The sequence below is a fragment of the Chiroxiphia lanceolata genome, chromosome 8, assembly GCF_009829145.1.
Source record: "Chiroxiphia lanceolata isolate bChiLan1 chromosome 8, bChiLan1.pri, whole genome shotgun sequence".
In the NCBI taxonomy this organism is placed as follows: Eukaryota; Metazoa; Chordata; class Aves; order Passeriformes; family Pipridae; genus Chiroxiphia; species Chiroxiphia lanceolata.
This window is the reverse complement of record NC_045644.1, coordinates 25,969,068-26,257,425: the sequence shown is the minus strand read 5'-3', so window position 1 is coordinate 26,257,425 and position 288,358 is coordinate 25,969,068. Positions and strand designations below refer to the sequence as shown.

The 288,358-nt window shown below is 38.2% G+C and overlaps 2 protein-coding genes and 2 long non-coding RNA genes across 7 annotated transcripts; 2 read left to right on the top strand and 2 right to left on the bottom strand.

Moving 5' to 3' along the window:
- Positions 1-57,008: 57,008 nt before the first annotated feature.
- LOC116790538 lies at positions 57,009-58,289 on the bottom strand. Its single transcript, XR_004358393.1, has 3 exons — positions 58,027-58,289; positions 57,744-57,835; positions 57,009-57,076 (listed from the first exon to the last, which is right to left on the bottom strand). It is a non-coding gene; the product is annotated as an uncharacterized LOC116790538 (long non-coding RNA).
- Positions 58,290-59,262: 973 nt separating this feature from the next.
- On the top strand, positions 59,263-63,159 carry LOC116789980. The gene is made up of 3 exons (XR_004358214.1): positions 59,263-59,391; positions 60,901-60,999; positions 63,059-63,159. It is a non-coding gene; the product is annotated as an uncharacterized LOC116789980 (long non-coding RNA).
- A 7,039-nt stretch (positions 63,160-70,198) lies between these two features.
- On the top strand, positions 70,199-229,115 carry RASGEF1A (RasGEF domain family member 1A). 3 transcript variants are annotated; one of them, XM_032695035.1, is made up of 14 exons: positions 70,199-70,701; positions 176,062-176,176; positions 204,921-205,100; positions 211,374-211,502; positions 216,851-216,988; positions 220,385-220,606; positions 220,909-220,983; positions 221,241-221,333; positions 222,647-222,749; positions 223,043-223,122; positions 223,765-223,956; positions 224,961-225,084; positions 225,329-225,401; positions 226,406-229,115. In XM_032695035.1, exons 2-14 carry the CDS (start codon positions 176,135-176,137, stop codon positions 226,428-226,430), a joined length of 1,476 nt encoding a protein of 491 aa, XP_032550926.1. In that variant the 5' UTR covers positions 70,199-70,701; positions 176,062-176,134; the 3' UTR covers positions 226,431-229,115. The 3 variants fall into 3 exon arrangements, with proteins under 3 accessions (XP_032550926.1, XP_032550929.1, XP_032550927.1); XM_032695038.1 differs by lacking the exon at positions 176,062-176,176 and having other exon boundaries at positions 70,560-70,701; positions 226,406-228,800; XM_032695036.1 differs by lacking the exons at positions 70,199-70,701; positions 176,062-176,176 and adding an exon at positions 202,388-202,484 and having other exon boundaries at positions 226,406-228,800.
- Positions 229,116-239,059: 9,944 nt separating this feature from the next.
- CSGALNACT2 (chondroitin sulfate N-acetylgalactosaminyltransferase 2) lies at positions 239,060-272,875 on the bottom strand. 2 transcript variants are annotated; one of them, XM_032695292.1, is made up of 8 exons: positions 272,804-272,875; positions 255,274-256,521; positions 247,741-247,957; positions 247,099-247,200; positions 245,340-245,518; positions 243,667-243,761; positions 242,177-242,258; positions 239,060-241,036 (listed from the first exon to the last, which is right to left on the bottom strand). In XM_032695292.1, exons 2-8 carry the CDS (start codon positions 255,929-255,931, stop codon positions 240,744-240,746), a joined length of 1,626 nt encoding a protein of 541 aa, XP_032551183.1. In that variant the 5' UTR covers positions 255,932-256,521; positions 272,804-272,875; the 3' UTR covers positions 239,060-240,743. The 2 variants fall into 2 exon arrangements, with proteins under 2 accessions (XP_032551183.1, XP_032551184.1); XM_032695293.1 differs by lacking the exon at positions 272,804-272,875 and adding an exon at positions 260,849-260,987.
- Positions 272,876-288,358: the final 15,483 nt, after the last annotated feature.

The window sequence follows — 288,358 nt, the reverse complement described above, 5'->3', positions numbered from 1 at the left end:
GCACAAGTGACACTGTTATCTACTCATGGTTTGTCCTCCTTTTAGTACAACTTACCACCACCATCATTGGTCAAATATGCTCTTTTACTGTCCTCTCCTTCTCATTTAGGGAGACCCATCCAGTAGGACACAGTCTGATATCAGAACAGGTCACTGAAAGGCTACTCTTTGATTCTATCTTAGCAGCTACCTGTTTACTATTTCCAACACAAGTGACAATATAGTTATAAGTACTCTACTAATTCTAAAAGCTTACCTGTATCCTTGCATAAAAAAAAATTGCACTTCTTACTTGTTCTGAAAACACTGATATTTCAGATGGTTACAAAGAAATAATCTGGTGTGTTTCCTACCAAAAAACCCTCAACCTCACCACCCTCAAAACACAAAATCAAATATTCATAATCAAATTCTCACAAAATTTTGGCAAAAAATTAATAAACATGCTATTAATGTAGAGCATCTAAAGCTAAAAATTTGAGACAGATCCTGATTTATTGCACATTAATGCATTATGAATAAATCCTTTAAAGTCAAGATAAAGGAATAAGACACTATTATACTTTAATAAAAGTAAGTAGCTACAAGTAAATTTTTAAAAAATTATTCCAGATTCTGTAAACTATTTTATATTGCCATATTTTTTTTTGTACTTGTATAGCATGTTTTTAACTTTGCAGCTGAGAGACTTCACTGATATAAGTTTTCATTGTCTTATCCCTTTCAAGGGAGCATAATGAAACTGGAGTTGACAGAGGCATAGTCTGAATTTGATCTATTTTGAATGACCCATGGTACTGATGCGGTTCAATTCCTCTTATCTCTTAGACTGTATAATTCGGAAATCCGAAATATTAAATTGATAATGCACAGCTCTTAATTTCCTTCAGACATTATCATACTGCATCAATGTGCACAGCTCTGAGAATCAGTCTGTGTGAATTAATGATGCATCTCCACGTGTGCATGATAAAGATGGACGGCTGTGACAACATTTACATCTGATACTATTAGAGTCTCTTCAATGATTATCATTAACAAGCCCATTAATGAGAACATATTTCCCTGAGGCCCTATGGCCATTCAACATTGTAATCTAAATCTATACTCTCCAGAAACTCTATTAGAATGCAATGAAGTAAGTCCCTGAACTGTATAAAGGTTATCAGCCACGTTATCTCATGAGCAAAAAAGATGAGGGAGACTTAACCAATAGCTGTATTACAAACATTGGCTGAAAGCTGCATTCCAATGGCTTCAAATAACTGAGTAACTCAAACTCTTAACTTTCAGAAGATTGCATTTAATTGGAATAAAAAAGTTCAGAAATTCATCATTCTGATTAATATCATCATCAAATAATAATTACTGACTTGTTAAAATAAAAATCCTGCTGGCTTGAAGTCTGTATCATCACTTACACAGATTTGATTGAAATAAGAACTACTGCAATATGCAACTCCTTATTCACCAATAGATAAAATTATAGTTCAAGAAATAGGAGAATTACTTTAATTTCAAAATGATTCTGTTATAAAAATATACTCATCTTTCTGGTTTCTGTGAAACTGGTTTCACCTCAGGCCTAACAGCAATAATCATTCACCCTACAACAGGCATCTAAACTGGTAGCTTCAGAGTAGCAAATATTCTGGACAAAAATAGATAGCTGTTCCCAAGTCCTAATTTTTATGACAAGACTGAAACTGAGAGGGTATTACTGCTTCAATCTCCCTGAGCTAATCTGGGAGTAAGCAGAATTTTAGGCTCCTGAACCATGTTCTTGATATCCTTCATCTGTGTTAAATCAAAAGTTTGCTGGAGTCAACAAAATATGAAGTCCTCCCACAAATGTGTTTTTGAGGAGGAATTTTTTGTTTAGTGAAATGTCACAAACCCACACCCAACTATTCATTATTACAATTTAAAGGTCCCTTGTGAAGGCAAAATTTCCCAGACTATCAGTATTATGTAAAGCAAAATAACTTATGCCTAAAATAAAAAGAAGTGTAGGTTGGCATATTGAAGCCATGAGTAGCCATTGCTATACATCCCTATAGCCTCCAAGTTGACTACTGAACTAGTCCTACTTTACCACAGATCTGCCCTGGCCGTGATGATTTTGCTTTTGCAGATAAATATCTATTTATCTTAAAGCATTACAGAGGTTGAAAGACAACTGTCAATAAATTACTTGCTTATGTTGCAATGCAAATATAAACACTTCCCTAAGGAGTTATCAATGATTATTCAGTGTTTTTAGGACTGTATATTTTTTTGCCCCAGCAATAAAAATCTATTGATATTTAGAAGCTATTTATGCTGCCCACTCCATAAGAAGATCTGACTGGAGACCGACTGTTAGCACAGTATTTAATGCTAATACCTCTTCATATTTGTGTCATACTCATGATAAGCTCTGTGCTTTCTTAGCAAACTGAGATGAGAAATAAAATAATGTAAGAATCTTTGATTTTTTTTTTCTATGTAGCCTCTGTTAGAAACAGAGGAATGAACTAGCTGAATCTTCAGTTTAATCCCATATAGGAATTTCTGTCTGTATGAACATCATCTAGTTTAGCTTTAAACCACTTCTGTTTCCTCTTAAGTCTTTTACAGACATCTTAGGAGATTACATACAATACCTGTGTTTTACTCAGTTTCCTGAGCCATGTTACAGTTTCAAGGCTAACTTCCTAAAAGGGGAAAACATGCTTTAAAAAGTCACTTGTTATATACTGCTCTTAGCTGGAAAAGAAAACACTGTAAACAATCACATTAAGAGCATCTTAATGTCTGAGCTATTATTACTTTCTTAGAATTTAACATTTAAGAACAGAACTTGAAATTTCACATAATATGTTATAATTTACTTAATGATCATCAAGGTCACTTCTAAGCAACTGCTTAGGAAATGTTATATACAGAAATGTAAAGAGAGTTCTGTGTTATAAAATACAATGAAGCATTTTAAAATCCAAATCCCTTCCCTCCTTCCAAGGGAACAAATTTTTTTTTTCTTGGAAGCCAGCATGCTGCAAGATTCAGACTCTGTTTGCCAAATCTGAGCCTGAGTGAATGTTTCACAGTGAAGACATAATACCTTGGAAAGAGAAAACACACATAACGAACCTGACAAGAACAGCAGAGCACACAGGGCTTAGCCATGGGAACAAGTACTGTGCCAAAATTAATCACATCCAGAAAAGTACAACTCCTTCATGTTCATCTTTAGTGCTTGCCAATGGTGCTGACAATTTTTAACAAGAAGCAGTATATTAAGAGCTTTTTTGAAAACCTGCAAAAAGATTAAAGAATGGTGATAAATCTCTTCAGACTCAGCTCAAGCAATAAATGGCAATGAAATTTCTGAAACATGCTGAAAACCCCGTATCAGCACACAAAGGTACCTGATCCCTATTTGTGACAATTCACAGGAAAATCTGAATTCGAAGTTCTCAGTGAAATGTATATTTCCAAGTATATTCAACCACCTGCAGAGTTCTAACAGTGTTGGTGCTCATCCTTTATTGCACTGGCTAAGTAAAATATCAGGTAGAGTTCTGAACAGACGCTTCTACAAACTCAGTTGAATTCAAATTCTTAAAAAAAGTATTAAAAAAAAAAAAAGCCCAACAAAAAACAATCAAGAAAAAAACCCAACTTACAACATTTTCACTGTGCATAGCATATAATTTTTTTGTGATATACTGAGTGGTGTTTGCTTCTCTTGGCAAATCAAGTGGTTTTTGGGGTTTTTTTACTGGCTCACAGAAGCTTCTGCAAACTGCCTCAAGCGAGTTTTTCCTATGTATATACAAACATCAGTTTTGGGATCTTCAAATCTAAAAGGACTTATTGAATCATCATTGCAAGATCATTTCTCTAATATTTTGCATGCTGTGAAGGATCACTGCCTTCCAGTTCTATTTCAAGAAGGCTGTTTACTGTTGTCTGGTTTTGTGATCCACTACATTCTTCTTGGAGTCTACTAATGCATGACCTGTACTACTCTGCTGTCTCCTTGAGACTTGGTACCTTCTTAACAAGATCATCCTCAGCAGAAACGTGGCTTTCATGGCCATAAAATAGTACAGAGATTTCTAATTACCTTTGCACAGTTAACCTTCATTGATTGTTCCACGACTCTACCAAGTCACTGTTTCTGAAAATCACTCATCACAGGCAATGTCTCCAAACAGTCTGACTCTGCAAGACAAGAAAGAAGCCTATTTTAGTGATTTAGCAATAATAAGACATACACAAGGTGATGAAATGAAAAAGAACAAAGAAAACAACATATAACTCTATAGAGATCCAAAAGAGGGAAAATAGGAGAACAGAAAAAGGTAAAGTGGGAAGGCAAAACCAGGTAGAAGGCAGCAGAAGGGGAAGAAACTTAGGGACAAATGTAGGAATGATTATTCTTCTGGCTTTTCCATAAGCAGAGTAGTAGTATGTCAAGTAACTAAATCTAGATGTAGACACAAGGAAGTGCCAATTGGCTGTACAGTATCTTGTTTTTTAGTCTTCAAGGTCACTTCAAAAGTCAGGCTCAGGCTTTTCCAGCTGTAAACTGGAGGGGAAACTAGACAATAGACAATTGTGAGTGTGTAGATTTTACTAGAAAAAAACCCCAAACAACACAACAACAAAATACTTAAATCTGATTCTCTAGATTGACCTTTCTGGAGCTCCACACACACTTTGTGCAAATCACTTGGCAGTCCAGTTTGGCTAAAGGCGTTAGCTGGTTTTGGCAGCTCACAGCCTCAAAAACACCTTTTAGTGACTTTTGTTAACTTCTCTGTATGTGGTTATAAATGAACCTTTTCTGCTCTTCTAAAGTACCAGCATATGGGGAACACACAGAGCTTCAGACAGGATTATATTTATCAAGGCTGTTACTACTTTTACAGTCTCAAATGTCATCTTAAAATCTAAACACCTGCAAGTCTCTGATATGGTTACATCAATTGCGGTTGGTTCAGACAATGATAAACTGTCAAATCTGTTGAGTTTGTGCTGCTTTCCCCTTACCTTTCATTTTTTTGGAGTCTGTGACAGCTTTATGGGAATGCATTATTCCTTGGGAAATGTAAGATCTGCACAGTCTTTTCAGTGAAAGACAGTATTCATCAGTTCTATAAACAGTAAAGAAAGGCTGTAAATGGACTCAAAAGCATGAAACTGAGCAATTTTCTTCCTGATTTCAACGTAAATAACAGGTAATAGGAGGTATGCAGAAGTCTCTGCAGATCCCCACGTTGTTATGCTGTTGGCATACACTTGGTGCTTTGTACTTGGGAAATGAAAGTTGCATAATCTTGAGTGTCTGACAAAATCACGAGGCAAGAGTCATTTTATCTTTTGTGCTGGGTTTATTGTGATATCTTCCAACTCAATGGTGGTCTGAAGCCACAGTTTCTGATAACCTCTTGACCATCACAGAGTAGCTACAAACTTTTAAATCTCAGAGTTGCTGCTCTGTTTAGATTAAGCAAGTATTCCAGTTAAAATATTTTCACGATTTATTTTCACAAAAATTTTCCAGGGAATTTCAGATACTAGTGACTGTGCGCATTTTGAAGTTTGACAGAGAAGAGAGATGCCACACAGTAAAAAACCATCTTCCAGATGGTGAGATATGAAAACTCGTAACAGCTATCAATCCTGAACCAAGACCTAAGCTGAGGCTTAATTCTGTCAGAAATTCTACCTTCATGAAACTGCAGAATTAAATGAAGTACAAAGCCTATGTGAGAGTCCTTGACATTGTCTCAAAGTTCTGAAATGTATAATGCAAGAGTGCTTGAGAGAAGGATTAGGGTACTAATCTGGATCTCAGAAAGGCATTCCAAATACCGAGTAAAAAATTTTCCTGCAGGCAGTTGGCCAATTTTTTTCATTCTCTTGCCATTTTTGATTGTGCAACTGATGCAAGAACTGACTCTCAAAAAGGCCAAAAATGTAGTCCTAACAGAATAAGATATTTTCTAAAACCCTTTCTACCCTTTTCAATGGAAATGGACTTCAGAGGTCTTCTGAGATGGGAAGTACTTTTTTCAATGAATTTGTTTAAGCTTTTTATTCAATATATGTCTAGAATTCCTTGAAAATTAATCTTCACCCTAGCAACCAATTGCATCTCAAAATAACTTTTCTAGGTAGGTAGCTTCGAATCTTTCAGAAGAACAATTACAATGTGGTATAATTGCAAGGGATAGTTTGATAGTATACAGAATATAATTACATGGTATTTCATATCTGAGTCATCCTAGGGACAGAAATGAAAGGAAGTAATAAAAATTACTCACTCATAAGCTTAAAATATTCTGGCCAATAAATTTAAACAGCAACACACTTTACATATATGTGGTACAAGCAGCTCCTGGTAAATTATGCAGCACCTGGCATATACTGTTAATTCCCTTGCACCTAAGTTAATTGCAGATTCCAGCAAGCAATCAGATATGATTAAATTACATTTTTGGAAACTATCACATGATTCAGGCTGAAGGAAGACAGCTTAAAATAGACCTTTAAAAGGTGGCACTAATTAGGCAAAGTCTTAATTCTACTCTTCTCAGCTTCCAAATTACAGGGATGAATTCTGTTCAGAGCACCAAGTGAAAAGCAGCTGTAATCACCAGGACTGTACAGGTATACTGAAAGCAGAATTTCAACCCATGGAAAATTTCTTTTGACCTCATTTATGCTCCAGAAAGAAGTATTCCATAAACAAGAAATCAAGATTTTATTTTTTTTTACTGGGTCTTCACAGTGCCTTAGTCCATTGGTCCTAATTAATTAAAAAAGGTACAAATGAAGTTAGGGAATGCTGGAATATTGTGAAAGGAAGAGGTCTAAGAAAACAGCTAAGCAGGCAGTATTACTTGAGAAGAGATAATGAGTAGGGAGAGGAAGGAGATGGCAGGGCAGGAACTCTCCAGAATCATTTGGGAGACTGTTTTCAGTAACACAATATGCAGAATACTCTATATCACCCCAGATTATAGGTTAACTCTCTCTGATATCTCTCATCCAGGCCTGTTATTCATTTTGATTGAAGTAACCTATTCCTCACTGACTTTCTTAACACCTGTCTTTCTTACTTAGTCTTGGAATTGTCCAATGTTTTCACTGTACCAAAATATGCCTCCCCTGGTCACCTCAGAGATCTCCTTTTTACCTGCATTTCCGTTTCTAATCACATTAGAGACTTCAGCAAACTAATGAGCTCAAAAAAGCCCATGGTTTTCACCACGTGAACTTAACACATAGCAAAGCCTATCCTGAACTTGGAGGACCTCCTTCTTCTTCTGCCATTAAAACACAATCTTCTGTACATACAGCACCAGGATACTGAGAGAAAAAAGAATATAGGGCAGCAAATGTGTTTTTAATATCACTGATGACAGCAAAAGACAACTTAGTACACCCAAGCTAGGCAGTATAACCACACTGTAATAACCACTATCAACAACAGCAACCACATTTTTTCCTGCTTGATACTCTAGGTCCCTGCATCCAACCTAAAGGCAAGTGCCATACACCTTAGGCATAGAGAAACCTTAGTTCATCTATCTAGTGCCATGGGATCTTTCAATCTTTCATAATTGCCAGGAAAATAAAAAGTATATTTTAAACCTTCAAAAAATGTACAAATATATTTTTTGATTAGCTGTGCTATGCACATGGTGAAAACTCAACAGTTACAGAAAAAGACGGCTGTGTTTTTATTTTTAATAATATACTGGTAACACCTTTCCCATTTTTCTCCTTCAGTGGAATAAAAGGGTTTTACCACACCAATGCTTTATCTTGAATAAAGTTTAACATAATGAGCTGGGAAACGTTGAAACAAAACCGAAAATCTCTGGTTTTATGAGTTGCTATAGCTAAAGCTCAGGCATTTGGAAAGCAGCAGCAACCAACTCATTTACTCAGTGGTATATTTTTCCACTTGTAGCATATTATTTGTTCATCAGTTTTGTATTACTGAGCCCCAGAGTGGAGTATTTCAGATGGAGACAGAAAGGACAAAGTGTGGGTGGATAGACACAAAACGCTTGTACATGCCAGACTGCCTGATCAGTAAAAAGGAATTACTCATAAATGGGACTTCTGAGACAAGTACTAGGCACAACTGTGCTTCCAAGTCCTGTAAAAAGAGAGAGACAGCCTCCACTCCACTCTAGGTAGAAATAACCTAAGGAGCAAATTAATTTCTTTCTGATTTCCATGACTTCTCTAGCACTAGTAGAGGGCCTGATCTTGCAAGATATATCCTTAACAGCTGTGAACTGCATCCTGACAAATCACATGAAAAAAGCACTGATACCCCTATATTAAGCAAGATCAGTTACTTAATGTAATTGATATGCTGGAGGGGCATCTAGAAGAGCTCCCACAGGTGCCTTGTGAAAATTTATCCATCAGAATGGATGGTGTCCTTGATTTAGGGTGAAACAATTTTCTTTGGACACTCCTGAATCTTTTCAGTACAAAACACTTTTAAGTCCCATGAGTAAAAAAGTATATCTGAAGACCTTATTGTTTGGGGTTTTTTAATGGACTGATATCATCAAATGTCAGTACTTAAAAGCAAATTTCCAGGAGAGAAAGATCCTGAATCCCACAGGAAAATCTTTGACCTGCTCAAATTACTGGAGTTATAAACTCTAATTAGCCCATATATTGATAATTATGAGAAGCTTCCCTCCTCTAGCATAAACTTATACATTTCTACAAAATTGGGATCTGTTGATATACATTGATATATACTAGCTGCCCTTCTCTAAAATATATATCAATACACACACACTTAAAATTGTTACACACATGCAAAGATACAAATAAATACAAGTAAACATAGGTTCTCTTACAGTGATATCTTTAACTCTTCTGGATCATCTCTCCTTCACTGTCTGAAGCATTTTCATTTAACTCATTGACTAAACACTGAATAACTGTTTTGAGCTTTGAAAGGTGTCCTAATCAGGGCAGCTACAGCAGTAGATGTGCAGTGGCATGAACGCCACCACCCAAGAGAAATGAATCAAAGTAAGAGTCTGAGGAATAAAGGTGATGAAGATACTTATTCCTTACCTTGATTTTTTTAGAATGACCTCTCCTCCTTTTCATTCAAATACCATCTCTCCACCTTCATAAGAAATATACTACATATATATCTATGCATGCGCACAAGGGTGGAAGAGTAAAGCATTCCCATTTGTTTCTTGTTTGGAAGCCAAAATTCCCACATTAATTTTAAAGAGCACTATACATCAACCAAAACACTGTGGAAATTCAGAGAAACAGATAGAGAACTTTGCAGCTGCCCCATAAAGAGGCACCTGCGATGTGTGTGCCCTTAATAAACAACTCAGCCACAGGAACATTACCATAGAGCAAGGTAGAAATTATGGAAAATTAAGGTAATCTCCAAGAAAGTCTCCTACTCTTTGAAATTAAACTGATGATACAAGATGTCTCCTGCTCTATCTACCGCAGTGGCTTTTGAGTCATTCATTGATAACTAAACTTAAAATTATAGGTCCAAGTCAGTGAATTTCCCTTGACGAACAAACCAGATCAAATCAGCAGTTACAACACTGCCTCCAACAGAGAGAGGTCTTAAGACACATAATTGCAATAGCTGCTTTACAGATTCCAGAGATAAACCAGAGAAAGACTTTAAAAGACATATATATAATTCAGTGATCTTATCATTCTGCACCATGGGCTTAATGTTTGCTCTGCTGAAACTTCCTACATTTTCCATAATAATCTTATGTCTCTCTGTGTAAAACTTCTCGAAGGACTGTGATTTTGAATGGGAAGTAATTGCTGGTTTTAAACAAGGTTTTCTTCCAGGAACTAGACAAATAGGGAAGTTTTACAGCTGTAAAAATCTAGATGATTTTGACTAATGGAATTTGGTTACCAGGACTTTAACAGTTGTTGGTTGGGTCAGTTATATACATGCACACATACCTGCATACTGAACATACTTGTACCTGAAACCAATGTGTTTGCAGTTGCTAGAAAGGCCAATAATTGGATAGGAATGAGAAACAGCTATTCTCATACTTGAGCCTTTCCTTCAGCTTTATTTACGAAGAACAGAGGCACAATAAGGAGGATAAACTTGAAAGGTTGGCTCCTATTTTAAATTAGGCTGTGCAACAAAGCCTATAGAATTGCTATTCCAGTGGCTTTTCCAAACATTGAATCCTTGCTTTGAAAGCTAAGATAAGTATCTGTAGCTTGTAGCTTTTTTTGCAATTTGTATTCAACAGAGTAACCAGAAACCAGTCCCTTGAACAATACCTGGTTTTAAAGGGGATAATTCATTTGACACTGGGCTATTCCTCCAATTTTTCAGTCAATCACAGGGCTAGTCCACCTTTCCACCTTTCCTGTGATATGATAAAGCCAAGACACAGTTTAAGATATTTCAAAAAATATTAAGTGGTGGATTTTCATAATTCTATGGATGAAAATTGATACTTACACTTTTATTTCAGAAGGCATTCTTTATTCTAACCAATAAAACCATTCAAACCAGCTGCTGTTTGATCAGATGTGTATGTTTCTGTGCTGAAATTTCCTGAAGCACATTCCCACTCCTCCTACTTATTGTGTAAACATATATTTAATTTAGAATTTAATTTAGAAACACCAAGACTAAAGGTACTCAGACACTATTTTCTAAGTGAAGACACTATTTTTCAAATGGTTCCCTAAATGTTTCACACTATACATGAATGATAATTTAGGTCATACGAATTAAAGCAAAAATAAATTAGTATAAACTCTATTTAAAACCAATGTCTAACAAAAAATGTAACAAAAAAGTTGAGGTTTATAATAAGTGACTTGTCTAGTCAAATACAAATCCCTCTTGGTAATTACTTTATTTACACTGGCTTAATACCATTTATTCTGGACACAGTATCACAACACTGAAAGCAACTCGTTTAATTAAAATTGTGTCAAAAGAGAATTCTAAATCCTCCTTGCTTGGTTTCTTTTAGAAGCACTTTATTCCTATAATAGAGGGGAATATTACCAGTATAGCTCTTTGCCTAGGTAAATAGCATTTAGGTCTAATGACTGAAGGACATTCAGGAATGCCCCTGAATATAGATACATAGGTATACAGAAAGGTTTTTAAGTAAACAAGAATGTAGGAAAGAACTGGCTAGTGCCCCATAGCAAAAAGGTGTTTTAACCCATGGAACTGAACAAGGGGGCACATTTCAGCTCCTTGATAATTTGTCACACTGAAAAATGGCTTAGCCTCAGCAAAGCCAGGTTTCTTATCCCTTAAAGGAAAAAAAAAAGTAAAAAATTACTTCATCTCTTATCCACCAATATATAAAATTAGACTTCTTGAGAGAGTTCTAATTTTTTTTAAATTCACTTTAAAAAAAATCAATCCAAAGCAACTCCCCTAGAAAAATGCCAACAGCACCTACAGAGCTTCGTCAGAGCATGAAAAGAAACGAATAAAAATGTTAATCAGTAGCAGACACTGATTTATTTATGTAGCATCATACCAAAAAGGAATTAATCCCCTTAAATACACAGGTGCTGCTTCCTGAATTCCTCCTTATGTCTACTGCCAAACAATGGACAAAGCCAACTATTTGAATCTATGCCACAGCAGGGAACTTGGTTTAAATCTATGGTTTTTTTCCTAGAATATGTGCTTTGTTGTCCCAGATTCCTCGTATATGCTATCCAATTAATCAACACTAGTCAACAACAGAATCCAGGCATCAGAAACGGACAAGAAGAAAAATAATTTCATATTTAGAATAAGCCCTTATGTTAAAACATTTGTTAGCTAGATAGTGCAGTGACATGACAACCCACACCAAAACTGTGTGCATTTTCAAGCTCAAAAAACTGATTTAATTTCAAAGCAATGAAAACTTTTCTGGTGAATGACATTACAAAAGGCAGGAAATCCCAAAATGTTTGGTTTAAAAGCCAAAATATTTATCTTGCTCAAAATCAAAGAGAAACAATACCCCACCATACCCCACCATTCAGAATTTGCTTCCTCCCCACAAGAGCACTACATTAAGAACAAGAAGTTCAACCCAAATGTAGTCAGCAAATCAGCTGGCACGTCCACTGAAAGCCTATAAAGCACACATACTGCTAGGCTTGACGTCAAGAAGGTATAAATCAATTCAACACCCAAACCAGCTGAAGGACTCTGACATCAGGCAGAGGGGTCTGGCTGCAGGCAGCTGCACACATGTGGGTGATGCCAGCCTCGTGAATGACAGGATGCTGACACCCTATGGTGGCCTGGGCTTTTAACCTGCCTGTCTGGTAGGTTTTCCAGATGAAAGCAGTCTTCTGTCTCTGGGTAGCTCAGCTGCTATCTATGAATATTTTAACTATCATAAAAAATACATTTGCTCTACCCTGCACTTGTGACTTCGTGGGGCTGCCAGAGGCATGTGTACAAGCTACCTAATTTCTCTAAAGAATTGCAAGAAACACTCGTTTAGGACTGACCTGTTGTGGTTATTTTGTAGACAACTTGTGAGTGTACTTGGTCATTCAGAGAACAAGTTTGATAAGTTGTGTCTTCCTGTATATTTTCTGTGATGGTATTGCTTCCTGGTGCCTTGCCATCTTTTTCTTCTGAAGAAAAGACATCAAGACTATGATTCTTCTGGGATTCCTATTCCAGATCCAAATATTTTAGCCTTCTTTATTTCTTTGGAAAAAGGAAACCAATTTAATCTCTGTCCTAGGACAAAAGTTCTTTAAAGCATTTCTCAGTCTCCACATCATCATCATTATCACTTTCACTCACTCCAGCTCATCTCCTACATTATCACTGGTTCCCAAGATTGGGACTTGTCAAACCTTTAGTTGCTTTCCTCAGCCACCTTATATAGTCAGTCCTTGACATAGTGACCCTATTCCTGCACCTTAGTTCAAAGAGCTCTTGGGCTCTTTGCCTAGACAATTTCCGTGTATGTAACTGTAGGGTAATTTTTTTCAATTCATAAATCCTGAGATTTCAGACAGGAAAAATGTGAGGTATATTAGAGTATAAAAACAGCAACTGTACTGTGTATTAATTCACTTGTAATGGGGTTCTTCAGAGATGAAAGCTAAATGCACAACTTAAGAAAAAATTTAGTAGAGAACAGTATCAAAAAGAAGAAATATGTTATTCTATATTAAAAAGATGATACACATCCTCTAAGTTTAATATATTAGTTTTAAAATACTGGTGATTGTATAAGACTTATTACACAGTTCAAGAGTTGAAACATGCTATTATCATGAGAAAATTCCATTGAGAAAGTAAATCAGAATCTTCAATAATAGATTTGTATGATACCACTCTTTTCCATTCCTTCACTTTTACATTAGCATCTACCCAATTGCTTCACCTCACAAGACAAACAGTGGGTCAGAGATTGTAGAAGTGAAAGCAATCTGATTTCAAAAGTGTGCGCTACTCCTTTATGATTTTTAATTTGTCTTTTAGTCTTCTGGGCAGATAATTAAAACAGCTTCATGCAATAAAATTGGCATTCAGCATGCATAAACAAAGTTAAATCACTTTTGTTACATCCTAACACTTTATACAGCCACAACTAGTATGGAAATATACCAAAGCAATGGCATGGAAACAACTGACTAAGATCTACACAGTCCTTCAGCTGACTTTTTTTATCCAAGAATATACTTTAAAATATAAAGCTATTTTAGTCCTTTCTTTAGAGCTTCAACGCTTGTTCTTAAGCAGTATCACACTGAACAAGTTCCATAAAATATCACTGGCCTTGACCTTTCATTAACTTTGGTTCACAACCCCTACTTTCTAGGACTGATAAATTCAACTTGTACTGCTGTGGTTGTTTTAGTCCTACCTGTGTAATTAGCTTTTTTTCCCCCACAGCTAGTTTGACTTTTTCATTACAGTTCTGAAAGAGCCCTTTTTTTTGCTAAAAATAATTTTTAAAATATCACCAACCAAGAAATAATTTTAATTTGACAATTTCTCAGTTGGAAGCCAAAAAATGAAGAGAAGTAGGTGTTATAACTGGTTGTGTCTAAATTGTTTAAAACCCACAAAAATGGGGACGCTGTGATAAAAACTGCAACTTACCAAGTAGAACTGGCGTGTGCCAAACAGTTGCCTTGAAACCCTTGCATAAGTTGACTCACCACTAATAGAAAAAGATGTTTGTCCTTCCCTTCCCCACCCCCAGTAAAAGGCATTCCTATCCAGGCAAACCTTCCCAGGTTTGTTCTCTCCTTAAATAAGTTCTGCCTTCACTCTGGCCACTATGGACTGCTAGAGGACAGTAAAGAGATTGGGAGTTGCTTTATTTCTTGACTGAGATCAGCAGGCTACGGAGGAAAATGAAGTGAGAAGGGGAGCCACCTCTTCAAAGTGGTGAGGAATCATTTCTTCCAGATAGCAAGTCAAGGAAATGACAGAGGTGGATTTAGGAATTGGAGTCTCCATCTGAACTTCCAGCCTATACTATTGCAGCAAAGTCCTCGCCCTACCAGCTCCTTCAGCAGGTCACATCAAACTGTAGAGGTAGGAGCACTGAGAGAGCTGTGATCATGCCAAATTATGGAAGTGGAGAAGAAAGGGATGAGAATTCCACAGGTAATACAGAAAATGGTTTCCCAGGAAGAGGAGGAAACATTCATAATACATTGACCTCTCCTCCCTCAGCCCATGGAAGATGTTTACCTAGTTAAATGCCAGCAGTCCAGGACTAGCTTGCTTCGTGATTCAGGGAAACACTGATGTCAATAGCTGGATTCCAAGCATGAGAGAAATGTAGTTCTCCGTGCTCCTTAATAAGCCTGACTTTTTACAGCTGACCTATTGCAAGGTCCCAGAGTGCCGTGCCCATTAGTCTGCAGACAACGTGCTCAAATCACCTTTGCTGTCAGCAAAGAGCTAACAACTTTCTATCTAGTAATTTCAAAAGCAAAACATTTATTTTTTGCAGCCAGCTGACAACATCTAATGCTCTGACCTCCAGAAAGCATGCAGCAAAGATTACTCCAAAAACATGGTGCAGCTAGAGAGATGTAGCTAGAAAACTGATGTCACAACTGCAGGGACAGCACGACCCTTGTCCCTCACTGAACTCTCTGTGCTGTCCCTCTGCTCTGGGATGGTGTACTGACAGCTACATGGTTGCTTGTTCACCATTGCAGCAGTTCCTGTGTCAACAATTGGTTCATACCGTATCACAGAAAACCCATAAATAAATGTAATAGATAGGATAAGGCAAACAGGTTAAAGAGGTTACAGTGCATTCGGAGTTATAGAGGTTTCAACAAAAGAGTTTCATCCTATAGCATAAATAAATATACTAGAGTGTAAATAACACAATGAAAAATGAGAGATTTATGGCAGGGTGGCTACAAGGAAAAGGCTATTAGATACTTAGGCATGACTAATATACCTGATGGTTTATACACGCTCTGCCCCCAGTTTCAAATGGGCAGGTATCCACATCCCCAAATTTTTAACAACTACTACTCGTATTCCTCCTCCCGGGCAGAATTAGGAATACAGCCAAGAACTACATGAGCAAGAGGAAAAAAGGTACATTTCTATTGCTGGAGGAGGTCCACAAATGCACAAGGGTGCTTCGGGCACTTGGGCGAGCTGCAGTGGAGGAACAGAGCAGGTGTTGGCTCTGCGCTCCAGCTGACAGTCACTCCCTCCAGGGCTCTCAGCCTGGCACCTCCAACAAACACCATGCTCAGAAATAAGAATCACTGGACCATGAGGCCTCTCTATCATGCTGAAACACTTGTGCACAGTTCCCATTTCTCAGTAGTGGTAGCTAGGACTGCCTTAGGCTCACAGCCTTTGTGAGTTGGCAGGCCTGGATCCTAGGCCTGCTTCCTTCACAAGAGGGTTTTTGAGAAATACTGACAAGTAATGCAACAGAAGTTTGATTGACATCTACCATGTTAGCCTTTTGCTGTGTACACTGAGGGCTGGAAAAAGGAGGAAGGAGGAAATGCAGACAAAGTTTCAAAGGCTTTTCTGTCCTATGTAAATGTCATTTTTCTATAACTTTTAATGAGTTTTAAACCAACCTGTTATCAACAGGCATGTTATATGTGAATTAATGTGGAGCACTAGAATGAAATGTAAAATGTGTTCAAAAAGATAAAACAGGACAGCACTATTGGTTGTCACTTGTTTTACTGCATTCCTTCTACAGTACCATCAAAGCTAATCTTCTCATTACCTTTTATTTGCTTTACTGCCCTACAATACATTTACATAAAGAATAAAATGTCATAATTCTACACACTATGAGTGGGACCTGAATAAAGAGGCAGAGAGAATGCCTTTGCACTTCGTAAAGGAGAGCTCAAAAAAGATGTCTCTGAAGAGGGAAGTTTATCATTGAATACATTAATCAAACCCAGTGAAAACAGTATTATTTCTGATAGGAAGCAAGGTGTTCTGGAACATTTGTTGGGCTATGGGCCAGATTTTGTCTTGTTCACACTGATAAAATCCATAGCAAATCCATTTAACTAATTTTGTGTCACCTTAGCCACAATCAAAATTTTGTTCAGAGGAGCAAGTTTCCCATAAAAATATATTGATTTCTTTCCCCTGTGATGTGACACCAAAGATGACACTAGATACAGCTGTCAAGTCCATTACAATTCTTAGGTACATCACCAAACTGGCATCCAATATAAATTCCTTCTTACATGAAGATGATACTCTTCCTTTTCCTACCAATTTACTGGTACACCAGCATGGGGTGCAATGCATTAGGTATGTGGGATTTAAAAAATTAATTATTAGCAGTTTTCAGTAATGCTGTAGAGCATCAATTATATCTTCATTTGTAATTTTACAAGACAGTGAAAATAACAGTGCCTACCGATTCAAGACTACTTTCACAAGGTGTGCTGTAAAATCCTCAGATATCAGTCCGTATCTTGGTTTGACAATACACATGAAAGACAATGGTACAAGTCTTCACAGCCTGGTTTATAGATCATTAATTGATTATTCATTGAACAAAAGAGTATATCCACCTGAATTACTCAACTTCCTTCCTGTAGGACAAGGATGTCCGTTCTGGAAAAATGGGAAAACAAATGTTACTTCACAGTCGTAGCCACAAGTAAATTAACTCCAATAGGAGTTTTATTTTACAGCAGCATAAATCCTTAAAGTTTCCACTGTCTCCAGGTGTAGAAAGGTAATTCGATAACAGAATCTTTTTAGCTTATTACAGAGCATCAACGACAGCAGTCTTAAAAGATTAAAAGAGTTGAATTCTGTTAGTACTTTGCTTGCACCATCTCTGTGGGTAACATTGCCCTCTGCATAGATCTTGAGAAAAGGCCTCCCACTTTGAAGAGTTGCATGTAGCAGATAAATTAACATTGTGACAGATGAGATACATGAAGTTTGGTTTTTTCCCCCACTTGTTCCTAAAAGCCACTATTAGCCACCTGTCAAACAGACCAGCACTAGACCGTACACCTCAATCTATGTGCAGATATCAGTTCTCATCTATGTTTCCAGATTTGTTATTTCAGGTATAGATGTTTGGATTCCTTCTTTTTCCCAGTGGAGATATCAACATAGTAAACCATGCTCAATTTTGATTAGTAGCTATTGGCTTACAAAATTATATCCATACTCTCTACATATGCTAGAAGATCATTTGCATTCATGGTTACTTTTGAAGATAACACAGAAAAATTATCATAAGAACCTCCACAAGGTCATTTCTTCCTCCAACCTGTGGCTTTAGTATTTTAAATATCATTAATTTAAAATGATACTTGATTTAGGGTCAGAAAATGCTGAATAAAAGATCTTAGGAGTCAAATGTCTTCCTGTTGACTCCAGATGAGTTTCGCTCTGCAGAAATCAAGGTTGCACAAGGTAACAGAAGTAAATTGAAAAACTGAATGCAACAACCACGTAAGATGAAGGGCTGGTTGGGACATACATTCCTGATGAAATTCATAGGTACTAAGAAATGTAGTAACAGCAGTTTTGCCAATGTCCTTTCATTAGTGAGGGGGTTTTGTTGCTTAAAAAAAACCCCAAAGCTTATCTCACTAGAGCAAAATTGTACCAAATGTAAAGTTTTCCTAAAACTACTTCAGGAACGTTCTTTCTACATGTGAAAGCTCTAATGTAGTTAATATGCTCAGAGGACCAAATATCTTGTTTTCTATCTGTGACTGTACATATTTCCTGAGCTGATCTGCATACAGGATAAATTTCTCAGAGCCTGTAACTTTTCTTGTTTTGCTTCTTCTTCCTTTAGATGGCCTAGCTGTCAGTGTTGACTGCCTTGTCAGACAATGAGCAGTGGTTGTAGCTATCAAGAGAGCAATTATTTAAAACCAAGTTCACAGAAGTCAGCAGTTCCAGCTGACAACACAGACAAATGGAGTGAATACACTGACAAAGGCAGTGGTCCTCAAAACCTTCCCCATTCACAATACACAGTGTAGGCTGGCATATACACATACACCTACCTCATGGAAATATATTAATTTTTTGCATTGTAATTAGGAAAATATTTGTGGTTACAGCTCTGTAAACTCATCTGGTAGAAGAAATTTAAGCCAAATGCCTGCTTAGACAAAATTCTGTTATGCAAACTTTAAGTACAATTTTTCTGTTGCAGCACAGAGGTAATAAATGTCGGAAAACTAAAAGGTGCGACGGAACAGAACTGTCTTCAGGCCAACATATGTATCTATGCCATCAAATTCAAGAGGAGGAGATGAGAGTAAAGTAGTTGTAAGCTTTATTATCCAAGCTACAGGAAAATGATTAGTGTATTAGGTGCTTCATTAAAAATATCTTCCTGAGCAAACACATTTACAATTTTCAAGGCCACATTCTCAGAAGCTTTGCTTATTTTCTTTTACTCTTTCTCCTTTAACTTCCAACTAGAATAGACATTTAGCACCTACCACAATGTGAAAGTTCAGTTCACTAATGAGAATTCAGCTTTAATACATTACCCTTTGCGCTCCATCACTGGGATTTAAATCCCAGCTGGATGTTCATATTCATGATGAGGCTGCAATTATTTCTGCATCTCTGCTGCACTAACATGAGAACTTCACTTTCAGCAATAAGCAAAGATGTTGTAAATTCTCTCTATGAACATCTGAGATAGTAAAGATTCAAAAGAATTTTAATTATTCATCATCCATAGGATCCAGAACTATGCATTCGATTCTAAAAGATGTAATAATCCACACAGGATTTCTCAGGGTTTTTAAAAGTAGTAGAAACATTCAGATGAAGAACTCTTCTGCGTATAACTAATTGTATGTAGTATTTTGTATGAGTATTGTTTTCCAATGAAATTTCTGCAACATCAACTTGCCTGGGTGGCAATGAGACAAAGATGCTCTAAAAGTAGCATGCTGATAAATCCTATAGATTTATGATTACATTAACCATAAGGATAGCTAATATTCTACAGTTACTCTGGCTGATTGCTTTTAAGTTACTAATGTATCAAAACTGAATTTTGTTTTAATTTTCAGACCTCTCAAATTTAATTGTAACTATAAATTTGAGTTGGTAAATATTGAAATTTGGATAATTTATTAGACTGAGATTCTCAAGTTGCGAAATTGAGCTTAGAACTCTGTGTCTAAATTATGTTAGTGCCATGCCTTTTCTTCTTGGAAGAGCTAAAGAAGCTGAACTTCTCAAATACCAAGTATTTGTAATCATTCTGCATAAACTGAAGTCTGTAAAGAATCTGCCTTAATTATGCATTGAGCAGTCACTGGTAGGTAAGTAGCTTTTAATCAGAGATCCAATTGCCATTTTTTTTGTACCTGATCCCTAATGAATTACCCTGTCACATGTCATTCCTCTACCCAGTTAATACATCAAATGTCCCTTTTCCATTTTGAGGCTAGAAAAGCAAATCTGGGAGCAGAAGTAGCCCAGCTGTGGAAAGAACACAGAGTAAATTCAAAGAGGGCAGCAGTAATTACTATGCATAACACAAGAGCCAGTGTCTTGTCAGGGCCATGGATGTAGGTGATAAATTACAACATCAAAGAGTTGAAAAATTGCCTTTTTAAAATACAGTGGTAGCTAAAACGGGAACTGATCCTAACCAGATTAGATCCAAACACAATGCTCTTCTTCAAATTAATGATTATGGTTCAACACAACATTATGCCTACCACGTGGACCTAGAAACTAAAATTTTCCTTGTTTTTGTCATTTAAAATCAACAGCTACAAAATATACTCCATTTTCTCTGACTAATATTTGGTTAGGTGACAGCCTCTTCAATGTATCAGGGAGCTGAAAGGTTGCATCTAAGCTTGTTTCATCTTTCTCTTCCAAAAAATTCAGCTGCAGAGCACCCCATTTTGCTCCTCCTTGTCCCATACACAAAGCTGCACTCAAGGTGCCACTGTAGCCTGTTAGGTTTGATAGGTTGGTTTTCCTTCTTGCTAGAGAACCACCTGCCCTTCTGTCCTGACTTTTATTTTCCTTTGCAGAACTGTGATTTGTATTTGGGCTGGTTACCAGGGTGACTCAGCAGAACATTTCTGCAGAATGTCCCTAGGCTTATAATATGAACTGATGTAATTTCCCATACATCCTTCTCAGCAGAATCACCTGACAGTTCCAAGATGGGAAAATAGTGCTCAGTCATCATTATATAGTCCCTTAAAGAGATAGACAGGTCCAAACCAGAATCCCAAAGTACCTGGTGGAAAACACTCTGAGCTCAACTCCAGTACTAGAACTGCAAAGTGTGACCATTCATGGCTCAAATATACCTTCAGCCAGTGTATAATTTTCAGATCGAGGAAATCTGTAATTGATTTCCAGCAGGCTGTTTGTAATCTTTCATGAGTAGTAGTTCAGTACCACTATCACTCTATTAATAAGAAGTAAAAGATAATATGATTTTTTAAAAAATTATTTTTACCACTGAATGATTATGCAAAACACTGCATTTTCTTGGTAGATATAGAGTTAGTATTATGGGAAAATGTTACTGGTAAATTATCAAAGAGAAAAAAATGTCTCCCAAATTCTGCTAACCCATCAAATTCTATCCAGTGGACATCTAAACAAAAAAAGGATTAACAACTAGCACAGTCACATATGTTCACATGGCTACAGAGCTTCCTTTTCTTCTCTGCCATCCACAGACATGGTAAATCTGCCTGATGATATGAAATTTCATTATCACAAACCATTAACCATAATCAAATGGAAATAACAAACAAACTACTTTGTGATGTGTGTGTGTGGGCAGGGAGGATTTTTTGACACTGAGCTACACAGCAGGATAGACTACTAAAATACTGTACTTCTTTCTGGTTGTTTGGAGTTTTGTTTCAGTGTTCTGCATACTAATTCAATCTTCCACCTTTGGAGCTTCATCAAACCAATTGAATAAGACAGCACATTAAGGGACATTTCCTATCGTAAAATGTTTACGTAGTGCAAAATGTCCTGAAAATAGGAATAGTCATAGATTCTTTTTTCTGAAACAATTTTCATTAGGAAAGTCAACCATTCCTAAAGAAAAGCCCCCAAAGTACTTTAACACACCAGCTGCTTTCTGAAATTGAAGGTTTAGGGCTTTGTGACTCTAATACAGTGAACAAAGTTCACAGAGACAGTTGTGAAAAATTATATGGGTTATAGCAGACATAGGAAGCAATGAATCATTCAGTATCTTGTATATTAGTTTCATTGTAGTCCTCTTTGGTATATACTTGTGAGATCGCAGTCCAGTGGATAATGTGAGCAGTCCTAATATTTCAACAAAACCTTCTTCTCAGTAGCCATTACTTCCCCTTCCAGCTGCTTGCTCAATTATGCTCAATTATGCTGAAAAACTGTATCAAATCAGAGAGCATCAACAATCTAGAAAATATGCGCAGCTTAACCATAGCATGGTTAGATCAGCAAAGCCCAAACTATTTTAGAGCCACACATCAACACGCAAACTAGTTTTAAGGAAAACAAAATTACTTACTAAACAAAACAAACAAAGCTTAAATGGTACAGAGAGTAAACAAATCAGACTCCTACATAAGCTGAAACAAAAAAGCATAGTGCAGAAGATAAACAGGGTCACTCAACTCACTCTGACATCCCCTCTATACCATGTAGGGTGAAGGAGACCTAAAAGAAGAGCTGTATTGGTTCTTCTAACTCTGGTCATCCTCATAAATATTAGGGAGAGATAAAGTTTGTTAGAGTGGGAATATTTGGGACTTATGGAGTAGGTACCCATTAGCACAGAGCAAGAGGAGTGAATCTGGGAAACAAAACATCTCCTGGGTCTCATGGTCCCATGAACTTATGGCCCACTTGTGGCTGGGGGACATCTTCTAGTTCAGTTTCATCCCAAAGAAATACAGTTCATGAGTTTATGACTTCTCTTTGATATGAATTAAAGTATGGGGAGTGGAGACTGACTTCAAAAGTCCAATATTCATCTGAACCACTAATGCAGACACATCCACAGTGGTATAAAGAGGAAAATATTCCTTTATGGTTATGGTGGAATCAAACAATAGGAAGTTCTCCTACTTTACAACTTCCTTCTTCCACTACACTTTCACTATAAATCTGCGCAGATAAATTCTACCCAAAGATGCAGCTTTCTTGAGCAGACAAGCTGTCACTCACCTGATTTCCTTTTACTGTGGGCAGCTATTTAGATTTGGCTAATTAGGAGGTGCAAAGAAATAAAACACAACTATGTGAAAGAAAAGCAGTCACCCCGATGAAAATTTGAACAATAACAAGAAGGCTACACACTAGCATTACAGATATTTTGGCTGTGAACAGATATATGCAACGAGAGGAAAAAGACAAGTTCTCTGATGCAGAAAACCTCAAATAACTTAATATCCTTGAGTTTGTGACAGGGGTAAACTTTGAATGCCTCCAATTTTGTCATGAATATTTCACACATCTCTAAATCTCTAAGACTAACAACACTTACACACATCAGAGGGGTGCTATGAGACTTAATTAATGTTTGCAAATCACTGTGAGACACGGGAATGAAAGGTGCTACAAGACTGCAATATCTCCTTGGTAAAACTTTCAAGAACAAATCCTCAGCTGGTGTTAATTGTCAGTTCCCCTCTAAAGTCACTGAAGCTATCCAATTTATAAGTGCCTGCTCCTCAAATCAAATGGGTTTTCTAAGAGGATAAATACCATTCTTATTAGAAAGATATCTGCAGAATAAAAGACCAGTTTATCAGTATGTAGCCTGTACTGGCTCTGAATATTAAGATATGCTTTACTTTTGACTGGTGACTTTCTTAGACTACAACAAGGGTCTTTACAGGTTTTTTTAACAAGCGTCTGACAATCCTAAAAATGAAATGCTGCAGTAACTGACAAATTCTTCCTAGTTTGCCTACATATCAAGTACAGACACAATGACCACCACCTACAACAGCGTAAGGCAGATGAAGGAGGCAGACCCTTAGTCAGTGCACTTGCACCCCACAGCGGGACAGAGACAACCAAAGAAGGTTGCCCACCAAGCAAATGGAATGTCAAAATAGAGCTCCCTTCTAGTCTACGTGGCTTTGTCTATGAAGAGTTTCTGATGCTCAGAAAACTACAAAAAAAATCCACCCTGCAGTTCCTCAGCTCTTATGACTCATGCTTGCAGGTGCAAACGGTTACCAGGGTGACACACATTCACAGGCTCCGGGCTCAGAATCCTGTGTGATTTTCTTACCACATCTTGCGACAAGCTGCTGCACCACAAGCCAGGATTCCTTCTGTGAGAGCTCAAGCAATTAACCCACGAGACATGCACTGAGAGAGCTTGTAATGGGAGTAAACTATCAAAACCATGTTGGTTCCCTGCCTGTCTTTAGTACCATCTGTCAGTATTGGCTATTATGGTTGCTTTCTGAGGCCAGAGTGCTTTTAAAAAGTTGCAATTTTCTGAACAACAGGGAGCACTTCTTGCTAAGCTAATATGAGGATTTTTGTAATGGTCAGCTTTGTAGCATCTCACAAGTACATCTTGAAAACAGTTTTTAGCATTCAGTTTCTGTCTCTCACCTGCTGTCTCCCCCAACACAACACAAACACAAGCCTTCATTCAATTAACTACTTTTAAAGCTAAAAAAGAAAATGTAATCCAAAGAGCGTTTAAGACTAAAATACCAATCCTTGTATTTTAAAAGATCAAAGAATAAATGTAAGAACCCTGGTGAACAAAGCAAACCAGCTTGCCATATTCATTCCTAAAAGTCTTTGAAGACCCTGTGACTCTCTCCTCAGGGACAATATTTGAGATTCACACTTCTGTGATAACTATCACTACACCTGCAACTCTAAATTTTGCCCAATTCCCTAGAACTGCAGATTCACAATGTCAATAATATTTCTATTTAGGAAAACGTTATCTGTAATTTTATTACATCTGTATGCAATCTAAGGTGACAGCATCTATCAACACACATGCACTTCGAAAGATTAAAATGCTGAAATAACAAATAATCTCATTTATACACATCCTTCTTAGAGGATCCACAAGCACTCTGTGAAAATATGATTTAATCCTCACCGTGCCTCTCTGTGGCCACGTTATTCTTATTCTATCAAAGAGGAAAATGTATAAAAAGAATAAGCACACTCCCTAAGGTCACTCAACTAGTCAGCTGCAGCACAGGGAGCCTAATTTATGAGATCTGAATTCTAGTCAACAGTTCTGCTCCCTGAAATAACTCAGCTCTTCAAGTTACACAGCACTATATGTTCCTACACTGCCTCGTACTTTTGCTTTTTTTGTGCCATTTGGGAAAATACCATATATACATTTGGACTCATTACAGCACTGTTCTCAACTTCAAAGTACTTTGAGCATAATTAAGAGGTTTTCATATAATGAAGGTGATTGTAATAAAATGTAATGCAGCTAGGAGCCATGGGACAAAAGTCTGATACCATTCTGCAGAGATTCCATGGATTAAGAGACACACACCAAATCATGATCATAAATGCAACTAATTAGAAAGAGAAGCACACTTACATTTGTCTCAAAAGACAATTATGCTAGAGGGACTCTCCTTCTGTGGAAGCCGTCTTATCACCAGCTTCTTTTTCTCCTGAGACAAAAAATTATATAAAACTTTCATTCATAGATGAAAAGATGTCCAAGATGTAAAATATGTAATCAATGTTCTCAATTATCACCAAAATAAATGCTTCACCCCCTGTTGCCCTCTAGTTTACTGTCAGGAAACATGCTCTAAAACCCTAGGACAAAAAAAAAAAAAAAAAAAAAAAAAACAGGATAAGATAGCTGCATTTTAATTTAGACTTTGACAAGTCTTAGCACAGATTGCTTGAGTGAATCCTTCTGCTGAACAGGGACATATGCTGGCCAAGAGTCAGAGTGCCAAAATACAGACCTAAGAGGAACAGACTTAAAATCCTTGCTGTGCCTCATTTAAACCTCCAGTTCATTTTTTTTCCTTGCAGTCTTAAATTCCTCTTTGCAATCCTGATTTCTTACAAGAATTAAAAAGAATAGTACTGTTGTTTTGCAGCACACACTGGGGTGAGAGAAATGGAAAGGCTACAGATAACTCATTCTGCTGTGCCATATGAACAGCTAGCAAGGTTTAAAGACACCCAGTACCAAAAATAATATCCCATTTGGTTACAGAGCAGGCAAACCAACAAACCTCACCTTAATGAACTTCAGGTCAGTGAGGCTGACTGAATTCAACTGTTATCACAAACAGATGGAAGTCAAGATAGTGACATGGACATGGGAGCATCTTTCAGGAAATCTGGATAGATTTCCTAAAAAGCTCTTTTTGAATCTTGCAACAAACCCTAGCCAAATTTTAAGCATCCTGGGGGCAGTCTGCAGCCTGGGATTGGAAATACACAGTACTTGTAAAGTGAGGTAAACTTCTACTAGGAAGTTTCTCTGAGTAAGTAAAACCATTAAACTTCTTAACATGTTCCAGTTATGCTGGACTCCTGCATGATAACCTTTCAGTCGACAGACAGTAAGCTTTATTTTTTCCTTTAGGTTTTGTTGGCCTCTTAGAAACTGTGGGTCTGGATGGAAACTGCACATTAAGCTCAAAAATGCCACAAGAAAATTTAACAAACTCTTGTCTCCTGGGAAGGTAACAAAGCAGCTCAAAGCAAAAACACAAAGAGAAGGCATAAACTATCAGGAATTTGATCTTAGAATTGAAAAGGGAGCTCAATTGGGGTACTTTACAGTGTGAGTTAACAGGGCAGAGATTTCACATTGTACATGTAAAATTATGCAAAACACTAACCAGTAAAGAACTTTATAAGTGAGTGCCAATCTCCTAAACAGGATGGCATTGATGATTCCTGTGCACAGTATCATTAACATATAGCATATAATTTTGTCTCAGGGGTTTTTTTTCCACAGTCATGTTAGAATGCTTTTGGATGTTCATGTTTTTTATTCAATACACTATGGGAAAATATCTGGGAGGAAAGAGTAATATAACAGCGACCTTAAAAATGTAGATTTGTGGCATAGGGCATTTTTGAACATGAGGTCTCTGTTCTTAAGGATTACACACCCAGTTGTTTGGAGCTGAGGTAATCTCCTACCTTACTTGGTAAAAATCACAATCTTTAAGTCCCAGAGGAACAATAGTCATTCCTGGAGCTGCAGATAACAGCATTATAATTTCTACTGAGACTTCGGAGATGCTTCAGGGCTGGTTGTGTGCAGGTTGGATTCAGACAGTGGACTGCATTCCTGCTCCTGCTAGTGTCATTCCACAGGGTGTGGACAGGTTGTTTACACACACTGTGCCTTGATTTCTCTGCTTAGAAAAACAGGGGTGATGAGGATATGTGTTGACTCAGTAGGAAAGCAAAATCAAACCCTCTGAAGTATGCAAGGACTGCCTATAACTCCTCCTGTCATAAACAAAGGGTGATCACAATCATAATGTTTTCTACTCTGTAGCTTGTAATCCTTTCTTTACTAGGCATTTCACAGTTTTAAATTAAAAAACTTAGAACAAAAACCCTAAAATTATGGCAAAACCCACCACCCTACAGCACTGAAATTAAATGGCTCTAACAATAAATCAGTTCAGATAACATCTCTAACATGGCCTTGATTTCACAAATCACTTGGTGCACATACTTATCTTGAAATCCTGAAATTATCATATTAAAACCAATGAAATCCTTAGTTGCTGAAGCACTTCGGTAGATTAGGGGCTATACTGTGTTTTACATAGGCCTTTTTATTTTTGTTTTTCAAAAATGCATTTAGTATCAACATTAGGAAGAAATCCCACAAAATCCAAACTCACAAAACAGAAGCAATCTAGTGAGATCTACCAGATCGTTTGGAGACAAATATCCTACAAAGTCTAGCATTCTGTATTTCTCAGTCAAAATACAGAGTCAAGGTTTTCCCCAATAAAAAATATCCCATCTGTAAGCAAACGGTTTAAGATGCCTTGAAAAGAAACTCAATCTTTGCAAATTCTGGTTTGTTAAAGAATGGATAATGCTGTTGATATTATGCAAGATTTGCCTCCAACATCTGCTGTTACTGATTGCTTTGGAAAGGCTTGGTTACTGTCCTTGTTGCCAGTGTAGCAACTTTTTTTTGTTCTGTATTCAGATTGCTTTTTTACTGTAACTAAAAGCTGAAAGTTGGAACTGAATATTCTAAAAGCTTCAAGAAAAGCACTGGGTTCCTCCACCATTTCTGAAGCTTCATTCCTTTGTGAATGAAAAAAAATAAACACTGTCTTTTTTTTACACAGCATGAACTCACACTACTGGTTGACTTCAGGTGTCTTGTTTTCTAACTTTATATGATGGCAGTAGTGTGCCAGGCATTCTTTACAGAAGTAAGAGGAAAAGGGCTTTTTTTACTTGGATTAGATTTGATCAGGTTTGATTTTCCTTGTTGCTGAAGCAGTCGCCTTATTTTTAAAAATGCAGAGACCAAAGCAGAGGTTTTCCAGTGCACTTTAACCACTGTGGAACAGCCCTCCTACACGAAGTTCTTCTGTTTATATACTAGAACACTGCTGTTCTTGGCAATATTGACTTCTACAGTCAAGTTCAATTTGATACTCATCCTAAATTTTATCTTCCTTTCCACTAATTCTTCACTTCCATCTCCTAATCAGCACTCTCTGAGTTTATATTTATACATTTGATTACCTGCTCCCAAAAGGACCACTAAGGTATTTAGTCTTTTTCTGTCTCACTCTTCTGATTTGTCTACTGTTCTCTACTTTTTCTAGTCATCTTTGTCTCAGAATTAAATATGCCTCCCATTATTTGTGTCATATTTCAGCAGATTTCCCTGAAAAACTGCATGACACTGAAATAAGAACCATCAAGCTGCAGTGAGAATAAAGTTTGTTCCTCACAAACTCTGTCAGATTTGAAGGTTTTGATTCAAGGTTTCCATTTTTGCACTCAACCAGTCAAAAAGAATTTCTCTGTCAGAGAAAGTCAGACATCCAAATTTAGCCAACTTCTCTTATGTACAAACAGATTTGCACAGTCTCTTCCTTCTTCTCAGAGAAGAGGAAGCCTCTTTTTCCATTTTGAAACCACAACCCATGAGAGATGATTCCTCATGAATAATACAGGACTATTAAAAACACTGAGTGGCCACTTCGGAGGGGAATATTTTTCCCAGAAGGATCACTTTTCGTAGAGGAAAATTGTTGACTCCCTTGCTACTGAAAGTATTTGTTTCTGTAAAAGTTGTTCCAAGTTTTCAACAACTCAGGATACACTGCAAATGTAAATGGGCTTGTACAGGTGGGTCTTTGATTTATCAATCACGGTTAGACATTGCTTTTTGTCTTTCAACAGCAAAGCTACCAGAAGTTTCAATTAAAATTGATCCATCTCTCTTCTGCATATCTGCTGCTACCTGGTTGTGTGTGGGGTTTTTTCTCCTGCTTGCAGACAGGAAATGAATACAGTCACAATTAATTGTAAAATCTTGCTCCATTAGACAGATTACAGAGCACACCAATTTAGTCAGTTTTATTACTCCCCCCGGGTTATCCACTTCTATCATGCACAGTTATTTACACCTGAGTTTTTCACGGTAGAAGTTTGAAATTCAGTAGCAAGCTGTATAGAAACAGATCTGTTTCTGACAGCATGCACTCTTCTTAGCGTCAAGATTAAAGATGTTTTGATGCTTAAAATGTGCCTTGGAATGTTCTCAGCATAAAGATACCAGCAAAGAGAACATGCAAACAGTGTAAAACTCTACTGCCTGGCTTTGCCTGAGAGGGAAAGTGGCATTTATAGGTCTGTTTGATGTATAATCTCTCAAATGAGGAGTAATGGCAATCATGCAGGTGAAGCGTATCATACCACCTTCTACCCAGTGCTCCCCCTTTCTACCTAAAGAGGACATGAACTTCCTCATCAAACCTTAATGGTGCAGAAATTTCTCCAACTGCGGCAGTCCATGGCACACTTTAATTTATGGCATTTAGGGCTATAAACCCATGTTTTACTACTGAAATTAATTGTGTCTGACACTTCCATCACATTAACACACATTAGGCACCATGACCTTTGGATGATCAAGGAAGACCTAATTTAATAATTTAGAGAGAGTGTGATGTCTGAGTAGGTCCCAAAGGGGAAAGAAAAGTGGTATGAAAAATGATCCTATTTCATTAGAGGGGATATTTGCTTACTAAATCCCCCAGAAGAACTTTGGCTGCTACTTTACCATAATATCTATGGGTCACATACAGCACTCTTAAGTTCTCACAGTGCTATATATTCTTTGTAATGCTGGTCATGTAATGCTCCATCAAACACCCTCTAAATTTTTAGAGGAACAATGCACTTTTGCCTGCAGGACTGCAAACTCACAACAGAAGTGTTTCTTAAATAGCAGCTGGAACAGCAAATGGACTAACAACTGTATTTAAACAAAGGCAGCCATAATTCACTTGAAGCTTACAGTAAAACTTTGGCATATTTAAAGAGATCATTTTGTCAGCAACAGTAAAATCAAACTTAGCCATCAGTTACAGATGATTGATTCTAATCAGCTTAACTCAATCTTCACGTGAAAGCAGATATAATTCAGTATGAATGGGCAAGCTGACAGAAAGCGTGACGGACTGAGATTAGCAGACAGACAGACAACATGGCCAATCCCATTCAATTTCAAAATACTGAGGCCTCAGAAAAGTGCTCTCCTAGAGCAAATACATTCCATGGGGTGCAGAGGAGATAAAGGGTAATGATGTAAACTCATAGAGGTTTATACCCTGTGTTTGAAGCAAAAAGCTCTCCAGTATTAGGGTTTTAGTGACCTGCAAAACCAGACTGCCAGTGAAGACTGCCAGACTGCAAGGGAAAATGGAAATCTACCTTTCTTCCACATTTCTCTTTAAATAATTTCAGTAATTATTCATTTGTTAAACTGTTTTTTTAAAATCCTAAATTGAAATTTTACTTTAAACTTGGTATGACAATTATTGTATGGTAAATTTGTAACAGGCTTTTTACTGAAGATTTAACAACTATGTACTAGTTAAGGTGCAGACTTTAATCTGTATGACTAGGAGAAGAAAAAAACAGCCACAAAATAATTTGCTTCATTAAAACTTAACGCATGTGTCAGGCTAAGTGGAAAATGAGGTCATATTTATGGACAGATCTGAGGTAACACAACTATCCACAGATTTCATTTGGAAGCAAATTCTTCCTGGTTTGTTAATTCTGTTTGACTTTTCTTTTCATACCTGGACAATCCTTTTTAAAAATCTCATCACAGCACAAATGTTAAGTGTCACTTGTACTCAACTAATCTTCTCTTGGGGTATGAGGACCTGCAGCTCTTACCTGTGGCCCAGGAGGAAGCAGCTCCTCTTGCCAAAAAGGCAGCTGGGTCACACTGTTCCTGGCCCTGCCTGATGAGACCAGAATTTTTAAATAGTGTAATCTACTGCACCAGCTCCTGCCCACCACAAGCTGATTTTCACAGCTGTTAATTGCCAAGCAGATACCAAAAAGGAATCATAGACCTAGAAGTGTGAGAGTAAGTAGTTTTCATTTGTCAGAAATTAGTTCCTTACTCTTTTTCCCATGAGGGTTTTAAATGTGAAATTAGTAAAATTCAGAGCAAAATAATTTTCTTAGTATGCAACAACTAGCTCTTTTCACTGTCAGCTTCAGCCTTGTCCTAGTACACATTAGTAAGTAGTAATAAAATAAGCAAAAAAGTAAATATTAATTTAAAAAGCACTAACACAATGTAAGCATTAGTTAATTAATTTCTAACTGGTTAGGGAAGAATAGGTAAGACTGTGGGATAATAGAAGATACAGAAATAAAAGAGAAAATATTATAGATAGGGAAATGAAAAAGAAATAGATCAAGAAAGATGGAATATGATAGGGAAGTTGCAGTGGATGACCCTAAGTGATACCACCAATGATGGAAGAAACCAATGAAATAATTAAGACAATCAAAACTGTTAGTGCTAAGTGACAACTATATGTTTATGCAATGTAACTAACTTGCATAAATGTACCATGACATTGTTGCAATGTATTTATATTAACACCCACTAACATCAGTAGAAGTTACACCCTCCTGATAACACTAAAAAGTTTTAGATGTAAACTAGAAGGGAGGATGAACACTAAAAACATAGTCTGTTTTCTCTTCCTGCAGTGAATTTAACACTTTTGGGCTCCAATAAAAACCATATGCTTCAAAAATCTATCTAAAAATGTAAGACTGCACTTCCTCAGCTAGCATAGCCTGCTATTAATCCACTTCATCTGGGATGGGATGAAAAGATGAAAATGCACAAGCAGGTAAAACACGAGACTATTTTAGCTTCTGAGTGTACCTTCATGGAATTAATGAACCACAAACATCTTGATAAATATACAGCCTGAGAACAGTAACTTGTTGATACAAGATATAATTTACCATATAAAATGAACAGCAAGCACAGACAGATTAATTTTCTTTCTTGTTGAAAGAATTAGGTTTAGTTCTCAGGTATTAACAGGCATGTATTTACTTTCTGCCACAGCTGCAACATCAAGGCTCCTCTAAAGCAATTAGCAAAGTGAAAAGAAAGCAGTTAAATTCACTTTACAAGCAGTGGATGATATTTGTACTTATGTAATTTTCACACCTTGAGCAGAGTGTTCTAGTTTTCCAATTTCTTGCCTCTCCACACTATTTACAACTGTGTCATGCTTCTCTCTCCATAATGCAAGCAATTTTGTTTTTGACAGGAATTTACAGTCCTTGGCATTTAGTATACTTTCATGAACAATTTCTGTGCTGGTTAGACTCAAATTTCATGCAATTTCCTTGTAAAGCAAGTCATCTTTGCTTGTGGTGTTTACTAAAACAGAGTTGCTAAGAAATCTTCATTCCTAAGTAGTGCTGTGCAATGCTATGAGGTGATTGAGGACACATTGCCTGTCATTCTGCTTCTCAGCCCACCACAGACCTGGAGAATGAAAGATGTATTCACAGGCATAGGGATTATTTGTTACACACCGTCGTAGACATGTCATGTGCACACTCTGCCTGTTTTCCTTTCCTCTTTCTTCCTTTTCCCAACTGGGTGGGTAGTATTTAATAATTTTTGCACACATTCATAATTCAGAGAGAGAAAACAACTGTAAATTAAGATTTTTACCTCATGAGATTCTGTCTATTCTCTATCATGCTATGTCTGTTATCTCCCTGTTGCGAGAACCTCTGATAAATTAAGGCTGCTAAGGAAGCAGCATGGACATACAGCATTTCCCATTACTGTTCGTATTAACTACTCATTTTGACACACTGAAGGACAAGAGAAAGAGCTGCTGAAGTAGGATAGTGAATTGTTTCTACAACTGCAGGCAGTGCAGCAGTCGATGCTTATGCATCCACATCCTTGGTTTGCATGGTGAAACACAATGCTGTGGGATGTTAAAAGTACAGATAAAATAGCCATTTACTTCTGTTACAAAAATTTAGTAAAGGATTTGGTTTAAAACTCCATTCTTTTGACCCTCTTCACTGCTGTTCTGCTGGGAATTTAATCATTGATTAAAAGGAAGAACAGGTTTTCTGTGAAGCATAAGGTTTCTCTGTGATACAAACTTCTGTTGTAGGCATTTTTTCAGTGCCTTTGCTCTGTTTTATCTAAAGGATACCTAATGTGAGGAGAAAAGTGACAAAAGCCATATTCTTGTCTTCTTTACTCATCCCACTCAGAGGTGCTTCTATTAATTGTTGCATCTAAGAACTCATCTTTACTGATCAAAAATTCACAATTCAATCAGCCATATTGAATTACGAGCTGTATCTCAGTCTGCTTTGTGATGAGCTTGAGAAAGCACGTTAGGATGCTGAAGCCTAAGTCAAAGGGAATGCTCCCTTTTCAGATGTTTAACCTAGCTGCTTTGCTTTCAGTGTAGTAACACAACATTAACATCCTTTCAAAAAGATTTAGTCAAATTCCAAAACCACTTTATGTGGCTTAACATATACTACTTGTTATTATATTATCACTGGTGTTTCTGAGGGAAAGCACAGCAGCTGCGTATCAGTGTCCACTTAACTGGTACTGTTTGTTTCTCTTTTGATTTTAGATCTTTTTCCTATTGTGGGACTTCTGCTTTATCACAGGGTAAATGATAAGCAGAGTGTACAGTTTGAATCTGTGCAAAGTGCCCTTTGCTGCACAAGCACTCCCTGTCCTTGAATATGAGGGGATTAAAAAACATGATGACTTTTTATTCTGCTAAAATTACAGGGCTTGCCAAGACCAAAACACTTGCTTCACATATTTCAGCAAAGAGTCTGTTTATGTCAGGCAGAAAATGATCAATACATAATCATTACTGTTGGAGGGAAAAGACGAAATAAATTATAGCCTAAAATTTTGAGACATACCTCTGTCTCTTGAAGGGAAAATTTAATCTATAATTTAGACAAACCACTGAACAGAATAGTATCCTTCCTTGAAATTATTTTCACATGCTCTAGTGCCTCATCTACTTTTGATGTGATAACTAAGCTGAAAAGTGCTGACTACCCACCCAGAAAACAATGAAAGAAACTTTGATTCTGCATATGCTACACAGAACAATTTGGAGAGAAGAGCAAAAAGAATGTAACACTGGGGACCATTTTCTATATTTGCAATAGCAGACAATAAAAATATCTAAAGGAAATTCTTCATATAAAGTTATGCAATATGTACTCTGGCTACGTTCACCAAATACTAATTAACTGGGCTCTAAAAATGCTGATATCAAGCATTGGGAGAGTGGAGGGGAGAGGGAGAGGAGAGAACAGGGGAAGCAGAAAGGAAAAGCAAGACATTTTGGAAGCAAAACCATTTCCATAAATTCATTATTTTGGATTATTGCTTGAGATTTAATACAGCTAAAAATAGACCAGAAAGCACTACTGCCCTGCACTGCTGCCCAGCTCTTATAACACAAAGGCATCCTCTCTTGAAAAGATGCCAGACAGCATAAACCCCTGATAAGCTGCATAAAACCAAATGTGAACAGCACTATATTTTTCATCCATACCTCTCATAAACACTTTTGTCTCTGGGAGTACTGGCAAGACTGTTCCTGCAAGACATTGCACCTTGAATACATCAAGTATTTTCAGAAATTCCTTACTCTTGGTATACATAGATTCAAATTTATTTCCTCATCCTTTGCCATCTGTCACACAAACTCCTAAGGTACCTTTGCTATAGAGATTACAGGGCCAGATGAGATAAACTGCAGTTTCTTTTCCTAACTGCCATGAGCACTATTGAAAGCTAAAATTTTGTTCTTTGTCTCTTATAAACTTTTGTACCAACAACACAGAGGCAGGAAAGTCTTAGGTTACTTGTAGTGTTTCTTTCTCATAAATAGTTTATGCAAGAATTCCCAGCTCAGAGTCACTCCATGACAATAAAAATAAAAAATTGGTATTATTAAATTACATTTTTCTACAGTATTTAAAGCATCAGAGCTATTCTGCCTCACAAACTAATCCACTTTACTGCCTTTATTAAATACAACTGAGCAATTTTAACAATAATACATTAGCCCAGCATTTGTATATTCTTTTTAAGACAAAAACAGATGACAAGGAAAAACAAGAATTTTCATAATTACCCTCCAAGTAGTATTTGAAAAAAAAAAAAGCCAAAATAAATTTTCTTTTAATGCCTTCTTTACCTTTACCGATGACAACAAAAAATTAAATGCTCAAATTAGTTTTTGGAATCACAAACAGTATTTCATTTTAGTTGTTATGAAATCTTGAGGCTGGGTTAGTGGTTTGGTTTTTTTACATAACAAGAATAATTTGTTCATGTAAAAATTTTCATGCTATGGACAAGATCTTGAAAACATGAAACCTTCATGTTTCATTACCTAAAATGCAAAAAGGATATTAGGGCTCAGATTATTTATCTAACAGCCAGCTTTGTGTGCTTACCTCATGAGATTTTAGTTTCAGTTGTTGCAACTACTTCTGTTAACTTATCAAGGTTCTATAGAAAGCATAAGCAAAAGAAGTAAGAGTGAAAGATATTTTTCAAAGACCAGGATACGTATGTACTCTACTACTAAACTTCATTTCTTCAGTCTTCAAATGCATCTTTTCATATCATCTCAAGTTCCAATACAAATGCATTTCTATTTCTTTTGAATTTTAGGCACCAATACAGGTTGTGATCTTGTGATATGGCTAGTAATGAGAGTTCTTCAGAGAGCATAAAGCTTTGACATTGCAGGGTTAGATACACAGAAATGCTGTTCCATTTTCCAATCTCACTTCTTCAGACTTGACTTTTCACAGGGAAAAAATTTATATACAGCTGTCTTGGAACAAAGAAATAGTGCAATTTTTTGTTGTATTTATTGCAAAAATGTAGAAAAAGAAAAAAGAAAAAAGTTACATAAGCGCAAATATTACTATTTTCCTCTCCACTCTGAAAGGCATCTCCAGAAAAGAAAATCATTGCGCTTGCCCTTCCTGGGAAACAGGAATAAAGAAGCATGAGTCATGCAACAAATATAAGCCCTTATGGTTTCCTTAATTTCAGCATGCAGCAGCAGAGCTGAGTCAGGTGTCTGTAGCCCTAAGGAATTCCTCCCATCCTGGGACAAATTTCTTTATCAAACGAAAACCTGAGGCTAAAGAAACAACCTTACCCATAAAAGAAATCCCATGGGATTTCCTGCTCTGGATTCTACTGTCTGTTTTTACACACATCAGTCCTAATCAAATATGTGGTCACTAAATTGTGAGGGTTTTATTGAATGAATTGGAAAATCAGAAAGTTCAGCAGCTTGGGGCAGAGCCAAGTCTCACCACGTTTGAAAAACGTTGCCTAAGAAACCATGACCAGTTTTATGGAGAGAGTTCTGTGGAGCTGTTTTTCTGTTGATGCTCTACCACCCTGGGGATGTTTCATTGTGACAGGTTTCTGAGCCTCCCAGACCACTTGGTATCAGATACAGTCACACCGAAAACATCTGAATTTCACTGAAGTGATAATGCTTTCTGTAAATGTATGACCACATAGAGGAAAAGCAAAATCCTTTCCATTGTGACTAAGTAACACAGGTGCATGAAATAGGTTGTCAAGGAAATGCTGCGTGCTACAAATCACCAGAGCTGCAGTGCAGATGTATGTATTGGAAGTCAGAAAAAGTACATGACAAAATTTAGATTCCAGGTGTGACATTCTGGAATCCAAGTCAGATGTACCTCAACTTCTCTCCCTTTCTTACCACCCTTTACCAAGTCAGATGTACCTCAACTTCTCTCCCTTTCTTACCACCCTTTACAGAACCTCCCCTTGCCCCCACTTTCCTTTTTTCTGCCTTTATTTTTTTATATATTTGGTTTTTTATATGTTTGATTCAATTTACAGAAAATTCCACAGACTAATTTAAATCGATTTGACTTCATCCTTCCACACTCCTGGCTTTTTTGGTAGCTTTCCAAGATGAAGTTTCCAAGTGTTTTAGTCATTATCAGTAAGAAATGAACAGAAAAAAAAGATAGAGGAGGAAAAATGTTTTCTTTTAGCAGATGTTTGAAGAGACAGACAAATGCAGGTGAAGACAAAGCAAGGCTGACCAGGGAGCAGCTGAGAAGTCTGCTCACTGGAAAAGGAGGTGGTGAAGAAGCAAAGGCCACACCAATGCCAGCAGAGCGTGAACAAGGAAGAGGTTTTCTCAGTCCAAGTATTTCAAAGTAATCCTTTGCTGCAGCACTGCTCTTAAACCCTGTGATACTGTTTATTTTGTGTACTCACAGGAGCCTGAAGCTCACAATAATTTTCTGAAAGTTTGTTCAGTTTCTGAAGTGGCTTTTATCACCAACCACATGCTTGAACTATTGTCTTTTCCCAGCAACTGGTTTAGAGCTGGATTCACTGCACTTCAGTCACTGCACCCTGGACAAGCCCTTAGAAACCCCACTGTGCAGAGCATGTGGAATAAATCAGGGCTCTCTGTCAACTCACATAGCTTTGCTCTCACGAGCTGATTCCTTGGCCTAAGCCATGTCCTAGAACTGTAACCATTTCCATTGAAACAGATCCTTTGCAAGTCCTACAAATTAAAAGGAAAGTTTGGAATTCATATCAAATCAAGTAACTTTGTTGCCTTCCAAATCCTTCAGCAACTGAAAAATAGGTAGGGAGCCAACAAGTAACATCTGCATATCCCAGAAACATGAAAAAGATACACCAACACAAGAACTAACTGGAAGTTAGTTCTTTACTTTTTCTTTTTTTAATCAGAAAATGTCAGTTTGTTGAAATCTTAAACTTTTAGTAAGAAATCTTGGATTTGGAGAAAAAAAAAATTGTTCCTGGGAGAAACTTCTCAGGACTCAGAGCCCAGGAGCTTGCACTGTGGTTTGCTGAACTGCTTTCATGTTCCAACTATTTCTCTAGCTGGAACTCCTAGACTTCACTAAGAACCTTGCAGATTTTATTCTGGGAAAATTTGTTTGATACTCTGAAGGCATCTGGAAATAAAAAAATCTTCTTTTGACTCTGAACTGTTGTTCCACTTACGATACCTCAGAATATTTTCAGAAAACATTTTCTTCATGTGAGCTCTCATACCACTTGAACAGTTTTATTTTTATCACAGAATCTATTAGTTCAGTAAGACTTATCACAGTCTAAAATCAGAAATACCAAAGTCCTCAGCAGTCTTAAAACCCCCAATGTGAAATTATATTGAACTGAACAAGGCACATAAGCTCTTCAAGATTTGGCATGCTCGACTGTGTTACGGAGGAGTTGCAAAACAAATCTGTAGGAACAATTCTAAAAGTTTATTCCATGTTCCATAACACCAAGAAATCAAGAACACCACCAGAATAACTGTAAAAAGCCTGGTTGAAAAAGTTATAAAATATCCCATCTAGAAATAAGTATCTAGTAAAGAACTCACATAATGATTGTGCTCAAAAAATTGTGATTAACCTTGCTCAGTACTAAAGGGATTTGCAAAACCAGACCCCGAAGATATCTCTGATCTGGGGAAAGACAGCACTTTTTATTGAAAGTTCTGTATTTTGGTATTGGCATAAAAAGTATTATTGGACTTGAAGTTGTTTCGAGGGAATCTCAGCTCGTGGCACAGAGTCCAGGCTTAAATGACTACAAATTCTCATGGGAAAGGCTTTTATGAGATAAACAGCCATTTGATTTATCTTTTTTTTTTTTTTCAGCTGGAATACACACCCTCTGGTTTGTTTTGCTTTCCATTTCACATATGTGGCTTTGTTTGTTTTGGTGCTACATATAACGCAAATTTCCCAGTCTGCTTCCTAATGTCCTCAAGAACATTAGCAGCCTAAGTGACAGAGAAGACAGTTCACACATTCTTTACCCCACTCTAAAAACCATGCAAGAAAAAACCCACCAGCTTCTGTGGTACATAACTTTGTTTTTAAGATATCCTGATATCCTGAACTGCTCCCACATCTGACACTTTATTGGAAAATCCTGGCAACCTGCTTTGACTAGAATCTGTTATTAACATTTTACCTGGCGCACGCACCTCTGAATTACCACAGTAGCTGACAAAACTATGAAACCTAGAGATGAAAGCAGTGTCCTCAAGAGAAGACACTTCCCTCATCAGACTCACAACAGTGAGCATGTACCTGTGTGTACCTGTACAAGAGATCATATATCTTAGCCCTGCCTACGAGTAGCAAATATATGCTTTACTAGGAGGATCAAGTTCACTTCTGGGCGTGTCCAGCTCTTAGAGGCAAGTCCTGAGACTGCTTTCCTGCGTTTTACAGAATCATATCTTTTTATGCTCCACATTAGGAAAATCGATCTAGAAAGTAGTTCTAACCACAGGCATCTAAAAATCTTTAGAAGTTGTAGTTCATTGCACGAGTTCACTACCTCCTGTTCTGTCCAAAGGCAGCAAGTGCCTGCCAGTGCTACAGCAGCTTGTCACAACCACAGTGAGAAAAAGGAGGGTTATCCACGTGGGGCTGCAGAAGCCGAGTGTGCACAGACCATGCTACACACATAAATTTATTCAGGTGAGGAAAACATGAGCAAAAGCACACATAGCTGTGGTTTTTGATTCCAAAAATTATCCATTTATCGGCTATAAGGAAACGTGAAGAAATAAAGAACAGTAAGTTCAGTTCTGAAACAGGAAAAGGGAATGTCATGACATAAATTAAAATCCGTATTACTGTCAATTACCCACCACGAGAAAAATCCCTCAGGGTTCCCTTTGGTATTAATGTTACTATTAAAATATGTATTGTTCTTTTCACATACAGCATGTTTTCTTTTGTACTTTTCTTCAAGAGAGTCACTGAGATAATTACTTAATTACATAAGCAAGAACTTCAAATTCATAAGGGCTGTGTTCCTGCAATGCTAATGCAAGAGATAATCTCCACTCTTTTTTCATAACATGTAGCTATTTACTTACAAGCAGCTATTTTGCAATCAATTAATTGATTGCATTTTAATCTGTCTCATCATTGGCTTGCACTGGTTAATAAAATTCCCCATCACATCAACTAGTCACAGAGATCAAATGAGGAATCAGAGCAACAAAACTTAATCCATCTGTATATTCAGCAAAGCTAGAAATGTTATTAATGTTATCATAGGCAGAAAGTAAAATGTACAGAAATGACTGCATTATAGTCACTCACTTGAAGAAATTCCATTTATTCAATCAGACTCAAAAAAAGGATTGTAATCTTCAATGGGAAAAATTTACATTTTCACCAGTTAAGCAGTTTGCAAAAAATTAAATTTTAACATTCCTAAAATTTTGAACATTTACCAGATAAAGGACTTTTCCTAATACTTATTCATGTAAGACCAATCCAATTAAATTTTTAAATAAAATCCAATTTGCTGCAATGCGATTGATTGGAATTATGAAGTGCTTAAAAAGATGCACAGCAGGATGGCAGAAAACGGGCACAATCTTTACTGCAACATTTAGCACAATTAAAACAAGCTTGCTTTCCCCTCCATATCTGTCCCAAGTATTGGCTGCCTTAATACAAACAACACACTACAAACACCTCTGTCTCCAAGGGAGGTTCATCAGTATGCACAAGCTTCTTACCCTATAAATCCAGTAAGTATAGAATGCATCACCAAATTGCAGTACACTGCAAGCCTAGTAATTGAATGTCTACTTAAGAGGAGATTTGCTTTGTCCTAATACATCCTAGTAATGGGACAGAAAAGAGTCAAATAAAGGTAGGTTAGAGTAGAATCATCTTTGAATTCAGTAATAAGGTCCAGGTCTTTTACATGCACACTCTATAAGCTGCCTTTAATTCCACTGACAGATAATGCTGCTGTATAGCAAAGATGGTACAATTACTCCTTGCAAATCACCTAACCAGAAAACAGGGTTCTTCTCAGTTTATGAATAATCACTAACAGACTTTTGCAACACTGTAGAATGATGGTGACTGCCAATATAATCAGATCACGCTGGATGGGCTTTTCCATCATACACACCCTCTAACACTTTGTATTAAGCATAACTATTGCTTCTTTATTCCAGTTTGATCACTAGTACCAAACCAGTACAACTAATACCAAGTTGCTCTTCCTGCTCTTGAAATACTAACTGATGAGATGCAGACATTTCACTAACTAACTAACTTCAGTAATAATGTTAGCTATTATTTTAACATTTTCTGATATGTCTTGCTTTACCTAAAGTCATATAGCCAAGATAAAAATAACTGCAAATCAATCCCAGCTTCATTTAGAAGCTGGAGTGGAGGGAAGGAAAAGTGTGTTCCAAGGAAAAACTAGAGAGTACCCAGAGCAAAGCCAAAAGGTGCTAAGAAGAAAACCCTGAAATTTTATATTTTTAAATGATTTTCAAAATGTCTTATGATACTCATGTGGGACTTTTTCCATCACACTCTCTGATCAAAAATATTTTTTTAAGGCTGATCATCCCTGTTGGTCATAGGTAAAGGAAACACTGGGAGAGAGGATAGGGGGAAGGAAAAAAGGCAACACTGAGGTGTTGCAACATATGCAAATATTCTGCTAACAAAAATAATACACATTTAATTTGTTGTCAATAAAAAGAGCACTAGCTTCCCAAACCTCACTGTTTTTCTAGGGTAAGCTATATATTAGGCAACAAGAAAGAAGTACAAACCAGACAGGCAAAAAAGGACATATGAGCATATAAATAAATGGACTAGGTTGACAAAAGGAGATTTAGTGGTGAACTCACTGCCAGCAAAAGCCTGCAAATACAAATAGAAACAAACCAATCATGGAAAAATATAAAAGGACCCCATTTGCCAAATCAGTTACCCTAGCCATGGGAGCACAGGCAGTTACTGGTATGGGGTTCTCTTCAAAATGTGTTATGCAAGACAGCTCTTTCCATCTCTTCAACCTTTATTTGCCAGAGATGGCAATGCACACTGAACATACAGCATTTCCCAGACCATACTGATCTGGCAGTAACATCATGCAAGTAAATGCAAAGTCACCAAATTACTTCCTTGTACAGTGAAGAAAGGAAGAAAGATAAAATGTAGACTCGGACAGGCTAAAAAAAATGGCAAGTGAAGATGAATGGATCAGACAAGAACAGAAAATGTTCTCTGCTCCATTAAAGCACACCAATCAACAGAAGATTATTTCAAGTTAAAATATTCAAATATCAGTTGGAAGCCATGGTAATATCTTGATTTTAGTATCAGCTACTGATTAAATTTCAGGAATACTGCACTATTTAGAAAGACTGCAAGATTTAACAATCAAAAGAGACAATGCATCCATTTTTTCACCCTAGAAGTCCCAAGGGCTATTATATCATAGAAGGGAGAATGTGACTATATGCCCTGAGTGAATGGTCCAGCATAGAAGAGAGTATTTATTTCAGAATCACATGAGCTAAAGAGGAACATAAGACAGCATATTTTAGCTTAAACAGATAACTATAATTTAGCAAATTGAATTCAATATAGTTTAAAGTGCTGTTAGAGCTCCAAAAATAATGCCACCCTAGACTGATGTAGCTTTGCATGTATTCTGTACTTTTGATTTCCCCAGTAAAAAAGACAAACACATGCATACATATATTTAGGTTTTTCTTTCTGCAAATATCAACTCAATATTGGAGCAGAAGGTAAATTGGATGATAATTTCCTTCAGTATCAACAGCAGCTTCTGAAAACCAAACTGTTTTTCTAACACTCCAACAGAGCTGCCCTTAATGTGTACCTTGCTGTTCCAATGGTATATTCTGCTGGCAGTGAACTGCCACAGCATTATTAAGCATATAATTTGAAGCCATTACAAATCTGTCAAGCAGACTTTGTGCTGAAACATTATTAACACCTGAACTGGTAAATCATTATCACCAAGGCCTCTCTAAGTTCACCTTACTCAAGGTCTGTTTATGCTGGCAGTCATACATTTATTTTTAATGACCATTAGGGTGGATAATAATAGACTGAGAGGACAAGCAGACCAGCTGACTTCTCAGGTATTCAGGAGGATTCTCCTCTTTCCAAGATTCATCTTTTATATTACAATGCTTGCACCTAATGATGAGAAAAACACTCCATCTTTCATCAGGCCATAGAGAAAAGCCTTCTCTGAGCAGTATTTATGGAGAACCTTAAATATCCTATTCTCCTTTTAAGAGTAAGGCTTCTGCAATTTTAAAATACTGCATTCTTGAAAATATGTTTGCTTCTTATTACAATATTCCATATTTAGTGAACCACCAGGCCTCATCCTCTTGCACTAAAACTGGTTTTAACTGCTCAGAAGTAGACATAAAGCAATGAAAATCTGGTACATAACGTACTTACTATTTGTAAAGTGATATTATTTAATTACTAGAAATACAAGAGAATTATGATTAAATTAGAATATTCTTCAGGGTGGGAATATCATATCATAGAGGAGATCATGCTTTACATCATAATAAACCAGGATCTATTCTACCATGTTGAATTAAAATTGATAGGCTTTTTATTAACTCCTATATATGTCACAGCTCCAAGAATTATTGCTGATGTATCAATCTAGAAGTTTTATTAGAGGTGAAAGTGTGTGAATATTATAAATCTGATTTTTATTTCTGAAAGAGAATGTTCCCCTGCTAATGAATTTATCAGAGAATGCATGTGGAGAAAAGAGATTATACAGATGAAAAAACAGAATCTTCTTTTATATCCTACCAACATACCCAGTAGTTCTGTTTAAAAACACTTCAGTCAGCAGCAAACTCCTCTCTAAATTTTTTTTATAAAGTTCCTTTAAACATATTCTTAAAGGGGTGGTGGGAACACTCCGCAGATGAGGCACAACTTCTTCCATGCAAAAACACAGAAGGAAAGGTAAACCATTATTATTCCATGTCTGACTTCATTGGTACAATTCTTTCCTGTCTCCTAAGTAATCCCAGTCCTGATCTACTGATAAGGAAGGGGGTTGCTGCATAATTATTTGCTTTGGCCTACATCCTCGGGCTCAGTGTCTCCATATCACATTAGTGTGTGTTCAGATTTCATTGCAGAAGAGGTAATGCAAAGAACATAGATCAATCTGGATGGTTAATGACTTCTCCTTAATATGCAGGCTATGTAGCTCTAGTGACAAACACTGATACTTCACTTAGTAAAAGTGTGCCAAGATACAGGATGATTTAAGTCCAATATACCAACACAAACCCTTCTTGCTGTTAATCACCCAACATTTGAATGTCTTACCCGTTTTCACACTGGTATCCCAGTAGCTCAGTGAGATTGGCTGCAGGCAACCAGCATTTGCAATCATCCCAGATATCTTTCCTGCTGCTACAAATCTGTCTAAACACCCTCAACAAGGGATGTGCCTCCTCTTATTAAAATATTCCAGTATTTCATTTATCTAATGTTTTAGACCAGGAGTAGCAAAACCATGACACACTGGTATATCAGTTAAACTAACTCCACAACAGCTTTATGCCTTTTCTGTCAGGTATGTTTCAAGAAAAACGCTCACAGCAAAACTAGATTTCAACACCATTGACCATCTTTCATTTTGAAATATTAACTGCACAGGTGTTTTTTTTTAAATGAACACAGTTTATCACTAATATCAAAAGACTCTTCACAGTATGATTTCAATTGCTGTTGGTGTAAAACATCAGCTGCTAAAGACACTACCTCAACACACCACTCCAAATTGAGCCGATTCCCTCCTTTTCACAGGAAGCTCATTTAGTATGAAAAAGTATTGAACACATCTATTTTGAGAAACCAGTTTGAGTCTCTGCAAGGAGCAAAGAAAATGCAGCATTATCTAAAACCTCAGTTTCTTTAAAACATTCTTTTATTGGACACATAATATGAAATTCTTGCCCTTGAATCTATAAAGACTCACGACCATGAAAATTCTTCTTCAATCACAATCCAAACTAAAATTCTGGTAGTACAAGGAACCGTTTAGGGCCTGGTGAACCTTCAGCACTGGGATGATGAAGCCAGTGTCTTTGTCAATTTGCTCCACTGAAGTTTTCCCTAGTCATCTTAATCAGATCTCAGTCCTACTAATAGAGTTCTCTGCAAAAGGACTTTTAAAACAAAGAGTGCATATCTACACTTGTTCATCCTCCAGCCTGGGAACAGCTAGGTTAACAACTCTGCATATAGAGAGGAATGTCCTCTGACAACTCTTTAGCAGCTGATTTGGTCCTTTTTCTAGTGAAAGCAATTGTCTGTTGGCAGGACTATATACAGCAATATGCATGGGACTTCCCAAAGATGTATCATGCTGAAAACTGCAAAGCTCAGTCTTGCTAGATTGCAATCTTCAATCTCAAAGCTCAGCAACATAGAGCCTTTTCCTGTTGAATATTGTTCTTGAATAATTTCAAACACCACAACACACCTTACAGCTTTTATGAGGTAGAACATTAAAAAAAAAAAAAAGAGCAAAAAAAGAGGCATCTCTCCTGTCTAAGCAAAGTGGAATTACTGAAAGGCTGGTACAGTATGACAGGATTACTTTCTCCTGAAATTTTTTTTTTTTAATTCATCTGGCCCACAGCATAGTGTCTTCAAAGCTCTCCACTTCTTTTTGTAACTACTCATCCTAAAGCATATTTGTCCTGTAACCTGATATGTGCCCTCAAGCTAAGGACTCAGAAACTATTTCATCTAAAACATTCTTCTCAGTCATTTTTCCAGCCAAATTGCATGATGTCTGGCTTTAGCATGACTCATATACTCAGTGCTCTGCAGTCTGTGTTTTATGTTGCTGCTAAGACAATTACATAGCTGCAATGCTTTGGATGAGGCTGTGCTTAGGTCAGGAAAGTGAACTCTTCTCTAGTGCTACACATTAGAACACACCAGTCAATGGCCCAAAGATACCAAAAAAAAAAAAAAGTCTTTTTTGGATTTCATGTACAGTAGATGAGAAATGAAGATGTTCCCGTGTCTGTTTTCAGAGTGAAGTCACATGCATCACCCTTACCTCTCTCTCATGCAGATTATTTGTTCCTGAGCATTTCCTGCTCCAAGTATCACCTTTTAATACTGCAAAACAAATTGCTTTCTTCAAACTCCATTACAGTGTAGGAAACCAAACTAATCTGAGAGATTAGGACATTAAAAATCTGAATGGAAAGATAACTGTAGTGATAAATACTGATTTAAATGGCATAATTTACATAGCCTAATCAAAGAGAAGCTAAAAGAGACCAAACATCAGTTGAATAGCAAAAACTTGGGAATCAGCTATTGTTATTAAATTAATTGTGGATCACAAAAGACTTCGATACCTACTTTTTTTGACTTTTGCCCCTGTTCCCCAGTGAGAAAAAAACTCATCCTGGTAACATTACTTTAAAATCCTCTGTTTCAATTTAGGCTTCACTATATCTGTCCAAACACTGGTTCTGCAGCATCTTTTAATGGTTTTCAAGTTCCCCACTGGTTTAACAGAATTCATCATCAGAAACCACGTAAACTCTTCTGATAACAGCTGTGCCAAGAGAAATGGGACAAGTTTTGAAGTTAGAGAGAAATTGTGAAAGAGGAACTGAAGGTGACCATTAGTTTAGTCTTGTAACTTGTGGCTGATAGGTTTATGCAGCAATTAGCAGTAACTGTCTGCATGAGTGTTGATCTTTGAGTTTTGTGGGGAGTTCATGGTTTCTTTTCATAAAGTTCCTGCACGTCACCCTAAAAGAAAATTTAATTTTATATTGAAGGACAAACAATATAATCTGTTTAGTTTAAAACCTTTGCATTTCCCTTAACTACCAATCTATATATTTGCAAGTAATTGGAGATGAATTGAAAGAATTGAGAATGGAGGAGACATAATCTCTGCACATTGGAATAAGGGGGAATGTTTGGACATGTGTCATCTGAGGACTGTAAATCTGACTGGCTTTTGTGATACAAAACTTCTCTGAAAATTCCCAAGCTCAGGTACTGCTACCCTCACATTGCACATGTAAAATCAGGGAGTCACACCTGGCTTATATAAAGACGATATAGACAATTATTTTTAATAAATAAATGACAATGTACGACGTAGCAATACACTTGCCAAATGTGAAAGCTTAGACTTGTGTGTTTTGTTTGAAAACCAGGGATATCTAACAGCTAAATTGCAAATTCATCATATGCAAGAAAGGGAACAGATTCTTCTTTTACATCCAATGCCTAAGCCAAGAAGAAACCCCCCGCACTCTAGGGCATATCCTCAGCTGTAGTAAAACAACACAGCCAGCGGGGCACCGACACAGAGCTAACATCATTTTAATGTTTCCCCTTTGAGAATTTTGAATCCTCAAAACCCAGCCCTCCGTACTTATTACTAAGAGGCTTCCCATCAGTGCTCTCTGGAGCATTCACAGCACAAAATATGCATCTACCATTTAATTTCTGAAGCTCTTTCAGCCCATAGGTGACTTCTGCAAAGGAAGCGGGAGTGTGAAGGGCTTTCTTGAGTCTAGAGGTGTTTGAAAGAGCTGTCAGTCAACTGAGGGAACAAAACCGGTCTAAGTGAATGCCAAGAGGACCCTGACTGGACTGATACAGCAAAAAGGACCTCTCCCTGGGTGGGAAGGAAGCACATCTTCTGCACAAAGAGTGTCTAAATCCATACAAACTTGTCTTAACTTTTTGAGAGTCCAAAGAACTGAGATCTGCAGACAGCACAGTGAAGGTCCTGGGGGCTACAGAGAAAGAAGTAGTTCATGCACATGCAAGTCTCCTCTGCCTCTGGACCAGAAAAACAGGCCAGGGACCCTCTCATTCCACTCAGGACTTGGTGCTTCCGAGTGAGCCACAACTCTTCCTCTTTCTAATTGCAGAACATTTGTTAGCATGGTTACAAGGGTTGTATTTGACCACATGGTTTTAAATTGCAACAATTTTCCTTTTGAAAAATAGCACTGTAATGTTTCCCAAGAGCTGCAAAAAATAGAGCTCAAATTTTAAATGAATGTCAACTTCATGGACTTTTTTTTTAGTATTTTCCTCACATAACAATTAAAGCAAACCAGAAAACTGCTTGCGTCTTTAAGCAAACTGCTGCGGGGGAGGAAGGGAAGAGGAAGTCATGTAAACACTCTTTAAATGTTAATTCCAGAGTTTAATTGTAGCTCACTGCAAGCCTATTAAACCCTGACTAAGTGCACCTGACAGACTGACAACAGCATAATGCTAATGCCTGCCAGGGAAGAGCAGTAATTAGCTACTTTAAAAGGGTGAGATTTGGGGGAAACTGCTCACAGAACAATGGAAAATAGGGGGAGGGAGAAGGAAAGAAACGATAACTTTCTTTCCTCGTTATACCTCTCTACATCTTATGCAACGCTCTCTGCAGAAGTGAGACAACTGTCAGGACTGTGCTGTGAAAACTTAAGAAACAGTAAAAAGATCCCAAGACTACTGGGAAGGAGACAAGGGCCATTTAGTTTTTACTGATTTTCTGTGTGGACTGTGTGAACAAACCAGGGTAACACTGAAAGTGATATTAGAAAAGGACAGAAAGAAGGTGACTTGCTGGTCTAACATTCTTGCCAACTCCAGAGAACTAGAAACTTACTTAAGGAATAATCTTATACAGTCTGTCTTTCTTGCTCTCCTACATAAATCAACAGAGAGAACTCCTTCAACCAGAATGGGAGGGAAGCAGAATTGGTGCATGTCGGTCAATTAATATCTCATAGTAGGTCATCTCCTTTCTCTGAATAGTTACAATACATTTAATTGGACATCCAAGTTAAAAGTCAATAATTGTGCTTTACAGTACAAGATGATTTGCTTAATTCTAAAGAAAATTCTTCTCCAACAAAATGCTCCACAGGCTTAGTGTACCAAAAACTTTGGGGGTTTAAGTTTAGCTTTTTAAAACTATACTGAAATATCTCTTGTTTTTCTGTACATTACATCCACCTGACTGTAACACCAAAACCATGAAAAATTCTAGGAGTCTGAGCTAATCTTGTTAGCTTAAATTGTACATTTTAGTAAAACTTTTCACTCTTTTTATTTTAAAGTATGGACAGAGAACTTCATGTTATACGTAAGTTATTTTGCTCAGGCTGACCATTGTAGCCTCATTCTTAGTGGATACACTCTCAGGATGTTTGACAATAACTAACAAATAACAATCCTACAAAAATCTACAACACTTCCAAGATTCCAAATACAGTAAGACCTCTTGGTGCTGAGACTGTTTAAGGCTACAACCATTCTTTCCCAAATCAGTATATGAATGCTCTAACAAAGGTATCATCCTATTTTGACAAATGCCATGACAGAAATCTGTGGCAGTGAAGAAACCCCAAAAAGTCAAGCTGAGACCACACTTAGAAAATTGAGACCAATGAGAGCATCACTTACTTTCCATTTACAGCAAACATTTAATTAAGACCCAGGAGCACGTTTATGAAAAGCGGTTCCACTACCTAAAACACAGTGGACTGATTTCCCATTGTAGGAATATCTTCATGCATCTGATTCCTTATTTAGCTACCTTAGTGGCAATAAGTTGAAACAATATTTAAACTAAAACTGAAGAAATTTGACTTTTATTAAGCTCGTTCCCAATTCCTGCACATATCAAAGCAAACTGCCAACGGAACTTTGGGTTTTCAAGTTACTGCTCTTACAGACCATTGTCTTTTCCCAGGCCCTGAGGTTCAGAAGCAAAATGAAAGCAATTAGCTTGCATTTCTTTGGAAGAGCATTTTGTGCACCCGGTGGGAGACCTGTCTCTTAAATAGCTGCCCCAGGAAAGGGGGCAAGTCCAAGAATTAAAGTGCCTCAGTAGCAATAACTGCACAAGCTGTTCCATTGGCTCCGTGTTTGCTCTTTGTTAGACACGACCTTGCAAAAGTACAGATGGCAGCAGGAAAACCTTAAGAAATAAAAAATAGTAAGGAAACTAAGAGCTAGATTGTGTTCTAGGAGAGGGGATCCTAAAGGTTCACAAAAAAGGCTCTCTGTTTTTTTCAGTTTCCAACTCTACCTATTCTTATTTCAATTTACTGTAGGATACAAATTCTCCGTTGGAACACCAGTTTCTTAATTTGTGAATTCGTATATCAGTGGATAATATATTTGTAGTTTTCTATGACATGTACTGCACATTGAAAGACACTATGATTTTTATGGATCCATGAGCCTCTCTCTTGGGGTGGCAGTAAAGCACATCTATAAGCAGGAATCTGGAGGATTTAGGCAGCCTTTTGTTGTCATAAAGAAATTTCTTCTAAAACTGATCCTTTTACTGTTGGACTCACTTTGTGTCTTTAATGACGCACTGAAAATTGGAATCATTTGGTCACAGCTGCCTCTGTCCCTGAATCTGGATCCCTTCCACCATCTCAGATACCTTGCAGGGGGCTGTGATAATTCTTTTGATTACGCCAACTTCCTCACTGTGTTACCATGTGTCCATGTTAGAGCAGCCACTTTGCAGGTCTGTGGTTTCTCCCTTGGCTTTCTCAGTTATCATTTAAGCCATGTGGCAAACTGGCCTATAGGTGGGATATTCAGCATTGGGAGAATGTTTCAATGCCAGGTGCTCTTTGCTGTACCTCACTTTCCTAACAAAAGTGTGGACAACTGCCCTCGGGGAACTGAAAGGCTGACTAAGAACAGGTAGAGAAATCTGAAGCGGGGTGGCAAAGCTGCCCACTGCTCCTTTTGTTCCTTGCTATTATTCCTAGACATTATCACCATAATCCTCTCCAGACAGCAGCATTCAGTGCCCCATCCAAAGAGGCAGTGACCAGCTTCTATTTGTCACACCTAGAGGGTCTGGTCAGCAGGGGCACCTAATACGTCCAAACAGTATCTTTGCAGTAAATTACAGATCACCACAGCAGACACAGCCACCCTGCCAGATTTGTGAACACAACTCCTGATCAAGTCAGCCGACTTTCACCCACCATGTGCTGTACTCTCACTCAAGCACCAAGCTGAGAAGTCTCACAATCTCTCATTTTCTGTTTTATTTTCCCATGACACCTCGGAGGACAGCCAGGGAAATCTAGCCAAATTACTAGAACTGTACAGGAATAGAACTGAGGAGTACTGCAGCTCTCCAAAAAATATGTCTAAGGACAACATGTTATAGTTTTCTGAGCATGAAGAACTTAGGAAGCTTCATCTTCTCTCTTCCTCTTGAAGAATTTTCCCATTTCCTTTTATTTAAATAAGATGACTTCTAGCCTTAACCTGGCAAGAGCTTTGTCATTACAAAATTTTCTTATATACATTACATATGTATTCAACTTTGTACTTTAAAGATCGAGGAAGAATACTATTAAAAAGGAGAAAAAAAAAAGATACCAATCTGAAAGTGAAGATTATTATTCTTTTTAAGCATGAGCTTTGATTTCTGATATTGCAAAGCATGATATCCTCTGGGGACAACAGACAAGGTGGTTGATGAGAACATATTCAGTTTTGGGAAAATTGTCTTCTAGAATTTTTTAATGAGCTCTGCCTTTTTTTAAATATCTTTATAATGTTTCGGTGCAATTTGCAGGCAATACTAAATCAGAAAGAGTTGTGAATATCAGTCAGAGCTGAGAAATGTTAGTGACAAAGCCAGAGGCATTAGTGGGCAGAAAATGACAGCATGAGTTTCAATTTATAAAAATGCACATAAAAAACACCTAGGGAGATAGAAATCAACGTGTAGCTGGCTATTCACTGAGTGAAAGAAATCTAGAAAATACAACAAAAGAGAAGTGTGGGTGATAGAAACTCCCACGCTGCAGCACTACCAAAAAACAACCCAGGCTTAGAGCAGTTGCAGACTAAAATCCATGAAGACAACACATCACAGAGTGCAGAAATGATAATTGCCTGACCTTTGGACAGTTTTTAGTGTGAGCACACTACAGAATTAATTCAGTGCAGGACATAATGTTAGCTGTAAGACTGACAAATTGCAGTGCGTTAAGAAAAGACCAGCAGAACAGATTGGAGCATGGAAGAAATGATTTATGATGGAAAATTTATATAATTAAATATTTATTAACCTGAGTAGCTGAAAATGGAGACAGGGTGGGAAGTCTGCAAATATCTGAAAGGGTATTAACAATGAAAAGAGAAGATGAATTACACACACCTATGGTCTGCAGTATGCTGGCATGCAGGATTGAGTGCTAGTCTAAGTTTTAAATACTGAGCCCTAGGCTGTTACTCAGTGATCCAAAGGAATCCCTCATTCCTTGAACTCTTAACATTTTGGCTCCCATCTCATCCCTCAAACATCATCTTACATAGTCAGTCCTGCCCTGAGTTATTTTACTCTCCTTCAACTCCTTTGTTTCAAAATTCCCAGAGCCTGACCACCTCTATGGTCTGGGATGGGGTGGAGGGTTAGACATTTCCTGCTCGAATTTCATTCTGTTGAAACTGCAGAGCAAAATTCTATAAGGGCACTTTAGTCATATCCAGATGGGATAAGTTTCTCCATAACCATGGGCAAGTAGGATGTCAAAATTTTCCTGTCTCCAAAAGAGAACCACCAGATCAGAGTGTCTCATTGGCCCACCTGTAGATGGGGAGATTATTTATAACATTACTTAGTGTTGTGCATATAAGCTACTGGCCCCAGCAAACAGTGCAAATATAGTACAATTACATACCTCTAATTCCTCCGTTAAATCTTTAATCAACTGGTGGAAAAACTAGGAAAGTTAACCATTCCATGAAACCTTCATCAGACATGTATTTAAATGTACCAAGGCTGCCCAACTTGAGGATTTCTGTTATTACACTTCAATATTTCAACTTCTCAATGTTTGCATTTAGTACTTTTCCATGATAAACCAGATGTACATTCTCAAAGCATAAGATACATGACACTGACTTTCCAAGCTCAGAAGAGAATCCCCTGCATTTACACATCTTGGAGAAGATATTCTTAAAGAATCAGGTTTATTGAATATTATCCAGAGGTGATAATATTTGCCCAAGACTTACTAAAATTTCTGGGAGACTTAAATGCAATATCAGAGAAAATCAGTGGGTGATGATGTTATCTTCAGAAAGAGGAGAGATTTCTTTTTCTTATAAGAGTTATTAAAAACCTCACACTGCTCCAAGAATTCTCATAACGTTAAGGATTGCAAGTAAAAAGTCCTCTAATGATGTATAGAGTACTTCTGATTACCTTCTCACCATATATGGGATAAATAATGTCCCAGATTGTCATTTCCATTTTTAAAGGCTCCCCACTGATATATTCCTTGGCCATCTGTTCTCTGGACCTGATGTAAATGGATGTCTGCACCATGCCCAACCTGCTGGGGTGAGGCAGACAGTTATCCCTTGGCTTCATGGCACTGTGCTTGCCTCCCAAGAAGAGCATTTTTCAAGGAATTAATGAGTGGGAACTACCACTGAAAGCCATAAAATTATGAACAGTATACAGAAAGTGAGTTGGAAATTAATATTTACTACTTCTCACCATACAAGATACATAGGCAAATCAGTGTAATATGAGGCAGCTGCCTAAAACACACAAAAGAATGTACAAACCAAGAATATTTTGAAGCTCCTTATTCTGATAGCACCAAGACCCAAAATACAAGTTGATCCAACATGCAAGGAGAGGAACTAATGAAAAACACATCCATTAGTACCCATAAAAGCAATTATTCACATGCAGCCTCTGATTTGAGATGTCTTAAAATTACTTTCCAGAAGCAAGAAAGATACACCAAAGACAGATTTTTCTATATGAGTAATGTTTTTTACCTTCAAAGGTTGCTGTCATAAGCAGGATGCTGAACCAGGAGAACTTTTTGTCAAAGCGAGACTCCTAGTTATTATCTTTTGTTTGCTTTCAAAATTCTATACTTCCAAATAAAATACATTGATCTAGAAATACTTCACTATCACTCCATTACCTCTGAAAAAACCTCACCTTTATCCTAGGAGTTAAAGTGTTTCACTGTACAATTACAAAATTACCAATTACCAAACAAAACCGCTGTATTTAACCTATTTTGGAACAGTTTTACTGATTGTATTTCATGGGTTTCCTCCCTTTGCAAGTATAACACAATGAGCTGTAACTTCCTGGGTCACACAGGGCCAAATTAATTGCACCATCCACCCTGAATTCACATCTGAATCCAATTCAGAACTACATTACTATCTCCAGAGCTTCTCTACCTGTAGTTGTTTCTTCTTAGATTTTGGCTGCATCCACCTAGTTCTCCTTTGATGCAGCACCTTTCTCCTTTCGTTATCATTCTCTGAACCCTTTCCACATTTAATAATTTGTCTTTTGTTTATGTTGAATATCTTGAAATTATTCATTTCTAAGTTCAGTCATCTCCTCCTTATTCTTTCAGCCTACTATTCCTCTGCTTTAAAGAAATTTGGCCACTAGAAAACTCATCCTGCTGAGGCTAAGAAGTGAAAAGAATATTAATTCAGCAGAAAATATTATCCTATAAATCTTGTTGTGACTTGATAAAAAATACCTGGGAAAAAAAAAAGCTGAAAACACCTTACTTTTTTTAACAATACAAAAATTAATCCAAAGGATAACACCTACTGTGATTTATGAATTTGATTTATTTCAATCTACAGTCAGGAATAATTTCTGAATAATATAATTTTTGTATCACCTTCTAAAAAATTACTGTACATGTGCATTACTAATTGATATTAAAATGACAACACAATCTCTTTAAAACTAAGGTCAGATTTAGTTTCTTGCCTACCACTAAAATTGCATTTTGCTTCACATATGGAACTGTAAGAAAAAATTCTAAATTACATGTTTCCATTAGCTGCAGATGCTGATAGGTTAGCACTATCAAAACAAGAAATAAAGATGTCAGTGTTGCTAGACAACCACTTCTCTTTTTAACCCTACCAATGACGCAAGCTGTAAGAGCAGAGAGAAAAATTTGCTGTCATGCTTTAGGAACCTCCTCAGTTATACTTACAGTGAGACTATTTTTTCTAGTTTTTTAAATAAAAAAAACCAGGCTCATAGTCATCTTAAGTGATGTCTCAGATTTGGTATTTACTAATAAAAAAGTTACATGTAAGGTTTCTGTGCTATAACAATTTTATTATGGTATTAAATTGATGCAATGCCAATTAAAAAGTATTGGGCTTAAAAGTCAGTTTAAATGTATTTTTATTAAAACATACATATAAGACTTTAAAACACATGTATTCTGAATCTACTAATATTATTTCTGATTAACTAATTGATAGTGAACTACTGATTTTTGCCAGTAGCTTCTCTTAGTAGATAAGGAATCATGATGAATTCATAGATAAACAGAAATCCTGATACCCTCCTAGGTTATCATATCTATTTCTAGCTCCCCTAATAAAAATCCCATTAATTGAGAAACCAAATATTCAAGAGCTGAGAAATCTGAAAATTCCATTGTAATAATTATTTTACCTCATCCCTGCTCGGGCAAAATTGCTACTGGTATTATATATTGTATAATCATTAAACAGTGGTAAATGGATCAATTAAACATAGGGTCACCTCTGGAAGAAAATGTTATACATGCTATATCATCAGAAAAGATGTAAATGCAGGTATTTTGTTCTGCAGTACAGATTTTTGTATATCACTAAAAATTGTCTAGAATTATCCTTTTTGCTCCACTCTCTGACATCACAGACATATCTGAAAAAGGTGTCCTAGATTGTTAAACTTGTTTCCCTTCCCCTCTTCAATAACTATAGGTATTGAAAAAAAATGCTTTAATGCTCCGCGTCTCCCACCTGGACACATAGTGAAAATAATTATTTAGCCATCTCAAATGCTAATGTAGTCCAAGCAAATTTTTAAAAAAGAGATTAAGCAATGGCTTCAAAATCAAGTAATGCAGCCTAAGTCAATGAAGCCCACAATGAAGTGAAAAGGCAGAATGCATTTAAAAAGTTTCCAACAAAGTAAGTTTCCCACTGGAGAGGATTTCTGTCTCTTATTAAAAATGTGACTTGGAACTAAACAAGTATAGGATCAAACAAAATCAAGTTGATAAATAAGCAAATCAAAACTGTCATTATTTGTTGACATTATTAAAAATCAATTGAGCAGGTAGGTATTTGACAAGCAGCAGACATGAGAGCAATAATGTGATGGGGATTCTTGAAACCTCTCATTCAAACAGGGAAAAAATACTGAAGTAGAAAAAAAGGACAAAAACCTCCCAGCCAAATTTGCTAATCAGTTAATTGAGAAATATTCACACAGGAAACAAATTATTCCTTCTAATCAAACATCATTTGCAGAAGAAATGAAATCACATTTATCTGAGAAGTGGCACAAAACCAGGTGAACAAAGAGATAAATATGAGATAATTGAAAAGATAACTGCAAAGTCTGGGAGCAGAACACACATTTGTGGTCTAATCAGTTTCTTGGATGTTTTCAAAACATGGAAGAGTTGGCTCAAGAGATTAACACGCCAAAATGGGGTAAATGAAGACTAAGATTGGTAAACATTTTATCAATGTATTTTGAAGTTTCATGTATTTTAAATTCTACACGTCCTAATTGCAAAACTAGAAAGCAATATTTATTGCTCTGGAAAATATGCCCATATTTCCTTCTTTTCTTTAAAAAGTATCTTCAAAGTCTCAAATACTGATATTGTAATAACGTTACATTTACAAAAAAAAAATTCTTTTAAATAAACAGAATAAAACTTTTGTTGCATGCTGGGAAATGAAAAAAAAAAAAAAAAACAACAAAAAAACAAACAAATAAAAAGAAAATAAAAAGAAAAAAACCCAACACCTCAATCCTAGTTTATTTGGGCTTTTTGAGAAAGCCTTGAGTCAAAGAACCTCTTCTGACTTATACTTTCTAACTTCAGAGCCTCTCCTGATACACACTTTCTGACCAGAAACTGTGAAATAATTTTTAATGCAGATGGAGTGATTCTGAAATTCAATGAAATAAAGTATCAGTTGAAGAAAAGCAATGAAAAGGAAAAGCAATAAATTCTCCAAAAGCCTACACTGAAAGAGATTACCCATGCAAGATGCTTAATTAACTTCTTTTATTAAGTAAATTTACTTAATAAAATAAACTGGTCACAGCTACTGCATGTCGTATTCCCACAGGCATGTTGAGTACTGTGGCATGGAACGAGCCCAGCCTGATGTAGGTTGCTGCATCAGGTGCTACTGCCTGTCCCTGGAGAGCAACACAGCCAAAATCCATTAAGATTGCTACAAGCCAGTCTTACAGTGATCAGTCTGCAGTGATCAGTAGCTCTAAGTACAAATATTTTTGGTGGTAATATTAGAAGTGTGCTAATTAAGGCTTCTTAGTGGTCACATCCATTGTCTATGGCTAACAAAAACAGTTTGGTTCAAATGGTTTCCTGGGCGTAGCTTTTTCTGTACATCAATTCTCCTGAGTATCAGCTCTCCAACCTCTTTAAGTAAAAGGCCTGCTGAGAACTGATTTTATCAGCTTGAAAAGCAATATATTTTCAGCCACAGATTGGTCAAATTAGTAACTATTATTTCTGAGTTATGTGTAAAACTAAAAATATTACAAATCTCGCATTATTTACCAGCATTAATAAAGCTATACTCATACCTTGTATTTTGGACACAGCTGTAGTTATGGGACAAACTCGGTTTGTGGAACAGATGTAGGAAAGAGGTGGCATATTCTGCAAGAATTACCTCCTTGCAAGGCAAGAATAGAATTCAATCCAGATTAAAGTCATGAACTACAGACCAGCGAGCCTCACACCTCTGTGCCTGGGTAGGTCATGGAACAGGTCCTTACAGAAGAGATGTTAAGGTACATGCAAGACAAGGAGGTGATCCAAGCAGCCAGCACTGGCTTCACTAAGGACAAATCCCACCTGACCAACCTGTTGGCTTTCCATCATGGAGTGGCTGCAACAGTCCATGAGGGAAGACTGACCAAAGTTATCTACCCATCCTTCTGTAAGGCCTTGCACACAGTTCCATGCAACACCCTTATCTCCCAACTGGGGAGCTGCCGATTTGAAGAGTGAACTATTTAGTGGATGAAGAAGTGGCTGGATGGACACAGCCAGAGAGGTGCAGTCCAGGTGGATGCTGGTGACAAGTGGTGCCCCTCAGGGCTCTATCTTGGGACTAAGGCTCTTTAACATCCTTATCAATGACATAGACAGTGAGATCGAGTGCACCCTCAGCAAGTTGCAGATGTCACAAAGCTGGGCAGTGCAGGTGACACAACGGAAGGATGGGATGCCATCCAGTGGACCTGGACAAGCTTGAGAAGTGGACCCACGAGAACCTCATAAAGTTCAACAAGTCCAAGTTCAAGTTGCTGCACCTGAATCAGGGCAATCCCAGACATGAGTATAGGCTGGAAAAAGAACTCACTGAGTGTAGCCCTGCAGAGAAGGATTTGGGGGTCTGGTGGGTGAGAGGCTGGTCATGAGCTGCCAATGGGTGCTCATAGCCCAGTGAGCCAACTGCATTCCAGGCTGCATCCAAAGCAATGTGGGCAGCAGGGAGAGGGAGGTGATTCTGCCCCTCTACTCCACTCTCATGAGAACCCACATGGAGGACTCAATCCAGATCTAGGGCCCTCAACACAAGAAAGACATGGATCCGTTGGAATGGGTCCAGAGGACGGCCACGAAGATGATCAGAGGCAGGAGAACCTCTCCTATGAAGACAGGCTGAGGGAGCTGGGGTTGTTCAGCCGGGAGAACAGAAGGCTCCAGTGAGACCTTACTGCAGCCTTCCAGTACTTAAAAATGGCTTATAAAAAAGAGGGCGAGTGACTTTTTACATGGGCAGATAGTGATAGGACAAGGGGGAATGGTTTTAAACTAAAAGGAGGGATTTAGATTAGAAGTTCGGAAAAAATTCTTTATTCATATGGTAGTGAGACACTGAAACAAGTTTTTCGGTGAAGTAGTGGATACCCCAACCCTGGAAGTGCTCAAGGCCAGGTCGGATGGGGCTCTGAGTAACCTGATCTAGTGGAAGGTTCCCTGCCCATGGCCAAGGGGGTGGAAATAAATGATAATTTTAAGGTCCCTTCCAACCCAAACCATTCTATGATTCTATCATTCTATGATCTCAAAGAGTTTTAGGCTGGCCAGACAGAAGGACTCCTCAAGTAGTCCCCAGTGTTGGATGAAAGTCCAAGAATACTCAGCTTTAGTTATTGCTTCTTCCTGACCAGAATAGTAACAGGAAATGGGAAACACACATCTCCACTGCAAGCCTTGGATGTAAGAACAGCTCCTCATAACATTGATATTATGATTATTTTTCCACTACTTGAACAATTCTGGATAGAAAATACAATGTTGTTGTAGAAATAGCAGATGACTCAGATGTTTGGGTTAAACTTCTAAATCACCTAGGCTTATATAAATTATCAGCATTTACTTTTGGCCCAGTTTATTTTTCTGATCTTTATTTGCATGATCACCTGAATGTATGAAGGACAAGGAGAGGACAGAATTAGAACTGCTGGCTGCCACACCTGAGAAAAGTTAATTGATTCTTCATTCTGCCTTAACTGCACCAACTATATCAATACTAATAAAAAGATGCATTTTTAAAATATCCTAAGCATAGGTGTGCAGATTTCAAGTTCTGCTGATATCAAAATCACCACATGATCAGAGAAAACTCTTCATGTTTTTCCTTTTAGTGAAATTACCCAGATTATTTATTTTTAAACTTTAAAATCTTACCATACTTATTAAAATATGTATTACAGTTTCTGGATTGAAAAAATAGATGCAAACTTACTCAGCCATCAGTGGAAACTATTTCCATCTAGCACCCAAATATGCAGGACAGGAATACAGTTGCAATTAAATCTCACTCACTATTCAATTAGGTAACTGAAAGAAACAGCCACAGTTTGTCTAACAGATGTACAGGTCTGGTCTTCATGAAGTTGGAAAGACTAACACTACCATTTCTACTAGCTCAAATTTGTGAAAATTAAAAATGACACCCAAATTTCATAATTGGACAAGGCTGAGAAACAGCATACTCAGAACTGTCATAATGAATCCAACTGTCACTCTCTTAACACCTCTCTCCATTTCTGTCATTATATAGCATTATAATCCTGATACTACAAACCATTTCTGACTAATATGTGTAACAGTCTAGCGTGAAACCTTTCAACAAGATTTCACAATTCACAGTAAAAATAGATGCATTGCATTTGTTTAGAGTTAGTTGCATAAAATATTATTAATTTTTGCTATTATTCATATTTTTAATAGAGTCACTGACTACTATACCATATTTTGGATAACAAAATGTTAGAAAGACAGAAAAAAGCTTTCCTCCAAATTCTCCATTTTAAGGCTGTTTTTCCACTTTGCCAAATTCTAACCAGGTCAATTGTAATTTTCCATGCTAAGTACCTTTCTGATACAGAATTAGATTTATGTGTGTTCATGTACGTTCACATGCAAGAAAGAAAAAGGGGAAAATACAGTTTTCCCTTATAAAAGGTAATATTATAATTTTGACAAAAATATACTGTAGCAGACCCATCATTTACATTAATAATATTTTTGGTTTGGTATGGAATTTGGCTAATAACTCCACGAACATTAGCCTCCTACAAACTTAACAATTTTTCAGTTAACACAGCTCAGTTCAGGTTTGCAAGTGAAGATTGTCAGCACTAGGGTGGCAAAGCAGAGAACTATGTTTCCAATGTTTTTTACCTTTGATATTCACCAGCTCATTTTCTGTGTTTTCTATAGATTTCTGGATGGTACTAATATAGCCTAACTATGAGAGCAGTAAATTAGCTGAGAAATTAAAGGAAAGACAACGATGACTTCTGCAGTCGAACTGGAATGGTAAATTATTACATAGAATTGAGGGTGTGGAAGGACATGGTGAGACCTTAGGCCAGTGACATATACAAAAATATGGTACTCAATGCAAAACCTGACTTTATTAGGAATTGATAAATAAAAGCATTTCATTCGACACCACTAATTTCAAAGCTACTGAGGACTTAAAACTGAAGTTATACTACAAACATACACCCTACTATAAAAATGTTCTTCATGTAACAAAGCTCTCAGGGTGTATAATGAAGTTTCTTTCCTATGTATTAGTTTCAGATAGGATTTACTACCATATAAATAAAAACTAGAAGAAAGTGAACTATTCTAATTAGATAATTTATTAATCCCTTTAGATTGTTGTTAAAAGATATTTTAGGAGTGCCTGCAAGGAAGTTCACTCGTAACATGCAAGTTTATTCAAGCTTAAAAAAAACTGGTAAATTTGCAATAAATAAAATATGAAATTATTTTGACATAAATATTAATACAGAAAAACAAATCATATAAGATAATAAAAATCTAACTTAATTCATACAAACAGTAGGGAAAAAAGTAGCTTTTTATTCTACTCAAATGTATCAGCCAAGGAAGAAATCAGGGAAGCACAGCCTCAGGGCTTATAAAGAACATTTTTTGTATGCAAGAAGAATACGTACACAAAACATCCACTTAGGTACTGTGAAACTTTTCTCAACTAAGTGATAACTTGTTTTAATAATAGAAACTTCTTGGAAGTTTGCTGGAAGTCAAATCTGCTTAAAAAAACAAAACAAAACCCCACAAAAAACAAAATCAAAAAAACAAACCAAACCCAAAAGACTGTCATTTTCCACCAGTTTCTCGAACTATCTAGATTTAAAAATCAGTAAATGAACCTTTTTCTACACCCATATCCTTCCTGTGCCAAGGAAGAGTGGCTGTCCTTGACAAGTAGCTTGTCTGAACTGCTGTTGATGTACATAACATTTATTAAATGGATTTTTTATTTGTTAAATCAGACATCTACTTTTATTTGAGAATTACCTTTACTTAACCTTTTTCCAGTTTTATCCAACATTATTTCACATCATCCAGACAAAACCAAAAGGTGTATCAGCAGTTATCAACTGCTGAATTACTACTGAATTACCTACGTATACAGGGGCAAGGAGATCTCATAGATGTAATGTGACATCAGAGAGATCAAGGGTGAATATTCAACTGTAGGCCCTTTAGGTACACTGAGACTTATGTCTAGTAATGTTGTCCATGGTCATAAAAACTGAATCAGTGAGGACACAGTGTTCCCTGCTGAAAGGGTCTAAGGCACACTGAAATATCCAGTGCGAGAGCACGGAACGAGGTGACAAAAACAGAGGACTGAGAATATTTCTGAAGGGCCAAACAGATACAGAGTTAACAAATGTGTGCTGCATGCAAGAAAAGATCAAGTGAGCATAGCAGGTTTGTACATTAAGAATGAGGTCGCAACTCTGCTCGTAAAACCACAGCATGGATAAAACAGAGACAATTTATATAATGCCCCTAAAGGGATGATTATAAAGAGGTGGTTCTGGAGGGAAATTGAGACAGTTTTACATCTCATCACGACTGAAAATAAGCACATAGAAATCTGTGTATTGTAAGTAGAAACACAAAATTAATCAAAATTCATGTTCTGGAAGACTAATTTTCCAAGACGGGAAAAAAAGAAGAAGCAAAAAAGAGAGGAAGAGAGGAGAAAAAGAATTAAGAGTGATAATCCATATATTTATCAATTTTGAAACCAACAAATTCCTTTGCTTCTTTGTTAGACTGTCTTTGGTGAAAAGCAGTCTTAGGCTGGAAAATAGTATTGGGTGGAGCCATAGCAAGTTGGTTCAGAAAAAAAGGAAGAATAGTTTGGATGTCAAAAAAATAGAAACAAATAAAATATATTTTAAAAATTGCTATAGGAAAGATAAGAATTGTTGGAAGAGAAGCTAGTAAAAGTTTGGAAATTATATTGAAACAAATATCAGTAATCACTCATTTGGAAAATTACCAGGAAGAGTTCAATAAATCCTTTACCTTTTTTCTGTACAAGACTGATCAAACAAAAATTGAAGCATCTGTGTACTGGAATGGATATGTCCACACTGATGTGGAAGTAAAATTTAGAAAAGAAGCATCAGTGTAATGGGACTGGATGAGCTCCAGCTCAGATTGCAAAGGAACTAATATGTGACATTATAAACACATAAACCAGGTTTGCTCATGATGTAAACTAATCTGGTCTAGAGGTCTCTAGCATGACTAGAGGAGAGAAAAGATAGTAAACTGTATTTAACAAAGGACATGTTAAGAAACTGAGAACCACATAGTCTCACTTCAATAATATGTCATCTTCAGGGGAAAACAGATAGATTAGGAGTAAATTTATAATTTAAAAGGGTGAAATATTCCAAACCAATACTTCACCCTAAAACCAAAAAAACCTTGTGTCACTGTGACTTCAATAAATCTATTCAGTAATGTTGTAAAAAAATCACATCTTTAATAAATACATGGAACCAATTCTAAGATATCCCATACTCAAAGCAGATCTTTTTTGGTTATATGCTTCTTGTTCCAAAATCAGCAGATTTTAAGCAGATAAAACCAGAATTATTTGGCACTAAAATTTTTCTCTTAAATTGTACTTATGTTAAAAAAATTGACCCTTGAGCCTGATGTCCTGGTGGCTAGGCTGTACTGTCACTATGTTGCATAATGGATTGGGTACCCAACAGTAAGGCAGGAAATCTTTAAAAGGCTGAACCACTGGTAGAAAGGGAACGTGAATCAACGGAAAAGAAATGAAAGACAGACAAAAAAAAACAATTTGAAGTTTACCAAGATTTTAAAACAAAGTCACAGATAATTTCTCTATCATTAAAAAGGAAGGGTATATTTAGAAATAACAGCTAGCTCTAAACCACTCCTACTGTTGTAAAAATAGAATAACTCTTTCCACTGGTTGCCCTATTTCTGGATTTTTCTTTTTTTTAAACCAAACTCAATTGTTCTGTATTGCTGTGACCTCAAAGGCCAGACTTCAGTCAGATCAGGCATCCCTGTGTGATTACTCGAGCCCTCCTCAAGTCTCATGCAATTAAAAGCATCAATACTGACACACATTAATGACAAAAAGTTAATGCAAGGGCTAATTGAGACCATCTCCCTCACAGGCCATTTCACAACATTAATAGCACGGAAAGCGGCCGTTAATATGTAATTAAATTTCCAGGATGCATGGGCTATCAAAACCAGGTAGCTGGAACCCTTCTTCACACTTTTTAACCTCTCATTACCTCTCAAGCCCAAAATAGCCACTGTGCCTGACAATACTGCATTAATACCTTCCCCTACAAAAGCAAACTGGCATGGCACCAAGCACCAGTTCTGCAGCAACAAAAGCCAGCTCAGTGGAGCAAGCTGCATTTTCTGAGCTTTACCATCAGGGAGATACCAAACAACAGATTATTAACCAGTTTTTCTGGGGTACAGGTATGTAAATGTGTTGCTAACAGCAGATATAAGTCGCTCAGAATTTCAAGGCTCTGAATAATTCATTCAAAAATATACCTGTATTCCTCTCATTGAAATTAACTGATTTCATTAAGAAAAAAATTACAATTTTAATTCCTTCTGAATATTTTCCCATGCTGCATCAATTGAAAAAGATTAAAGTGGGAATTGCTAGTCTGGGGTCGAAGGAAGTGCTTCCACAATGTCTTAGGGAGAACACTAAGATTTTGAGAGACAGGTCTTTGTATCACTGTTACATAAAAAGCAAATCAGAGGTACATTTTCCCACTTTGGGCACACAGCTTGAGCTACCCCAAGTTTCTGGAACAGTTACCACCACCCAAATATTGGTCTGAGTATACCTCAGTATGAGTACACTTGCCACAGGGCACTTTTAATGGCTTTGAATAAACAGCAGACAATCACTCATGCCAGCCTCTGATTAAAGCCAAAGTGTACTGTTGAGAAAAAGCATCCAATTTATCTCTGAAGCCACATAAAAACCCCTCATCGAACTACCGATTCCCCCAACAGCTGCAAACTACTTGGGCTTTTGGGGTTATTTCAAATTCAAAATTTATTTGGCGCCTATGGCAATCTAAAAAGGAAGACTTTTTAATATTCTGGAATAACAATTGGTACAGCAGACTTCCCAACCCCTCTGACTGAGAGATGGCCCCTTTGTCATTCAATTTAAGGTATAAATTTGAAGTTGGTTTCCAGGAAGAGTCTTAACCACAAAGACTTGCTGGATCTGAATCTATCATCCGAGGTGAATTTTCATTCAGCTGGATGAACTACTTCAACTATTTCCAAAATGGACACATTTCTGGTGCCAAAAGAGGAGGAAAGAAGTGCTAGCCTAGCATTGGAATGGACTGCTAATTTTCCAGTGTAAATAATATTTTGTTAAAAATTTTTCAGCCTTATAGTTTTGCATCTTTCTCAATTCCAGGTAAATGTTGAGAGTTTTGGTTTTATAATCATATTAATTAGACTGCCAAATTCTTCTAAAAGCAACAAGGCCCTAAACATTTTTTGTCCCGGTTTAAGGGAAACAGAAAAAATAAAATTAAGGCCCAAGTCCTTAAACAACAGCTGAACCAAGGGGATTTTTTCTCGGCAATTCTTCAGACACCAAAATACTGCTTCACAATGGAAACTGCAACTGAATTAAGCTACAGTATTAAAAACCTGTTATAAAATCTGCTTTTCAAGGGCTCAGCATCCATGTAAAATCAGGTAGTGCACGTTATATGTCAAGGCTATTGCCTTAGAAACCTGACATCATCTTGATGCTCAAGGATATTGATTCACTACTAACAGCACTACAGAACTAAGCTCACTTGAATACTCTGTAGGAAGGACCATACATCTGTTTTCTAAAGTATCCTCTCATGTGAGAACACAGTGAGAGGCAAATGCTTTCAAAGATGGGTTGCCCACCTCATCAAATGATCTGTGGGCAGACACAACTGCTTAAAAAGCCGCTGCAGAAAAAGAAAGGAATTAATCAGCTCCCCTTCTCAATAATTTGGACAGAGACAGTCAATGTATTTTGTCCGGACTATTTTGGTGAAGCATTGCATTAGGCATCAGGGAAAAAACCAACCCCAAACTTCCTAACAACAAAAATACTGAACTACTGCAATAGGAAAACAGAGGCAACTGAGAAATCTATACCACTGGAGCATTCAGAGAGTGCAGGCAAAACCAAAACAGACATAGGTCGAGCTGCACTGTGGTATAGGAATGAAATGGATCCAAATGCAGTGCCTTTTTTCTAAACTGTGATTTTTAAAAATTTACACCTTTTCACAAAATGGAGTTGGGATGAAAAATAACTTTTCCATCAGCTTCAGCAACCATGAAATATTTTCCCTAGTTAATATAACAGCTTATTTATCCACAGACAAAAAGTATTTTCTTTTTTTTTTTCACATGGTCTTGTGTTCTCCATGCCATTCCTCATAATAAAAAGTAAACAGACACACAGATATCTACACACAGCTAATGGCAGCTGTGTGCAGCCAAAGTACTCTTTTCAGCCAAAGTACTCATTCATACAATTTATTTAACTGATTTTAAAAGCAGAGGTTTTCATACTTATAGACATATGGACATAATAACAGCCATTCAAAAAACCCCACAGTAAGTTCAAATTCTTGAATGTAAATACTTTTCTGACATAAAATGTAATATTTTGGGGTGAAAACTGAGTATTGACAAAAAGTACAACTTTTGTAATGGTTTTGCTCTCTGGAACTGTACTTTGTAAGTCAATGATTTCTGAATGTAGCATATCATCACTGGAGTCACTTTGCCCTTAACAATCAAGGTTAAAGTTTCTCTCAAGTCTATATTATTTTCCACAACTCAAACTCCATTACTTTAATATCAAAATAGTGCTTGTTAGAGAAGATATAGCAAGTCTAATGCTTGGAATTTGTTACTGGAGTTTAAAATAACAAAATTTTCAGCACCTAGACTGAAATGCAAAATGTTAAGTGTAACCAGCTTGAGTCTTACCACCAACTAAACACCAAAGCGTATGCCTTTGCAGAAAAAGGAAGAAGAATAATAAAAAACTGCTTTGATCTCTCTTTATTTGCAAACAAAGACAGAAAGGTGTGAAGGGATGAAATTGAGAAGCAATAAGGACTTGGATATGGAAGAGTAAGAAATAAGCACATGGGTTATATTGCTTCAGAACTCAGGAAAACCACTGCTTTTCAGAGACTTTGGTAATTTCTTGGAAGGTGCCCAGACACTCAAGAGATAAAACTTAACAGTCCAAGATGATTCTGCAATGAAGTGATTTTGTTGCATTCAACAATAAGTCAAGGAAAAGGACCAGTTCTGACCTCATTCTATTTGCATATTCAGTGACAATTTTGCACATAGAAAAGAAAGAAAATCACAGCAACCATATTCTGAGTAAAAATACATTCTTTTTTCTGGATGCCCTCCTGTGTTCTTGTGTTTCCCTGAATTGGTTTTGAATACTACAATGATACAGATGTCACAGCTTCCTCAGGCAGCCTGGGCTTTATGGCAGCTACAGACCAATGCACTGGCATTACAAGTTTTTGTGTGCAACATTTCCAGCTTCTGACTTACGATTTAATTTGATTCTTGACCTGCTCATTATCTTTGCAGCAAAGACTTCCAATTATTTTGGCAACTGGTAACCTAAGCACTATTCTGGCATACCTAAATCCTCACTATCAGCTCCCAATATCGGGTTGTCAAACAACCTCTCCATAAAATAACATTCCTGTCATCGGCTAGTGCTTTTGCAAAAAAACCTTACAGGTAACTAAATAAATAGACATCTGAGAGAGTTCTCCTCATGCAGCTTTTGTAATAGGAAGCTGCACAAGTGTACTTGGAATTGGAATTTACTCCGTATTTCTACTCTGACAAAGACATTTATTGACAATACAATGACAATGCAAAAACAATAGCAGCAATGCTCCCAGCCAAAATGGGGACAAACTGGGTCTACCTTAACCTCTCTCATTGGGTCAAATTTCAATGGAGAATGGAATTTGCAAAGAACTAATGAAGTATCCCTCTAGGACAAGGCTATAGAAGGAAAATAAGATTTCAAGTGAGTCCTTCCTATTTTTAAAACATTTTCATGTTCACTTTCATGTTAATACTAATGTCTTGATAACAGGAACATGAGTTGGCGATATAGTGACATTTCTATCAGTGTGCAAGGTAAAATGAACTGTACTAAAGAACAAGCTACCAAGTCCATGGTTCTCTGAACATTCATGAATGCCAGTTACAGTCACTTTAATTGCTCTGTGCACTCCCAGCCCACTGTGGAGGATGCCCAGCCTCAGCTGCTGTTGCCTGTCACTTCAGAAAAATCTGTTTAATAATTTTGTTATATCCTCTGTCATTGATACCTGTCCCTACATTGCCTTTCTCCATTGAGTCTTCCCAATGGCACAGGATCTTAAGGGACTCCACTACCACACAGAGTACCTGAAGAATATTCCTTGTTACAACAGATGTCCTCCATGGCACAAAGTCTTTTTTTTTCTCCCACCCAACCATTTTCCAGCTGAGGTCTGTTACACAGCTAACCCTGAATTCACCTACAATTCTGGTTGACTTCTAAGAGATATGAATGAACCCTGGATAGACAGTTTACACACAGTTGATTATCCATGATGCACTTCTCCACGGTCACTACCCAGTGGTACCAAAGATCTACTTTCACTGATGAATTCAGGTCCACAGGGAGCTCAGATTAAACACTCTTGTGGATAGTCTTCATGCTGCTCACTTACAGGTTGAAGGAGAGAGCTCTTTGTACTCTACAGCAGTGCATGACTCGCTGGTATATGCTATTCATGCCATCATGCAGTGTTAGATGTGGAAATTAATGGGGGGTGTTGGGAGGAAGGTTGCCATGTTGGTTCATATTTTCAGGTAAAAAACCCCAAACACCTAAGTATGATTTTACCTGCAATCAGCCTAAGGAATCATTTCCTAAGCTCTTGGATATGGGCTGCTCTTCTGCTTCATTATGAATTACAAGGCTGGTAAATCCCTTGTACCTTAGGCAAAGTCAGAATTATATATATAATTAAATCAAACATTAAAAAATACTGAAGAGCTCATATCTCATTCTCACAGGACCATCCTTATTCAATAAGACTGGAATAAAAGAAATCATGGTTTTGTACTCTGCAGAGGGAAACACAGACAGAACACCTAATGGATAATTAACTAGTGCAATCATTTAGAGGGGACATGAAACTATCCTACATTCAGTTTTCTATCAAGAATGCATTTTAGCTCTTCCACCTTTCTCCTGTTATTTCTTAATTCTTTTTCTTGTTTTCTTTGGGAATTAAGTGTCAGTTAATCAGGATTAAGACCATCCACTCACATTCACACTGCAGAAATACAAAATATGAAACACTACTCCCCTTTTTAGATACAGATAAATTTGACAAATATTCAGAGCATCTGAACACAGTTTGCCACAGAGGTAATATTACAAATAATTTTTAATAAAAGGCATTCAAAAAGCCCACAAAAGCCTTCCAGATTCAATAAACTAGTTAGCAAACAGTGGGAACCTAAATACTTCTCCCACTTCTGCTACACTAAAGTATTTACAGCCATCACCAATTTCTGTGAAGGTGTCCTGTATTAGTTTCCAAAAAAATATTTGTACAAACAAACATATGCATACAAGGGGTGTGAGTGTAATGAAATTAAAAACATGCTTTGGAGACTTAAGGTGATTAGAAACGAGCAGTGCTTGTCCAGAGAAATCCCTGCCATTTAGTGCAATGTTACCCACTCCAATAGCTTGCTATTGCCTCTTGAGAATTATTTTGGCAATACCCAGGAAGAGTTCTGTCTAGCACTGATTTCTGATCTGCAACATGTCTAAGATGATAAACCAAAGACTCAGAAATTATCCCGACCTTATTCTGTTAGAAGTAACCACGAAATGTGTCCCTCCCCAATTTATCTTGTGTACAGTTTTGTGGCTCCCAACGTATTTTTTTTATTTTTTTGCCATCTGATGCCAAAATTACTGCCCTTGCCCTTGGTTTCCCACTCTCAGATAAACAGCCTATAAAATTGCTGCAAGAAACCGAGTGCTGCTTCTCACACAGCCACAGACAGACTTCCTTTACTGAACACATTCCGCATACAGCATTCGTGCCAGGCTCCAAAAGAGGGAGATGATAATGTAATTGCCGAAATGCCCAGAAGTTCCTCCGAGCACAGACTGAAAAGAGGACAGGAGCAGGGAGGCTCTAAAATCGGAGAGTGCATCACATATTAAAAAGTAACTTTTCGGCAGCGCACTGCGAGGCTGAGCACCAGGCAGAGAAGGGGAGCACGCAGCCACATGGTATATTCCTGCCTCTGCCTCTCTCCTCTCTCTCTTTTGGTCCTTCTCTCCGGCTTTCTCTCCCCGGTGCTGCCTTCCCCTCTCCCCCTGCCGCAGGCTGCAGAATGGGACACGCTTGTTCCCCAGCCAGCCGGCAGCTGTCACACAGCGGAGGCAGCCAGCAGCCGGTGCGAAGAGTGAGCCTACTCTGTCATTTAGGATGACTCACTGGAATCTGGCATTAATTTCTCTTTTTCTGATAGTGGACGGAGAACAACCAAAAAGCTACACTGGACTAGACCAAGGTAAGAGATTTAAAAGTCTTTTTTACCCTAATGCCACCCGACGCTCTGAGGGTGCCAAGCTGTGTACAAAAGCTGGCACTGTAACTAATTCGGTGGGTGTCTGAACACCTGGCATTACATGCCATCAGTGTGTCCTTCCGGTGTTAACCCTGTGTGTACCACCCAGCTGCACCCGGGGGGAGAGACAGCAGGTCAAAATACAACCCAGTGACTGCATTTTGTCCCCTTAATGCAACTTTTACTGCTGTACTACCACCTGCTCCTGTGGATACAAGAAGCTTCTCAATATTGCTAAATGATCAGCCTTTTGTGTTCTGCTGCTGGGAATGTAGCGTACCAGGCGTCTGTCATGGACTCCATGTGGATTCATTCCCACAGCAGTTGTTTCATCACTTTAATGAGTTGGAATTCCACAGTGCACAGAAACGCTTCCCTGTCATTTCCCCTCTCTCCGAGGGGTTCTCACAGGATCATATAGATACGATCCATTTTCAGGCTTTTCAAAAGTAGTGCTCACTGAAACCACCAGAACAAGTCTGCTGAAGCACAGGCAGTGCTGCACTACATATTCTGTCTGCATTCCTCTCTATTTTTTCTGCTGTGAATCAAAAATTCAGCGTTGCAGGAGGGTTTTTGCAAGGACAGTTAATGTCTCTGGCATAGCAATTTAAAGTAAAGGGAGAAGCTGCTTCTCCCCATTCTGAAATCCTGGCAAAATGCTCTTCTTCCATTTTCTGAGGAGGTACAGTATTTCTAGCAGAGTTATCTAAGCAGGTTTCTGCTGGGGCGGGTTGATGGTTTTTAGTTGTGATTTTAATGAAAAGCTTTCACTGAATGTCTACAGCTTCATTTCTGTCAATCCAATGCTTTTTACCAAATGGCTTACTTCAGAGGGTGACACCTTTAAAATTAACCCAGCAGCATGCTTTTCTAAATCTATAAACAGAATAACAGACTAGCTAGGGTACATTGCAGAATCTCACAGTCTTACCTTCGGATCTTTAATGGTGTAACTGCAGTGGAAGACATTTGGTTTGGTTTACATGTTCTCTGTACCGTGGAAAGTGTCACAATTGTAACTGAATTTACCTGTGTTTCTTATACATAATATGGTATTTTTCTGCAATACCTTACACATTCTATTTGTTCAGATCTGCTGTGTACTGGCAATAGGCTTATTAAGAGTTGACTTTTAAACCCACAAAAAACTGCCCTGACATTATTGCCATGAAAAGGAATCTCTGCTCAAAGAAGATGACAGGTCCCACGTTGATCACATCTACAGACATGAACAAACAGGTATCAGCAGTTGACACCAAACACCATTGAGCTTCCAGGTAGTCATCAAGACCACAGTCTCTTGACCCAGTATGAATATTTTTGGAATGAACTCCAACATGGCACCAGTAAACACTCCCCTTAGTTACTGCTCATCTATACAATCTTTAAAATAGATTAGGGGAAAAAAAATTCTTATTTCAGAAAACTTACAGGACTTAGGTACAGAGCTTCAGGAAGAGGTAGGACAACAGCTTGATGTGTCAGCATGGACTCTACATCATTTTCCATCAGAACATGGTACGTTTTTCCACTTGTAAAGGTGGAAAGCATTTACAACCATTATGCTTTATTTTTAACCATTTGGACAACTGCAGAGACTTTAGTACATTTTTTTTATAATCTACGTTTTTTCCTTAGCATTTAGATATGATACCTGACTGTGAAGTTATCAGATTATTTCCAGGGAAAGTAATTCTAAAGTACAATTTAGACAACAGGTCATTGTCATTCTGTCTTTAAGCAGTTGATAATAGTCATGTTACTTACTTTTAAATTAGTAGCTATTTACTGTTTGCAAGCCCTTAGTCACTTGCTACTGTAGCACACGTCATAGTCTCTGGGGGTCTGGGGTCTAAACAGCTATTTTTGAGCCTGTCTGGCTAATGTCTAGAATAGAAAATTAACCTGTTCACAAGTTGGGTTTTTCTGTGCTATTTTCCTTTCTTTTGAGACATAAGTATATTATCAGTTTTCATGTGTATGTGTCTCCTTTCAGGTGGAATCTCAGTCCATTTAAATGCAGACAATTTACTGTGATAACAGTTTATTGTAGCTTAGCAACAAGAGCTAAAAAAATCAAGTTACATCCATCACACATGCAAACCTTGTATTGTGCTGCCCTGTATTCAGCAAATTAAACCCTTGAGATAAATGACATTCTAGACCAGCCAGTTTAATATCATTAGCTGGGCTGACCGGTTGTTCTAATTACAGAAGTCAAAGACTGCAGGAAGCAGCTGCAAAGTCAGCACATGTGCAAGGGGCTGTTTGTAAAGCACAAACACATGCTTTAATTTGAGGCTTCTTTCTTGTAACATGAATGATTAAGGAAATGTATGGCATTTAATATCACCGATAGAAAAATGGCCAGGCTATGGTCCAGGTGGTAAGACTTATATGAGTTGCATGGGGTTATCACTGGTCTTTCTGTGAAGTTTAATTTCTGGTGTAATGTTTTCACCAAAATAAACAAACAAGCACTTCCAATGCTATTTCACTGTGATCGGGGGCTCTTGGGGCATTAATTTACCAGTAAGCTCGGAGAACAGCAAGAGGAAAATTAGTGGACTGCAAAGAGCAGCTAGCACCTACTGCTACCTACTGTCCTACCTCCAAATTTTACTCCAAGTGGAGAATCCACTATCCACGTGAAATGTTCAAGGGGCAATAAGACGCATAGCTGCTATACTGGAATTGGTATGAAACACCCCTAAGACACAGGTGCTCAACTCTGGAGCTCTGATTGTGCCTAAAAAGATTAAACCAGCCACAAACCAGCTAAGTGGAGCCAGGTAGCTGCTTTGATGGGTGGCCAGGAATCCCCTCAGCTCTGAGTTTCACATCCCTCTTCGTGTTTCACCTCCACAAACTGAAGGCAGGAGAGGCAGAAGTTTTGCTGTGGTTAGTTAAGTGGATTTAGTCTTATAACTGATTTTATTCAGAAAAGACAAATGTTCAGCCAAGCCCTTCAGCTCAAAAAATCAGCTTAAATAGAAGCTGCTTCACTTCAGTTCTCCACTATTTCTCTATATTTCATTGGAATGTAAAATCTCATCCAAAGATGAAGAGCTCTAAACAAATCAACAAGGTTTACACATCAGGAACATACCAGTTTTTGATAACAACTTCTACAAAGGTATAAAATTCATCCCAACTACTCAATAAACCATATTCTGCATATGGGCTTGCAAAACCAGATAAAGTTTCATTCTCCATTGCAACAAGCACAGTTAGCCACTTTCGTAGTTCACTATTAATGTCACTGTAACTCAAGCAGGTGTAGATCTATTCATTGCACCCTGAACAGAGTCAAGATGCCCTCCTTCCCACTGCACAGTACTTTGTTATAAGGTAAGCAAGCTGTACCTACAAGTAACAGTTTGAAGAGTTCTATTAATCATCATTAATATGGTACTTCAAATTGAACTTTACATAGGCCATAGGCCCTATTTTTAGAACTGAGGACATTTTCACAGTTGCTATATTGCTTTCCAGAAACTTCTTGTGACATAGTCTGATCAGTTAAGATCAAATCTAATCTTAGTCTAAGACTGAGGATGTTCATAAGGACGAAAGTAAGGCATGTACATGATGCAAAACAGGCGTCCAACCCTCATGATTAGGCATTACCTTTTGAGGAGAGCATTTTTCTTTCATCAGAATAAAGAAATCTTAGAATCATGGAATCAGAATATGCTGAGTTGGAAGAGACCCATAAAGATCATCGAGTCCAACTCCTGGTCCTGCACAGGACAGCCCAGAAATCACACCATGTGCCTGAGAGCGTTGTCTAAATGCTTCTTGAACTCTGCCAGGCTTGGTGCTGTGCCACTGCCCTGGGGAGCCTGTTCCAGTGTCCAACCACCATCTGGGTGAAAAAATTTCCCTGATATCTTTCAAACACCCTGTAATTTAGGGATGGATGTATTTGTTGGAGAAGTGTTACTGCTTTCTTTGTCTTCAATTTTTGCCTTGCTCAACTTTACCACACTCCTGTAGTATTTTCAGTCCAATAGAATTTGAACCTTCAACCACCTACTCCAGTGAAGAGTACATCCAGCTGAACCATAAAGGATTAATATAATAAGTGTGTAGTGTACCTCAGGATATATGTGTGAAAATAGTATAACCTAATTAAATAAATACAAGCTATTATGCCCAATTCCAATCACAACTGAGTTTTAACAGACTTTTCTTTACAATAAACCCAGGAATTTTAAGTTTCTATTTAATTATTTTTGTTAGGACTAATATATTTTCCATGAAAATCTGTATTATTTCTGTATTTGTTTAATCCAAACATTGCTCTGTATTTTCTCTGAAGTAAAACACAGACGATGCAGTTTCCAAAGCACCATTTTAGTTCTTTCTTGCTCAAACAAAATAAAAACAATACTGTCTTCACCACAAAGCAGCTTTTCCCATACTTTTGAGCTTTGTCATATAATTTGGATTTGGGAAAACTGATGTCTTTCAACAACTAAAACAACAGGAAAACACATTTTTCTTATTCATTTCATTAACATGCGAAAAGTCTTTTCACTCAACATCAGCTTGCTTGTTTATTTTCCTTTGACTGTAATTTAAACTTCCAAAATTATGAAGCAACTAAGTATGCTAGACATGTATTCTCTCTAGGTTTTGAGGCAATTTCATGACTGAGTTGTTGGCTAGTTTAGGAATGCTGTGTTAAAGACAATCTGTGTGCATAAACGAACAATTGTTCAAAGGGAAACACCTCTGAGAGCAAAGAGTACATTCTCTAGAGCACTTCCACTGTGACACATCTGAAATGGATGTTAGATATAATCTGTATTTTTGATTATATTCAGCAAGGTCTATGCAGCTTTTCCTTCCTATTTCTCTTCGTGTCTTTCCCAACCTTTTGTGTTAGTGGTGTGTGTTTGAGAAAAATGTTCTTATTCCTAAGGGCACCAGCAACGCTGGGCAACATTTAGCAAAGTGTGTATCATCCAAGTGATTTGTAGGTTACCCAGAGGACAATACCATGATCCATACGGTGAAACAACTAGAGTAAAAGCCACCCATGAGCAAGTTTTACTAACAAAATTATTGAGATTTGTGATTTATAAAGGAAGCCCAGAGCTACCCAGTACTTGAAACCATATAGCAAATTATGAATTTGCATGCTGCAGAGATACTGGAGTTTTATGGGACAAGATTAATGCATCAAGATGTACAAGAGCACCAAGTGTGTGGTAACAGAAAATGAGATCTGTAACTCTCTGTTAAAGACTTCTTTCCATCTTTCACAACAAAAAGACTCCAGTTTTTCTCTACGTCCTAAACATTACAAGTTCTGTCGTGTAATTTAAAAAGATAAAACACTCAAAAATCATATAAAACTGTGTGTTGTGTTTACATACATGTACATGTATGACACCATAAAAGTCCCAGATGCTAAAGAAGCAAAAACACACCCTCGAAACAGAAACACAACCATAGCTTCACAAATCACATCTGATCATCTTTGAGGTAAGGTTCTAGAAGAAATAATAAATTTAAATAGGCATCTTCACATGAATAGAAAAGAACATGGAAGCTTTGAGCAGACTTGCCTTTTCTCAGTTTCTAAACATCTACAAGTTCTGCTTTGCTTACAACTACATGCTCACAATTTTACAACCACTACTATACCGTGTCTAATATACTGAATATAGAGTAAACAAGACATTATCCCATAAACCCCAGGACACAGCTGAGGTCATGAAACACACAGGACCCTGCCATGCCAGGACACAGTTCAGGCTTCCTTCTGGGGGATACCACTGCAGTGGTGTGCAGCAGAGCAATGCCATATCCTGCCAGGAGGCACCAGGAACTGTGCATATCCAATCTACTCCTCTTGGAGGCCAGAATGGAACAGAACTGGGCCAGGACACAACTAAAAAAAGACAACCTCGATGTTACCAAGAACTGCAGAAAGCATCTATTATGTTACATTTGTTTACTTCATTACAGCTGGTAACTGATGTGAGAGGAGAGGAAGTAATGCAGAAAGCTTCGCACTTCTAAGAAAGCCTAATACCGCTATGGCTAGTTCCTGCACCAGGGAAATGAAAGAAAGAGTTAATTAAACTAATTATCTGTGGTCTGAAATACTACCCTGGCACTGGTGTTTATCTTTTGTGAAACAGCTTTAATGATGCTATTTACATTTTTCTCATTGTTTTGCTCATTGCCCTCTGTTGCCACTAGTATTATTACACTTTCAGTATTAGTAATAAAACAATTACTGAGCTTCTCTGCTGTTTAATGGGTTTGAAACCTCAGGAGTTGAAAATAATTAAGTTGGACGTTTCTGCTTTCGATGAAGTTTGATATTTGATGAAAAAAAAGAAAAAACTAACAGAAAGATCCATAAATATTAAAGTCAAATGGGACCACTGAATAACTGAGTCTGACTTCCAGCATACCACAGCAACCCTGTCATTTCATCCAATTTTACCTGTGTCAAACCTAGTATCTTGTACAGATAAGTCCATTATTATAAAAATAGTTTCAGATCTCAAAAATGATAATACAGGCTGCAAGTGCAGGACCTTACAATTGCTGATCACAACACAGTGGGATCATTCCTGCCTGCTCAAACCAGCTAACCTAAAGCCCCCTACCTGGCAACACATTCATCCTGACTAAGCCCAGCAATTTAATCTCAAAATGTATTTCTCACAGAAAGCTATGAGAAACTTAAAAAAGAAAGGGAAAGTGATTAGAGGACGTGAGCTAGAATTCAACACAGATGACAGGCACTTCTACAACTTGCTATTAAAAAACCTCCAAACTTATAATTTCAGAAGTCTCAGGAAAATTACAACAACATCATACTATCAATTTTTGGGTTTTCCTGTCTGAATAATGTACTTTTTCCTCAGCATATTTTCCTTCTTCTAGGTTTAGCACTAATCAAAAGTTTATCAGTGCTGCACCTCAAAAGGTAAATGTAAATTTAAATATTCACTCTGTGCAATTTCTTGCAAAGGAAATGTATAAAGTTCTGTAGAGCCAAATGCATACACACCATAAAAGGTTAAAAAAAAATGAAAGGACATCTTTTGCACAGTAGGAAAGAACAGGATGAGGAGAGACAACCCTGTGCAGCATTATAGTAGGATTTACAGACAGAGAAAATTCCTCAGCTCCCTCAGCCATTCTCTGCACTCCCTATAGCTGCCTGAAAAATGTTTGTAGCATTGCTTCTGCTAATGAATAAAACGAACAGAGCTGAGGCAGAAAGGAAGCAATAGACACTGCAAAATGAAGGGAAGAAACTAGGGAAGGAAAAGAGAAAAGAAAAGTATTTTCTCCTCTCCTTTACTCTCAACATTTCCAACACTTACAGTGGATTTAGGGAAGAATCAGAGAAGAAATAAGGATTAAGACACAAATTAATACAAAAAAAAAAAAAAGGAAAACAAATACTAATCATAGAATCAAGTTAGAAGGTTAGAAAAGACCTCCAAGATCATTGAGTCCAGCCTTTGGCCAAGGTCCATTACTGAGGGCAGGAACTAGAACATATGTCTTTAGATCCAAAGCTTCTGACAAGGCACCTTCAGCTAATAGTCCTTATGGAATGGATGCAGGGATAATGCCTGCTGGTGGGACCAAGGGGGTAGGGCACGGAGGCTGATGCTGTTAGAGAACTGGTACCATAGCAAAAGATGGTTGTCACTCTCACATTAGTTTATTGCATATTACAAAAATCAATTCGACATCTTTCATCGTCCTGTCAATCACATTCTGAAGTACTGCAGGACAAATGGATTTTCTCTGTGACAGTGGGATAGGAATCACGAATTCTGATCCTTCTGTTGGACAGTTCAGTATCCATAAATTGTCAAGACAGCAGAAACCACACAGTATTTTAGTCTCCCACTGCCAATACACAAGGGTGTCTGTCCAGAAGGAGCAGAGTTTGTAGATCGTGGAGGTATGGGATAGTGATTTCTGTGATGCACAAAAGAAAGAAAAGGACCAAGGAACAACCACTGAAACACGAGAAACATGGTGCAAACATCTCCTTAAAAGTACTGAAATAGTGGTTATACTATTCAGTTATAGTAGTTATACAGAACTGCAGTCTGCTGAAGAAAGAAATACTGAAGGGAAGAAATATGGGTGCTAGTATATCATTAGTATAAAAATTGAAAGCTGTAGTACTAAGTGGGGATTTGATTTTCACCTGTTGCGACTCAGAGTCATGCTAAATCATTACAACCTCTTTTCATTGAACATCTTAGATTGCCAGAGCCAAGCCTTCTAGGCCAGTTAACCTGCTGGGGATGAAAAATTCTGTGATACTAGCTGAGCATTTAAAGTAAGGAAAACCAGAAGAAAAATCAACAGAAAAGCAATCCAATATGTACTGTTTAATCTATCATCAAGTTATAGTCACTAAATAACATCCATTCTCAGATCTCTGTTGTTAACTCACAGTGACTAATATCCCATTCATATACTGCTTCTTGATATTTTTTGACAGCCAGAAAATTGGTCCTCTGCCTGAACTTAGGAAACAATTTATTATCTGAGCTGAAAATGTAAATACAACAAGGCACAGAAGAGATAGCCCAGTCATCCTCGGGTAAATATGACAATTAGTGGTACACACATTTGTCCCTCAATAAGAAACCTACATTGCACACGTGCCTGGGAGTACTAAACTGCTTAGACAATAGTGCCTAATGTTACTAAAATGTTACTACTGTTGTGACAGCACAAGGGGGAAAGGCACAGAAGAGAAGAATAAACTAACTTTTTCAAATTGCAGATAGTGTGAGAATTGTTCCAGAGAGGGGGTTGAAGAAGAGAGGAAATTAGGTTTAAGGTCCCCACCCTGGAATAAAGACTGATGTCCTGTAAGTGGTGTCTCAGCCTTCTGCAGTCAATCTTGTGTAATTATATTTCATGTAAATACAGTGTTTTAATCACTACCTCTCACTTCTGATCACTGCTTAGGGTCTGAATCAAACCTGCCAGCTCTCTGAATATAAATAACCAAATGTCTCCAATAAGCCAGGCAGCAGCTGACTCCAGGGTTTTAAAGGTCAATAATTTCTTTTTAAAAATCAATATATTTGTAACTAGTGTAAAAGCTTCCAGTCTAAAAATGTGCTTAAATGGACAATCCAACAGGGCTTTTTTCCAAGCCAGTTGTCAGTTTTCAAATGGTCAGAAGGCCTTTTATAAGGGATGGGGAATTCTGAAGATTAATTCTGCTCCTTTCCAGGAAGCCACCATTCCATCATCCCCTATTCACAGCTTATCACAGACAATGGATACTATTCAAGAGCAACAACTCAGGTACATTAAAATAGGAAAAGCATGTAAGCAATAACCAAACAATGGCATGTTGCTGTGTCAAAGGGAAGCAGGCATGGTGAGCTTAGCTTCCCTGAAAGGAGCACTTTCTTTCTGTAAGCTCACTCTGTTCTTTAGCTATTTCTGTAAGAGTCATCACTGTATTAAAAAAAGAAGGGATTTTCTGTGATCCAAAAGAAATGGTTGAAGATAATGCTCCCCCCATCTCCAATTTGTATAAATGTTTGTGCAATACATAAGGATCTAAGTGAGTGAAATCACTTGCTCTTCCTAGAAACTATTTGTTTGGTTAGCTATGATACATTCAATTTATTATTTATGGACCTAAACTTTCACATCATAATGAGACATACTCAAGCAGACTTGAATGCTAGCAGTTGAAACAAGAGTGATTGAGAAATGTATTTAGTTGAAAGGAATTCAGTTAATTCGATTTCCTTTTGTGCTCCATCTTTTACTGCGTCCATAAGCAGCAATAAATCAGAATAACCACTACCTAAAGAAAACCTTACAACAAAGGTTACAGCAGGGTACAGCTCGTGCAAGTAACAAGAGCCTACATGAAAACAGCTGTAAGTTTTGCCTTTGGTTAAGTTTTTTAGACTTCAAGGCAAGCCCCATATTTCCTTGTAAGAGGGGCTCACAGAAAATAGGCTAGGGAGTAATACAGGACCCACAGGAACTCAGTTTCCTAAAATTAGGTCAGCACTGGTATAAAATTAGATTCAATGTTCTGCTGACCGAAACTGAAAAGAGGAGGAGTAATTTTTAATCACAAATTCTTGAGCGTAATGATATATCTTGCTGGAAGTCACCAAGTAGTGCCACAAGCTTGCACAGTGATTACCTCCTTCCTCTTGCCAACACTCATCTGAAGTCCAAACACAACTGAAACTTATAAATTAACTATGAGGGACAAATTGTTTCAAGTCAAAACATGCAGCACTATTTAGACAAATGATTATACTCTATACTTACATGGCATTCAGTATAAGACTTAGTTATCTACTGTAATTGATTTCTCAATTAGATTGTCTGATGAAACTACTTGGGGGGGGGCTGTAAAACTAAGAACAGAAAAAAGAACAACACACAAAATTATAACGTAGTTCAAATCACCCAATCATACAAAATAAATTGGTGGAGATAGTAATTATAAAAAAGTGTGATGTAGCAACCTTGGAACATACTAAACAATGATCTTGAACAATAACTTTCAAAAATCAATTCTAACCATTTATTGCCTTACAATGCAGCATCTCTGAGGCTTAGAAATTAAACTCTGGAGAGAAAGAAACATTGTTTTCTAGTAATGAATGAACTGACCTTGTATTACAGAATCACCTGAGCAAAACAACCAGACTGGAGCAATGAGACAGAAGGCTACACAAAAAACAATGCCCATTACTACCTTATCAGCATTGCAGGACTATTTAAAAATATTTTATTATAAACTTTTTGACCTACAGTAAGTATAATTCTGAATGGTAGTAAACTATATACCTACCTACCCCACCATTCAGTCTCCCTAAGGTCACATCCCCTGTGGATCCCTCTCCAGAGGGCTGGGTGCACAGACTGACTGAGGAAGATCCTGTTGACTGCAGGATCTATGCAGAAATCCAGAACAATGTCCAGAGAAGCACCTAGTGCACAAAAGGTCCTGCAAAGCCCTTTTGTGGAATGAAGTGACATGTAAGGATATTGGAAGCTGCCAAGAGGGTTATAAGCCAGACTTTGACAACCCTGGGACAGAATTTCCCTGTGTACCTGGGGAATAGGACAGCTAGTGAAATGTAGGATTTCCTTGGTTTGCAGGCACAGTTACTCCAGAAACTCAGCATGAAATAATCCAGCCTGAAATTATCAAAGACTCTGATAAAAAATTTGGCCAATTCCTTCAGCATCACAGTATGGCAAAAGAAAGCCCTATCCAGTATAAAAGCTTATAAATTACCTTCCCCCAGCCATCTAACATTGATACTAGTTCATAGTTTATAAAGAACAGGTTGTGAAACAAGCTCCTGGGCTACTGGCCTGGAGCAACATAGGATGGAGATTTTTAATACTATTTTGAAGAATGTTTAGCTGGAACTGTAAATTGAAAGGAGCATGACTGCTTCATTCTGCAGAGCTTGTGCAGCACATCAGAAGAAGGTTAATGAATGCCAGTGTGGGAAGCACTAATGAGATAGCAAACAGTGCTTTGAAGAGATCTGGCTTTTTGCAACTAGAGAAACATGTACCTTCTTTTCCTATGATCACTGACTAGGAACTTAATTTCCAGCCAGGTTTCTACTAGGATGTAGGAACTCCCCTATCCTGCCACAGCTTTTGAGGTTTTACCATACAACTTCAGATCCAAATGAATAATCTCATTATTTCCCTTAAGGTTCTCCAGGGGTGATACAATGAGGACTTGCAATACTGATGCCTTTAAGCTTTCAGAGCAAACATCCTGTGCAGGCTTATACCCTGCTGTGCTTCAAATAGCATATGTGAAACCAGAAACAAGGAATTACTTATAGAGGGGACACTGAGTGACAATGGATGCCATAACCAATCCATGCAATGAAGGAGCATGCCAGGAATGGCACTGTATGTATGGGCATTTATGGCACATGTGGCAGTCTTAATGAGTAATGAATTGATAAAATGCATGCTGTTTTGTCACAAACTGCTGTGAAGCAGATTGTTCTCATACGTGCTGGGGATCTGAAGTGCCAGTTGTGCTTATTTTCAGAAACTTCTTGGATGAAGAGCTTGCCAATCTGCATGTGGTATTTTGTGGCTGATTAATTTTATAGATTGTGCTAGGTAAGAACTCTCTGACTTACTAAATCCAATATCAATTTGAATCAAACTCTAGTTGCTTGCTAATTTGGAGACACAGGGTGCCATTTTATTGGCTCCTGTAGACTGCTTGCTCTCCCTATATATAAAATAGTTCAGAGAAACTGAACTGAAACAACACAAAATCCAAGGATGACAAAAATAAGAATATTATCTGTTGTATAGGCCACTGGCTGGGTTGTGGAGAGTTACAAGCAATCCTATCCCACAAGCAGCCAGCAAATGTTGCAAGATATGTGTGAACCTGTGCCTAACCCTACAAGGAACTGTGGAACTGAATAAGGGCTTGTAAGAAGTTCTGTTTCAGTATCATGTTCAACAAATAATACTCTGTGGGTGCCTGGGTCTGCTGCCTTTCTATAAGCTACATTCTATAATCTCATTGTGTAAATCAACAAAAGCAGCTTCTGTGCCCCTGTTCATACTGCAAACAGTAACTACATGAATCCAGTGAATCTCTGAAAGTCATTCTCCGCGGGAGAATTTCTTTTTGTCATCTCATGCAGCATCTTTGTGCCGAGACTCGTTTGAAGGTGCCTGTCCTTCAAATCTTACAATAACTTTACAGTGAATAAGTTCCTTTAATTCCAGTTTTAGATTCAGAATAATTTTCCCTATATGGTCCGCACAAGACCATAAATTCTTTCAAGATCAGTGCTTTAACCTCTTGTGTTTGCAAGTTTGTAAAAAAAACAAAACTGACCAGAGCTTTGGGTGTGGGTTTTTTGTTTCTGTTTAAATGTTTGCTACTTTTTCCTAGATGGCATCTTATATGTCGAAGACAAAGAATTAGCTTCTCTGACAGTTTTTGTTTGGTTGATTGGTTTTCATTGGTTTTAAGTTAGGTTGCCCACTGAGAACACACATTCTGGAGCTCCTGAAGTAGAAAAAAGCAGTTTCAAACCAGGACAATGGAGATTTTTGAAAATGTGATGACTACACAACACATAAACGAAGGGTTATTTTTATGGAAAAGGCAGGCTTTGCTAACCAGTTTAACTAAGATTAGGTATGAAAAATTTTCCAGAATCACCTTCTGCCAAATCATAGTGAATGGAAGGTCTACAAGGAACACTGATAAGTTAAAAAGTCACTAGTGTCACACATGCACAGTGAATGGCTTCATCAGGCATCTAGAGAACTGTGAGAAAATGAACAAAAGAAAAAATAAACAAAATAATTTTTTAAAAAAGCATTTTAAATGCAGACCAGTTTAGTTATTTTTCTTATCACTGGACACTCAATAAAACTTAGAAACTCAGAAAATCCTACCAACAGCAAATTAATTACTTGGTTGATAAGACCTATAGAAATGAACAGGGAAAAGTCCTTGTGCTCATTACAACTGACAGATATAACTCATTAACAAGACTATACTCCCTTCCACATAATTACAATTTTCCCTGCCTTTCCCCAAACTACAGTATATGATTCTATGAATATTGTATAACCATGGCAATGCTTTGGAAACATTAGCTCATCTCCCCATACAACTCCTATAGCAGGGACAGCACGGTGTTTCCCATGCAAACCCACAGGTTGTGCCAGCCTACAAGACTGACCAGAGGTGTTTTTAGTAATTTGTACTACGACTCCAGCAAAGGATTGCAAGCTCCAATCCAGCTCTTTCAAATGGAATCATACTGTCTTACCTATATCTTTCATTAAAAGCACAGCTACAAAATCAAGTCATCAAGCTAATGTGTATTTACTGGCTTTATCTAAGCACTTGTTCCACGTGCATTGGCTATAATAAGCCAGTTAGACTCTTTAGAGGCCTGATAACCATCTGTTGAAATCACTGGCAGACCAGCAGGTAGTAGTATCTCAGTCCCTCAGTGGGTTTCACATTTTGCCACTTAGTACTCCCAATCACCCTTTCCAGTGCCAGAATGAAACAGAAAATTAAGAGAAAAGCTTTAGTAATTTTCTATCGCGAAATGAGGAATAAGGGACAAAGCATGCATTTGTGTATGTGTAAAGTAGGTTCCTGCATTTCCACACTAACTGCACTTCTGATTTTACCTTGAAGAAATAAAGGTTTTTAGTTGCCATGGCAACCATGTTAACAAATAGCAGCACAGATTTTACAGAAACGATGCGATTGTCAGGAGTTGGGGATAGTCTAACAGGTTTTTATTAGATATCCCCCCCAAATACACACTTATTAGCTAAAATAAATCCATCACTGTTCTTCCTTATTATATGCTTTTCATTTCATAATAGCAAAGGGTTTTTTTTAAGAGGATATACCTGTATTAAGAGCCTCTAAATTTCATATACCTTATCTTTTATGCTTGAGAAAAGCATCACATGATTGCAGCATTCTTTAAAAGGCATAAACTGATTTGCATTAATGCTTCTCTCAGTGAGCTAACTGGGGGGCTATAAATACAGTTCCTGTCTTCAGGATTACTTAGCAATTTTGCTGTTCTGAAGGGGAAAAATAAAAGCGAGGAAAAAGATAATCTTCACAGACAGATGGAAAGGGGGAGAGAATGTTCTGTACATCATCCAAAAATTAATGATGAATCTGTTGGTTCCTTTAAAGAGCAAAGATTTATGAAGGCTAAATTTTGCAGAGTTCAACACCTGAACATTTCTATTGCATGGGTTTTGTGGTTCAAATGCATTTCTGGAATAAATTACTGATAGTCCACTGCATTAAATATTAACTTTGGCAGATTTTCTTTCTAGAGAAAGCAAATTTTAATTTTAGCTGAAGTGTAATAGCAATAGCAGTCTGCACTTCTCTAGTCCCTCCCATCTTCATACTTCCTTCAAAGCACTTCAAATATCAGTCAAAAATATTAATTTGAAATATGGCCACAATTTAAGGATAAATACCCTAAGGTCCCACCTCAAAGAGATGGGAAAAGTCAGGGCCACAACAAACCATAGATCATGGTAAACATGAAGAGGTGATTAACTATTCTCAACATCTAAGCATTTGCTCAGCCTTTTATAAGCCGAACAAGACAGATGAAGTTTCTCAAACAATGTCATGTTTAAAAATTTATGGATCTATTTAAATACAACCACAGTGTATGTGTACAGACACTTGCTTAAAAAAAAGCCACAAACTTTAGCTGGCTGAATATCATTTTGAATTCATGTCTCATCTCCTTAGCCAAAGCAATGACTTAGCTCCTGCATTAAATTTGCTTTCCACTTCACGCAGTTTTTATACTAGCTCAAAAAATTACTTTCTTGCAAACTCTTAACCATGTCAAAAACTGTTCAGTAGAAGTGCACTCTCATGACACCTGGCAGCCAACACTTTAGATCGCTACAATTACACATTTCCACTTCACTGTCCATTCCTACCTAAGCAAGACACCAGAGTCCTGAGATAAAATTACACGGAATATTCTTACAACAGGTAAATTAAATTAAATTAAGAGGGGAAGGCACTACTCTCCCTACCTACAATTTTTTTTTACCTCTGCAATAAATCCCGTTTCCACTGGACATCTTTCATCCACATCTGGTTGGTTTGATAAAGCTAACAAGCCATAGGTAAACTTGTGTTCAGCTGTTTAAACCCATTCTCCTTCTTTTTACACAAATGCTACAAAACTAAGATAAAAAAGGGGCTACCAGGAAGACTGATTTCTAAGACTTTTCTCCTTCCCTCCCCTATTAGCCTCCCAAGTCTCTGCAAAGGGTTAGAAATATTAGCTTTAACATTTTGAAAGTTTTAGCAGCAAATATTCATTGCCAGCAAATAGCAAAGGAGCCACTGTGGCAACTTTCCTCATTTTTTATTTCTTTGCAAGCTGTTTCACCTTGCTGGGATATGCAGCTCTTATTCCACCTACCTTTAAAGCTGACTGAGCTCTTTATATGTTTTATATGTCTCTGGCTGGCAGCACCTTGGAGAGCCTGCACCAGCCAACCATGCTCTGCGCTTATTTCCATAGGGATTTCTCTCCCAATATATTCTAATTATGCCTGAAACATTTATAGAATAGTTTCCATTTTAAAAATAGCTCACAAGCCTAACACACATAGAGCAGATTCATTTCACCTACACCAGGCAGACCCCATAGCAGTTTGACAGCTCTCAACACTACCACAATATACATTTTCAGGATTGCCATGAAGGAAAAAAATATGTTCACCTAGAGAGACAATGCTTCAGAGAGAATTTAAATAGATACATATTGAGCAGAGTATGGGGTGATATTCAGAATATGGGATTAAAAACTACCAAGGGTGTAAAAACCATGAAATGGATCTTAAATGTCCGGGAGCTTAAGCAATATTGATTTTACATCTTATTAACAGTAGCTTTCGCAGACTAGCATTCTTTACCAGGATTACTATAAGGTGTGGAGTTTTTATTTGTTTAAAGAAATTGTCACTTTGCATAAGGCATTTATTTGGAAAAGATTGAACTTTTTCCAGTCAAGAATTAATACTTTGATTTATAATAAAACATGCTCCACAATAATTAGTAGGGCAGGGTACCTACGAGGGACAGGCAAGTCCCCATTTCAGAACTCTAAGAAATATTTTTTGAAACCACATTGTCTGTTTTCAGGAGAGTTCTCTTCATAATAGGACAAGTGAGAGACCTTTGTTACCAGTGCTTATCTGCTGCATGGTTGAGGTTTAACTGTGGTGTGTACTATATGCAACACTTTCTCTGGGTTTCCTAGGAGTTCTAGATGGTACACAGGCCAATTTGGAGGAGAGCCAAGACAATTTTATTTACTCTACATGTATTGGAATTGTAAGGTAAATGTCTGAAATAAAATCTTACAAGGGGAAGGGAAGCCAGACATATTCAATATATGCAATAAGAAGGGTTTTCTGTGGCTGCTCTTTCCTCCATACTTGGCTGGTCATGTGCAAACAACTTCACACCAGAGTTGCAAGTAAGACCTAAATATTCTGATTTTCAAAGTTACAGCAGAGTATCACCCATTGAGTAACTCAGTAGAACATCAAAGTTAAACTACAAGAGGACCAACAGTCTGGTCTGACAGAAAGTTCTTCTTTAGATGTATCATGCTCTGTCAGTGTCACATAATGTAATGCTATGCAGAGATACCCAAACTAACCTAAGCATGCCAGCAAGTAAATCAACAGATGTGCCTTAAGGTACTCCTCCATCCAGGTTCATTAATCCTTTTGAGAAGCATCTTGCTAAGATGGCAAAGCAAATATAGGCATCTCTGCATGACACTACACTATGCCTCAAAGATTTGGAGCAGTAGGCAGCTTTGGCAGATTTCAGGATTAAAAAAAATAAAGAAAAAAAAGTCCTTTGAATTTTGTAACTAATTACTAGTTACAAACTGCATCAAATCCCACCCTGTGTGAAAAGTCAGTTAGTATAATAATATTTTATTTATATGAGAAACACTGTTTTGGTAATTAAGTAAAAGTGCACATGTGGCATGTTCAAGGAATTTTTATTGTGCTTGAGAAAGAGGCCAGGCTAATACAACCATGGAAATTGAACCACTCCATTAAAGCAGAGACAAATATAGTAGCAGTGCAGGCTGCCTCCACAGCTCTGACAGCCAAATTACATCAATCACAGCCATGAGGGGATGGATTTAAGCATAAGGGTAGCACTGCACATCTACATCCATACAAAACTTGGCCTTACTGACTGATTGTCAGGGAGTGCCAGCTGCAAGGTGTGGACAGCTGCCCACTAGTCATCAGGCAGATCCACGAGTTTATTGAACAAAAAGAGCCAAACAGCTGACAGATAGTAACAAATTTTTGTCAGAATAACCAGAGGAAAAGAAATTCTTCATGCCATTACTAATCTTGCGAGGCCTTTCATTTCATTATTTTAGCAGACGTGCCTAAAAGATATCCTGGCCTCCAGTTTCATAGTTTGTTGATGATATGTATGTGGAAAGCAGCGTGTTACTGAATCATGCACAGCCCTAACCTTTGCCACTGAGAATCATTAAAGGACATTACACCATTTAAATATTGCTACTGCCCAATTTATACTATTCTTATTTCTATGCTAAGAAAAAGAAAATCATCATCAATGTTACATGGCTTCCTGCTATCTTGACATGCACGGAATACAAGACCTTTTGAAGAGGAGAGCAATAATATACTTATGGAGAGAAAATAGAAACACTAGATTCTTTGCCATACTACCTCATTTTTCATACAACAGGTATTCCTTTCTGAGGTTTTTAAACAGCGATATTAAGGTCCATACTGGAAGCCATGAAATAGCACAGTAATTTGGGAAGATTCAGAAGTGGAAGCTGAAAGGAGAGGCAGCTACACCACACCACCAGTCTCAGTCTCTCTCACACAGGCAAAACTCTGATGACAGTTACACCCTGGAAAACATTCTGATGCTCACCAGCAGGAAGCAGCCTGAGTATGAGGGTAGGGTGGGTTGGTGGGGAAGGGTACAGGGACAACATGGAATGGCTGCAGCATTTGCATCACTATCTGAAGACCTGGGTTCAAGTCCCACCAGCATCACATTGGGCAAGACATTTGGGGTTGGGCTGTGACTATTTCCCTCATTCACATGGAAACATAGCACAAATGTCCCTTCTATCAGTTAATGCTCTTTTTGTCCAGAGTTTGCCCTATTACACAAAGTTCATCACAAGTTTAGGCAAGGTTCATCTGTTAACACAAAAGTAAATAACAGCAACTGCCCAAATGAAAATAGTACCAAGATGGGCCTGACACACACTCAAATACTGCTTTTTAAGCTTTAAGCTGAAATCAGGCACCACTGCATAAGCATGAACATGACCAACATGAACCATTGGTCAGAAAGGAAGATAATGCAGATAGAAGACTAGGCCAGAGATTATTGCAACACCTTTGTTCAGTCTGCAGTTTTGGGGGGGTTGTAATGCCTGCAAAGTGCCAAGAAGTTCAAAAAAGTTTAAAAGAAGCAGGCACAAGGCAGTAAAGCTTGTTGACTTAATTTAAGACTCCTGCTCACTGAAAGTAACAAACAGTGGAAAAGTCATTGCTCCACACAGGAGGCAGGTGTAACAGCCATAACCCAGAGGCAGGTCAGAAAAGTCCTGATTGATGCTTTTTGAATCTGAAGGTGAAAAAACAATATTAAGATAAAGAATATTCCTTGAGAAGGCTGTCAGGGAGATGGAGCCAGGCTCTCTACTGTGGTACTTCATGGGAGACAGTGGATATAATTTGAAAAAAAACCCAAAACTGAAAGAGTTTCAGATCAAGTACAAAGAAAGTTTTTTGTCACGAAGGTGCCCAAGCAGTGGAATAGGTTGCCCAGAGAAGTTTTGCCATTGCCCTCCTTCAAGGTTTTCAAGACCAGATCAGACAAAGCTCTGAGCAACCTGGTTTGTTCTCACAGCTGACTCTATGTTGAGCAGGAGGTTGAACTAAAGACCTTCTGAGATCCCTTCCAATGTGATTTTTCCTATGATCCTAGGACCTGCCAAAAATAACCCAGAGATATTTATAGAAAAACAATCCGTGCATAGGAAAGATCAATGAATAATTCAGTCAAAGAGGAGAGGGTGCATATATAAAGGGAGAGGAAGGATTTACATGTAACTCTTTCAGATGCATATGGAGACATATTCATTTACTTTTGCAATGTATAAAGGTTTCTACCTGGAGAGGAAATACTACATATTTGTGAAGAAAAAAATAAAATTACAATGCTGTCTTACCAAAATTGCCTTGGTACAATAACCTCCTTACAAAACAGAGTGTTTACGATAAATATATTACCCAGACCATCCTCTTTCTCAAGAGAGCAACATTTTTTCATTTTTTTTTTCATTTATTCATTTTATTTCAGGGAAAATTGACGAGTTTCAAGACTAAACCAAATGAACGCTAGAAGTCTTCACCCTATGTCAGCAAGGAGTAAAAACTAGGAAAATTCTGTCCTTTTCACTCCTCAAAAGTTTAGAGGCTATTTTCTGTCCTTGTAGTATTTATCAGCTTTTCTTTTCACTTTCTTTATCTCCTTTCATCTCTTTTACTCAGTGGGTAAAAGGCAAGTTACACATTGTTGTCCTGTGATTCATCCTGAATGCAAAACTACCCTTTCAGTATGACATGTGGTGTTAATCACCATCTTCCTCTCACTTGATGTCAGAGTTGGCAATTTTCTAGCATCTTCACTGTGAAGCCATGTGTACATAATTTCCCATTTCTTCATTGCACCCAAGTGTGGGTAGCAATTGCAACTAGACTAACCTATTTCAAGAGATTTTTTTTTTCTTTTTTAAATATTCAGAGCCTGCCCCATTTTTAGACAGTGTTAGATAGATTAAACTACTCTCAATCCCAATGGATATAAATCAATGCATTCACTTAATATATGGGGGAGTTGTTTGTTTTTCTTCATCCATGTCACTGTATTCCTCTCAGCTATTTATTTATATGAGAGGAAAGCCAAGTACATTTTTCCACCCCCTGCCAATAAGCTGATTGTTCTTTGGCTCAAGCTGTTCAATAGATTCCAGACTAGAGCAAGGAACTTATTTGTCCTCAACAGTTTGGCAGTGTCCTGATATGTTAAACAGATGCTGTGTTTTACACCCAATTTGTAACTACTTTTCACTGGTGGACTTAAAGATCATGTACATTAGCTCTTCTTGGCTCTCAGAGGTCAAGATGTACATTAAAATATCACATTTGTTACTCCTTTGTGTTTGTGCTGTGTGCTAATTCTATTAGAAAACTCAATATCACAAAAGTGTTTTGTTCTCCGACAACTGTCTATGCAATGAACAGTTAAAAATTTCCCTAATTCTACAGCTAATATATATCAGCCTCCATGTAGCACCAAGTATAAATGAAAATTCTCTTGTGACTTCATAAATATTTTCCTAAAATAAACCCCAACTTCTAGAATTGTGTGCTGTTAGATATTACCTATGTGCCATCCATTCACTCATTCTTCAGTTTCTCAACCACCTCACTGCATCCTCCATACCCACACCTACACATGCATTTTAATGAATTTACACACCACTCACTCAAAATAAATAATAAATAAAATAGATACCCCATAGTAGAACATTTCAGCCAAGGAAGTGATAAATTTATACAACACAGGACAACACAAATATGTGAAATATTTGCATAAACACTAATGCACACCTACTGCAGTAAAACATCTAGCATTGCACACAAGGAGAAAGGATAGTGTTTCATTAATGGAGTTAGTTAAAATCCCAGTTGTTACAAAGTTACCTACTACAGAGACATTTACATGGGAAATTTAGTGTGGATACTGGTGATAAGGAATGTGAGTTTTACATTTCAGTGTAGGCAGTATGTTCCAATAAGATGTACTTGACAAGGAATTATATTCTTTAGGTTTTTCAGGAGTTTAAGTCATATAACACTTCCTTTAAAATACATCTGCATACTGTTAATTGTACATTGAAAAAATGTGTAGAGAACATACATTTACAACGTAATTAATATTAATGTAAAATTAATGCCAGTGGCTTCACACTTGCAGTTCTGGGCCCCTCATTTTAGAAAGGACATTGAGGTGCTGGAGTGTGTCCAAAGAAGAGCAACGAGGCTGGTGAAGGGACTCGAGCACAAGTCCTGTGAGGAGAGGCTGAGGGAGCTGGGGCTGTTCAGCCTGGAGAAGAGGAGGCTCAGGGGAGACCTCATCACTCTCTACAACTCCCTGAAAGGAGGCTGTAGCCAGGAGGGGGTTGGTCTCTTCTCTCAGGCAACCAGTAGTAGGAAAAGAGGGTGCAGTCTGAAGCTGCACCAGGGAAGGTTTAGGTTGGACATTAGGAAGAAGTTCTTTACAGAGAGGGTGATTGGGCATTGGAATGGGCTGCCCAGGGATGGAGATACTGACGGAGTTACCATTCCTGGAAGTATTTTAAGAAAAGACTGGATGTGGCACTTAGTGCCATGATCTAGTAGACAAGGTGGTGTTGGGTCAAAGGTTGGACTCAATGATCTCAGAGGTCTTTTCCAACCTAGTTGATTCTGTGATTTGCTGTCTCAAAATTTTTACTTATGATGTCAGAAAAGGCTGCATGAATCCAGGACTCTAAAATTTGCAGTAGTGCTTGAATTTAGCCACAATTAAATTCAGCAAAGTTAATCATGCACCATGTTTCCAGCAGTTCATGTTATCCCAAAAAGCTAACCTAGATAGGATTTATACTTTTATTGAGTTCCCTAATTTACCTGTCCCTGCCTGCAACTAAACTATACTGCACTTTCAATGTAGCTAGGGTAAAATTGCCTCAGCATTAAGAAGCAGAAAACCAATTCCCATATTCAAGGAAAGTGAAATTTAGAAAGATAATGAACCAGGTGTATCCTGGTTATCAAAATCCCTGAACAGTTTCACAGCTGTAGGTCAAGAGTCCTAGATCAGACAGTGTCCTAGTTAGACAGCAGTTTGGTTACCTCTGTCTTTCCTCTTACCCACTTTTTTCTAAATTAGATACTTCCCCAAGTAAAGCCACACTTGTTTTTTTTTAAGCTGTCCTTGGTCCCTCTTTGCTTCCAATTGCTTCCTAACCTATGTCAAGCCTTGTAGTTTCTCACCAGTACTTACATCACCTGGCACTCCACCACAAACAGCAATACTGGGAATGCTGACCTATGAAGAACACCATATGGCTGCAGATGTTCTTAAGTGCCATGTTGTCTAACCTATCTTACAGTAAGCCAGATGCCATGGTAATTAAAAGCTGGATACCATCCAGAGGTTAGTGTATAGCACACTCCCAAAATTTTTCAATATTTAGAAATACTGTAATTTTATTAATAATTAATTTTAGGAAAATAGATTTAATAAGAGTTATATCAACAGACACAAATATAAACTAGGATGTCCATTCACAGAGAGAAGTAACTATGGGTCTTCTTCACATAAACCTTGTTGGTCTCATTCATATTTAGGTATTCTCTAATTCTGGTCCAATGAACATTCATGAAAGTGCATTTATTTTCACTCGTCTTTTACCCATTGAATTGCAACATTTTGTCAGTAAGAAAGCTTACAATAATGATAACCACAAGTATGAACACTTATGCTTCATTGCACAAACATTTGTGCTAAACAAACTTCAAAGGGGTATGTCCTTTACCACAGCAATCTCATTAAAAAATTTAAATGCATATTCAGAGGAAAGCCTTCCCTAATATTTCTCCCTTTGCTCTGGGAACACAGAAGATACATTATCCACAACTTTCAGTCAAGCATTTTTATGACCATCAAATTAAATGAAAAATATTTTGAAGTAGAAGATTCCACACAGCAGCTCACAAACTTGACAAAAGTGCAATATTAGACAACCTTCTTTTTTTTTCTTCTTACAAAAGTCAAGGCATATCTTCTTTGCACGCTCTAGAGAAAACATCCTTATTGATTATCAATATATCTCCTTGAAGATTAAAATTACTAAATGTTTCTTCATTACAGAACATTTTTATTTTCAACACCCTTAATAGATATCATCAAAAAGTATGTTCTTACAAAGACAGACAACATTTTCTTTCTCTCTAAAGACATACAGGGAATCTATAGAGGGTAATTGCATTCAACATAATTACCTAACTATGTCCATCCTCCACTGTGCATCAACATTAAAGCTAGGCTTTTAAAGCCACTCTAGGTTAGGTGTTTGGACATAGCCACAACAAAAGACAGATGACTATGAGGATTGATTTGGTTTTGATTTTGCTGCTTATTTCACCTCTGTTCATTGCATAAACATTATAGCAAGAGGAACCTTCAGGCAAAAGGATAAGGAAAACACCTTGAAGACTGTTGAACACTTTAGAAGGCTTTAATGAGGGAGCAACTAGTAAGTCTCTGGAGAGAAAAATTTTCCACTAGAAAAAATAAGTTCATCTTACGTAGTAGATCGGTGAGTATCATTATATTCTATTATGAAAAAGGACTGACTTAGTAAAGTATGAGTTGGTTTGACCAGTTAAAGCTCAATCAAGAACCCTGAGCCCATGAAATTGGCTTGGAGTCCTAGGAGTGGCTTCACATGAAATATTCAGTACTTTCAGCTGCCAAGTAGAAATTGTCTCTCTTGGGGTACTCTAAACATTTCCACACATGAAAATAATAATGCAACCATCCTATGCCTATACATGATCCCACTTATAAATGGAGTGCCTAGGACATAACCATCCAATTATCACCCATGTTATCTTAATAAGTAATTGAACTTTGATCTCTTTTACTAATTTCTATAGAAATATGAAGTGACTCTTCAAAACTAAAAGCTATTTGTTCAAGGAAACATAAGGCAAGAGGGAAAGGGTAAAAAAGAAGTGCATAGGACCTATATGCAAGCTTTTCTTGCAAGTTTGGGAGGCCCACTTGTTCTAAGTACCTACCATAATTGGGAACAGATGAAATGGCTGTCCAGAAGCCTTTGTCTTAAACCTGATTTAATCAGTGTGCATTCCTCTGAGCTCACAGGCACTGTTTCATTCTTTTCAGTTTCTTTGTCTGTTCTGGGAATTTGGAGACTGTCCAATCTGATTAGTTCATCAATAAAGGTATAGAGGACAAAAGTACACTTCTACAAAAGAGTTTGCTGTTCATTCATCAGCTTCAGTTATGTTACTATCATTGCCACCTTCATGCAGGTCTCCTTCAGGACTGATTTACTGGTTTTACTTCTGCAGCTGAGAGTATGGGAAAAAAAACAAAATCAGGCATGCACTAATAATATTAATTTAGAAATATACACAACACGCCCCACTGTGGCCACAAACTACTTACAGAAAAGGATATGGGCAAGGATGGCCGAGTATTGTAGTGTTGGTTTTCTAAAGAAGGAAACATCTCATTAGAGGCAGCCACTGGCACTCTGGCCCTGTGGAGTCAACATCCTGCTGCTACCATAGGCTTTACTCTTTTCTGCAACTCAGGGCAAAGGCAAACAATATAAGCATGGATGAGACAAGTGCAGTTATAATATGAGCTGCTCTGATACTGTGCTAACAGAAACCACATAATTGTCACAGAGACATTTGCCTGGACAGAAAGTAATATCCTCCCTAATAGACAGGAGAATCTATTAAGGGGAGTATTAACTAAATATAAAAATAATTAATCTCCCTTTGAACTAAAAGAAGGATTTAATAATTTACTAAAGGGCATAAATCTGCCTACAGAGAACAAAGTGACAGAGCATCAACTTCCCAATGTTAACACTGAAATTTGGCTGTGCAAAGTTCACAGTACAACCTGCAGTAATAAGAATAAAAAACATTCTTTCAGAGCTTTTCAGATCACAATTCACATGTGCAGATGAGATCATGCTAGCCCTATGGTTCGTGGCAAGAGCATGACAGTAACCAAGACAACAGCACAAATGCTTCCTGCAAATTCCTCTTGTTAGAGTATATAGAACATGGTGACCAGCCTATTCTTTCCTTCAGATAAAGCCCAGTCATCTATATTAACACAAGATCTCATTAAGGCTAAAGCTTGTCTCAGCTAATTAACATTAATTCTTGCTTTTATCATGCCCAGTTTTAGTCAGCTGGTGCCCGGTTAGGGGCTCAAATTGGGGAGCAAAGAATCCATAAGTTGCACCTCAACACTCAACAGAAGCAAATCCTAACAAATTCCCCATGGGAAACTGCACAGGGCAGAAATATTTGTACAAGAATGGGCCCCTACAAGTATAGTGACCTACTACTGATACTCTTCTGCTGCACTACATGGTATTCAACAGAGTGTTTAAGCATATACATGCTTATTCCCCTTTGTTTGCAGATGACACTAAGCTGGAGGGGAGTGTCCATCAGATGGAAGGCAGGAGGGCTCTGCAGAGGGACCTGGATAGGTTGGAAAGTTGGGCTGATTCCAATGGGATGAGGTTCAACAGGACCAAGTGCTGGGTCCTCCAGTTTGGCCACAACAACCCCCTGCAGTGCTACAGGCTGGGGACAGAGTGGCTGGAGAGCAGCCAGGCAGAAAAGGACCTGGGAGCTTGGATTGACAGGAAGCTGAACATGAGCCAGCAGTGTGTCCAGGTGGCCAAGAAGGCCAATGACATCCTGGCCTGTATCAGGAACTGTGTGGCCAACAGATCCAAGGAAGTGATTCTTCCCCTGGATTCAGCACTGGTGAGGCCACACCTGGAGTGCTGTGTCCAGTTCTGGGCCCCTCAGTTCAGGAAGGATATTGAGGTGCTGGAGCAGGTCCAGAGAAGAGCAACAAGGCTGGTGAAGGGACTGAAGCACAAGTCCTGTGAGGAGAGGCTGAGGGAGCTGGGGCTGTTCAGCCTGGAGAAGAGGAGGCTCAGGGGAGACCTCATCACTCTCTACAACTCCCTGAAAGGAGGTTGTAGCCAGGTGGGGGTTGGTCTCTTCTCCCAGGTAACTATCAGCAAGACAAGAGGGCATGGTCTTAAGCTGTGCCAGGGGAGGTTTAGGCTGGACATTAGAAAGAATTTCTTTACAGAGACGGTAATCAGACATTGGAATGGGCTGCCCAGGGAAGTAGAGGATTCTCCATCCCTGAAGGTTTTTAAGAAGAGACTGGATGTGGTTACCATGGTCTGGTAACCATGGCAGTAGTGGATCAAGGGTTGGACTTGATGATCTCAGAGGTCCCTTCCAACCCAGCTGATTCTATGATTTCTGTGAGATTTAAATGCATAGTTAAGTCCTCCAAGTTTGTGGATCAGCACTGCATTTGAAATTGGATGCCTTCTCTATAGGAAAAGATGAAACAACTCTTTCATATTAACCAGTCTCAAGCTCTAGCAACTTCAGCACAACCTGACTGCATTTCTGAACTTTGAAATAGTTTTCATTAAATTTCAGTGCACCTCTGCTCTTATTGCTTTCTAGTCAGTTGAATGCTTATCTGTACAAAACCTAAATTATGTTCATCATTACTTTCAGGTTCACAGCTGCTCTATCTTCCCTGACAGCATCAGAATGACCTCATTCTTCACATTCATTTGTCCTTCCCATAAATAAATTTCTCAGGTCACATAAGTTCATTTCACAGAGGTGTCTTCTTTTGCTAAGTGTCATAACAAGTCAGTCATCCAGACCCATGATGGTCTTCAGCTAATTCTTCTTGGACTGTCTCAGCACACACCTTCCCTTTGCACTTACCCACAGGCTCAATCCAAAGATGACCGAACTCAAAGGGCTTAAGGGAGCCTTTTTCCTTTTCAGCACCCTTCAGATGAGCTATACTTTCTAAGCAGCAGTTCTTGACACAAAAAATTACATTCAAGTAAATATGTTTCTGTCTACTCTGGTGATCAGATACAAACTAATTCTTCCCTTTTGAAAATACAGGCACCATGTGGAGCAACCATAAAAATAATTCTAATAATTTTTTTTAAAATACAGTTGCCATTATCTTTTGTTTAATAAACTTCAGAGTCATAACGGACTAATTTTAAGCAGAAGGGCTACAAAATCCACCCATCTGAAATTTACCACAGGTATGTGAAAAAGGCACTATAAATTTGGGACTTAATTCTTACTCTGAGTTCTATATTTTATTGTGCCACTGTGATAGCACAGACACAGAGAACAAAATGCCAAACTTTAATGTCTTCTATAAAATAATTTCCCTTTATAGTGATTAAATTTCTCTATCAATAGCTAATGATTACCATAATACAAAATCTCACAAGTGAACTTAAAAAATTTTTGTCAGAATCGCTGTTTTACTGTGTGCTAAGCTACATCTAAGCTACTTAAGTATATTTTGGCATATGCTTTTGAGAACTTCTCAAAAACATCAGGAAAATGTCTATATTCTCACAGTAGGTTTTACTGTAGAAATTGTCAGACTGAATTCCCTTCTGCTCATTGCTTAAACTGGCTCTTTCTACTTGTTACTGCTGAAAGGCTCTATATACAATCCTTAATACTATCTGTCTTATTTTAGATTTTATAACGGAAAGTTCTGATATGTAGAGATGCACCAAATACCAGACTTTTTTCTATGTGCAGGTTCAAAATACAATTTACTAACAGTCATATGAAAAGGTTGTGTATATGGACAACTATAAATAAAAACATTTTATACTTATATATATATTACATGTATCTAGTCTTTATTTGGCAACTGGTGTACTAAGAAATATGTGTTTAATATTTTAGCTCTATAACACTCAATTTACTGCCACGTGTACTAGATAATTGCAGGCTTTCTCTAGATCAAGCACAGGCTATAACTGCCAGTATTCATAACTACAGTTATCATGAATGGGTTTGTTGTCACTAAAACTACTATTAAGTATCTCTTTATCTTCTACCTGAAGCACTGAACAGATTACAGAGAGAGCACGACAAGGAATTTCTAAAGGCAGCCAACAGCCAGCACAGCCTGTCAGCCCCAACAGTAAATCATCATTCCTTATCACATGTACATACTCAACTACACTTCCATCTATAAAGTACAGCTGGGACCTTTGAAGAGTCCCACGTTAACTGTGTAATGTTTTCTGAAGGGACCATTTGAGACAATCTGGGCTAGATTTGTCAGAGTAACATCACAGAATCTAAACACACCTGACCCAAGCTTAGCACCTCTCCATTCCTTCTGGCAGTGGATTCTGCAGAGCTATGTTGGTACCTTTTATCCCTTCCTTTGTAAACCCCACGCTGTAGAGATGTCTATGTGTGAAAAGAATCTGCTCCTCCCTTTTACTTTTCATGGCTCACGACACTTTAAAGACACCCCCCTACTTATCACTATCCCCTACTTTTCCAAAAAATAGAGAAAAACACAGTTATCACCTAATGAATTCCCTGCCAAAGCAGTGGTAAAGGGGGATTAAAGAAAGGCACTTCATTTCTAAATTACATCATTAGTGCACAAAGAACGATTCAGAATATTCTCTGCTTCTGAGACAACACATGCAACAATACACCTACCAGAATGGTTTCAAAACCTTTCAAAACCTCTTTGCTTTAGTCTTATTTTCTCTCAGACAGCACAGGCACATCAGGTGTTTTGAAGCCTAGGATAACCACAGTTCACCTCAATGATCATCTACCAGTACTCTTATACGGGCTAATTGCTGTGACAGACCAGAGATTCTGGTAACAGCAACCAGAACTTTTGACAAGAATTCTGTAGTAAAATAACCTCATTTTACAACTGTTGTGGTTTAATCCCAGCAGCAGCCAAACCCCACGCAGCCGCTCACTCGCTCCCCCACCAGCAGGATCGGGAAAAGAATCAGAAGGGTAAAAGCTGGAAAACTCGTGGGCTGAGATAAAGACAGTTTAATATGGAAAGCAAAAGCCGTGCATGCAAGCAATGCAAAACAAAGAATTCATTACTGCTTCCAGTGGGCAAGCAGGTTTCAGCCATCTCCAGGAGAGCAGGGTCCCATCACATGAAATGGTGACTTGGGAAGACAAATGCCATCATTCCAAGCCTCTCTGCCTCCCCCCTCCTCCTTTCCCCCACTTTTATATACTGAACATGATGCCATACGGTCTGGAATATCCCGTGGGTCAGTTGAGGTCACCTGTCCTGGCTGTGCCTCCTCCCAGATTCCCAAGCCACCCCCAAGTTCCTTGCCAGCATGGTAGTATAAAAGGAAGAAAAGGCCATGGCTCTGTGTGAGCACTGCTCAGCAATAACAAAAGCAACTCTATATTGTCACCACTGTGATTAGCACAAATCCAAAACACAGCTCCATACCAGATACTGTGAAGAAAATTAATTCTACCCCAGCCAAAACCAGCACAACAACACAGCTTGAAGTCCTCAAAAGCCCATGAACCCACGATAATTTTTTTATTCAATAATTTACCAACCATTTTGTAGGTCTATATATTGTCCTTCCCACATAACAACCTTTTGAATCAATATGCTATTAGAGTGTCAAAAATAGTTCAAGGATCAATGAGCTGTAACTCTCACATTGCTGCAAAATCTTTATTTTTCAGTCAACTGTAAGCTGATAGTTTCCTTTACTTGTTTTATTTCTTTTTCTTCCACCCTAGACCTTTCTCTGATATGCCACTCACTCATGGTCCAAAACAGACAGAAGTGTCTATGTCAGCCATAACAGATGAACTTTATTATCATTTGCTCTTCTCTACTTGCCAGGTATTTACACCCCATCCTGATTCTTCCCCCACCTTTCTTAAAAATGCCATTAGCTAGTATTTGAAAAGTCACCTTGCTTCCAAGCTCAGGCCTTAATCAGCAGCCTGTACCTCAAAAAGAGAAAAAAGGTCTTTGACATCAACTGCTTCTGTTATTGCAGACATTATTAACAGGGCTGACAAAGCTACCTGTTCACCGACACAGGCTCTGCCTTTCTGAGGAACGCAGTGCACTGCTGTAAGACATGAATAAGATTTGTGGAGGAGGATATTGCCATGGAAATACTTACAAATGTCTTCATTTCTGAGTCACACTACCACAGGGAGTTTCCAGCTTGCTGGGAATGACTCAAGTGTTTATTGCCCATTGCAAATTATATCCCAATTATGTCTGGATTCTGAAAGTATCCCCTTTTTTCATAATTTTCTCTCAAGTTGGGCTCCACAGCTTCTCCTCATGAAACTATTGTGTTTACTGTTTTTGTTTTTCTGTTCTCTTCTCTAAACAGATCTCATGGAAGTCGCAACTCCAAATATAGACTGTTAGACTAAAACCAACCCTTTTCCCCAAGTACCTTTTGATGTTAACAGGTATCTAAACAAAGATGAAAATTTTTCAGAAATGTTCCTTGCTCTTCAGTTTCTACATGGACATTTACAATCACACCTTCTTGAGAAACTATCATTCCCTTTCAACACGTACATTAACTGTAAGGCAATGGTGTGCAGCTCCATTTAGTTCCAACATCCCTCCAATGCAAACTTATCCTTTTGTTAGGATATAAGTTACTAGGTGGTATTTGAGAGTTATTTGTGTTTCTGTGCAGTAAGTTTCTGCAAGACTAATGCATACTTTTTACATTTTCTTATCTAATATGGAAGTCAAGTCTTAGCATTTACAAATCTTTAGTCTTTATCAGCATAATTTCATTATTTGGGGTTTTTTTTCGAATAAGGTGTAGATTCTTCTCACATTCTAAAAGTGACAAGTGGCAAATGACCTTTAATATAATGAAGCAAGAATGACAATATAAAGGCTAATCTTTTCCAGACAGAAATGATTTGCAGTACAAACTTGCAACTTAACTGTGGCTTTCAAGAGATAATCAGGACTTTGCTATGAGTTGCTAAGCAGAGCCTACTCAGTCTGTCCTTTGGACAAGCTCTAATAAGTCACATAAATTATTAACAAGTTCTCTAAGCAACAAAAAAAGACAATTCTAAGTATAGTGTTCTGTCACCTTTACAAGATTATTGTATAAACCCTAAGTCTGAATTTATCTCTGCACACTTCAACTTAGATTCCCTGGATGTTATCAAAGCAATTATAATTGGAAGCACAATAGTTGTCATTAGGAAAGGCAGAATGCATGTTATTGATCCACTCATGCCTTTGTCCTATCCCTTCACTGCCAACCTGTCCCCTTCTCTTAGAGTGCTGTTGGTGATAAAATACTTGTTCACTTAATTACTTTCATTAATGATGAACCTCAAACTTCAAAGCATGCAACAAAGACAAGAGACTAATTAGGTATTGAGTTGTCTTTATCAGATTAAGTTCAGTTAACCCATGATTGTTCCCATTTAATTATTTCAGAGAGTACATCTTTTCTTCTTAGATGGAGTTATCATCCAATGAAAAAAGTAATCTTTTAGCCCCAGTATAGTCAGTCATTTTACGATGTTATCTTTGGAAGATGCGTAGAAGATATAAAGCTGAACTGTTTTCAAGCCAAGTTAGAGGGGCAAGGAGATTGTAGTGTTCTCAAGAAATTTCAATCTCCTCCTGATCAAAGGGGAAAAGCACAGGTATAAGGGAAAATATAATTTCCTTAAAAATGTAGTAATGTATTATCTGTCTTATAAAATTATTAGCATTTACTGATATATTTTCTGACCTCTATAGCACCACATCAAAGCCTGTTGGTCTTAACCATGATGTGCAGATTTCACTATGATGCTGGTATCTCCATTCTCTTCTAGTGCAGTGTTGCATTTTTAATACAATCAAAATGCTGAAGCTTTCAGAAGCAAAGGTAGTCAGGTTCCTGCAAAATAGTTCGTTCCAAATGAATGCATAGCCTTGTAACAATGGATAAAAGTTCTTCTATGAGGAGTAACAACACTCCCACTTAGTCACTAAGCTCAGAAATTATTTCCTCTAATACTTGTCTGCTCACAGAATTCCCACTACTTCACAGAGAATGTTTTCCCTTGAAGAACAATCCACTGTAGAACTGCTTCCAGAAGAAAGCATGGGCCAGAACAGGCCAGCTTATCCATTTTTCAAACCTATAAAGTCCTCCAGATGCATCCTTTAAGCATTGCACTGTTTACATAACTTTGTGTCCTGAGGCATAAAACGAATACCCTTAATTTCAGGTGACAAAATCAGCACTCTGGCAGGCCTACAGCCCTGCCATTTTGAACATGTGGAATGTAAATAATTAAATTTAAATAAAATTGTGATGATAATGAAGTCAGAAGTACCATAGAACACCCACTACTAAGCTAGATTGAGGGCTTTAGATCAATCTAAGGGAATGGGATCTAAGCAGTGTGTGGAAGAACCTCCTGTACCCTCAGGCTGGGAGACCATTCCTTGAGGAAGTGCCATTTGGTAAAGATGTGGTTTTGGTCCTGCATCTGCTTAGTGCTCTTCTCACTCGAGGTCTTTTGTCTACCAGTAGCAGGGGAATTATGATCTGACTATGAAGAATTAAGGGATTAGATTAATGGTTCTTGGAATTAGCTGCTGTAAACACCTATTAAAATAAAAGGGAAAGGGAAATATTAAGAACAAAAAGAAAAAAATGCAAAGAGTAACAAGGGAAAAACAAAAATCAAACAGGGCTGGTGTACTCTCTGCTAATCTGCCATATGTTCATATGCAGTTGTTTCACATCAAATCCATATCAGCCCTATTTACAGCACCAGCTTTTTAAGAGTCCACATCACTGCGATATACAATTAATAATCCTGTGTTTATATTACTAAGAAATTTTCTTCATTCTGACATAAAAATAAATATATTCTTTATTATTCTTGTTCTGTCATTTTAGAGGAATAGTTCACACTACTAAGTTAATAATATTATGTGTAATCAACATCTTAAATGGAAAATATTATTCCCTTTTAAAACAAACAGATTTTTCTCATACAACAGTCTCTGGAAGAGTAGGAAATAATAAGTCCCTTCATATAAGAACAGGGACCTAAATTACAATGGAAAGACCTAATAAGAAAAAAACCTCTGACATGTCTGTCTGTCACTACAGAAAATTTTCACAATTAAAGAAGAAAACACAAGAAAGGTATCAATGAGGAAGACTCAAAGGCATTTGGAATGACATCAGTATTCAAAAATCACCATTATCTTTTTTCTCTGGTAACACAGCAGCCCAAATAACTGGGAGCTCTGACAGGAACCCCAAGTGACGTGTGAACAGCACTAATCCGTGTGAGTGCTCTTAGCTCAAGGAAAGCCAACATGTGACATTAGCCATTAGTAAAACAAAGTTAGTTTAACTCACATTCCTTCATTTTCCATGGATTAAGTATACACACGTGACAAACTATCAGGCATCAACTCACTTCAGTCCTTTATTTGCATGTCTGCAGTTTATCCCACTGAATTACATAGATGGAAAACCTCCCAATTAATAAATGTGATAGGATCATAAAGGTTTCCCATGAAAAAAAAAAGGTTAATGAGTTGAAAATGGAGGTTGGTTCCTACCATAGACTCATTTAAATGTGGGTTGTGCAGTGCAGTGAAATCAGGCAGATAGAACTTACATACAACTCCTTACATTGTATTTTCCTTCTGATAAATGCTTTAACTGTGCCTGTCATGGAAATAGCTCTTTTCAGGGGCTGCCCTTACTTTAGGCATAACATGCATATATGGCTCTCTTGAAAACCAACACCACTTCCTTTACCTAAATTTGTTGCTATAAACAAACACATAAAACACTGGCTGAAATTTTTTCTGAGTTAGAATCTTTTGGGGTTTTGTACAATATCCTTTCACCTATCTTGTTTTATAGTCATACTAGGAAAATTAATGCACTTTTTTGGTCTGACAACAATGGTGATTCATTAGAGTTCATAAAATACAGCAAAAATCACCTTCCATCAGCAAACATTTTAGAAACCTTAACGATTATTTCTATGAAAACAAAAAGATAAGGTTTGACTGTAACTAACAGACATGTTGGAGGGTATGCCTTAAAAAGACTGCCTACAACAATTAGAGTAAAGCTCATGAGAGTTAAAAAAAAGAAACAAAATCAACCCCATACCAAAAAACGTCCCTCTAAGAATATTGCTCATAATAAATGTAGCTAGCAAACCAAAAACTGAAAAAAAGGATACAAATTAATTTTGTGTCTCACGACCAAAGCTGCAGGGAACAGTTTACCAGAAATTCAAAGTCTGGTGAATAAGCCCCTAAAGGCTCACTTGGAAGAGCTTGAAAACTGACTGGCATTTTCCCATCAGACATGGGATGAAAAGCAAACCTGAGAGCTGCCAATATTTATCTCTCTGCATTTGGAGACTGTGGTTTTTATCTGTGGAGGAAACCAACTGGGAAGGGAAGAGGCAGAAAGGCTTTATGAAACCAGAACAAACACTTTACAATTCCATTTTTTTCCTCACAGAGATTTCCATGAGGACATTAATTAAAATTTCTCTAAGGTTATGCATTTGGAGAGTTTGGGTTTTTTTTCCATTCTTAAATAGCTTATTCACCATGTGGCAGATTCTGTTCTGCTTGGTGCATTAAGTGCTGCAGGACAAGGAGAAAAAACCTACAGGAAGATGTGCTTGCTGGGGGTCTAAGCATATAGGTAAAAGCACAACTTGAAAGTCAGAAATATTTGAAAATATTCAAATATGCATTTTTTGAAAAAATTCAAAAATGGCTCAGAAACACTGCACAGCCAGACAGTTCTTGCTCAACTCCTCACAGTTCAGGGATGACACCTGAAGTGACTGTATAGCATACCCAGGCACCAGCTCTATCATCAGATCATGCTTCCTCAAAGGAAAGGCTCAGGCTGTAGCACATCCTACTGGTTAAAACACCACTACCCCAGACATCCTTCATGTTTCTCTGCCCTCTCATGCAGTAGCATTACAAGAATGGTGCTTGCATAAATAACCAAATATCCCTCATTCACACCAAGCCAGATACTCTTCACAGATCAATCCTACAGGCTGTTCTATGTAACCCACTCCCCACTGGCCTACCCATCCTCACACAACAACCAAAACCAGTGCGTTAGAAAATTAATTATGTTACAGTCTAAGCTGGAAAACATCTTAAACATCTTATCCTGTGGAGATCAATCTTGGGTTGAAAAATGAGTTTCGCTATGTACTTTTCTAAATTACTTCACCCTTCACAATTTAGTTATGTTAACCTCTTCTATGGGGAAAAAAGAAGTCAAACAGATAAAAGGAAATTAATATCTTTTTTGTCAGCAGAATAGAGAACTTATTGAGATAATAAGCAAAAATCCAGCAAGCTTCTCATGCAGATGAGTTCACTATTATAATCATAACACAAATGGGATAAAAGCTGGAAATACTGGGAATATGACTATTTTATGCTACTGTGAAGATACTGTAAGAAAGTCTGGGTTTACTTGTTTCAGAGAAACTGCTTCAGCAACGTGATGCAGGAGGAGTCTATCCTAGAGAGAAGTCAGCTAGTGTACACATAAAAAAATAGAAGAAAAAAATAAAAACAAATTAATTTTAAAAAGGAACCCAAAGCAAATTGTAATCTTCCAGTGTGTAGAGATGAATACTGAGAAGATTAAATAAATCTATATTTTAAAAACAATTAAAAATCAGTGAAACATTTCAATAATGTTCCCAAATCATTTGTCTTTGACCAGCTGTTCTCTATGTTTCACAATACCATGGTTTATAATTCACATTGAAAGATCATTTAATTATGAGAAGTGATCTGGGGGTTTGCTACACAGTCGTCAGTGAAAAGAGATGTTGAGTAAATTAGGCAATCTCCTGGTTGCAATCAATCATGAACATGGATTACACAAAACATCAGTCACAGAAAGCAGTTATTGAGACCCCCACATGATTGAAGTTGATGAGACACAAATGTTTTCAGTACATTCAATAGCATTTTTGAACATTCAGCAACTCAAGGGGTCAACCTTCAGCTTTGTGTAGACTGGTTTTTCCATGTACATCACATCAATAGAAAAACTGCACTGCAATTAGTGCAATCACTACAGACAAAAGGAAAAGGATATAACTAAGATTAATCAACACATTATTTTTGTATACAAAATTTTCTCAGTCATCTGCACCTGTTTATTTTATTCTTATTTCTTAAGAACTGCTGTAACTGCGAGTGGAGGAAAATATCTGTTTTGTGAAGGCCACAGTCAAATCTGATTCCATGTGCAAGACCCTGAGATAAGCTTATCCTCAGTAAAGTCTGCAGGAAGTGATAAGAAGGACCTTGCTCCTCTCTGTTCACATTCCTAGTATATCACTACTTGTTTTGAGGAAATTAGCTCCTGATTAGACAGTTCAAGAAACAATTCCTAGCTAAGGCTACCACACTAGCTATTAGATGCTATTTGTGTTCACATTATCAGGACTTAACTTTTTCTCCAGGTCTTTATAGGTAAAAAAATCAGCAGTATGACAGTTTAATAAAATTCAACAAATTAACCCAATCAACTATTTATAAATAGTGAGTTAATATTTCCTTTTTTCTGCAAAGCCTTTTCCTATTCCTCCCCGCAGTGAGTAGAATTTAGATTAGAGTACAGATTACACTGGCATTTCTGGTTTATCTTTTTTTGCTGTTGTTTTGTTTTCAAACAAGATCATCAATCTTAGGATTTAGGTAGGCCTAATTTTTTGAAATTTTAATTACAATGTAACACTCCATAGAACTGACCTGTAATGATAGCAGCATGTTCTTGAAGCATGAAGTTATGTCCTCAATCTCTAAAACATTTAGCACAGCACCATATGCTTGCTGGACTTCTTCCTCTAACCATAGAATTGGTTTCTCAGGGAAGATAAATCTGGTCCTGTGTAAATTAAATTAAGAGGTGCATAAACACCTCTTGTTTAAGTATTGATTTTGTCAAAGGGCTTTTTTTTATCATCTTTATTTTTTAAACAACTGCTAACAGCGGCAATAGAGGAAAACCTCAGCCTAACTGGTTCAAGGATTAGAGCTTTCAAACCTACTGGTTTCTTAAAATGGAAAAACTCATTGGAACAGAAAGAACATTCTGACATCAGTAAAATAGGAAACATTAATCCAACAATTCTCTGCTTTGAAATACTAAACCAAAAGAAGGAAAAAGAAAAACCTCAAACCCAACCCTCGCACAAAGTCACCAAATCTATAATGGTAATCACAACCCAGCACTGCCTTCATTGGTTGCCAGTTTTACAGCATGTAAAACTCCAGTAGTAAAAAGCTAAATCTTGTTAATGCAGAGAAAAGAAGTCTATAATTGATCAAACTGAGATGTGTTTCCTCCTGATCTATGAGACTGCTACACTCACTATTTTTATTTCTATCTTGTTGATAGAGCCAGGATTTCTTTCCAGAACTCAGGTCATGATGCCTTTTGGTTTCATTGTTTGTTTTGGTTTTTGTGGTTTGTTTTTTTTTAAGACAATATTTGTCCTTGTATAATCTCTCTAGTGCTTTTCTTCAAAAACCACTTTAAGCTGTTTTTGCAACTGGTTAATGTGAGAAGCCCTGGCATTCATCATTCTCTCTGATCCCAAGATTGTCCCAGTTGCCCCTGCAAAATGTCCTCCATGGTAGCATCACAAAGTTCATAATTCTAGAAAATGAAGTGATTAACATAGTAAAAATGTATCTTTCAAATTTCCTTTTCAGATAAATTTCTGCTATTCAAATCACAAAAGCCCAAACACTCTGGCTCTTCAGAACACAGGGCTCAATTCTTAGTTCTTCCACTGCATTGATGTGTCACCCCGAACAAGCCATCCCTCTCTGTGCTGCATACATCTGAGATTTAATATAAAGGAAAATGTGTAACTCCAAGGGTTTCAAGAGCTCTATAAATAAGTTAAATACTATTTTTCAGTTATTAAAATTATGAGAGTTTCCTGTATTTGTATGGTCAACATTCCTGCATAAAAATGTATGTTTCAAAAGGTATGGTTCTGATTTCAGATACACAAGATACGTCCTCAGGAGTATACGTAATCAGAAACTGATAAATCAGAAAACACAAGAAAATAGTTAAGATAAGAAAGTAAACTTTGACAGCTATTCTGTTCCCTTCTCTTGCCTTTATCCTAGACACCTTTGTGCACAGTATATACAAAAAAGATTAAGTGAGGTAGTGTTAGTTATTCATCAATATTTCATGTCCACGGGTAATTAATTTCATGACTCTCTATAGTGGCAGCAAATTGCACTTCTGCTCTGTATTAACTGTCATTTTTACTCTGGAAATGGTTTTATTTACAGGTTACTGTAAAATGAGTTTGTCTGCTACTTATATTCCTACATCAGGTTAGAAAGTTAATTCTAAGAAGGAAGTAAAGCTAGTGAAACAATTATTCAGTGCTGTTGAATAAGGACAGGCCATTTGAGAAAAGGCATTTTCCAGTGACTACGATCCATTAACATAATAGGAACTGCAAAGCCGAGGCAGCATTTGTCACCACTGATAAATCATATATTTATATTGAGGGATAACTCAAGAATGATGAGGACAAACCACAGTGAGTTTCTCAATTAGGTTTAGAAAAGGTGTGAGATCTGTGAAATAACACACATTCACCTAATATTAGCTTTTAACATAAATCACACTAATACCAGACAACCATTTCCTCCAATACCTCACCCACAAGACTAGTTTCTTATGTCCAGATTGTAATGATGCAAAATAGGCTGCTTCAGGATGAAAGTATAAAATATGAAATGTACTAAATGAAATATTCTAGAGAGTTGACAATCTCAAGACCATAAGTATTTATTTGGGACTCAAAAGACATGGACTAAATTCCAAGCTTTTCTCTGCCTCTTTTCAAATGCTACCTTTAGAAAGAATGTAGATCCATTGCCTGCCTAGATTATTGAACTTTTCTAATGAAGGATTGTCTCTTCCTTCTGTATTAAATGCCCCAAGTAGAGAAGATAAATACTGACGTTAAGATAACTCCAGATAGCAACATAATACACATGCTCAATGTCTACCATTCTTCAGATATTCGCAGAGTATCTCATTACTTAGACAAAAGCTGGAAAAAACTTTTCTAGCCAAGAGAGCAGACTGATACACCTCTAGTTGTTTAAGTGGCCTGCACCATGAGGGTTTTTTCAGTTCTTTTTGCTCCTGCTTTACCAGATAACGATATGCTGATAGGATGGTAATTCAAATGTTTTCCCACTTGGAATATACATTGCTGCCTGAAGACAGCAATGAGGTGGGTGGCAGTAGCACAAAGATTCCCCACAAGTCTTTGTAGACCCTGAACTGGAAACAGTATGCCAAGGATTAAGGAGGCAATTCAGTCTCACATCCTACTTATTTAATTAAAATTAAAAAAGTATTTGCACTCATAAATATGCTTGCAAGAGTACTTACTTATGAGGGCATAGTTTAGAAGTTTGCTCACCAAAATCAGATTAACATAGTACATTGTTATACCAGAGAGACAGACAGAAAAAATGTGTCCACGTTACACTGCATTCAGAAAAAACACTTAGTGCTACTTCTGAAGCAAAATCAGGTACACAAAGGAATTTGACACCTGGTGTGTTTTGGGAAATGAAACTTTCAAAGGAAATTTATTGGTCTACTGTAAAACTTTTATCTTGATTCAGGCTTCAAAACCAGAAAAAGTGTGAAGTTCCTTTTTGGGTGTCTCCTACCTCAAGACTGATGACAGGAAGTGGGCCCAAAAAAGCTACTGCCAGCACTTCTCTGGCATCATGCGAGCATAGAACGTTCACAGTGTCTTCTTTGCAAGATTAATGTGTCAGGAAAGAGCAAAGGCACCTAATTTGCTAACCTCTTCATGACTGCAGTTTGAGAGACTCAGCAATCCAGGACAATCACCATATATGCTTTGCTTTCAACAAATGCTTGCTGGTTTTACATTGTTAAGGGATTAATACACTATAACTGTGATTATGACGTGACATGAGCCACTTTAAGCTTTATACTTATCAGCTGCATACAATGGTATATTCTTCACAGCTAGATGATTTCTCCCTTCTGACACTATATAGGGGTTTATTTCATATTGTATCATTTGTTGTTTTGCATCTATCATGGGAAATGAGGTTTATTAAAAATAAATCACTTCTGCTTTTGTTTTAATACTGTTGGAGAAGAAAAGAGAGGAAAAACAAACTCCAACAACTGACAGCTAAGACCTTTTAGCAAGACTAATTTACAATAAGAAGTTACTGCCTACACCAAAATCCACCTTTTAAACCAGTGTATATTACAATGGTGGACATTGGTTATCTGTTTTGAAAGAGGAACATCTCAAACATCTTCTAGCCTTTATTCACTGTTCATTCTGACATGCAAGCACATGGTTTAGTAATAGGATTATATTATATTTATATCAATCCTATTACACGATCGGATTACAGTTCCTGATCCCAGGGATGCTTTTCAGCCCTAACAGGAATTTTACATCATGAAGCTTTAAAGACCAGCAGTTTTGTTTCTTAGCTTTGAAACATTTGCAGATACAAGTAGATACTGAATAAGGTAGCAGAGATGTATAGCTTGTATATATGCTTATTGCACTAATTTAATGAGTTCTCCTAATATAATTTACTTCTTTTATATTGTTGCTCTGTTCTTATTAGTCAATTCAGGAAATTAAAACTGACCTTTGGTGGGCTATGTTTCAAGAATAACAGAAAGGGCACTTCAGAGAGAAAGCCTGCAGCATCTTTTCCAAAACTCTTCCATTGTGAGAAAGAAAAATTTACCACTTCCTTTATTTCAGTCCACATCTTGCATTTTTAGAGTTTATATTGTTTCCACCTTAGAGGAGTTATCTTTTATCATGTCAAAATATGGTCTGAGTCCTTTTATGTCATTTAAAAAGACGTATTTATTAGAGTCATAAAAGTATAAATTCACGAAGTGTGGGGTGGTAAGAAAGGCCTTCATTATTTTAGACTGTATACTTGAACAGACAGTAACATTCATGTTCATTAAATTTTAAAACCTTAGTGCTACCAGGATTGTGTTGTCAAGATAGAACAAGTATAACATGTCTTACTGCTGTTTGGTCTGGCCCATCTGGAAGGCACTATTTTGCTATAAGCATCCTATTAATCTTGCTGGAGGATTAATTTTTACAATGCTGCAGTGCTGTATCAGGCATGTGTTTACTTTCCATCAACAAAGGTTAAGGGAACAATGCAGCATGATTACCAGGATAGCTTTGCTTTTGCAAACTAGTATTTTATTGCATCTATGGTTAAGAGAATATACCCTGATTGTAACAACAGGAAAGGACGTAAGCTGATGATAAATCCTAGTGTTAGCCCATTCTGAGTCAGTATCAAAAATAGCTCTGAATTGAGGACAAGGAAAACTCCCATTATCTACAGTGAAAAGACTCACAATTAATTACTAGCTCTCATAGTGACATCATGCCAATTCATCCCTCCGTGGCTCAGAGAGAAAGGTAAAACAAATTCTTTGCTCTTTAACTCCAAGTTAAGTTTTCCCTATTGCAGTGATGTTTGGAGAAAAGGGAAGAAAACATAGGAATCAGAAGGGCAGAAGGTAAAACGTCATCATGAATGTTGATACAGTTAATAATTAATAAGTACTACCCAAATAGTGACATATTTCAAACCTTATCACAGCACATTATGCAAACACATATTCTGCTATTGTGGTACCCAAGACCCCTTGGTTCACGTAAGGCTAAAATTTAGCTACTGAAAATGACCTAACATAGTCTGGCAGGCTCTCAATCCTAACATAGAGAGGCATCAAGTACAATCTTCTCCTATTTCAAAACAACAAAACTCCCTTAGTAATCTAACATATTAGATTGCACTTTGCAAGCCTTTCAATCTATAGTAAGAAAAAACTCTCCAGCGTTTTAAAGGTACATCCATCAGGCAAGCTGAAAGACCTACAGTCAAGTTTCTGTCCTTAAACCCCAGAAATACAGAAATTTTGATGTTAGTCATTTCACATTCCTAGTTTTGCATTAGTGTAGATGTGGAAAAGACTCAAAAAGAAAAAAAAAAGCAGTTTATATTTTTCTTCATTTAGGGGGTTTTTGGGGGGTTGGGAATTTCTTTTTTTTTTTAAGCAATGGAAATGTTCTGCAAGAATCTGTTTTCTTATTTGATATACAGAGATAAAGAGGTTCATGAGTCAAAAGTTTGGGAGATCCACACAAGAAGAGCTTGACTGAAAGTCTAGCGAAATAAAAAGATGAATCCACAAAAGGATCATTTGCTTGTGAAAGTACCTAACCTCTCCCCATTTTCCATGAGAACACTACAGTTCATTGAATTATTTTAGCTCAACTTTTTCCTTAAATATCTAATCACATAAAATTCAGAATCCAGACTCTTCTCTTGAATTCAGCAGCATTTGTTTAAAAATTATCACACTGCTGGTTAGATGTGGAAAAAATTTGCAGTCACTGACAAATACGCACATCTGACATAACATTATGCTTATCCAAAAAAAAAAAAAAAGTTGGTGAGCTGAGATCTAATTGTCTGCATAGCAGTCTCATCTTATGTCTGCATCCCAGAGACTCAAACTGTGAGTTGGATGTATGATGTACACTGCAAGATAGTAGCTATAACTTGAGAATTTAACAGCATAGAATTGGGTCAACACATTTTGGGGGTAAAACCTGCTTACAGTGCAGAGCAGTGAGCAGCCATGATGACTTGCCAGATGTGATCCTCCTTGCTGTAACACATCTCCCATATCAGCACTTATTATTAATCAAATGTTATAAGAAGCTGCCTGCAACAGCATTCTGCAACCATGATTAATTAACCAGTAGGTTTTAAAGGGAAACAAGTCACTTTTTCAAAGCCTAGAGTCTCTAGATTAAAAACTTGTAAGTACAAATGTAGGACTGCAGCATGTCAGCTGTTCAGCTGATTGTGTCCATCTTGAATGGCAGAGGTGCATGTCAGGCAAATTAAATGTTCTTTTACTTCCCATCCAGAAGCACGGTAGAGAAGCAGCACTACATGGTGCTGAATTGCCTCAAAACCAATGATAACTCTTGGTTTTCTGTAAAGCACAGGCTCTCTAGCGAGAGGATAGAACCAAAACTTGGTAACTAGCAGCACGTATCTGTGATTTAGACAAAACTTTTAGCTAAACTGCTTATCAGAAAAAAAATTAAAATCATATGCTGACATAAACGACAATTCTTTCTCACTGAAGTCTGGTAAGAAAACTGAACTTAATATATTGCTGAATAGCCATACTCTACTGGAAAAAAACCATTAACAGAGCTATATCCTTTATAATATAAGTGACAGACATACATGTTCTAAAAACACTTCTTACTGATGAAGAGACAAAAAAGGTCATGCTACATCCTGTTAACAACTAGTCATTCCAGTTCCACAAGTTAATCACACATCTGGCCTCACATGAAACAATGGTGTTGCTACAAAATGTCAGTTTTTTCTGTGAAAAAACTTCTTCTTGAAATTATATTATTCATTGTTATACACAGTTATCATAGCAAACAGTAGCTGTTTACCAATATATCCAGGAATGATCAGATTTTTATTAAGTGAATGAATTAGAATTTGGAATAACATTTAGTTTAAAAAAAAGTTATTGCAATTCAAGCTAGAAAATATTCCCTAAGTAATCAGAAAGGGGAAAATGTAGGATCTATATTACCAATCATAGGTATCAAATGAGCCACCAAAAGAGACAAAGACACAGAAAGCTGAAATGAGTAAGAAGTACAGACAAGGAAACAAAGTGGAAAAAAGAAGGGACTCTAAAAGGAAAGGAAAGAGAAAAGAGCTTGAAGTAAGATAGAAGTGTTCTTGGGAGGCTTTGATTTCCAAATTGGCAGGTGTCACCAATGCAGGAAGAGACACAAGTCCTGGGGCTCCTTCATTCCAGTGAAGAGCAGGAATATTAAGGGCATTGTGACTTGTTCCTAAAGCAGGATTACCATTGGCAGCCATTGCCTAATCCCTGACACAGAATTATCACATCTTTATGTAGCATCTGACAAGCACAAGAGCCACACTCAAAAGTCATGGCTCATAAGCCACAGGTCCACCCCAAATTAGGGCACTGGACACATCCAGGCTTGGTTAACTATCCATTATTATTATTATTACTATAGTTTACAGAACTGTGAGCACTTTTCAAGCAAGCATGGAAGGGATGGAGTAGCATACACAAATGCAGCAGTTGTAGGAATGAATTATCTTTTGAATCCTCACATTCCTTTAACAAGCCCCTGAATGAAGGACATGGTCCTAATTGTTCTGAAGGCAAACAATTAGTGGTTTTGAACACATTTTAAAAAAAATGAGTAACTGAAGTTTGCTTTGTAGCAAAGGCATCAACCTATACATGTTCAGCTGTCAGACACCTAATAAGAAGCACCAGACAATCTCCATGAGCACTATTTAAACAACCAATGGTTGTGCTATCTCAGTAAGTTCTTGATAAGAGCTGTTTCCAAAATGCCAGACATCAATTACAACTCACACTGATGTTACACAAAGTAATACACTATCAGTGATTACATTGTATAAAATTACATTGTCTAAATAGTTCCTATTTGCCACTGTGGAAATAACCAACAGCAACCAGAAGACCAGAAACCAAATACAAATTATACAAAGTTTCCAAACTTAAAATTTTCAGTTATTACTAATATGTGGACATGGAAGAACCAAACACATGCTCCAGATTAAAAAAAAAAACAACAACCCACACAACAAAAAAAAAGCCCAAAATAAAAACAAACTAACAAACAAAAACCCAAAACAAAACAAAACAAAAATCCAAAAAATTCCAACAAAAAGCAGTGATGAGTGTTTTAAATGTAGGATATAGCTTAAATACATGTTAACTCACTGTCACAGAATTTACTATCAGCATCTTTATGAACCCCTAAAACTAGAAACTCAAGTTGGTACCTGACTGCTGTGGCACAGCCATGCAAGTACTGCTTGCAAAAGAGTTTGAGCAAAGTTGGCTTGCACACTGCAATCCCCACTCTCATATTCCCTTGTCCTACCAGTGGGAAGCAATAAACCTGCCAGGCAGGTTAGGGTTAGGGCTTTATTCAGTGACACCAGTGAGCTTGGCGTCGGCATCAATATGTTTGGCAGCAAAACTATTGGTAGAATCCCTGCTTGTCAAAGAGATGAGGTGTCAACATCCAACAGGCACTGCCCCACAATGAGTGACGCTCTGCAAAGTGCTGGCTGTTGGTCAGGCAGAACACACACTGTCCCACCTGTCTGACAGTGTCACTTGACAGCAAATGTGGAAGGTCAGCACCCGCCAGATTAAAGGCCAGCAGTATAAACAACTGGACTTCAGCTCATAGATAGCAATCTAATCTTCATATCTCTTTCAGTAATAGATCACAGGATTCTTGAAGATCCATGTCTGTAAATATCACATTGAATTTAGGAAATAGGGAACTATTCTGACACATTTTGATGAACTTTCCTAATTACTGCTTTGCAATCCTGGGTCTTTTACCATCTCCTTGTTTCTTATATTTACGTGGACATATTTTTATATTTCTTAAAGTCCAAAAATGTTTTCACAAATTAGAAGTGCACAGGAACCTTGTGAGAGAGAAGGAAAATGGCAAGAAAGATGTCTTTGCCTGATCTAATACTAGTATATTTCTCCAGGAGAAGAAAAAAAAAGTCAACAGCAAGCCTTCTTAATAATCTTATTCAGATACCCATTTATGCATGTAAAAAAAAAGATTAATTTTGACAGCTGGCCTCTACTCCAGAAAATGGAATCACACTCACAATGCATAACTTGAATGTTAGCAGCCTATTTACCCCTGGGCAATACATAGCACCGTAAGCAACCTCACTGACCTTGGTGGCAGTTGGTGTTACACTGATTGCTCCAGGCATCTGAAAAATCAAACCAATTAAGATTTGGAGCCAATAAGAATCAGAATTTCTTTTTTTTTTTTTTTTTCATGGAAATTCTGACAGTTCAGAACCACTTTTTAGGTCACATGAAAGCACATCAGGGTTCTCAGACACCTTTCCCTATGACACAGTCAAAATCGATTTCTCCTCTGTTTTGTTTAAAAAAAAAAGGTTTAAATGATATGACATGTCAGAAAAGACATCAGTTACCATGGTATGATGCTGAATATATTTCATCTTTCTTTCATCTTCTAATACAAATTAATGACATGGCTAGGTACAGATTATATTTTCATGATTCAAGGGCTTTATTTTGCACCTGAATGAAAAAATATGACATTGAAAAACTGAAACCTACAGTGACAAAAATATTGGTGCTAACTCCTGGTTAGAGAGCTAGTGCTATTAATGTTTCATTTTCACAGACAGGAAAGAAACCAAAACCTCATCATAAGAGAAACATAGCAGGTTGAAAGTTTTCCTTTTTGTCTGTTCATCTTCCATGGGTGTGGTATTTTTATACCCACTCCAGAGATCTCTTAGCTTTGGGTTATCACTAGTATATGCTTGGGGGGCAAGGCAGGAATTGTTTGGGACAGGACAAAGCTGACCAGTGGTAGAGCTTTTAGGGGATGACTTTCACAGAGACTGCTTAGCCTGAGCTCTACCAAGTCTGCTTTGTTCCTGTCCAAGCAGCCAAGGCAGTTAATATAGTTTCTTATAAATAATAAAAATAGGGATGCAATAATACATGCAACCCAAATATTAATGAATCTGAACATAGTACCACCATAGTGATCAGAATTAGCTCATCATTTACCAACTTAGTATCACTGCCTGAAAAAAAAAACAAATCCATATACTAAAGTCCCACTTTACATCCAATATGCCCCCAGCTAGTTGCTAGGCAACCAAAAAAATATCATTGTGCATGTGAATTAGGCACGGGTAAAGAAAACACAAACACACCAAAGAAATATTAGCAAATAATATAAACTGCCCTCTCCTGAATGGTTCCTAGGACTGACATGGCCTGAGCTAGGCTTGCTGCAAGGTGGTCCCAGGCAGGTGACAGTACTGAAGTGCAGCAGCACACAGGTGAGAGTTCCCACAAGTTCTCCTGCAAATGCTTTAGAAGTAGCTCATTAAAAGACAACATGGATCAGGCAGCTCAGCTCAGTAAGGTGACCAAGCAACTGAACACGATTAAGGGGGTGTAGAGGTGCTTTCTGGAGGAAAAGAGCAACCACAGGAAGTCAAATACAATTTGGCTTATTTCTCCCAGGCAACCAGCACTTGCTTGCAACTTGTCTGCTCTGTGATAGGATAAATCTAGCGAAAATGAGCGCTTGGAATACTATGCCAAGACCTATATTATGCCTAGTACCTAATGTCACCTGGATACTACACAGGCACACACAAGCACATCTCAAATTTTTACCAAAGGGAATACTCCACTGTGAAAAAATCCTGCCTACCAATTTATTAAGTGATGACAGTTCAGAGCTGAATTTCAGCATGCAGTTAGAAAGGATACCAAAATGGCAGCAAGCTGAAAATGTGGCTGACAGAGCCACATAGAGGAGAAAATGGCACTGATAGCAGGATACCTGTTTTCCATCGCTGTCATGATAGTGGGGGGACAAACTTCTTGACTCTTCTGCAACGGGACAAGCCCTGCAGTTAAGTGAAGTTATTCCAAGACATCTATCATGTAAATGTTAAACTTAGAATAATAAGGTTTACCTCAGAAGAGTAGAAACATTAATTGGAAGAGACCACTGGTGGTCATCAAATCTAATGTCCTGGTCAATGCAGGGCTGTAGATCACATCAGCCACGGCTCTGCCTGGCTGAAGCTTGAATACTTCCAGGGATGAGAGTCCAGAGCCCCAGCTGGCAGACTCTTCCAGTGCTGAATCATCCATCCAAGGAGGAAGCACAGCTCTCTGTTAAAGCCTTCCAGGAAGGGGAAGGCACGGCCCCATGCTGGAGTTGAACCAGAGGTTTAAAGATGAAAGCCCTGGTGTCCTATTGCTTGTCTCCAGAGACACTGACTTTCCTTAATTTAGTATAATGCTGTTATTACATCATTTAAAGTTGGTGAATTAAAAAGGGTGACTTACAAAAATCTCTCACTTGACTTGGACATTACTTCTAGAAACTGGCACTACCTTGTTATGATTGAGATATTAATAAGAATATCACAGAAACTGGCTTAATTTCAAGTAAGACTGAACACTTTTATTTTCATTTCTCTTACACCTTTCTCTACAAATATATTGAGTATGAAGGGGAATTCTGATTATATAGATGTCAAATACGCATTTCAGTAAGTAAGGTGAAAATGGATTTGCTTCTTCAAAGGGGTCGAGCAAAATCAGTTCTGTGTAGATCATGCTTTTAGGCACAGGAAAGAGAAAACTTGTGGGTTTAATCTGTGAAATTATGCACACTTGAATATGCACCTCATATAGTAAAATAACCCTGCAAAGCAGCAATTTTGATTTGAAAACATTCATCCACTGTTCTTAACACTTAGCTGAAAATGGGAGAGGAATGATAGAGTTGCCACTCAATGCTCAGTGCTTTAAGAATAACAGGTTTTTTTACTCCTGAGCACGAGAGAAGCAGAATAAAGAAATAAAGTACTACATGGAATTGTCTGCATTGATCTTCACTTGCTTTCACTTTGTGTGTGACTCCATTTGGTTAGGTGTCAGCACACCATTTTCATGTATTCATTCTCTAAGAGCTACAGAAGTATTACAGTCCCATTCTAAATCATCCATAAACAGCACAGAACTCACGCAGTCTGTGAGGAATTATGTTCCTATCTTTCAAACCCTAGACTAGCAGAACTCTAGAGATACCTCCAAGCAAAACTCAACTCTACAAAGATCTGACCACTCATCCATCTTATATCCTTGTGTATCCTAAACAGAGAAAAGAACTATTGCTATCTTTTTTATAAAGACAACATTTAGACCTCCTACATATTAAATACATGTAGATCCCAACATAACCATGGTTTGAGGGCTTTTCTGTTTGGTTTTTGTTTTTGCTTTTTTGGTTTGTCTGGGTTTTTTTCCTAAAAGAAACCATAGTGCTATAAAAGAATAAATTGCATTTTTTCTCAGGAGGCTAGAATCATGCCATGACTACAGAAGATTATGTGCAAAGATAATTAGTTCCCATAAACAAAACCACTTGCATGATTTCTTTAAAACCTCGTGTGGCAAGCACTTAACACCTATTAGATGCACACCAGTTCTACACAAAAAGTGCAGAGGTTGGTCTCTTCTCCCGAGTAACAAGTAGTAGGACAAGAGTTGCTTCAGAGAAGATTTGGACTGTATATTAGGAAAAAATTCTTCATAGAAAGGGTTATCAAGCATTGGAACAGGCTGCCCAGGGAAGTGGTTGAGTCACCATGCCTAAAGGTATTTAAAAGATGTGTAGATGTGATCTCGGGACATGGCTTAGTGGCAGACTTGGCAATGCTGGGTTAACAGCTGGACTCAGTGATTTTAAAGGTCTTTTCCAAGCTAAATGAGACTATGACATCAACACTATGTCCATCCTTGAATCTGAGGACACATTCAAATCTGAGGACATTGCTACCTCAAGCTGGCCTAGTTCAGTCTAGTCAGCTTCCCACACAGGAAACATCTTCTGGTTCCAGACCTTAATAAACTGCTAAAATAAGAGTGCCTGAGAATGTTGTACACACAGGAGTTGCAAAGAATATTTCTTTCTTTCCTAATTTTTTCCCAAATCATTTTCACTAAGAAATTCTAATATTTCCCAGCACGCACCACAAATAGCCTAAACTGGTTTTTGAGCCTTCCCTCTGGAGCAAGCCTGAAGTCAGTTCTCACCTTCTTTGGCTACTGCTGAAACAAGAAACCCCTCCTCAACTCTGTTATCAGTCTACTCTAATGCCAACTGCACCTTTAGTGTTTTCAAGGTAATCTACACAAAAGAAAAGCAATTTGTCATGCACACTGACTGACTTTTAGCTCTCACCACACAGCCAAGAAAATCGTCAAGGCAAAAAACATGTCTGATGTAGAGCAGATAAAATAAAGCACATCAAGTGAAGAATAAATTGTATGCCAGAATGTTAAGAGAGACAGAGGTTTTTTCTTTCTAAGACATCTGCAAGAGAAACCTAGATCAACTGAATTATAAACTTCCTAGGTTAGAAAATAATAAGGAAATGAATTTATATACAGCATGGTGCCTTCAACATACCAGAACTGTCCATGTACCAAACAAGCCTAGAAAACTTTGTTTGCATTTTTTACTGCCACACAGGGCTAGAAGTCTGAAAGGAATAATTAGAAGAGACATCTCTGCTCCAGAGATTGCTTTGCAGATTAATTTGCACTCAGTAGTTACCTAATAAATGAAGTGTATCAGTTGGTAACACTGACCAAGGAAAGGGTTTAAGTAAACGAAATAACTTCCAGAATGGCAATGTGCATGTCAGGACTGTGCTGTTTACTGTGACAGGAAAGACCTTTACTCAGAAGTACAGAACACAGTAGATCTTGACACCACCTTTTGTTTCTGTTCTTTCAGGAATTTGTTGCCAAATTTGTAATAAAAAAAGTTATTGTTTTACTTAGCAAGAAATAACAACCTATTTCCCCCACATAACACAAGCAGTGTGGGGGTAAACAGGACAACAAGGGTACCCTCCTCCACAAGGAATGGCAAATCCATACCCAGTACTGACTGCATGGTACAGACAGGTTGCCAAATGCGTTTGGGGATTCATAAGAGCAGAGGGCACAAATCTGCAATAAAACATTTGAGAGCTGCTGAGATTAGGAGCAAGGTTATCAGTGGGCAGTTCTCCTTGGCAAGTGTAAGACAGCCACTCTTTCAAGCAGCAAGCAGTGGATGGGGAAATAGTTTATGAGACCAGGAAAACCATTATGTGCTGTAAATCTTCTTAAGAATTATAGCAAATGTCTGTCTTCTTAAGTAAGTCTACCTCGAAAGAAGTGAAGCAAAACTAAACTAGAGTTTATAAGGCCTTTTAAGACCTACAGAGCAATAACATTTTAAATCCTACTAATCTGGTATTTATACCAGTATAAATAGCTACCACATCCCTGTTTGTGCACAAGCATGATTCATTTTACTTCTTACACTCCCCCTTCCTTTTTCCTTTCCCCACAGGCATCTACTTTATTTCTAAGTGTAAGTGTAAAGGGGTGAGAAAAAAGCCTGAGAAGCTTAAGAACTAAAATGCTAATTATGTAATAGAAAATGTATCCAAAAAGTAGAAAAATCCCAGGATAAGAATAAAACTGCAGGCTTTGACCTAGGTTATAATTCAATTGTAGGACAGTGCAGCATTGGTAAGACTGTTTCCAATATACATAGTTTACTCTATTACTTAAACCATCAGTTCTACGAAGCACTTAAGATTGCAATTAAGTGCACACTTAAGTCACACTGATTTTAAAGCAGTTTAGACAAAGTATTTGCAGAATCAGAGGTGTCAGAACCAGACTGTTGGCTGCCTGCACTGCTTCAAGTGAGACATCACATACTTCAGATGAAGATCTGTATCTCACTCGTCAGTTTTGATCCACTGCATCAAGGAAAGCCTCTATTAACCTTTTCTTGCACCAAAGGCAACCCATATCCTTAAAAACAAAAAAATCAAAGAATGTTGTTTTGCATGCAGTATGAGAAAGTCCAAAGAGAGAGTTCAAGGCCTCTTGTAGCAAAAGAATATGAAATTAAGTCAGTGTAGTAACCCCTTTCTCCTGATTCATATTAACAGAAAGTCGTGTCCACCTTTAAACACCAGTATGCAGCACTTACTACTGGCTCAGCCTTAGCTGATCAGTTATTTCTCTCCCTTAGCAATTAAAAGTTAGTGAAGTTCAGCATCTCTAATTTCTCTCACCTCCTGAGGGATGCAAAGCAAGAACAAGGCACATGCACATACTAACAATGTACACACAACTAATTCAATCCTTCCTACTGTAACATTATATTAAAAAATAATGCATCAATTAATTAAAAAAAAAGTGAAGTGAAAGACCTTGTCAAAAATATATCCTTTTTGACTGAAAAAATGTTGAAAATCTTCAGTCACTACATTTTTAGAATTATGTGGTTTACCATGAAGGATCTGGGGGCATTTACAGAAATGGTCATATATTTTTCCCATTCTAGAGAAAGAAAAACACAGCAACTCTGCGACCTTTCCAAGGTCATACTGCAACACAAGTAGTGTAGCAGAGATGTTCTGAATAGCAGGAAAATCCTACATTACAATCCCTTCCAAACAGGCATTTGCCTTTATCTCATGTATTAAACACACCCATTTTAAACTGGTGTTGTCCTTTCCAGAATATAAGTCCCATCACACACAGTTAAAGTGTTATTCATCATATTTTCACTATATCTTTTGCACTCCTTGCTTGCATAATGTTTATTCAGTATATTGATTTTTTTCCCCTGCAGATCTTAGCCATATCTTTCCCTACTTTTCAATAGATAGATAAACTTCAAACCTGAGTGAGCTGTTGGATTACCCTTGCAAGCAAACTGCTTGGCAAAGCAAATGGTTCATCACATTCTGACACACACTAAATTAAATAAATCAAATGGCTTATACAAATATGTCTGTGATGTGTCATACCTATAAATAAAATGAAAACCAAATACACAAAATTTCCTTCATATGATACAGGGTCTTTTAAATGCTGCATGTAACTTCTCTCAGAAGAATACAAGATTTATCAGAAAGCTACAGATCTGTTACTCAAAATGCAACAACATTCATTCGGCTTAAACCTCATTAGGTATTTCTTTGACTGAAACAGGACTCTATATGAGAGAGAAACTTCATTTATACTAAGATTTTTTAGACTACAAAGCACTGTGAATCAAACAACAGAAAAGACTGTCAGCTATGTCACAGAGGAATACAACAGCTAAAAATATATATACATAAATACACACATGCATGTTGCAAAAAACTGTGTACAGTGTTATAAAATGGAAATAACATAACTCAAAAAATATTATAAACACCCTAATATTAGGTTTTGCCAGGTAAAAAATGACCACCGATTTTATGTTTACATATTAATGTAAATACTATAATATCAAGTAAAATGAGAGATGCTCAGTGCAAAAGAAGAGAAAACTCAACAAGTTTCTTAGGCGTGGATATTCTACTCCCTTAGACCTCAGATTTTTCTACATGTCTCTGTGCTGAATAGAAGATGGAGCTTTTGCATTACAAGGTCAGCAGGGTGCCTGTCCAGGTATACACATCTTTTACAACTACATTCATCACTTCCAAATTCAGATGCTATTTACATATAAATCTGGCTGAAGGTGTAGGTTGCTTCTCTTTTAATTTAAACCCAACTTAACTGTGTCTGTTCCTAAGACAGTTTGATTACAGATATCATGAAAAATTTTTAAATTCTTTGGTGTCTTTCTCTTTTAGTTGGTACGAATCCCAGTAAATTAATTTAAAGCCTAAAGAAGCTTTTCATTGTTCAGGATGCTTTACGTATAACTTTCTGAAAGACTTTTGGTAATTAAATATTTCATCTTGTGTATTCTTCTATCAACCCTCAGTTGTGTAAATGTAGGAAAACCTATGTCCAAGCATACCTAAGGCTTGACTAAGAGATTAAAGAAAAAAAATAACTAATATTTTATTCCAACAAGATGTAAATTCCTAAAATTCCCAAAGGTCAAAAATGTATTTTGGAATTGGTAAAAAACCTTAATTAGGGTTTTTGGGGGTTTTTTTAGTTTTGTGGTGTTTAGGTTTTGGGATTTTTTTACATTTTTATATGCATTTTATCACTTTTTATAACACTTTGGTACAGGCTGTATCTGTAGCACTGCTAATATACACACTGCTGTTCAATGCAGAGAAATAATTATAGACCACAACTGGAAACTACAGAGAACAACATACATTTTTTTCCAGACATGTTAATATAAATTTATATAATGTAAATGTATGATATTTGAATATAATATAGGCATATACAATTAAATGGATTTCTACTAGTGTTATAACTGAAGAGAGTTATTACAGGAGACATAGAATGGGGAACAAATAATAGCTTTGCAAACTTGGCAGGGAGATCACTTCAGTCACAGAACTGAGAGAAAGGGTGAAAAAGAACTGGAATACATGGGGTAGATATTTTTCAAGTATCTTACACCAAGACAAACTACCTGAAACAAATCTCTAAAAGTTGCCAATCTTGCCAAATATTTTCTCCCAGGCACCCCATTAGCTTTCCAGGCACATTGTGAGTACACTTGCTGCAGAGCACCATCAGTGAAGGCTGCAATACCAAGCTGAGGTTCTGGGTTAAGTGGCTGTTAAAGGGAAGTTATTAATAGAGCATTCATTTCGTATATTATCACTGCCATATCAATTACATCACTTGAATGTCACAAAAAGCAGGGCAAGCCAAGATATCCTAACCTGAACCAAGTCCAGACTCTGCCCTTACTTTTATTGCTTCAGAGAGATCGTGCTGAATACTGAGCTTCCCCAGCTGTGCCATACATTTGAAACATCTTTGCAGAGAGGATCAATTTACATCCAAAAAGCAAAAATGTGCTGCCTTTAACGTTTGGTGTTTCTGCATGGCATTACTGTTGTCAGCATTACTGCAGCATGAAAAACAAGGGCAGGCTTCCTCACTCCTGAAGAAATGCTGCATAGTTAATCCGTGATGAAACGAAAGCCCCAGCCAGCCAGGGGAATTGCTCCGGCCTGGAAAGGCAGGAAGAGCAAGGACAATGTCCCCTTGCAAACGGCAGGAAGAGGGGAAGGTGACGCAGTTAGGGAGGTGCTGCGAGGATTTGGACAGCTCTGCTCTAAGGCAGTCAGAGGAGATGGCGATTTTCCAACAGAGGCCGCTGCAGCCTGCAGTACAGCCCGGGAATTCCGAGGAGGACAGGCAAAAACTGGGGATGTCCGCGTGGTGCTCAGCAGCGTGTTCCCCGAGCTGTTCAACTTGGGCTTTCTGAAGCAACCGCGCCTCACTAGTCAGGCACTCCAAGATGAAATTCAGGGTCTATTAGGCTCTGCAGAAGACTGCCTCAATGCAGCTATTCTCTGCATGACAACCTTGCATTGTCCTCTGCCACCTACACATGGCAATGTTGCAATAGACCCTGAGTGCTACATTTACCCTTTTTTTCCTCTTAGATGTATTTACTCCTTACTCTTTCCAAGCAATATGGATTTTTACTGATGTGTGAAGCTCTCATATATTCTAATCATCAGCCAGAAAGGTAATTTAAATCCTACTGTATTAGTAGTCATTCCCAGGTGTGTAATACTGACTAAATGTGAACACTCAGAAACATTTTCAATGGCTGCTGTAAAAAGTAAATCCGGTACAAATGTAGCTAATAGGTTCACAGTCATATGCACAGCACCAATAAAAAAAGGAGACAATTTTGTAAAATGCAAATGAATTAACAGTATAGTCACATATATTCACTCTCTTCAGTCACATTCAAACCCATTTTGTCACAGAAAGTGGCACATCCTTCTCATTTAGTCATAGTTATAACTGTATTTTCTGATGCAATGCTTGTGAGAACAGAGTTCTACTCCTTTCAGCAGAAATGTACACTGGGCTGATACTGCCTTAACCGAGGTGATCCCCTATGGAAATGCAATAAAACTAGATTTTAGCTGAAAATGCAGGAAAGGATTTCTACTTAAGAGCCTTTGTAATCAGTGAAGACATTCCCTAAACACAATGGGTGGAAATCCTTGCTTCCCTCGCTCCCCAGTATCTGAGCACAGATGTGGTTGCCTGAGAGAGCAACCACAACCAAGGCACCGTTTCCTCCCCTCATGTTCCTTCCTCCAAATGACAATGACCAGCACATCAGCAAGGCAGATTATATTGCCAGAGCATGCAGAAAACTCAATCCCTCTAGCAGAGGAGGGAAGCACCCCACAGTCCAGTACTGCACTGCTGCTGCAGTGAAGAGCCTCAGCCCAGCTGCAGCCAAGCTTCCAGAGAGTTCTTCCTGGTCTGGGACAGCACTGTCACAGGGGCTCCGAGAAAAATGGCTGTGTGGATGATGCCTCTTTACACATTTTACAGCAAACAACATTGATTTGAGAGAAAGCCAGTAAGATCTGCACTTTTCTGGGTTCCCTCTTACTGTTTCTACTATGCAAAGGAATTATTTTGGTGCAGAATATTGAAGGTTATCTTACTGCAGTGTTTTGAGTCTTGGGATGGGGGAGATATCTTTTGATTAATATTAAGTATTTCACCACACTGATTTCAAGCAACATGTGAAATGAGATTAAATGCACTCCACTCAGGAGGGTTTTTTGACTTTTCGTTCGACAACTTATACCAAATTAAAACTACATTGAATGGTAACAGGGATACTGAATAGTAATAGTGAGATTCAAGTGAATCAAAACAACACAATCAAAATTCTAAAGCTGCACTTCACATGCTCATGTCATAAAATTTTAACATACAGCCCAAGTGTATTAAAACATTGTTTGCACTTGGAAATATCACTTGGTAAACGAGGCATGGACATCATATTTTAAATCTTATTCGTCTGTCAGCACTCATAAACTCTAAGATGTGAACTTGGAATCATCAGTGATGATTGAACATTTGTCATAATCCCAACTGCAGAGAATTCATGGAGAGAAACAACCATAACTTTGAGATTCCCACTCTTCTCTTGTAGGACAAAGTTAGAAATTAAATCAGAGAAGCAGTGGAATAACTGGGAAATAAACATACCAATTTGTCAATTCTTTGATACACATGCAGAATGCACAATATAAATACTTCTACATGTCTGTTTCATGAAAGCATTCACATTAAGATGTCTTTCTAAATTTTCATTAATGGTCCTTTAATATTTTCACTAATGGACAGCCAAATCATGCCCAGGAGGATTTCACTTACTTGCCTCATTGTGACCTTTTTTTGCCTACTCATGAGCCCACAATCTTAAAAGACTGGGTTTGGTCTATGTCAACTATATCAACTAAAAACCATTTTAGAGAATACTTGGAGTAGTTTAGAGCTGAACTGGGTAGCAATTTCTAATACAGATGACGAGGTAAAAATCTGAAGAATAGCACAGAGCAGCCAAGGTCTGAAGCAGCATGTCTGAAGGTATGCCAACCACCCTCCAGATTTTGTTATTCTAAATATTAAGGATAAACTTTCACAGTCTAAATAAGACAAGCCCCATACTTTAAAAAATTTATCAATACATTTTGAAAGTTTAAGAGACTATTATCTGGGCTATTTTGTTAGAAATACTTGCAAACATCCAAGGTTTTCAGGAACTGAAGTTACAGGCTGACTGTTCTCAGCACAATAACTCTGTCAGTGTTTCTAAGGGGTTAAGTTTGAAAATAAATGATAATAAAACTAAATGTATGTCTTGCACATGAAAATATTAATTATGAGTTCTCCAATGAATACAGAAAAAGCCACACATCTTTTAAAGAACCATATGTTTTTGCTTTGAAAATGAAAACAAATTAAAATATCCACAGGAGCTTTTATAGTGATTAAAATCTGCCAACCAACTGAGCTAAGTAAGTTAATTAGCACCAAAGAAGCCTCAAGTGATCTGCAGTTTTAGTCACAATTCCTTTGTCTTAAATTTAGATGACTCAGGTTACTTTATATACGGAAAAGATTTATGGACAAAGATTATGCAACAAAAGACAAAGAGCAATGTTGCAATGATTTTCAGCTAATTTCATTTCTACCATATTTCCTATGCTTGTTTGGTTACAGCACAGAGCTCATATCAGATAACAGGAGCCATTTTATAATCATCATTTTACCAAATGCAAATGCCCATGAGGAAGAAGCTTAGTATAAATTAAAAGAAAATATGTGATAAAATTAAATGCCCAGCCATAGAAAATTTTTAAATTAATACAAGAAAGTGCCATTTTTTGGTGGGTTTTGGGCCTCAGACTATTTCCTACAATAGTTAGCATTACAACTTTTTCTCAAAAAAACTAGCAAGTTATATTCAAAATTAATCCCTGACATTTGTTAGTTTCTTTCTAACAGTGGCCAAGAGCATACAAACAACACACATTGCAACCAGTCGTAATATCATGAACAAGGAAAATAATTTTTATTTTACTACTGCAAATAGGTCTGCAAAAATACTGAAAACAATTTTCTATGAATACCAGTTGAAACCTAAATTAATCTGCCATTGTATATATGAGCATCTGTGTTTATTTTCTCTAAATAGTCTATTTACTGGCAGCATTTCTAACTGAATAAAGTTACTAGCAGCACAGTTCATGTAAACAGAATTCACTTCTTGCAAGCATTCACACCAAATCCAATTGAGCAAGGAGCTCTTCCACTGAAATAACAAAAATAATAAATGCAAAGGAATAAAATGTGATGGAGGTTAATGAAACACCTCCTATGTCAACACAAGACCTAGGACCATGCAGCTGGGACAGAATATTTAGCCAGTTTTCCTATAACCAATACTCATAAATGCTTGTTAATGAGCTCAAGAAATTATTTGATAAATTCTCTGTGAAATACTTTCGGGAAAAATTTCATCCATCAGTGACAGTCTGAAGACATGAAAAAAAGAAGAAATTAGTCAAATAATTAGTACCAAATTAAAAATAAATAATTACTTTAGAGAAGCACTTCAAATAACCAGTGTGCACAAATGAACATTAATAACAGTTATAGAAATGCAATTTCTCTGCATTGTGCAGGTGCAGCAAATCCAATGGTTTCTTTGCAGAGATCTTTATCTCTACTTGTTATTCCAAAAAAAACCAATGTTTGCAACTACACCTTTCACCCACAAAAGATAAATGGGTGAAAGTGCCACTGCAGTCCAGTGCCCTCAGAGTGTTCTCTGTGAACTAGGATACAATGGAGTCATCAGAGCTCCTCCCAGCCATGCTCAAAGGTGTCTTAGTTAATGGTCACCAGGCACTGCAGGCTGATGTTCTCATCTCACACAAGAATTAAAATCCTTTGGCCAACTATTATGTAACATTTCAACATTTATTGCAATTTTTTCTGCCTCTAAAATTTCTCAACAACCTACTTCAAAGCACTGACACAAACTCTGTTTTGCTTAACAAAATGGCACTGTACTGTTGCACCCCAACTGGTGAAATAAGCTATGTTTTCTCACTCTCATTACTATAACACTATGAGGGAAGACCATATTTCTAATTTTTCCAGTGTTATTGAACTCCTTTTGCAGGGTTGCTTTTGCATTTGTTCAAGAACACCTTCTACTTTATTGCAAGTCAAGTGGTATCTGAACAGTGTAGCACCTCACAGTTCAGATGCCCAGTATTTTAAAAATCGTGGGGTTTTTTCAGTTCATGAATGACAGAGCCATGTTTAAAGACCAAAGATAAAAGCAACAGTCATGATTATTGAACCTAATTAGGATAATAGCAATTATGCCATTAAATCTGTGGGGGAAAGTGACAAAACTAATACTTTACTAACTCCTACAAATTTCTGATGGCACATTTGTTTTCAGCAAGAAAGCCTCAACAATTCTTTTTGACAAAGGAATCATCTTCATTGAATGATCTAAAGTTGGGGATCTCTAAGACACTGTCAGAATCCTTACTGTGTTGTAAACTGGATGAATCTTGCATTCCTCTTGGGGTACACTGTGAATATTAATTTATGGAAAAAAACTGAGACACATAATTATGGAAGCGCAGAATATGGAAGAAAAAGTATAGCAAATGCAGAGCCTAGCCTAGTCTGAGATGTTGGCTCAGAGAGAGGCCTCCCTATGAGAATGTGCCAAATCCTCTGACCCCTGATAATTAGGGATTTCAGTGTGGTTATCCACAAAAGGAAATGATTATGCATTTGGAAAACCTGACTGTAATGGGAGTTTCCTTCATCTCAGTGAGATTAGAGTAAAGTAAACAGTCTGCTACTGTATTAGGAGTCATTACTGTCCTCACAGCTGAAAGAATTCAAGTAGGTGTAATAAAGAAAAATCCCTATTGATGGATGATTGTCTCTTTTAAATTTTATTTTTTCCCTACCATGTAATTTGTGCAACAATTTATTTATTTTAAATTAGACCAACTGATATTGCTTGGAGTTGTGTCTCCACAAGTTCTCCCTCAGTCTGAAACTAAAGCAGTAACTTTAAGTACCAGTTGCATTTAAATACACTAAGTTTTACTTGATTTTGCTAAACAACTGACTTGATACAGAGTAAGTAGTAGCACAAGGAAATAATTACAAAACCATTTTTTACCTATTACATTCAGTGTTTTCTTGAATCACTGCACAGTGGGGCAGACAAAGCTTTTTTCAAGCACATCAACTCAGCAAAAACTTGTGGGACTAAGCACCTAGCTTAGTTTGTGCGTTATTAGTAAATTTAGAAGAAAATATTCATGGGGATTAAATTTGCATTACTATTCTAGAAAATACTGCTGTAGTTTCAGGTCTCAAAATAACCCTCTACAGCCACACACATGTAAACCATTTTCCTGCATTACCTTCAGCCATTAGCATGAGCTAACCAGCAGCAACATTTCTATTAAATTCCACATATAGAGACATTGACAGAATTTTTCTGCTAACAACTAAGACTTCTTCTGACATGGGATACAACAGATAAAAGAAAGGAGTCCTGATGCATCCTCTCACATAATAAGTGTTATTATTAACTTTTTTTTAATTTTCTTTCCTAAATATGCATCACTTTTCTACTTAAGTAGAAGATTCCACCTTTGCTCTGCATTATGCCCATGCAGCAAAGGTTTAAATCTTAAGCAAATCCCATTTTGTGTACCAAACTCCAAATTAAATTAAAAAAATAAAACAAGTTGTGTATAAACTTGTTAACAAGTTTATATAACTTGTTAACAACTGCAGTGAAGTCCACCTGCAAAAGCATGTAGTAAAGAGAGGACAGAAAACCAGGGTTGCTGTCAAGAGGGTAACATCATTAAAATCTTACTGTAATGAATAATCTTTTTTTCCTGAGCTGTTACTGTAAATTATCCAAAAACACCTGTTGCCTACAAGTTTCGTTCATAAATGCCACAAACTCCCCCTACTTTATTCTGAAAATGGTGAAGTAACACATTTGTACATTTCTCTCCTCTGTCCTGGTCCAAATTCAAGAACTGACAGCCAATAAAGACCTAAAACAACAAAGACAAAATACTTTCTGAGTAAAGTGAAGATGATGCTATAGATTCCATTCTCCTGGATATAGATTCATTCATTTTGACACGAAAAAAATCTCCAAATTTGTAAAACATACCTATAATTTTGGAACTGAAATGTGGAAATAGGTGCATTTGTACTTTGAGCTAAACTATTGCATGATTTAATCTTTGTAACAACCTGTAATATTATTCTAATCTACCTGCAGAGTAGTGTCATCTTTTTCTCCCCTCAGTCTTATTAGTCTTAACAGTGGTTGCTTCCCTGTAGGAATCAACAAAATAAATTACAGATTTCCTTTATCTGTCTAGGTACCAGAGAAAAGAATTGATGTTTAGAGATACTGCTGAAATATGGGAGATTTGAGAAACGGGGAAAAGCATTCTAACTTAGGTAAATAGACAGTGAAAGACAAAAGCTTTGCAAAGAACTAAGTACATTAAGGGAAATATTCCAAACAATTCACAAGAGTACAAGAGCTATATCATGATACACTAAAGAAGAGGAAAAATGGGGAAAGTAGGTCTAAGCAATAGCCAGGAAAGATAGGAGATTTAATTTTTTTAGAATCTGATGGATGATAACTAATCCACAATAGCTTGAATCTGCTAATAGAAGGAGCAGCAGCACCACGTGTTTCACCTTGTGTGCTATGAATTTTTTTCCACCATACTATGATAAATTATTAACAATTCAGACTAAGCTATTAAAACTCCAAGTATTAGCTGAGGGTAGACTCCAGGGCAGCATTTGAACAACTTACATTTCATAAAGGTTATATGCTTAAGGTGAAAATACACTGGAAACAGATTGCAAACATTCACCAACTATATTCTGAAACTGGAAATTTCATTAAGAAAATAAATAAGTAGAAAATCTGTAGTCAATGACCTATAAGTATGAAATGACAAATTATATACCATCTACAGCTCCAGTCTATACAGGTCACAGAGCTAAAGTTCATTCCTTTTGAGTTCAAGATAGCTACTTTAGCTTTTTTTCAAGATTATTCAAATGAGATATATATATTGTGAGATTAAATAGTGCCATTTGCAACCAAACCAAACAATTTGGGTTGGACACAACAAGGAATGTTCAGACATTACTTACAGTGTGAACTCTCAATTTCTCTAGTTTCAATTTTCTTATTTTTGTTCAGTCTAAGAATTGGAGAAGATGACAGCATGGTTAGCAATTCTTTGTATCCTTTCATCACATTTTAAATATTATGGTGTGTTCCAAACACCAAGGAATCTTTATTCAAATCAGAACTTCATATGCAGCATTTTATGGCAAATTCTGTCCATTCCCAAACCCAAGAAATTATTCTTTCTTTGTTTTGTGTTATTGGGCATTGCATGCTTTTACAGCAGATTTTTCAGTACAAAAATTGAGGAGTAATTAATCTTGACTAATGTTTTGAGTTTCTCCAGTATTCACTGTCACAAAACATTGGCAAGTAACTTGGTCATTTACAAGACTGATTTCCCAGGGATTTTCTACTATACTTTAGTTGCCAAACAGTAAAATCAAATGCATTGTCTCAAATAGAAGAGCAATTCAGACTCCAATTTCAGGTAGCTTCTTTTGGAGACATAGAAGAGAGCCATTCCTTTCAGAATAAATAATGCAGTGAATTTCTTCTAAAGATCACAGAAATGTAGCAACTCACAGCTGGAAGGGAAAGGTGAAGAGATGATCTAAGCTAACTGCTGCTTTGAATTAGTAACCTTGCAGATATCCATCTAATCCATTTTTAAACACTTCCAAGAAAAGCTATTTTCCAGTCTCATAAGGAGACAGGTCTACATTTTACTTCTTAATCTACAAAACTTGCATTCTTAATTCGTTACTTAAATCTCCCTTGATGCAATTAAGCAACTTAGGTTTTTTATTCCTGCCCTTGATGAGAATACTTCCCTCCTTATGACAATATTTTTTCAGATTTTTAAAACTCTCCTCTTGTCTCTAAACTTAACCAAACAGTTCCTCCGACCCTTCCTCACAAATCACATTTTCTAAAGCTGTCATTTTTTTTGCAGGTCCTTGGACTCTTCCCTCTTGCTCTGCATTCCCTTATAGGCAGTGCCCATAACAGGGCAGCCTCCCCACCTGCATGCCCTGGCACAAACCAGAGGGAGATGATTGCATCCCATGATTTACACACACTGACATTGCTAACTCCACCCAGAACAGGCTCTGCCATTTTTCCATGCCATCACACCACTGGCTCACATTTACTTTGCTGTCCATCACAGATTTCCATACTCTCCTGTGTCCCTGTCTAGCCAGTTGCTCCCTTTCTTGCACTTTGGCTTTGTGTCTTTGTGCAGTACTTTGCCATTGTCTTCCCAAATGTCACCTTCTTGGTCTGGGGCCACTTCATCAGTTACCAAACTCTGGTCTCCATTCTGCCAGTTTCTCTCCCTCAGGGGCCTGAGAGTTTATCTAATCCCAGTTACAATGCCTAAAAATTATAAGGTGTACAAATAGACCTGGAAACATATTAATCCCTCCTGGGAAAGCAGATAAAATTATCTCCCCTTTGGTGACTTATTGATACTATTTTGAAGTACTTCACAGCCATTTGATAACTCCCTTAAGGGCAAGTTTGCTGATCCCACTGCTCTTCAAACTACAGACCACTACCCTGAATAGCATTATAAACCACTTTCTGCCCAGCTACAGGTAATTCCACTTACCTATTTTAAGTATATGAGGTGGAGCTCACGAAGCACCACAGTTATACAACAGACTAACAGAGCTCTGGTTTAGTTATACCTTTTCCTCCTGTTCATATCTCCAAGTACTGCATTTGCACTCTGGTTGGTTGGGATGTCATCCACCCTCCAGCATAGAAATGGTCACTAACATTCGGCAGTACTGTCATAGTTAGGTCTTTACATAATCTGGAATTAACTAACTCAGGACCCTTGTATTTCATAACACTAATGATTATTTCATTTATTGCTATTTTTAACGGGCTATTGCAATGTGTTGTCTCTCCCAGTATACCCAGTGATTACATGAAGTACCTGATCACAGGCAGCAGAAAGAAGCAGCCATTGGATGCTTCAGCCACAAAAACCACAATGAGTCTGAGCTAAGCTTTCACAAAGACAGACCTGAATCAAGGATTTGTGAGATTTTTAACAGCTCTTCAGACTTAGGTCACTAGTACATATTAGCCTTTAACCCCCTAGATTAACACTGAAATCTTTAAGTCAATTTTAAAAGCAGGGTTTACTCTATTATTTTAACCTGTTTTTTGTCCTTAAAATATACAATACCAAATACTCATTATTATAGTAGCCTACATTTTTTCCAAAAGGTTCAGTTTTATAGACAAGGGTATAACATCCTCTTAAAAACCAACCTGAAGCTTTGAAATTATCCTACTGTAGAAAGACATATTTGTATTTAACATTTATCTAAAGGTTTATTTCTTTAGACAGAGAGCACAAGGAAATCACACACACCGTTCTGCATTAACTTTAATCTAAGGTAATGTAGAAATACAATATTGAACAATTTCAGCAGTTATGTAGTGGCTGAGTTATTTACCAAAAACAATCCAGCAAACACTGACATATTTCCCCATTTCCTCTGCATTCACACTGAAGATCTGGTTACATGATAATGGGAGCAGAAGAGGAACCTTATTTATATGCCAGTAAGATTTTTAACTGCTATCTTTCCAGTATACTAAATCTTACCCAAACAAAAATTAATGAACAAGCAAATGTTAAAACATACAGAACCATAAATCTAATATTTAGCAATTATAAATGCTGCAATTAGAATTAGGGTTCAAGCATCATCTTTTTCAGAAATCCTACTGAAGTGCTGCAGTTTATCCAGACTATTTTATTCCAATGTGCTTCTTACTAGACTAGTCAGATTCTACTTTTGGTTCCTTGAAGGTAGCATTGTGAGAGAGTTTGTGCTTTTTTTGCTGTGCTTTTTGTTTTGTTTTACAATTACTTCTTCTGAAACTAGTATTCACTGCTGCCATCTAAATTTTTTTGCCTTTTAGTTAGAGAATTTGCTTCCTGATATTCAGTTTAGTATTTAGCTCTTCAAGAATGTTTCAGCGTTACATCTTTTCTAGTTATCAGGACACCTTCAGTTCTTATCTGGATTGTGAATGTAATTTGAATCTTCTTGCTTTTATTTAGAGGTTGATTTTCTACATCTGTTAGTGAAACCAGCTGATGAAGTGTTAAGCCTTTAGACAATCCCCACAAAATCAGTTTTGTTTCCTTTTATGTACATTTAAGATTATAGGCTAGTTTCTTGTCAAACTACCTGCAGTCTCCTAACTGTATGTCCCTCTCTTGTATAAAATCCACTCTAAGACTCATTCTATTCCAGTTAGTGGAATAGATAATCCCTGTCAGTGGGCAAGATAATCTCTTTCCTAATGCTATGCTTGATACAGAGTAACAATGCCAAATGTATGCATAGTGACAAAACAAAAACATGCTTTGGTTCATTCTTCATCATCTATTGACATTTAATGCCCTTTCTAGTTCCAGAACCTCTAGCATCTTTTGTACTTTTTGTTTGATTTGAGCTTGCTGTCACTAAATTAAAAAGCTATTGCTAGACAAAACTGCATCTTTAATAGCTTGATCAAATCTTGACTGATACTAAAGGTTATGAAGGTACTGAGGGTGGAGAGCAAGATACAAACATAAAACAATGTGTCTTTGCACATCCAGTCACTGCCATAAACATTAATTTGACAGATATCATTAATTGATAATGAAGTTGAGTTATAAAGCTTCTAGCAAATATTTTGTCCCAGAGACCACCCTTTCCAAAAGACAATAGTTTTGGATAAGCACTTAGCTGGAAAGTAATTATAATGTACGTAGCATGTTCAAAATAAATGCTATAAGCAAGAGAGTCTTCATCATCCCACTGACTAAAATGCAGTAAGGTTTAAGGTATTGGAGCATATTTCTTTTCCCACCCAGGTTGCAGATCATTGCAGTGAGTGGCAAATGATGGTGTCACTGTGGTGTACAACAGAAGGAGGCAGAAACCCCTGTGCTTTACATATCTAATGGAACAGATTGCTCTAAATCAGAAATGAGTTCTCTGCAATTCATCTGTTAAATTTGTAGCCAAGGAGCTTTTGGAAAACCAAAAGCAACGAAAGTAGAAACCTAAATATGATAGAACATTTGCTGCTATAAGTATGTTCTTTTCGTAGATATTTCTGGAATTTAGAATTGATTCTGGGCAAATAGAGAGGGCAAATTCTAATAAGGGAACTGAATTTACATCTCTTAAATTTTACACAATCAGAATCATTCATGTGGGCAAATAAGGCCTATACCTCACTACTGACAGTCTTTTGACTGAATTAAAGGTTCAGATTTTGTTCAGTATGTGTAACCCCTATTTACAATGAACATTTTAGATAGAAAGTCAGAAATGCAGCTGTAGAAATAGCATTCTGAGTGGCAGGGAAGAACACAAAACAAAACAATAGAATCAACCATGAACAGGAGCAGGGAGATCTGTATTATCCAACCCATAGATGCCCATAGTTCGATTCTCACAGTGGAGGGTGGCACATTTCAAATACAGCTTGCATACAAAATTAGTGAGACATCACAAGACAGAAAAACCTTGCATGAGCATTGGTCTATACCTTAAAAGAAAACACTGGTAAAAGGAAAGATAACAAATTGATAAAATTCTCTGTGCTCCAAACCCATTGCTTTTCAGTAATATCTCTATGAAACAAAGGTAACAGATTCTGAGGAAAATAACGAAGTGACAATGTCAAGTTCTAAAAAGAATGGACAGAAAATTTGACTTGAAAAACAACATTGTTACTTCTACTCAGTAGCTAAGCACCTGACATGATACATTAGGTGATACATCTAATGGTGTCACCATGTCACCACAGACATGTCTCAAAGTTATCACCACTTTAGCATATCTAAGAACTCTAAACCAAGAACTTCAAAGTACTTCCCTTGCTGCTTTGGATCTCACTACCATGTAAAAACATTGAAGCATGTTAATATCTGGGAACTTGAGTCTGTCTGTCTTCCCACCAATCAGAACCTACTCTGAGAGGTTCTGACCATGAGTCATTTCTCAAGTGTACATAATGGGTCAGTTTGAGCTAAAAGCTGGTGCATCCTGTTCCTGATTACAAAAATAAAGGAGGCACTTTAAGTCCCTTTTTTTCTTAAAGTGATTGCTGTACTAGTGAAAGATGCCAAAATGACAGCTCCATAAGATAAACTTCACCATTAATCACAGGGTGGAAACAGTTCAGCACAAAAGTCAGCAGAGCAGACTACAGAAGCAGCTGTGGTAGTTCATTTCTTACCATCCTGCCACTGCATCTGAGCCAGCACTAATTCCCCAAGCAATTGCTTTCCTTGCTTTGTATTCTCAGCTGATATTCCAAAGTATGTCAGCTAGGGTTGGGTTCGGTTGTTGGTTGTTCTGCTTTGTTTTTCCAAAGGTGGAAAGACATTTCAAGAATGCAAATATGTGTAGTCCCAAAAGGATAATCCATGTCATGTAGCTTAATCAGATAACAGCCAATCATACTTGCTAAATTTTCCATTAAAATCTTTACCGCACACCTCTTTTCAGCTCTTGAACTGATTTCAAGTCAGCGTTTCTAGTGTAGTGTGCCAAACTAACTTGCAATCAGTAATAGATTCATAAAATAAACTTTTAACACTCCTCATGTTATTAAAATGGGTTGGTGATGGAAAGAGGAATTTGCTGATTTATTCAAATTTCATGGATTTCTCTGTAACGAATTACCATTGAAATTTCAACCTGCTTTTTAGCATCCTAAATGACAGGAGTTTGGAGAGCTACTGAAAGACTCAGAGCTCAGAAATAAGTCTTATGGTCTGATAACAGACAGGAAATCTACAACTACAGGGAATGCAAAATAACATTAAATTCCAATCATCCTCTGAAGAAAATATATGAAGCAAAATGCTAAATCACAATCCATAACAAATTTGTCTACATGATGAGCAGTTCCAGACCAATAGCCTTAAGCTTCCAAATTCTTTCTGCTCAAAGAATGAAATGAGAAAAACAAAAAACAAAAATGGAAAGCAACAAAAGCAGCAAACATAAAAATATGGAAAGAAAGTACAATTAAAAGCATCTGAGAGTTCACATCTTTTACTGTCTCCTAAGAACAGACTGTCTAGAAAAACAGACAGATAATATTAATGAAGAATCATAATAAAGGAGCTGAAAAGCGGTAACATTTCTCTGTCTGGACCCAATAGTTACCCTGAACAAAAATTCTGCTTTCCCTGAATGGGGAAGTGGTTTCAAATCTTTAGCCATATCACAGGTAACAGCAAAAATATTAATTTCTTAATATTAGAATAGAGAAACACAACTTGCCTGGTAAGATCCCCTAAATAAAAGACATTTAGTGATATTATTTAGATTTCAAGAAAGGTAGCACCTTTTCTGTGTTTTAAACCCAAATTACAGGCAGCTGCTACAGTAGCTGCTTAGTCTCAAAGTGGGAGTTGACAAGGCCAGTGAGAGATGCAGTCACACAGCTTGGCAGAGAGGGACACCTATTTAAAGGTGCAGAGACCTGGAGCCTTGGACTCACAGGGTGAACACAGGGTATGGAGAAGGGGATGAATACTTTCAGCACAGGCTGTGAAGTAGCTTAGACTAAAGAAGGACTAGGGGTTTGTAAAACTAGCCAGGAACAAAGCAGACAATAACTAGCAGACAATAACTCCACTGATCTGCTCAAATGCTGTCCTAACAAGATTGGTTTTCCTTTATCAGTCTAAAAGACACCTCGCTAACTTGAAGATAGAAAGGATAACTTTCAGCCACAGACTTTCTCTTTGTTACATATAAAGGGATCCCCGTCAGGAAACTGCTGTTTCCTATTCTCCCATTCCTGTTACCAAATCGTGCAACAGTGCTGTGTCTACTTACTTTTCACTTTTGCCAAATAACAGCTGCATTTCAAGGGTGCTTCACAAATACATTCTTGGACTGTAAAGCCCTTTGAATGAAATGCCTCGTATTCGTGTACAGTGTGCCACGAGTATTGTCAAAGCAACACAGGTTCAAAGAGAAACACAGCAGTTGCTAGGAAACATTATACCAGAAGAGAGATGGGGAGTTGTTTATTGATACATATATATTTGAAACATCAGTTACTGTTATTTGGGGTATTTGAATCTCAAACCATACCTGTATATTTCTAATTACTAATTGTGATTTAAATTATACTACTGAAAGAATCCACATGTATGCCAGCATTGCTGAATTAAAGTCCCATAAGCTCTAAGGCCATAAACAGACAAAAAATCTTGGACTTTTCTAGTATCAGCTGATGGGTTTAGAACACATTTTGGAATACAGGACTCTGCCATGCTTGTCACAGATCACCACCATCCCAGAGAGCTGACTGAACCATAGGAATTTATTTCCATTCTACGTGCCCTTAAGATGAATTTTTATCAAACCTTCTGAGACAGATGTTAACCAAAACAAAACAAAACAAAGAAAAACAAAACCGAACCCAACCACAAAAAAACCAAAACATCCTTTCATTTACTTTCAGGCAATGGAATTATTTGCATAGTTGCTTGAACAAAGCACATAAATGAAATCAACATTCCTGAAACTTTTGCAAGCAATAAGCAGCACAAAAAATAAGACACATAGTATTATGTAAGCTATTCAGATTAATAAAAAAATAATGTCAGAGCAAACACTCTCATCCTCTGTGTTTATTGCAGAATGGAAAGAATTTCCTCAATGTAACTGAGACAAACAGTACATGAGATCTAAGAGGCAACAACAACAAAAAAGAAAACACAAATTTTTAGAAGTGCACTAATTCAGTTACATATTTTAAGCAATAACAGGAAAAAGCATGTTAGGAAAACTTTGCTGAGGTTGCCAAGTCAAACAGTAGGAAGGTGAACATAATACAAAACAAATCCTACAGACCTTTCATCTACTTTTTTCTTAGTACATATATTATGATGGTATCTGTGTGAGATGAAGATTGTGAGAAACCCCATTTTTCCAAGAAAGCATTCAACAGCTTAAAATGTTGCATTTCTTCAAATTTCTTTATCCAGAAGGGTAAGAGTGCCAAATTGTATAACATGATACAGAGATTTCACAAAATAGTCATGTTCACAAAGGAGAGCTATCCTATATTTAGATGAATCAAAGAACACAGGGAATAAAAGTGCTACACTAACTAGAGTAATAATAATATACAAGTAAAAGCAGAAGAAGATGGGAAAGCTATTAAGATATTAAAAAAACCCAAATGAAACTATTAAAATGGAAGGTCTCGATTCATCATCACTTGACATTGCAAGTCTAATAACATCTAAAATGCAACCTTCAGGCATAAGAACAAATAGAAAAAAAATCAGAAATTTTAGCATGTCACCCTATACCGAAATCACCATCAGCAGGAGTGAACTAGTTTGTTAAAAATTTCTCATATTGTAAAACTTCATAGAAACAAATCAATTTCAACAACTTCTCATTCATCAAAAAATAAAAAAGAAGAAAATCCATAGGAGGCATTTCAGCAAGATGAAATTCCTTTCTCCAAAGTTTATTTTTAAACTCCAATTTATATAAAAGAAAGCAAACCAAACACCCAACTGTGAATAAACCTTTTTGATTTTAATGAAAAATAGAGCATTTTGTCTGACAAAGGCAGCTATAGCTGCTGTCATTCTTTCTAGGGGATAAAAATATAACTTAGCTGGACTCATACATGGCCCCAGGTAGGTTAGAATTGTGGGGCTCATTTGGAGTAGCACATGCCCAAAGCACATTTATTTTCTCCATTTGAATATTTTGCCCAGGCAGAAATGGAGGATTTTTTACATTGCAAAAAAATGTACATTTTTTACATTGTGTGCATCTCACAGCTCACTGCAGCCACCTGGCTCCCAAAAAGCCACTCTGTACCACAAAAATCACCCTGTCACTCAGGGTACCTGTGCAGCACTTGCCTCATAGCCTCAGCTCTTCCTGGGTTTGATGAGCTCACTGAGCACAGGGTATGAAGCCCAGGCACATGAACTTCCATTTGGCAAATCCACAAGAAACATAATTTCAACCCTCTTCTTACTGCATTATAAAGGTCTGCTACACAGTACACTAATACTATTCTAAGAAACAACCACTTGAATACATTATCAGAAGAAAAGTCCTATATTTCTGCTTCTGAATTGATTATCAGAAAGAGCTGAAATTAAAACAAGAAAATGTATAAAGATATTAACACAATAAAACTGCAAAAAACCCCTCAACTTGTATTGGGAAGTGTCTGTAAGTTTTGTTAATTGAATACTGTTAACCATCTCAAATATGAATGATATCCATAAGAACTATCACAAGCTGACAAATTGTCCATCAGTACCTACACAGAAAACCAATTTTAACACTCTCCTTGACAAGTTTTGAGTTTTTGATGTCATCATAAGTAGAATTACGTTAAGAAAATTGTCACGAACACAATTATGATTCCATTCTCTGTCCATTTTCAACAGCAAATTAAAATGAAAAAATACAAGTTTTCCATCATCCACTTTTTGTAGGCTTGATTCTTCCTCATTATATTGTGTTTATCTGGGTATAGAACTTTTACACTGAAAAGGTTGCTTTCAATATTACTGGTCATAAAAAGTGGGTACAAATAATAGGATCCTGAATAGCAGGGTAAAGATTCATCCTATCTGTTGGGGACAGATAAGTGTTCATGAACAGATTTATAAAGTGCAGATGAATTCCAAGGGAGCATGATCTGCCAATCACCCTGGTGGCTTTGGGAGACAAGTCTGCTGAATGGGCACATTATCTTCCAAATAACTGATTTAAAAAAGTAAGTGCTTTTAATCCGACTCTGTTGGAGTTCATAGGGTAAAACCAGGATGACAATTTTAATGTCCCACAAGTTTCTACAAAGGAAAAAAAAGAAAGATCTACAATATAAAATTTACTTCTCCCACTTATAGTCATTACCCAAACAATAAACTGGCACATCAGCTAAGAAAGAACAAATGTATCCTACTGTGAACTAATTCCAGTTTCCACCCCAGAGCACAAGCTAAACTTGGGGAAAGAAGTTAGTGATTTTGGTCTGCTTTCAAATAGCAAAAGCAGAAGTTCTCTGCTCAAGGGAAGAATATGGAGAAGCTTTTCATGTAAAGTTTAGGGAAGCACCTGCTTTTTGGAACTCTTCCCCACATAAATTTGCATACTTAATTAACAAATTTTAGCACCTGAAAATTTTCATCATTCCTTGCCTTCTTAGTAAAATTATATAAATCATTGGGATTTCAGAGTTTAGAATGTACTAAGGAGGTAACAGCTTCTAGGGTTCAACTTCCTCCTTTTGCCTCAAATGTGATTTGTAACAATTCCAGTAGCCTTGATACAAATCTTAAAAAACTATATAGGAATATGATACATATTCATCAGATATTGCAGTTTGAACACTGAAGTAAGTTATGTGTGTATTATGGAGTAGATGGGAACTACAATATGCAGATATAAAACTAATAAAAATTAAATACTGAAGTAACTGAAATTATGAGCTATGCTTTAGAGAATGTCTCACTGTCCAGAAATTAAGGTCACAGGCTATTCAAAGACCATTTGTTGATACCTAACAATACACAAGCAGAAGTGGCTTTTTCCCCTTTATGGATTTCTCTTTGTATCACCCAGCAAAAGGAAACATACCAAGATAGATGGTACATTAGCTGCCAGTTTGTGAAAACTGCTCAAAAATAGGAATCCTTCAGTGTCCAGGATTATCTTCCTAGCAACTTTCTTATAGCTATAATTTACTGATAAGAGCTATATGGAACCAATATATTATCAGGTCTCCATCAGCTTTGTAGCTTTAGAAATATTTCCTTCCTGAGATCACCTAGAGAATTTCAGCTTCCCCCAAACATTTCACGGCAGGCAGAGCTGTAAAATTTGTACTATATATCACCTGCAATTTGATCATTTGATCATCTGTGTCAGCCAGCATCAGCTCTGACTTCAGTACTCACTCCTGCAAAGCAGTTGCTGTCTGTGCTGCAACTGCCTGAGGTAGGCCAGGATTGATGGAGATCCCACAAGACATCACTACAGACTGCATGATAACTGCCCTGGAAGTCAGAGAGCTAATACAGAAGTCAGTGAAACCCACGGCTCTTCACGTATCACCCGTGGGTTCCTTGCAAGTTCAACATTTATCACAACCTTACCAGAGCTCAGCATCTCTCAAATCGGATAAATATATCTTCCCAAATTTAACAATCTCAATAGGAAGGCTAGATCAGAAACACAGTCTTCTTCACAGGTGGAAAAAATGTACTTCGTATTTATGAAGTTGCTTGAGCACTAAACTACTACAATTCTTGAACTGGAATTATCGTTGGAATTGTGATGAACCACTTGAGTCAAAATTCTGATTTAGTCAGTAACTGTAGCTATCACCATGCAGGCTTACAGAAACTGTTTCCAATTACTCAGCTAATTGTTTGGTGCCAGATATTACTTAGATAGATCAACAATAGGGCAGAGATTTAAAGAATTATTGCTTATCTTAGCTCTCACAAGGATTCATGAAGTTGCCTACCATTCAGGTTATACACTTGATGCTCTTATGCTAGTCCTATGTCAAAACAGAAAGGAGAGCACAGAAAATTTGAACTGTCTACATAAAACCAGACAATAAATCCGGTAAAGCAAAAAAAAAAAAAAAACAAAACAAGTGTGCAGAAGGCTGTATTCTGTGTCTGAGGTCCCTTTTATCATGAGTATCCTATAATCCCATGAATCCTTCATTCCTGGTCTTTTACCCCCTGGCCCTCTGTACTTGTCCTGTGCATAAGTATAACACCATTATAGGAAATCTAACTGCACATTTTCTTTTTCTGAAAATAAACAGATACTAAGCCCTTTTTCTCAGTCACATACTGTATAAGGCTAAAACTGAAATCCAATTTCAAAATAAGAAAAAAATTTCAGGGATTAGCTCCAACACCAGCACTTGCTGCCATTATACTTCTCAGCATTGAAGTCTCTTTTGGAGTGTTTTACTTGCATCTTACTGCAGCACTGACTGAGGCCAGTCAAGGTTGAAGCTTGCTATGCTAACACATAAGTGTACAAAAATCAAAAAATAAACAGTATATGCAGAGAGATTTGATGAACAGAAGACGCAAAAGAGGATTTGTTATTTCTATCTTGCAAATGTGCTAATTCAGAGAGGAAGCAACACTGAAACAACAACCTCCTCAAGGTCTGACAAGCCCACAGCAAAGCACATCTACCACACACTGCTCTGCTAGCAAGTGATTCTGACTCTCTTTCTCATTAAGACTCTTCAAGTAAAATAATCTCAGGCTTCTTGAACTCAATTGGCCAGGATGATCATGTCTGTCACCAATCCTGCCTTTCAGGCTTTATTAGTCACACGTTTAATCTGCTGTCCAAGCCTTCAGCTAGTGACTTTGTTCTTTCATTTTATGTGTCAGAAAAGATACATAGTTATGAGGAATGACTATTTTTTAAGGGGCTCTTTATTTAACATACATGTAAGCTCTCAGTTCAACATCTAAATGAGGTATATGTTTGCAGGAAGAACTAACAGCTCAGGAAGGGGCATTAAGGACTGCTACATAAATAAAACTGTATTTCTAAGTCATCTGTTTACCTATTGAAATTATTGAGGCATTTAGGTCAATACAGCATAAGTATGCCACAAAATATTTTTAAAGACAAACAGGCACTCATCTCAGCCAAATAACCAATTGCTTAGCAAGATCCTAACAAAGACTAAACATAAAATCTTCCTTAAGCAGACCAAGCTAAAGTCCTAAGATCTGCAAACAGCACACACATATGTAAAATTATATTTTATTTACACAGTGAGCAATTCCTTGTACTTTTAGTTTCTTGAGCTGCTATTCAGGGGCAGCAAGGGCAGGAAATGTTTGCAGAACAGCTGTGGGGGAACAATCAGAGGAAGAAGTGGCCTGTGGGTGTCAACCCTGCGGGACATCCCTATTGTGTCACACCTTCCTTGGGGTCCAAGGGACATGGGAGGGGGGGAAGCCTCTGAGTGTGAGGAGAAGTTGTGCATTCCTTCAAAGATCATTTATGCCTTACAGACTTGGGCAAATGAGCAGCTAGCACAGCACTCCACCCTGGCCATGCCTGAGCCCATTCTGAGCCTCCGTTTTTCCATTGGGAACACTTTTGTCTCCTGGGGAGTGAGGTGGAAGTACACCCAGTAGATTGAAACTGGCTTGTTTGATGGTTTGTATTGGCCTAAGCCTTCTGTCAGTTCAGGAGAAAGATTTTTCCTGCAGTTGCCTCCAAGTGTATTCATCTTCATGTTTGGGAACAGGCTGTTTTCCATACAGATGAACAACACAGAAACATGGGACAGCGTGAGCAATGACAAGTTTAAATGCCAAGCTTCACTTGCACAATAAGTGGAGAGTGAGCTACCTGCAGTGCTGGGATCAGAACCTGCACTGCAATATCTGAACTACCAACAAGCAATATTACACAAACAGACATTTTCATCTTTGACCTTCAGAATGCTTTATAAATATTTTTAACCATCATGATTCCTAGCTGACAGATACTTAAACAATCTTTAAAAAGTTATCTGGCATTTTGCAGAGAGCTGCCATGGCTTTAGCACTGCTTTCATACACATTTTGAGGCAGCCATTGAGTAAAAATTGGGGCTAAGATAGAGCTAAGTAAGGTAGGCAGCTGTTTGATGACGTTATCACACATTTCATTTTATGGTAGCAATATTCAAGCAGAAAGGCAACTCTCCACATATTTCAGCAGCTAATGACTTCTCAGGCCCTAAAACTGTTCTTGATAGAAATAGAAATGATAGTGCAAAGACAGGAAACACTTTAGACATAAGTGCAGACACAGCCACAGAAATCACTGAAGAGTAAAAATTGATTCCATTTGCTAAGAAAAGGCAGACACTTTGAGAAGATTAGACTGGGTTGTGTTATTCCATTAGAAAGCTGATGAAGTTTAAGGCTCAGCAGAGGCATTCAGATTAGGTCTATGAAGAGCTAGTTCTGACAGAAACATGCTGACTAAGAAAAATCCCCTTCTATATTTAAAAATTGTAGCAGATGGTGCTAGCAGTAGGACGCTGCATCAAGTTGTTATGACTGTGGGCACTGTCATCTATCACTGAAAGTCTCAAAATGCCATCACTCTACTGCAGGTCTCAACCTGAACTCTGCAAAATGCTCCAAGTACTAACATGATTTACTGGGTACCAGTGGCCCTGGGTCAGGCTTCTCTGGAAAAGCTTCAAAAATTACATTCCTATGGCTTAGAAGGATTTCGGATGCTTTTAAAATAGTCAGGATATTGGAGGTCTGTACCCCTTATTCAAAACAGTGTATTCAAATACCCTGAGTAAAAATGTTCCCCCAGTTCCAGCATAAAGCCCAGAGCTTTTGGAAATCTTGGGTATTTGTATATGGCATAACAGAGATATTCAAGCCTGTTAGCATGCCAGAAGGGGTGTGAGCTGGAACGTGGCACAGAGGGGACAGCTTATGTCTGTGAAATGTGGCATCTTTAGCCTCCTTGGGAGCTATGAGGCATGTGGGTTCAGGGACCCTTCACTGAGTGTGAGGCTGAACACGAATAGGCTTTCAGCTGCATCAGCTAACAAAATCATCCTCAGGCTGAAAAACGTGCTGCCCTGTCTCCCCTCCTCCTCCTCCTCTCCGAGGAGGAGGCACAAGGGACTGTAGCAGTCTCCCTGTCCTCCTACGCCACTCACGCTGCTTGGAGCAGCACCACTCCATCCCACCTACCTCTGTGCTGTGCCAGGGAACCAGCCCTTCTTTGCCTGGAGGTATGAAAACGCTCACACCCACATCAAAGCTAAAAATCACACCACCATGTAGCTACCCCTCCTGGTCACCTCTGCTCTTTAGCAGCATGCGTAATCATCTGAACAGAACGAGACAAATCAGTGGAGAAATTCCCTCACAGCCTTCTGAAAAATCCACAGTATTTTTTATGAGTTATTAAGCACACAGCCCTGCTGAGCGATGATTTTGGAGTTACAAAGGTATTCACTACAGGAATTTTTTATTCTTTTTCTCTCTTGCCATGGCAACCAGGGTATCGAAGTACTTCAGAGGAAGACAGCGCCTCACAGGATACAGAATGTTTGCAGCACATCTGACTTGTTTCTTTTCTGTAAAGATTTAATAATTTTTAAAGCTGTCTTGGAAAAATTGGTTGAAAAAACAAAATCTACACAGCACAACTTCTTCTGCCTGCTTTAACAAGAGGATGTGCACACAATCTACACTCTGTAAAATTAGGAGTCCAGAATTCTAACAAAGGGCAAGGACTGCAAAACAGGACCTAGTTTGTTATCTTACAGTTAGAGGGCACACCTAAAATAATGGGGAAAAAATACCAGAAAAAACAAACAAACAAACAATTTGTCTTTTAAAGACTGTTCTATAAAGATTTGTGGAAATGTATTAATTTAGATTTATTTTTTTTAAAGTTCTCAAAATTCAGGATCCTGCTTCTGCATATCTTATCTGTATGACAGTAGCTGATGTCTTTCCCCAGTTGTACAAGACAACAAAGAAATATAAGAGAAAATGAACATAACTAAAATGATACATATTTGTAGAGGGAGGGAATTGATAGCTGAAAGACTCTTTTAACCCCAGACAGTAGCATTTATCCCAATCACAATGAAGCAGGATATGTTCTCATTCCTAAAATAGTTAAAATTATTACTGTGCCATTAGGAATTTTATATGCCTGTTGGGATCATGACACAATCAGTAGACATGCAATGTTAAAGATAAACCTCTCCATTTCAACAACAATTCTTTTTAAGAGGTGCCAAAAATCAGACTGATTTCCATAAAAAAACAACACCCCATTAACAAGAACTGTCTTGCCCTTCTCTAGTTATCCTTGTTGAGGCAACCAGAATTGTCTCCCTAATACTTATTTGAACAAAGATAAACTACTTGCCTTAGGTAATATCTGATGACAGTAATTTCAGCCTGTTAGTTATAGTAATAAAATTGTTTATGCATACTTGCTTTTGTATCATTTTATTCCCATACTGTGGAGCACAGAAAATGGGAAGAATGAAATATCTTTCCACATTTTTTGGAAGACCAAAACCAACTATAGTCAACCAACAGATTCTTAGTGACTTCAGTAAACTAAAGAATAAGATAGAGCATGTCTCTACTCTCATGCTTCTTCCAGTATTTTAATATTAAAAAAAAAAGATCGTGAAATTGAAATAAAACTCTTAAGAACTGCCTGCAAATAGCTTTTAGGCTTTGTAAGACAGAAAATCACACTGAAATAATTTTATTCTCATATATTAATTTCCAAGAATGAAAAATAATGAATGCTTCCACTAATAAACACTTCCCAAACACTTGCACACTTGTATTGATTGTTGTCCATTTGCTAAAGAACAACAGTCACCTACTCTTATGCAATTTAAAAAACAGAATGAAGAACAAATAGCCCATTTCTATACAAATTATAACAGATTTTTTAGTTACCTTTAGCTACCTATTTTTTAATTGGTATATAACATCCAACAGTTATTATATTATCCTACTGGATAATATATGCACAATTGAGATCTGAGGGGGAAAAGTCCCATCAAAGTATCGAAAAAAGATTTCTTGAACACTGATTTTATGAAATTAATTACAACAGTCTAAAACCAAAATCAAATTCTGCCCTTCTTTACCAACTTAGTTTTGGAAAGTGTTCAGACGTTCGATAATTATGCTACTGCCCATTGTAGAACAAATGCAATTTCTCCATCCAACCCAATATCTTGTTTCAATATCCTAAAATCCATTTATTATTGCCTGTTTCTCAAGTAAGTTAGTTTACTTTTTTCCTTCTTATTTTTTCTTCTTTTTTTTTCATATGCTTTATTAGCAGTCCATAATGCACAAATGAGAGGAGGCTTATTTCTTCTGAAGAACAGTATTTCCATGGCAATACACATCATGTATAGCAACAATCTCTTATCAGCTTTTCCCAACACCTACGACTGCTGGAGCTTAGCTTAATGTTATATAATAAAACACAGTACAAAGAACACAACTCTCAATGGAGACTTTAGTGCTTCCCTTATGTATCTTAGACATTCTTGGTTTTACGAGGGCCTTCAGGTCATAATGTTTCTTAAGCAACTAGAAGCTCTTTAATTAGAAGCAGGTGCACACAATGTTGGCATACTTTTCCAGAGACAAACTCACCTGATTAGACTCCTAATGAAGTAAAGAATGGATGACAACAGTTAGAAGACCAGATGTTTGCTCTTACTTCTTTCACAACTATTCTAATGCAAAAATTTTACTGTTACAAAACCATTAAAATTACTGGGTTGGTTTTTTGCCCTTTTTTTTTTAAATTTCGCAGTGGGTGTGAAGCAAAGGCACATAATAGGACATGCAGTAGCACTATTTGCTTTTACCTCTATAAATGTCATTACATCAGCATAGATAATGTCAATAAACTCATCTTTAGTCTGATATATCAAGCAGACTCACTGATCGCTACCCAAAACACACAACTGTCCAAGTCAATTAAACCTGTTGCATCTGAGCATTCAAAGTTAACATTGAAATAACAACTCTGGTCAAACTCTGTAGTGTAGGTGATTCATATTTGAATATTACTGTAAAAAAATAAAGATAAGAAAGGAATATATACACCCTGATTAGTCTCTGATTTGGTGGGCTGTGCCTATAATTTTTACCAATACAAGCCTTTTAGCCCTAATAGCAGCATAGCAGCCATAGTTAGCAATATTTGTCCTAATTCCCCTGTCCACAAGGCAAAATAACCAGTTGCAAGGAAAGGGTTGAAGTTTGATTGTTGTGCTGTTAAACCTGGAGTCAGTTTTCACCATATCAGAAAGAAAGCACGATTGACATAAAAATGAAGATATTTTGACATGCAAACTGTCTATTTTATTTCTAACCCTCACTGATAATTATCCCACTTTCAATCTGATCCAGCTAAGTGGGAACACAAAAGCCTATTATAAACTCAAGCATATGGCACTGATCAAAGGAATTTAACTTTCTTTTCCAGGCTAAAATTATTTTCTTTAGTAACATCAGAAAGCAGCATTGATCTGATGCTTTCCTCTTCATGTTTCACTTCAGTAAGATAACAGAAACCCAATTCCATTGTCAGCAATGGACATTATCTTCAAGATGAGTGACTTCAGTCCTGCTACTCTTTTAACAACAATACCATTTGTTTAGTAGAAAGGAAGCTGGATGGTTGCTTATGTGCAAGCAACAATTAAATCTGAGAAAAAGACTGCTTCTGTAATATTAATCTGGAAAGGCATTATAGCATTCCCTGACAAATGAGTAGTTTATGGATAGAGTGCCTCAAGAAAGGGTTGGCATCAAGAAGACTAGAATTTAAATTGCATAAAGTGAAATTAAAATTCTGATTCACTCTAAATAACAGCTCCTACAAAAGAAACACCTGGTCCAAAAGAAAATTCAATGATTTGGCATTGCAGCACTGCATTAAATATTGATACTGATGTTGAATTGACCCTGCTGCCTAATGCAAGAACATCACATGTCAGGGTCATTCTAAATAGTACTGCACTGAAAAGTGGCTTGGCCTTGCTGCTGAATTATCATTTCAAGCTTTGCAGTGTCATTCAGGAACAGACGTGGCTCTAAGTCTTGCTGAGAAAATATAGTAGTTGTTCAGTGAGTGAGGAAGGGGAGGAGTGGATACAGATCCAATCTAAATCAGACAGCAATAACCACTTTATGCCATGCCAGTCTGTGCACATACTGATCAGCCCTAATGGAGGGATTTCTCAACTTCCTTGCATAAATACATGTCCATATGTCAAATACTCCATGCTTCTGCCACATCAGTGGCACATATATCTTTTAATATATTCATAGATCTTAAGTCTTCTGATCTGGAAAATACTATTGACTGCAAAACTACATAGTAAGAGCTAGAAAGCTTTTCTCATCCCTTGCTTCACTGAGGACTTTCAAGGGGCATAATATACTATTTTCCTCTCATTTCCTAAAAGAAGCTTCTTTCCAGCTGTGGTTCTCAATAGCCAAACAGCAGTAGCCAGTGAAGAAAGGTTCCAACCACTTTTACATTTACATCCTCTCATATATTTGTTTGGTACCTCAGAGAACACAGAGCTAAGAAGAGAAATATCATTTCACTGCAGTACATTGCAGTTCCAAAGAAAGAACCATCTATTACTTCTTCCCAGAGAAATTGCCTTTTCAGAACATCACGCAGCAAACTGAGTCCTTTTACTCATACCTGCCTGCAACTGCATCTGAAATAATGTCCTTACATACAGTTTACAATGCTTTAGCATGACAGCAACCCAGCCTTCAAGCTGTTCAGATGAGCAGATTTTGTACAGTGATTGGCTTCGTGTTAAAAGTCTCTATGTTAAATTGCTGGAAGAGGAACACTGCATCAGTGAGGACTGCTGTCGTGCATTTCTTTTGTTTTTTGGGCAACGCCAAGCAACACAAACCATTAAACAAACTGAAGCATTGTGGAAGATAAAGACATCACATAAACTGATGGTGCATGCCAAAAACCTCTCCTCCCCTGAAAAATGTGAGGAATTTGCATTGATGGCTTCAAGAGTTTACATATGGTTCAGTGATATTTTTCATTCCAGAGTGATCAAAAGTTGTTGGGGGGAGGGGAAGAAGAGAGAAGGGACAAGACAGATGGCTAAATGCAAAAACGGAATTAATAAATATTAAAGAGGTAATATTTTTGTAACTTACACATGCAAATGCCTATCTGATCACAAAAACATAAAATATATACAAACATTTTGAGTCTTCTACAACAACTTTTGTGTGCTGTGGGTCATGGTTCCCAAATTGCTTGTTCTTTCTTATTTAATTAGACTGGGAAATCCATAAAAAATTGCTACTGAGCAAAAACGGAACATATAGCTTCCTATGTGAAGAAGAGATGGTATACAAAATCGTAATTTAAATAATATGCTAAAGAGAAGGTTATTAAGGCTGCAAAATGATTGCAGTAATCACTGCACATACAAGTAAAGCATTCCAAAGTTAGGGAAGGCCATAATTAAAGAGGTCTGTATAATCTTGACTTCACACTCTGGAATGTTATGATCCAGCCTTAAAGTGACATAATCATACTTTGCTCTCTATGTGTACACAACAGGCAGCACTCAGTGAACCAGAAATCAATTAACAATTTGTTTAGTCTCTCTGTTCAGTGCAAACTATCACGTGCTGACATAAGACATAATGACAAATTAAACGCTAACCAAAAACTGCTTTAAGACAGGAGTCTTCCTGACAGAGCTTTCCCTCAGTGCTTCACCAAGAGTCTTTACTACACCTGTTATGGGAGGAGGAACTACTCTCTTCTCTTTGCATCTGTGAAGTTTCTTACTCAGCATCAAACTTTGGATTGCAGCTTTGAGATCCAATGTAGAAAATCTCACAAGCCCATTTCCATTAGACTAGTAGCAACCAATTAAAGCATATTCCAAATAAAAAACATGCTTCTAATTGAAGTTGCCCTGTTCTAAAACCAAGCAGTTTCATCCCCAACTTTTTACAGAGCCCTTATAGAATCAGAGACATTGAAATAAATCTGAACTTGCAGACACAATAAATCCTCAGATTCTCTCAAAATCCTCCTGTGTCAGTCATTTTCTTCAAAGCTGTTGTTTTTCCTACTGGGCAGGAATTAAAGAGATTGTATTGGTCTTGAAAAAAAAAAATCAACATAGTGTCTCTGAATTTCCCCATAGGTTTTTAGCAGCTTTTATTCACTCCTATTCTGAAAGGTTTGGTCATATTCGTGTATTTTCCACATTGCTTTTCATGCAGCAAGAATCAAGGGAAAGAAAGAAAACACCAGCCCATTATATAGGCTTCTGAAGGCACTTGTTTAAATTCCTTCTTCTGCCAAATATTTCAATCAAATGGGTTTGACCTTTTTATTTTAAATAGAAATAACTGCTCCCTGTGACAAAAAAAAAACAAAAAAACAAGAAAACAAAAAACCAAAACCTGACAAGTCACTCCCAGATTAAAAGAAACTGAATGGGAACTGCAAAGACTTCTTTAATGATAAGCATCCAGCCTTTTCACAAAACTAAATTGTATGGCCCCAAACATTCAAAGTACTGCTGGGAGACTAAGAGTGCAACAGCTAACTCAGGGGGAGTTATAGGGAAGTAACAGAAGTTACAAGGATTCTTACTCAGCACATTTTCTTTCTCAGTGTTTTGTTACAGAAACTGTTGAATTATTTTTTTATAAAAAGAAAAAGGACAAGAAAAAGCTTTCTAAACAATAAAAAGGTAAAATCTCTGAGAAACAGAAACCCCCCTCTTTTGTCATCTATCCCTTCTCTTCAATAGCAACATGCAATGTGCCTTAACTTTTCTAACAGCTTGAAAGAACTGTAAAAATAACTTGCTTATGTATTCATATATTTTTAAAGGAAAAAAGGTAATCAATTTCAAGTGAATAGTTAAAAAACAAACAAACAAAAACCCAAACAAAAAAAACCAAACAAAAATCCAACACAAAACAAAAAAACCAACCAACCAACCAAAGAAAACCCACACCAAAAAAACCAAACCTTTCGTTTTTATCCAAACCTGTATTTCTCAGTGAAAAAATATTACTACAAACTTAGCCTGATGCTTTTTTAAAAATGAGGTAGGGGTGCCACGTTTTTAACTAAGTGACTAGGTCAAATAATTATGTTTTAGTACTGGATGGTAACCAGGCTATTTAGCTGCCATGGCTACTTGAGTTAAGCAAGCATTGGCTTCTCTTTGCTTAGTACACATTATAACAGTTTAATTTTGATGTATGTGTCCTAATGTTCCTGAACCCAGGGCAGCAACATTAGCAGGGTGTTTTCCTACCCCAGGTTTTCTCAGATCTTAGAGGACTTCTTCACAAACAGACTTTTCTCTTAGGGATGATTTAACATACTGAGAGGCATATTTCTCCAGTATGCACTGACTATAAAGACAGTAAAACCGGACTAACAGCAAAAATATCTATAATGAGACAGGGAAAAATAAACATTTAAAATAAATCATTAAGACAGAAACTGAGTCCCTCAGACCAGAACAATCCTTTGGAGGTCTCAGTCCAGTCCTACACTGCTTCTAGTTGTCTTGAGGGCAGAACATTTTGCATCTCTTTCTTTGTTTATTACAATCACAGAATTTCTTTAAAAATATTTAGATATTAGAAGCTCAGAGAAGATGTGTTTACATAGCTGAAATTGTGAAAGGATAAGGATCTCTCTGGTGTACAATAATTCAAGAGGTTCTGTCCCTTAGGCAGGACATATTATCACTAATCAAGACAAATTATAGTTTACTAATGGAGACAGACACTAAAGAGGACAAAACAAAACAGTGTAACACAAAAGTCACTTGCTGATATACTAGGCCATATAGCATTTGGGTAACTGAGTATTTCAAGGGAAAGAAAGCAACAAGATTAAACATTATTAGCAGCAATTTTCATAGTGATTTAAGCAGCAAAATTAATCAAGTGGTTGCTAATGGAATTCACTGACATTAGCAACAGCTTATAAACCTCCAAAAGTTTTTAAAACCTATTAACCCCTTTTTTCCCCCTGAAATTCCAGTGAAGCAGAAGTTGTGTACATTATAAATTAAGAAATGCAAGGGAAAAAAAAGACACCTGCTTGTACTTTTGCTACTAATAAGATAGTTTCCTAAAGAAAGCAAAATGTCAGACAGACTTGGGCAGAAACTGAGATACATGAGGTACTTTGTCAAACAAATGTGGCTGAGCTTAAATGGATCAACTTTGTAAACTATAACAGAACTTGGTTTCAAGGTCAACATAATCTTTGCCTCCTCTGCCTAATCCTATGATAAGGATGATACTTTTGATATGGAACTCCAAACCTTTCACTTTGAGTTTTTGCAACCATTAACACACTTTACAGCAGTGAGACTTTGTCATTTCTATACTTGGTCTATAAGCAAGTGCTTTCCACGTGAAAAATGTCATTCCTCAGCCACAAATGGCTCTTCACAGCAACTTGGTTGACCTCGTATTCACACATATCTCTGATTTGAACAGCAACAAAGAGAGTTGCTTTTATTTTACAACACAGCTTAAAAGTAACCACTTCAGAATTACTACTTGCAAGCAGTTTCTCATGGAAAACTAACATATATACCACTAGATGCATCTTTAACACCCGAGTTTTCCAAAAGATAATTGGGGTATGGAGAGCACAAAGTAAATCCACCGGATTAAAGGAGAGAATATTTTTTTTTTTTAATTGTGAAGGAGGAGAACTTGCCAACCTACACTGCAGCACTGCTGAAAACTACTGGAGTGCTGATATGAATCATAGTTGAGTCAATTATGTAACACTGCAGAAAAAATAAAAGCAGTCCTGGAAGGTAATGACAGGAATACTGTATGTGAGACAGGAGAGGCAATCGTGCCTTTCCTGTCAGTGCATTCCAAGGGTATATTGGCCTCAAACGGGAGTTCTTCACAGTGGAAAGGATACAGACCACATATAGTGGCCAGGAGAGAGAAGAAAAATAAAATACTTGTTTTGGAAAATGCAAATAGATGGTTTTGTTTAAAGAGCACCAAAACTTATCTTCCAATAAGTAAAATTTTTCCATAAAATTAACAACATTAATCATTCTGAATGGTCACATGTACAGAAAAAGTGAGGAAGGGGAGCAAAAAGGAGGCTGCAATGAAAAGTACTCTATTTGTAGCAAGAAATATTAAGGTTGTGATAATGTTGACCTGTTCTTCTTGAATAGGGCAGGTATTGATGCAGTCTTGGTCTGACAAAGAGTGCAAACTTTGGACAATACAGAGCTAAACCCACCACTAGACAAGGGAGAAAGAGGTGTAAGGAATAGGAGGAGGTTCCTTACAGAAAATACACCCTAGTTACATGATAATGGTAAACAAATTTCTTAGTACAATTTTTTCTCTGTATCTGTAAATAGTTCAGAAAAAAAGAGGCACCAGAAAAATTTGCAGGCAAATCTGATCTTCCTCAGGGTAGGGTGCTGAATTAGTTAATCTCTTGAGAGGAAAGAAGACTTCCTTTATATTACTCTATCATTAGCTGTGGAAAAAAATTTATTTCTAAGAGTAAATTACAGGATCCACACCACAGCTTCCACTGAGATTAGTCTTCACAGGAAGAGTAATGAGGCTCAAGTCCTAATGAAACTTGCTGTATCATGGAGACCTTAATGTAGTTTTGGGATGGTTTATTTTCCTCTGAAACATAATTTAAATGTATTTCAGTGATAAGACAGCCAAGCAGCAACCATGGTCAACATATGTTTTTCATATGGCCTATAAGCCATGACCTTGTTGCCTCAACAAAGTACATGCTGGACAGTATTTCAGTGATCTTTGATGGCCTAACATGTGTAAGGGTTTGGACAACTGGAGAAGCAGAGCACTCATTCGTGGCTACTAATCCATGTTGTTTGTTTCAGCTTCTAAATGAACTGATTGCACCTTTGCTACTTTATAATCTCTGCAGTGTGAATCTGGATGTGGTGCATGCCCTCATTTTCTATGCAGGACCCCTAGGTGGTACTGGTAAATTAGCTTCCACTGTCTCTCATATCTGCTCTGAGAGGAATAAATATGACAGGAATAATGCTACTGGTCCCATTTAGCTGAGAGTACCCATTATGAGCAGTCTTGTGCAACTTTCAGGAACTCATCACCAATGTGCTCTCTTCTGTGGGTGTCTGAAATAGTTTTCTAAAGCACTCTGACACTAAAAATTATAACAATTGCATGCATCACTGGCAGTTTGCTCACCTGTATCTTTTAGCACATGAATATCAAGCACTGTGTGTTATTGAACATATTTTACTCTGCAGCAGTTATTTTTAAACAGATCACTGCAGAAAGCTTCTGTGAGCAACTATTTTCATGAGCTTTAACACAGTTCCTTGAAAAAACCGTATTAGATTTCACACATATTTTACAACCTTCCATTTTGGTTTTCTTCTAAAAAGAACAAATTATATGAGAGACAACAAGAGAATCCTGAAATATAGACACAGTAACTTTATGTAGCTGTTTAGATGCTGTTTATGCTTTTGAGATTTATGGCTTCCACACTATCTCTCATTTCCAGTTACTGCTGTGTGTGCAACTTGCAGGATACTTGCTATGCTTTATCACTGCCACATGGTTTTGAGTTCAATGAATTAATCTGTAAGGTTCCAGTCAAAGAATTGGTGTTGGGAGGAACAGGGAAGATTCAGTTATAGATTTTTAAGTATCTCCCACATTGCACTAATTCACATAACCTTTATTTACCACAGCATGCCCTGCACGTAGAAGTGAAATGCTTGGTAGGGAAAAGGCATTTACTGGTCCCCAGCAAAATACATGTCATTAGAGATGCAATTTTAATGGGATTTGACTTAATGGAGATGGAGGCCTACAGACACTGTGTTAATGCTTTACAGCAACAAGCTCGTAGCAAGCTTTTAGCACAACATAATGATTCACCAGGCTAAAATTATACACTGAGCAGTGCTTGGTTGAACCAGCACATTATGTTTTCAGTACATACTCACACAACTTGGCAAAACACAGCTCCTTCAAATTGCAAACATGATTTATAATAATTGGCACTATCTTCCAATTGTGCTCATACTAGAAGTTCTGGAAGGAAAAGGGGTTAAATTATCCACATGCTATCATTAGGTAACTAGTTTTATGGCTCCCTTCACAGAACTTAATATTAAAACCATCGATACTGTTGTTTATGGGAAATTCATAATGAATAAAAGCTAAGTATAATGCTGTTTTCAGCAAGGGACTGTTTAAAGATGAGGTTCTTATCAGCCCTGTACAAAATCCCTTTAGATGACCTTGTGGAATGCCTCTGTGGAGCAATGAACACCAAAAATTATCATAAGAATTTTTGGCAGAGTTTACTCTGCATTAGCTAGAAATTTTCATTAAATGCAGTACATAAAATTATCAGAAGGGGTTCTTAGTAAAACCATGACATATAAGATGTACTTGCACTTTTCTTTCTTTTGCATCTACAGGCTTTTCCACAACTGATAAGAATAACTCTTTTTTTACATCTCAAGGTGAATTTTAATATGTATGGAGTACAAGTGACTGATGGGTACTGTGAATAAAGTAGCCTGTTTATCTAAATGATGGACATGTCACAGACATCCTGAGGACAAGTTTCACTTACACACATTACCCTCCTGCTGATCTGAAAATTTGAATGGGTATCCTACTCCATGTAGAATTACTCCTTGGCCTCTCTGCTAAGACTATGAGCAAAGGTCTTCTCCTTCTAGGGATACCTTTCAACCTACACATGACTGAATCCATTACTCTTCAACCCAGTCTGCTCAGATAGAAAAGCTGAGTAGAAAAATGTGTCAGATGACAAATAGGCTTTCCAATACAGGATGCAAACCCACATCTCTGTGAATTATATGAGTGTAGAGAACCTAGCTACTAAATAGAACATTAGGAAAGAATTAGAAATACCAGTGTTCATTACCCACATTTCCATACTGCAGTCTTACTGCACCAAAAGTTACATCTAGGTGAACACGTACAGGGACAGTACTGAATGCTTAGGCAAGTTAAAGATTGGGAGACATATTAAATTCCAATACTATTTTAATCCCAAGCAGTGACAGATGATGACCAAAAAAGGAAAATCTGAGGAAAGACCTCCAAAGATATTTGGTTATCAGACACATATTGAACTGGCAAATTATATGGGATGCCAAATTTTTCGGCAAGCCTTGCAGTATTAACTTTGTCAAAATGCATTTTTATCTGAGATGCTCAATTCTTAGTATAATCATTAATAAAACTTGTAGAATGCTTTGCTAGCTGAAGACAAAAAAAATCTCATCTAGAAACAAAATAAAACTGGGACAGATTGCTTCCAGTTTTCTGAAAATTTGTAAACAGGAGCAAAACAGGAAGAAAACCAGAGCAGATCTCTTGCAGCTTACAGACAGGCTTTTCCTCACAATCCTTGTACAGCTTTCCAGTATTGCTTAATTGAACCTCCTGGGCCAGAAACAAGTAGAAGTCTCTGAATTACAGCAACAAGGACTAAAAGGTGATGGTTCCTTTTGGAAACCAAATTTCAGAGAGGAAAACACCTGGGGCAGCCACTGAAGCTGCAGTTCCACAGCAGACCAAGCCTGTCTGATTGGTGTTCCCTCCAGTCCAGCTTCTGCACCCTCTCACTCTTGCCCATATATTTTGAGCTTCCTTTCACTTCGAGTCCCACCACTGATCCCATTTTTCACCAAGCCATTTCAACACGCAAAGTCAGTAGGAAGCTTATCAAATTATCAAAAGCAAATAGTTTTCTCACAACATTTAGTGATGGCAATAAATGCTGAATAGATGATAACAAGGACTGGAATTGCTTCTGGGATTTTCCTCTCCCCTGCCCACACCAACAGTGAGGAAAGAGGTAAAAACTGTACTTACTTTTGGAAGCAGCTCTAACTGGAGACTTCTTAGGTGCGAAGGCAAGTCAGGAGTGAAAGTTTGTCCTTTGGTGTTGTTCCGAATATGAACTGTAAGAATAAACCAACAAATTTTTATCTCCTGAGTCAGCAACCAAGAGCAAGTCAATGCACTTTTAGTAATACCTACCCTTTTTTATTTGCCAAAAAATATCTAAATATATATTGTAGCAATATATTTTAAAGAACCAAAATACTCTTACACCAAAAAGCACTTTTTCTTAACACGTTGCAAGACAAAAGCACGTGTTTCTTAGCTTTACTATTGAAATATATAGACTAACAGAGCAAACTGATTGAGTTTGTACTCTATATGCTAAATGCATGGAGTATCAGTTTTGCTTTGGAAGACCAGAGAAAAAACAACACTTCATGACAAACAACCACCATTCCAGAAACAAATCCCACATTTTTGGTAGAAGAGTTTAACACGTCTGATAGGAAGAATAAAAAAAGAGAGCATACATTCCTTTACTGCAAATATGATTAACCCTGTTCTTGACAACCCCAGCTCTAATTCTGGATGCAGATTTTTTTCTCTGTACCATTTGAAGAATTCATTGATCCTTTGTGTTGCTATGTGTAGCAGAGAAAAAGATTTCACATATTCAACCTCATATCTATGTGACAGAAATCTTGCAGAGACCACTAACAGCACCAGAGTATGATAGTCCTCAAAAGGCAAATCACATCAGTTTCAAAGGCACTTATCTTTCCCTGCTCTGTGAATTTTTATACTCCCTAGCCTGCAACACTGCTGCACTTCTTCCCACAGACCAGCTGTGACTGAGAGATAGGGCTGTAGTCTGTCCTCCCTTACACCTACTGGGGAAAAGCAAGTCAACAAAAAGCTGATGTTTATTTCAGTGCTCAAACTGTGTGCAGTCCTATAGGATTAGGTTATTGCTAAATATTTCTACAATTGCTATTGTGTTCATCTCAAGTTATATTTCTGAGCGACTATGGGAATAAGAACTTCTTTTTGGCAGCTATTGTATCTCACAATTTTCTCCACCTATATTGTGATCACCATCAGCATTTCACATGTAAAACCACTCATGCACAACTAACCCAAGTAAGATTCTAGCAATCACTATGCAATTTTTAAAATAATGCATATATAACCTATATGCATACACACACAAAAATCAATGTCCATAGAATTTTAACAAAGCAGTTAAACTCTAACACCAGACCATCACACACAATGCATTGGCCCTATTCTATGGCCTGGTCAACACCTGGGTAAATAGCAAAGCTGGAATCAAGACAGTATTAGCTGAGGGTATATGACAGTACTTTATAGTTTGCAGCAGTATTTTCAATTATTATTGACCAAAGTTTAACTGTGATTCTCTGCACTCTAGAATCTGGAATAATGCTATAAAATCTCTGCATACAAGTCATCACACATGTTATTAATGGTTCTGATCATTATCCTCACATAGGGAAATGTTAATCAACAGAACACAGATTGTCTGTGATTAGAGCACACTAGCAGCCCCATTTACACCAGGTAATAGCATATAGGGGATCTTTAGCCCTCAACATCTCACGAGATATCTGATTGATTTTCCCTTGATATCAACAGAAATCCCTCTACCAACTTCAAAAGGAGATCAAATCCAGGAAATCCAAATCCAAATCCAAGAGAAAAAAGCTCAGAATAACTCCCTACTATGTCTGAATTAGATGCTTCATTGTTATGCTTTGTTATATGCAGCTCTGGAAACAAGAGACCTTGTCTCCTTGGCTGACAGAGAATTCTTAAAAGTACAAGTTCTAAACGCTAAAATATACTTGTCTTTCTTTGGGACAAGCTTTTTCACAGCAGGTTTGTAGGGTGCTAGGAAGAAAGCTGATAGCAACTGTCCAAAAAATCAAATCTAAAATAGAGTTGACATTAAACGACAAAAATTATTTCTTTCTATGAATGTAACCCAAGCAGTTTTCTTCCAGAGAATATCTTAATATTTTTACTAGAACTAATGGAGTCAGAGGGTCATTTATCATAATCTGTAGTCCTAAAATAAATGAACACTAGTATTTTTGAGGGTTAAAGAGTGCAGGTGATCATTACAAGAAGAAACAAAAGGATCTACCAGTTCATGAAACAGGATACCACGGACGGGTACAAAAAGACTCAAAGGATTTTGCTCTTTTAAATGCTGTCAGTTGAATTTGTAATAATGGTCACAAGAAATGCAGCAGACTTCCTGGAAGTACATTCCTGCAACTACTTGGAAGTATGTTTATTGCTAAGCTTGGGAACAATCTCTTCAACTGGAACGAAACAACACCACATCTTAAATGGCTACATGCAGTCTTTATAAATAAGGACTTGAGAAAGGACACGGAACACAGAAATGTGGTCTTTGCACAGATGATGCAAATATGGAAAAGGACTAAACCGCTGGATTCTGACATTCTGAATTGCAGCCCTGTTTTGCTCTACTTTCTGTGGATCTTTAGGTCTGCGAAATGCGATTACATCATCACCATTTTTTTTTGTTAGCCATCTCTGTCAGATACTTGGACTTATTTGAGCAATGGCTGTTCAGGTGAATTGTAGACATGCTTTTTCAGGAGTTGTTGAACAGGCTGAAGTATATATTTGGAACAAGGCAGCTTAGCATGGCAGTTAGTATGTTGGTGCAAAACCAACAGAAGCTGTCCTGGAAACTAACTGTATTGTACCCAGGATTTTTTGTTGTTGGAATTTTTGTGCAAAAATCACACCAGATTTAGCATAATAGTATTGTCCATGATGTAAATCTGAAATTCAGTTAGCTGTAAACATCTGATGTTTGTTCAGCTAATTAATCCTCTAATAGCTGCAGTATTCAGATGAGAAGTTTTCCAATATTCCATTTGTGCCTATGCAGCTGTAACACTGTTTTGTAACCAGCAAAGAGCATAGAGGGGGAGATGTTAGGTTACTGGAGAAAGATAAACAGAGCATTTTAGTTGATGGCAGCAGGAGAGACTCACTGTATGACATACAGGGATGCTAAATGCAACACTTGGGAAGACCCAGCAAGAAAAACAAGTCATTTCTAAGCTCTTAGGGCACAGTAAAGTGACGAGAAATAGCCAACACGAACTTGTCAGGAACAGTTCACATCAAATCAGTCTAACTTCCTACTTGGACAGGATAACTGGCCTAGCAACTAGGATATAGCAGCAGGAGTGACATATCTGAACTATCCTCAAGCTATTTGGTTTGTCACCAATGACATTCTAAAAGAGAACCTAAGAAAGCTTCCTCCACAGGGACTCAGCATAAGCAGAATCCACAATCAGCTGGAAAATCATAATGGAGCCATAGTTATCAGAGACTTGCTCCTGTGTTAGCAAGCTGCCTCCACTGGGGTTGTATGGGGTTTACACCGTATTCTACCCAGTCTATTCAGTATTTTAACATCATCAAAAATTATACAAATTACACACGAGAAATTTAGGAACATTACTAAAGTGGGAGGAGATGGTCTTGGGAAGACAGTATTTAAATTCAAAGGGTTCCTGGCAAACTAGAATTTAAAAATAATAGGACAAAGTTCAAGCTAGACACATGCATGATGAGCCCAGAGGACTGCTAGCAAATACACTCACACAAAGAGAGGAACTCTGCAAGCAGGAGGTGCAGCAGATCCCAGTACAAGCCAACAGTGCAACTCGGTGTGATTGCTAAAACATGATTTTAAGAGATGAGAGAAATGCTATTTGCAAGCAGTATTGGTAACTAATCCACTCTTTTTAATGCTGAAGCCTCTCCAGTTGGAACACAGTGCCCAAATTTGAGCTCTAAACTATAAAACTACCAGAAAATATCCTACAAGGAAAGGTTACAATTGGTTTGTTTACAACACACACAAACAAGTCTTCCATTAAAACTTTTCAGGAGCCATTTCAAAGCCATGTGCAATGAATACTGTGCCTTATGTTGGGTGGATTTCAAGTGATATCTGAGGTCACTTCCAGGGCTCATTTCTATGATGCTTTTGCTGAAATATTTCCAACAAGACAAACCGAAGTCCAGCAATGAAAGTCTTCATTGTATAAAATATACGTAAAAGCAGAAAGGTTTACATAACAGTCTTGTAAAAGATAACAACTGAATGACATAATTTATATAATTCAAAAGTAAAAAATTAAAAACCTGCTTAACTGTACCTTATCCAAAATTAAACTCTGTAAAATGTTCTTCTCCAAAGAAGTATACAGAATCAAAGAACTTAAGAGAGCAATCACTCCTAATGTCCCTACATGCTACAGTAATCAAAGAAATTAAAGAAAATTAGGAAAGACTTTACCATTGGTAAAGAATTCCTTTTTCAGCTGCAGAAAAAATAAAATAGATAATAATACCTTTCTTCCAAATCAGCCAAGATGCATTTAGTATCATGTAATAATAAGGAAGGACTTAAGAAGACTGAGAAAAAAAACATTTAAAAATATTTTGACACTGACATTGACCTCAGTAGATGGAATTGCATTAAGCTCATCAAATGCTGACTAAATAAGGCTTTCCACAGGTGATCATGTGTCTATGTTATCTATAAGAAATTGAAACTCACTTTCATACAGCTATGATTAATTATGAATAAGCTTTACAATACTGTTTTAAATGAATTCCCTTTTCAGTTCAGTGAAACCTAAGAGGTGCTTGAATTGATTTTGCTTGTACCAACCATACATTATCTCTACTGTAAATCTGCCTGAAAAAGTTCTCCCCCAGGTACCTACAAAGGAGAGATGAAGGGTTAAACAAAGAAGAACAGTATTGCTGTGGGTTCCCTTGTAGGTTTTTACCAATAGATGAGCTGCTGAGTGGGTCAGGATTGGATGCCATAAGAGCTGGATTTTTTGCCTAGCTTTGCCATTAAGTCAGAACAGCATCAGGAAAAAAAAAAAAAAAACCACTCAACAGAGAATCCATTGCTTTCTTTGAAAAATGAAGTTAGTGGTACTCCTTATGTTTTCTGAATCTTTCCTGATCCATGAAGGGAAAGTACTATTTTTAGGGACCTTATTTTAAGTAACTCATTCAACATCCCATAGTCAACAAATCTAGCTGCTCAAAGGTAATCAAATAAAGTCAAGCTTCCCCAGTGAAGATGAATTTGCTGCTGTTTGTAGCATGCTTTGGAGTCCTTAGACAAAAGATGCCTCACAAACGGTAAGCACAGATTTAAGGAACAAAACATTTACACAAAGTCTTATTTTCGTACATAAGAAAAAAAGCTGAATGTATACAAATAAAAGGATTGATAAAGTCCCTGAGGATATGACAGAAGGGTGGAATAAGAGTAGCCTAAATCTGTGTGGGTAGGACAAACTGTCCCTTAGCCAGCTGGGTATGTGGCAGCTGCCACCTGCAACCTGCAAAGCAAAAACTTCACAACAAGATGCTGCTTGGCCTATATGATCTGTCACTCTGTGGGCACTACAGTAGATGAGAATCCTTCAGGTGCTCTCAGACTGGACCTTCCAGGGAGTACCAAACCAGACTATTGACAGAGAGCAAATTGCCTTCCATAGAGACATATTCCTGGTGCCTGAGTGAGCATCAGCCTGCAGGTTTGTGGCTGGTGAGAGCACGGGACGTGGGTCTGATGTTATTTATTTACCTATACCAGCTTGTATGGCACTGAGCCTCGTTTTCAGCTGATATAAGGATTTTAATGGAATTAACAATTAATTCAGCTGAGAATCTCATATATTGTCACAATCTTGGACCTGAAATTTAAGATAAAATTTGACTAATGGTGACTTTGAAGTTTATTGCTATGAAAATTGGCATTTAGAAATGTTTTAGGCCCTGACACGTTCCAGGGACTACAGCAGTGGCCAGAACTACATTATATACCTGGTGCATCAGCTCATGCATTAATAAATCAGTTGGGTGATATGTTTTTTGGTGGCCAGCTTATTGTGACCACCAAAATTAGCTGATCAGGTTTAATTTCTGCTAAAGACTGGTTTCTGCTAATGCTGGTTTTTGAAGCAGTGTGATCAATTCCAACTCAATTCCAACTCGGAATATTCTGTATTCTGGATTCTGTAAAGGTAAAGAACACACCTCTGTCATAAATCTCATGCTAAAATACAAAGTATAAACCAACATTTCGAATTTATGAAAATAAATGCCTATAATAATCAAGGGGGAGAGAAATTGCATTTCTCACCTTTATTGCTGATCAGTTCAGTATGTATTTACCCATGTCACACTTATGCATGTCTTCCTCTTGAAGCTTAGATGACAAAGAAAGCATATTATGCTCTTCTAAACAAGGGACACCTACCAAGGTGACTGTTCACCTCTGAACTTCACCATGTCGCTGTCAGACTGAGGTCAAGTATAAAACTGAAGGATGGAAGGGCAGGAAGGGCATATGTGCATGGAGGTGGCACACAGGGCTGCAGGGAGAACAGCAGCACCTGGCCTGGCCCCAGGCAGGCTTTTCCTTGTATTGGTATGGTTCAAAAATCCACTCCTGGGTGCCCAAATGCTAATAATGCCTGACTTGCACCTCCCACGACATCAATGGTAGGGAAAACGAAAACAAGATAAAAGAAGAAAAAAAAAAAAGGATATGAAAAATTTTTTTAAAAAAAACAAACCAAACAAACAAACCACAAAACCAAAACAAAAATCCCCAAAACCAAAAACAAAACAACAAAAAATACAAACACAAAACAAGAAAAAAACAACCAACCAAAAAAAAAAGAGTCTCCAAGAAGATATTACCTTGCACGCTGGGAAAACCTAGATGCTAAGAAATGCTAGCAGGTTCTGGTGACTGATGCATGAAGTAATTGCTAAAACAGGAGGAACTTGCAAGTACAGGTCTTAATAATTTTCAACACACACTAGTGATTTTCTTTTTTTTTTCCCCCTCCTGTGTCTCTTTGCAGTGATGACTGTCTCATTTCTGTAATTATCAAAGGTGTCTTTCTTGGTCATGTTTTTCTCATCACAGCAAGTGTGTAGTACTAATGAGAAGTTTTTCTAAAAAACAGAAATATACACTGACAGTTTTTCAGACTGTAAACTGGAATAAAAACATTTTTGTTGTGAGATAGTCTCAGCATCAAAACATATGATAGCCTGTCACCCACTGATTATGAGAAAAGAATGGGTAAAGAAATGCAGGGTTGTTTGAAGGAAAGGCAACTGTTGGTTTTGGTTTGGAGTTTTTTGTAGATAACTTTTCTAAATTATTTTTTACAATTTGTCAGTAAAATCCCTCAGCTGTTTATAGTAGCCTGTGACAGTATCCATTACGTTTTTAAACATTTGGAAAAAAACCCTTTTCATTAAACTAATATAAAGGCAAGGTGTTGATTCAAACAGAAGGATGAGTAGGAATCAGTACCTTCTCAATACCCTGTATCAGCAACACATTATCAGTGATGCCACACTATGTGACACAGTTCTCATAAACTGCAGGCTGTGCTCAGCACAGCATTGATTTCCAATGCTTTTCCCATCCTTTTATCCAGCCTAACGAGGGGTATAATATGGTGGCACATGGAATTTCTGATTCTCTCTCGTTTTTCACTCTCCATGATATTTTGCTTCCAAGGCACTAGAGCAGAGCCTAACACTCACTGTTTGAAATAAATAGGTAAATTGATAAAAGCACCACAACACAGTGGGGGATACCAAAACAATCCAAAGAAGGAGATGCAGCTTGAACTTTAGCAAAGAAAATTTCATCCAGAAACATAGACTACAAGAGGCAGGTGATGCTTCTACCAGAATTACGTGACAAAGAAATGCCAAAGTATACACATGCAAAAACGTGCTCAAGCAAACTCTCAGTAAAGGAAGGATATGACCAACAAAATTACCCCTTACTACTTTGAAGGCAAGTGCCTTGCATTTTCTATCACCTTATCCTGATACATGAGAATTGTGCTCTTTCTCCTGTACATAGCACAGACATAAGGTAAGAATCCTCTGGCTGAGGCTTTCCTGGTGCATTTTCTCTGGAGTGCTATGGAACAGCAACCAAGTTTTGGCTTTTTCCCCCCCCAGTCTCATTTGTCACAGCAAGCTTTATTTATTCTTTCAAGTCAGTCTTCCATAGAGTGGCCTTTTGCATCTACCAGGAAAACAACATGTCACTGAGAAAAACAACAACATTGTGATTCGTGCTAGAAGCAGAGTTCACTGTTTGCTGGCCCTCAGCCCAGATCCTGAAGTGACCACACTTATTTTGTAAGACTGCATTACTGTAACAGCAATATTTTATCAGCAGAGAATTTCAAATTCTTAATGTATGTCCAGCTTTTCATGGCTATATAACATGTGCAAAATCTGAGTTTTTCTTCACTTCCTTTTCATTCAATCCAATGAAATGCATCCTGGCTGCAACAACAGCCCCCTTCTTTCCAGAAGTATTCTGGCACCCTCTTTGATATTGCCTTTTTTCTTGGAATAGAGCCTGCTTCTCAAACCTGCTCACCTTCCTCCACATTATCACTTTCAAACACCTTTCATAACAATTTTCATATTGTGACTATACAAAACATTGAGATCAAAGAGTTTGAAGCTGTGCGTAAACAAGAAAAATGGTGAAGATTTGTGTGGGAAATTGTTTGGTGCTTTCCAAGCTGGATTTTTTTCATTTGAGTTCCTTTCAGAATTAGGGAGAGTTGCTTTTTCCACAGCTTCTGCTTTGGTCACATGAGGTGACCGCCTGAAGCCTCATGGTCTTCAGAGGATCCTCATTCTATTCTGGGACGCTGGGGGACATCAGAAAACACAAGACTGCAGCAACAGATAATATCTGAAAACACCAACTCATAGACTGAACTTTCACTGAACAGTCAAGCTATAGAATAGTGAATATAAATAAAGTAAAACACAGCCCCCAAAATATGACAGAACTACCAAACTCCCCTACATTTTATGCAACTTTTCAACCAGAGAATTTTTAAGTAAGAGACAAGTAATGATTTATCATTAATGCAAGTATCAAGTGATTCACCAGCAATGACACTTGTTTTTAGAGGAATTCAATGTTCCCATGTGATGTGAGCATACATATTTGTGCTAAAAAAGATGATTAAAAGTCAATATAAGGTCCAGGAATGGAGATGGGCCACTGAAAATCTGGCTCAAAACTTGCAAACGTTGAGTCCATGTCAAGTTGAGCCCTGATTAACCACGGAAAACCCCAGTAAATGGCCTATTTCCTGAAAATGTACAGCAATTCTACAGCCAGAAGTTCCCCTTCTGAGTTGCAAGTAGAAATGGGTTTCAACCAAGAAAAAAAGCTGCAGAGTTATTGCAAGTAATTTAAGCTCCTTATTCAGCATCACCAAGAGTTCTACACAATGAAACAGTAAGGCATAGCACAGCTTTGCCAATTAGTTGTCATTTTCCAGTTTTCAGTACTGAAATAAAACTGCTCATTAGGTCATGGATGGTGATGAAACTTGAATTAAAAAATAGAAAAATATATATTCCATCCTCCACTTCCCCAAGTCAAAGCCAATATAGCCATGTGAGTATCAAAACAGCGACAAGGGAGCTAACATACAGCACATGAAAGAACCTACAGCAGAACCAGAAAATGGACTTGGTCCAAACTTGTGCCTTCAGACACTCCTAAGATTACATTTAAGCAGACTTATAGTACCAGCATACAGTTAACTATGAGTGTGCACACATGCCACACTGTATGTTCTATAATTGTTATGGGTAGCAAAACATTGCAGTTCTTTGTAAAGGACCAACATTTTGCTATGATCTGATACACTTGAGGATTGCAGTCTTTGCAGCACTGCCAACATAAGCCAACTCTGCCATCAGTAACACACGGCTATTCCCTCCTCAGGTGGCCAAAACATTTATTTATTGCCACCCTGAAAGGTCTCCATGCTTGGCTCATCCCTGATGGGTCCTGGCAGAGATTGGATCATGCAGGTTGTGGCCTAAGGTCCACACCTTTATTTTACATGTAGTACTTCTGAGGAATATTAAGTATTAAGAAGTACTAATGTAATAAAGTAATTTAATACCATCTACATCAGGTATGACAAGAAGATCACCAACAAATTGCAGAAAAAGCTATGGAAATCACTTAATCCACAGTGTCTGCTTAACAGCAAAAGAGAAGAAGTTGCAGTGAAACCACTATAGAAGAAAACATTTATTTTGGTCTGTGTGTCTCCATGCATTTTAAAAATTGAGTATATAATCACACCGGTGTCACAGGGAAGAACAAGTGTTTGAAGTCTAAGAGCCCCTTTTTTGCATTAAACAAGAGCTATAGATAAAGCCTGAGGTTAAAATAAAACATCCCGGGGCACTTTCCAAGGCACCATCAAAAAAAGTAGGATCACTCAATCTTCTTACACGCATATAAAATAACCATTGAAGTGAGTGTCGCCCAGTATGTTTTGTCCATTATTAAGGGTTGCAATTAGCTCTACAACCCAAAGCCCACTCTCTGGTGTAAAGCCTTGGCACAATATTGGGCTCATGCTGCTGTACTACTTCTGTGTGTAAGCGAGTGCTGCTGGCAGCAGCGATGGGCACTGCACACAGGCACGACTCAGAGCAGCACAGACAGGGGTATCTGCCTGACTCTGCACAGCAGAGAAGATGTGCTCTGAGAGACTTGTAAGGAATTACGAATTTTCACTTCCTTTGCTAGCCATTAACCTCGGGTTATTGTACCAGAGATAGCCAAAGGAAAATCTATCTCGATTTTAATGGAAAAAATTAAGATAGCATCATTCATAATCTTATGTTTTCCTGATACATTTCCACATTTGTTGTATTCTCAAAGTTTAACTGACAAACATGATCAAATCTGGCTTCCATCCTATTGCCATTATCAGGGGAAAAAAAAGTATTATTTTTTTTCCCAGATAGGGAAGCTGGTTTTGAGCATGAAGTTTCCCTTTCTCACCAGCACTCTCTTAAACAACAAGTTGTATTGGGCAAAGACAGTTTTCAGAAACCACAAATCAGACATCATGCAATTATATTCTGGGTCCTTTTTTAGAGTGCTTCCTCTTTACTTTAAATAAAACTGGAAGGGAACACAGTTTTATTCACCAAAGAACTATTTCCTCAAAATCTTCACTACTTGCTAAATGATTTTAAATAAAAAATGTAAAAATTCCCACGTATTGAAAAATCATGATTATTCTTTTTCACTTTTGTTTTAACTATTCCAAGTTTACATTCAAAATAAAAGTTTCAGCATGAAAAAATGCTTAGTTCCTACAATCCTTGCAAATCCATTCCTAGAGTAATAGTCTATATATAATAATGAATTAATAACCACCTTTCCCAGGCCAGATTACTACCCATCTCATGTCGATTGGTACCTTCTCTCTCGACAAGCATCTGCTCCCTTTTTGGCAAAAAGCAACTAGAATCCAGTAACAGCTCCCTGTTCAAAGCAATCATTACACATGGCTCCACCTGAGTGTCCTGTAAGAGTCCCTGCAGGTAAGCTTCCAGTGTTTTGGAAACACTGCAGGTGAACCAGCCTAAGAAGTCTAACTTTTCCATCAGCACCACAGTGCTGATACCACTGAGGTTACTCATCTGTGGCCCAAGACTAAAACACAGAAAGTAGCCCAAAATGCAGCCAACTGAAAAGGTCTCAGCAGTACTTTTCATGACTACCCCATCTCTCAGATGCCAGTCAACCTGCTGGACTCCAAGAATCCACACCATGTCAACTTCCTATCCAGCAAATGATACATCCTTTGCTATCTAATACCTCACAGTCTTCAGCTAACTGGAAATAAGCTGTTAAACTCTCTGTATATCCATTTTTCTAACAGCAGACTCTATGGCACTGATGAATAATAATAACAAACAAGTGCCAAGCAAAAGGAGACACCAAGGTAACTTTTAGCATTATAATGAAGTGCAAGTCAAAATATAGCCACTATGCAGATACAGAAAAAATGAAATTAAATCCATATTCATATGTTGCATCAGCCTTGCCATAGCTCAGAGATAATGCACATCAAAACTAAAGTGCAGTAACATTCAAAAACAGACTCCGTTGCCAAACCTTTGGAGCTGATCTTTATATATCAAAAATGGAGGGGGAAAAAAGCGACTCCTTCCAAAGCCAGTGACTTCCAATGACAAAAGAAGACTGTGTTCACAATTAGAAGTTTTAATTACAATCTAATCACATAAGACATCTTTTGTTCAATTGCAGTCTTACAGTTTTCTAGGGAAGTATAGTGCTTCTAATTTTAGGCCTGCAGCATAAATGAGTCTTTTATATTAGGAAAAAATACAACCATATTTGTTCACCAATAAACTGCTCTTATACACTGAAAAAAATATATTTGTGGTATCATTTTAGTATTTTCACGGTATCTCTACAAGGAAGATACAGCAGAAGAGACATTAGTGCTATATTCTTTAATACCAAGTTTTGCAAAAATATCCTCCAAAATTCTATGATTTCTTTGGGATTTTATTAGCTTTTTTCCCTTTTCCTCCAAACCATTGTATACAAGTATCTGTATCTGGGTGAATGGTGAAAAAACCCCATGAGAACTTTTTACTCCCACAGTAGTTTCCCACTTCTCCAAAAATAAACATACCATTATGTTTTTACACTTGCTGTAGGTTCCACTACATAACATTCTAAGAGGGGTGGGGGTTTCCACTTTACAGACACCATGGTATATTGCAGTATCACTGCTAGCAGGAAGCTGCTCTCTTTACAAAAAAGGGAAGTTGCCTGCCTACAGTTTTTTGATGTCACAGCCTGGTTTAACCCTGTAGGGGCACATTCACCTTCCACCAAAGTTAAACCCATTCAGTCTTTTCAAGAGTGATATATGCAAGAAGCAGAATAAGGAAAGACAGAGTAAGTGTTGATTGCATCCTTATATATGTCTAACACATAACTAAAAAAGATCACATCTTGCTAATGCTGAAGGTCAAGACAAACTTTGCCTTGGAATAACTTCGGTATTTAGACGGCCTTAGGCTCTACTGAAGAAAGCAGGCTTTACATGGAAGCTGCACAAACATAGCTGGCCTCCTGGTAACCACATTTACTAATAGAAAAATCCAAATACAATTGTATGCTCCTTGTGCTTTAGGTTCTGATGGCATCTGTAGCAGAGCTTAGAAGGCCTGCCAGAAGGTCTTTGAATATTCACACAGAAGTCACGTTCATCCTCAAAGCTATTGGAGAAGTTCTCCTGAATCAGGAACACGTTTACTGTTTAAAAAGAACCACAAACAAACAAAAAAAACCTAGGAAAAACCCCAACATTTTCACTTCAGTTCCAGGAAAAATTTGCAGCTTTTAGCATGAAGGGAAGCAGCATTTCTTCATTGATATTATTAACATGGAAAAATCTTCTATCCTATGAAAGCAACTGAACAATTTACATTGAGCTCAAAAATGCATTTTTTGTATTTCTTGCTTGCTTCCTATACTTCCTTCTGTTTGTATGATGAAAATCAAAGAAATAAGAATTTGCTTTGAAAACAGTTACACTGAAACGAAATAACCCACAGATTAATTGAGAACACAGAAACCCTAGAAGTCATTTAAAAGGTGTTTTAAACTTTTTAAAGTTTGATCAAGTATTAACTGAAAACAAAATTTACTGATGACACTGAATCACTTTGGAAAATTCATACTTGAAGTTATAAGTTATAATTAGTCCTTAATTCTTTATTGCTTTATGGCCATAAAGCCATTATGGGTCTTATAACAGACATCACTTGGTGTAAGGTAGTATAAAATACTTATACATTTAGTCACGTACTATGCTTTTGTGCAAATAAGTATTGCTTTTTGTCTGACTTTCAAGGAAAATGAGTTGTGTGTGCTTATTTCCATTTGTCTGTCAAGTTCCCCTTATATTTCATTCCAGTGAGTAATTCAAATTTGAAAAAGGTAGAGGTCTCGGTGCTAAAGAAATACCTGCTCAGAGAACAGCAGCTGAGGTCAGTGCCACAACTGATGTCAAAGAGCTTCAGCTGTACCAGACCCACGTGGTTGGTGCCAGCCAGCATGCTCACAGCTTTAATTTCATTTTCAGGGGGAAAAAAAAAAAAAGAGCCTTGAAACTACAAACACCTGCACCCAAATCTGCAGTAATTACAACATAAAGTTCAGCTTAGTAATTCAGAAACAGTGGATTTCCTGCAGGCAAAAAAAAAAGTCCAAGTCCTACCAAAAACATGATTGCTTTCAAGTTGTTCTGTGGTGAATAATCTCTGTGTCTACAATAACAACGTGTCTTCAAACATCTTAAACCTGGATTCCCTTCAATCCATTTCATCTTAGGTGTCAACAGAATGGTTGCTGGTTTCTTTATATTCTTTACTTTTATGTCACATTTAAACATACATATTTAAGGATTTATCCATCATCCTGAAGAGATATGATTGTGCCGTCACTTTGCTTTATGCTGTAATAGTACTTCTCCAGAAGAAGAAAAAAAAGATTTCCTATTCTTCTCTGAGCATAACTGCACTAAGGAATAAAATTCTAAATTCCAAAGCTTTTATTAAACAGTGTAATGACTAGTTGATTTAGGAATGTCAGTATTGATATTTTACTATATATTACTTCTTAATGACTATTACAAAACTGCTGTCACTGTGGATTGGAGTTGGGGAGATTAACCCCTCCAAATCCTTCCCTATTGCTTTTCTCTTGGCACCTAGTATTTAAATTCTTCCTTTTTCCCTTTTTTGTATACCATATTTTGTACTATTTCTTTCTTATGATCCTCCCCTCTCTAAAACTATGCATGTCAAATTTTATTCTGATACTACAATGCATTTTCAGTGCAAAATAGCAGTGTGCTCTGAATAGTAATCCATTGCACCCCTCATTTTAAGGGGAAGGAGGCAAGACACATGACAAAAATCATAGAGTGAAATAGCTGGAAGTCCACCCACTGGGAAAGGCTGGATGGCAGAACCACTGTGCAATGCTGCTGTAAAGAAATGCAAAGTAAGTATTATTTTTCTTTATATGAGTCTTACACAAAAGTTTCATTTTTTTTATTTGAAAGCACCGGTGTAGGATAATTTGTAGTTAGAGATTTATATTGTTCAGAAATTACACTGGGTGGCCTTAGACTTGAATAAAAATTAGTTCAGATATTAGAGTGCAAAAGAAAGAATCTTGGAACTATTTGAAGCCAAATTGTGCACTAGGAAATGCAGGCAAAGACACTGCAGTAAGAGTTCATTTAAAAATTCAATATTGTTGATATTTACTTTCGAAACACACTTACTCCCCTTCTCCCCATCCTTTCCTTTCATAACTTCAGACAAATCTCTGATTATGGGACTCATTCTGTGCTTCTCAGTCATCCACTTTGCAAATCTCATCTAAACATACACATCATTTGTTAAAGTCAAATTCTTCCTATCCATTACTAGTGCTCATCACAGAAACCATGTCTTATGCAAGCCTAAATTGACTGTATTCCACTAACCTCTTCCAAAAATATTTTACTAGCATATAATCATGTCTCTCTATCTTCTTACCTGCCCTTTCTCCGCTTGGAAGATTTTAAACTGTAGACGTACATGGAATAGAGAGAATGTCTCATTTCATATTATTTTACTTATCAAGGATATAATAGCATTTGGGAAACTGATTCAGGTCTCCAAATAGAATACAACTACAGTTCTGTATGATTTAAGAGAGCTTTTGAAGAATGTCTGGTATACAGTGGACATTACTATGCAAAAACAAAGTGCAAAGAATGGTCAAATGAAAACCGATTAAAAAAAAAAACAAAACAGTCAACAAGTTTAGTTTCAGACTGTTAGTTCCTAGCTGTCAGATTGCCATGGAATACAATGTGAACGGTTTCTAGGTAGCTTTGTAGGAATTTTATATTTAAGAATAAGGAAAAAACCCAAACCAACCAAACAAAAAAAAAAACCCACAAAAAACCAACCAAACAAAAAACCCAACCAAAACCTAGGGAAAACAACATATTAACACATCTGAGAGATGCTGCTCTAAAACAATACTAAACCAAACCCAGAATTTTTTGAGAAATTTTAGCAGCAATGATATAAGAAAGAAGCCAGTTAGAAACGCATGCCCAAAACCTATTTCCTTCCCTTCACAACATCCATACACTTGTCTTAACCAGCATTTCAACTCCTCTAAGCCGATACGTAGAGAAAAGAGCCTTGGTTTCGCTCTAGCTGAGGGATGGCAGGAGTGGAAGTTCCCCATCAGTACCCGGCAGCCCAGCACATGACACACACGTAATGGAAGGCTGAGAGTCAGAATTTCCTCTCGTGCCCCACCTTCCGTAGTACTTTCGTTTTTTCTGGGGTATAAGTGTCACGGAAAGCAGGGGGCTGACCACATTCCCCAGCACCCTTTGCCTGCACAGAGGCGGAGGAGCGGGGAAGCAGCTCTTGGCTGCTGTGGCAGCGCAGAGCCGGGACGGACTCCGGAGTGCCCCGGCTGTGAGCAGGGATGGTCCTCGAGAGCCCGGTAAGTTTTGCACAGTGCTCTGAACTATCTGTCCCACGGGCTGCTGGTGATTTAGGAGGCACATCTGCCTCGAGGCAAACAGTGAGAGCGTCTCTGTGCTGGGTATTGCTGCAGAGGTGGCAGAGTTCAGACACCAACAGACACAGAGCCATGCACGACAGTCAGAGTAATTTATGTAACTATGTTGCATTTAAAATCGTGATGCAGTTTATAAATTCCTTTGTTACTGTGTGTATTATGTCATACTTAGATCACATGTAATGAACTGATAACGTCCATAAGGAAGATTACGCGGTGGTGGCTTTGTACAATGGTTTGGAGAAACGTAAAGAGAGGTTGATATTTCATGTTATTGTGGTGCACAAACTTTTCTTTGCTTTTAAGTGGAATAACAGAAAAGACAGAACCATCTATTTGAATGAATATTCATTAAATGAGATGGTTTCAATATTCTGAAGGCAGGTTTAAAGTGATGCAGTGCACTGAGAAGTCATAAAAACAGAATCACAGTTCTCTTTGTAGCGATTTTCAAATTTGTCTTTTGAAGTTCAACCCATCCCAAACTCAGATGATGCTCCCCAAAACACCAATAATCAAATTTCAGATATTTGCCTCAAAGATTTCATTCTCAGTCCCTTTTTTTCTCCAAGTTAAGGAACAAAACTGAAATTTCAAGACTAACAGGGCATTTGAATTGCAGCAAACATACACCTACTGTTACTTTATGCAATGAAATAAAAAATATTTTCTGTTAGATCAAAACAATAGATTTTGATATATTACAAATAAAAACAATTATAAAACTTCTGCTACTTCAAAAATGCTATCCTGGTACTTTACAGGGAAATAAAGGTTTTTGCTGTAACAAATAAGATCCAGTCCTGCACTAAGTTTATCCATCTGGCAAATTTAAGCTTTAAGTGGATTGGTAGGGACCTGATGCATATAAGTCGTGCAATCCCTTGAGAAACGATTTTCAAATTAACTAATAAGATATTGCACTGCATACAGCTTATTAGAAAGAAACAGTGAGAAGCAACAGAACACAGCTACTATGCCTGGGATTTAGAAGCTGGATTTAGCTGTCATGTCCATAATTCTTAGTGCATTTGTTATGTAAAGGAGTAGGTGAGAGGAGGGTTTAGTTTCATATTAGGGAAAGTAAAAAGGCTCTACAGAATATAATTGCAGGATTAGTAAAAAGTATAAGGCAGCTTTGCTCCACTATTTATATATCAAGGCAATTTATGGAAATCCTCATATATAAAATTTCAGTAATTGGTTCACATAATTATTCAGAATCATAATAATGAGGTTCAGAAACAACTTGCTCTTAAATTAAAGGACAAGCAATATAATTTTTCATATTAAAATATTATACATGTAGAGAAGAAATTGGCAAGTTTTCACATGATACTTTAAAGGTTAGCTGCCCAAAGAAACAGAATACGATTTGAGAGCTTCTCAACCAACACTGAGTGTTATTATAGTAATACCTCTGCAACTTTCCAGATATCCAAATAATCTACACGGTCACAGGATTTCTATGCATGAGAACGTTTTGACAGTAATTGCCATTCATCCTGAGGGGGAAAAGTTAGAGGTAGCATCACAGGATGTGGACAACACTTAAAAACAGAGAACTGATAAAGTCAACAGATGAGGCGAGTAGTCAAAACACAGAGGGTCTTGTTGAACCTTGCTGGACAGAGGAACAGGAATCATAAGAATTAAGGGTGAAAACTGTCAGGTTTGGTAATGGTACAGAAAATGAAGCAAAGCTGCCATTTCAAAACTAGAAGGGCACAAAAATTTGAGACTGCACACCAGAACGTATCAGTGAACACTACTGAGGTAGCACTACATTTAGGATAAAGAAGTACTACGGGAGCAAACCACAGGACAAAAGAAGTAAAAATCATTGACTTTAGCCTCATAGACAAGTCACATACTAATGGACAAGTTGTATCTAATTGCAAAAAGGGGCAATTCAAAATAAAGTATCAAACCATTACATAGGACTGAAGTGAAAATGTTTTACTTGGAAAACATATACAGTACTGCTTTCAGAACCTTCCCACTGAAACAGAAGTTACCATCTTTTTTAATGCAGGTGACAGAGGAGCTGAAAATATAATACATGCATAAAAGGCTCACTTGAAAATGAGGGTTATTAAAATAGCTATTTGATGTTTTGACATGTAAGTAAGGACATCTAGTTTCAACCTTTAGCTGCGATTGTCATGGACTTAGATTACCCTTTCTCACACAGCCATCCTTGCACAAGCCCTTGCACAACTTCTCTCCTGTCCTAAGGAGACACAGATCAGCCTTGCTGTCACATCCCATTAGGAGCAAAGCTGATAAAATGTACTGGGATTCCAAGGTGACATAGTTTCTTTCATTATGTTTGTCACAATATTGATTAGATTAAGCCTGAAGTCCATCTCTGGCCTGCTACTGACCCATCACATCTCCTGGGAAATTCTGCAGAGTAGGAAACAAAATTGAAAACGACTGGAACAATAGAGATGTTCAAGATGGTTATAGCTCATGGGACTCACACAGATGTGACAAGTACTGATTTTTATTAACTATACATCCTAACACATTAATCCCAAACTTGATGACTACATATTACGTTATCTTTTTTACAATAGCTAGCCTTCAGGAACTTAATAGCATGAAAATAATTCACCAAATACCTTTATTTCTTTCACCGGAGTAAATAACAACACGGTCAAAGTGCTGCCTCGCTCATTTCAACTATCAAAAATTTCAAGAGTAAATAAAGAATAGGTCAGTTTGCTCTCTGTGGAGCCTTATACCAATTTTCTTCTGCAGTACGTTTTTAGTTTTACATGTTTCACTTATGCAGGATGGCTGAAGATGTTTCAAATCAGAGAACTGTACAGCTGAGCCATATGGTTAGGCATTCACCTAATCGTAGCAGTTAATAGCTAAAGACCCCTACAGCTGTTCTTGTTTTCAACAGACTTTACTTATTGGCATTAAACACTTCTAATATAATAGATGCCCTTTGTTCACATAAATTTGACAGTTCTCAAGTCACAAAAAACTACTCTGAATAACTAAATATTTTTTTTTTTATATAGACAGAATGGAAGCTGGAGACTTTATTTTTCAACCTTTTATATTATTAAGTCATTTTTTCCTCTTTCACATATGGGCTACTTTACAAATACCATCAGTAGGCACACATTTGAACTCCAAGGAGCCTGAGCAACAAGTTCAGTAAATGTCAGTCCTTTTACCTACACCTTTACCTTCCATGTATAACACCCACTCCCTCTGACAGTACCAAAACTATACCTTGAATTTTCCTTTCTTCTGAAGTGTGCCCTCCTTCTCCTTATCTTTGCACAGCTTTACAAAATAGGACAGCTAAGCAATTAGCATCCCACAAGTAAAATAAACATTCCTGTTTGCAGTAGGGAAGCTGCAGTACATCTGACCCACTAAGTAACACCCCCCAACACAAGATGACACACAGTAGGATAGCCTGGGAAACCACAGGCTCTCATGGAATAAGAGCTTCAAATTTGCTCCTTGTACACTTTGAAGGATAAGGAAACATGAAGCAGAGCAAGAATTATGTATTTCATTACAGTTTAGCATAACAGCATGTTACATCTAGATGCTGGATTTCTTTTATTTCTGTGGGACTAGAAAGAAACATATCAGGGGAAAAAAAATAAGAAATCTGAGGTTTTATTCTACATAAAATATTAATACCTAAATGTACATATAAAAATACACATTCCAGGTTTCTGCTTTGATCCTTTTCACAACTGCTAAGCTTCCTTTAAAATTAAGTCCAAAAAATCCTTTCACCCTGTACTTAAACCGGTCATGCTTTTTTTCAGTCAGAAGGCAAGGAGTAGAGTTTCTCTTAATATAATCCTAGCTTTTTTTTTTAATAGAAACCTTTTGTATATTACTGAAAGGTTTTGTATATTACATGAGAAGACATGTAATTAACATTCCTTTGAAAAAGACTTTAAAAACTAAGGAGGAGCGGAGAAAGAACAATACTTGATTATGAATTCAGTTTAATTAAACTTGTTTTAAATACACTCTAGGATACTTAAATTGAATGAGATTCATCTGTCTATACCCATAAAGTTTTTACTCCAAGCTCCAATAAACTCAAACAATATATCTTCATGCTCTGCAGAATCCTACCTGTAGGTTATTACTGTGCAGACTTCAATTAAGACACAGTAACAGCTTTTACACCGAAAAAGTATGGTTTGCACCTTGAGAACGTAAAAAGACCAGTCTTCTGAGGATTGCCCAGGGACAGTGGATCAATTTTTTTATGCTTTAAGGGCCAAAAATTGTGGGAGGACCTTTCAGCTAGAATTAGAAGATTTTTCTTTGGAAGGGTACAGGTCATCTCCCAAATAAAAATGCTTAGAAAATCCCTTCTTGCATTACCAAACAATATTCTCTAATTACGTTACAATTATGCCCTTGCCCATACCATTACAATAGAAGTGGTACAACAGCTGCATCTCTCACACACTACAAAATAAGAAAATCCTGAAGAAAAAGTGGTCATTCCTCAATGACCATTCCTCAATAATGCAGTATACAATTTGAAAAAATTAAATAGATGTTTTTGTTGCACACAGATATTTTTGTTTTAAAAACACAACCATTTATTTTTGCCCAGAATAGATGACACCAATCTAAGAGTACATTTGCACTGAAACCCTTCATTCATAATGACACAGGAAGCATAGGAAGCATAATTCATATTAACATAGGAAGGAACATTCCTTCCTCTTAGAAAGTGATATGCAGTACATGTGTGGAGAAAATAACTTTTTTAAAGCTATTTAAAACTGAAGTTTTAAATAGCTTTAGTGTCAAAGATTATTGCATCCTCTATTTGGCCTTGTCTTACTTCTGTGTTCCTACTTCTTCACTCTCTTTTCTGCATTCCATCCTTACAGGTATTACTTTCCCAGTTCATCCACAATCTCCTGCTGTTGCCCCCAGCATGTACCTGCTCTCTGCCTTGATCCCTTCTCCACACTAATCTGACTGTGTAGCCCAGCTGTCTTGCAGCATTCTTAATTACATACCTCTCCTATCCTATCAGTTGCTGGCCTCTTCACTACCACTGCTGGGTTTGGTTACCAGGAATTGGATTTATTTCCACACCCTGCTTCCCTTCACTCCCCATCAACTTCTGGTCTAAATGAAGAGATTCACTAGACTCTCACACACAAGCTTTAGCAAATCTCCAGCTTTGCCACCTGGTATTTGCAACCCAGAAAGAAGAAACATTAGCTGGAAGCTGAGAGTTCTTGCACTGTGTAGGTCTGCAACAGAAATGGACTTGACACAGATGGTTTTGTTTGGTGGTTTCTAATGTCTCTTCCCACTAGAAGGAACAGAAAGCTAAGACATCCTAAAGCTGGCTCACAGCTGTATAAGTTTGCTACTTTGCAAACTTCAGAAGGAAGAGGGTGAAGATGCAAAAAGCTATGTCAATCACTCGGACTGTGCACAGCTTGCCTGTGTCAGGGTGCTTTCCTCTCCCTGGTGACTGTTTTAGCCAGAGAGTCTAAGATAGAAATGTGTCCCCTGACCACACTCCCTTCTCACCTGCAGAGAAAGAGCTTCCAAGTCAAGTTTGAAAAGTACTATAGAGCCCGTAAAAAGTGTACAGGAACCCACTTCTTTGAAATTGCTGACATTTTGGAAGATGAAAGAAGCTTGAAATCTCCAGGGCTCCAGCCTTACAGGCACTAAAAAAAAAAAATAAATCCCTTAAAAAGAAAAGAAATAGGCAGTTTTTCTCCTTCTATCTCTGTATTTAGTTCATATATTTAAATCCCTTGAGGAAAGAAATAGATTGAGAAAGAGACAGTGAAAAATAACAGACTGATTTTCTGATATAAGTTTTAATTCTTTTTTTTTTTTAAGGAGAAACAGATCTTAAAATGAAAGAAGTATAATCTGCAAAAGCAATACCAATATAATTTATCCACCAAAAGGCAATAAGTTAGGAAAATACAGGCTAGGAATAGGCTGGCCAAAATTTAATTTCTTTTCAGGACTGTACATGTTGATTATCAGCAATAGGCATCCCGTTACTGTTTTTGCCACCAAGCAATAGCAGAAATGCATGTTGATTTTTTTTTTTTTCCATTCAAATAATAGTCTGCCTCACAACACAGAGCAACTTAATTCTGGAACTGCTATTGCAAGTCTCAGTAACACATGCAACCATTTTAGACAAACTGGACACAGAGGGTAGCATTATCTCACGTGCTGATGTTTGCAGATTTAGGGCTGAATAATATCTATCACTAGCTTTGGTAATCACTTGAAATGAGAAGAGTAAGTCTGCAGTCATGTGGTAGATGGGCAAGTTAGGATGGCAAAGCTGCAGCCAAACACAGTAAGGTGAGGTGGGGCTTGACCAGACCCAAGTTCTCTCTGCATTGTGCCCAGATCCATGGGCAGAGATGATGGATAAATTAGAGCAATTGCCAGGTTTCTCTGACTTGTGCTATGGGGTATCCATATGTATTTCAGGACTATAAAACAGAAGGCAGTACTGAACGCTTTCAAATTATAACCAGAGTCTAGTTTAGACACATATTACATTACCTTCTGCCACATCTTTTGGCCTTGCTTTTGCCACAAGGAAAAAGAAAAGCTCTCAAAACCCTGTTTGTTTACTTAAATGTGAGAAGGAACTGGTGTCCCCTTATATTTTTCATTTCTGAAGGTCTTCAGGGATGAGTGAGGAAACACAGTAAATAAATAGCTTAACAGACTGTAAACAAGTAAAGCTTTGCCTCTTGCAAAACTATAGTCAGTGTGATTAATGTTTCAGGAATTACATTAAAGTGCAATAACTTTCCCTGTAGACTGGCAATACCCAGGAGAAAAGTGTCTCTGCCTTGAATGAGACCATGAAATTTGATTTGCGTATTCTAAAGAAAGAAATAGTAATCTCTTAATTTAGATAGATCTCTTTATAAAAGCAGCATCTTCCTGTTTTGATCACAAATTAAACAACAGAAAGTAAATAAAGAAGTCAGGCTAAGTGAATGAGAGAATCTGCATGAAGCAGTCCTCTCTTATAATAAATAATAATAAATTGACAGGCATTACATCTGCTCAGCACTTTTCAGTATCGTGACTCAGAACTGCACTGTAAAAGCTATACACAGTGCTAACAGCTCCTTTCTTAAAGGGTTATTTGTACTAAAGAAAACTTGCCAACTGAATAGGGAAGAATTTAGGGCATCAGTTACTGCTGGGCAAAGATAACATCTCAGAAACTTCTGGGGTTGCCATTTGCCCTTACTCCTTGGTACTCTCTCACCATTCCAACCAGTAATCAGGCACTTGATGACTGATCTTAATTTTTAGGGAACAGATCCTATCGGGTTATGACTAGTTAAAGAATACAGGAAAGTCTATAAAAATTAAGATCAAATGTAGTGTACACGCATGCACAGATGTAATCAGCACTAAACCAGTGCTCCAGGCAGAGGTGCCCTTACCAGCTCTCCCCCTTGCCATTGGCTTGGTAAGGCTGGCTCTTCCCAAAGGCTGTCTTTCCCACTCTGTTCCCATGACAGCAAGCTCAAATTTCACCACAAGTTTAGCAACTCTTTTCTGCACCATAGTCACTGATTAATGCCCTGACCCTTGACTCGATAACCTCAGCAGTAACAAAACAGAAGGCTCTGGGCTCACAGCCCCAAATTTTAAATTGGTTTAAGGACGGACCTTCCTGTGTGGCAACAGTGGGACTTGTAGGGATGTTTTGTGTGAATAAATAGAGGTCTTTTTTATCCCCCTTAGCCTTTTCTGAAGTTTAGTAGCAACAGAAAAGTGAATAGGTAACTGTTCCATCACAACCTTAAATAATTCAAAGGATCGCATTTTTTGCTTACCTGAATAATCCAGAGCAGCCCATGTAACAGTAAACAAGCTTTTAATCAATTCTAAAATCATAAGAATATAGAAGATAGATGACACTAAGATTTAATTTAGTTTCTATTGGGTAGCATTTAATAGAGCCTAAATGCTTCTCTCTCAGAAAACTGAAATAGGAACCCAAGTTTTAAATAAACTTCTTCCAGGCACAGCTGCAGGGAGCAGTTCACAATCAAGCAGTCCTTGAAATTTCTGCTGCCATTTGCTGTTACAGCAAAGCACAAGTTTTAATTACTGCAAGGAGCTTCAGCTATGCCTAGGAGTTTTGTTCTTCCTAGTGACCCCAACTGGAAAAACCCTGAAAAAAACAGGTCATTGCACCACAGGAACTCAAATAATCCTTGTGCTTCCAGAGGGGTGAAGCCAAGCAATGCTGCAAAATGGAAGTCAAATGTTCAGATGACACTTGGCAAGGAAGCAACTGGTGAAAGGTCCAGGCCATCCAGGCTCTCCTTCCAGCCCACAATGCACCTAGTGCACAATTCACCTAGACTCAGGCCAGCTACTTCCAGCTCTGCCTCCCTCAGGCTCCCCATATGCAACGCTAAGAAGCTAGGAACAGCAGCCAGGACACCCCCTCACTGCCAGGCTTGGGCACAGCTGCACCACAGGGCCTCAAGGCACTGCTGAGGCACATGTGCACATACACAAATGTCAGTGACAGGTGTGTTGGGAGAGTTAACTCAGCCTGTTTGAGGTACGAGGGAATAGTACTACATTTAAAAGCAATGGCAGTACCAAGCAATGAGAGAGGAAGAGTTTGATACTTTAAAACCTTGATTTCCTAATCTTTCAAAGGGCAGAGAGTAGCAAGTAGGACTGTAAGGTGGCACAGCCAGGTGGGAAGCACTGGGGCACGAGGCTCAGCAGGGAGGCTGAGCTCCCCAGGCAGGTGAGAGAGTCCAGTGGCCCCATCAGAGGAGCAGTCAGAGGTCACAGCCCGAGCGCCGTCCTGGCAATCAGCAGTGCCCTTCTCTGACTTGAAATGATGGCAAGGAGAGATGCTTGCTAGTATAAAAACAAGCCTGGAGAGCAGAAGCAAGCTCTTCCCCTCTACTGTGTAGGCTGCTCTGGAGTGTGCCAGCAGGCACTGCCACCGAGCATCTGGAAGAGCAGGCACAGGCAAGAGCACAAATATGTAGCCTTAAGGATATTCACCACTGGCACCAGGAACAACCGACTGTCTGTTCATGTGCCAGCGACTGAGTCAGAACAAGCTGGCTCTTGGTTTGGCAGGTTTCACAGTCGCTTGCTGCAGTGGTGTCCTTTGCAATGCATCAGCATTTTACAGGACTACTGACCTCCACTTGGAACACACCTTCATCCCTGAGTTCTGACCCAATTACTTTAAATCCTCAGTTAAGTTATTTAAGGCATGAAAAGAACCAAGTGGAAGGGGAGTAGAGGGAAACACAGTTGGTTGTGCCTATAGTCTTACAGCTATACCTCTAATTCCAATCACAAATTATTCTTTTATATGATTGTCAGGCAGAGAAACTACTGCCAGCACTTTATACCCTGGTTTTGAGTACTCAAAATATCTATTTAAATTAACAAGCCATCAGCACCCACAGCAATTAACATCCCATACACAGTATTCCAGTTGTGCATTCTCTACTCATTCTTTTCTGCCATGGAAATCTTTATTGCACAGGGCTTGTTTTGACACATTATCTTTTTTCTATTCAAGAATTCTATGTATTTTTCACTCAGATTTTTAGATTCAGTTAGTCACTATATCCTCTAGCTGTATGTAACATCAACATAAAATAACAAACAGAGCTCAACAATCAAAACTATTTTCTCTTAGTAGAAAAAGTCATACTACATGATTCCACTAAGGAGATTAACAGAAAAAAATTCACTATCATTTATGCATTAATACAAAATGATAACTGGAAGTGGAATGAATCTATAGACCAAAAGAAATATGAATTTGGCTATTCAGTCTGAATTTTGGACATAACCATTTGCATATAATAATGTGAACTGAAACTACCTGATGTCAAAGGCACTATCAAAACCTAAACCAACGTTCAGATACATTGCATCTATAAAGTGCCCATTTCTCATGAATTCCCACTCCTTTAGGATTCACGTTCCTTCACACAACTCCTCTGCCTCCATACTATGTCACAAGCAAAGTGACATATATGATCACAGCACGAGCGCTACCAAAGCACTGGTGCCCAGACCAAAGTATTAAGACCATCCACAGAAAAGCAACTGGATACTTGTTCTGTGCAAGCTGGGACCCATCTGACAGAAGTCATGTATGACATCTTTCCCCACTGCTTTATTGACAGTAACTATTGACAGTAACTATTCCTTTAATGTTACATCATAATATATAGCGTAGCATAAATACAGACATAGTAAAAAAATAATTTCTGAAATAATGACAAAGAATGCCTTTCTATTTCTGACAACATGTGAAATTAAATTATACAGTTCCTGATGTGGTGCATTTTTGAGGTCATAGTCATATTTATGACATAGAATTAGGTCAAAAAAACATGAGCTAATAAAATATTCCCAAACCAAGCAGTCTCATGATAGGTTAATGAGGTTTTCACCAAACCTGAGCTAAGTTTCAGGAGGTAAGGATGATTTTAGCATTTTAGGCGGTATTGTAGTTTGGAACAAAAGAGAGAACAGGAGCTGTTCCAGATGAGCTTTGTATTTGAATTTCCAGGGTTCATTCTAACCCCTATAAACTCAAAACAAAACTCCTTGGTGTGAACTGAAACAAGATATTTGAGTGAAAAAAACTGTCAGTGGAAACCACTGAGCCTGAGAATCAAAACCACTGTTTGGACCTGCGCTGCACAAATGCCTGACAAGCCTGATGCAAATGCTATGTTTTCTTGCATATAATTCTAAGCCCAACTATTTTTTTCACTGAGACCAAGGGTTTGGGGGCCAGGGAAAGAAGAAATTAATTTGAAATGGCATCTCCTAATGAGCAAATAAAGATCAGGATCCCCTGCAAGAGCAGGGAAATTACCTCTGCATATTTGGTTTTCAAGAGATGAAGGAGAGAAAGAGAAATGGAACTGTGGCCACAGTGGGGAAATTTATGAGAAATGTAAGTTGTGTGACTCAGGCAGCTTCAGGGAGTGCTAAAAGATTTCAGAAGGTGAACAGATTCCTTTCTCATTAATGAAGGGGCCCTGACTCCAGATCCACCGAACTCACTCTGAGAGGAAGCCTATTCAGCTCCCTCCTTTGATTGAAAGCATGAGTCTGTTACTTATGAGCTCTCGGTAGCTCTCCTTTTAATAAGAAGTTGGGGGAAGGGGGAAGAAGATGGCTGGAGAAGGGGAAGGAAAAGATGGGTAGCAAAAAATGCTGGCAGCTGAACATGGGACTTCCAGGGTTTTGCAGGACAGGCCTTTGGGGAAAGGTTAAAAGCTTACAAGGTGAGTGATGCCTTTCCTGGGCTGATTTTTCTTTCCTTATTGTTCACCAACATGTTAAGAAGAAAATTCCTCTGCATCTCCAATCCACCCTTAGCACCTTATTTTCTTGTGGTCTTATCAAATTATTTATTCTGCTAGCATGGAACAAAAAAAAAAATTGCTGATTTTCAATTATTTTTCTCTTTCTGGTGGATATCATCTGTATTTGAATAATGTTAAAAAATACTAAATAAACAAAATCCTGACCATCTTCACTGCTGCAACAGGGAACATGCAGCCTGCTGTTCTAAATTGTACACAGCCACCAGCTCTCGTCAGACTTTGTGTGGGCTTGAAATGTTCTTTTAGTCCTTTGCAGCTAAAAACTGAGCACAAATTATCACTAAAAGGATATGAAAAATTATGCTGGGACATTTGCCATAGCTATACAGGAATGCTCCTCAAAGTGAGCAGAAATGTGAGCAGATTACTTAGCCAGCTTAGTTTTGAGGACTGTATTGACAGTTTCTGATAAAGGTTACTTTTTCATATGAGAAAAAAAAAAAACAAAAAATCCTCTTGAAAGAAATCCCCACATATTGCAAATGCCCATGACAGGTTCTTGTGAGTAAAGGGAAACACAGCAAGAGTGTGTCTAAACCTTGACATGTACTTTAAAGGGACAGAATCTAAACTCCTGTTCAAATACTTTGAGCATAAGTGCCTTTAGTGAATTTTAAGATATTTAAGCATAAAAAAGCTTAAATAAAAAATAACATGAAATATGATTTTAAGTATTATAGCAGTAGTGTAAGCATGCTTCCCTTGTAATGTGAATTGTAAAACATCAAATTTTAAAGACCTGATTGATGATTTGAAAAGACAGAATATCATTAGCAGCTGAATCAGTATTTAAATCTTTTAAAGTCAACATAGTTACAGAAAATGCTTTAAACTCATTCACTTGTAGCCAAATGTGTTGAAACAGGAAGCCTTCAGCTTTACAGTGTTTGGACTCATCCACAGCTGTAACTTCTGGGAATGGCTATTTTGTTCTTCAAAGGCAAGGTGCACATTATTTTATTCTACTGCATTCCAGAGCACTTCTCACACCAGAATTCACACACCCAACTGAGGGTACACTTTTTTTCTATTTAAAAAAATCAGCCAAGAATTTATATGGAAGCTCCCTGGTTAGCACACAACAGTAAACAATATCACAGAAAAAAAAGAGCCATCACCTTAAAACTATACTCAGGAGCAATTGAGCATAATGGACTTATTTAATACCTTTCCTTTTTTAGTACTTCAGTGTTTCAAATATCAACTGCAAATGAGCTAATTTTGGTGAAAATATGAAACCAAAGTACTAAGAAAGGAACAAAGGAAGACACCTAATAACTTTCTAAAAGCAAGTAGGTGACTTTCAAGTAAACTACTTGACTGGCCAACAGGCATGATGTAAATCATCCTTTGGGAGGGAGAAATTTTTTATTTTTTTTTTTAATCAACATCTTCTGCTATCGATTAGTCAAGAATATGAAAAGAAAAATTGAAAGGTGCAGCAAAGAACTGTGATCTATTTATAAAACAAGGAACTAGATTTTCAGTTATAGGTAAGGATCTTGCTGTTGTCTGCAGATGCCTGAATCCAGCTCAAACTAGTTTTTTTTTTTGCTAGTTTTTATCTGTTGCCAAGGAAGATATATCAACCATTTCCAGTTTGTAATAACTTTGGTTATCTTCTAAATTGAGCAGAGATCTTAGTAAGAAACTGAAAGGGCAACTCCAAGATAAATCTAAGTACTACCTATGTGTATTGGCATGGGATGTAACTTCCATGCTGTAACACCTGGATTGCTGTGCTCTCGTTTCAGTGGAGCTCCTGTGTGTGTAGAATATTAATAATCACTTTTACAGAGATAGCATAAGCCAGACTTAAAAAAAAATTAGCAAAATCTTTAGGTTTTTGCTCTTGATGAGACAATTTTTATCCGCAGTTAAAACACAGAATACTGTCTTTGAACCAAATGTAACAATAAATATAGAGGACGGAAAAATAAGGACAAACAGTAATAACAGAAAGATGATTTTGCTCAGTAATGAAAACAGCGACTTGTTATGGTAGGAAAAAAGCAACATGGCTTATTGCAAATGACACAGTAAAGCACTTCAGTGTTTAATATACCAATCCCTGAAAAACTCTTCATTTCACACACTGCAAATGCCTGTAAGCTTATGCTAAGTGAGAGTGATCTCTTGCTTGCAGGGAGAAAAAGGCATTGTCACATTTGTGAGGTTGCATGAAGGTTTAAACAATAGGATATTTACAAAATTTCAAACAGGAATTAAGCACTTGAGTATTTGAGCTTTAGAAACTTTCCTTCATTTGATGTGATCAGATTCAAAGCAATCTTTGCAATGCAAAGCAGTTCAAGCAGCAATCTTTGGCCAAGATCTAAACCCTGTTCTCCTCAACCTCAAAGTCTTAGTCAGCCTGTCTCTTATTCCTACATAATCCATGTGTCTGACTACATTCTCACTATCTTAGGAAACAGGTGTCATTTCAAGCCATAAACCTGCTGTGCATCAAAGGGTAATTCAGCACGGTAGGACCATGCACACTGCACTTCCCTCAAGGAGTATTCAGTAAAATTACCCAGCAAAATCCACTACTGGAACAGCAAGCAATCTTCAGATTTTCATTTCTTTTCCTTTTCAGTTTCACCTGATTTTGAAGTGATTTTGGAGGAGGAAAGGATGAAACAGGTATAAGAAAAGCAAATAGATGGTACCTAGAACACCTGAAAGCGTTGACAGTTTCTTCATGATGGTCTTGTGGCACCAAAGGGAGAGATTAGGAAGCACTGAAAAATCAACCTTTACTTGTGGCTTTATCTAAAACCCACTGAAATCAATTTGATGAGTTCTGTTGCCTCTAACAAGTTTTGTACTAACACTCAGATCTGCAGCACTGGACATGATAACCTATAGCCTATGATAAGATCATGAATTTTTTATCAATTACTTTTGAAAGAAGAAAGGAGAATGTCCCAATATCTCTAGGAAAACAATATTTCCTCATTCTTTAAAACATGCACATACACATACTACAAGAACAATGCTAACTTCTGACTTGATGCTCTTTGATGTGTGAACATACGACACAATTGGAGACCTTCCAATTATCTCCAGTTCAAAGTTAGGCCAAAATTAGAAGCAGTTATGAATAATGGATTAGGTTTTAGTAGAAACAGCAATGCTGAGCAGAATAAAGATGAAAGTTTAGCTTAGCTGCGAATACGTGAAATAGGTAAGGCACACTGCTTCCTCAAGCAGACACATTGGAACTGCACATCCTCAGAAGTTCAATTAACAAAACATATGTCAAAACAGAGCTTTATGACAGATCGTAAATTGCTTTCAGATGCAATTCTGATGTTTTCAGGATAAAATTAGAAGCTAAGGTTTCTTGCAAAACTTCTTCTACTTCTTTAAGAGGGTTTTTTCAAGAAATAACCACATCAAAACTCTTGTCATTTACCATAGTAGCCTAGGAGTTGATACCCAGTCAAGAGATGCATCTTGGAAGGTTCATTAGCCAACACACAGGTCAGAACAGCAGCCCAGATCCTCAAAGGGGGCTTAAAAAGTCTATTTCCATTCATTTTGGAAAGCTTACCCATTTCCTGACAATCCAGCATTTTAGTTAAGGAATAAAAACCTTCCAGGTAGTAATGCTTCTAAATGGATAAGCTATTCTTGCTTGGATGTCTATGCTATGTTCCAGAAAAAGATATGCAGTGGCCATTCCACCATTGCCTTATATTTCTGCAATTCTACTTTACTTTGCAGATTTTGCAGAGAAGATTGGTGCTCAGAAGGTGACCATAATAATGCAGATACATATGGCTACCTCCTCGGCTTTTGCACTCCTATCAGAGACCTGTTTTCCATTACCTCCTTTGTTACCTCCACAGTTCTGTGTGACTGTGAGCACGGTGGAGCAAACCCTGCTGGTCAGGCAGTGGCTGCACTTGGGCTCAGTGCCCTGTTACTGACAGCTTTGACCAGGGTAGCTGACAACAAGCCTGAGATGATTTTTCATGGTTTGTGCACAGGTTTCTGTACAGTTATTTACAGATGCCCTTGCTGAAATCCTGTGTTGCCTTCCTTCACCAACTACAGTTTAAGTTTGCTGGTATTTTCCAAACCATAAAAATGAAGCGATTACATAAACCAGTCTGATGTTCTCTAGATTTTTATAAGCGGTCGACAAGCTTTAGCAACAACAGAAAAATTGTATCACTCAATAGACTCACTGGGAACTGCAGAACAATAAAACACACATTGCAACAAATTCGTAGAATTTCCATTACAAAAGTTACTGAAAGTACCAGTTAATAGGAATTACTGTCTTATATATCATGCAATGCTAGGGCAATTTGAAACTCTCATTTACTTTAGAAAATAACTACCAATAAAAAGCATTAGCATATTCAATGCTTTTCATATTTTGCTCTAAAATTACAATTCCATTTCCCAGAACCAACTGTTCCAGTTGAACAGACCCTTCAATAGACGTAGGTGTGAGAGGGGGTAGGTGTTTGACTTCATATACCAAGGGCATACAGCAAGATTGTGCTCAACTTAGAACACAGGCACTTAAAATGCCAACACTTGAGTGCCTCTATAATCTCAAAGTACTTTTTATACCAATGAAACAGCAGATCCAAAAAGGAACATGGAAGTAGTAAAATGTGATTTATCCCCTTTTTTGGACTGGTTTTGCACAAAGTAGAATATGACAAGAAATTGCTCAGCCAACTTACAAGAGTGATGTGATGCAGGCTGGTGGGTAATAATGGGAGAATTTTGCCTATAGTGTTTTATATTATGCTCATAATTATTCTTAGAACAACATAAAAGGATGGAATATAGTATCTCCAGTGAGGTAGAAAATGCTTGCGATATGTAAGTCTAAAAAACATTTATGTTGAAAACGCCCAACAGAGCATTTTAAATATCACTAATTAAAATTAGGTAGGTTTCATTAATGAATTTGCAAAGATAGCTATTTAAATAACTTAATGAATTTACAACACTTCATGTGAACCAAGCTGTATTTTTTACTTCAGTATTAGGTCTGAACTAACTCCCAGTGGGATGTCTTATAAGTTTAGGATTTGCCATGCACATATTCTGTGGGAGCTGCTAATGAGAAAAGAGGAAATTATAAAATGCTCATAGGGAATTAGTCTCCTACACAAGAAAAACAACCTGATTTTGAGTGAGCATTCCCACATTAACAATCAGTACTGTGACAATGTTAAGTCATTACTCTTAGGCAGCTACATTTGAAGGCACTTTGAATCTATTTTCCTGCATACGGATCTTAAAGAAGTGTCAGAGTACTACCTGAACAAAACTCTCATACAATTAGAAAACTTAAGGGCCTTATGAATAGACTGCCCAGGAAATCTGCCATGACATGGAAAGCTTTTACTTTTAAACCATCAGCTCAAATTTCAGATAAACAGTAGGTAACTATCTGTTCAGGACATATAAAAACACCAGGGAGGGACAAGGGACAGAATGGCACAGAAATTAAATAAAGAAAAAATTGCTTTTATTCCTGTTATCCAAAATAATTTAAATATTTTCATTACATATTTTAATTATTATGCAACACTTGTGTGTATATAAACGAGCATGAACTTTACATTTTACAGTTTGCATGTATAGTGCTGTCAACTTGTTTTGAAATTTTACAGCGCTAAAACTAAATAACAGAACTGACTATATTTTCCTGAACAAGTGGAGACCACTCTTCTGAATGCCACTTAACAATTCTTCATTACATTTACTGCAGCCATTTCTTATGCTATTCATTTCACAAACACAGCTTATACCTCTCTAGAGTTTCTCTCCTCAGGTATACCTACAACCTGGATACATGTCTATCTTGTCTAGCTTGGAGAAAAATGGCAGATAGGAAAGCAGAAAATACAGAGAAAATAACATCAACCACAAGAGCACTGTTTGATTTCTACAGAGATTATAGACTTATGAACTCTTGTTCAAAAAAATCTTTCACCAACATGACCATTGATTTTAGGGAGCTTTGGCACCCCTGCACAAATGAAAATAAAAATAAAAAAACAAACAAGCAATCAAAACCCGAAAAGAAACAACTCAAAACAACAAAATCCAAACACAGATACCCTTGAAATAAGTCTCCAGACCTGAGCTGTAACAGGCTCTGCCCATTGTACGCACAGCTTCTGCAGACCCAAGAACCTAGTCTGATGAGGAACACAAGTGAGCAACAGAAGGAACAAGCTTCCCCTGGGGAAACAGTATCAGCTTCAAGTTTCCCACGTGTTCATGCCTAGGGAATCCCCTTTGAAGCTGCTAGCCGACCTGACATCTGCTTAGTGCCACTGGAGCGAGGCAAACAGCAGCTGTAGGGCTGAAATCCAGACTTATGAAAACACACATGGCACATATTCACTGTATTTATTTTATACTGTTTGATTCTTCCTCTGGTAAGAAGGGCAGAAGGATATAAATTGTAAAATTTAAGTAAAATAATAAAACAACTTCCCTGAATGGTTTTTAATACTGGTGAAAGGAACTTGAAAAAGGCAGAGAAAAGGGTTAAAAATTCAATAATATCCTACTGACAAAACTATAAGTGCTCCTTCCCCCCCCCCAAAAAAAAAAATAAAAATATTCAACTAGAAATTACTGAAACTTGGTACCCTATGACATAGCTAGCTCTCAGATGAGTGCCAGTCCTAAATGACAAAGCCAAACAGGTTCAAGGAGTATATTGTTTCTCCATCAGCAGCAATTTGAATTGTGGCTTGATCAATACAGGCCACAGGGAAAATAAAAGCTCCAGAAAGACACTAAACCTTTTTCATTTGTAGTGCGCTTAGATTTATGTCCTTATAAAGATATTGCCATAAAGAGTTGGGCCAAAGTAGCTCAGTCTTGCTAATTCTGTGAGTGATTTATGTCAAGATGCTTTAGCAAAACAGAAGACTAAGTAATCATTCAATTAACATCACTAGCACACAGGAAGCTCAGTGAATTTTTTTTATTTTTTACTTTCAACATTTATTCATCTCTAGCAGGGAGTTTTTCACTTGCAGATTAGTCCTCAGCTGAACCCAGTGCAAATTTGACCACAAAGGGTCATACTATTTTAGTTTTTCACATTCAATAGTTTATGCTTGACTAATATACGACTATGGCCTAGGATATACAACAAAGGATACATATACATATATACATATGAGACAATAACCTATGTCATGTACTACTCAGAATCAATTCAATGCACAGTTGTTTATTCACAGTTTGTGATATGATAGTGCACGTTCTTCACAAGGAGCTCAAACTCTGCTGAAAGACTCTACAGCTGGTAGAAACATGCATATAGATGAGACTAAGTAGGCTTGGGAGCTTGCACATTTGTTCACTAGCTCTTGTTATTCATGGAAAGGCTTTCATTAAAATTTAATTTTGAATACCTAATTTGGTGACAATTTCATGCTAAAATTCCACCATATTTAACTATTTTCTCAATAGTTCTCCATATTTTTTGCTCAAGATATTGTCAAGACTATCATACCTTGATTCTATTCTAAATAAAGCCATTTATTTAGAATTCAACCAACAGCTGTTAACTGCCTTGCAAAATGAGGAGACTTTAGACCACTCTAAAACTCCCTTAATAATTGCTGCTGAACTTCTTGGCAGTGTCAGCTAAAAGAATCCAAGCAACAGATGTTTACAGGAACTGAATTATTACCCAGGTAGTAATTCAGGTAAGACAGCACATGTTTAATAGAAATTTGTTTTTATACTAGTACAGCTCCAGGTGAGTTACTGCATATGAGTTCATCAGCCCAGCATTTCTCTCTAACAGCTGTAAAATAAAATTTGTAAAACCAAAGAAAATGATAACTGGGGGGAGAAAAAAATGGATCCCATCACTGACCTTAATGAATGTTCAGAAATACCTGTGGGAATGCTAACAATGTCACTGTCATAGTTTCTGCTAAAGCAAACAGAAGGTTGACTAATCAAACTGGCAATTTTCATCTACTAATTGTGATGCCCTGAAGCTTATAACACTAAAAATAAACTTATTTTTTGTTGAGCTGGTTAAAAGAAATAGCAGCCCACGTGCATTCACAAAAATATCGTATCAAGAAGATTGACATCAGCAGACATGTAGATTTTTCTTCCCCTGGGCACCAAATTGCTGACGTACGTACAGGCTCCTTTCTTGGCATAATTGATTTTCACTTTCTCCTTGGTGGCACATTCTTGGAATTGCTGGTGTCACAGCAAGCGTGAATATGCAAGTAAAGGACACACTAGCTAGGATAAGTCCAGAACTCCCAAACTTGAACCCAATTTAAAACAGAATATCAGTTTCTTTTAAACATTCATCTTAAGAAAAAAAATGAAATAAAAGTAATAAAAAATGTGCATATTACATTAACATACCTCTGCTATTCCATGTTATAGTCAAAATCACAATGAATCACACATGTTACAACCAGCTTTTTTATGTTTTTTCTACCCTGTCTTGAAAAACAAGACATGAGAAACAGTGAGAAGGCTCCACCATCTCCCGAAAACATAAAAATTGTCAGTTATGTATCACAAGTTGTAGCAGCTCCTTTAAGCAGACTGTGCCCAGCCAACATCTTTTTCCTTTAGTTCACCCTCTCCTGTGCAATTAAATGATCTGAGGTCCTTAGACCTCTGTAAGGGGTCCCATTACATCACTGATGCAAAGTAGAAGTATCACTCCGTTTGATTTGCATTTTTTTAACACAAGCCGATTCATCCACACCAATCAAGAATACAATTAAGACATTCATGATATATTACAGTGTTGTTTCCCAACTGAATGTAACTTAAATCTCAATCAGCAGGCAGGATAGTTCCCAAAAACTACAGATTTCTATGAGTGGAGTATCTATGAAAACCAGGAATCAAACAGGCTACTAGTGAAATTCTTTTGGCAGCTGTGAGAAAATAACCATTAAAATCTCAGTCACTAATTAACAGCCACACACCAGTATCATAGGCAACTCGTGTCAGATTATGTCAAATCTGTTATTTTGGCAGAGGTACAAAAAACTAGGGATTAGCACCATGTCCTCTCTAAATCCCGAGGAAGAGCTTTCCTTTCAATCCAAGTATTGAGCATCAGTGAAAAACCTGTTTCACACTGCTCAGCGAAGAGTTATTCTCAGTGGTGTCACACAACTGACCTTATGCCAGCAAAAACATAGTCTACTCTACAGATACAGAACAGACTTTTCACAACTAATTTCCCCTTTCAGCTAGGACTAAAAACAGACATAGCAATGAACCACATCTTAAGTTGCTCCTATATCTTCAGCTTGGCTTGCTCTTAAAATTGCCGTATACTTAAGGGGTAGAGCTGGTCAAGACCTCTTCGGCAAAGCATTTTGAAAATGGAAAATGCCATTTTCAAACTACAACATCCACTGTCTCTGACAAAACTATTATGTGGAAAGAGTCATTGTGTTCCAGGACAGAGAGAGAGACAATGGCACAGTGAATAATAACCACAGACTGATGGCTGTATAGCGTGTTCAACCTCTCACTTCAAGCCTCAAGCTTACAAAGCTTTGCTTAGTTCAGAACCACAATTTGCAACTCTTTTCTCCCACTCCCATCTGCTACCAAGTTATTAATGCCATCAAGTTATTCTGCAGCATGAATCTCTGAAATTTAGAAGTCTTCAAATTCATCCAAAAGTGGCTTGAGAACATTTTTCAAATCTTAAAATTTGAATGCATCAAGTAAATATTGAACATATAAAAGAGTGGGAATGGACAGATGAAGACTTGATCCCATTTTGTTATTTAATCAACGCTATGAAGAATGCCGTGCACGATTAGGTTAATTTTCCACACCAATCCCTCTGTTTTTGTCTCTCTTTGCTTCCTTCAATGCAGATGCTGGGGCTTTAAAGCATGTTGACATACTGTGTTAAATGAAACCAAATGTTAATAATAAACAGACCTGAGTGAAAGGTGACCAGTGACTCGAAGTAGCTTGACAATGAAAGTTCCAAGGATGGCATTTCTAGAAGAGTCCCTTTATACTTGAGCTTATAGCCTCAGATCAGCATTAAGGACATTTGTAATGACTAATTTCTCTTAAATACAATTAGATTTTAAATATACACACTAGCACGTTTGAGTAAGTTGTTTCCAAAATGCTGGGTTTTAAGATCAATGGAAAAAACTCAAGTTTCTTATTCCCTGACTCTCACATCTAACTCGATAATCTTCACTCTCAAATTGATTTCTCCTTCACTTTCATCTATTTTTCTTTGTTAATATTCCTTATTTTTACCAAGCTATTGGCCAGCAACTTTCCACTTAAGAGGAGACGTAACTGTACTAGGGAACTGTATTCAAACACAATAAAGCAAAAACTTAAAGCCCAAATATAAAAACATACAAAGTAAGTGCAACAGTGTGAAAACATCCTTATCAGCATCTCACAGATGAATACTGAAGGCATGGTGGGATTAAAAAATTTGTCAGCCAAGTCCATAGCATGAGCATGAACAGAACCTAAACACTGCAAGCGTCAACCCAGTTCATTAATCATAAGATAGAACCTGTAATGGTGATGTTGGCCAGTATGAGAGAGGCTGAAGCAACCTTCAAGGTTGAGACAGCGACTGCTGCTGACTCACTCTGCAGCAAGATACTCCTCTGACCAGCTGAACTGAACCGCAGCAGTGTTGCCACAAAAGCAAGCTACAGAACCAGTACGTGCTGATTAAACCTGCTCCAGGGTCCACCCACCAGTAACATGAGGCAATGCCTGAGGAAAACATCTTCAAGATACAAGCAATTTGCTGAGGAACACAACTTACATAACTACAATAACAATTAGACCTTAGAGAGTTTCTGTATCAACAGATTTGAACACTCAGAATATAGACAGCTAAAGGTCATTATCCACACTTTACAGAAAGAGAAATGAAATAAAATCATAACATGATTCATCTGTTACATGCTATATGAGCAGAATTTAGGCCTGCAGCTCCTCTAATTCGTAAAAAACAAGCTTTCCAAGAAGACTGCACAGTATAGTGTACCCAAAACTAAGCACGTACCCTAGAGAAGGAACAAAAGACATTTCACTGAGCTTCCATTCTAACCCCCCCCAACATTTGCATACACGTACCTAGGTGTGTATATAAAAATGAAATATACAAGCCCCTTTATGTATGCATTCAAAGAAGTCTAAAAAGGCTCTGCTGGACTACAGAATAGAAGAATACAAACAAACACCAGAGTTTAGATGCGTGACTCAGAGAAGAGAGTGCCTACCTAGCATAGTTTTCCTTCATTCTATTAGAATGTTTCTCAATTCCTACATTTCTTACTTCCAATGACAGGACAGATCTAGTTTCTGATGTCAAAAAACCAACAAAACCCCAAACAAACAAAGAGATCAGGGATTGTTTTTACAACAGATTGAATCTGTGACTAGAGCTCAATTAACTAGGTATGTTTTACTAAGATTAATGGACATATTCTTCTAAAAGTCTCAGCAAATGTTTGAGTAAGGTGGGAAAACAGATTAGCACAGAAACAGAATGAGATCTGATACCTTTTTTTCATGCATATTTATTGGCAGGCTTGCTGCTGTTTTTCTTCGTTGTAAATACTAGACAAGTTATTAAAAGATGTTCATAGCCTTTGGAAAGAAATATTCTCATGTTATACAGTGGCAGCCTACAAATTCCTACCTCCTGCTACAGATGACTTTTTACAAAGGACTTCAGGATGTTTGAACAAGACTTAACAGAACTTGTCCCTCACCCTCCTCTGGTATTACACGTGGTAGTGCAGCAGGTCAGACCACTGGATTCAAAGCTTGGGACCTTCCTTGGTGTCCAAGGCAGGCAGAGTGCTCTGAGAAAAACCTCAGCATAAACAGGGATCAGATCTGCTACAGCACTTGCACACTCTAAAGGTTGTGGAGTACAGCTAAGAGATGGGATTGAGACTAAGAGCAAAGCAGACTTGGTAGGGAGGAAAAAACCTGGCTGTTCAAGTTGTCATGTAAGAGAAAAACCTCACTTTAAATAACAAAAATAAACACTTCAAAAGATCTGTTAGGATTTGGAAATCAAGAAGGAATTTAGTAGGCAAGCAGTAAAGATGATGAGTAGCTACATATCCATCTAAAATTATTGTGTGTTTAGAATGGATGACAGAGCATGTCCCCAAATAGTGAGCAAGCGTGAATCTATTCCTTACACTACTCAGTACATGCGTGTTCCCAAATTCCTTTGCCGTGCCCACCCACCTAGACTGTCGTGCCTTCTTCCAAAAAGGCTTTTCGCACATTAATCACCATGGAAACCAGAGACGGCTTCTGCTACATATTCAAGCAGAGTAATTAAATAAATAACGTTAATAATAAAAATAAAATTAATGAATGCCGGGAGACAACTAGGCAAATAGTAAGCCACCCCAATACAAGTAAAATGAGAAACAGATTGCAAAAGATTTATTTACGTGGGGGTAGGGCTGCTAAACTGGCAGCCCTCAGTTGCTCCTGGGCACAGGTGCGAGTTTGTGGGGCGGCTGGATGCGCCCACGGAGCGTTTCCACGAGAGATCACATTATGGACACGCACCCCAGTATGCGCGTGACACAACAGGGGCTGGTCCCGCGTCAGCCCCACGGTTTAGGACCAGCCCTGAACGGTGAGGTGACTGGCTCAGGCAACTTGGAAACAACTCCGGCATAAAGAAGAATACAAACAATTATTAGCGGGGAGGGCCGGGCGGCGGCAATCGCGGCGGTGCTGCTGCCACGCGTGCGGGGCGACCTCGGCCCTGCCGGGGCACGGGGAGCTGCGGGGCGGGCTCCGCCGCCAGCGGTGGGGGGGGAGCGCTCGGAGACCCGCGCGGTGCTCGGCGCGTAAAGAACCGGGCGGTCGGGACGCTTGGGAATGTTTTTCTGGAGGGGGAAAAAAACCAAACAAACAAATAAACAAACAACAACCAACCAAACGGGGGCCGGGGGGGGGGGGGCAAATGGAAAAAGCCACCGAAACAAACAGAGGGTCAGATGTTTAACAAACCCCGGAGCCCCCCCCACCCGCGGCCGCCCCCCCCCCGCCGGCCCGGCCGCGTTTGAACGGGCCCCGCGCCCGCTCAGCCAACGGGGCGCGGCGGCGGCGCTGACGTCACGCGCGGCGGGAGCGGCGCGCGGCCCCGGCGGGCAGAGCTGTCAGAGCCGCGGGGCCGCCGCCGGCCCTGCCCGCCCGGGTGTATGAGCGCGGCGCCCGGGAAGATGAGGGTAAGAGCGGCCGGGGGACCCCCGTGCGGGCACCGCGGGGGGTGCGGGAGGGAACCCCGGGGCGCTACCGCAAGGGGCGAGGGGACGGGTGGGTTCTGCTCGGAGCTGCCGCCGTGGCGGAGCCGGCGCTCCGCACGCCGCCACTGGAGCCCGTCCCGCCGCCAGCGAGTGTCTCCCGGCTACCGGCGGCAGAGGTGCCCGGGCTCGGGGAAGGAAGGCTGTGACCGCCCCGGGGGGGGAGCGCAGCGGGCGGCAGGTGCTGCGGGGGCGCCGCCGCAGCGCTCCCGCCCGGGGAGCCGGGTCTGGCTGGGAGCGCGGGGAGCTCCCGGGAACGCGTGGGATGCTGCGCCCGGCCGCTTTCGCTGCCCTCCCGCCGATCGGCCCCCTCGGCTGTTCCCGGGAGACCGGGGGTGGCACCGCAGGGCACCCGCCAGCCCCGCGGGGAGAGCCAGGGCTCGGCTTCCCCCGCTACCATTCCGCCGGGATCGGCGCAGGCTGCGCCCGACGAGGGTCTTTAAAAAGAAAACTGATGCAACAACGAGCGCCTTAAAGGAGTTTAAAAGGCTCGGTGGCAAACCCGGGGTGCGTTTCCCGCTAAAGCATCTTATCGATGGGTGCTTAGTTGGTTGTGAGCTTTCCTTGAAAACCCCGTGCCACTTCACGTTATGAGCCAGAAGTGCTCATCACAGCCAGACCATCCTGAGAAGCGTCTTTGGGCTGTACTGCTATGGACCTTAAAAGGGAAAAAAGCAAATTACTAGCGAGTTACATAGCACAGATAGCAAGGCTGGCAGCTTCAGCATGTGCTCTAGTGGTTCCTCAGATTGTTGTCAACTGCAGCGTTTAGGCCTAACAGATAAAAATCTGTGGAATACTGAGTAACCTTAATGCCTGTTTGTGGAGAACTGATTTTTCATTTCTTTTGATATTACGTTAGATTCTGCATTTTCTGTTTTATCTATGTCCTAAACTTCTGAAACTGAACTCCACTCCTCAGGTAGTCTATTACACAGCTGCTATATTTTAATTTACTGGGAATTACACTTGCCTTATATCTGTATCACATATAAACGTGTAAAGTCGTCTGGTAAAAGCCACAAAACAGTTCTGCTTACCAGCTTGATATATAAGTGAATCTGTCACCTTGATGAACAAGTACTGTTAATATTGGTATTTTTTCCTTACAGTGCACCTAGCACTCATCTGAGCTTAAGAACAGAAAAGTGTTCTATCTCCCAGCTGTAAACAGGAATGATTTGGAGAGTTTGAAGGGGAAAATGTGCCTTGCATTAAAAAATTGCTCAGGAGAAGACTTATGTGAAAGACAGGAGTGCGGTTAGAAACAGCTGTCAGTTTAAGGGTACTGGGAACGGCTTAATCCTTTTCATCTACATAAGTGCTTGTCAGAGGATGTCAATGTCACATTTGTTTCATAGCTGGTGAGACAGCAGCTCAAGGGTTAACACTGCCTTTTCACTTGATCTTCTACACAGTCTTAACTGTTTCAGCAGCCAGGGGGAACTGTTTTGATGCTAAATAGTATTTTCAACCTTTACATACAGTAACAGGATGTTTTGTTTAGCCTTCTGCCTAGATTTAAGCTGTAGCCAGTTCAAAACAAATAAATAAAATAACCCCTACAGTTTACTCAAAGATTGTGGTATAGTGATACAGTTTGTGGCCAAGGGGAGGGAGGTGGAAACCCCAAACCTTCGTGTGGTTTTTGTGTTGTGACATCAGGTTTGTTTCCTAAGCAAAAATCTCCAAAGAGACTGTTTAAAATTAGAGTTGTATATTACAGTTTATGTCACAGGATTCAGGTCCACCCAGTTCATGGTTTCATGTACATGTTAAAAAAAAAAGAAAAAAAAGCCAACGTTGTTTGGACAGGATGTGTCCCCCCCCTGTTTCCAGTGATATCTATGTGCAGAAGATGCACTTGTGTTGAGACCTGGACTACATCTAGCTACAGAAGTGGTGAAGGATTTATCATCACAAGTCAAGTGTTTTTGCCAAAGATCTGACTTCAAAAAGAGTAAAAAGAGGAACATTAAGGCACAGTGTTTGTTTGTTTGTTCAGTAAGGCACCCCTTCAGTATCTTTGAAATTCATAAAGCATTTTGTATTTTCATCTCTGTATAGTTTTATGCATAAAGAAGCAGGGTAAAACTGGGGAAAGAGAAGAAATCAAGTACAGTGAGAAAAATTCTTACAGCTTGTGCATCTACAGCCTTCGAGATGTAGTTTAAAGTGCATTTCAAACACCAAAGCCAGCTTACAGATGTGTGATTGCTTGGATTCAGAACTCAGCTTGAATGCTGAGGCTGCCTTCAGTCAAATATGTAATTGTGTTTAATGTATGCCTCTGTAAAACCCACACATCAGACATCCCGAAAGAAAGCTTAACCCTCTCTCCTTCTTTTGCCGCTTCTGCAGGAAACTATGCCCCAGACACCAATATTTTCCAGCATGCTTGGTTCCAGTTGTAGTGGGCAAGTGCAGCCAGACATGGGAGAGAGATGTGTGGACCCTGTTTATCAGGATGGAAACCTTGTTTCTGGATCACTGGAGGCCTTGATAGAGCGCCTGGTGCCCACCATGGACTATTATCCAGATGTAAGTAGCCACTGAAAGTTTTTTCATTTTCTTCCCATAGTTTTCTTGCATTACTATCTGGATTGGTCCTTTCTCATGAAATCTCCATCTGATTCAAGATGAAGATGTAGGCTAAAGATGAATTTATTTTACTTGCAATATTCATTCACTAAAGATGTTGCTCAGTGGGGATACTCTCTGTTTTTAAATGAGAGCACTTGTTAGAAGGATAAAGCCCTGTTGAACTCAAATGGGTGCCTTAAGAACCAATTAAAAGCAGCATTAGCCACAGAATTTTCATCCTTCTAAGCTGCTTTAGGTCTAATGCAGCCAAGATTAACTACTAACCAGCTCCTACCTAGGAAAGCAGACCTGAAAACATCTCTAATATTTTTTTCCCTTAATTTTCTATGCATATCCCAGTTACGCCACCAAAATAGATTTTAATTAAAATACTCTCTCTCTCCAGACATTTTAATGGGCCAAAGCAATAATAATGTATGTTCTTGAGCCTGAAATTGATTTTGCAACTGGTTAAACATCCTCAGTGCAGTCCCCCAAAGTAAATACTACTTATAACTCTACGGCATGCAGTAAGAATCTGACCCTAAGATATTATTAAAATATCACTTTATCACTTAAAATTACCCCTTGTATCCATTAACAAAAAGTACTACTTAAATGAGTAGCCAAAGATCAGAGAGGCTGTATAACATATATTCTATTTGAGCTCTGAAAAAGCAGCAGCTATGGCAGAAATATCCCAGCACTTTGTGCAAACTAACAGGGGGGCAGGAAACTGCAATCACTATTAACTTGTATGCCAAACAATGTTTACAGTAGTGGGCCACGCTGTACCTTGTGTTTCTCAGACTAATTTGTGTAAAACTTTTTATTGTGGTCTCATATCAATGACAATAAAGTCCCACCAAGGTCCCACATATATATCACACATCTTCACAATCCCCATCCACAAAGAGGGGACTCCCCATATGAGAGTTCAGTGGGTATATGCAGCAGAATTGCCATCAGTCATCAGTAGAGGATTAAAAAAGCAAAACCAGGATGGTTTACTATTCCAGTTCAAAAGTAATCCTAAACCTTATATTTAAATATGGCTAACATACGATTGTGCTACCAGTACCAAATCTTTTATAAGACTCAGAGGGTTAACTGTTGTTAGACATGAAATCTCCCCACCCCAAATACATATTGTAGAACAGAGATGCTGAAGAAAGCTGTGGGTAGAGCTGGTGTGGTGTAGCAGCAGAATAGCTTTTGGGTGCTGTAGTTAAGCCTTCCAAGGAGTCAGTTCCTTGTCTTTTATGTCATACTAGAATATGGTTACTTGCTACTTGGATTTCTGGACTGTAGCTTAAAGTGTTTTTTTAAGTAGCTGCTAGTGCACATCCCTTATTGTAACTTGTAACATAAGATCTATTTATAACGCAGCTACTCTGAAAATGGTTCCATAAACTGAGCATTACTTAAGGGGTCTACAACTTATTTTGGAATGCTGCTGGTTTCCATGGTGCTATCCCTTCATCCCCCGCACAAGGGAGCATTCCCATTACCAAGCAGTCATGGACCCCACCCTGCAGGCTGACAGCTGAAAATCCAACAGAAGCAAAGAGAACTCCAAGGAAAGAGAGATGGAAAACAGCATTAAACCAAATTCATCTCCTCTGCAGCACAACGCATACCTTTAGTTAAGCCATATCACCCCATTTAGGATTAATTATAAAATGAGTAGATAAATAACGTACGAACAACATAAAGAAGGAGCTGTATTTGAGTCATCTTCAAACCCAAGTTTTCTATTTCAGTTCAGTTACATGTTTATACTTCATTTCATGCTCATTTCTATTTTTAGGGAAGTTGCCACAGAGGGTTAGTGATAGCCATGTAGGCTGATATCCTGTCAGAGGAGTAGCCAACCCTGTACATTCAAGAGAAAAGTATAAACACGTCTCAGTCTCTGACTACTCATGCAAAGAAAGGCAGCAAGATATTACCAATTAATTCGCACCAAGAGAAGCTATTGGTAACATTAGCAGAGGTTACCTTAGTTTAAGTGTGACATATCTGTAAGTTATCAGTACTCATTCAAATTTTTGATTAGTACATCTGAGCACAATGCTCAGAAGGCATTCCTTCGTGTGTGCACATTAAGCTGATGATCACAGTAACCTTCTAGACAGAAAAAAAAGGGAGCAGGGGAGAAAGCAAACAGAGTGTCTTTATGTGCTGGTTACAGAGGCAAAACAAAAATGTATTTGCCATGTTGGCAGAGCACGAGACAGGCAAGGGAGGACAGGAAAGATAAGCGCCTACATTTGTGTACTGCTCTTCTGAGTCTTGTTTGTGTACAGGGACTTGTTCAGCACACAGAAAAATGTATACTCATGAGACAGAGGAGTTCGGAAGGTTAGGAATGGAATGTACCAGTCTGCAACCCTTGTGCCCAAGCAAGAAAATGTTTCAAGAAAATATTTCACAAACAAGAAGTTTGAGAATGAGCAGTGAGTGCACAAAGAAAAATTTTATTTTTTTTTTTTCCCTCCTCGAAAAGTCATCAGTGCATTCTTGGGTCAGAGAGTAACAATTCCTTCTTTAGTCTTGTGTGCTCGTGCTCTGTCTTTTTTTTTTTTTAATATAATTCAGCTCATCTCTTAGCAACAACTTTAGGCACTAAAGGAATCTGGCTTCTTATTCTCTTGTAAAGCACAAGCTCCTTTTGTGTTAACGTACGTTGTTCCAAGTGCAGAAAGGATTTTTTTTTTTTCGGCTCTCCTCCCAAATACCTGTCACTTTTGTAGGATAAATTGAGCTTAACTTTCAACCTTATAGCTTATGGAAGCTTTTTTAATCATTCTTTATCAAACCAGATAGCTTCATAGCTAAGTTTCCTTCCCTAAACCATCATCTTCGTGATTCGAGGACTGTCTATGACACATTGCAGGTTTTTAGTTAAGACATTTAGCCTGTATGTGTATGGTAGTATAGATGCAACAAATCACATAAATCCTCGATCTAGATAAGGCATATGGCATTAATATGAAATATTTACTATCCAAAACAACTGTGTTCCTAACCCCTGAGACCTCCCACTAAGCTGAAATGCATGGCTTAGTTCAGTTTGAAATTTCTTTATTGGATAAGGAGTGGGTATTAGCAGAGAAGCAAGGAGTTGGGGGTCAGTACTGCTGTCAGACCTATCATTTTTAATTTGGTTCTTAATTGCAGTTAGTCATTGTCTGTGCCAGCGTAAGTAATACAAGTGTTAAAAAACCCCTTCAATTAGATACTGGTATAGTGTAAACCCACATATCTTGCTTCACCCTAATGGAACAATTTTGTTTTCCAAAGTACTGAACCTAGTTCCGGTTAAGTGACTTAAAAAATTGAATAAAAATACAGCAGACGGATTCCAGAACAAATAGTTTGTTTCTAAAACCTAAAAGTCCAGTACTGTATGGAAAAGCATTGCATGGGTCCAGTACAACTATTCCTGATTACAGAGAGACATCAGCAAGCCTAAAATGGAAAGTAAGCACTTCCATGGCCTGTATCTTCCTGCGTCTTGCCAGTTCAACACTTCTATGAACATCAGATAAAACATTATCAAAGAAACCAAATAAAAGCACAGGTCCTCTGTGTCACACTTTTCTTGCAGTATAACAACAGGTAAATGATACTGTGAGTGGGCCTTCCTCAGAGTCACTCTGGATAAAGTGTCACACACTACACAAACTTCCACCAACGAGACCAACTCTAGAATTAGTATGAGAAGCAAAATTACATCTTTCCTTAAAGAATGTGTTCCAGCTTATCAGAGCAAAGGTTACTGCCAGGGCAGTGTGGCTTAAATTGTGGTTCCCTGCTACTTACACATACAGGCAACTTTGAGACAGGCCTCTAAATGCCCCAAACAAGAATGTGGGGAAAGGAGGAAAGCATCAAAGATTTTTTTGTTTGTTTGTTTCTTTTTTCCCCCCCTCATCTCACAAATTCAAAGTTGTAGTAGAAGTGAGGGCTGCTTCAAGTTTTCAGTACAAAAGTTTTCACGTAACCCAGTGACAGCTGACACACCCAACCAGCTGAATTCCTGTCCCAGATAGACCAGACTCACAGTCTTAAGTTCAGGGACACCAATGATAGCAATGGATACATAAGCTAGCTACAAAAAATAACAGAGGATAACTAGGGAATCATTCTCATACATGTAAGAATAAAAGACCTGATATGTTGTCCCATAACACAACCAATTCCCCTTTTGTGAATCAGTTTAGCTTTTCAGCCTAATTTTAGTGCCCATAACTCACCACATACAGTACCATAGATGATACAATTCTTCAAAACCAGCACAATGTCATTAACTGTTTCCAGATGCAGGTTCAAGAGCTACATTGAATTGCTTTTTAGAATTGATGAACTTCGAGGTTGTTTCACTGTAAATGTAAAAATAAACTCTGAAATTCTGGAGAGACGTAAAATACCAAACAGAAGCCTAATTTCTTAGATTTCCTAATGTACACTTGTGTGGGATGTTTGCAACCATGTCATCAAGACGGGAGTCTGTGCTACCACTGTCCTGTCACTGCCCTGACCACCTGCTCAAAGTCACTAAGAGCCTGATTGTTAGATGGCCCCAGCAGTCCATCTTCTGTAGGCATCAGTGGAAGCAATCAAGAGCCTGACCCAAACTGTCCATCCAGTTAACTCTTCTCCTCCTCTCTTCATAAACAACAGACAAGGCAAGGACTACAGATTAACTCTGATTTTGATTGTACAGAATTAATGCTATTTCTAGTTTAATACATGAACCCCATCACTGATAAGATGTTCAATTCAGAATGAGCATTTTAAATGCCTCTGCTATATCACACTCACTCTGTTCTTTCATTAGCTTCCTCCAGAAGCTCAGGATAAAGTTATATGTTTAGATATATGCTTAATCTATTATACTTTTCTCTCACTCTCAGAACACTCTGTTAATTTATATTGTTAAAAAAAAAATCCTTTTCCCCCTTCTGATATTTGGAGGTTTTTAGTGCTAAGTTTGTACTATAGGGTACACTGAGTACTAGAGAAAACGTTTTTTCATTAATAGCACATTTTGTTGCGATTAGAGAGATAAACCCTATAACCTCTTTGGAGTTGTAAAGATACCATTCTTGTTTAACTACAGGTGTGTTTTGGAGACTGCAAGCGGACGAATTTGGTAGCTGATAGTAGAGATACCATATTTTAGACAACTGGTCCAAAGTTTTTAGCTGTCTCAATTTACTTGCCCAGTCCAAGGTCATATATGTGCACAGTGACTATTTAAATGCACTTGGCTGTGGCCAAATTACATTTCTAAAAATACGGTCAAAGTAACAGTACATGTTCCAAATATAACAAAGGTTAATTGAAATACATTGTCAAGGAGATCCCCTGTAATTTCCCAACTCCACATTTTGTTAAAAAAGCCTAAAGGAAAAATGTAAGTACTTATGAGATGCTACTGTCATTAGTCAGGAAATTACATTCAAATGCTGAAACCCAGTTTCAAACAGTGGAGCAAGACTAGGACAGAAAAATATCCTCACTTCAATTAAACTATCCAAGGTATGATACAATGGATAATATGTCCAGAGTATGATACAATGATAATACAGCACATTACAGCTTTTTAAATACAAATGGAGAGGCTATTTCTCATAAGAAATAATCACTTTTGGTATTTATTAGTAGTGTTCATACTCAAAAGACTCCAAAACAAGCCCCAAATAAGTAAAGTCAAGCTTAAAACTAAATTATTGTCATAAGGCCACAATCTACAATAAAACTTGTATCAGTGATTGTGGGAAAAAAGAACAAAAATCCCCATACATGAAGAAATTACAGCTGTGGTTTGGAATACACACAAAGCAGTTTTCTGCAGCTCAGTGAAAAACAATAACTCTTAAAGAAACAAAGCAGCATAAATAGTGGTGTTCAAGAGGCATAACACCCTACATGTCCTTCATTTGTGTCTCTAGTAAGCAATGACTAATTAGGCATATTAAGTTTGGCATTTTAAAGGGAAATAATTTGGTAATCAGAAAACCCCAGAGTTAACAGCCTTGAAGCTGATAGCATTTCCTTTTAACCATTTCTCTCGAGACCGGAAAAGTTATGAAAATTTTAAAGGAAGGAAAGTTACATTTGTAGTTTACAGAATAGTTTTTCCAAGGAAGACAGATTAGTTTTGCTAACGTTTTTCAACTTGTTTTGTTGATTTTGGTTTTTTTCTCTCTCCTTCCACAGAGAACTTACATCTTCACTTTCCTATTGAGCTCTCGAGTCTTCATTCACCCACACGAGCTCCTGGCTAAAGTGGGACAGATCTGCATTAAACAGAAGCAGCAGCTGGAAACGGGGACTGAGGCAGAAAAGGTAAATGGACCATTATGTCCTTCAGTTAGTTGTGCTACTGTCATTTATTTTCCACTCTCTCCTTCCCATTGTAAAGCTAAATAGACCGATAAAGAATAAAATGAAATTGTAACTGGCATTTGTTCCTGGATGCATTTGCATTTGGGTCTTTTTCCTTGAAGTACCTTTACTTCAGTTGCTAGCCACAAGCATAGGTTATGTACAACCTTACCAGTCAGATGCAATGTCTGCAAACACGACTTTACTCAGGAGCTACAGGTCAGTGCAGCAATGTGTATCTGCCATGAAACCTGCTCAGAAAGTTGGTTTGCACTTTTGAGCTTTCACCAGCTTAGGTTTTTCTTGAATCCCATTTCCCTTTCTTCAAGTCACCCTCACCATCGTAATCAAGTGCTCAGCTGTAGGTTGGGGTATTTTAAGTTGGTGTAACAGTAAATCAGAAAGTTACCTCTCACAAAAATTAAGAGATGCACTATTTAAAAGGGTAACCTGTGCTGACAGGTTTTACTACCATCAATTAAACCAAACTGGCACTTAAATCCTTTTAAGTGTCACGACTTGCAAAGTGTGTATTGGAGGGCTTTTTGACCGAATTGAAGTTACAGAAAGTCCAAGCAGGGAAGCAAATGAGACTAACAAACCCAGGATGGGATCAGCAAGTATTTAAATACCTAAATTGTTCAAATCCTTGATATATTTTGCATCCATTCTTCTCTGATGAGAAGTTACATGCTCACATTCCTAATCTTCAGCATGTTGATAGTTCCATTTTGTTTTCTCCTTGGTGTATTAGCAGTCTGAGTGAGGAGTACAAAAGTAGACTCTCTGATTTGTCAATAGTTTTTGACAGCAATACTGACCCAAGGACTTGTTTCTCCTGGTGTGCAGCTTCTTATTATGTCATAAAATTACTCCACAGGACAAACTGACCATGGTGCAAAATACCTTTCATCTAGGTCAGTCCCCTGATCTACTCTCCAAATAGCTATTTAACTTGTCATGTAGGTGCTGGGGAAAATAAGGGTTCAGGGAAAGAAGATGCAAGAAGCACTGCCTCCAGTTCTGTACACAGAGGTGATAACTGTTCCCACTGCCAAACTTAACTCATGACTGAGCAACCTCAAACTCTGCTCTGTAAATTGTGATGGTTCCTCAGCAACATGTAACTAAACACCAGGAGTAGGAACCTCTAAAAGATGCTGAGACCATCTGAAATATGGAATGAGTAAATCAGAGCTTTAGACATATATAAAGACAGCTGTGAGTAGAAAGTGTCAAAATACATTTGTGAAATAGTTGGATTTAAAGTTAATGGGATATAAGATGACGCTTTTGTGAATGACAGTGCACTTAGGAGATTTTCAAATGAAAGCAGTCTCTGGGGACTAAATCACCTGGTTGTTTAAAGATACAATACTAATTGTAAAGTATTATTAGTCTGGCTTCTTAGCAGATGTGCTAAAAGATCATGGCTTCCTAATAGAAATTAAGTAGCATTACATCCTAACAACAGGATGAAAAGTAGAGCAGCTCATACTCCAAACACCCACACTGTTACACCTTCTGCTGACAATTTGGAAACAGGCCTACAGGAAAACCAACAAGCAGCAGGATGACAATAAAACATTTTTGGGAGGCAGCTTTAATTTACATGTTTTTCTGGTTGCTCTTTCTCCTATGCCCTTGATCCCTTCCTACTCCCTTAACATAAGCCATAATTTTTTCCTGTCTTCTAAACACAAACTTCTTGGAAAACACTACATAAACTTCTGACATCCCTTTCAAATTACTACTTTACTGCCCTCTACTGCAAGCACCTGTATGTTTTACAAAATAGTTTGGCCACTGGCATTTGCAAACATTTGTTTTTCTGTCTGGCAGCAAATAAAAGCTCATTTCACATGCAGCACAGAAACTCTTGACTCAAGATACTGTTAAGTATTCACAGTCATAATCCATTAAGGCATCATCAGTTACCAGAACCTTCTAATTAAGTGGGTGCATAGCAGGAAATAGCTGACAAAAGCAGTTAAAACATCTCTGATCATTTCTGATAGAGTATGCTTAGGCAAATCTGTTAAGACAAGAAGCTGGCCAACTTTTGCCTGGATAGTGTGTGAGCTGCAAAAGTGGCAAGAAACCAGATTTTGAGGTTACACACCACAATACTTATCTTTTTGTTGTTTTTGACATTACTGGCTAGCCAAAGAGTCATATAGAAATACAGCCCAGAGAAAAGTGGATTAAAAAGAAAAACAATCTGGGATGTCTTGGAGCCTGCTTAGAGTCCTTTTGACTACTCATAAATAGAGGGAGAATTTCACAGTTCAAGACATCAATTATAATAAAGAAGTCAGTAGTTAAGCTTGACCATAAAGGAAAAAAATTTAACTCTCCCTAAGTGCATTAGAGATTGGAAAGATTCAACAAGGTTGTCACAGAAGAAAGCACTAGTATAGTATTATTGAATGGAAAAAAGCTGTGAAAACGGTTGTGCATTATTTCTGCAGCTTGAGGATATTTTGTAACTCAAGTTAAAGAAGTAAGAAATAAAAAGTGAAAGTAGAACTTAGTTTCTATTAAGTTTGTCTTGCCTGTCTTGGAATACTTAAGTCCCCTTAAAAATTATAATTTCCCCTGGGTTTTGTTGCCAGTAAGTGCTCCTTTTTAAAACCAAAAATAAAAGAAATACTCATAACCAGGTCATTGTCATTAAACCTTTCCTGCCATTGCCCTCCTTTCTAATTAGGAGTTGTTTCTCATTCATGTCTTGTCTCATGCATAACAGGGTCAGCCCACAGTACTTAGATTAATAGAAGTATTTTTCTCTTCAAAGAAATGTTTATGGGAGAAGTATTCCCATGGACTCCAGAGAACTCCGTCAGGCCTCACAAAGGGAATCTTATGTCTGGAGTAAGGCTACAGAAAAAGTAGGTTGGTAGTTTTATCGCAGCCATGACAGAAAGGAAACTGTGTGCTGGTACCCACAGACCTGCATGATTTCCATCTGGTACCCACAGACCTGTGTGATTTCCATCTAGGTTATCACATGCATCAAGCCTGTCACATTGCTTTGGGTTTCATCAGAGTGCACATGAAACAGAAATCCCGTGTTCTGGTGTACCTGTGTCTCTTAGTGTTGCTCTCAGAAGGTGTACCTTATTTTCATGAGCATTAAAAGCATCTGATAAAACATTAAGCTTTTTTAGACCTGAAGAGCAATATGGTTTGCAGTTTGTCTTGCAACAGATGCCTGGCTTTCTATCATGAAGGAGGCAAACCAAAACAACTCATGAGTGGATCCAAGAGATGGGAAGTCAGTGTTCCTAAGGCACTGTGTTTTAAGCTGTGCAGGGAGTATAAGTTGAGATAATTTGCCCTTAAATACACCAGCATTAGAAAAGCATCAGCTGTGACTGATGTGGTCTCTTCAGCTGCTGGAGTCAGTCCAGATAACCCATAAATTCTTTATGAACTAAGTATTAACATGGAGATGCTTGCCATGGACTAAGGTAGAATTTTGGAACCTTTCTGCCCCCGCCCCCCCTTTTTCAGTTTCAAAAATTAGAAAGAAAGGATAGTCAGGATGATTAATACTGAAAAACAGTTCTGTAGCAGCTTTTGGTAAACAAAAGTGGAGTAGTCATGGCCTGTTAACTTTAATTGAATGGAAGTGCACTGGCTGCCTAATTAATTGTCTATCACCACCTACAGATTATTAATGTCAGGCTCCATGCATTTAATCGCAAATAAGTATAGATTGTCTTTTCCCTAAGGCAGATGATAATGGGAGCTTGGAGGACAGACAACTATAATCTGGAACTCTGTCCCATGCTGCTGAGAAATACCTTAAAGCTGGGCTCCACAGGAGAGGCACTGACAGACACTGCTTTGCAGCAATGCCCACTGCTGGCAAACATAATAGTCATTTTTTCTTTTTGCCCTCCCTGCCCAGCCATTCTGTGCTACTCTCACTAGCAGCATCAATTAAATGCTGTCAGTAAAACCAGCTAGGAAAAGCAGTTTGGAAGTCTTAAAAAAAAAAAACACAACCAAACCAAAAAACAAGGAAATTTCCTCTAGACTTACAAGGAGCCCTGGGTTATTGTCAGATTGAGGATTCAAGGCTGCATGGTTTAACTTCAAAGTTCTTATCAGTCATTGCTAATATTCTCCTTGACATATAATGTTGAGATGTTAAAAAACAAAAGAAAAAAAAAAAACAAAACTTAGTTTAATTGACTTTTGGTTTTGATTAAATAAACTGGGACATACTATGATCAGATGATGTTTTGGCTGGCATTCCTAACAGTATTTGGAAGACATTCTCTATTTGTCTTAAAAGAAAACACACCAGTTTCCTGTTCTGACACTCACATGCTCAGTCACCTTCTGCCACCCCCAAGAGGCTGCTGGGCAGCACAGTGAGGAAAGTGTTGTGCCCAGGAAGAAGGAACTGCTGTCTAGTGGGACTTCTGGCTTACACAAGTAGAGAGGTAAACACAAACCTTCCTTGTTGTCCCCAGTGCTTCACAAGCTGGGTGGGAGGATAAATATAACCTAAATTAAGTTTTGATGCTTCTCATCCATTAAAAGTGTTCTTAGCATTCACACTCCCAGTTTTACAAGAGTTCTCCCTTCCATTTACTGATGGTGCTCTCCACTGCTACAGCAGTGGAGTAATTGGCATCCAATTCAGGTCTAACTGAAGAAAAGCCTTAGAAGATTCACAGGTAACAAAAAAACCTGAAAACATAGCTCTCCCTTTCTGTGGTTGATAGCTTTTTGAGCAAAAGCCAATACTTTTTATTTTCAAAGTCTATTTTGATTTAGGTATCATGGAGAGAACACACACGTCTTTCCCGTCGTTCATTTATTTAATATACAGCTCAGTCTGGACAGTCTGATAAATTCTGTAGAACAAAAACGTCTTTGTGAACGTTTCTCATGGAAGACAGTTGGTAGAGTGCTGTAGTTTGTATGAATTTGAATTCAAACACTAAGGTACTGCTGCCTCAGATGGCCTAAATCGGCTTAAGTCCCACAGACTGCAGTTAAATAAGTCGCTTGAACTATTCTGTCATCTTCCTGGCTTTATACAACTAACCTTGAAATATCTTCAAATATTTTGGTAAGAGACATTACCAAGCTGTAATAAAAAGAGGCTAAATGATACTATTTAGGAATCTAGCTCACAGTTAAATATGTTCTCTTTGTGTTCCCTTCACCTACTATTACTGCAAAGTATTTCCAAGGGTGTCTCTAGATTTCTGTGAACCTTCATCAGCTAATTCCGTCTCCACTCAGAAAGGTCTGTGGTCAGTAATCACCTCATTGTTTCTTTCCAGGCAAAACTAAAATCCTTTGCTGCCAAAATCATTCAGCTGCTGAAGGAATGGACTGAAACTTTCCCCTATGATTTCCAAGATGAAAAATCCATGAAAGAATTGAAGGAGATTGCTCACAGGATCACACAATGTGATGAGGTAGGGATGGGTGAGAAAATAAAAAAGTTAAGTTTAAAGCAGTATTTGCCAACTGTTATATGTGGTTTGTCATATTATATACAATACTGCAGGCAGTATTTTCTGAGTGGACTAAAGCAGCATTTGCTAAGCTGTCAGTGTAACTACAGGACATGGGCTGACTGATGGACTTAATGGTCCATTAGCAGAAACTGTCTATGTCTAATCACCGAGTGTAAGAAGAAGAGACAAAATAGTCATGACAATATGAAAAGTGACTGTGGTGCAGAAGGAGAAAGAACAGTAACTATAATGGCTCAATATAGCCAACTTTAATAATGAATTATGTACCTTCTTTTGTACATTGTTATTACTCTGTATGTCTAAGTTTTCCAGGACACGTGAACTAGTTGTATCAAGTGTACTCTTGGCCAGGCTGAACCTTATTATTATTTAATAGCTCATTCCCGGCTTCTAACAATAATAAGCAATGGGTTTATTGCTATGTTTCAGGTGACATGCACAGTATTTCCATAAACAAGGTTATATTTGAGCTCTGCTAGATACTCAAATCACCAGTCTTAACAGCTTTGAGTTTTTAGCCTGTGAAGAAAACTGGGCCTCACAAAAGACTTTTAAAGCAAATTTGAATAAAACAAGGACTGTTAGTTATCAGGAGGGGGTGGGGAGTGTTTCTTGGGGTTTTTTGTTTGTTTTGGGTTTTTCCAACACTTACAAAGCCTACACTTTTTGCTTATTGAGAAAGTCACTGTAACTACCATTAGAAGGAAAAAATAATCAAGAACTGCAAGAGAATTAATTGTAAAATGCTTGTATTAATGTGAAGGCTTACTTACGTAGAAGCTTCTCATTGTTTTTAAACCCACAACTTCAAGATATTTTTGAGAACAATTAGCAGGAAATGGGAAGACAGTTGTATTATGTGTTCTTGTTGATTCAATACAGAGAAAATGAAGAACAACAGGTTTGACAGCACTGCATGAATCAGGGATAGAACAATACAACTAGGTGTCATCAAGTTATCAAAAGCAAGTATGTCAGCTTTGTTGCATCAGCAAAGCTGTTGACGTGGATGCTACTATGAAAATGTCAGCGCTTTAGTAGGAGGAGAAAAGGAAATAGGATTATAATATTCCTTCTATTCCCTTTGTAGACAAAGAGGTTGGCAGAGATAGTAATGTAAAAGGGGACTTGGCAGAGGTTTTATTTAGTGTCTGTATCTTAGTAGTTAATTTGTCTATTACTTTGAACTAGAAAGAAGTTGTGCCCTTTCTTTCTCTTCCCCTTCTCTCCCACTCTGTTATGTATGAATAACTGGCATTTGAGAAAAACACATCTTCATGGGATGGCTCAGTGCTGTGGTGTCCAAGCCATCTGATGACATCCATTAGTTACAGCATCACCATATTTATCTCCTTAACAAGGCTACCAGTCAAGTTTCATCAGTGATGAGCTCTGCCACATTTGACCCCTAGGAAACATAATTTGACAAAAAGCAGCTTTTGCTCTTAAGTTTTTCTTACCGCATCAGATTACTCCTACTGTACTTCAGTGAGGAATTATGGTAAAGGTTTGGGGGTTTATTTTGTATTTTAAAGCTTTCCAAATCCCCTTAGGATGCTATTCTTCATTTATAAAGTAGAAAATCAACTGAGGACTCCTACAAAGCAGTCAGGTGTTGTCCTAATGATATCAGACAGCACACCAAATAGCTATAGCTATAGCCAGGGTTGCACCCCAAAGGAAGTACAAATGTCTTGTTTGAACTCAAAGAAGGACAAATTATTGTACAGTCATTGGCTTATTTTTCAAAGTTGAAGGAAAATTTAGGGTAAAACTGGTAAGGAAAGGAAAGTGCTAAATATCTGACATTTGTCGAAGTATTACAATGCTGATAAATTCACAGTAGCTTAAGTAAGCTGTAGTTTTCGTGTCACTGAGTTTCTTTGTTCACTTTTAAGTAATATCTGCAATTCTCTCACGTACCTTCAAGTTTAATTTTCTACAATCCATATCCAGAAAGTCTGCTTCCTCCCAGACGTATGGGTAAGTCAGGCATAGCAGCTGAAGTCAAATGATTTGCAATAGAAAGCTCAGCATACCAGAGATCAGAATTAGTGCTTTATTTTAGTTCCCACCACCACTCTCCCTTGGCATTTCGGAACACTTGTAGCACAGAGCAGGAATGGCTTCAGCCAGCTGCTGTTCAGCAGTAATCCAGTTGCCTCAAGATGAGCTACACTGCCTTCAGCTTTGCATTTGATTTCACTTGGGAGTCAGATTATTGGCTTGTAAAGCAACATTCTGACACCATTATTGCTTAATTATAACATGCAACATACAAGTATTTGGTAGTCATCATCTCTCACATCTGCCACATAATTTCAGCCATCACTGCACATTAGTGGCTTCTTTGAATGGTCACAGATTCATTGCAATTCTTTGTAGTGGATCCAGTTGACTGGCAGAAACCATTACAGCAGGTTGTAAACTAAAGGTTAACCTTGTGGGTAACTTCAAGAGAAATAATTTGCATGAAAGGTAAAGAGGGACTGTGTAATAAAAAGGAGAAGGACTATCTGCAGTTGAATTAATTTTCTTAGCAGCAGAAAGAATATGGTTGGAGAATCTGGGTCATTTAAAGCAGAAACGGGAGAGATAGAGGAGTAGGAAAAGGATCAAGTTAGCTCTTTGCAGTTGATCTCATAGAGGAATGCCTGTAGGACACAATCAATGGCGGAAAAAAAAAAAAAATCACCTTGCCTTAGTTGTCAGAACACTGAGCAGATTATGTGTCTTTGGCATTACCAGTACGTATCCTCACAGATCCTGTATTTAAAATCTGCACCTGATGAACAGAAAGGCATCTTAGTTGTCCAAGAACATGACGTATATTGTGCTCTTAACTACATCTTTGATGCTATAATTGTTCAGAGCCAAGCCGGGGTATTTTAGGGGTATATTCCTGGTCATAATGTGAGTTCCCTGAATTCTGCCTGGGCTAGATAGACTGGATTCATTAATATGTCTGAATGAGAAAGAGCTTTTTGGCACTTGGTACACAGAGGTTCCAAGAAGCCTTATGCAAGCAACTCAACCTTCCACTATACCCAGCCTTCAGCTGTTTACAGATGCCTTTGAAATGGGGTACTAGGGAAGGGAGCAGACCAGCCAAGCAAGTGAAACAGAGCTGGGAAGGCAGGCAGGCATAACAGTGTTGTTACAGAGCTGCGTGGGCATTTAGGACAAGTTCATTTGTCACAGAATGATCAGCTCGGAGAAGATGAAAGAAAATGGATAATAGACATTTCTTTTTCCCAGTCAGAAATTCTCTAGTGATCTGTATCTGCAATAGATAAAGGTTTTTAGCAGTCGTTGTTTCTGCCTTTTGCTTAGGAAAATGGGACAGTGAAGAAGATCATTAGCCAGATGACACAGAATCTCCTGATGGCCCTCTCTGCACGGAGCCAATACCAGGAAATCAGAGAGAAATTCCGGCAACCCGTTACTGACAAAGGCACCATCCTCAAAACCAAGCCACAGTCAACTCAAAAGGACATCCTGAGTGTGTGCTGTGACCCTCTCATCTTGGCACAGCAGCTGACCTACATTGAACTGGTGAGACACTAATTGGCGTGAATTACTTTGTTTTCTGTTTACTAAATATTATTACACTCATCAATATGAATTTTGCTATGGCTTCACTGAAAGCCTCCAGTGTTTCAATCAAAACATACCAAGTCAGATAATGAACAAGACCTATTAGGTACAACTATAAAAACACCTCAAACATCTACACTGTAGGAAGATAAAAGTTACCAAAATGTTCTCCTAACTTTGACTTTATTGATTTTTTTTTTTTTTTTACTGAACTCCCTATTTGTCTGTACAGTAACAATCTCTCATCTCTCCAAACATAGGAAAGGGTGAGCAACATTTACCCAGAGGATCTGATGCAGATTGTGAGCCACATGGACTCCCTGGATAATCACAAGGTATAAAAAAAGACTATAGAGGGGAAAAAGAAACAAAAAATAACCAGAGTCAAGAGCCTCCATAATATATATGGAGTGTTTACATATGGAGTATACCCTGTGCAAGAAAGACTGACATTTTCTAAGCTTCTTTAAGCTTATGCCTTAAAAAATACCCAACGAGATTTTATCAAGACACAAAAAGGAAGTTTATCCTTTGGTATGTTGGCTTGATGATGATACAGGATAGATTTAACACATGGCCTGTTCTCTTGCAGTGCCGAGGTGATGTGACCAAAACCTATAACTTGGAGGCCTATGACAATTGGTTCAATTGTCTCAGCATGCTGGTGGCTACAGAGATTTGTCGGGTAGGTATTCATAGAAAACAAGATAAGCAAAGGGATCCTGGCCCTAAGGACAAAAGGCAGGCAGTGGTCTAATAGAGATTTAAACATTAGCAGGGCAATTAAAGATAATGGCATTATTCAAGCATTAAATTATTCGCATGCTTATATGATTAAGAGTTCAAGGCTATGTTTGGCTTTGCATATATTCTCTAGTTTTGTGCAGCTTCCATAGTAGCATTAGTCATGCAGTGAAATAGAACTTGTGTGGACTGAGTTAGGAGCTATTTTGGATTTTTTTTTTTTTTAATAAATCCAAAGATTCTTAAAAATACTCATATTTAAATGCAGTTTTACCAATAAACAGCTATCCTTCCACTGCATTTAGATATCATTAGCACTGTTACGTATTCACTTTTTAATTTATATTCATTCATTATATTAATGCAATATTCATAGTAGGAAAAAAAAAAAATAAAAATCGAGAATAAGCTTTTTTAAAACCTAGAAAGAAAGTGGACTACTGGAAAGGTTAAAAAAAAAAAAGGGGGGGGAGAATAACCTTATTAGAGGTTAAAGTAACTTCTGTCATGTAATAAACAAAGACATGGAAAGTGTACTGCCCCAGAAATCCCCTTTCTTTTTTCTTTGCGTGTGTGTTCTCTTTTTAGATTCCTGTTAATGTGTACCAGTTCTAGCAAATGGGAATTTTTTTCTAGGGAATTAATTTTGCTTTGCCATTTTTAAAAGAATTTGCAAAACAGGTGTTCAGCATCACTTGCTTGATCCTATGCACATTTGCATGCGTGGGAATCTGTATATTTGATCATCATTACTACCTGCTCTCAAGAGCTCATTTAGGAGTACATGCAGCAAAATGAGAAAAGCAGAATGTGTCAATTGTTTTCTCTCACATTTACGTTACGTGCCCCTGATCTTAAGTCTGTCCAATGCTTTCCTCACTTCTTGAGAGGTTGAAATGTTTTGCATATATTCTTTCTGATAGGAGCGTCACGTTATCTTCCTTTTCCAGTCACAGGAAATTGCTGAAAGTCCCCAGCTTGTTTATGCAAGATTCCCTAAGACATTGACCTTTATGTATAAACAAAAATTTACACTCCCCCACAACTACACAATTAATTGGTAGTAGCCCCAAATATTTCTGCTGTTCCATTAAAAATTAAAATCTTAACAAAATACTCTCAGGCCTAGATTATCATAAAATTTAGCTGGACAAAGTCTTGAAAAGTCTATTCAGTCAACCTGTTACAATGCCTTTGGCTGAACATCCTGTCCAAAATTCAGACCCTCTTAACAGATCTTGGTTTTTTTTCCAGATTGTAAAGAAAAAGCAGCGCACAAGAATGGTGGAGTTTTTCATTGATGTGGCAAGAGAATGCTTCAACATTGGAAACTTCAACTCGATGATGGCTATTATCTGTGAGTCTTTTTAACACAGATGGCAAGGGGCACTCTATTTTACAACCTGACTGGCAAGGCTTTGCTCACACTTGCCCTAAATTGGCTGCCCACATTAGCATGCACACTTCTATAGGGGCAGTGTCTGCCATTGACAGATTAGTGTGTAGGTGGGCGAGTTTTAGCTACAACTTCTGGTTGTCAAGCTGAAATGCCTTCCAGAATGTGTAGTGCTGATACATAAACACAGTTATATTAGCCCTATTTTTTTTTGAACTCAGTTGTTTCTCTTTCTCCTCTCTCTGTGCATTCAGCTGGCATGAACTTGAGTCCTGTGGCGCGGTTAAAGAAAACTTGGTCCAAGGTCAAAACAGCCAAATTTGATGTTTTAGAGGTATGTATAAAGTTTTGACTTTTATATATAAATCTACCAAATAGTTTCATCCAAACCTCTGCTAATTACTACAGAGATCACAGAGACACCTATCAATGGTCACTACCACATAAACGTTAGGAAGAGCATTTCCTGAATTTCAGAAACTCTCTACTTGTCTGCAAAGAAAAGTGGATGCAAGTTTTCTTCAGGTTATTTTTTCCTAGCATATTTTTGCCCATTTAACTTCAAGGTAGTTTCCACTCAAGTAAATGCTGCCTTAAAAGTAATTAGAGTACTCCACCTAGTGGCGATCTGCATGGAAACAAAACCTAACTGAAACGGTCATCAAAAAGAGAGGTGTCTGCAAATGAGAATATTGGGTTTTCCCCCAGATAGTCATCTATGATTTCCTTTCAGTCTGCTTTGCTTCAACGGTTAATGGAATGGATGTAAAGTCAGCACAGAATCCTCCTTTCAAACAAGACAGATGTTAGAAAAACCTGCATCCAAATCTGATTATTATGAAGATGCTCTATCTTGAAAGTTTAAAAAGGGACCAAACAAATTTATAAAGAATGAACTCTGATGGTTAGATCGAAGTTTCTTATTTGTAGGAAACAGGTATTACTTGACTGTCTTTTTCCCCCTGTATGAAAACAGCATCACATGGATCCATCCAGCAACTTCTGTAATTACCGCACAGCCCTGCAAGGAGCAGCGCAGCGATCTCAGACTGCCAACAGCAACCGAGAGAAAATAGTCATCCCAGTTTTCAACCTGTTTATTAAAGATATCTACTTTCTACACAAAATACACACGAACCGCTTGCCCAATGGGCAGATAAATTTCAAGGTAGGACTTTGCTGTTGTAGAAACTGTAATGCTTGTTAAACATTGTCCATTGCAAATATTTGCCAGTTTTGAACTCCTAGCTCATTATATTCCCAATTCCTTCAGCTTTGCTGTGATCTAGACAAAGTGGTATCGTTATCTAGGGGAAATGATTTGAATCACATTTCTGTGAAATCCAGTGGTTGCTTTTCTGTGGCAGCACAGCAAGCCATCACATCAGATCAAATTCTAATGGGTAACTTCACCCTAAATCATCAGTGTGAGCTCACTGAACCTCATCCATTTAGCTTGTTATAAATGCTCCACACAACCAGCAAATTGTATTTATCAGGTCTTCAAGGGAGGTTCTACAGGTTCTGGATTCTCTCTCCCCAGTTAATAAACATGCATGTCTAAAAACCACAGACTGTCAAAAATATTTTTGACAAAAATTTTTTGTCATTACTAAGGCTGGGTAAGGGGGCACACAGAATATACAGGATTATGGATTTCTTAAAATCCTAGGAAGGAAAGGATATCTAAAGTTTCTGTATGTTATTTTGATTATTTCCTAAAGTGAAAGAGTGCTTTATGAAAAAATTAGGTATGTCACACTTCATTTAAATTGAAGTTTGGAAGTGTAAAAAGTAAAATAAATAAAAACAAGCATTTACTGTCCAGTTCCAGTCACAAGCTAATTTAGACATATGGCACAGAAAATAGGCCAAGGCACTATTATATATGAAGAAAAGGTTGATGATGAAAAGAATTCAAGGCAAAAGACTGGACAGCAGAGATACACTGTTCTAAACTTGAGAGACTAAGTAACAGCTGATGAGGAATTAGGAGCAAGAGGGCGAGATGAAGGGTTCAGTAAGAAGAAAGTATAACAATGAAGTCTGAGTAAGGGACAATAAGAAGCAGCATGAACAAGAACAAAACTGAGATCTTCTGAAATTGAAACAAAAGAACTAATATTTGAAAAGATATTATTTTAATAATCCTCTTTTAATTAATTCATGCAGAAGTTCTGGGAAATTTCAAGACAGATTCATGATTTCCTGACATGGAAGCAGGTTGAGTGTCCTTTTGAAAAGGACAAGAAGATCCAGAGCTATCTACTCACAGCACCCATTTATAGTGAAGAAGGTACAATCCTTTACTGAACATTATAATGAATCTTCCTACTTGTTGAAATGCAGACAGAATATGCAGCTAAAAATATTAATGTGCAAAAATGTATTTGATAGCATGATTAGCATTTCCATATTGGTTTCTGATGAGAATAAATTTCATTATCAAGTCTGTTAAGTTAAACCTGCTATATAACCTTTAGACTTTTTTTTTCAGTTAGAGAACCCACATATCTGATTTTTCTTATTTTATTTACTAGCTCTGTTCATTGCATCCTTTGAAAGTGAAGGTCCAGAAAACCACATGGAAAAAGACAGCTGGAAAACACTCAGGTATGAAGCTTCCTCAGAACATAAGTCTTTTTGGAAACACACACAGACATGTCATCATCAGCTTCTTCTGTCCTATTTGCATACCCAGCTTAAAACCAAAATAAAATTGTTTTCCTTTCAAAATTCAAATCTGAAAAAGTTCAGTGAGGCTTAGATTTTGATACAGCTTTTTCAGCCAGATCTGTTGATGCTGCAAGATCACTGCTGGGACTGTGAAAGAGAATATGATTTATTTTGGCTATCAAATACAGTAAAATAATCTACATTTTTAGTAGCGTTCAGATACACTTTTCTCGGGGAAACAAACGTATAGAGATACTAAGAAGGTGCTCCCCTCATAGCTATGCACTTACAAATCTTATAAAAGGATGAAAATTTCTAAAAATAATCCAGTTGTCAGCCTTCTCTAAGGGATAAAGTCACAATGACTCCTCATCCTTGTGAGAATGGGAAGCACCATTTCCATGTACTTGATGAGATCAATTAATTAAATTTCATCCTATATTGAGGCCAAGGCAGAGAGATTCAGACCTTCATAAATCATGTTAAGATTTAACATATCTGTACCAGATAAAGAATGAACAGAGGTCTGTATGCCCCGAGCTGCAGTTGAGCTTCATTATGACTATATTGTCTTAGATGAGACATTATTTCTTATTGATCCCAATGTTTCCATGTAAGCTTTTTACTTATGACACCAGTGCAATGTACCTCCCATGAAATCCAACACTGTTCAGCATGCAGCAGTTTAGGATGACAGAGGAACACGTTATATGCCTGAGTGAATCCTAAGGCCCCGAGGTAATGTTATGCAAGTTAAAGTTTCATTTCATTTAACATCAGCATCCTTATTGGAATTCATAGATGTATTCAAGTTTCTAGCAGTTGAAAATCTATCCCTTGAAGAAAAGCTAATGATGCAAGATAGATCTATTGCAGATCTGAAAAACTTTTCTATCACAACAAAAATATAATTTTACTTTTTTTGTTACTTTGTCTTTTAGGACAACTCTGCTTAATAGAGCCTGAGATTTTTGGATCTGACTTGCAGACTTTGAAGCACATCTAATGAACATGTTTTTACAACATGAATGAAAGACTTGGACTGTGCTAAGAAAGACCTCACTGGATGAGGTCTGTTTTGTATATACAGTAACTTTTATGAAATAAAATGTGGTAAATATTTCACATGTCAACCTTAAGGCACTTACTGAAGGGTTTTGGTTTTTTATTTTAAATATAAGGGCAGGGCCCTGTTCTCAGAGATGAAATGTATCATGGGAGATGGTATCCCTGGGGAGATCTTATTCTATCAGCATCCAAATTTTTATTTTTTATTACTTCCACCAAAATAAGTAAAAATTAAAACACACATCCAACTGAAGCCAGTGTTCAGGTTAAATACTCCATTGGACCAGTATCCTACAGAACACTCAACACATCTCTAGCTTTGAAATGAAGGCTCTCCTTCAAATTAGCAGAACTGTTCACAGGTGTTAGTAAGTGTCTGTAGAGTCAAGGCCTTTGACATCTGCAGTAAGCATGTTCCTCTCCTACATCAGAAAATAGTGCCTTACAAGGTACTGATCTCGTTTAGTGTACCTTATTACGCTGGACTGGAAGTAAAGGAAATAAAAATATGGATGTCTCGAAACCAGCTACAATGTACTTTTTAAATAAAATGGAGAATTATGGCACATGAAGTAGAGTATACCTGCCTGTAACACTGATGGTGCAGCAAACCTATTTTTGTTACGTGATTTAAAGAGATAAGACAGGATAACTGCTGGGGTATGTGCGTTTGTGTGTGAGTATGTGTGCGTGCACATGTGATGATGCACACATGTCTAAGTTTTAATACTTCTGGGAACTATCCTTTAAATTCTGGCTGTCAGAGTAGTTTGTGTTTTCCTTTTGAAAAATCAGGGATTTTTTTGTTTGTTTGTTTGAAGAGAAGGATGTCTAACTTAGATTATCTCTGCAAAACAGGCCTAGTACTTTGTTTTAAAAAGAGTTTTTGGAAAATAAAAAAATCATCATGGGCTAGGGAAAGGGAATAAACTCAGATGTCCAATTTGAAGTTAAGGCTAAAGTTTCCAAAGAAGCTTAAGAGTTCTTCACCACTGAATTGGTCATTTAATTCCCTTGGTTCCTTTGAAAAGTCTAGTCTGCACTTACAGACAATTAAAATAGAGACCAGTTTAGGATGTAAGATTTTTCTAGTCTTTTGCAAGGCATGTCTGGGCCAGAACCCATTGAAATTTAAGGGCAAACACCATAAGAAATTAATCAAACCTTTGAACCCAGGTCAGTACCAAAATTAGAGGTGATCTGCAAACCCATTTCTAGTTGCTCCTTTTAGTCTTGAGTTTACACCTAATTCAGCTATTCAAATTAGTACCTGAAGAGCTTATGTTAAGATTCAAGGTATTCATTTCCAGGAAAGAAAATACATAGTTCAGAACTTATTTTCTCATCTGATCTCTGAATTAAGAAAAAAAATAAGCTCAGATTAAAACTATTTTGTCTAATGAACAAATTATTACTCACAAATACCTACTTGTCCCTTCCAGTAATTGTTCTCTTAAGGCTTGAGGGCAGAATGTAAGATAATGACTTGAGCCAGATGATTAGATTGAGGGTTTTAATTGGGTTTTTGTTTGTTTGTTGTTTTCTTTTTGGTTGGATTTTTTTTTTAACCAACAAAAAAAACAAGTCCCTCTAGAGTTGACAGTGGTTACAGCCTCCCTCACAGAGCATTGCAGAAGACCTCTGCAAGGACTTCTTTAAAAATGACCAGCTCTAGGTAGACAGTGTTTATCTTATTCTGCCTTCTGTTGAAGAAGGGGCAAGACTTGCTGGACTGGGGGTCTGGTTTATTCCAGTTCAGTAGACTCTTCCTGCTTGAGTGCCTACAACCAAGAGCAGTGCCACTGTTTCATGTAGCATCTGCAATCGCTTAGTAGAAATTTGCTGTATTGGCCCTGTAGTACGGTGAATAATTAAGAAGAGCTTTCCCTCTTTCACTTCCCCCTTGGCAAATACTTAAAATTAGGAGAGTAAGTCGAGGTAAGGAAGGGAGACAAATCAACATTTTGCTATTCCCATAGCATTGACATCAAAGAGAAACAAAAGCAAGTTATACCATGAGGAAGGTAGAAGTAGAATACTAACTGTTAACAAGAACAGCCCAGGAAAGGGGAAGGAATAATTCTTATGACCTGCTGCTATTTTTCCTGTGCTGAAGTACTGACCTCTTCAGCCCTGGATTACAGTAAGAATATTTATACTGTATTATTACAGTGTTTTGCACTTTCAGAGATGTTCTAGCTAGTAACATTGTCAGACACTATATGAGGGATTGTATATCAGCTTTGTTTATGTAATTGAAGTTTAAAAGGGATGCTTAAAATTTAAGAAAAAAATATATATTTGAAATGCAATTTTAGAACACTTTCTGTAAATGTATAAAAGAGCTTTCACATGAATGTGCACTTCACCGGTCAATCAGTCCAAGTATATACTTGAAAACCATGCAGTATCTACATTGGCTCCTTTTTATTTCTCCTCCTCAGTTTGATACATTCCTTAAATACCGTGTTTTGCTATTCTGAGCTGAAATGCTAAATATAAAGCTGTACCATAAAGCAGGATATTCTGTGTTTGACTGGATGTGCTTGCATTAATAAAAAAAGAAACTTGCTTCAACCAGGATTAACTTTTTCCATAGTTATTTTTCACTGGCAAAGTTATCAAACCACAACCAAGCAGCTGAATGAGGTGAACCAAGTGTGAGAAGGAAATACAGTCATAATGAACCAACTGGTTACTTTCTGACTTACAAAACTATACTATGAAATATTTAAATATCTTCCCACAAAGGCAAGAGTAACACTAAGCCAACAATATGCTGCCACTTATAATGTTCTCTCTGTAACAAGATTTTTATGGCTTTGATACAGTGTCTCTGCTACAGAATATTTTCATTCTCTCCATGAAAGTGATTAACAGTTCCACTGTGTAAAAACATTGTGTCCTAAGAGTTGCATTTCTTTTTTTTTTTTCCTCCGATGTATTTATCCTTTCAACCGGAAAGCACAGAACCGTTTGGTGGCTGCAGCACACTGCAGGGTTTCCTGTGGCAAGGATCCGTTGACATTTCACCACCCCCAGACCTTTGGTTGCAACCACTATCCTTTTTCATGCCCTACTTTACAGAAGCAAAGCCACTTCTCCAAGGTCACCCAGAGACAAGCACAGAGCTGTGAGGAGAATCCAGCTTTTCTAACACACTGCTCCAGAGTGACCCACACTCCCTCCTTTCTCGGGGATATAAGCCTTCAAAAAAAATTAGATCTTGCAAGTGCAGGAGCTCTGGAGGTCCTGTAAGAATTTTTAATCTGTTGAAAACTCCCCAGGGGAATTATTTTGGTAAGCAGACATCCACGACAGACTTGCAGAGTTGAACAGTACAACGCTGGGTCATCATAGCTCATTAGGAAAGATAATGATGTTTACCAGCATTAAGAGGATCAAGCAGATAAGCATCTTCCTGATGGCCGGTTCACACTTATAATTAATATGAACATTATATCCTTGAAAACTCACTTCCAATTATGTCCCATCCAGTCATTAGGATAAATTAGCTATTTACACAGGCCTAAGAACAAGCAATAAAATTGCTTTCCAGGCACTTTACTGCCATTAGAGCACAACACACTGTGACAAGTAGTAGCTCAATGCCAGTAAGATATCCTTAGTTACTTTAGCACCAATTTGATTTATCAAGTTAATAGTTCCCAAGAAACAGCTTTCTTTTAGCAAATAACTCATAGAGCAAAATTCAGCTGAGTAGTCAGCTGACAACTGATATTAGTACATCTTTTGGAGAGAAATCAGTAATTCTGAGGATGTGCTGACAGATCTCTTCTCCTCAGTCTTCAATGTATATAGTTTTATCAGGGCAGCCTCAGCTTCCCAACTAACCCGAAAATCCTACAAACAGTATATGGAAGCACATTTTTGACCTGGTTGTCTGCAGCAATTAAATAGGGTTGTGTGGACAGCATGATAGTTAAAAAAAAATAATAAAAAAAAAATCAAATTGAAGAAAGAATTAATCTGAAACTGTTAATGCATGTTATCAAGGAAGTTTCCAGACCAGTGAGCATGCAAATACTAACAATAGTTGCTTTCAAATGCTTCCTTCCATGGTTGCCCCTGGAATGGCAGGGATAGCTGGGTATGTTTTGAAGTTCCAGCCCATCTCTGTGGGTCCTCATAGAGGTCCCTAACAGTGCAGAGGTTTGCTGTCCTTCACTGCTCCCCAAGGTGGTCCTTGGGGTTTGGAAGAGAAAATCCAAATTTGGGGGTATAGTTCTGCAGTAATTTGGAGGTACAATCTAAATTGTAACCATTTCTCTAACATTATAACAATAAAGAATTGAAATGTTTTTAGCATTTCCCATGTTGTAAGCAATTTTTGACATCAGCATTTTTGTGGTTTCTTGATACCACATTCAGCTTTTACATAGAAAATCGATGCAGTTGATTGCTGTAAAACATCTTAGGGATATCGGTTTATTTTCATAATGAAATATTAAAAAGCAATCAAGTTCTATGTCAAGCAGGGAATGCTGATCCAGTCTGAGACAGATATTCTGCCCCTTTACTTAAGGGGTGTGATGAGGAAGCCACCAATTCAAGCCACCAGGAAATGCAACTTAAATTTAGAATTACCAAGCCAATAAATATACTGTTTCTAATCTACTAGGATGCATACTTTACAGTATTGATTATTTAGGCTTCTGACAACTAGTAATAAAAAGAACTTATATTTTGAAGTTCTGTAAGAAACAGTGTTTGGCAAAACCAATATACAGTTACTTGAAACTATTAGCAGCACCTACCAGGAGGAGAACCAGAACCAACCACACACACACAAACACAAACAAAGCAGCCAAAACCCAGATCTGTTGCCACACAGAGGATTCCTGTTAACAACCTGACCTCAGCACTAAGCGTGGAGACCATATTACAGGATTGAAAGAAAGCTGAAAGTGAACACAAACCAAAGCACTAGTTTTGAACATTTCCACCTAATTCAAGACAGGAAAGAAGAAACTTGAAATTCAGCGGAAATTCACTTCCAATATTTTTAATCTTCTCTCATGTCTTCAGATTAAGCAGGTATCTTAATCTTAAAAGTAATATACTTCTGTTTGGAGGCAGAAGTCAAATGAGTTATAGCAGAATCTCCTTACACAGAAAACTACTTAGTATCTTTTTAATCCCTGTCACATGAGCACACTAAGACCTCTTCTGATTCTGGGGCATATTAAATTCAAGGCATCTTGCTATCCATCAGTGTCAACACTGAATGTTTCCTTTTAAATATTTACATAATTTCCAGTTGTTTACATTCAATTCAAAGAATATATTGCTAACAACACTGCACCTCCACAAATATCTATTAAAATTGCGAAGTGAAGTACAACTTACAGCCACAGCAACAGAGCACTGGGGGACTCAGCAAACACAGTTTTAAGTGATGTAGTTGACTGAAGTCTTGAACACTTATGGCACTACCAGAATTTAATGAAACACTGAACTATTCATGTCTTTAGACATAATAGCTCAGTGCTGAAGAACTGATCTCAGTTTGAAAAAAAAAAATCACTCCTAAAATGCTTCAAAAACATAAAATCCAAGCAAATAATGAATAAATTCATAGGTCCAAGCCAATCAATTTTTCTCATATGCCAGTTATCTCACTTCTTAAAATTTTCACAGTACCCAAGTATTCCAAGAAGAATTTCACAAGAACCCAGTACCCAAAAGATTTTTAAAAACCACAAAAGACAAACACAAAAACCCCCAACATCTGCTCTATGTGGACTGCATTTACAGGCCAGGACAGCACTCCAGCTGGTCCCCAGGAACTGCATGGCCCAGAAAAGCATGTGACTCTCACAACCGAGAGTAACCCAAGCATTGATCTGTCTCTGAGTTCTCTCCAAAGTGTACCTGAGCACCAAGCAATCTCAAAGGTTTTTATTTTCTCTTCAAACCATTCCTTTAACATGATCATTTTCCCCATGGACTGTAATGCAAACAGCAAGAAGCCACTTAAGCTTGCATAAGGCTGCAGGAAATCTGTGCAAGAGCTCAGGCTCTCACAGGGCCAAAGCTGCTGCTGTGCCTGTTATCTCATGTTTCCACAGCTCTGCTCAGCTTCACCTCCTGCCTCCTCCACACTCATCACGCTGTGCAAATGCTCCCCACTGCTTCTCAGAGGAGCAGCTCCCCATTTGTTTCACAGCTGTGACTCTTCTTGCTGGGCTCACTTGCCACCACCTTCAGCAGGAGCCAGTCAAGTCATACACCATATCTGGGAAGGCTCATTGATAGCCTCTGCATTAAAGTTTATTTCACTCTAGAGATATATTCTTTTTTTAAAACAGCACTTGTACCTGACATCTGAGAACACTTCAGTACTGGCAAAGAGCATATGCTCCCCTCATGGACATGCAAATGGCAAAGGAACTGCAAAAAGCCAGTCAAACAAAAAAACCCAAGCAAAAGCCAGCACTAACACTGACATGGCAAATGGCAGGAATGAGTTAATATCCACTTTCATATGCAATTCAAGTACAAATGCAAAGCATTCTACCTATGAAAGAAAATTGTAAAGGCCTTTGCTAAGTTAACTTGCATCAGCAAAGAGTTTTTACACCATTTGTAATGAAAGATGAGAGGACATGCGTCGAGAGACCTAAGTCACGCGTGATATACAAGTCCTACAGCTACAAGGCAAACTTGAAACTGTTGAAGCTGAAAATGCTCCTGAAAATCTCACCACACCACATACAAACTTACAGCAGCTCAAATAAACCACTTAAATGACCACAAACTTCAAGTTTAGAGAGACTTCTTTACCTTATCCTGGAATAGGACTAAGCTAACCAAAACAAGGCTGTGTTTTAATAAAACCTTAGGCACACATTTAGACTTAAATATAAGAGGGCTTTATTTAACATTCTACCTTCAGGTCACAAGTACTTTTGCTGCATGGCACTTCCATACAGATCCCAGCTACAACACCTGCTCTTCAAACCCAGCACAACACTTCCTTTACAGAAGCACATAAGATATCCTAATAAAACGGTGGAAGCCATTCCCCTTTTTGGTGCAGTCTCAGAGCAGTATATCCTGGAAATAACAGTAAAACATTTACCTTACTTGAACCCAGGAGAGAGACCACGTTGCTCGAGAAAGAAGTAGAACCTCTTTCTGGCAGCTTCAGATACCAAATGAGAGGAACCAGTTATTCCACAGGGCTAATTCATCCCACAGCCACCATGGTTACTGTAGGCACAGCACCCCTAGGACTGCTCTAAAGCCCAACCAGATCTCTACTGCTCGGTATAACACAGCTCTTCACCTCCCAAAAGGAGGTGTGGACCCATCTCCAGCTGGTGCAAACTCACCAGGACCTGAAGGCAATCATGATGCCAAAATTCACAACACCTGGAATCCCGGGCCATGGAAAGCCAGTCAGCAGAGGGGCACTGGGTGTGTAGGGGGTGCTTGCACCAGCCCACTCCCAGGTGTGTCCTGTTCAGCTGTGCTGCTGATTGCAACAGTCAGGCAGCCCAAACACACTTCTCAGTGCCAGGCATTCAGAAAAACCGATACTATACCAACAAAAGCAGAGGTGTGCAGAGCCCATGCAACCACAGAAATATAAAAAACAGCATTATATCATAGTCTCCTTTCCTGTAAAGCTTTTTCAGTGAAGACAGAGGTGAAGCCCTTTAGATTGCAATCAGTCAGGCCTGACAAGGGGAAGCTGCATTGTGGGGGCACGAACCAAACACTGCTTAAGTTTAGGCATGTTCCTCGTTTTCCTTCACAGCTGAGTAAAATTTCAGTGACTAATCTCCTGAACACGTATTTGGGGGTCACACACACAGCAAGAGCACCTCAGGCAAATGAAAGCTACATCCACCTCGGTTACACAGAAAACTTTTATCATTACACTGATGCATCAGTGAGTTACTAACTTATGCTGAATCACCATTTTTAAAGGCTTTTATCTGCTGATCTGACAAAGCAAAAAGCTGAATAATTTTATTCTAGCTGATTAATTTTATTTTGGCCTGCACTAAAACCTTCAATTTAAATACACGTCTGCATTCCGATACAAGTGGTTAGGGCTAACCTACTACTTCTCTTTCCCTCCTCATGCAATTCTCCAGTCTTAAACACAGTTTACAAAGAAGTTTTGATTTTCATAGGTGTGTTTATCTCAGTCTTTTATGAAAATAAAAAAAGCCAGTATTTTCTTCTGGATGCAGCAGACCCAGAACTATTTCCCTAAGGTTTTTCAACTTTTTCATCTCTATTTTCTGATTCTCCAAAACAGCATCTACTCTCACTGAATAACATTTTTAAACAAATTAAAAAACACAACCTGCTATCTTTCCTGTAAAGGGTCTAAAATAAAACCATACCCTGAGCTAATCTTATCTCATCTTCCCCTATTGAAGAACACCTCCTCTTCCCTCTGGGGAATTTATATATTGTAAATTCCATGGTAAAGGTTACAATTTATGTGGATAGCACGGAACAGGAAAAAAAAAAGAAATTACTTTTCGATTCAGTGGAGCATGTTCTTATTTAAACAACTGTTACTATATTTAATACTCTAGCACTAAAATGCTGTGACTGCTCCAGGAAAACACAATTGGCTTTTTACACTTGGACCACAGCTTTAAAAAAAGTGCATTATATAAACAGCATCTGTCAAAACACAAGGCTGTCCCAAAACCCAGACACGTCACCCAAATGATGACCCTGGGTGCACAATTGATTGACTCCAAAGCTTGATATTGTCATTTTCCTTTGCCCCAGCAGCAGCATCCCAAGCTGCACAGTATGGGGTTTATCCTCCATCTGGGAGGATAAACACCTTGAGAAAGCCAAGACCAGGTCTTCTCTGCTGAGCCAGTGATGGTGCCTGCATGGCAAACACCCATTTCTGACATCGTGGAGCTGTGCAGGTCAGAGCTACAACTGGTGACAAGCCAAGTGCACCACTCAAAACCTTGATGTTCCTCCTTTCTTTAGGAATTGCCTGTGGCTCCAACCAAAGGGCCTTGGCCCCTTGAGCCAAGGTTTTTGTTTTCCGTTTACACTAGCTCAGGCCGGAGCTGAGCAGCAGTACCATAAACTCAGTATCCACACTGAGGCATTGATAATTAAGTTACTGAACTTGTTTTGGGGGAGGAGACACTCCTGGGGCTTATCTTCTCCCTCAATTAATTCAATTCTGTGTTGGTTGCTAAAGCAGACAGCAAACCCAGCCCAAGGCTCTCTTGGCCGAGCAGCCAGCAGCTCCCATGGCACACACTGGCTGCTGGGATCTTCCCACCAGCAGGGAGCACAGTGATGCTGTCTGCAGCCTTGGACCACCCCATTCCCACCATCTGACCTGGTAGCTGCACTCTCCACAGGGGCTGCAGATCCATGCAGTAAGGATTTTATCTCTGCAGCCCCCAGCCAGCTCGAGACACGCTTGGCTAACATCTTTCAACCAAACTTATGCATAAAGCAACACACAGAATAGATTTTATTATTCAAGCAAGAGATTTTCATATCTGAACCATGACTAATTTCCTCCCTTTCTTGGATGAAGTTCGGGAAAAAGTCCAAGGAAGAGTTACACATCTTACTGGGAAAGAGCACACCTGCCCTGCATTACAACTCACAGCAGTAGCCAGAAAACAGCAACACAGCTGTACACAAACACACGTGCTTGTATCACAGTGTGGCTGTGCCAAAATGCAGACAGCAGCTCAGTTCACTCAGGTAACTGAAATCACTTATAAACTCACTTTATAATAAAGGCATATCCCCCTGTTTCTGTTCTAGTTGTTACAGAGTAAAGTGTGGGTAAGGGTCTTAAATCTGCTCTTTGTCATGAACTTCATGTTGCCATAAGTTTACTGGTTTTGTATAATTTTATTTTATGACAAACACAGAAATACGGAAAAAGCCTAATCCATAGTACAGAGTTCATAAACAGAGTGCTGTGTGGTTTAAAGCCAGTTCTCAGAACAGATAAATGGTAGAGCAGCTCCTGCACTGCCCAGCAGCCTCTGTCCTGCTCACAGGGTTCAGCCACTGGGCATTCCCTTGCCAGGCATCACCGACCAGCAGCTCTGTCACCTGGGACCCTGAGTGGCTCCCACGTCCCCAAAGGGCCAGGGATGGAGTTTATAAAAGGTTGAAAGTTTTAAGGCACAGAGTTGGAAGAAATTAGAGAGGAGCCATCCCAAAGAAAAAATAGACGGGGTTAATAAGAAAGGTAGCACATAGTGAATGAAACAGTACAAGCAATATGAGGTCAGATATAAAGAAGTGAAAAGCCATGTAAGTTTTCAGGATATATCTATACAGTACATGTAATTTCTAGGTATGCTAAGGACTTGGGTGAAACAAACACCTCCCCAGATTCATACATTTTTCTGACCAGTGTTGGTCACCAACTCAGTTTTTTGTTAACAGCTCGGGGGCATAATTAAATTGTCACTGTCATCCATAGCCATACAGAAGAGAAGGCACTTGATCAGTCAGCTTGGGGTAATGGAGCAGTAACTGATTACAACTGCAAAATCTGAGTCCTGAAATTGGGTCTACCCATGTCTTTTCCCTATATAGTGCAGGAGCAAGACAAAGTGAAGCACTGCCAGAGGACTTTTTGGCAGAAAAACTCCCAGACAAAGAATGACAAAAAGCAGAACAGAACCAGGAAAGCAGATATTTTGTATAAATGTGAGTAACTTCTGAAGCAGTACACTGAACAGAATCTTCCTCTCCGTAGGTCTCAACCTTGTGTCCACCTATTTTGGGATTAGTAGGGATATAATAAAGCATCTTGTCCTCTACTGGAGAATCCCTGTTAAAATAGATAAAACAATCCATCCAAGCAATATTCATCAGTTAATTCAGTAAAGGTTTTGCTTACGGGAGAACATTGTTTTGAAAAACACATTAATTCACTGAGGATAATCATTACCCAAAGTAAGAATTTTAGTATCTTTTTTTTAACTAAATAATCAAAGCCTATAGCCTAGCCCAACAGTCAAAATACTTGAGAATCATAATTTTTTTTAAAACCCCTAATTTTAAGATGTAAATAAAATCTGTAAGTTTAAGGTAGTTATTTATAATTGTTAATCTAATATAATAATTTAGAGATATATGAGTAGGTAAAATGGCAAGTCATTAGGGAACATGAACTGTACATGATTAGTAATAATTCCCTGGAAGTGCAAATTTTAAACCATGAATTTTAAGTAACTGATTTAATTTCTAAAGTCAGAGTTGCTAATAAGCCACCGAAGAACGTGTAAAGCACTAATTAGAGCAGAGTATTTTCCTGCAGTAAACGTTCTACAGATTGATTGTTAGCAGTAAAACCATCTTCCCTGCAGGTGCATGCAGTGAGGCACTTTTACAGAAGCAAAATGCATCCGAGGAGATTCCAACCTTAAAATTCTAGTTGTTCTTGTTACTACCATTGGGCTGCAAGTACCTCTCATTGACTTAACAGAGCACACAGCTCATAGCAATACCTTTTGAAATGACTGCAGTAGGTGATGGTTGCCTGTGCTACTAATGAGCTGGCAAGCTAGGGGTGCCACAGCAACATCTTCTCACACAAGTGGATGTTGCAGGGTCCTGAACTAAGACAAGGGAACCCCCAGGCCTGCTGGGGCTCCTGAAAGTTCAGGAGTCCTCAAATAAAGAGCCATTCAGAATATTTGTGTCATACTCAACCCTCACATTTAACTACTTCCAGGAGTTCTGACTTCCTTCTACCTCCGGTGCATTTGCTTCCACCTTTTGGGATGATGAATGGAAAAAAGTTTCCAAAAGTGGTTCCTATGACTACACTCAGCTCCAGACTTCCTCAACTGCCTTCCAGCATCGACACCACAGACCGTTTTTGATCACACAGACGTGGACAACTGACACTGTTCTCCCTCCCGGTTGCTGATAAGCACAACCACCCAATGGAAAACAGCAGAACATGAGATATCTGGCTATCAGCATCAGCAGTCTGCTGTTTCCAAAACATGAGAATTGGAACAACTGGAGCCTTCTGAAGTAGCATCTGAGTGCCAAGAGCTGAAGTGCAGCAACGCTATGCTCTGCCTCAGTATCCATTTCAGTGCATGTCAACTGTGGTGGTGTCAGTGAGAGGCATTTTTTGATGCTTGTTCTTGTGCAGCAGAGCCAGGACTACAGTAGCAGCTGAAATTTTAGAGGCTGGAATCTCAGGAGAATGCCCCATCTGTATCTTTACCTCAAGTCATATTACCAATGTATTTAATCTTTTCCTTACTGGTACCTTATAACTTTTGTAACCATCCAGATATCAAAGTAAGATAACATCTGTTATAAGTTTAAGTTGTCTGAGGAACAAAGTCTGCACTTGCATATCTGGTCTGGGTAGATGACTTGAGACGCAAAATTGAGCTGACTGAACTTCTCACTGCAAATATTATTATTTGAATCCAGTGTGTTATCAGCCTTGTAAAATATTATTGTAAAAACTTATTTCAAAGAAACAGCTTACAACAATTTCTAAAATGCATAAATTCCATTTATTATGTTGAGAATATCAACTGCAAGAAGTCTTGCAATGCATTCTCTTCACTCTAAGTACAATACAGTACACTTGTTCTCCACAATAAGTTACATAAAGGCAAATTTTATGTACATATAAAAAGGATCAGTGCCCAGAACTATTTGCACAGCATATCTGCTATTCAGAAATCAACCATTTAAATCTTTAGTTGCCTTCAAAATTCTTGAGCAAACTAAATTCATAAACAGATCTTAATTACCTGGTTTGAGAAGGGTTTTCAACTAATACCTAAATTCAGTGGAGACCACACAAATGGTTTAACCACTGAATTAGCATTCTCAGCATTCATTCCATAAACAAATGTATTAAAAATGAGGCATGCCATATGATATCATATAAGACAACGTGAGAAATGACGTGCCTGCATGTTTATGCATTCCAAAATACCCAAAAGGGAAGTAGCAAAGTAGTAGTGCCATTGTACAAGGCACTAATGAGACCACAACATAATTCCGCTTATGCGTGCTCGAAAAAAACAACCAAGCAAAAAAAAAAAAAAAAGGAAAAGAACCCCCAACTCCCTAAAACATCCTCCAACTGAAAAAATGAAGAATAAGGCTACTAGTATAATGAGTGGAATGGAGAGCATTGTATAAAGAAAGACTGTAATAGCACTTGCTTTTTCAGTCACTGAAACAACTAAGAGTATATGACTGCCTTACAAAAACATGACATGAAAATGCCCAAAAGAGAATGCAAAAATAATATTGGCATAATAGCAAACAGGCCTCTAATAAATTTGTATGGGAATGAAAAGATGGTTCCTCAACTTAAAGGATGAGACACATAGGCAGGGCCTTTGAATAAGGAGGAGTGGGGCCAAAAATATTTAAACAAACAAGTTTAATAGCATAGCTCAGTTTAGAGAAGGGATTCTGTGATGTGGCATCTACTGTGGGAAAAGACCAGACCCAGAAACACGCAACTGGAACATTCCCAACTTGTCTGATCCATCACAGAGATAAGAAGGTGGTGTCTCCTTTGCAGTGTGAAGTTACATTATACGCTCTAAAATGCCACTTAAAAGGATTTTCATTCCCCACCCCCCCGAATTATTCTATATTCAACCATGTTAATGTCTGTTAATAACAGCAAATGCAGCACCAAGCCCTTGCTGTGAAACCCACACCCGAACAGCTGGTGTACCGGTCAGCATGTCCATGTACCTTTCATGGTGAGATTATTTTCCACACCTTTCTCTTGTTTCTATAATGGAGTACAAGTACAGTATCCTTCTGAAGTCACAGTGCAGTGAGCCATACAGACTGAAAATACTCAAGACACAGAAGATTATTTCATTTAATTCTTAAAATAATGCAAATATAAGAACTGAAATGTACCACATGGAAAAGTGTTGAATCGTACATTCTACAGATTCTTCCAATCAATACTGAAGACATTTTCCTTGAACTACATATACTTTCCAATTCATCTGAGGTGCTTGAACTTGCAAGAAATGTAGGTAACAGCGTAACAGTCAAAGAACTACTCGGAAAACAAAAACCCTTTAAACTCTTCTTCACTGAAAAAGAGAGGCACTGCATTTGTAAGCTGAATTAAGGCTGTAAAATGATGCTGGTTCACTGTGAATTTGAAGTCATCAAATGTCACAGGGGTGACATTTAACCCACTGCTTCACTGTTAGTCCTGTAAGCCTGCTTACGGAGGTGAGTCTCGATCTCCTCCCTGAAAACCAGCATCCCCAGGTGCGAGTGAGAGGCCTCGTTCATGGCTTTGGACTGGATGCACATGCGATACTGCTCCGGAGTGAGTTCGTCTGCACAATGTTTCTCGTGCCAGAGGTGAAAGAGACCAGGGACCGGCGTCCTGATCACAATGAGGTCACCATGCAAGTACTTTCTGTAAAGGTGAACATCCTCACCGCCCCAGCCTTTCACTTCCAAGTCAAAACCCCCTATAAAAACAATATCAGAAAATGTTAGTGGGGTGCACAGGTTAGATGTAAGGCAAAAAGAACAACGCTTCGTGTGTAGCATTACCAGATCTGGTACAACATACCAGAAATTCTGGAGCAATTAACTAAGTTTTCCATGCCGAAGCATGCCAATCTGAGGGAGAGGAGCTTCAAGAATACCACATCCTTGGTGGTAGAAACTGCCCAGGACACAGATCTGCTGGCTTCAGAAACTCTCTTAGAACAGTGTCTCCAAATTCCATTATGCATGACATCCCGTGTGACAGCTGCAGAAAACTGTAGGCAAACATCACTGGCTATGCTTTTGGGTTATATTTAGGAAGCATAATGGATTTTAGCAGCTGGAAAATGAAGCTGTTATGCACCATATGAGAAGTCCTCTCTAAAAATACCAGCAATTACTCCATAGGTCACAACTGAAAAAGCTGGATTAAGGAAAGGAACATGTTTCACTGTTTTAAGTTCTCTTGCATCTCTAGGACCACAGTGAAGATTGACCCAGCTCTTGTACAATCTCAAAACTCCAGAATTATTAAGTCTTTGGCATATACCATACAGGTGACAGTATGACTGCTACTAGAAATCAGTCTGTATCCAAGCCATTGTACAGCACATAGGGCTATATCATTACATCTTCTAGCAGACTATCTTCAAGACAGTCTTCCCACACCAGGCTGTTCTCAGTTTTAAGAGCATGCCACAAGAGGGGGGCCAAAGCACACTGCTAAAGCCTCGAACAACTGTATTCAACTGCTGAAGGCTGTTTAAAGAAAGAATTTGAATGCTTCTTGCTTATGTTAGTGGTTTACTTATGTTTCTTAAACTTGATTAATTTGCTTCAGAAAGACACAACACACCAAAAAAAGCAATATTTTTAGAAGTTCTAGAGTGAAATGTTTCTATGAAAACTATCATGACTTTTAACAAAACGCTCATCAGATGGGACATCAAAATCTACAAAAGCTAATTTAATCTCATTGGTCAAACTTATCAAGCAAGTCTGACTGCTGGGCTTGGGAAAATAATACAAGGAATAAATGCATTACTTTCCTGTCATTAGATAAGACCAGAGAATCAATTTTAAAACACACAATGTTTTTCTTTACAGTTTCATCTTACCAACAGTCAGAAAGTCCGTCCGATATTGACAAGTCATCCCAAAGCCAAAATCTCGCCAGAAACCAGAATCCTTCTTGTGTACCTGCAATTTTAAAACAGTATAATTTTGAAATGTGAAATACATCGAAGGAGGTACATTGCACTTGGTTTTGCAAAAACCTAAGCTCTTCCAGTCATTTGCTCAGTGCAAGATAGAGCATAATAGCACTTCTAGTCATGCACTGATGTGGGCTTCCTAATGACCTGCTGATCACTTCACCCTTTGCCTTCCGATTCTAAATATTTATCCTCACTGCAGTTTCCATGTTTAACTTTCTGCCACACCACCTCTATTTTCTATGTATCTGCTCAGACCAAGCAGTCTATTGCTAAACCATCTGTTCCCAATACCCCAATTCCTACCTGTTTTTTAAGGCCACATTTTTCTCTTCTTGATCTGATATGACCAGAAAAGTAACCTTTGTGATTGAAGTCAGCAACCATAATATTGTTCAGTTCAAAATAGCAGAGCTGTCAGGCAGGGGCTCACTCCTCTCTCAGCTATGACTACCTGAGGCCATATGCAAAAGCTTCCCCCCCAACTTTCAGTGGGATCCTTGCAAACAACATAGGGAACGATTATTATTATGTTTTTCTTTTAATACAGCTGTGCTCTGTAACACTCTCCCTCCTCCAAACCAGTCCCTCTCAGAAGTCTCAGCTGCAAAACCCAATTTCATCTATGCAGTCTCTTCAAAGAGAGTCAGGCTGGACACTGACCACTGCCATTCCATCTCCAAGGAAAAAAAGACCCAGAAATACAGTAATTCCTTCTTTCTGCTGAGCCCCAAGTTATTCTTAAACCTATTTTCTTGAATGTTTGCAGGGTTTATTATCTTGACTATAAGCTTCCCTAGAAGCAGTGTCTCATTCCAAAAGCAAGATAAATTGGCAATATAACAGATGTTGGATCAGAAAGGTAAAGAAACATCTGCATAGAATACAGCTGTCCAGAACAAGAAAAAGCAACTGACTGAACATCTCAGCCCACTTCAAGCTACATGGCGCACTTCCTGCAACTACCATTTGTTAGTTGGCAAAGAGAATCGATACTGAGAAAATCTTATCATTCAGAAGTTTTTTGCGTTTCACCAATTCTTTGTTTGCTGGAACATAAGAAAGTTGCTACCATGTCATGCCACCATCCTCCTAAAATACTGGCTTTCCAAGCCAGAATAAGTAACAGATCATAAGCAACAGATCAGCATTATCAACTACATTTGATTAATAGCAATTATTTTTTTTTAAACTAGGCAGAACTCCAAGTTTATCTGAATTTTGTACCGCTTGATAAGCTTCTCTTCCAAGTGCTTTGCCCATAATGGAGAATGGTGTTTAGATATGGACTGCCAAAGGTCATAAGATATCCCAAACAAACCATTAAGTTACACTTAATTTTGTTTTAATACAAAGCACACCTAATTCTACCCAGATTAAATCACGCTGCTTACCAATTGCTGCTCCACAGGGGGTGGTAGATCTTGGTTGGCATAGACAATAGCAGGATTGTAAAGGCTGAATACTACAGGATAAAAAACCTTTTTCCCTGCAAGTCAAAAGGTAGTTGTTACTCACTGTGGGCATGCTTTCTGAAGGCAAGAGGAAACTAGAGATGTTCTTTTTATCTAAAATATTACCTATTAGCCATCTAGTGAAAACAAACACAAGGACTAGCTGCTAGGATTTCCCACTTAGGCAGCCCATCACATCTACTGGGGCAGGGCCCACAGGATTCAAAAATATATGTACATATATTTATATATACACTATTGGTCTATACTAACATATAGTTATACATACTTGTATGCACAAAAAATATTATACATCTCAGTACCACATCAGATGACAGTGAAAACTACCTGCAATAACAGTATGCAGTAAAACTAAAAAATAACCAAGTTTAAGTTAACACCTTGCATTGCTGAAGTTTTATGAGTTTGCCTGTTTCCACAAACATGTAAAAGCAGGTATATCCAGGACATCCTGCAAGGGTATTGAGCATCATAAGCATCCTGATTATGCTGACACCACCAGTTCTATGTCTATTACAGAAGCCAGATAAATATTTATCACAAACATCTTGCATCGCCAGTGCAAAGGTATTGACAATAGTCCACAGGAATATTCAGTACTCTGATCTCAGCATGAACTCTGAATGCATGAGAAGCATTTTCAGATCTCACTTGAAGCAAAGGTCAAAAACTGCCAGTATGAATTGTTAAGCAGTCTCTAGAACTCCCTTCTTTGTTAAAGCTCATGAGATGCTCCCATCCAAAATTTTCCATTTGTTTATACAACTTGTTTCATGAAGAGCAGAGACAGAATTGAAAGAAAAAGCAAGAAACAGAATCCAAATATCTGGCTTATAGAGAATTTTCTTGCTTGTTTATTATGTGAATAAAAAGTATCTATTCATTCCAAACTGGCATTTGGAGAAAATGGTTTCTGGCTGCAACAAGTCTAGAATAAAAGTTAAGCATTAAAAAAAGAACCCAAACACATGTTTGACAGGAGAAAGTCTTAAGTAGCATGCTTGTTAATTCAAGAAAGCTTATCCATCTTGGCAGAAGTCTGTAAAACAAGCAAGCCTCATACAAACTTGTGAAAAACAGTCAGACAATTTCAGAGCTTGGGATGTAAACGTGGAACATTAGCTCACTCTCTGTAAGGAGCACGCTGTAGCTGTACTGAAAACTATTTATATGTGATGTGCCTTGGCCATACACAATGCGAGAAGACATAAAACAAAGTCAGAGATTTCAGTACAACAAAAATTATCTTCCACTGTAGAGCATTACACTGAGTTTTGTTACACAAATTTACATGCAGTTTAATCATTAAACTGTCCAGCTTCCTTTTAGACAACAAAATCTTAAGAAAATGTGGAAATTGTACATGTTGTACAAAGAAGACCATGTGTTCTTAAAACAAGCCGCACTAAGGCACAAGTTATTTCTCAGTCTAAATGCTATTTCCTTTTGTGCACAGAGCGTGCTTCATTTTCCAAGGTGTGTGGTATTAAGTAAGCTCCACAACTCAAGTTAGTTTTCCATATGTTCAACACAGATCAGTTAAGTCAAACAAGGTGACAAGACTCGGTTACAGCAACAGTAAGGGAACATACCGGGCTCAGCATTTAAGCGACAACTGTTGAGGAACTCAGCTGTGAAATAAACATCAACATCACAGAAGAACATCAGGACCTCGCCCTTTTCCCAGGCTCTGGCACCCATGTCAAGTCCTCGGCCTCTGTTAAATTCCTCATTCAGAGAGACAAGCGTGTAATTGTGGAAGTCAGTTTCTCTACAAGAAAAACAGAGCCAAACCCAAAATAAATCCATGGGGAGGGGCAGAGGGACTATTTATACTTTTTCAGCATTTTACAGTAATTTCGTTCCGGAAATACAAAGAAAAAAAACCACCAACAAACAATTATATCCTCAGAATGAGAAAAGAAAGTATCTGTTCCACTTAGTTGTCTATTTTAAGTTCAGACATTGTAAAAAGATAGACCTCGGTCTTACTTCATAACTTCACATTTAATCATTCAGACAGATTAAAAGCCAACTCACATGAATTAAACTGCTCTCTAGAATTACAATGTCATCTAAAATTTTTTCCCACAAACTAAGAAGTCCTGACTAAAAGAGCAATATCTCTGTCCACCAGTTCATACAGGAAGACAAACACAAAGCCGGAGTCCTGACACCTCCAAACTCAAGAGGCCAAGGCCACCTATGTGGTGATGCCACCATAACGCAGTCGGTTTGCTTCTCCTCGCTGTTTCATACCAGTAGCACACATGCCTGTAAGTCACAGCAGAAGAGGGAAGGAGCTGCAAAAGGAAATTGGAAATACACCCAGGAACATCTTCAAGCAAAGTTAAGTGTCTACTTCAGAGGCAGTGCTTGAAGAGAACAGAGTGAAGATACTCAGGAGTAGCACAACCGAGAAGATACAGATCTAGATAAATGCCCAGTGAGTTTGCAGCACTGTATCTGACTCAGTGCTCTGAGGGGCACATGTCACAGGGAGCAGGGCAGGCAGCAGAGTGGCCTCGGAGATGGAGGGTTCCAGCACAAGGCAAGCTAGGGGCCAGGGAGGCTTTGCAGGAGGAAGGTAGAAACTCTCTTCTCTCTTCCTAGAAGACACCTGTGCACACCAGGCCAACTGGCTGTCTCATGTTAAAAGCTGGTGATGCAACAGCCTAAGTTTATGTCATCGAGCAGAGCCCTGGCCAGCACTGGGAGACAGGGTTTAAATGAGAGCTCAGCTTATTTTTAGCTAAAAAGGGTAACAGGCTTCCAGCTCAGGGATGAGCACAAGAGCTCAGGTAGTGAAGAAGCCCCTTGGTTACAGGGTTACAGACACTCTTACCTGTCCCATCCCTCTGGAGGAAGAAAAAGCAACATTTGGGCATTTTACATCCATACCAACATAATGCTATTTGCTGAGACAGCCACAATGAAACTGTGCTTAAAATCTGTTTACAGCATAGGGTACGTATAGGCCTACTTAGACTACATTTCTCTTCCTAATCCACAACAAAAATTGTTCCTCCAGTGAAATAACTATTGAAAAGTGTATCCCAGTTCCAAAGAACTTAGACTCTGATCGGTCTGTTAGCATGACTGAATATCCACTACAAAACACACCCCTCTTGTTTTCTGGACTGTCAGATAGAAACCTCATAGTCTTTTCTGGCCTATAACTTGATTTTTAGTAGTCTTCAGGAGACTCTTGCAATCTAAGGTGTAAAATGCCAACCAAAAATAGCATGGTGCAAATAAAGCTTCCTTTTCCTAGTAATAAGTATAAACTTATTACTTTTAAATGCCAATCAATATTGTTTGCATTGACTGATGTTGGATCGACACGCTTACCTAGCTACGGATTCCAGGATGTTTTGTACTTCCGAGAGCCCATCTTGTCCAAAATAGACCACTGTGAGGTGAACACGCTTATCCTGATGAATGCACACATCCCTAGAAGCACAAAGACAAGATGATATTAATAATGACTTGCAACACAACAGAAACTTCAGGTATTTAAAAAAAGCTACTGCATTAAGAAGTATTCGCAGATTCAAGTATTCCAATCAGGCACCAAATAGCTTCAAAAAAACCCCAAGGAAAGACTTTTTCCCCTCTTTTTTCCCCATGTTTCCCATTTGAATCAGAAGGTTCCAATACTGTGTGTCACATTCCAATACCTTATTTTGTAAACAGGCGCTCTACAACTGATGTAAATACAAAAATTATGTTCAAGATCACCTGTGTCCAGGTTCACAATGACCCTGGCACTTGGTCTAAAAGGAATTTGTTTTGCTGCAATTTGAGAATCATTTTAGAAGGAAATGTTTTCTCCATACAGTAGGCTCAATCACAAACATCCCAAGGCAGTTGCACACAATGTTGGAATCATTAGTTCCGTCGCAAATCAACCAGAACAGGAATTCAGTTTGAAAAGGAAACAAAACACTGAAAATCAGCAATACAGCTCACTATATAATCTCATGCACCTACCTAAAGTTTTGCATAAATTGTGCAAATGCCTCAGTTCTTCCAGCAAGAGGAACAATAATGTTAATAATGGATCTAGAAATATCGACCGTTTCACTCTTCACTTTCATGAGGGGTCCAAAAGGTCGGAACAAGGTGACATGCCTGTACTCCATGCCATCCATCTTCTTATAAAACAGCTCATACTGTGTCCCCTTATCTCTTTCTGTACGATAGTAACCTGAAGAATAAGTCACACAAGTAATTTGTACAGTCAAAGATCCCAGCAATTGTATTTCAAAAATACTGAATTTTCCTAAGAGCTGAAGAAGTAGGGGTAAAGCTTCTAGGTTTCTCCTAAAAACAAAAAAAATAAAAAGTATACAAACCATTATCAATTACAATCACCCTTCTACCTTTCAGATCAGATCTGAGAAACAACCCCAAACAAACTCCAGCTTCCTCTGCTTCTTAGAAACAACAGGTTTTATGGTCCTATGCCAACTTTTTACGCAGAATTAGAGTTGGGCCTTCCCAAAAAAAGGGAATTCAGCTATTTGCTATGGAAAATGATGGCTGAAATCTAATACTGCCTGCTCTTAAGCCCTTCAGTAAAAATCTTGCCCTGAGCTAGACCACAGTAAAAGCTGAGATCATCTGGCCAGCAATCAACACAACGCAAGCTGTGGGCAGAACAAATGACAATAACTTGCTTGACAAAGCCTGCAAAATCTGACATGTGGTATCTAAAAAAAAAAATAAAAAAAAAAATTGTGTGATAATGCTGGAATGCTTTAAAATTGTTTGCACTGCTGACCACTAGCTAATGCTTTCCATCTGATAAATAAGTTGGTGCTTTAATACAGCCACGGTCCTCTAAGGACATAGGCATAAGTTTTCTATGTGGCTGTAACACTTAGAAAACAATGCCAGTCCTCCAGAAACAGGACTGTCTGTTGAGAGATATTTTACTCCTAATGGGTAGGAAAAGTCTGTCCCATGCAGAACATGGTCCTTTCATTTAAGGACCATTAAGGAAGCAAATTAACCAACAGCCTCTCTAATTTTACACCACAAAGGAAAAGACCAACGTTCATCTGTGGTTTTGACTAAACTAAGCTCTATGTTGCTAATTCCACATCTATACTAACCTGAAATGATGACAGGAAGAATCCTTCAACAAAACTGCCCTATGTTGATCCCACCTCTGCTCTCCTCTCTCACCAGCAAAGAAAAGCTGTATTATAGAGAGAAGAGCCACGAGCTATGCTATGAACCAAACAAATTCCAGCTCAAGTGGCCGCACAGAAAATTGAGAAAGTTATAAAGACCCCCAAGTGTGAAAAACACCTCTGCCCTTACATGATGTAACCAGTGAATTTCCATTCACTTGGCTGGCCTGAACTGCCCCTTCTACAAGTCAGCCTTCACAGCAGCTGAAATCCTCTCCAGCCCCACACCCAGAAAGCAGGTGGTGGTGGGGCACAGAACAGATGAGCCATGTTGGTGACACAAAGGGCTCTCTTTTGTGCTCAGTATTGATATTGTCTTTTTTGTTGTTGTTGTTGTTTTCAACTGAAATCAACATGGGTATCTGAAGGTAACAGCCCTCCAACTTGGAGCAGCTTGGTTTTGACTACCTTGGGAACTAAAAAGAACTGATGACAGAATTTTGTATCTCTCCCTGTCCTCGAACAAGTATTCCCTGCCTGACATTACCTTCTCATTCAATACAAGAAGCAAAGCAGTGTGCATACCACCTTGCCCTAACTTTTTTCTCTATATCCCAGGTTCCCTTTACAAAGAGTCCTTTCCCTAAATCTACCTAACTCCCTCTGTGTTCCTCTGCTCCTGTCTCCACCCCTAAAGCAAACCCAGTTTTGTTCACTGATATCCCCTCCTTATGTCAAACAGCCTCTCTTTTACATCAAGCTCCTTATTCCCCTCCAATACTCAGCTCCATAATCCACTCCTTCTTGTGGACAAGCATGTGCACTGGTAGACCTGATGGGAAATGTGGATGAGCACCACAGAGGGTCTGTGGGAGACAAGGTGTAGCAGAACAAGCTGGTGCCATCTCACTGGAAGTTAATGGTGACTAAATCTAACTTTTCCACAGAGATGCTTTTTACCCTCAGAACAAAGTCCTGCAATGCTCTCTTTGAAGAAGCAGAAATCCATTTATGCTTTTGTCAACATAGAGATGCATTAAGTATGCACCACATTCTAATGCTCAGTTTCAAATCAGTATTAATTACAAGTCCTGAAAACCATGTTTCAAACAATGAAAGTCAGAAAGATTTTCAGTCCCCGTCAATCCTTTTCCACTCCAACCCTCTGTGCTGAGTAGACCAGCACTGAAGCTTGAAAACAGCATCCTGGTTATTGGAACAGCTGATGAACCACAATGTTTGCACATTGTGCCCTCATGTAATATTCAGCAAATACTTTGTACCAGTGCTCCTGTGTAAGTTAACATTCAGTATTGCATATTAAATTCTTTTCTATAGTATCCAATAGCTGTTTACAGATAAAAATACCATTTACAACATAAGTGAAGTTTTTAAAAAGCATGTCATCTGCCAAAAGCTTATCTGTAATCAAAGGATAAGCTTAGATGTCAGCCCAGAATAGAATGCTGTAATACAGAATAAAAATTTCTATATTAGACTTAAAAAAAAAAATGCTGCTGTAACTTCATAAGGACCTTAATATGCAAATTCGAATTTGCAACATTCAATTGTTGGAATATGAGATTATAAACTTTTGAATCTCGACATGCCACTAGCACCACACTTCTTTTAAATAGTAATTCTCCTTGCTATGAGCTAACCTCTGTTGGTAATCTTCTATGAATACTTCTATGGAATTAAAGCTTCTATACATGTAAACCAGAATTGAGAACAGCCAGAAAAAGAACTCACATCTGGTTTACCTCTTAGCATATTCAGGTTTTTAACACCTGGGACTGACTCATGTAATAAAACCTGTTATCTCACCTTCCAACCAACATACACTGGCTGCCATCCAAAATAGAACTCCATAAGTAAAGACTGAAAAAGCAGTAGAAATAATTTAACAGCTGCTATTCCTGGTCCATGAAGTTTTACACCCTTTGCAGAAGTTCTGTTTCTCACCAAACAAATTAAACATATGAATACTGGGTATCAGTTACTACCAAAGCCAAAAAGCTGTTCTTCTATTGCCTTGAAGAAGGTGTTTGGTTTATGAAATGAAGACCTATCTCTTTGTTGGTGTGAATTAAAATTCTCCACTGAAGTTCCCAGGACACTGGCCAGTTTCTGGTCTTATGCAGCACACACTAGAGGGGCTGTTTGCATGACAGACAGTCCAGACTGTTCTGTGGATGTCAAGGACTTTGGAAGAGTTTTGACTTCAAGCTTGCAGCATGGGAATAAAGAATTTTTACATGCCAAGGATGGGTGGGGAGTCTTCTCTTTAGACTCAGACCTAAAGAAAGTTTCTGGTCTTTGCCTAGTTCCAAATGGAAACACAGAAGCAAGAGAAATGGACCCAAACGGTAGCACTGCTAAACATTCAATTACAAGACCTTTATTAGAAGTTAGCTAATTGATAATTAGCTTCTGAAAATATGCTAATGCTTCTGTTTTCCAAAGGTTAATTTAAAATGGAAGCGCTTTTTAATCTCTTAATAAAGTAAGACAGTTACCCTGATAAATGTAACCCAAATAAACCAATTACACTGATAGTGAAGTACAGATGTCCATGAAGGCTCCTCAGTGAGTTCTGTATCACTATTAAAGACAATGTCACAGGGTTCTGGAGAAAGGGAACAGATAGAGGTAATACTATTATGGCCCTCATCTTAATTACCCTCCAGTTCTCAATGTTATCAAATTCTGATCTCAAAAAAATCTATTTTTAATCAAGGACTATCTTTGACTGTGCAGTTCAGCAATTAGGTTCATTGTTTGTAATCCTAAATCCATCCATTTTTGAAAAGATGTAAAATTGCATCTTTTATCCTCTCTAGGGATACTCTTCATCCACGGGGAATAGAACACTTCTGTTTTTCATACATTTAGATCTAATGGAAACACTAAGAAAAACAACAACTTCAAAGTGTTTCTCAAACAGCAATTGCAAAATAAGACCTTTTTCAGGTCAGATTTTTGTTCTGTTAATATTAGAATTCTGGAAGTTTCATTATGGGTTGCAGAAAGCAAAACAGGTGATGATGCAGCAAACAGAAGAAACTTGCTGTTTTTCTCTTCATCAGCAGAGCAAGAGAATTGAGCTTTGTGAAGAATAATTTGGAGCTTTGAGAAAATATCTTTGTAGCTGCAATGTATACTTAGAAGTCTTTTCTTTTTTTCCTGGTGTTATTCCTCGCCTATAACCATGATGTGGCTGTGGCGGCTCTGCCTAATAACTCCAATACAGATTTGGGTCATCACTTTGTGTTGCAACTAAAAAAATAACATCAGTTTGGAAAACACTTGAACAGATTGCTCCCTATAGAGCTTCCTTTCAACATTGGTAGAAGACAGAACATCTTAATGTGGAGACCAGAAAGGCTTAGCATGCAGCAAGGATGTTGCATGAACAGTTAATTTAAGGACAAAGAGCAAAAATACAGTGACAAAGTTAGTCAGCATGTATTTTGAAGTTTTTTGGCCTACACAGTGCACACTGTAAAATCAGTCGATTCAGACTACCACGTGTATTATTGACTAATTAAGTCTATTTTTTCAGAAAAAAGTTTGTTTAGGAAGTTTCCATTTATAAAATAGAAGGCAGATTCATTTTAAATTCAAGTTCTTCATATTTGTTGTCTCCAGTTACTCCAATATAGATGAATCCTAAAACACAGTAAGAAAAAAAGTTCTTGATGCTTTTTCAAATGAAGTGAGTGCTACTTTACTGACTGGTTAGAGGCAACGTAAATACTGGGGAAGAACTGCAGACATATTCAGCAGAGATTAAAAGATACCATTAGGTAAAACCGTCTTTAAGAAAACTTAAACAGTCACCAAATTCTCTAAAGGAGAGAGTACCTGAAAGTACATATCACAGAAGATTACATAGTTCAAAGTTTAGTCTAACTGTTTCACAAGTCTATGAAAAAAGCAAACTTTTTCCTGCATGAAAACTTAGCTGGTTGAGGTAAGAAGCCACAACACTTCTAAAATAAAAATACCTGTTTCTCATTTAGCTTGTACTTATGGCACAGTTTTGTGGGTAAGTTTTGGTAGATATGTATCAATTAGTTCTGAGAAAAAAAATCCTATAAGTCAGAACAAACCAAAATCAGTTTATCTATACTGAGCATAAAATATGATGGTTATGTATTAACTAATGCAGGATCCCATTCTCTCATTTGTCCCAGAACCAAGAAACAAATAAAACTGCACACCAAGTTTCTCAGCCTCCAGGCTTCAAATGACACAATACTCTAGTTTTAGTCCCAAACCATTTATTACAAAATAATCTATTACCAACTGAAGAGGACACAGAACTTATCTATTTTCACTGAAGACAACTTTAAATAAAAAAACTATTTCTCTAAATGAGCAATGCTAATCCAGCAAAAATTTAGATGTGTTCTTAGGACAGCTACATGACCTGTTCTGACCTCAGTAGATACACCAAGCTTATTATGAAACTTAAAGCTACCCATTTATGACAGCTTAAGGGAGCAATATTTTCTAAATAGAAAGGCATCAGCTTTCCAATGGACTTCCATGAAACAGGGATGAACAAACTGACAGTGGAGGTGGAGTGCCAGAGCCCACCCACAGGGTGGCAGGGCAAGGGACCTGCGGGTACCACTACTGACTGGTTCCATTTCTCACCCACAGGCTTTGGAACAACAAGGGGGGTGGGGGGAAAGGTGTTAATATTCAGCAGCAGCCTTGTTTTTGCTGGCTAAGTTAGCCAGTAGTATTTGCACATTAAAAAAACCACAGAATGCCCATGCAACCCACAACTTCTGTCTGAAAAAAAATACCAATAGATCTAGGTATCACTATGGTTAGGTGCTAACACACCTACATATAGCATAAATACTTTTCTTTCCCTATAGTTCCTGTAACTCTGTGTTTGAAGTGACTGTCTTTACAGCAAAAGAAAATTAGTTTGATTTCCAAAAACAATTATTAATATACTAGTGAGAACAGAGGCAGAGGTATATAGTTCTAAGGTCCTAAAGCTACTTGTTTTCTTGAAGGTCTGTCAATAAAGGCAGTACACTAGAAAATCAACAGTCATTTCAGTCATGGTAAAATAAAAATCCACTAGAATATAAGAATTATCTAAAAAAGCAGCTGAGTACTTAATGCAGAAATAAAGCAATTAAAAGACTGCAAGAATGACTACCTCCAGACAAAAAAATATGGGTTTACATGAGAATCCATATTTACATGTACTAAGAGCCTGACACTGTGCTGGCTGTGTTACACAGACCCAGCTCAGAGGACTCCACACCCTGCCCCACCTTTTGGAATGAACAACAGTACTTGCAGAAAACTTTAAACGCAGTAGCTGTTAAAAGCAGAGACTTTTTGCACTACAGACCAATTACATCATCTGAGACTGAAAGAACCAATTATTTCAAGGCCAACAGTACCTTTGTCCAATGTTTGCTAAACAGCACAGACATCAGCACTGCTGAGATCCAGAGTCCCTTTTACAGTAATGGTCTTTTAACATAGTCCATCACTGGTTATTTTATGGCAGCGTGAACTGCATTTAATACCATAAATATAAAGAACAGGTACTAGGGCATTTTTTGGTATTGTTTATCTCCATCAGCACTAGACTGTACCTTGAAAGAGAACTTCTATGGGATTTGTCACTAATGCACCTTTTAAGGGTTGAAAGCTTAACTGCTACATATGCTTTCATAATATGTGTTCTGTTATCAAACTTAGAGGCACTGAAACAAAATTGAAGAGAGAGCAAGAAAACACTTCAAGACTGCAAAACTTAATGGAGCCCAAAACCGGTATACCATGAAAGGTCTGTTCAGGACACCGAGTTCTTCAGCCGACATGACCAGAACACATTAGCCTTTCAATGCTCTCTCTCCAGTGAGTATTCCAACTCTCTTAAGAGAGTCAAAAGCCTGAATATTAACTAAAAGTGGCATAGAGATGAGTGAAGAAAAACCCTGTAGCTTCATATTAGATTGCTTAAATACTTCGAAACGAGAAGCAATTTCTCCCTCCCGCTGCCACCAGTTTCACTGGAACTCTCAGGTTATTTAATACCATAACCAGTTGTGTCACACTGACTTTAGCTACAATCTATTAACACCTCAGCATTTTAAACTGGTACAGCTTCCCCTGTATAATTCTTGAGGTGAGCTCTTCTCCTGAAATGCATTCCTTACTCCCTACTCAAAACACAATACAATGAAGCAATAATATTCTCATCATTAGAAATAACGGTTCTTACTGTGTAATTACTGTTCAAGACTCTATTAAAGTAGGTAAAAAATCCAGAAGTACAAACACCATTAGATGCCTGTTGTGACATTCTGTTAACAGACTGGAAAGTATGTAATAAACATACCTTCTATAAAATCATTTTCACCATACAGCTGCCTCTCTCCTACTCCATCGTCTTCATCTTGTCCATCTTCTTCATCTGGATTATTGATAACTTCTAGGCCAGCCTCAATAACTTCCACCAATTCATCTCGTTTATCCTTTCTAACGGGTTTCTCTTCTGGATGCCGAGTGAGCCCCATCTCCAACTGGAACACTTTCATGGATGTAAAGCTTTCAAAAGGAATGACGCCATATTCACTAGGCAGTTTGGCCCCCATGCTCACCTCAGCTTTGTCAATCTGGGAATGAAGAAACTCTAGGAGATCGTTGGATGTTTGTTCTTTGGTGCCCTGGTAGTTCATACCATTGACCTTTGGGCTCTTTTTTTCCTGCAGGGACTTCAATTTATCACTCATTTCCTGAAGCTCTTGCTTTAACTGGGCGATCTGACGTTTCAGACTGGTAGCTCGGTTTTGATAATGCTCTTCTTGTTCCTGCAAGAGAGCTTGGTAATATTCTTTACCCATGTTTTCACCTACAACACCAGGTAAAGATCCGTTACCATCCGTTTGCGGAGCACACTCGAGCAAATACATGAGCAAGACTAAACTGAACAGTAAAGCAATGCCCACTAAGAGCCAACGAGTCCTGGCTTGAATTACTAAGCCTCTTCTGGGCATTCTTATATTATTTCTGTTTCCAATCCTAAAAGATGACTTATTTGCTCATGCTTTCCAGGGAACATCACCCCAGACATCAAATCTTAGAAAGAGAAGGAAAGTACAACTGTAACAGCTACTACAAGTTCTGGTAACATAGCTGATGAGCAGTTTTCAACCTTTGCCTTAATCAGGTGTCATTGCAGAGATGTAAATCTGAAGTTCCTATGTCATCCATAACCATCAACTGTAAGCCTGGTTGACGCCATACAGTTTGTTCAGGATTTCCTACCCCAAACAAAAACCAACTGCAAAAAGGGAGGAGGATGGAAGACACCAGCAAGGAGTCATATTTCCATTTCCTAATTCAGTACTATTTGAAGGAGTTTAGCCTATTTCAAGTTCTTTGAGGAAAGTCTGCAAAAGTAATTTTATAGGCTTTGAACAGACAGCAATTTTTTTCCCCCACTATGTGTGAGAGCAGTCTGCAGTTTAGTAAAAGTGATTTTCATTGGCTAGTCTTGCTTCTCCTCTGGCACTTGAGTACTTTATTCCACTTCCCCTCCTTTCCTTGGAATATGTGGTTTGAGTCAGCAAAATGAGGACAGAACCTAGAATTAAAAGAAAGGTGCATATTAGAACTACATAGCAGGCAGTCATTTGGAAAACACATGAACAAAGTCGGAACACATGGACGGATGCAAAGGACTGCTGGTGGAACGGGTGAGAAAAGGAGAAAGAAAACATTATTTTTTCCTTTACATTACCTGTAAGTGACTCCCTTTGACATAGTGTCTGGAAAATAATAATATGGACAGTATAATGAAATGCACTTGTCACATAGCTTAGGTAAAGCAGTAAAGGGTATTCCAGTTTCATCATGTTTTGTTTTAACTCTCCCATTCCTTCTTAGGTTTTTTGTTATGTTTTACTCTGTAGGAGGGAAAAAACCACCAACAAACCCACTCCATGTCCTTTCTACTCCTCTAAACTCAAAAAAAAAAAAACTCCAAGAACTATTTTTGAAGCAGCAGAAGCTTGCAATTTCTTTTGCTTTTACTTAAAGTAAATATCTTTCAGGGTGTAACTATTCACTCATGAATTGTAGATTTAAATATCAAAGCTTACAGAAACAGCATTTCAGATTAAGTCAAATTCAACAGAAATTAAAATTCAAACCCCTATTCCTGATTGATGAAAGGGAGCCTCATATTATCCATTCATTAACATTTCCATCTTTTGATATAGTTAGACTAGTGTGAAGAGGCATTAACTACTTGCACTCTTATACCACTGACCAAACCAACCTGGAGAAAAAGACCAGGGAAAGAGACCAGAGTTATGCAAGAGGGGGATATCAAAAATCCTACTCAGCAATGACAGTCAGCTAAACATTTAATGGGCCTCTTCAATGACAGCATAAAAAGCCAAGAAGTAGGCTCAATGCATGTTAGTTCACTTTCTAACATTAATAAAATACTTTCAATTAAAATTTGCTTGTATAAAATAAGTGAAACTCATTAAAATATATCTAGGGCTATACATCCATTTCAGCTGTGTTATGCAGTTACGGTTTGGGGGAAGTTCTGAGACTTCCTGTTTAGTTTCAGTACACTTATGAGACTAGAAAAAAATTACCCACTCCAATACTCCTTATATATGGGTTGGACAGACTTATCTAGCACTGCCAGCAGCCACAAAGCCTGTCTTCCTCTGACCTGGCAAGTCAGTCAGGATGCCACAATGCACTCCATGTGTTTACAACAAACACCTTGCAGTGTGGCTCCCCAGTTATGTCTTTGTAACTCTTCTCCTCTCCCTTTGGCTTCCAGCATCAGGATACTGCTTTAGTGAGAATCGGGTACCCCGATCAGTGGTATCATGATATTCAGTATCCTCATTTGCAAGAAAGCTTCAATTACAAGCCCTGAAAGATTAAGTGACATATTCATACTACCAACAGCAATGCCTGTGATAGCTGACCCCAAGTTTGCAGGCATGTCAGGCACACTAAGTTTGGCAACAGCTGAACACCTTGGAGTTGTTCAGCTCAAGTCTACAGGACTGCTTGAAGCATTTTTTAGTATCTCTAGTGCTAAGGTCTCTTTTAATGAATAATTTAGATAGATTACGTAGGAATTCTTAATACAGCATCTTAAAGGCAGTAGTTACCTGAAACTGATGCTTTTTGAACTCACGGAAAAACCATTAGAAACTTTGATAGAAAATAAATAACAGCCTTTTCAACTGAATACTAGATAACATCATTCCAAGTCAAAATAAGGCAGAAGTTAGTCACTCCTTATTTCACAAACACAACATTATACAAATGCAAATTAAGTACCCATAAAGAGTGATCAACACCAGATGTATCCTCAGACTACTGACCACCATCCAGATGTGGTGAATCAAGGGAGACAGAAGAAACAACAATCTACAGGATAAAGCCAGTTCACAAAAATCACGTAATATCACTTCAAGATTTCTTTAGTAGAAAGATGACTACATCATGGTTTTTCACATTTCTTACTGAAATCTTGTTCTATTAGACTGCAAGAGGTGAAGCCACAATTAATAGCATAAAGAACCATAACTTTCTTTAAACCTCGATAAATGCCAGACTGTACTAAACCCACTCCATGCAGAAGCTGGCACATCTTCAATCAGTAAAGGCATATGGAAAAGTGATCAAACCACCTGACTTACATAAAACATCAATAAATCTCATTCCAACTATTTTAACTGTTGTTAACCGATAAATAGATACCCCTGAAGCTGGGACATTAGTCTCCCTGGCCTTTGTATTCAGTTCTTGCTCTACCAATAAATTGCCCTATGTTCAACTTCGATGAGTCACTAAATTTCTTTAGGTCTCATTCATGTCTTAGAAGCAAGTGACAACAGATCTCCTGACATGATGTCAAGAGAACACAATGTACCAGGAGATTAAGATTCCCTCAGGCAATAGCAGGGGGCAGCGAGGGAACAACTCTGTTCTTCATAACTTTATTAACTGTGGCCGAACATACATTATCATGGTAAGCATGGATTAAGGACGTCAAAACGCCTCCACAGGGACTCATCGCTGGCTCCGCATCACAAACGCAAGAACAAAAGCTTAGGAATATCTGCACATTTCTGAGCCTTCCCACTGGCACTTCACCTGTTTACAGTACAGGGCTGTTTGGTAGAGGGGTGCTTGGTGAAGAGATACAATAAGCCCTTTCTGAAGCATTAAGAACTACACATGGTGGGCTGTAAACAGCTCACTGGTCCTTTTCCTTCTAGGTTCTAATTATTCCTTCGTTAGCAGAAACCCTTTATCTAGAGGGCTAGTGACAATCTTATTAACCAGACAGCCTTTTGACAGAGAGAGTCATTGCTTATTTATGTTTAACCAGTTTCATGCAACGCCCTAAAGAACAGGCATTTTTCCCGCTACAGCTTCCCAGCGGCCTTTAAAGGCAAGGAATGTTCGTGCAACCACTTATGTTGAATATTAAAATTTCAAATTGCACATGGAGAGCTGAATGGGTAAGCTAGCTTGCTAAAGCTGTGGGGACTGAGCCAATTTGGACAACTTTTTTTTTTTCCCTTCAGTATTACTTCTGCTGAGAAGAGTCATCATAAAGGAGTCAGACACAGACACAGTATTTCATCTTGAATACTCCAAGTAGTGAGTGAAGCCAGCAAGAGTATTCCCTCTTATCAGAAAAGGAGGGTTTATGAGAACTCTATTTTGATATCCTTTCTTTGCAGAAAAAGCCCTATTTTTGCATATTTACAACCCAAATTTGACATGAATTAGGTCTGGCACAGCACTATTTTACAAATTTCAGTAACTACTCCCAGGCTGTAGAATAGGATTACAAGAAAAAACAGGCTGTGAAACCCCAGAATGAGCAAAAGCACACAGGATCCCAAGAATAAACAGGCTGTGAAACCCCAGAATGAGCAAAAGCACACGAGATCCCAAGAATCCCAACAGGGAAATTAACTGTGTTACATGGTACATTCTGAAGTTTACAAAAAAGAGCAATAAGATTATCTGGAAGTAAGTAATCATGCAGAAGTCCCCGGAATTAAAGTGTTGAAAGATTAAGTTCCAAAATTTTAAATTGCACATGCTGATATTTCACTTTATTTCAATTCTTCAGAACAAGTATATTTGCAGTAGCCTCTATGATCTCCAAAGAATGAGACATCTCAGGCTTATACAATGCTTATAAAGACCTGCAAGCTTTCCAGAGGCAACTGGTTGTTAATTCTTTCTGGATTTCCAGGGCCTTATGTATATTCAACTATGGAAATGTTTCTGTTCCTTACAAAAGAGCTCATTGATTCCCTAAGCACAAGGGAATAGACCGGCATGCTAATTGAAAATGCTTTTAAATTTTTTTTTATTGTATTAGCATTCTATTTTGGTTCCTTGTTGCAAAGGATGAGTACATCTTTCTAAAGAGGGGAAACATTCACACTTAAAGCAGTGACCTAATTCAGTGTGCACTTGGCTTCATGCCAGACTGTATGGACATTCCCTGCGTGAGCATGCTTTACTTTAGACGTGTCCTTTTCACTCAGCATGCCCTAGATGGTCATTGTTTAGCTGCTTATGAAATTCCAGCTGATAGTTATTTTATTGTTCATAATTTCACCCAGATGCCACAGATATTCACTGTCTTAAGCCTCCTCCACACACACATTCTTCTCTTCTTGGCAAGTTATACAATGAAAACATAAGGTTTAATCTCATCCCTTGAATATTCCCTTCTTATTCTGAAGAACAGTGTCACTGAAAACAGAATAGCTTATGAATGTTGGAGAAACACAGCACACAGTTATTTTCTCACTTGCTGAAACCAACACAAAGCAAGTTGGGCGTCTGCTCTCGCAGACAATCTTTGCATAAACCCTAGAGTGAGAAACCTCAAACCATACCTTAAATACACAGAAACACATCATCTCTGCTTAGACAGTCTGTTGAGATATAGCCTGAGAAGAGACAAAGAAATTTTTCAAAGTTTTATTATACAGTTCTAGTCAAACAAGCACCAAAGTCAGATTTTTCAGCTGTTGGGAAGAAAAGCAAAGAGAAAGATATATCCACAAACAGAATTAAGAGCCAAAGTTCTCACCTTCCATAGAGAACTACTCTTTGCTCTAGAATCTCACCCTCACTGGACTGACTGTAAAAAACATCTTTTTATCACAATTCTGCCATCTGATTTACTTTCAGCCACAGCTCTGCCTCACAAGCACACATGTACACACACATGCACTGCTGGACAGGAGAAAAGTTGAAAGCCACAATCCATTTATGGAAAGATAACCTACATTCAAAAAAATCAGCATGAAAATGAAAATAATCACAAAATATTTTAGACCTTACCAGTTTAATATTAAATTCTGAAGAATTTGAATTTTGTGCTTATACACATTGCAACCACTGCCCACAATATACCAATCACATCAAGCACACGCAGCAGCTAATTTTCAAGCTTTTTAAAGTTTAGAACACAACACAATGTTCCAATTTATCACAACATGCCAGTTTAGTTGGTAAGCACTGAACTTCAGCTTTGCTATTCACGTTACCTGTTTGACACTAAAGTGAACTTTTCTTCCAGCTACCTCTTATGATTTTCATCTATTTCCTCATGTCCTCCTCTGTACCCTCCTAGCATTCCCACTCTAAGGCATTCTATGAGTACCTTGGCATGCTCACACAGTCAATACTGTATAGGACCAAACCCGCAAGAGCACACATCAGCACTCTTCAACAGGTCAGAGCAACTTCTGCAGAAAGTTAATCTTCCAGCCACTGCAGCTCTAAACCAGAAGCCCAAGAGTTAAATAAGACCTAAAACAATGAGACAGCTGTCTTGGGAGACTAGGAGTCAGAATCAGCTCTCCATCACATCTAACTCAACCCCAAAATCTGTGATCCTTAGTTTTTGTAAGCTTATCAGCTCCACTTGGTTGATGAAAACAAAAAATGCATTCTGCACATGTCTGTCAGTCACACAGCAGACTCCGAGCAGCATCAGAGAGGCAGCTGTGTTTGTCAGTGCACCCAGCCCCACCTGGCTGCTCGGCAGCCAACAACCCAGGGGAATGCTGAGCTAGCAGGTTAGCACTGCTCCTATTCACTCTGGGGCTTTTGTGTCTCCCTCTGCTTTCTTTGTTAGAAACTCCCACTGGTGAACGCTGCCAAAGCCAGAGTCCCACAGGGGGGGCAGGGAGACGACGATGACTGCACACTGATCATCTCACTTCATTTTTAATTAAGGATGTGGAGAAAAAAACCCCACCACACAGTGGTGAACTGTACACATTATGAACAGCCTGTGATGAATTATAAAGTGCTCAAGCATATCAGCAATAGGCAACTTCAGACATTTGTTTAATTCCTAAATGGGAAGGAATAAAACTTATGCCTTTGGCACAGGTACCATAGTAGTACTCACAGTACAGCAGGACCAAGTAGTTCAGGCATGGGAACCATAAGAAAAAGTTACTTCAGTGATGGGTGCAACAATCACAGCATTTATTACTCAAAAAATAATATTCCTCATGCAAATGGTTTATTTTACAAAAAGCAACACTGTGGGTTTGCCAGCAGAAATGCTTTGCTCCAAAATAAAATTAAGACCAAACCTCCACAAGTTTCCACTGTTACATTAGAGACTCCAGTATACAGGGAAGATATACAGCATTTCTTATCTCCCTTGTTTCATACAATAAATCAACTCACTCTCTATACTAGGAAGAGATTTAATCAATAATAAATCCTGCCTTTTCCAAGGACCAGACTGTTAATTAATTACAGCTTTTCAGGAGATGCAACTGAAGCAACACACTTTATACTAACCTTGAAAACACAGAAACATAGAAAAGAGTAGGGTTTAATTCTAACAGTGGTGTTCAATCATCCTAAAAATCAAGTCTGTCTAGGCTTGACCTATGAAAAACAATCAAGCAGGTCTCACTCTTTACAGCCTTCCCAAACCCTCTCTAGCAATTTCTGCCTCAGTTTCAGGTTCCCTGGAATGTGTTTTTACAATAGCAACACAGACCATCAGGGCTGTGTGAAGGATCCATCCTGTTCCTGCACCACATTCCTCCCCACCCTATGTGCATGACCAAACAATAAATCAGCATGCCAAGCTGACAGAATAGGAAATAATATGGGGTTTATTGTTTCTGTTCTCAGAGAAAGCAAACAGAAGGTGGTATCCAACAACCTAGAGGTGATGGTATTTTTGCCATGACAATCCCTGAAAAAAGCAGTCATGCTGTCATCCTCAAATGAAGGAAACATTAACTGTACTGAAATGGTTTAAACGCAATTCTTTAATAATCTACTGTGAAACAACAAGGGAAAAAAATGACCTTTTGCTGAAGCAGTTTTATCTCCTATAAGTGAGAAAAGCAAGCAAGTTATCATTTGTCTTGGCATTTGTTGTTCCTAAACAAAACTAAATCTATTACATACTGAAGTGGACAAATGAAAGAACAGCATTATTCACATTATTTACTTTATACCTAAACAATGAGCTTATGAATAGGAGCCCTGCTTTGGCTTCAGTGAAACCAGAACAAGTCCATTTGGCTGGAAACTGCTGAATTAAAATTGGAACTTGAAACCCAAACAGCTACACCTGAACTACGCTGGTCAGTATTATCCCATTTCAGATAAGGCCAGGAAATAAAAGTCAACTCACAGTCACTTTACTGTTTGTATGAAGAGAGACATCTTCTTGGCAAGAAAAGCTACCTAAAATGTCCTAGGTAGGACCAGCTGAAGGAGTTCTGTTTGCTTGCTTGCTTGTTTTAAAATTCTATTGAATAGCTATCATGAAAGGCTCACTACCTTCAGCTTCCGCACAATAAATAATTCTTCTATTTTACACACGTTTTCCTACAGTTATTTAGCTTGTGGGTTTCTGCACTGCTGAAGGTGCTATTCCTCTTTTTAAATTTGGCAAGAAAACCACAAACTCTAAGTTTGGAGAAGCATGTCTTCTTCCTCTTATTGAAAGGGAATTGAAGGAACAGCAGCATTACATGACTACGCTTATTGTGCCTACTGTGTTGGTTGCTAAAGTTCAACCCAGAACTGGGAACAGAAGTACAAGTAGCTACTTCAGTACAATTATCAGGGAAGCTCTTTCTCCTAGTATTCCTAACATCTTGTAAGTAATGCTGGTTTTCACATGAGCATTAGGCAAGAACCCAGCCTACTTTTACCACATGCTTTGTTAAGCCCTTATTAACAACACAGTCTCCATGAGGGACTGCATAAATTATATGGGCAACTAACATGGCAGTGAGGTGGTTCCCAGTCCAGGGCACAACACCTGAGCAACTGCACCCAGCTGATGGCAGCACTCAGGTCTGCTCACTGAGGGGTGGCAGAACCTCCAAACAGCACGTGTAACACTGCACACCCAACCCAGGGCAGAAGGTCTGCTGTGGAGGACAGCTTAAGCAAGACGAAATCTCAGTTCTTACAGCAACTGTTGCTTATCTTCAAGGATGCACAACAGTCTCCATCAGAGTACATTCTGCAAAATGTTGCTCTTGTCCTTTCAGTATGATAGAGCAACAGCTGCAGCAAGAGGCAGAAATTAAACTTATGATGCCCAGCAGTCTTCCAAAAGACAATGCTGTAGTAGGGCTTTTTTGCACAGGAAAACAGCCTGCTTTAGAAGGACAGAAAAAACAGTTACACTTAGAAAGCATCACCTGGAATCAAAGGGAACAAGAAAAGGTGAAATATTCTTTAGACATCCAAAGTGTCTAAAAACTTAAAAGGCCCCTGCTAAATATTTCCCCCATACGAGATGAACATGCTCCAGCAAATGAAATAGAACAGTAAAAGGTAACTGGTGATCCCAGCTTGGGCACAGCATACCTACATTTTCACTGATGTCACGTTCTGTTCATTAAAAACAAACACTAAGAATGACTGCAATTGTCCACTATGGTATGGTTAACAGGCAAAGCCAAAGAGGTGAGAATAATGTGGCTTTCTTGCAACTGCTTCACCTAAGTTCCACATCTAAATATGTTCTCAGAATTAAGCTGTCTTCTGTTTTCTCACATCTATCATCTAGTTCTCTATGTATGGAGACTGAGATAACATAGTTACTGTACCCTAAGCATAGCGAAAATATAAATGCCAATCTTAGTAAAAACTCGTGTGCTGTTTTTAAAGGATAATTGTTATTCAAGTCCATACATGGAACCAGTGGAAGACTTCCCACTGTGGGAGGTAAGGATCCAGTTTCCTTATACTGTAAAGCAAACCTGAAAATGCTGTAGAGCAAAACAGATTCCCTTTGAGGCCCTTGAAGGTACCTAGCAGGTTGTTATCACATAGAGATTACTTTTCTTTTTACCCTATGAAAAGAAGAGATAATCCTTACCCAGTGTTCTTTCTAACAGTTGCCCAGCTAATTAACACTAATTACCCAACATTTTTTAAAAAAAACTGTTTGAGACTTAATCCTGTGAAGGAGTTAATTTTTTTTTTCATTTTTTTTGGTAATTTTCCTATGGTAAGAGTGATAATGTTTTCAAGGATGTAACAATCCAGACTATGATGCAGCTGTAGCAGTTGAAGTGAAAATACAGAGAACATAAATTCTCAAGTGCCTCCACCAACTTTCTTTAAAAGACTTTCAAAGATCTATTAACATCTGATTTAAATTGAATTAAAAAAAAGTTTCACTGGACATCTGAGTACCACAGCAATATTCTAACTGAAATTATGATTTATTGCCAAATATGGGGGGGGGTACCTTGGACCAGGGAATATTTGCAAAAAAATCTGTTAGTGGCAAGTTTGAAGAGCAGTAAGACTCCTGAAGTGACCACTGGAAGACGTTTCTGTGCATTCTGTCCAACTGGTAGTTTGGCCTATTAGTTTTAAAATAACTAAACCCAGTTTAAAATACTACTTGATACAGAAATTCTGAAAAAATGATGCCTTGAAAAATCAATCACTCTCAAGTTTTGCTTAAATAAATTGAATCAGCTAGCTCAAGTTCACATGTGGTCTACAAAGCTGTGCTCCCTTCGCTGTTCCTCAGTCCACGGTCTCAGCTGGAAGGAGGAACACAACCTACAAATGTTTTCAGAATGGCTAAAAATCAGCATAGTAGTTCAGGTTCTGCTTTCAGCACAACAAATCAGCCACGAATATTTCACCAGACATGAAAGCTGGACGCCAAATGATTGAGAAACATCTGGTGCGTTCCAGAAGCACAGCTAAAAGCACTTATGTCATCTGTAATTTTTCAATTTGACATTATAAGTAAGCATTACCTTACTCTTGAAGGGCTAGCAATAGCAAGCTTTATCAAAAACAGAGAAGCCAGCAGTTTGTCAAACTATCTCTCTTGATATTTGCCTTGCATTAAAAAAGTTACAAGTATGAAAAAACAGAAACACCAAACACTCAACACTTTGCACTATCCTGCTTCCCCTCTTCTTGTTTTGTTTTTCAAGTCCCTGAAGTCAGTCTTTGGACCACTTGAAACATCTTTCCTCCTCTTTTCTTGAAGGAAGAGATCAACATGGTTTGGAGGGGAGAGAAGCCAGGAGTTTCTACAAACCTCTGCTAAGTTTTTGCAGATTCCTTGTGCTGTTTTTTTGTCGTGCTCGTATTCCACAACTTTTTTTTCCTTTAATTTTTTAAATTGTTTTGCTTCACAGCAGGGACATACAGGTTGTTATCAGAGACACTTGTCACGAGTGCTGCATTTATCTTATGGTCCTACTGGCAACAACTTCCATTACACTATTTGAACACTGGTTTAAAGGTTTTTTTACGCTCCCCTCTTGTCCCTTCAGACAGTCAACTTAAATCCCCATCACACTGTCACCTCTCCATCTGATAGAGGCTTAGGACCTTAGTCAACTAAGGAGGAATTCTGAAGATTTAAATGCAAAAAATTCAAAGTTACTGGATTATGTCTGAAATTGATGGGGGGGGGGAATCCAACTTAAAGGAACATGCTTAGTAGCGCTTAATAGCAGAATCTAATACATTATTCTGGATGTCCTTTGCCAAAACACCGGGGGTAAAATCTGCCCTGCAGAGACATCTTACTGGAACACTGCTTTCAGACCATGCCAGGAAGAGACAGGCACACCAGTCACACCAGCCTCTGTCCAGCCAGCACCAACTGCAACCCACACTCACCCTCCGACTTCACAAACTGTACGTCTCTTCTGCAGAAGACCTCTATCTCTATCAGAAGATCTCAGATCACATGAAAGATGGACTAAACTGCTATCACTCAGCAGTCTTAATTTTCACTCTGCCAGAGCATCAGGAAGATGTGCAAATCATCTGCTGCCCCTGTGGCTGGGAGTAGTATCAACAGTGCTGACAACTGTCATCATTTTTGACACCACTGCTTGGGGAAACCTTTAAGAGACAGCAGAAGTCATCTGAAAGCTGTCACCAGAAACACTCTCACAGGACAGATTTTATTGCATAGAAACTTATGACTTAGCCCTCTATAAAATTCCAGAGACTCAGAATTGCGCTTGCATTTTATATTTTCACACTGTTTCAAAACACAAGCTCATTTACATCATTTCCTCTGCTTTAATTCAACAGTGCTCCCAACGAGCTTCAATTGCTTCCTGTGCATTGTTGCTCAACACCTGCCCTTGCAGCAGCAACACAAACTCAACCCAGAAGAACCATCTAAATATTATTTCTACAGAGAAGATACACAGATAAAAACACCAGACTGGAGTAGCAGAAAATCTGCCTGCTAAGCTGCCTTGCTACAATTAACTATCACATGGTAAATGTCACAGGACATACCCACAACATCTACAAACAGAATTAGGTGCAGTACCTCTGTACAGCAGCACAGCTTTAAACATTCACGGTTTTCTGCAACTACACACCTGAAAGCCAGAGGCTGTCCTTCCATGTCTCTTGAAACTGGAGTCTGAAGAACTATTAGAGCCCTTTTTCTTATGTGATTAACTGGGATCAGTTAATACAAAAATACTCCAGATTCATATACAAATTTTCAGAGAGCTCACGTGTCCTACAAGTTTGGTCTTTCATGAAAGCACTGATCTATTGTCTCGAAAAAAAGGAAAATTAACAGTGCAGACACACTAACCTCCTTTTATAGTTCATGTTCATTTGTCAAAGTTAAATATAAGAAGCAGGTATCTACACAGGATAAAAAAACCTATAAGCTGTTTAGCAATTTAACTTGGAAATACAATAAATGCAAGTTTTGTATTTCTAAGGTATCTTTAACTCCTAGGTGTTGTGCATTGTATTATTTTAACTTTGAACACGTGAGAACCAGTCTTGAGTTCAGCAAAACGAGAGAACTGTTGCTGGTGACGGCCATTAAAAGTAAGTGGGTAGGACCCATCTCCATAGGATTATTTTAGCCACGAAAGAATTTTACCTCTGTTCTAGAACTCACATATTGGTTTCCTTGAACAGAAATTCCCTACAGTATGCCAGAGAAGAGTAAAATTAATTTTCTTAGTTTTTGGGAGAACAAGTGCCAAAAGTGTCCCCGCCCAACCCTCTCTCAGCATCAGCTCAGCCAACTCGACACTGCTGAGACAGCTGTGCCACTTCAATTCTGCACACTCCTTTAGTTGCCTGCTGTGTACTTGCACTCAAACTCCCACTCCTCTACTGACATTTTGGGTCATTTCTGGCCATGGTAGACAAGCTGACGGGAAGCCTCACTTTGGACAGCGGGACACATATGCTGGCTGTCAGATGCTGATCCAGGCTTTCCAGACAGCTGCCCTAAGTGACATCCCTACCAGAAAACCCACTAATGGACAAGGATCCTCTTCCAGGAGCTGCTTCGCCAATGAAACACCACCATTAAGTACAGGGGAAGAAGAATGGGTAGGAACAAAGGCCAGACAGACCTGCCCTTTATCACTCACCCACTCCACCAGTGAAAGAAAAACACAGGCAGACCTGCCCCTTCTGTCACCCACCAGCAGAGCTGCCAACAACACTGTCCTCAAGTACACCTACTCAGGAGACATGCTCATGCTCCACTGCAGGCTGGAGAGGCAGATGGGGTCCAGACCAAGAACCCCAGGGCCACAGTAAGGGCTAAAGGAATCAATTAGACTCAAGGGCACTGTGCTGGGAGGCACCTGTAAAACAGGCATGACAAAGCAGTAAACAAGCCAATCACTACAGTTACTTCTTATTACAGTTAAAGATGATTGTCAGGAAATGGTTAGATTAAAAAAGTACATGCAAGACTTCCTCACGTGACAGCTTCCTCACCTCGTCATATTTGGATGCTCTGAACTTCACTTTGAAACACCAACACTGCTGATGCTCTTTCCAGCACTCACAGCCTGAAATGGCTTTCCAGTTTCATCAGTTTGCTAATAACAGTTTTAGAGCACTTGGTCTGTGAATGGAAAGAGTCTTTAAAAACAGATAAGGTAAAGCAGAGATCGTTCCAAGATATTATTCCACCACACTCCATTCAGAAATAATTGTGGAGCGAGTGCCTCCTGCCAGCCTTACCATAAAAAAAAAAAGCTGCAGCATAGACAGCCTGGTGCCAGCATAGAAAAAGTGCAAGCTTCTCAACAAGTCCCCTTTTCCCTTGAACCTCTGATCTTTAGTGACTACATATGGCTTGCAATGATTACCTTGTTACTCTTTTTCAAGAAGTTTCTCAGCTAGCAGTGACCAACAGAATCACCAGTTTAGATTACACACACCACCAAAAAGTATAAGATAACCGAAATTATTAAGCCGAACAACCTGCCTGTCTACATTTTTAGGTATACACAAGATAACTGCAGCCTTACAATGAACATTTTTTAAAAGGCTTAGGTAAAAGCACAAGCTAGCTGCACCTAAAAAAAGCCTCAGACAGTATCCTGCTCTACTCCTTTTGCACCAAAAGACACTCACAACTGGAGGGTTGCAACTCGCAGAATTTTTCCTGCCCTCAAAAACTACTTTTTGTTTCAAAAGAGCTTCCTAAGAAAGAAATAAGAGCATTAATGCCACCACACACTTACAGATTTTTTTAATAAACCATAATATTAATGGATGTGCTGGGCTTTTCTAATCATCATTCAGAATAAAACTGTTCTGGCAGACAGTAAGTGCCCTTCTGCAAATTCTTACAAGCTGTGGTTCTAACTCAGAAATAAAACTATACTGCCATTCCCTTCAAAAGGTATTACATTTCTTTATGAACATCTTGTGAGTTATGGTTTCATTTTTCCCTTTCCAGCACTAAGCTAGCAAGAACATAATGAGATGTGTAGATAAAGCACAGGTTTGGGGGATTTTTTGTTTGTTTGTTTGGGGTTTTTTTGTGGTGGGGTTTGCATTTTTTTCCTAAAAAAAATAAATAAATATGCTCCTGAAACATTTTCTTTCCATTGTGCCCTTTGAGAATTCTTTTAAAATTATTTTTAAATTTTTTTTAAAGGAAGTCTTGTGCTTTTGAAATACCTGCCTATATGCCATTTTATTTTTCCAGGAGCAAGATTATCATGGCCTGTTTCCCATACTTTTATTCTGGAGAGATAGTCCTCTAGAGGTTAGATGAGCTAACAGAAAGCCAAGGACATTATCAATTCCAGCACTGATCCAAAGCATGAGTTTCATTCCCACCTCTGTGATCCTGCTTCCGCATTATTTAAAGAGAAAATACTGCAAGTCATGAAGCTTGCTTCATAATGACAGAAGTGTTTCAGAGTCAAGAAAAATATTGTGCAATTTGTTTTCTGCAGTGAAAAAACCTGGCCTCGTATTTCTCAGACCCTCCCTCCTCCAAGCTTCAGTTTTGTAAAAGTTCAGATGGTTCTGGTGATCCTTCTTATAAAGAGGTCCGCAGAACACTTCTGGCAAGCCTGAAAGTAGCAGACTGGGGTTGAAATTCTTGTGCCACATATGCTTGTGGGGGTTTTTTGGCAACAGACCACAGCTACTTATGATTTAACAGTGCCCTCAGATGATGTTTCTCACTCACTTGGGGAGACCCATATCCTGGGCTTGGAACATAAAAGCAAAGAATTTAAATTTAAGAGTAATTTCGTGCAACTTCTACCACGATGTAACAGCTGTACTGACAGGTTTGGGGGTTTCTTTTTTTCCCCTCTTCCTTCCCTCCCCCTTTAAGCCTGAGAAAGACACTGAAACAGAGTCATGGGATCAAGAAAGGAAAGAACTATTCAAGATCAACTAATCTTAATCACACTGAAGGTTTTATGTGCTTTCTCCAGAAACAGACAAGCTGAAGAAAGTTTCTGTTTGGGTCATACAGTCATGTACTTCAAAAATCATCATTCTTCCTTCTATGTCCATGGTTTAGGACAGTGGTGCTGTAGCAACACTCAGTGTGGTCTCTGATATTTGTGATAAGGACTTACTGGCAAACAGTCTCCTGTAAAAGCCTCAGGGTATAATGGAAACTCATAGCTAAAATCCCCCCCGCAAAACACATCTACCTCCACTGACAGCTACTGGGAATATTTCCAAGCTGCTGTCTTTGACAGTGTTTGGGGACCCACTATCTAGCTAATAAATAAAGGGAAGCCAGAAATTTCCTTCGAACACAGTAAAGCAAGACAGGAACTTGCAGCTAATACATGCTGGAAAAGAAGAAACTGTCTTATGAGGCCTAGCATTACAATCTCCAAGGAAAAAAAACAAAAGGGAAAAAAACCAATTTTTACTGTATGACCTTAATTTGAGGGATACTGGCTCAGTGCTAAAACAACCCCTCTTTTCTGCAGTTCTTTTGAGTTACCCATGAGAGCAAAAGAATAAAGTTAGTCTTTATCCATCAAGTTTAGCAGAAGAGATCAGTGTCTCAATTTCCACCTTGACAGAGGGACTCAAAGAGAAAATATCACATGCAAACAAAGCCACAGACTAAAGTAAACATTAATTAAGCAGTTCTTGATTTTACTTCCCTGAATACATGTACCATCATGTTTAAATTTCTGTATACTCAGTTTTAAGAATGGTCTTGCAAAGAGCAAGCCCCCGTTTCTGCTTTAGCATTTCTGAATCAATTGACTGCTAACAATAGCACAATTTTTTTTTTATGTTCAATACCAAAACGTCCCAACTTTCACCATATAAGAGCGCAGAATTTACTGAGCAAGAACGTGCCTGACCAAAAAAAAAAAAAAAAAAACCCAAAAAAAGGAGTTGTAAACCAGGAGATGTAAACCACAGTTAAACAATAGTCAATATTTTACTGAAAATAATTAAGTACCCTCTCATCATCATTTCCTCTATTTTTGGGGGGAAGGCTGGTGGAAGGAATGGAGGTTTCCCGCAGTCCGAGCAAGTTAAAAGACACCTCCGCATCCCCAGCCCGGGCGATGACACGGTGCCCGCCCCGGCGCTGCGCTGTCCGGGGCCACCGCGGAGCGGGCGCTGCGGGGGGGCCGCCCCGCCGCATCCCAGTGCCTGCGCCCCACAAACGCGGCGCCCAGCACGCCCACGGCCAGTTAACACAATGGAAACGCAGCCGTCAGGAGAGAGAGAGAGAGACTCGTTTTATTGTTGAGACAGCTCTGCGGTAAAAACCGAGTGGCCCAGCGTACCCAGCCCCCGCCGCCGGGGCGGTCGGGACAGCCCCCATCCCACCAGCGGATCCACCGCCGCCCGCGGCGCTCAGCCCGGGCCACCCGCGGCCCCGCTCCGGGCCGGGACACGGCGCCGGGCCCGCCGCGATACCCCCGCCCGGGGCCGGGGGGGCTCTGGGGCGCTGCGCGGCACCTTCCTCCGGCAGCGGGGGTGCGGCCGGGTGCGGCCGGGCCCGGCGGGCAGGTGAGGGGCCGGGGGAGGGCGGAGGGGCGCGGTGCCGCCGTACTCACCGCGCGGGCCGGCGGCGCCGCGGCCGCACTTCCTGCACGCTCGGAAATGAGCGGGCGGGACCCTCCGCCGCGCCGCTTAAAGGGGACGGACCGGCCGCCCCCGACCGCCCCCGGGGCGGAACCGTGTCCCCCGCGCGCTCCCGGGGGGAGCGGGGCCCGGCTGGGCTGCTGCCGAGTGCCGGCGGGGAGGGGCTCGGGATCTCTCTCTCTCTGCAGCCCGCCCGCCCGCCCAGCGCCCCGGGGCGCCTCGCTGCCCGCACACCGCCGGGTTCCGGGGCGCAACACAGAGGGCGAGAAGTCCGTGCCTGAGGGCGAGGATCGGGGCGTAATCGATGCCCGCCCCGCGGCTCTGGGGCAGCGCCCGCCGGGCCGTTCGCTCAGCACCCCCGCCACACGGACCGCCGGGCCCGCGGGGAGCGCCCACGGGCCCGCGGGGAGCGCCCACGGCCCCGCAGCGCCCCGGGAGCGGCCGCTGGCTCGGCAGGAGCGCCGGGAGCGGCCCGAGCGCCGCCCGCCGTGCACAGCTGTGCGCCGGCCAGGGGTTCGTGTGCCCGCGGGTACGCGGCTGTTCTGGGTACGCGGCTGTTCTGGGTACGCGGCTGTTCTGGGTACCGCCGCGGCACCGCCCGAGTACGGTGGAGCTCCGTGGCTCGCAGAGGTCCAGCAGCAGCGCAGCGATGCCGATTTCTGAGATGTTAACAGAAAACATGGAATTGTGATGTAGCCTTTGTGCTCGAAAATCAGGGTTTCCAACAGCAAGCGGAATTTACCAATAATTTTTCTACTTATCCAAATATTTATTTACGGTTCTGTATTTCCAGAAGAACATTTCATTGCATTAATTTTTTAGTTATTATTTTTTCTGCAGGGCCTGACCTGAAAGGAAGCCAGGCTTAAAAAATCGTGCACCTTTCAGCCATTTGTGTGAATTGTGGCGTATAACAGTTTTAAAGGGCAAAGCTAAGGAAGCCAGTGAGCTAGGAATGTTCTTTCACAACTATGTGAAATTGAATGTTTCTGGTCCCACTCATCAAAAACAGAGTCATACAAAGCCAGTAAAGGCTTATTCTGTAAAGACCTGCACCCTCCACTTGACATCACCCTGCTGGATTGCTTGTGACTGCTCACCTTCCTGAAGGGTAGACACGAAGAGTTTTCCAGAATATAGCCCTCAACGGCTTCAGCAGCAGAGGCCGCATCCTCTGTCATGTTATTGCTCTGTTGAGGTCTGCACCCCATTTAGCACAGAGCAGCCCTTTGTCTCCAGGCAGGCGGAAACCCATTTGTTCATAAATAGCTACACCACACAGCCTGGGAGGGGGCTGGGCATCCAAGGACCAGTTCTGTTCAGTCTAGATTTCAAGCCCTCAGACAACAAAGCTCTTTCCAGGGAATACCTTAAATGAGCAGAGAAAGAACACTTGGCTGATGTGACCAGCCACCCATCCAAGTGCTTTCTTATCCACTGAAACTTGTCATGATGCTGGATCATCATTTTAGGTATCCATCAAAAACATTCTTGAAAAGGCTCACAGAGAAGAGAGTTATCAGAAGGTTTAAGATTTTCACATATGCACTCCCAAAACTAGGTAAATGGGGGGCCATTGTTTTTTTAAAAAACAGTATGTAAATATAGTACTATTTTAAACCTGACCTCAAGTGAACTTTCTGTTGCAGAGGACTGTTGAATATCCCTCAGCACCTGCTTGTCTTCTGCGTTGTGGTAAATGTGTAGGAGTTTGGTAGTTACCCATGTTATTTTCCTGACACTGGAGGCTGCAGTGTTCTGTAGACATGATATTATTTGGAAGTCAAAGAAGATAACAGAATGGAAATAACTGGAATTACTGATTTCATAAACTAACATTACAATGTAGGTCCAAAACAAACTCTGATAACCCTGTATCACCCACTGGTTGGTCTACAGAGAGCGACCAGATTCTGATTATTGTCCTTCAGGCTGCCCAGGTACCACTTTTCTGTACATGAGCTAGTTGCCACTATACAGGGAGATCTCTACAGGAGATTGTACACAGAATACTTCAAGTGCCAGTTTACTCTGTTTACCAGAGTTCCTTCAATACTAGAATGATTTTAATTTATTTTTTTTCAGATTAAGAGAAGATAAAAATAGGTTTCTTAAGCTCTAATAATAACAACATGGGTATTCATAGTCATCTCTATATAAGAGGTCTACCACAACAGGAAAAATGATGGGTTTGCAGTGATGTTGCATATAGCTTCCTGACTCTTCTATCAGAATGAGATGGTCCAAGATTTGTAACTCAGACCTATAGTTATGCTGACAGATGTTATAGTTCCTATTTGGTGTAACTCTTAAGAGGCCTACAGAGGAAATCCCAGTTTGTGAATAAAGCAGGCAAGAAAACGTTTAGGAAATGTCTGTATTTTAAGACAGTTCATTTCAGCCTCAGGATTTTCCTTAGAGGGGTAGTTTGCACACCACCCAGCATCTGAAAGCAATAGTTTGTGTACATATATATATATATAGGTGACACAGCTTTGAATTTTCCTAAAATATTATGGTAGGATGATTATTTAAAGACAGACTTTAAAAATGTTTCACTAAACTTTGGTAAACACTGTTCTTAAATTGGTACAGTTAGGGGAAAGGAAGTGGCTGGCAATAGCTTATTCAAAAAAAAGAGTTTTCCAGCAAAGCATTAGCTCCAGCCTCTAGTGGTTTTCGGTTTTTTGTTTGGTTGGAGTTTTTTTTCCCATGGTTCTTATTTTTTTAAGCATATGTGTGGGCTGGAGGGGAAGAAACAAAAGGAAAAAATAGAGAGGAGCTGATCTGAGAACATGATACCAAAGTGAAAGAGTAATGTAAATGAGACCAAAGGAGAAAAAGCAAAAAGCAAGTCTTCAACAGAGGATATTTTTGTTCTTTTATCCTCTTGAGCCAAAGTAAAACATGTATGTAGAATAAGAAAGATGGTCTGTTATTTTGCCTGAAAATTCAGAGCTTTAATTGCCAAACAATAGTCATTAGTTTGCCTTGACACAGAGCTTTTTGTCAAATACCACAGCTCAGCTTTACTGATGGCACAATTCCAGCACGATCCCATGTGAAGCCGCCTTCTTTTTCCTCGTTTTAATTGTTGCAAATTATTTATAACAGATATTGAACAATGCAACCAAAAGCATGAAGAATTTTTAAAAGCCTGGAATAAACCACCCTACAGTATTTTAATCATCTTGATTTATATCCCCCAAAATTCTCAGTTTGAGCTTCTTTCTAAGTTATACTCTCTAACCCTTTGTCACTGGTCCCGTCCAAATACATCTTGTTGCTATGGGCTATGAAATGAGGGGTTTTAGGAGAGGCTGTGTGCTATAAAATTAACTTCTGTCTGCCTTGGGGAACACTAAGCTTGACCTCAGACTTTGCTGTTGATGCTGCAGTGTGAGCACCAACCGGGTCACTGAAAGGCCAGCCCAGGGCTCATTTTGTACCTCCCAAAGTAGAAAGGACACTGTCTTATCAGCATCCTGGGGCATTTACAATGAGTACTAAAAGTGCTTGGAAGGTCAGGATATTTTACTTTACTGCTTTAGAGACTGAAATAAGCTCTTTGACTTGCGATAGGTTTAGGAGAGACAGTGTGTATGTAAACTTAGTTTGTACCAACACACCGTGAAAAACCTTCCTGTATTTATTGTTACTGTGCCCCTTCTTTTTCATCGACATGTTGATTTTGGCAATGCTTACACTTTTGGCCTCTATGTCTTTGAATGTTTGAATTTAGTCATGTAGCGGTTTGGTATCAAATAAATAGTAATGCTTTGGTATTATAATGTACTACATTTTAGATTCAGAAGCATATAATTTATATAATGTTTGGGAAATGAACTGCTATGGATTGCTTTTTTCCTGTTGTTTTGGGATCACAGTTGCTAAATTACTTCCTTTCAGAAATTCCCATTAGAAAACAGTATCAACTGACTTTAAAATCATATAGAGTCCTTTCATACATTAAAGCAGACTCAGTAATTTTAGTACTAATTCATGAAAGTAGAAGACATTCCTTATCAGAAAAAAATAAACAATACAATCACAGCTGTAAGTGAATGTAAATAAGATTTAATTTTATCTACTATCTGAAAAAAGCTTTGTTCTGATAACAACAGTGCTTATTGTAGTCCACTTGTTTTTTTTCTTTGAATAGTGATAGTTTAGCAGTGGTATTAGCATCTGGAAAAGTGTGTGGAAGGATACATCAGAATACAATCTCTTAAAATAACTTTTCCTTTTTGAAATCAATATATAAGTTGCTGTTAGCAACAAGTGTTTGCTGAGCTCTGTGGTGGTAGCAAATGGACTGTGGAAACATGACCGTACAAGAAGGAGGGATGTCCCTCTGGTTTGTGCCACAGGGAACAGGAACACAGAAGGGGAATTGCAGGGAGCTGCATTAAGTGCCTGGGCTCTGCTGCCTGCTCCAGCTGAGAGCAGCAGGCAATATTCTGCAGTGGTAGCTGATCATTTTTCCTGGCCACACAGCCTTATTTTTCCTGGCAGGCACAATGGGTCATATGCCCAGGGTTCCACTGTTCTCTTGCAGCTGCACCAGGGTATCACATCAGAATAACCAGTAACAATGTATAAGGAAAGTAATCCATGTATGGAGTGCTGGAATTCTATACCAGTTTATTTCTGACTATTCCAAATGCCTTTACTATATAGCTTCTGTCTAATGGCACCAAGTGCTGTAGGCATTTTTCCAAAAAGAGAAGAAAATTTTGTCACAAATATATTGACTACAAAGCAGCTCTGAAGCAAAGTCCAAGTAACTGTAGAATGGAAAACTAATAGGAGGGGTTTGACTAGAAGACCCAATGTTATGCAAAACATATTAAAAAAAAAAAGACTTTTTTTATTTTTTGCTCTTCAGTATTGCAGAACATAACCTATGAAAACTATAAAGTAATATATTTAAAATCAATCTTATGAAATTACTTTTTAAACTGTAGGCTCAACTATCTAGGATGCAATAAGAGAAATAAGTTAGATCATTCTATATATGTGAGATTTAAGCCACACACTCTTTCATGAACATTCTTTTTCTGATGAGATAACAATATAAATTATCAAGGTCTTTTGGTTGGTTATCTGGTTGGGTTCTTCCTTGTGCTGGAAAGTTTCATGCACCAGAGCTCAAGTTATTCAGATAAATATCTAGATTAAATACAGTATCTTTATAGAGAAAAATATTTGGGCTTCCTTGATCTGAGATGCTTAAATTTTTATAGAAAATACTCAGTATATCAGTATTTAATATTTGTTACTGCACAATCAGTTGTACCCACTAAGCCTGTCCAGTAGTTAATAAAACCACCACCAACCTTCCAAACAAAATAAAGACAAAACTGTAGAGAGGTACAGTACAGAGATGATCCTCTGTGCTGATAGCTTAGCAAACAGTTACTACACAGCCAGTGATCATTTCTTTGTACAATAGACCAGATCAGAGACCAACAAACTTCTCTTGTTCATTTTTTGTAATGTGCTGGTCTGTTGTTTGCAATATCTGTCTACTCCACTCCAGTTTAGGGTTTGGGGTTTTCTTCCTAGTGCTAACTACAGGCATATCTGTCATTGCCCAAAAAACATCTCCCTCCCTTTGAGTTCAAACTCCAGTCAGTTCATAAAATAAATTATTTGATTCTTTTGTTTCTGGTACCACTCAGTGTTGTGTATACATCATTAAAATGTTTTTAAGTGCAATAATTTTAGTATTTGTAAACTATGCCTTCAATAAAATGACACGGAAATAAATAATAAAATCACATAACTACTTTGATTGTATTAGTAGCACTTTACTACCGATGACTGAAAAAATTCTCACAGGGCTGAAACAGTGTAAGACAAGGCAAAAGGAAGGTAGGATCTACACTGTTCCCTCATCAAGAGAGAACCCTCCTGGATACCATAGAATATCAACAGACAACCAGAAAAAAAACACCATACCTCAACTGAGCAGTTGAAAATACTCTGTTTAGATTTTCATGGAAATTGGCATGGAAACTGTGGTGCATAAAAGTAGTGGCTGATTTTGGAAATATGTTAAAGCATGCTGTTGAGATTTCACTATTATGGTTATAAAACCAGCTGGTAAAGATGAACTGATTTGCAAAGTCAGGATCAGATGTCACTGCACTCCCTTCCTAGCAGTCTCACAAAGCTCCCCTTTAACTGTTGACTTGTAACAATCGTTTTGTCTTTATCTTTGTTAGGAAACAGTTTTGCTAATCAGAATCTTGCGATGGCTCACAGCTGTTGTTAAAATGGAACTCCAAATCAAATTAATTCAAAGCAAGATTTTTCGTTAGGAATGCAATCACAGGAGAGCTGAGTAGCAAGATGCTTCGAAAAATCACTTGAATTTGTTGCCACTCCTTCTCAAGAGCAAGGAAAATGCTTCTCATTTCCTGTTCCTATTTTTAGAACTAGAATGAGAAAGACCTGACCTGGCAGCCTGTACCCCATTTAAATTAAGGAGCATCAGGTTCAGAATTATTTACTAGATGGACTCAAATGGTTATAAATTACATTCCTATTCCAGTTTTATCCTCTTTTTAGTTTAAATTTAATGAATGTTAGTTACCAGTTCTGACACTGGGCTAGACAAGCAAGGATTTGTACTATTTTAAAAAACAAATCATAACAGGATAAGCATGGAGATAAAAAGTTTTTAAAATTGACTTTTTCTGCAACTCAAGCATCTTAGAAGCTGCATGCAAGCTGTATTTAAGTTACTGATGTACACTCAAAACATTAAGATGTTCATTATGAATGCAGAAAAATGTGAATTATAAAATTTGGCCCTATGTAGCAGGTGAAAAAAAAATAGCTTAACCTGTGAATGCTAAAATATTGCTGATAATTTTGTGTACGTTTGTGTGGTGTGAATGTTTGCAATTTTGATCTCTCAGTCAAGGCTGCTGCTTGACAGCTGTTAGCAGGTGCAGGCTGTCTGTACGGTTTGATAAGACCTGGACTATACACAAGCAGCACATCCTGAATCTTTCTCCCAATAAGAAGGCGTGAGGCAGAACTGGTGATTAGGATGATGCTCGCTTGTGCTTATGCACCCAGGCCATTTCCATGGGGAAAACCTGTTGGGCTGGGGTACTGGAAAGATGAGGGCCAAAAGGAAGGAAGGAGGGGGTCGTTGGGCATCCCTTGCCTGAGATGGGTAACTGCCAGCAGAACTGGCACAACTTTCTGTCCCAGACACCCAGGCCAGCAGCAACCTTCTTGCTGTGCAGGGAGGTGGGGGCACAGCAAACCTAAAGCTGGGGACAGGGAGCCACCAAGGGACCGCGTGGAATAAGCAATTAGGCTAAAAGCTTAAAAACTCTAATTTCAGCTTTTAACTGAACTCCAGTATCCAGATTAACTAGGGACTCTTGTTGACTGTGACACATAAGGAGGTGCTGCTTAATTGCTGAGGGGGATGTGATATTTTTGTAAGCTTTCTGTTGTAGTGTGAATTATGGGGTCAATATGCAAGCTACAGTACTGTATCTCCTCCCCTCTGAGCTACACTCAAATGTTATATGACAAGGTCTTTACCATAGGTTCAATGCCTTTTATAGAATAAAGATAATGTGTACTATTCATATCACTGCATTTCAAGGTTTAGCACTGTGAATAGTGTTGTTATTTATTGCCTAATAAATATGTGATTATCATTTGAAATGGTAACAATTAGAAGCAATCTCTAGTTTAAGGTCTGGCATTTCAAAACATTCATTTCACATTTTGTAACATGGATAAACCGTAATGGAGACTCAGTTAAGCAAAGAGAAATGATTCAATAAACAGTATTTCTGTTTGGTTAAAAAGTTGCCTCTGATGACAACTTGTTGCAGTCTAATTTGATTGCTTACTTTATCTTTGTGCATATAAAGATGGTGATAAATGGTTTTCGGTATAAATTAAAATATTCTCGGTAGTATTTTTACAGAAACCCACATCACCTGTTTCTCTTCAGTATTTAAAAAATTGTCACGGTTCATTTTGAGAAATTATCCTGGAAGAGCAACACTGGGTGAGACCTTCAACAGCCATGTTTTAAAATAAAAATCCTTATAATGACTATAAACTTAATGCCTTTCTATTTCCTATATTGGACCAGGCCACTGTTCAGAAAGCCTCTCTGCACAGCAAAACCAGTTAAGTGAGCAGTTGAACAATTTCCTGACTCAAGGCTAAAATCTCCCTCAATTATTCATCCCCTGTACCAGAAAGAATAATTGTTGTTTTCTGCTGTCAAATCAATCACTGACAGTCTTGACCAGACAAAAACTACCTTGGAGAACAGTGAACTCTGCTTGCTTCTTGCTGGCTGGTTCTTGAAGCTACATATGAATTAAAAAAAACCCATACTATAAATCTGGTGTTTATCTCCTGGATCTTTCCATAGGCTTTTCCCACATCTCAGTCTTTACAATGCTCTTCCAAGCTTTTCAATCATCTGAAGATTAACCCTTTACCACCTTTCTCAAGGAACGAGATCAGCCCTCACTCACATCCTCCTCATGTGTCAAATCAGCCACCTCTTACTTGAGATTCCACCCTTTTGACATTTTCTTTCACAACAGATGTAAGGCTGAAATGAAGTTAATCCAAATCTCCTCCTTTTTTGTGAGATACTCTCGAATAAAGAGATATTGTTCTTGTTATTGGTAGCAATTTGGCAAACAAGCAGGATCAGTGTTCCTACTGTTTTAGTGACTTGCATCGGGCCATAGCTTACATCACAAAATCTGAAAGAGGAAGTGGAGTTGTTTGGGTTTTTTCCCCAAACCATCCTAAAATACACCTAAATGTAGGCAAGCAAGATTTGTTGCAAACCGAATGCTTAAAATACATGTTCATTTGATTTTGTTTTATTAAAAAATTTAAAATACTTCCATCCTTAAGCACAGTAAATTCAGACAGGAAATTGCATTGGCAGGAAGCTATGAAAATGGCACATGTTGCAAATGGAAATCAGTGTTCACATCAAACTCTTTCAACTATTATCATGTTGGGAGGGAAAGCCCTGAACAGCTGAAAAATTATATAAGGGCTTTAACAATTATTTATGTGACATGCTGAATGCAGAAGAATCAGACTAGAAACTGCAATGATTGACTGGGGACTAAGGGAATACCAGGGTGATAGCAGAGAAGAAAGAGACCACACATCTGCTCTTTGCAGTCATCTGTTGACTCCTTGTCCAAGAGATGTAGTGCTAGTGTGGTATAAAGGAACTCCACAACTACTTCTGGCACTATTGTTTTGAAAGCTTAAAATCATGTGTCTCTGGAGTATTCAATAATAAATTATTTTGCAAATATAATTCTAAAAGTACAGCCCTAGATGTGTTGGCTTAGATTATCTTTTGTCTTTCCCTTACAGGAGATCATGAAATACATAAAAAGCTAGTCCTGCTACAAAGGATAATCTTTCCAGTAGGAAAGTCATCTGTATCCTGGGCTGCCTCAAAAGAAGTGTAACCAACAGGTCAAGGCTGGTGGCTCTCCTCTCCTACTCTGCTCTAGTGAGACCTGACCTGGGGTCCCCAGCACAGAAAGGGCATGGTCCATGGTTGAAGCAGGTCCAGAGGAGGCCACCAGGATGATTAGAGGTACAACTGCAATGCTCTTAAATTGTCCCAACCAGTTGGATTACATTAATCCATAGGAAAACGCTTCCAGATGAGGTAAAGTTGCATTTTTATGAGATGCAGCTTTTTAGCCCAAAGTAAGGAGCTAATTATTTCAGTTAAGCTGAAGGGGAAGTGCACTTGTCTGTCCTCAGGTAGGCAAAATCTTTTTACTTAATTTCAGAAAATTATTAGCAAAATTAACTTTCATAACAGCTCAGAGAAATAGGTTTTAGCAAGAAATTTGTTTTGTTAAGATACCATGTAACCCTTTATAAAACTAGGTGAAGCCAAAAAAAACACACTATAAAAAGAGAGGAACTATTAATCTTCTCAAAATGTAGTAAGAGTATATATCTCTCTGTTGTAACTGAAGACACAGGCTGCTATCCCAAAGTTTAGAGACGAGAAACAAATACAAAATGCAGTTTCACATGAACAACTCAGCAGTACTGAAGAACTTGATAAAGACCAAAAAGTATTTCATTCACCATCTCTTCTAGGTAAACATTAGAAATGTATTTGTGCTTACCTGTCCTCTAGTGTCTAGCACCTGCTTCTAAATACTGCTTGCCAATAGGCAAGTTACAATATTCTACTAGGAGTGGGTAGACCAAGACTGTTGCTCCTTTGTCCACATTTTGGTAATATCCTTTGTACTTCTTCTAGTTGATTATTGGGATATCTGATTTTAGACCAGCAAATGTTTATGAATAATTTATTCATGAATGATTCCACTAACTTCAAAGGGGCTACTTAAATTTTGTGAAGTTAGATTCAGTGGACCTGATCAGCTTAGGTTTTCTTATTAAAATTTTAAACATTTTTATACATCTTTAGGGAATGATATGGTTCTTTTTCAGAAAGCCACCTTAGGCTGAAAAAGTCAAATCATTCATTGCACTATGGACAATCTGCAATGTATTTACGGGGAAGGGAACAGTGCCTGCTACTACTTAAGGGCTGGTGCTCTGGAATGTTATCTCTAGTATTTTGTTATAAATTTACTATTGTAGCTACAGTGAGAAACAAGGCTTTCAGGTAGGCTGAATTCTGAAACAAAGTATTTAAAAATTATAAGTAATTTTTTAAAACTTTCACAAGTAACAGTAGAAATATCCTTTTTAGATATATTTTGAGGCTTGTACTATTCATATACGATTGATAATAAAACATTAAGGAATAGAAACTTTGGTCTCTGTTTTTGAGAATCGCTTAGGTCCAGTTGAGTGTACCATAAAGATTCATGCAAATTTTGCACGACAAATTGTACCCCCAATTGTTATGTACCTCATATCCATGGGACAGTATGTTTTAAAATTTCTACTGTATGAAACAGGTTAATGTCTGCAAATTAAAATCTGCAACCTCAAAGTAGATTTTCTAACTACCTACCTCTGGAAAAGTTTGTGCGAACAAATATTGCAATAATTTCCTTGTGCTGCTCTAAGGACTGTACTGACACATGAGATTCATGCTCTCCCCCATCTGTCACAACTCAAAGCACAGACCAGGTAAACCATGTCATTTTCACAGATATTTAGAAAAGGTTAGCAGAAATTTTTAGAAAGTTATTTCCTCCAACCTGTATATTTAGGTGAGTCATTTGTTCCCTTCGAATTCACTTTCCTCAGGGCAGCCAAGTACATAAGTATTTCTGGCACTGATGGAAATAATCATGTGCTGTATCACTTTTTTCCCATGTGGGAAATACATCTACTCTCTAATGGGGAACTGAAACAAGATTGTCACCATTCTAACTAGTGGCAACACAGAACAAACAGGAAACACTTCAAGGGAAATATTTACAAAAATAGAATATGCAGAAGACATAAGAAGCTTTCATATTGTGAATGAATACTCCAAAGCAATAATCTATTTCTTGCCAACATCCATGAGCAAGAAGGGAGTCAAAATTAAATGGATTAGGAAACACTTAAGAATTTTTCATTAAACTGCACTTAATACAGGTAATTGTGTATGGCTACTGTCATTATGACCTACGTATTTTATATGCAGAATCTATGTCCAGTAACATGGGTGGTAATAACTATTAGTGAAACTTTTCACAGGAATTAATGGTTGAAACAACACTGACTTATGCTGGAAGTCTAAAATACATAATACTCCCTGCACCCACTGGCTGTTCCAGCATCACTTACGGTTCCACTCACCTACAATGTTGTCACAGGGCTTGTCAGGTTAGAAACCAGGTGCTTCACATCTCTCAATTGCACACTGTTGCTGAAGGTAGCGAGTAAAAAGAAATTCTTCATTTAAGGAAGAAAAAAACCCAAACAAACCCAAAAGTTTTGATGCCTTGATTGTTCATGGCAAGTAAAGAATTCCCATTTACAAGCATAAAATACAAAAAAGGGACTGGACAAAAGCCAAAAGTTACCACAAGTGTAATTTTCCTCTACTTTTTCATAGTACTCTCAATAGAAAAACAACCCGCATATAATATGTTTAATTTTCAGTGCCATTTGTTTTAAAAGTATGGACTCTGACTGTTGTGTCACGCCAGTGAAGATCACCATTATATCACAATGGAACCCCTTCTGGATATATAGCTGTATCTTACTTATATAGCATATACTTATATAGCATAAGTATTACTCAACATGGCAAATGTTTGTAAAAGAAAAGGTCACTCTGCTTAGTGCTTGTCCGAAATCAGGACAGGATCAAGTATGAAATCCAACAGTGAAAGTCTTTAAATTTCAACATGCCCGTTTTTTGTAAAATGAAAATCTGTGTTCAGGTTTTGGCAGTCTGACTCAAGATCATGTTTCTGAAATCACAGACTTTAATGGAAACATAAAGTTGATACACAAAACAACATCTGAAAACAGATCTGAAACATCTAAATTGGATTGTAAGTGACAGGAGCAAGCTTTGGTAGAATTGGATTATTTAGAATAACCATCACAACGCTAACAACAAGTCACTCGGGATTTACATCCCAACATTTGTAGCAAACAAAAGGTTACCTTTAACCATGGTGGATTACAAATAAAGACAAAAGTAGTGCTGATCATTTACGCTTCCACACTGAACATGACTCACAGTCTGATTGTTCTCCCAAATATCAAGCCACTTTTGTAAGCATAACATTTTTATATTTCACCTTAAAAAACTCCGATGACATTTTCCTTGTATGGTTTCAACAGTAGAGTTTTAGAGCCATTTCTCTGTGCAAGTGTTATTTACTCGTGACTTCCAAGGTAATAGGCTTATTTGGAATTATGTTGTGGCAGTGTCCTGTGCATGGTAAAGTTATCCAATTTGGAGCTGAGAGGAGGACTCCAACCCACAGAACAAGACTGCAAACAGAATCGCTGTATTTGAATGTCTGTGGAAGGTGTGCTGAGGCAGAGGACCTCGTGCAGCAAGTGGTGAGCTGCAGGAGGTGGTGAGAAGGCTACGTAACTCCAGGGAAGCTGAGAAGGAGTTAGAGAGCTGGTTCTGAGCATAGCCTGCAGTAAACTCACAGCCAAACCGGCAAAAACTCCCCCACCATGCACACACAGAAGGGGAGGGGGAAGGGGGGGGCAATAAGGCAGGAGAACAGACACTTGAAATGGCAAGGACCTGCAAGAGGAAGAGATTTCCCCTGAAACATGAGGTGCCCTTGCAGAACTGCTTCACCACTCTGCAGGCTGAAGAGGAGCCACTACAGAGCCACTATATCAGGAGAGAGGCTGGTGCTGAATAAGGCAGCCTGATCTCCTCCTTGTGTAACAACCACAGCAACTAAGAAAAGGTGGCAGGTGTCAGTAGCAGGGGACTATTCTGAGAGGCAGGGAGGCACCCATTTGCCAACCTGATGTGCTCTCTGGAGAGGGACTCGCTGGGCTGATTGCCAGGGCTTGGATCAAGGATGTCACTGAGAGACTACCAAGCCTCATACAGTCCAAAGATGAACCGCTGTTGTTTCATGTGGGCACCAATGACACAGCCAGGAGCAGTGTGAGGACTACCAAGGAGGATTACAGAGCCCTGGGAGTGGCAGTAAGGGACTCTCGAGTGCAGGCAGTTTTTTCATCAATCCTCCCTGTCAAAGGGAAGGGTTTGAAAGGGCCAGTTGAATCTGGCAAATCTGCAAATGATTACAGGACTAGTGCCATGGGCAGAGGTCTGGCTACCCCTGGGGACTCATGCTGAAAAACCTGGCTGATAGAGTCTGAGGGGGGCCCATCTGCCAGAGAACAGGAAGAGCATCTCTGGTCACAGGCTTGCCAAGCTTATGAAGGCAGCTTTAAACTGAAGTTGCTGGGAGAGGGAATCCTCAATCCATCCCACTCCTAGTTTGATGCCAGCACCAACAAGAGATGCCCAGAGCCTGGAGAGGGATTGCAGGTCAGCAGAAGAGCACCTGAACTGCTGCACAAAGGAATTACAGATTTTCCTGCCAGTAACTCTCCTTCATCAGGGGCCCAACTTAAATGTGTCTAGGCAAATGTACATGAGGAATAAACGAGCAGTTAGAGACCATGCACACCTGGATGGCTCCTATGACCACATAAGATGGCTCCTATGACTGGAGTGTTGGGAGTTACAGAATACAGGCTCTTTAGGAAGGACAGACAGGGAAAGGGAGGAGGGGGTGTTGCCCTCTATGTTCATGACCACCTGGAGTGCTTGGAACTGTGCCTGGTGATGGATGAGGAGCTTATGGGTCAGAATTAAAGGGAGGGCAGGGACAGGGGACATCACAGTGGGGGATTGCTGAGGCCAACCAGCCAGGAAGACTGAGTGGATGAGACTCTCTACAGACACACAGGAGCAGCCTCATGTTGACAAGCCCTGGTCCTCATAGGGGACTTCAACTACCCTAATGTCCATTGGAGGGACAACACAACAGGGCATAAGGAATCCAGGAGGCTCTTGGAATGCATTGATAATTTCCTTTTCGAAGTGATAGAGGAGCAAACGAGGAAAGGTGCTATGCTGGACCTTGTTCTTACCAACAAGGAGGGCTGGTGGGGAATATGAATCTTAGGGGCAGCCTTGAGTGCAGTGACCAGGAAATGGTGGAGTTCAAGATCCTCAGGCCAGCGAGGGGGCTCACAGCAAGCTCACTAACCTGGACATCAGGAGAGCTGACTTTGGCCTCTTCAGGGATCTTCTGGGTAGAGTACCATGGGATAAAGCCCTGGAGGGAAGAGGGGCCCAAGGAAGCTGGTTAATATTCAAGTGTCATGTCTTGCAAGGTCAGGAGAGATGCATCTCAACAAAGAGGAAGTCAGGCAAAAGCATCAGAAGACCTGTGTGGGTGAACAAGGAGTTCCTGGACAAACTCAAACAGAAAAACGAAGCCTACAGAGGGTGAAAACAAGGACAGATAGCCTGGAAGAAATACAGAGAAATTGTCCAAGCAGCCAGGGATCAGGTTAGGAAAGCTAAAGCTCTGACAGCATTAAGTTTGGCCAGGGACATCAAGGGCAACAAGGAAAGCTTCTATAGGTACATCAGTGAAAATGTGAGCCCAGTCCAGAAGGAACTGGGAGACTTGGTTATCTGGGACATGGAGAAATCTGAGGTACTCAATGACATTTTTGCCTCAGTTGTCACCAGCAAGTGCTCCAGCCACTGAGGCCCAAGTCACTCCGCTGAGAAGGCAAAGGCAGGGACTGTGAGAATAAAGAACTACCCACCATAGATGATCAGGTTTGAGACCATCTAAGGAACCTGAAGGCACACAAATCCATGGAGCCTGATGAGAAAATTTGGAGAATAAGAACGTGATTGGTGACAGCCAACATGGTGTCACTAAGGGCAAACCCAACAAATATCCTTCTGTGACAGGATTACAGCACTGGTGGATAAGGGAAGAGCAACTGACACCATCTACCTGGACTTGTGCAGAGCA

What these genes read in the sequence shown, in the direction of transcription:
- RASGEF1A (XM_032695035.1), top strand. Translation starts at nt 176,135, where the DNA reads ATGGCAGAACCACTGTGCAATGCTGCTGTAAAGAAATGCAAA. An exon ending in GGATCACACAATGTGATGAG is followed by an intron (nt 216,989 to 220,384) that starts GTAGGGATGGGT and finishes CCTTTTGCTTAG; the next exon opens with GAAAATGGGACAGTGAAGAA. An exon ending in CTCGATGATGGCTATTATCT is followed by an intron (nt 222,750 to 223,042) that starts GTGAGTCTTTTT and finishes CTGTGCATTCAG; the next exon opens with CTGGCATGAACTTGAGTCCT.
- CSGALNACT2 (XM_032695292.1), bottom strand. Translation starts at nt 255,931, where the DNA reads ATGCCCAGAAGAGGCTTAGTAATTCAAGCCAGGACTCGTTGGCTCTTA. An exon ending in TGAAAATGATTTTATAGAAG is followed by an intron (nt 247,958 to 255,273) that starts GTATGTTTATTA and finishes CTTATTCTTCAG; the next exon opens with GTTACTATCGTACAGAAAGA. An exon ending in CCCCTGTGGAGCAGCAATTG is followed by an intron (nt 242,259 to 243,666) that starts GTAAGCAGCGTG and finishes TTAAAATTGCAG; the next exon opens with GTACACAAGAAGGATTCTGG.